This window comes from Trichosurus vulpecula, chromosome 7 (genome assembly GCF_011100635.1).
Source record: "Trichosurus vulpecula isolate mTriVul1 chromosome 7, mTriVul1.pri, whole genome shotgun sequence".
Taxonomy (NCBI): Eukaryota; Metazoa; Chordata; class Mammalia; order Diprotodontia; family Phalangeridae; genus Trichosurus; species Trichosurus vulpecula.
Window position 1 is genome coordinate 254535992 of NC_050579.1, and position 237734 is coordinate 254773725.

General features: G+C 38.7%; 2 protein-coding genes and 4 pseudogenes across 4 annotated transcripts; 2 read left to right on the forward strand and 4 right to left on the reverse strand.

Moving 5' to 3' along the window:
• Nucleotides 1-4247: 4247 nt before the first annotated feature.
• Nucleotides 4248-23330, reverse strand: LOC118855796 (cytochrome b-245 chaperone 1). Of its 3 annotated transcripts, none has more exons than XM_036765815.1 (8): nucleotides 23219-23311; nucleotides 22944-23054; nucleotides 12444-12565; nucleotides 12151-12192; nucleotides 10680-10753; nucleotides 9436-9532; nucleotides 7414-7558; nucleotides 4248-5810 (listed from the first exon to the last, which is right to left on the reverse strand). In XM_036765815.1, exons 3-8 carry the CDS (start codon nucleotides 12526-12528, stop codon nucleotides 5681-5683), a joined length of 573 nt encoding a protein of 190 aa, XP_036621710.1. In that variant the 5' UTR covers nucleotides 12529-12565; nucleotides 22944-23054; nucleotides 23219-23311; the 3' UTR covers nucleotides 4248-5680. The 3 variants fall into 3 exon arrangements, with proteins under 3 accessions (XP_036621710.1, XP_036621709.1, XP_036621708.1); XM_036765814.1 differs by having other exon boundaries at nucleotides 22944-23057; XM_036765813.1 differs by lacking the exon at nucleotides 22944-23054 and having other exon boundaries at nucleotides 23219-23330.
• On the reverse strand, nucleotides 15984-16491 carry LOC118857898 (annotated as a pseudogene).
• A 16501-nt stretch (nucleotides 23331-39831) lies between the features above and the next one.
• Nucleotides 39832-40770, forward strand: LOC118855799 (annotated as a pseudogene).
• Nucleotides 40771-46289: 5519 nt separating this feature from the next.
• Nucleotides 46290-131377, forward strand: NARF (nuclear prelamin A recognition factor). Its single transcript, XM_036765816.1, has 11 exons — nucleotides 46290-46787; nucleotides 47734-47814; nucleotides 48845-48988; nucleotides 71871-72003; nucleotides 76532-76666; nucleotides 91082-91200; nucleotides 94523-94652; nucleotides 119135-119198; nucleotides 122165-122302; nucleotides 123355-123512; nucleotides 127892-131377. Exons 1-11 carry the CDS (start codon nucleotides 46761-46763, stop codon nucleotides 128131-128133), a joined length of 1371 nt encoding a protein of 456 aa, XP_036621711.1. The 5' UTR covers nucleotides 46290-46760; the 3' UTR covers nucleotides 128134-131377.
• A 41621-nt stretch (nucleotides 131378-172998) lies between these two features.
• LOC118857899 lies at nucleotides 172999-173403 on the reverse strand (annotated as a pseudogene).
• A 46215-nt stretch (nucleotides 173404-219618) lies between these two features.
• LOC118856228 lies at nucleotides 219619-219842 on the reverse strand (annotated as a pseudogene).
• Between the last annotated feature and the right edge of the window lie 17892 nt (nucleotides 219843-237734).

Below are 237734 nucleotides of genomic sequence, written 5' to 3' on the forward strand. Positions count from 1 at the left end.
AACTACTATCCATTCCCATTTTGCTATAGGTTTTAGATGACACCACAGAAGTTGCCAGTCTGTAGTCACCTGCTCTAAAAGGCAGTGGGAAGTTAAAATAAGATCTTTATAAGGGCACTAAGGTAATCACACTGGGAATATTGTGTTCGGTTCTGTACACCATTTTAAATAAGGCTTCAGCAATCTGTAGTGCCTTCACAGGTGGGGTGGGGGGAGGTAACCAAGAATGTTAAGGAAACTAAAGACTATCTATACCATACAGGGATTTGCTGGAACCAGGGATATTTAGCCTGGAGATGACTTTTAAGGGGATTATGATAGCTAGCTATTGTCAAGTATTTAAAAGCCTGTTGCGTGTAAGACTTACTCTTTTTGGTTCCAAGAGGCAGAATTAGAAGCAGTAGGTAGATGTTACATAAATGTAGATATCACCTCAATATAAGGAAAACCTTCCTGATAAAGGAGTCCAAAAATGCAACAGGTTGCTTATGTTAGTTTGAATTGCTTGCCCCATAGGAGATTTTCAAACAGAAGAATACATCTTTTTTTTTTTTTTGCAGGGGGGAAGGCAGGGCAATTGGGGTTAAGTGACTTGCCCAAGGTCACACAGCTAGTCAATGTGTACGATGTCTGAGGCCAGATTTGAACTCCGGTACTCCTGACTCCAGTGCTCTACTCACTGTGCCACCGAGCTGCCCCAAGACTACATCTCTTAAGAGATACCGTAGAAAGGATTCCTGTTCAGGTAACACATTCAACTAGGTGACCTTTAAGGTCTCTTCAAATTCAAGAAATTCTGTGAACCTTTGAGGCAAGCTTTTAGGGAAAATATATCTGCGGAGGGAAGTTGGAGGGAAATTAAGAAACTGTAAATGGTAATCACATAATGTAAGTGCCTAAACTAGACTTCGAGAATGTTTGAATGGAAGCCCAGTCAACAGACTGAAAGAATTTGAAAGATACAGAGACAGGGAAGAATCTAGGTTAGGGATTTCTCAGCCACATTCAGAAGGAATGCTTCACTGACAGCGACTCCTTTATAACACTGGAAAAGCTCCAGCAGTTGTGTTTTGTAAAATATAGTCTACCTTCTCTCCCCAACCAAGAATGATGAATATTCCTGGGTAGTTGTTGAAATAGAGCCAGTAGACTCCCACAAACTTGTTAGTTTTAACTCTACCAGCCACATAATTGCTTTAGAAACAAAGAAGCCAACCCCAAATTCCCACCCCCAGTGTTCTGCAACCAACTGGGAGAAGACTAAGAGCAGAAAGGAACTGCAGCTGCCACAAAAACAAGCTATACACACAATTTGAGAAAATGACATGAGAATGTTTATAACACTAATACTTTTTTGGTCATTTCCATACAAAAGCACACCTGATCAAGTATAAATCCCTTTGTGTTTTCAGTAGCAACAAGACACAGCCTGCTTAACTGAAAAAGAAAATTAATTAAGGTTAGGAAAGTATAACTATAGTAATCATACAGAAATGCCAAGATATGTTTGAAAAGCATAATTCAAAGTCAATAAACATTTATTAAGCACAGTTATTATGCACCAGGCATTGTGCTAAGTATGGGATACAAAGAAGGGCATAAGGCTGTCACTGCCCTCAAGGAACTCAGAATCTAATGGGGGAGAATATACATAAAAAGCAGAATGTGGAAGGAGGGAATAACCTAGTACAATATCATAAAACTGGGATGGGCAAATGATCTGAGAAGGTATAAATTTCTGAGTTGATTTAATCTTGCAGAATGAGTTTCTAGAGACGACTAAGTTCAGGAAAGCAGCTAGGAGGAAAATGATGAGGAAAATGCCGAGTAGCCTCCTTAAATGATGGAGGATCTGGGCAGAGCTCCCAGAATCCCATCTCCCACCCTCTAATCAGAGGAAGGGAGGGGCCCCAGGGACAGGGGTCCTGAGGTGTGATGTAATTCCTGTGACTTTTTTCACATGCCTTAAGAAATGTTTGTAGAAAAATTTGAAAATTATTCAAGAAATGGATTCTTGTAAAAGTAAAATGAATTCTTTTGGAAGCCCCCAAAATAACCTTCAGCCTTCAGCAGTAGACAAGGAAAAAAAGTTCTATGAGAGCTTCAGGGACAGCGGTAAACCACCAGTTCTCTATGTTTCTAAGTAAATCAATGAATAATTCACAGAGTCAATGTCAGGACCAAGTTCACCAAGATATGTAAAATGGCAGAGCCCATGGCATTTATCTGAACAAGGGATTCATCTATGAAGGAAGTTACTGTCAAGCCTTAATTACTTAGGGACTAATTATCCAGCTTATGGAAAAAAAAAGTTCTTTTTAGTCATATAACTCATGTAACAGTTACTTTCTCTTACTATCTACCCTGCCATTATCAATTACCAAGAGCATTTGACATGGGTATGTGCAGGCCACTGTGGCAAAAAGGCTGTTATGAGTTAAATGACTAAAATGAAGCTTTCAAATTTTTTTTGGATTTCACTTACTCATCTTGATTGACTAGTAAAATGTAAGTTGCTGTCCAATTATTAAAAGACTAGTTCACTTCATCTTCAGCCATTTCACCACTAATTGGTTGTTCGTATTCTCATTGTACCTTATGACCAGGAAACATATATAAAACAGCTGGTTCATTGTGGCCACAGAATATTACAGCTCTCAGTCTCACACGAGTAATGAGCTCTTTATGTGACTACATAGATTTGTGTTGGATCCACCCAAACTCAACCTTCAACCTTCACAACCCATCTTTTACTTTAGGGGAAAAGGAGGTGCTTCATCCCACATGCAGTAAATGTGTTAGGTATCTATTACACTCAGTGCATTTTTTTCAGTCCTAGAAGCTAATTCCTACCATGTATTATGAAACCTACTATGGATATCCAGAATGAAATTGGCAGTGAGCCTTGCCCAACTAAATGGAGTTTCAATTTAGCAGCTGATTGTTATTGTTAAGATGTGATGGCTAGCAAAGTTCTAACCCTCAAACATAAAATAATGCTGAAACTGGGGCAAGGATGGATAGGAAACTAAAACAACATGTTAAAGCAAAAACCTACTAGGTCTTCAGAGTTCTCATAAATAAGTCTGATGACTTCTAAGACTCCTCCCCACACCTATTTTCTGTGGGAGCTAGACATCTAGCCACTGAGTCACAGGGGAATGAAGATGCTGAGATTGGAAAGGACGATGGATTACCAAAATTCTAGACAAGAACATCTTTCTTTACTCTCTAGGAGGGAGAATGCAGGAAAAGAGAATCCCATCAGCTGAGATACTCCTTTCTCAAGAGAATCAGCCAAAAGCAAATTACAAAAGGTATCTATGCTACTATGTAAAGAGCAAAGCCAATTCATGTTACATAGGGCTTGGCCTATCTTGGATCAATCTGTCATGACACAAAAACATACATACTCTTTTCTGAAGAAAAAAGGCAGTACTGAGACAAACGAGGTGGCTGCAGGGCAGATGCTCAAATTCTGCCAAGCCAAGTCAGAGGAAATACAGCCATGCAAGGCACCACAACATGCAAGAAAACAGGCCAGGTCTCAAAGCATGGTCTGAGCTTATGCTACTTCAGGGACTGAACTTTCAAACTCTTATTTCCCAGAAGCCACCAGTCTCATGGCCAACAGTTCATCCCATTTTTCTGGGCTTGGGCCCACTGGCCAGACAGTTCTATCCCACATACAAGTTTCCCCAAATAGCTTATTAGAAATGGTGAAAGTAAAAAAGGTAACTCAGGGAAATGAATCTTTAGAATCTGACATGAATTAACAAAGATCAATTTCTCTGCTGTTTATCTAAAATGGCTTCCCCTCCGGACTGACTAAAATTTCTTTAGGCTAAAAACTCATTTCACAAGCCTTGTAGTTTTGAAGCCGAAGAAGTAAAGGACAAGTGAAGGAAGGGTTACTGTCTGATTTCAGATTTTACAGTTGGCAAAAACACATCTCAAAATGAGACCTGAGATATATCAAATATACTTATGCATGCAACCAGCAGCCAGCGTCTCCCTAGTGGGAACATATCTAACAGGAAGGATTCTACATGATAACCGATCTGTGAGACCTATTTACAATAAGTTGGAGCTAGATGCACTAAGGAGGCCCCTCACAAGACATGTGTTGCAAGCTCCAGTTTATACTCTATCCCTTTGGTTCACCATAGACAGAAGAAAGACAGGCTAGTTAGAAAAGTGCAGATGCTGTTAAGAATATGAAGGAAGCAGGAAAACACCTCAAGAGCTCTGAAAAACTTCCTCATTTATTTATAATCTCCAAAACACATGTAGTTCCACAGTTAGACACAGCCTGCAGCTACATATACCCACCCAAAACTCCATTCAGCCTCTTTAGTGAGATGGGACACGAGCTGGAGGTATAAAGAGATCTCATTTCTCAGTTGGCCTGTTCATTTGCAGGGTTTCATTATCTATGGCTGGTATAAAGCTGAGACTTCTGGCCTCTCATAAGACCCTTTAATTTAAGCACTTGTACAGTTGTGCTCTCCAATTGGGCAGAAACATCAAGGAGGCTGGGATAAGGCTTTGTTTCATGATTTCCTGAGACAAAATATTTAAAAGGTACCCAAAGAACAGAATGTCCAACCAGCGACGGCCACGTAACCACTTCAAGCCCCTCTCTCAAGGGCTGGGGCTGTTAGTTCCCTAAAATTTCATAGAAATAATTAAATATTTAACAACCAACGTTACCAGCTGCCTCACTTGGTCCCATAATGAGGCAGCAATTTTTGTAGATGTGATTTTAAGTACATTCAAATGCTTCTAGACCAGTTCCTAAGTATTTTTGTTTCATGGAACTTCATTTGACAGTGTGGCGAAGTATGCAGTGTGGACTCCTCTCTTAGAATACTGGGCTTTTTAAAAAATTCAAAATTGAAGGAAATGCTAAAATTTCAATTACAGGCTAGTGAAAATAGATATGTAATTTTTTTTCTTCCCCATCTAAGTTCAGATGTCCCATGAGATCTATCCATGAGTCCATGGATGTCAGGTTAGGAATTCCTGCTCAACAGAAGTAACTTCAAATGGTTGACATTCACGTTCCTCCCCAAATCTCATTCCTTTTTTCATTTTGTATTTCTTCATGTTTCTTATCTCTGAAGCAAAATCTCAAAAGAGCCTTCTTGCCTAGACTTCTCCAGGTACTCTAGGTGAGGAAAACTGACCAGTGGCTGAGGAGACCTATCAGCCTAATCTCCCACCCCCGAGAGAGTGGCCTAAGGCAACATGATCTAGTGGGAAGAACAACGGAGTTATAGATGATGTGGTTCACATATCAGCTCTTCCATTTATTAAGCTGTGTGACCTAAGGAATATCACTTCCCCTTTTTCAGCCTCAGGTTCCTCCTCTATAAAATGAGAGGGCTGGACAGTCTCTAAGGTCCTTTTAAGTTCTGTGACTCCATACCCAACAATTAAGAAGGAAGGGACAAACTCAACAAATGGCCACGCGGGTTAAGGTCCAATCTGGTGAGGGGGAGGTTTGTCAGAGAAGCAGAAACAAAACACAGACCCCTCTGCTAGCAACCCGCATCAATGTAAAAACCAAATATAGCCAAGCAAGCTGTCCTGGGAAAAGGGAGGGAAGAAGGAAGTATGAAAAGCTGCAGGAGGAACAGGGCCGCCAGACTCAGTGGCTCAGGCTGCCCTGTCAAACTTAGTTCTGCTGCCTGGGGTCATCCACATCACTGGCCTCAGTGTCACTGCTCTGGGACAAGTCTTTGGGGCTCTTTGGCTTGTGCAGCTCCAGAAAGTTGATGATAAGCTTGGCAATTACTTCCACGTCACTGAAGTAAGGAGTGAGAAGAAGAAGGAAGGGGAAGAATTCAAGTTATACCAAGGCACATAAGACCATACCCAAATCCTTTACACACAAACATAACAGTCCAGGAAAACTGAAGCAGCAGATTCACTCTTCACCCCCAATCCCTCCAATACCCCATCTCCTTTTCATTCTATTCTGCTCTCTCTTACTTTTCCTTGCCTCAATCTGTAGGATTCACATTACCACAAATAATACCCTCAAGAAGCAGGCAAACTTTGAGGGTGGAAATGCTCATGGCTCTGCTACTGGCTGTGACTTGTCCAAAGTGTTTCAGTTTCCCCATACATCGGAAAGGAGGGAGGATACAAAATATGAGCCCAAACTGGCTATGAAGCCTTTTGGACTTCTAACAGAGTAAATTTTTCAGATAAAAAGGTTCTTTCAATCTATAGGTTATTTGACAGGAAGGTTATAGTCAAAAGTAAACCTCAAAGGAAATAAGGTACCACTACCCATTGATTTCTTCCTTTTTAGAATAGTTTAGAAGCAAATAAAGACTCCACTATGTGTCAACTTTGGAAACACTGCAGGTCAATGCTAGGACCGGCCTCAAGGAATAAAAGCTTTGTAATGAAAAAGGAATCATGAAGTAGAAAAGAGTCATTTTCAATATCTCTCTTGACCCAGCACACCTTATTGCACAAATAGACACAGGCCCTAAAGAGTCAAAAAGTTGTTTGAGAGAATATAAAAAGCATATTTGACTTGAAATTACCCAAGGAGATGACAGCTTTAGAGTTGATTGTGTAACCACACTCTAATTTAGCTTTCAACACAGCTTCACTAAGGCTCTATCAAGAAATACAGGTTTCTGTTACTATAAGCAGTGCCAAGCCCTTGGCTCATATACAAAGCTAATGCTTAAGCACTTCATCATTCCTAGTTTCTTTGCCCAAATGAAAGACTGCATACCATCTAACCAGATAGCGCTGAGGCCAATTTTGGTCTACTTGATTCAGATGTCTCTACTGCTTGGCCTTCAGTTTCTGAAGAATGTAAAATGGTGATAGTTTAGTAACAAGAAGTCACCTAATGGAAAGCCCCAAGAAAAAGCTATTCTAACACTACCCTTTCCCAGCACAGTCTATCCTAGAAGGGATCCAAAAGACACATCCACTGGAATAAATTACAAAGCACAAAAAAAAAATGATTCAGGGGCAGCCAGAAAGTCTGAAGTTATTACCAGTAGCCATGATTTTAAACAAGGCAGTGTGGTATATTTAAAAGAGCATCATATTTGGGGTCAAAGAATCTAGATTCAAATGCTGGTTCAGTTATTTACTGTGTGACCTTCACCAAAGTAACTTTCTTTCTATGGACCTTAAATTATTTATAATATGTAAAACTAGGTGTTTGAATCCAAAGTTCCTTCTAACTCTAAATCCCATGATCCTAGGATGTGGGCACTAATGACCCAAACAGGAACTCATTTATCAGTAACTTGAAAGAGGATCCAAAATAAAACAGGTTCTAAGCTGTTATAGACAAATATATAACCTAAATATCACTGACAGTTCACCACTTGCCCCTAGCCACACCCCATTCCCAAGACACTGTTGTCTTACCTCCGATGACCCATCACTGCACTCTGGGTAAGAGGATGGGAAAAGCCTGTTGCAAACCGAAGTACCACTGTATAGCCCTTCCCAAAATATCGAACTTTCTCCTCTATGACATTCACATCCTGAATATCATTCAGTCCAACCACCACTGAAAAGACAAGAACAGTTAACAGCCATATAAGAATGTCAAATCTCAGAAAATCCCACAGAATAATAATGGCAGACGATCTCCAAATTGAAGCTTTCATAAACTCCATGTAAACATATTTCACTCAACTACAAGAGAATCAGCAGCACTGAATCCCATTCCTGTCTCTACATCAGCTTGACAGAAAGCCTTATGCAAGTCATTTCCCCCCTGGACCTCAGTTTCTTCAACAGTGGATGAGAAGGTTGGATTATCTGATCTCTAAAGGTCTTTACATCAATAACATGATGAGATTCTGTGGTTTGAAGAAATTCAGTCATTGGAAAGTACCTAGGAACAGGAAATATTCACCAACCTTTGTTTCTCAATCTGTTAAATAATATGCAGTGTCTTCAGGCCAATGTGTGTCAGAGGATTCTGCTTCATATTCCCCCGAACATGGAGTCAAAACAATAGTATTACAGCACAAAGCAACAGCCTCCCTAGAAACCACTGATCATAATTGACTTATTCTTGCATAGAGGAACAAATCTGGTTCTGATTTCCAATTGCATGTGTACTAGTTAGACAGCCTTTTTATTTGTTCCATTTGTTTCAGCTTCCTCCATGAGTTTAGAAGGAACATCACATTTGGAGTAAAAGGACCTGGGTTCAAATTACAAATCTACAACCTTGGGGAAGTCACTTAACCACTCTGGGACTGTTTCCTTATCTGTAAAATGAGACGGTTAAACAAGGCCTCTAAGGATAGTCAATGGACCTGAATATACTTTACCTGTTCATGATTATCAAAGCTCAGCCTCACTAGATGGGTACAAAGAAGGAAAGAAGGTTCTAAACTAGTGGATTTAGTGCATATGGTGTAACAAAACTGCTTGAAGTTATCCTAAATGAACTATTATGATGAGTTAGCAAGAAACTGGATTCCAAAACAGAGTCAACCTGAAAAGACACACAACCAGGAACCAGGACATTCCCTCAGCAAAGGACAGTTACAGCAAGGCTCAGAGTTTCTTTTGCCCCTTTCTCATTTGCTCTTTAAATTTACAAGGTTGAAATGAGATAGATACTAAGCTGGCTGGGCCATATGATCTCTTCTCTCATCCCCTTGCCTCTAAATTCTTGATAGATATTAGGATTCCTAAAGGAAACTTTAACATGCCATTAAGTGTCCTCCAGGTTCTAATGCCCCCATGGCTACAGTGTTCTGTTTTGCAAAGCAATATGAGCTCAACATGGCATCAGAAACTTATCTAGACAACATTTAAAGCCAGGTGCCTGGGAGCCATCAAGGTCTCTATAGAACAGGGGAAAAAAAAAGAGATAACTGTTGACTACAGGGTTAATAATGTCCATTATCTTCAAAGAGTTTCATTTTTGACTGTGGGGTTAATAATATCCAAGCAGTTTCGGTGCTATTACAATTTGTTCCTAAAAATAAAAAGAGACAATGGCCAAACTGGATTTAGAAATTTTATACTGCTGTAAAAGAATAGTTTTCAGACCTTGTTTTCATAGACTAAATCATAATACCTAAGAACATGGAAGGCCATGTGGTGCAGTAGAAAAAACATATTTGGAGTCAGAAGATCTGGATTTGAATCTTCACTCTGCCACTTACTCCTTATGTGACCTTGGACAAGTCCCTTACTTTTCTGGGCCATAGGCCCCTCACCTCTAAAAGAGGGGGAAATACCAGGTGAACTTCTGCCCAATCTGTGAGCCTAAGGACTTCCATTTACCTTGTTCAATAAAATCTAAATTTGAAAATTCTAGATTAGCCAATGGAAAAAGACTCTTTAATAAACAAAAGTGTCCCTTTTGTATCACACTCCAATACTTAATACTTAATTAAGCATATGTAATACAACCCTTACCTTGTTCATGGCATGCTCTAGAAGCTGTCAATATTTTCTTATAGAGGTTGAATGTTTTCAAGGTTATTTTCCCAGTAGTCTTGTCAAATAGGGCTTCCTGGAAAAATAACACAAGGTCTTGAGTTCAGCAAACACACTAAGAAAAGAAATAAAACTATCCCCTACTACTTAATGATTATGACTAACAGTTCCCAGTCCCATACTATCTCCCTAATCCTTCAACTTCACTGCAGATTTCCTGGTGTCAGACATTATTTTCCACTCTAAAAGCAAACAAATTTCTTAGAGGGGAATAATAAGGAAAAGCACTTGAAAAATATCCTTCATCCACCCACCCCAGACAAAATCCCAACACCTTGACTTAACAAAGCCAAACTTTCTCCTACAAGTCTGATTCCCTTAATTTGGGAATTGCAAAAGGAACCAAAGCCAGCATAATCGTCCTTGTTGCAGAAACAATAGAAACTACCAGGATATCAGAGAGCAATGTGGATTTCAGCAGAGAAGATAAGGACAGAACTGCAGCTCTCAAACCACCAGATAGGTTTAATGATTTGGGAGAGAATATTCAGCACTTGCCCTAGCTCTCTCTTAATACTTCATCTACCCTTCCCTGAGGAAGAAGGCAAGCATCATCCTCTAACACGAGTAAAAAGAACTCTGAGGAAAATCATCAGAAGTTGACTGGTGGTACTAGGAGGCATGCTGGCCTGACATCTCAAAAGGAGCACCTTTCCTTGAGACATGGAAGAAGTGTCTTAGGGCACAGAGTTTGATCACTGTTGAAACCTATTCTTAGGTTAGAGTAAAAGCTGTACAACAGCACAATACAGATTCTCATAGCCCCAGATTTATTAATGGGCATCCTCTAATCCTAACTGCCACTAAAAACAGTAACAATGATGAAGGAGGATTCTTAAGAAGTTATAGGACCCTCAAGCATATTTCCACACACACTGTGCTCTAGCCAAACTAGGTTACTCCCTAGTCCCCTAATGCTTACTGTTATGTTCAGTGTCTTTATCCTGGGACTGCCCTCCCTTCCCCTCTTCATCTGCTAAATTTCTACCCAACCTTTAAAATGCCCAACTCAAACACCCCCTATTTCATGAAATCTTCTATGATATCCCTCAGTCACTAATGACCTTCCAACCCTTAATCCAGAGCATTTGGCTTTTCTCTTGCCCTGGGGAGCCTCCCACCCAATTCTTCCATCAACCGCCTCTGTTCACTTTAGCCCTTACCTCCCAGTCCTCTAAGTTCTGCACCGCCACAAATAGACACCCTGTGACATAGAAGAATTTCCAGCCTAGATTATCTAGAAAGCAAATACCCAGAGTAGTTAGCTATGAATGGCAAAAAGGAGAAGCCAACAATAACCTGAAAGCAAACAAGCCCAGAAAGACAGAAAAGTTTCCCCTCACCCACTCCATAGCGGGGTTACCACCACAGTACCTTCCTAAACAGCAGGAGCAATTACACTCAATGGGGGAAGCGGGGAAGGAGGGAGGGAGGGAAAATCCTCTGTGGGTCTTAAAGGCTGATGTCCTATTCCTAACCAACTCCACGTGGCCTGCAGACGAGCTACTCTGTATGCTGGAGATTACACAGTACATGTCTAAGTAACTTCCTTTCAACATCTGGATGAGCTTAAAGGATTTCTAAGAACGCTGGAACCTAAAGCACTGAACTTGTTACTTAAAACCAAAAGAAAAATTTGTAATTATTTAGTCTCATACATGTCCAGTTCTATGTTTGGATGTATAGTAGGGTGCAAAAAACAACGTACCAAGGGACAAGACCCTGGACCTGGCACTGCTAAGGTGTAATACTGAGCAAGTCAATTCCCCTCTCCAGGCCTTATTTCTTATTAGGATGAACTAGTTTGAATAGATGATATCTAAGGTCCCTTCTATCTCTACGAATCTATGATATTATCAGCAGAAATGCCCTTAAGGTCTAAGACTCAGGCTCCTTGTGAAGCTATCTGGATAATTCCAAGGAAAGAAGAGAGTCAAAGCATACCAACGTAGAGTTACATCACACATAGGCCAGTTTCCAGCCAGAAAAAGAACACTAGGCTTCTAATCCCAACAATGATGTAGGTCAAGGAGAGGGGGAAAAGAGTATTAAAACACATAAATTCATTAAAACCCTCCTGGATAAATTAAAATTCATCTTTAAGCATCCCATACCAATGGATGTCAAATAATTATTAATGGGAAACAAAATACAACGGTGGTGAGCCAAGTTAGTCACATTCTTGAGGATGTACAACAGAAGTGACAAATATGCAGCTCACAGGCCCACAACACTCCCAGGTGTGACAAGACAGATTAAAATGTAAATAGGATATACTTAACAAAACAAATAAAAACATAAAAACAGATAATATTACATTTTAAAACTAAGTCAATTTGCAGCCTATATGGATCCTTATGTATAGATTAATGGCCTCCATTTCCACTTGAGTTTGACATGACAGAAAATACAACTAAAGGCTGAAGAGTCAGGAACTGGGAAAGCCTGCTCAGAAGGCACTCAATAAAAACTTGTTGACTGAACTAATGATCTGATTATTATGAAATGGAGAAGCAGAAGAGGTCAGCACTGATAAAGATTAAAAAGTTGGAAAAACCTCAGTGAAAAGTCAAGAGGGAAGAAAGTAAAAAATCCCAAAGAAATTCTTAACAAGCAGCAACACAGCCATTGTACCTCCACTGTAGTATGCAGCTGCCAAGCCAATGGACAAGATCCCTGAAACAAGAAAAATAAAAAACTTTAGTTAGAACTAATGCCCCAGATTGTCTCTAGTCACCCACCAGAAGATTAATATCAGATAGTTCTGTTCCTTCCCCCCATAGAACTTACAAATAGAAGGTAGGAAGCAACAGCTCTGAACAAAGAACTCCTTCCCATTTGTGAGGGAAGGTGTGAGTAGTGAAAAGGAAAGTAGGTGGAAGAAGGGAAAGGCACTTCCATTTCAGAGCCAGGTATACTGGGCTTACCTACAAGAAGAGACCAGGATCGGATACCAGGAGACCTCTTCAGATGAAGAAGGGAGCCAGTTCGGGTCTCTACCTGCATATACATTCCTGGCTTCTAGAACTACTCCCAAGGTAAGAAAAGGCTGATTGAGAAGAATACAGAATTAGATAGAAATGATCTTGCCAAATAATCAAAGAAATATTTAGTCATTTTATGGTTAAGCGCTCTTCAATTGCTTTTTTATTTCAACCAAAGTTAATTAGTTTATTTAATACATTGTTTTAATGTTGTTTTCTGCATTCTATAACACAGGGAAGATACAGGGTCATCTTTCTCACAAGAAATGCCAAGTAATGAAAAAACCTAGAGAGATGCTATGCCTCAAACTAAGATTTAAAAATGAATAATCTTCATAGCATTACGTAGAGGCTGAATGATTTAAAGAATATTCTCTCCCCTCACTTGAATTGGAAGAATCATTGTCACAACCTAAGAAGGAATCTCCTTTTAAAACATCTCAGTTGAGTAGGCTATTGGCCTAATTGCAGGTCTCCAGTGATGCAAAATACACGTTCTTAAAGTAGACTGGTTTAGTAGACTTTAGCTTGAATTCTTTCTTCAAACTCTTACTGACTACTCCTCTACATAATTCTGCCTTCTGAGACCAAACAAAAACAAATCTATTCCCTTTTCCACATGGCAGTCCTTTCATATATTTGAAACTATCAGCTCTGACCTCTCCCCGCCACCCCAAGTCTTCTCTTTCCCATGCTAATAAACATTTCCAGTAATAATCTCCTGTGGATATTATTTAGTTTTCTCACTATCCTCATTTCTCTCCTTTGGATATACCAGATTGTCAATGTCCTAAAATTTGGTGTCTAGCCCCAAACACTAAAGGTAAGGACTTGCCAGAGCATGAAGACAAAATGATCATCTCTCTTACTCTGGGTACCACATTCTTATTAACTCAATTTGATTGCACTAGGTTTTTGTTTAGGCTTCCACATCATACTCTTATTCAAATTAGGCTTGCAGTAAATAATCTCCAGGTATTTTTTCACATGAACTTGTGTGTAGCCTCACCTTCCCCACTTTGTGCAAATGATAAAAAATCCAACATAGCACTTTACATTTACTTGGGTAGATCTATGATCTCATCAGTGCGGGTACTCCCTTACAACAAGGCAAATCCTAATTTATCCACGTGTAGTAGCAATTTAGATTTGAAGATCTTTCCCACCCATTAATAGGCCATGTGACCTGCTTAGGTTACAGGAAGCCTAAGTTACATGTGGTGGGAAGAGCTTCTTGACAGGAAAAGGAAGTTATGTCACAGAAAATGCTGAGAGAGAGAGAGAGACAGAGAGAGAGAGAGAGAGAGAGAGAGAGAGAGAGAGAGAGAGACAGACAGAGCAGTCCTGGCTGCTAATGGCCACCATTGTGATTGTTAAAGCTGAACAGGCTGACTTAGCTGTACTGTGAGTTTGTTTTGGGGAAGACCCCAGCAGGGGGTCTGAGAGGTTTTGGGATGGCGAGGCTCCAGGTTGTTATATTGTGTGTGGGATGTTTTACTGCTGTGATAGCCTGGATAAATGGTTTGTGGGGTCTGGTTCTCTGGTGTCTGAACAAATGGTTTACTTCTACCTTCTACGTGGAGAGTCTCATATACTTTGCGATACAGAACTACACAGGCATTTTGACGATTATCATCTATGTTATTATTGCCTGTCATACCACGCCTGCATAGTCTATGTGACTCGGCCTATTTCTTTCCCCATAGGCCTTTAGCTTGACAATGTTGTCTTTGTTCTTGCTATATGACAGACCTATTTTTTCCTAGCTGTATATTTGTCCAATGACATCTTACATCCCTAGGCACAATTCATTTGCTGATGTGTTGTTGCTTGCTTATGCTCACTGTGTCCCTCTTCTTTACCCTTTCTGGGACCCCCATTTTCCAATCAGTCATACAGTATCATCAGGAGAATACTGTTTTTAAGAATGGGCCTTTGTTTCAGCGAGAAGCCTGGGGTCACTGAAAAAACCATCTTGCATTTCTCAAATACAGTCTAGCCTGTTTTGCTCTTGTTCAACTACAGACCAAGCTTATGGTCTATCCAAGTCTATGCAGTGTCTATCCAAGATAAATGGACCAGTTCTATGTCCTATCCATCCATCTCTACAATCATTCTTTTTTTTTTTTTGGAGGGAGGAAGACAGGGCAATTGGAGTTAAGTGACTTGCCCAAGGTCACACAGCTAATAAGTATGTCAAGTGTCTGAGATCACATTTGAACTCAGGTCCTCCTGACTCCAGGGCTGGTGCTCTACTCACTGCGCCACCTAGCTGCCACTGAACAATCATTCTTGATCCAGTTAGTTTTTTTCTTGCCTTTAAAAAAGTGGCATTTTTCCTGTACTGAATCAAATGCTTTTTATAATCAATAAACAGTAAGTACAATGAGCTCATTGTAGTCTTTGCACCTTTGAATAGTGTGCCTTTAAAGATGTGGTCATTCTATAAAATGGTTTAGTCTTCCTGTTCCTTTCTCAAACCTTAAAGAATGCTGTCAATATGTATACAAATTATCCTCATATAATTTTAGTGGAGATGGAAAAGTGGCACGTGGGTAATTACTAACATTCTCTTTTTGGTCACCTTTTTAACATCCTAGAATATATAGGTTTAAACTTTAAGGTTTGCAAAACACTTTAGGAATGTCATTTGATCCTCCCAACAATGATTACCATTTTACAGATGAGGAAACTGAGGCAGACAGAGTGGTTTGCCCAAGGTCTTATAGCTTAGGGTCTAAAGCTAAGTTTGAACTCAGGTCTTCCTGATTCTGAGTCCAGAATTTTCCAACACCTGGTCAGGACAAATATTTTTTCCAAGACATTTTCATGAATCTTGAGACTTGACACCTTCAAATTTGTCTTAAGCACAGAACCCAGTGTAAATTTAGTCTAGGTGATCATCATTCTTGTTTTCTTCAGTGTCTTTTCCAGTTTGTTTATCCCTATTAAGTTTCATATTACTTTCAGCCCATGTGGGTCACCTTTTTAGATCCTTAGTATGTCAATCAGAATATTCCTCCCAATTTTTTGTCATCTGCAAATTTTCTAAGAGTGCCTTCAGGCAGCTGGTTGGTATAGTCAACTCCATCTTGTCCACACTTTTCTATCCACTTTTAGTCAGATGTGAGTCTGAGGGATTGGCACAGGAGGTATAAAAGAACCTTTTCAAAAGTCTTACAGCAAGCCAATTATACTGAAGTTAAAAATGCATTGATTAACACTTCTTACCTAGCCCACCATTACTTCTTTTAAAGTCCAAAACAAAGCAGATGGCTAAATGATTCACACAGGTATCATTCAACCTTTTGGCAAATTTAAGATGTCTCGTGTGATGCAAAATCATCTTCATTTATATATGTGCATTCTGGCTTTCACAATGCTATTTTATTTAATATTTAGTACCTCTTTTATAGGTAAAATAATTTTCTTAGGATATTTCTGTTTGTAAAATTCTGATTTATGTCAATCATTTCAACCACGTTATTTACCTCGATAATATTCTCTAATCCATAGGATCTCAAAGCTTTGAGAGCACGGTAAGTGTTTGTAAATCTATCTTGATGCTTGCTGTCTTATAGCAATGTCTGTATACATTCCAGAGGTGTAAGAAGTACCTCTGTTGCACCAGCCAGAACAGCTGCTGCACTTTGAGTCACAATTTCAGGAGAACTGATATGCTGGCAGAGAATGAAAGAGAAATCTTCATAGAGACCAAACATAAGTGCTAACGTTGTAGTCTTCTGCATTAATGAAGGCAGAATTCCTCTGTACAAATTTCACAATGCCTCCTTCTGTAACTGAAGCATTGCACCTCAAGTTCTGAGTCTATACAGCTGTTGCCGAAAAAGGATCTTCTGAATGGGACTGCTATGTTGTTAAAGGTTGCACAGCAGCCACAAAGATAGTGCTTAACTGTGTGAGGTGATATAGCCTGCTGTGGAGGAGACAGGATTTTTCACCTCTTTTCATGAGCTTCTGAATCCATCATATTGAAGAAAGTCTTTCTTCTTCATATGGGAATTTTTTTTACTGGATGGCTAACCCCTATCACAGTGGACTTTGGGGCCTAGGCTCCCCCGCCCCCTGCCCTGGCAGGAGGGCTATCAGGCAAGCCGCCACCGAAGTGAGAGAGCAGCAAGATAGATAGCAAGATAGAATTGCTTTTTTAGGTATTCTACTAGGCATTATTATTAGGTGCTAATGAAGAAAGCAGCAAAACACCACTAGGACTAAGAAGACTGGGGTCCTAGTCCCAAGAAAGCTGATAGCCAGCTATGACTTTGGACAAGTCAAACAACCTCTGCTCCAGTTTCTTTAACTGTAAGATGGAGCTGGACTAGTCTCCAAGGTGCTTTTAGCTCTAATGTTCTAAAAGTCCAGGAGATAACACAGTGACTTCGCCCCTTGCCTCAATATTCCCTCAGTCCCTCTCCTATAAGACAAGAAGAAAGGTATCTTAAAGATATCAATAGATAATAAATTCAGAGTAGGAAGGAAACTGAGAAGTTATCTACTCCATGTCCCTTCATTTTGTAGTGGAGGAAAAAGCTGTAAGGCTGTTAAGTTACTTGCCCAAGGTTGTACATGTAAAAAGTGGTAGAGTTAAGATTTGAACCTGGTTTTCTGACTAGAAATCAAGCCTTCTTTCCATTGCACTAGTGGGTCCATCAAAAAATATTGGGTTCATCCAAGGAACAACCTATCAAAGCTTTGTAGACTTCCAACTAAGATGGCAACATGGAAGGTCACAGAGAAGCGTCTGTCCCACATACTAATCCAGCAAAGATCTACAAAGGGCCCCAGATTGAGTAAGGATCAAGAAATCCAAAAAGAAACATAGGTAGTGCCTTTCTCCAGAGCAAAAATTCAATAAAAACCCTGTGAACACTGGGAAAGGGACTCTGTCAGGAAAGGCAGCCTTCTGACCAAAGATACTCCAGGAGTACCTAAAGCCTGCAGAACTTTGTTCCTGAGGGCCCAGAAGCTCTGCCCACAGCCCTTAAACCACAGGATAATCATTTTGGTCCTCTTCAACTACAAAGGGCTAACAAGCAAAGCCAAGATGGCAGAGTTGTGGGAACCAGTGTTGCAGAACTGCTCTCTATAAAACTCCTCTTAACAGATCTAGAAAATGCACCAGATCAAATCCTGATGTTTTGTAAAAACCAGAAAAAGTTATAGTGAGTCATCTGTCCAGCCCACCTTGGCAAAGGGAAATAGACAAGAGGGTCTCTTGACAATGGGAATAGGGCCAGGCCAGCGGTACTCCAATCTAGCACCAAGGGAAAAGCTGTATACTACAGCAAAAGGAGGTCCCAGACCCATACTGGGGCTCCAACAGAACCATTCCAAGGCACTGCAATGGGAACAGGTATGAAATGGCAGCTTTGTCCCATTACAGAGTTTCAGATCATAGATGACTAACAAGGTGATCTGTACACAAGGAAGGCATTACTGAGTAAGGAGTCCTTGAGTGGCATACCAAGGAGGAAGGACGTTCAAAAACCAGCTGCAATGTGGCTCATATAGAACAGGGTCTCTAGCCCAGACGAATTCCTCTGCAGAGGAATAACAAACAAAATGGGAACCTACAATTTTGCCACTCTTAACCAACAGAGCTGGCTGATAGGGGGAGACCCCAAAACCAGGTGAAGAACTTGCAGAGCTCAGAACAGAGGAACAGCAGTGAGACCTGACCCTGGATCCAGATATTTTGGGGTCATTGGAAACTTGTAGGTCCCTGAGATCCTAAAATAACACAACACTCAATATCCCAAGAAAAAAGCCAACAGGAATAGCCCAAACCTTTCCCTCCAGAAGTGTGACAGAGGCCAGTCCTGACATTAAATCTGAAATCAGAAAGTAAGCTGGAAGAATGGTCAAAGAAAAAAAGGAAGCCCACTATAAAGACCTATTAAAATGAAAGAGACTCAAGACACAAACCCAGAAAAGGAGAAAGAGTCCAAAAAAATCTATCAATCTACAAGGAAAGCTGCAAAGAAAAACACAGCATGGGCAAAAATTCAACTAGAATTCCTGGAACAGATGAAAAAAGAATGTGTGTGTGTGTGTGTGTGTGTGTATACACATGAACACCAAAACGTGTATATATGTGTAAGCATGTGTGTGGGTACACATACATGTACATATACATGTATGAATCTATAGATACATATATTATAGATGCATTTTTTAAAGACCAAAGAGGAAAGTGGGTATGGTTCCATCATGGTGTCAATACAAAAAGAACTGGCTTTGCAAAATGACTTTCCTCCAGAGATAACTGAATTAAAAGAGTGATCAAAATTAAACTGCCCAGTAGACTGCAGAGAGAAGGTATACTAGGTACTTTATGTGAAAGGAAGAAATTTCTGCTTCTATTTAAATTACAGTCTATATACTTTTGACTCTTCTTATAGGGAGCCATCTAGGAGTGAAATGGCCAAACTAACATTTTAGGAAAATCACTGGCAATTATGTGGAGGATGGATTAGAGTGGGGTAAGATTTGAAGCAGAAACCAATTAAAAGGGTACCTCGAAGGGTAATGAGAGCCTGAACTATGGTGGCAGCTGTGAAAGTGGAGAGATACAAAAGAGGCTGTGAAGGCAGAAAAAATGGATTTGGCAATTGCTGTGAGGTAACTGAGACAAAAGAGGGAAGTATTAGAAGATGCCTAGGTTGCAAATCTAAGAGACAATCCCTTGACCCCTCAATTATCTCCCAGGCCATTTCCTCTACACTAGCCACTCTCTCCTCTTTTCCCCATCTTGACTAACTAATTCAACTCTACACTGTCCTCTCTTGGATCCCTAGCCCACTTTATCGTATCGCCAATTATGCCCTATCAATGCCCCTGGATCACTTCCATGATTCACCTTCATTCCTACACCTGTGCAGCTGAACAAAGATGGAGAAAATTGCTACAAATGTATGCTATACAACCTCATCTGGGCCCTTACTGCCACTAGGCAAACCTACTATACCTCCCTTATCAACTCATTGTCTCACTCTCCACAACAACTCTTCCAAACCTCACCACCGTCCTCCACTCCTCTCAGCTGAGATCTCTGCCTCATTATTTTACAGGAAAAAAGAAATTTAGGCCATTTGCTGTGAACTCCCTCCTTCTCATCTGCCATCACTCAGAAGCCTTTTGCCACTTTCTCCTCCTTCACCCCTTCTCACATGATGAAGTGACTTACTCTCTACCAAGGCTACTTGTTAACTGATCTCATTCCATCTCATCTCTTCCAAGAGACTGCCCCCTCTGTCATCCCCACTCTTTCACTTATTCTTAATCTTTCCCTGTCTACTGGCTACTTCACTACTGCCTATAAACCTGCCCATATCTCCCCCATCCTCAAAAAACCCTTACTTGATCCTTCCATCTTTTATCTCTTCTGCCCTTTATAGCTAAACAAAGGTATCCTTCAATAGGTACCTCCAATTTCTTTCCTTCTTAACCTTTACAATCTGGCTTCCAGCCCTATCATTCCACAGAAACTGCTCTTTCCAAAGTTACCAATGATCTCTTAGTTTTCTCAATTCTCCTTCTCCTTGACCTCTCTGAAGCCTTTAATAATGATGATGACGATGATAGCAGCTAACATTTACACAGTGATTACTTTGTGCTAGATACTGTGCTTTACAATTATTATTTCTGGGAGATAGGTGCTAGTGATGGAATCCTAATAAAGCTGCCCCAAACCCCAATATTCAAACTTCCTTATGGGACCCATTGAACAGAGGGCATGTCCTGATTTAACCACACCACAGGCCCTCAGACTCAATATAGCCACTGCCCCCAGACCCAATTCACATATTTGAACAGGTGTGTTCTTGTACTCAACCACAACCACATCATCCATTAGGACCACAATCAAAGGGCAGCACAACCAGGATGTTGGATCACCAAACCATAGAAGGGACCCTTCCTCATTACCTAATCCCTTAACAAATCCCTCCTGCCTTTTTAATAGTCATAAATTTGTGTTATGTAATTGCATCTTTACCCTATTTTGCTTTCTCTGAAGTTGCTGGTTCCAACCCACTTCTGAGGGGAGTCAATCCTCAATAAATGCTGCACTTGGATTAGAGGTGGTCTGACTGAATTCTTTCAGACAGTTCCACCCCAACACACCACGAAACTGCAACAGTTTTTCATGTCCCTGGGGGGACCAGTCTCTGACTCTGACCCCCACTCCACGTGGAGCCGCCACACTATTATTACCCCCCATTTTACAAGGTGAGGAAACTGAGGCAAACAGAAGTTAAAGTGACTTGCCCAGAATCACACAACTAGTGTCTGAAGCTGGATACGAACGCAGGTCTTCCTGATCCCAGGCCAAGCACTCTATTCACTTGGCCACCTGGCTGCCCTTTTGACACTGTTGATCACTCTCTCCTCCTCGATACTTTTTCTCTAGATTTTTGGGACACAGACATCACTCTCCAGGTTCTCCTCTTAGTATATGTGCACTTCCTCTCAGTCCCTTTTGCTAGATCCTCATCCAGATCACTTCCTCTAAACATAAGTGTTCCTCAGGATTCTGTCCTGGGTCTTCTCTTCTTTCTATATTACTTAATATAGTGACCTCATTAGCTCCCATGGATTTAATTACCATAATGCCAATGATTCTCAAATCTATCTATCTGCCCAAAACTCTCAGCTGACGTCCAATCTCTCATCTCCAACTGCCTTTCAGACATCTGAAACTGGACCTCCAATCTTATACTAAACACGTCCAAAACACAAATCATTATCTTTCCCCCTAAACTTCCCACCATGTTCCCTATTACTATAGAGGGTAACACCATCCTCTCAATCCATCAAGCTGGCAACCTAGGAATTATTCTTGACTGTTGCCGTCACTATCTCTTACCTCCCATATTCCAGCTGTTGCCAAGGTCCATCAGTTGCACCTTTGTTACACCTCTCAGTTATGCTCCCATCTCCTCCAACACCGCCACCATTCTGATGTAGGGCCTCATCATGTCATGCCTGGACTATTCCAGTAGCCTAATGATGGGTCATCTGTCTCAAGTCCCTCCTTATTCCAATACATCTTCTGTTTTCAGCCATCAGATTTCCTAAAGGTCTGGTCTGACCGTGTCACTCAATAAACTTCAGGAGCTCTCTATTGCTTTCAGCATCAAATACCGAATGCTCTAGGACTGAGCCTTGGAGGACATCCACAGTTAAGAGGTAATCAATTACTAAATAAGGCATAATGCTGGGCCATGGGGTTATAAACACAAAGCATGAAATGGCAAACCATTGGTAACTGTGGAGAGAGAAGTTTCAGTTGAATAACAGTCATGAACTGACTGCAGTAAGTTTAAGAGAGTGAGGAGAAGCATCAAAGAATTTATTTGGACCCTTATGAAAAAATAATCTCAAGATTTTGGATGTTTCCCCAAATGTTCATTAAATGAATGAGGTGAGTTTTTCTCTTCTTCCATGACTTCAAAATTCTGGAAGAAATTCACTCAAAAGTACCTTCTCAAAAGTGCTAAAAGTACAAGGTCTTTCTGAGCTCAAAAGAATCCGTACAATGTCACATGAAAGCAGGAGAATTTTTCTAATTTTCTCACTTTATTTTCTTGCTTTTTAAAAAAAAACATGGCTAATAGGGAAATATTTTTTGATGATCTCACATGAATAATTGATATCATACTGCTTGCCTCCTCAGTGGGTGGAGGAGGGGTGGAAGGGAGAATTTGAATGTCTTCAATAAATAAATAGTAAAGTGAAAAAGAAAAAAAAAGAAAGTAGGAACATCTGGAGAACTTCATGGATGATAAGGAACTCTTCTATTTGGACTTGGTGTAGGTATCCTTGATGACACTAGTGAATTCCTTATGTGAGTATGTCTCTGTTTCATGTCTGACTTGATGAACTCAGGTTGCATTTGTCATAGAATCTGGTGTGATTTTAAGATATGTTTGAGGAGAACCTTTAAGACTGCATTTTTTTCTACAGAATTATGAAGCTACTTACTCAGCCATACTCATTAACTCATCCATCACAGTTAATAACTGACACTAAGTTATTTATTAGTACAGTGGATATCAGTAAAGAGCAGTATCCTGAAAAAGCCATGGCCTAAAGGGAAATCTTCTATTATGAATTGAGTAGGGCTTCCTTGATTCAAAACACTGGTGGGCTATGTGGACTGGACCAGGGCAGCTTTTTGTTTAATGTGACACCACTTGTACTGACCTGACTCAGAGATAACAGAGCTTGGATCTGCGCTATTTCTACAGGGAATGGGGGGTAAGGAGGAGGAAGAAGGAAAATCACAAGAAGCTTCTTTGTGACACAGAACGGCTCTGACACTAGCTGTGTGGTCCTCGTCAAGTGCCTACTTCTGAGCCTCCGTAAAGTGACGGGACTGGACTCGTTTTAAAGCTCGGATCTTAGGGTCACCCGGCTCACCCCTACCACCAGCCAGAGCTCCGGAGGTGCCAGCAGAAGAAAGCCCGATCCCCCACAGCTCCCTGCATCACTGACAAGAGTTCTTCCTTTCTTTTCTCCAGCGTCCTCCGGCTTCTGGGGAGAGAGGGCAGCAAAGAGGAAGATGCCTGCCAGTTAGAGGCGTGTGCATTCACTCATCCACGACTTCCCTATTACTCTGGCAAAATGAATTCGGTAAGTCCTACCCAGCACGGCAGGGGAGAGCGGCAGAGTAGGTGGGTGGAGAACGCGCCTACCTAGTTGAAGACGGCAGCAGAAGCAGTAGCCCCAGGAACCAGCACGAAAGCAGCCGTTTGAATGAGATCTGGGCGGGAAGGTTACTTCCTGATTCATGCCCGGGAGGGTGAGGGGCCGTACAGCTGACCAGAGGGTTCACTTCCGTTACAAAAGAGGAAGGGGCGGGGGAGAAGAACCGGTGATGGCCATCTTGCATTCTGGCAAAAATTGGTTTATAAACCCTACACGTGGAAGGAATGCCAAAGCTGGTAAAACAAAACAATTTACAGGGGGGGAGATACTTTCAACTGGCTGGAGGTTCAGTAAGCGAAACAGAAAAAGGTGTCTTTTCAACTGTCAGAGACCCTTTGCCAGCCCTAAGAAGCCGGTGGAGCGGAAACTTTGCCCTATTCCAAGATGGCTTTGCCGACTTTACAGGAATTAGATCGGAAGGCCTGGAAGTGGGGGCTGGGTAGTAGTGAAAGAAGCTGATGTGTCGTAGTTAAGATGGTCTCCCAGGGAGCTCCTCACTTTGGTGCCCTTTTATTCTTCACGCGCACAGTGCTGGGAAGGGAGAGGGGGTGGGGTGGAGTGACCTTGCCCCGTGTGGTAGTGGTGCCTTCAGATCCTTCTTTTTCCTGCCATTTTCACAAAATGGTGCTGTAGAAGGAATGTCAGATACGGACTCGGAAGTCACGCATTAATTACCTTTGAGCTGCGTAGCCTTCAGCGAGTCACAATCCTTCTGTAACCATGTTTCCTCATTTTGAGTGAAAGGATATTCCCCGCCCACCTCGTATTTATGAGAAGGAATTGAGGTAATACGTATAAAACCTTTTGAAAATGGTAAAGCACCGTACAAATAAAAGATGAGATCCTCATAGTCGTTATGCAGTCATTTGTTCAATAAACATTTAAGTCCCTTAGTGTCCAGAGCCCCAGAATCAGGTTCTAAAAGAGATAGATAGTTGAGATAAAATAATAGTTTACTGTTCCTGGAACTTAGTCCAGTTACAGCCTGAAACAGTAATAATAAGTAAGCAGTGTTGGTGTATCGAGGAGGGCGATTTTTAAAAAAAGGACAACTAGGAAACAAAACTGGAGAGCAGCAAGAAAGATAAGGTTCATAATTACCGGCACTTTACAGTAGTGTTATTATTATCAATCAATTATTATCAATATACTTCACCAGCTTCTTGAAGGCAAATTTGATCCAACTTGGTTAACAGAAGGCATCCAATACTAATTACCAAAAGAATATGAATGATCCCTTGGAATACAGGCCATATCAATGTTTAGGTATTTTATGTATTCATACCTTTGATCACCCCCAAATTTTGTAAACAAAAAAAGACAGGATACTGGCCTAGGAGGAAAAGGGTATTTAAAGAACAATTCATTATTGAGAAAGCCACTTAAAAGGACTATGTAATATTTATACCACTTTTGTTGATTATTACAAAGCTTTTGATTCATTTCCACACTCAATGGCTTATTCAGGTATTACAAGTATATAAAATAAACCCTAACGAGATAGTCTAAGGCTGTTACGGTTCTGTCTACCTTTAAACCCAAATAGAACAAGCATTTATCAAGCAGCTAGGTCCCAGCCCAAGCCTCACTGGCCCATTGTTTGGATTTTGATGGCTCAGAGTGAATGTAGATAACAATTGTTTCTCTTATGACCAGAAAACCACTCCCAGACTGATCCTTTTGAGAAGTCAAACTAGGCCTCTTTTGCCTCCATCGTTACCTAGCCTCAATCACCAAATGGGCATTGCTTCAGTCAAACTGAGACCTGTTAAAGACCTTAGCTTAAAAAGACCAAGGTCTCCCACTGCATCCAGGGCCATCTCCAGGCATCCTGATCTACGTTTCACCACTGGTCCCAGATGGCTCTGAAGGATAAAGTGAGGCTGGTGACTTTGCACTGCCCTCCCTCACTTAAATCCAATTCTCTTGCATGTCCCGGCATCACCTCCCTGGTGGTCTTGGTTTTCTCTGAGAGTGAGGGACAAACAACAACAACCATAGAACATGATGTTGCACCTCCTACATGTAGGGATACAAAGAGAAAAATTAAAGATTTCCCTTCCTTCAAGGAGCTTATAGTCTTCCAGGGGAAACAACAGGTGAATTTACAAAATATATGAGGTAATTGTCATAGGGAACTGCACTACTAGCAGTTCCAGAGATCAAGTAAAACTTCATGTAGAAGGTGGTGTTTGAGCTGAGTTTTTAAGGATGCAAGGGATTTAAAGAGCCAAAGATAAGGAGGGATTACATTCCGAGTGTGGAGGTTGGCCACTGAAAAAGCATGTTGTCACATGTGAGCAATAGTAGCGAAGGAAACAAGGGCCTACTACGTGCCAGTAACCATACTAAGTGCTTTACAAATATGATCTCTTTGAACCTGGGAAGGAGGTGCTATTAGTATCCCCATTTTACAGTTGAAGAAACTGAGGGAGAAAGGTTAAGTGACTTGCCCAGGATCGCACAACTAGCAAGTGACTGAGACTGAATTTCAAATTAGGGCTTCCTGCCTCCGGGCCTCGTGCTCTGTCCACTCTGCCATCTAGCTGCCTCAAAGGCCAGTCTGGCAGGTGGTAGAGTGCTAGAAAGAGGGTATTGTACACCAAAGTTGGAGAGGTAGGATGAGTAGAGGTTGTCAAAGATTTTGAAAACCTAACAGAAGGGGCCTATTAGAATTTATTGAGTAGGAGAGTAACATCTCTAGAATAATAAATGACAATAATTCAGAGCTATGGTGTAGATAGAACACTTATACAGAGAAAGGATGAGAAGTGGCATTATATCACCTCTCCACAGTCACAGAAGATGAGCAATGAGGCAAGAGACACATCCCTAAAGGGTTGGACTTAATCAGTGGCCATATGGGGGAATAGGAGGAAATAGGTTCTCAGATATGAAGGCCCTCCAGCTAGAAGTAGACAGAAAACTATGAGATCACACCCTGGGGTCACAAGTGTGCCTTTGGAGGGGGAGGAAGACACAAAAAGCTTCACACAACCATATATTCTTTCGTGTATTTTATTCTTTAAGTAAGGGGCAGCTAGGTGGTGCAGTGGATAGAGTGACAACCCTGGAGTCAGGAAGATCTGAGTTCAAATCCAGCCTCAGACACTTACTATGTATTTGCATAGCTTCCTCATCTGTAAAATGAGTTGGAGAAGGAAATAGCAAATCACTCCAGTATCTTTGCCAAGAAAACCCCAAACAAGGTCACAAAGAATCAGACACAACTAAACAACAAGTCTTTGAGTAAATGAATAAATGCATTGGACTTAACTGAATGCTTATTGTGTCAGAATATCAGATTTATTAACCTGCCCATGGCATTTGATATAGTTGGCAGGACCCTGACACAATGACCCCTTAGTTCAAAGAGGAGAATAGTAGGGAGGACAAGATGCTTCAGATGCTGGGAAGACTTGCTCTGAGCATTTCATTTCTGATACCCTGGAATTAAAATAATCATACCATTGTCAGGACTGGGAAAACTGTGTTCTCAACCCTAAGGGGGCAGGTGAATATATTAGGACAGAGCAAGCAAAGGATGGGAAGAGCACAACCAAAAATAGAATCCCTCTACCTTTCATACAAAAACAAGAGAAAGAAATGACCCAGGAGAAAAGTAAAGAGAAAAAGACAAGAAACAAGAAGTGGGTCTAGAAAAGCTTCTGGTACTTGTTTTTGAAGAAATATCGACTATTAGACAGGATATCTCACATCTGAAGGGCACAAGAGGAGTGATCTGGTGGTGGAACAGGCCAGTCAGCTGGTTACAGTACTTCCACAGAGACTGTGCAAAGGCCTGGGAATAGAAAGAAAGGCCCCCAAAAAAGTTTTTTGCTCTCAAGGACCTCATAGTCTACTGGGAAAAAACATGAAAATAACAATGTACATACAAAGTACATACGGGATAAATTAGAGAGCATTTCAGAGGGGAGGCAAATTAAGAGATTAAGAACAATCCCAGGCTGAAGATTGGTAGGGTACAATTGGTGATATGATAAAGGAGTTAGGGACTCAAGAAAAGGGGACATTGTAGAGTTGAGCTGGTTCACTAAAACATCCTGAAGGGAAAAAGGAGAGAATGGCTAATGCAGGGGTGATGTCCTGGGAGGGAACTGAGAGATTGAGGACTTGAAAGTCATAGTGTGGACAAAGAGCAGGGTTTAGTAAGGGAAGGTAGAAGGAAAAGTGGAAAGCCAATAGATTATTGTCAGACATAAGGGGATTTGGCGATTCTTTTACATGGAGGTGGTGCATTTATGAGTGATGGCAAGATCAAGGGTATGACCATCTTTGTGTGTGACTGAACAGGGATGGATAAGTAGGACATGAGAAATAGGCAGGTTGAGGAAGCAAGTGGTCAGGGAGTTTGAGGACAAATCCTCAAATATGAGAGCAGGAATCAGGGAGAAGGGAAAAATTGTGAGCCTTTGTCATTGAGGAAGGCAGAGGAGTAATCTGGAGGTCTAGCAAGTAAAAACTAAGGGCTACCCACCCCCTTAAAAGCAATTAAGAAAATGGCTTTTGTTTGAATCTTCCTAAGATTCTATCCTTCGATCAGAAAATGGGGGAAGCAGATATACAAAATTTAGCCTCTTGGAGATAGGCACCAGAGACAAGCACACATCCATGGCCTGTTCACCTCAAGGCAGAAATCACAATTTCCTTTGAATAGTGGTGGGCCAGATTCCAAGATATCTATCTATTCCACTTTTGAGCCATGCATCTATACATTTACGTAACTTGTGTGGACATAAATATTTTACATTGGCACATATATCTTATATTGGAAAACATTTGACTGTCCTACATAGGTCTGGAATATATGAAAAGCCCTAGCCCAGATGTCACCAATGATTAGCATCCATATCAGACACCTTGGTGCTTAACTGACACATTGGTATGCCCAAGTGGATGCTCAAATATGACCCATCATTGAAGATCTTGCTGAACTGGCACATATAGATCAAAATGCCATGCTTCACTGAGTGTAAGAACATATAATACTTCCATCTAAAGATGATATGGCCACGTCCACAGCATAATATATGATCTCCAATATAGGCAACCCAGCTTGACCCTTGCACATTGTCCACTACTATACAGGAGCCAGGAAATACAGCACTAGCAGGCAGACTTACATAACACACTTAGCAGCTCTCAGTCAGTCAATAAACATTTATTAAGCGCCTACTAGGTGCTGGGCACTGTGCTAAGTGTTACAGATATAAATACAAAAAAAGAAAGCCCCTGCCTTCAAGCAGCTTACAACCTAGGCAGGGAAGACAAGACATAAAATGAAACCAAAAATCAGGGGTTTAAGAAGGGGAGGAAGAAGGTAACTAGTGCTAGGGCATGATAAAGAAGTCCCAAAAGAGTGCAGGTGAATGAGAAATGAAATGGCTGTCCTGGGGTCCCTCCTTAAATGGAGGTTTTAGAGTCCACCATCCAATCAAAGAGGCAAATGGTACTAATGAAGTATGAGTACCAAAGTTGATCTTGCAGGATGACAGAATTTTCTAATGATGAAACTCCAGGGTGGCAAGACAAAGTCCAAAGAAGTCCAAAGTACAAAGGAGGTAGTTCGCTGTGCTGGTGGTAGACATTCTCAGGATAGGGCATAGTGGTTCCAGGAACTCAAGCCCTCGAATATCTACTATTGAAGCCACAGTAGAGTATATTGATACTTTTGTGTATCTGGAATCCATTACTTCTGTCACAGACCTTGAGGAGAGAGAGACCTCAAAGGTGATATAGTCAAATTTATATGCCAAAGGAATTCCCACTATAACAATCAACAAATGGTCATCCATCTTCTGCCTGAAGACCTCCTAGGTGAGGAAATCTACCACTTCTCTAGTCATTCCACTTTTGGAAACTTCTAACAGGAAATTTGTTTATTTTTCTTCCTTTTTAAAAATTTTATTAATTTATTTATGTATTTATTTTTAGTTTTCAACATTCACTTCCACAAGATTTTGAGTTCCAAATTTTCTCCCCATCTCTCCCCTCCCCCCATCTCAAGATAGCATGCATTCTGATTACCCCTTCCCTCAATCTGCCCTCCTTTTTCTCACTCCACCCCCCTTTTCTTATCCCCTTCCTCTTCTGTTTTCCTGTAGGGCAGGATAGATTTCTGTTTCTATTTCTATACCCCATTGCCTGTATATCTGATTTCCCAGTTGAATGTAAAAACAATTTTTAACATTCATTTTTTAAATTTTGAGTTTCAAATTCTCTCCCTTCTTCCCTCCTCACCCACACTCATTGAGAAGGCAGACAATTCAATATAGGTTATACATGGATAGTCAAGGAAAACACTTCCATAATAGTCATATTGTGAAAGATTAACCATATTTCCCTCCATCCTATCTCACCCTCCATTTATTCTATTCTCTCCTTTGACCCTGTGTAACAACAATGTTGCTAGCAGCTGCTGTGGGGGGTGTAAGACCGATAACACCAGCACACAGGAGGGCTACTAGCACACATTCTTTGATCTGCTTTTCTAAGGAAAGCAACTTTAAGGGGTTTACAATCTCACTTTAATTAAACATACATATATCATTAACTTAGTTCAGAGGAAAAAGTCAGCACCCTGAACTTCAGAGAGAATGCAAACAGAAATTATATAAACAGAGCAAATGAACACAAATCAACAGATAGGCTTCTAGTGGTCTGACCAAAGCTATACATACATAGTTACCAGAGAGAGAAGCATCGACATCTGGTTTTTCACGGGGTGGGGGGGTGCTCCTTAAAGGCTACCCAGAGTCTCCACACCAATACTCTTCCAATGAGTGAGCTCCAAAAGCAAAATGCTAACCTCAGAGCATATATATCCTATTTAGGGCCCTGGGGCTTAGCACCTACTTAGCAAAAGGCTGTGGGAAAGATCTTTAATCACTAGCACCACATCATATACATTGTTTCCATCAATGACTCTTGATTCAAATAAAGTCAAGACTCAAAGGCACTTGATTGCCTTAGTGCTAAGAAGCACTCCAAAACAAAAGACAACAAAAAGTACCACCCTGCCTGTCATTACACCCTGTCCCTCCTCAAAAGTGTTTGCTTTTGATTAGCCCCTCCCCAAATCTGCCCTCCCTTCTATCATCTCCCCCCCTCTTATCCCCTCCTACTTTCCTGTAGGGTAAGATAGATTTCCATACCCAATTGAGTTTGTATGTTATTCCTTCCTAAAGCCAAATCTGATGAGAGTAAGGCTCATTCATTTTCTTTCACCTCCCTTCTCTTCCCCTCCATTGTAAAAGCTTTTTCTTGCCTCTTTGATGTGAGATGATTTACCCCATTCTACCTCTCCCTTTCTCATTCTCCCAGTACATTCCTCTTTCTCACCCCTTAATTTTATTTTCCAGATATCATCCCTTCGTATTCAGCTTACCATGTGCCCTCTGTCTGTATATATTCTCTCCAACTACCCTAAAAATGAGAAAGGTCTCATGAGTTACAAATATCATCTTTCTATGTGGGAATGTAAACAGTTCAACTTTAATAAATCCCTTATGATTTCTCTTTGCTGTTTACTTTTTCACACTTCTGTTGAGTCTTGTATTTGAAAGTCAAATTTTCTATTTAGCTCTGGTCTTTTCTCAAGAATGCTTGAAAGTCCTCTATTTCATTGAATATCTATTTTTTTCCCCTGAAGGATTATACTCAGTTTTGCTGGGTAGGTGATTCTTGGTTGTAATCCTAGCTCCTTTGACCTCCAGAATATCATATTCCAAGCCCTTTGATCCCTTAATTTAGAAGCTGCTAAATCTTGTATTATCCTGATTGTGTTTCCAAAATACTTAAGTTGTTTCTTTCTGGCTGCTGGTAATATTTTCTCCTTGACCTGGGAACTCTGGAATTTTGCTATAATATTCCTAAGAGTTTTCCTTTTGGGATCTTTTTCAAGAGGCAATTGGTAGTTTCTTTCAATTTCTATTTTACCCTCTGGTTCTAGAATATTAGGGCAGTTTTACTTGATAATTTCTTGAAAGTTAATGTCTAGGCTCTTTTTTTGATCATGGCTTTCAGATAGTCCAATAATTTTTAAATTATCTCTCCTGGTTCTATTTTCCAGGTCAGTTGTTTTTCCAACTATTCTATTTTTTCCATTTTCATGGTTTTGTTTTATAATTTCTTGATTTCTCATACAGTCATTAGCTTCCATTTGCTCCATTCTAATTTTTAAGAATTATTTTCATCAGTGAGCTTTTGGACCTCCTTTTCCATTTGGGCAATTCTGCTTTTTAAGGCATTCTTCTCCTCACTGACTTTTTGGACCTCTTTTACCATTTGGCCTAGTCTGTTTTTTAAGGTGTTATTTTATTCACTATTTGGGGGGGGGTCTCCTTTAGCAAGCTGTTGACTCATTTTTCATGATTTCCTTACATCACTTTTATTTCTCTTCCCAGTTTTTCCTCTGCTTCTCTTATTTGATTTTCAAAATCCTTTTTGAGCTCTTCCATGGTCTGAGACCAGTTCATATTTTTATTGATGGCTTTGAATGTAACAGTTTTGACTTCATTGTCTTCTGGTTGTATGTTCTGATCTTGTCACCAAAGTAAGATTCTTTAGTCTGATTTTTTTATGCTGTTTCCTCATTTTCCCAGCCAATGCTTGACTTTTTCACTCTTTGTTAAGGTAGGGCTCTGCTTCCAGTACAGCGGATGTACTGCCCCAAGGTTCAGGGGTTTTGTGCAGCTGTTTTCAGAGATACTTCCAGGGACCTGTAAATTTTAGTTCTTCTAAGGTGGTATGATCAAAGGAGAGGTGTTTACTCCTCTCCTGGCCTGTGCTCTGGTCTGTGAGTGACCACAAGCACTCTTTTCTGCCTTGGAACTATGAGGAAGGTTCTGTCTCCACTGCCACCACAAGCTCTGCCACACGAGCACTCCTTCTTACTCCAGGACCGCCATGCAGGACTGTGACCCAGATCTGAACACGGGCGAAACAAGAGAATCCTGCCTCAGTGTCGGCAAAGATATCTCTGCAATCCCCTTCTGATCAGCCACTCCATCCCACCACCACCTGTGGGCTGAGAGCTCCAGAAGCCACTGCTGCCCTGTTGCTGCCCTGAGGGCTGGAGCCGGACACTGCTCCTCTTCACCCAGGTCCAACAGACCTTTCCTATTGACCTTCTAAGTTGTCTTTTGCATTTGTGGGTTGAGAAGTCTGGAAACCACCATAACTGTCAGTGATTCAGTTCCCTGAGGCCTGCTCCAAGTTTTCTGGGGCCCAGCCTGTGCTGGCACTTTTTGTGCTGAACTGTGCTCCTCTCCCAGCATGGTGCAATAGACCTTTCCTGTCGACCTTCCTGGTTGTCTTGGGCTGGAAATCTCTTTCACTCTGTCATTTTGTGGGTTCTGCTGCCCTAGAATTTGTTTAGAGTCATTTTTTACAAGCATTTGGAGGAGATTGGGGGAGAGCTCAAGCAAGGCCTTGCTTTTACTCCACCATCTTCTCCCTTTCTTCCTTGTGTGACTATTTTGTGTGAGATAAGTTTTCCCATTCTTCTTCTCTTTTCCCCCTTCTCCCAGTGCATCCTTTTTTTTTCTCATCATTCCATTCCTCTTTTGAGATCATCCCAACTCAATAGACTTACATCCATGACCTCAAAGAGGACTCCTTCTAAGTGCCCTAATGATAATAAGTAAGGGCTACATATATCATCTTCTCATATAGGAATATAAAGAACTTAATCTTGTTTTCTTTAATGTATCTCTTGATTCTTGCATTTGAATGTCACATTTTTTTCTTCAGCTCTAGTCTTTTCATCAGGAAAGTTCTTCACCATGAAACTGGGACCCAGAACTGGGTAATGGGTAACAAAGCTGCCAAATGGCTCTCAATCCTCCACCCAGTGCTAGTACATGGGTCACCTGGTATCTCTTTTTGCCCAAGTTTTCAGTCTTTTTACCATCCCTGGACAATGGGCTACTCCCTACTGCTGCTGCTGTCATCACAGGCCAGTGTTGTCACCCAGGGTCACTTCCACTGTGCTGTTTTCCTGGCCAGCTTTCAGCCCAGTGTCTGCAGATCTCTCTGTCTTCCTAGCTAGAAAAATGACTCACTGTGACTTTTTCTTAGCTTTCCTACTCAGAAGTCAGTTTGGCACATTTTTTGTGGTCCATGTAGTTTGGGGGATGCTTTAGCAGTTGTGACCTTTCGTTCTGCCATCTTGACTTTGCCCTTAATGCTCATACACTTGTGGAGTTTTTTTTTTGGGGGGGGGGATAAAAACGCACATATATACACATACCACATGTGTAAACACATACATATATATGCATATGCGTGCATATTTATATACATATATTCATTAAAATTGATTTTCATCTTGTTAGATTCAACCCAATGCTCTAGTTTATCAAGATCCCTTTAGATCCTGACTATCAGATCCATTGTATTATCCATCCCTTATAGCTTTTTGTCATATGCGAATTTGATGAGTTTATCATCCAAGTCATTGATAAAAATATTAAATAAAAGCTACAAAATGCTTCCTAAATAAAGAACAACTTAAATAGCTGAGGAAATATTCATTGCTCATGGCCAGGCTATCTCAATAAATATGACAATACTACCAAAATTAATTTATGCTATCAAATTATCAGAGGAATATTTTATAGAACTTGATAAAATAATAACAAAATTTATTTCAAAAAATATCTATAATATCAAGGGAAATCATGAAAAGAGGTAAGGATGAAGAAGGAAATAGCACTTTTAGACCTCAAACTATGTTATAAAGCAGCAGTCTTCAAAGGCATCCGGTACTGGGTAAAAAATAGAGAGGTAGATCAATGGAAAAGACTAGACAAGGGAGAATTGGAAACAATAGATTTCAATCCAGTGTTTGATAAACCAGAAAAATTTCTTGGGAAAGAACTCTTTGTCAGATTAAAAATTGCTGGGAAAACTGAAAAGTAGTCTGACAGAAACTAGTTTCAGATTAACACTTTACACCATATTCTACAATACCTTCAAAGTATATATATGACTTTAATGTTAAGATTGTACTATAAAAAAAATTAGAAGAGAAACAAATCATGTATCTTCCACAGCTAGAAGTAGGTATTTTACTAACCAGATAAGAGATAGAGGCCCAGAAGATTATTTTCTTTCTCCATATAATGAAATGTATTTCCATTTAAAATTTGTGGCTTGAATGCCCCAGCCAATTTGTATTAGTAAATTCAAATTGCATTTTATAAAAACTCAGTACCTGTGCCAGGTGTGAGGAGCACTGGGAATATAAAAGAAAAAGACAACCTCTGCTCTTGAGGAGCTCACAATCTAATGGGGGGAAGCAAAACATTAAAAGAAGCTGAAAAACAGGGAGCAAGGATAAAAGAGGGTACCCAATACAAGTACATGATGAAGTTTTCAGCCAAGTGAGAAATGATGAGGTATCTACCTTGGGCCCCCTCCTGGAATAGAGGGTCTGGGAAGAGCTCTCTGATGTCCATCCTCCACGTTCTCCAATCAGAGATTGGAGATGCCCAAGGGGCAGCGAGTACTGCCCTATTAGGTGCATGCCTCAAATAAATAAAAGAGGAAAGACTCACATGTTAAAAAATATTTGTAGTAAAACTTTTTGTCATTAGCTAGAACTGGAAACAAAGTTGGGAGAGGTGGGCTGCCCATCAATTGGGAAATACTGAAAAAGTTATAGTTTATAAATGTAATGGAATATCATTGTGCCATAAAATTATAAGTGATGAATTCAGAGAAGCCAGGGAATACTTGTATTAACCAATTAACTGATGCAGGGTAAAGGGAGCAGAATCATGAATTCAGCTTTGAGAGACTTAAGAAATCTGATCAACGCAATGACCAGTTAGGAAATATGCTTCCCATGTCTTGGCAGATGGCAGTAGAGGTACAGAATGAGACATATTTTTTCAGACATGGCCAACATGTAGATTTTTTCTGTTGGACTATATTTATCTGTGACAAGGGAAGTTGTTTGTTTGCTTGTTTTTTGTTTTGTTTTGTTTTAGGAGAGGGGTACCTTATAGGCATAGCATCATTCACCAAGGCTAGCCATGTCTTATTTCTTTCCAGGCTGCTCTAGGCTCCTTCTCCCACACTCTTCATCCTGAAGCTCTCTCCAGTCCTGAAATTCACAAAATGGAAATACCCTACATACCCAAACTCTCTCTGATTGGATGGCTCCTCTCGGAACCTCTTTTTAAGGAGGATATCCGTTATAAGCGTGTCTCACTTTTTCTCCAGTCTGCACTTTGAACATCATGTACTTCCCTGCCCTTTTCAGCTTCCTTTTATGTGGATTTATGTGTTTTCATTAGAATATAAGTTTCTTGAGGCAGGGATTGTCTTGCTACTTGTATTCGTACTCTCGGTACTTATACGGTGACTGGCATATAGTAAGTGTTTAATAAATGTTTGTTAACAGATTGATTGACAATAAGGGAAGTAGTGATGATGATGCCCGAAATTGGAGAAGAGAAAAAAGTGATAATGAAACACTTCGAAATCCACAAAAGAAATTTATAAAGGAACATGGAAAAACCGAGCAATATTGGTACTACTATGTAAAACAGTATATTGTTGTTTATTGTTCAGTCCTGTCCAATTCTTCATGACCCCGTTTGGGGTTTTCTTGGCGAAAATACTGGAGTGGTTTGTCATTTCCTTCTCCGGTTCATTTTACAGACGGGGGACTGATGCAAACAGGGTGAAGTGACTTGCCCAGGGCCACAAAGGTGACTCTTTCTGACTCCAGGCCTGGCATTCTATCCACTGTGCCACCTAGCTGCCCTAAAACAACCTATACATAATTGACACTTCTGGTTTCATAATTCTTTTCTCTTTCTGTTCTTTTTGTTCATGGAATTGTTCATGTTCGATGTTTGTCATATTTGTAATTTTTTAAAAATCCATTTTATGTCTGCTGTTCTTCTAGATATGTCTTTTCTCCATTCCCAATCTTACAAAGTCAAATCAAGTTACCAAATACTTATTAAAGCACCTACAAGGGAGCAGAATTGGCATGGATTTTAATATATTGTCATACAAGTACTAAGAACTACTTAAAATTCCTTTAAAGAAAGAGTAGTTTTTAAAAGTGGTGACCAAAGTCTTCAGTTGCCTTGTATTGTTACTTAATTTTTAATGTGCATATACAGATATATATGTGTGTTTATATGTAAACATATATGTATATTCATCAATAGAATGGGGAAAAGAGGCAAGAGACGTGTTATTGTCTTCTCCAGCATGATTGGCTTTGTTAGGGAACAGGTGAAGAAAGGGAGGAAAAATGAGCAGTTAAAAGGGGAATGGATCCCAGTCCCCTGTAGGAAATACAGGGAGTCTCCAAGGCAGTTTCACTAAAGCCTTGTTTCCTATACCTCAAATATTTATTCTTGAGTTCTGTCCTAGTTCCCAGGGGCTTATCCCTGCAAAACTTGTCAATGCTCACCTCATCTGATGATGGCCAAGTTTAGAATGTAAATTCTGGAGGCATGTTCTGGCTCCAATAACCAATATTCTTGACCATTCACCAAGGTCAAAGTTTCTCATCTTCTCCATGTCTTGCATGATTGACTTGGTTTCTATCTCTTCTGCCCACCAACCCCCTTCAAAATCAGGGTCAAAATGTACTTGAGGTAATTTTTCTTTCAATAAAGTCTACAGTTTTCTCAAAGAGAATAAGGGAGAGGGGTTTGTCCACTAACAGGCAGCCTGGTGCATATATGTTCAACATTGATGTCAATTCATTATCTATGGTACCTTTCATCAAAATGTAGTTACCCTGTTTATTTCTTTTAATTAAGTCTATTTTAGCCTTAACTTTGTATGAGATCATGATTGTTACTCCTGCCTTTTTGGCATCAGCTACTCTAACCTTCCATTTTAACTCCGTGTGTATCTCTCATTCTTAAATGTGTTTCTTATAAACAACATATTGTTGGATTCTGATTTTTAATCCATTCTGCTCTCCATTCATCCCATTCACATTCAAAGTTATAATTACTATTGTAATGTGAATTTCCCTCCAAATTATTTTTACTTCCATTTGTCCTCAGGCTCTCTTTTTACCCTAATCCTTATCATTTCTCCTTACCCTCCTAATCCTTATTCTATTTATACCTTGAACACTCCCTCTCTCCCTCTCTTATTTTCTCCTCCTACCCTCCTAAATCTTCTAAAATTTCCTTGACATTCATTGTTCAAGGGAATTTCTTCACCTGTCTGTTGTTGTTTGTCCTTAAGTTCCCACTGAAGAGTTAGCTATACAAATGAGGCAGCTAGGTGTTACAGTGGAGAGAGCACTGGTACTACAGTAAAGAAAAACTGGGTCCAACCAAATTCAGCCTCGGACATTTATTTCCTAGATGTATGACCCTGAGCAGGTCATTTAACCTTGATCTGCCTCAGTTTCCTTAACTCTAAAATGAAAATAATAATGATACTTACTTCCCGGGGTTGATGTAAGGATCAAGTGAGATAATTTTTGTTCTTAGTACAATGCTTAGAACATGATAGATCATTTTCTCCTGTTTTGAGCTGAGATCTTTTTTCATTCCCAGCTGAAGAACTCATTAACTTTTGTGGATCTTTGATATATTCTAATCTGTAGAACTTCTCTGAATTCTCTTTTTTATTTTGCTTAGATAAATGGGTTTATTCAATATTTGCTATTCATGATAGTCTTTTTTCTCCCTTAAGAGAGATTAGGGAAGTGGCTTTTCTTGCAGAAAGAAAGGGAAGTATTTTCTTCTAGGGAAGGAAATATTTGAAGGGTGAAAAATATTTAATAATTCTAGTCCAGTAACCCTCTTCAAGACTGAGATTGTCTAGTCTTGGAGGTCATGAGCTTTGCTTACCTGTTCCTCAACTAGGCTACTAGCAGCGCCCACCTAGCCTTTCTACTACTCCCCACAAAGGAGAAAAGGCAGCCGCAATTGGAAACTTCTCTTTAAGTGTCTCTACAACTAGTCCCTTACAGTGTCGCATTCAGCATTCTCTTGGACAATGAGAAAGGTGGTGTTTGAATTGCATCTTGAAGAAAGAGAGGGATTCTATGAGATGTAGGTGAGGTGGGGATAGAAGATGTAAAGGAATGAAAACCAGAGATGGAATATGTGTGAAGAATAAAGAGAAGGATGGTTTGACTAGCTTATAGAGTGTGGGAAGGGGAGTAATGTACTATGAGGCTGCAAAGAGAGATTAGGGTCAGGTTGTGAAGGGCTTTAAAAGCTAAAGTAACAAGTTTATATTTCTTTGAGGCAATAGCCACTGGGGTTGATTGAATAGGTGAACAAAATAGTCACATTTGTACAGAAGGAAAATTACTTTGACAGTGTGTATAGGATGAAATGAAGCAAGGAAAGATCTGAGGGAAGGAGACCAATTTCAAGGCCATTGTAATATCACATGCAACACATGCAAGGGACTAAACTAAGGTAGTAGCTGTTTGAGTAGAAAAAAAAAGAGTCAGACTAAGATATTGTGGAGGTAGAAACTACAAGATTTTACAATTCATTGGATATGGGAGAATGAAGAGTCAAGATTATGAACCTAAGAGTCTAAAAACATGGTGGTGCCTTTGAAAGAAATAGGAAAGTTTGGAAGAATGGAGGGTTTAGGAGGAAAGATAATGAGTCACGTTTTCAATATGTTGAGTTTGAGATGTCTCTGGGACATCCAAGTTTGATATAATCAATAGACAATTTAATGCTGGACTGTGATTCAAGGGAGAGACTGAAGCTTTGCATATTTTACGTACACACATACATATATATATATCTATATATGTGAGTCATCTGCATAGAGATGATAATTAAATTCATGGGAGGTAATGAGGTTATCAAGAGAAAGTGTGTAGAGAAATATGGTCACAGTTAGGAGGGGTGATATGGATGATGAGTCAGCAAAGGACCCAGAGAAGGAATAGTCAGATAGTTAAGCAAAGAACCAGGAAACAGTAGCATCGGAAAACAGGGGAGAGAAAATTGAGGAGGGAAAGGAGCAGACAGTATTGCATACAAATGGATCAAAAGGGATGAAGGCTGAAAAAAGACCATAAAATCTTTTACATTAGATTAAGAAATGATTGGTAACTTTGGAGAGGGTCGTTTCAGTTGAGTGATGAAGTCTAAAGACAAATTAGAAATAAAGCGTTGAGAAGGTAGTGAGAGGAGAGGAAATAAATGAAGATAGTTCCTCTCCCCCTCTGCCCCCCAGTTAGGAGTTTGTATGATAAAGGGAATAACTTTGTGTGATAACTTGAGAGAATAGTAGGGTCAAGGAAAGGTTTCTTCATTTTTTCACTTTGGATCATTTTGTAAAAATCTTCACAAATTTCTTCAAAAAATTTTTATATCACTTGTTCTCTAAGGATTTCCTAAAGCACTTTAAAAAGCTCTGTTATGATACTAGGTTGTTATTTGGAATCATGAACCAAAAGTTACTATACTGTGCAATCATACCTTTTGACCCAGTTATACTACCATGTACGGAAGTACTTATTTTTTTTGTGTTGGCAAAATTGTAGTGGCTTTTCTCTCAAGCTCAGTGCCAGGTTCTGCTGCTTCAGTCAAATCCCTGAAACAAGATGGTGAAGGTCGGAGTCAATGGATTTGGCCATATTGGGCTCCTGGTGACTAGGGCTGCATTCACCTCAGGTGGAATAGACATTGTGGCCATCAATGGCCCCTTCATTGACCTCAACTATGGCTTGTGTGTTTCAATATGATTCCACCGATGGCAAGTTCAAGGGCACTGTCAAGGCTGAGAATGGGAAGCTGGTGATCACCACCAACATTAAATGGGGAGATGCTGGAGCCGAGTTGTAGAGTCCATTGGAGTCTTTACCACCATGGAAAAGCCTGGGGTTCACTTGAAGGGTGGAGCCAAGAGGGTCATCATCTCTGCCCCTTCTGCTGATGCCCCAATGTTCGCGATGGGAGTGAACCATGAGAAATATGATAATTCCCTTAAGATTGTCAGTAATGCCTCCTGCACTACCAACTGCTTGGTCCCCTTGGCCAAGGTCATTCATGACAACTTTGGCATTGTGGAAGGACTCATGCCATTACTGCTACCCAGAAGACAGTAGATGGTCCCTCTGGTAAGCTGTGTCATGATGGGTGTGGTGCTGCCTAAAACATCATCCCTCCTTCCACTGGGGCTGCTAAGGCTATAGGCAAGGTCATACCTGAGATGAATGGGAAGCTCACAGGCATAGCTTTCCGTGTTCCTACTCCTGATATATCTGTTGTGGATCTGACCTGCCACCTGGAGAAACCTGCCAAATATGATAATATCAAGAAAGTGGTGAAGCAAGCATCAGAGAGACCCTTGAAGGGGATCTTACACAGAGGACCAGATTGTATCCTGTGACTTTAACAGCAACACCCACTCTTCTACTTTTGATGCTGGCGCTGGTATTGCCCTCAATGACCAATTTGTCAAGCTCATTTCTTGGTGTGACAATGAGTATGGTTATAGCAACTGTGTAGTAGACCTCATGGTCTACATGGCCTCCAAGTAGTAAAATAGAAAGCCACGAACCTTTATCCCCAGCCAAAAAAAAGAAGTTCCACCATGCCTACATTCCTAACCTACGTTCCTATTATGGGGATCCATTTCCCATTCACATCCTTGTCCCAAAGCACCCCTGTAGTAAGGAGGAGAAGCCTAGAGTCCTGTATTGTGTACCATCAATAGAGTCATCACATTCACATAACCAGAGGGTACCAATCAGTTGGGGAATAGCTAATGGCATATGAATATAATGGAATATTATTGTGCTGTACGAAATGGTAAAAGGGATGGTTTCAGAGAAACCTGAGAAGACTTGTATGAACTGATGCAGAGTAAAGTAAGCAGAGACAGAAAAATATTCTATACGACAACAACACTGAAAAACAAATAGTTTTGAAAGACAAGGATTCTGATCAACCATGATTCCAGAAGAATAATGATCAGAAATGCTACTTACTCTCTGATAGAGAGGTAATGGATTAAATATACAGAATAAGACACAATTTTGGACATGGCCAATATGGGAATTTGTTTTGCTTGACTCTGCATATTTGTTACAAAGGTTTTGTTTTTGTTCTTCCAGAGGGGTGGTGTGGGAGGGGAAGAAAATAAATAAAAAGCTAATTTTTAAAATGTAATTTAAAAAATGATACTGGGACTATAAATAAGGGGTGATTTTAATGTAACATAGCTTTAGATGAGTTTTATTTAAGGGACCACTTCCTACTGTAGTTGTTCTCTAATTGTTCTTGTGTGGTAGCTTGTGTTTGGTTGGAAAGGGTGCTGTATTGTATCTGGTGTATGATGTGATGTGTAGAGGAATAACTAGGGATAACATGGACTGTGGAAGGTTATGGCTTCAAGATTTGTGTTGGTAAGCGAAATGGCAAGATGGAAACTTTGCAGCAAGAAGCTGAGTGTGCTTTTTCCCTGCCTTCCCCAGCCACAGCAGAGAACTTTGAGGTGAGCAAAAAGGTGGAGAATCATCTACATTGCCATCCAGATTCTGGCAGAAGCCAGGAGGGGCCACCCAGAACTAGACAAATTCAGCGCTGGGGCAAGATGGAAACTTTGCAGCAAGGCACTGAGTCTGCTTTTTTGGGTCCTTCAGCTTGGGCTGCTTGGAATCCAGGAGGAAGACATGGATTTGTTTTTGTTGGGGTGAGGGAAGTGCCTTGGACCCCCCAGGGACCCCACCCCATTGGCTTTTATCATCTAGTAGCCCCTCAGGACTTGGAACCGGGGACTGGAACATAATGGGGAGAACAGACCCTAAAAGAACTTTGTTTGGACTCTTTCTTTGAAATTGGGACTTTGGGTGCCACGTGGAAGCCTGCAACAGCAGTTTGGGGAGGAGACATCCCCAAAAGAAAGCTGTTTGTTTGTTTGTTTGCTTTAGGACTTTACTAACTAAAGCATGCCTGTGCCTCAGGGTACTGGGAAAAAGCCTGGGATGGCAGTGTGCTGCTGAAGAAGTACTTTATTTGGACACTTTGTATTAGCTAAAGAGATTAATTTGCTTTGACCTAGGGGTGGACATTTGAATTGTTAACAAGTATTTTGGGAATGATTGATTGAAGAGATTATCTTGCTGGGACCTAGGGGTAGGTCACATTTGAATTGTAAACCAATATTTGGGAATGTCACTGAATGATATGTTTTGCTTTATTGTGAATGATGTTTTAGTTTCCTGCATAATTGGATCACAATGTATAATGGGTCAATGTACGGTTCTAGGATACATGGTATCCTATAACAAGGGGTGGAGTGTGTTGGTAAGCAAAATGGCCTTTGTTTTCTTTGAGTAATTCTTACTAGATGCTAAGCCCCAGGCCCAAACCCCTATAGGTGTAAAACCTTAGTGGGTGTGGATTGGCAACTAAGGTGGGGCCCAAGGTGGGGCTAACTCCAGGGAGGGCCTAGTTTACATGTCTGGGAGAGCAGAGGCTCTTAGACCACGTGGGTTTAAGTCCGCCTCTTTGTGACGATTTTAGGTCATGTGGGTGAGTCGCATGTGTGACTCGCCCCTGACGCTGAAAAAGATATAAAAAACCAGGGGTTGGCTGTCCGTTCTTTGGAGCTCTCTTACTCACAGCAGTGGTGGCACGTGACTCTGGGCCAGCCCTTGTTCTGAGCTCCCAATCTGAACCTAGATGTTGGTAACTATGAATCTGTATTTGGTCTGTCTGTTACTGTTTGTAATTTGTTTGTAATTTGCTCTGAAGTTCAGTGTGCTGGCTTTTTCCCCTGAACTAAGGGAATGATATTTGTACGCTGAATTAAAGTAAGCTTGTCAACCCCTTCACCTTGCCTTCCTTAGTTAAGATCAAAAGAACCTGTGCTGTTGACATCTTTCCGGGTGCTGGCTGTGGGTAGATCTTACACAGAAGCTGCTAGCTGGATTGTGGAAACAAGATTAAAGAGGAGGAATAATGATGGTGAGAAGCCTGATTTACCAGTTTTATTTTCTAGACTTAATAAAGATAATGATAATAATAACTAAGATTTTTAAAATATTCATTTATTATTCTCCTTCCAACTCCTCCACCTTCCCTAATCAACAATTTTTTTAAAATCCTCATAACAAATACATATAATTCAGCAAAAGAAATTCCCATATTGCACATATCAAAAAATGCATGTGTCTCATTCTGGATTTTAAGTCTACTATGTCTCTGATAGGAAGTAGGTAGTCTGAATCTTTTTGAGTTTGATTGCATTAACCAAAATTGTAAAATCTTTCAAAATTGTTTTTCTCTATAATGTCATTTGTATAAATATTCTAGTTTTGCTTACTTAATTCTGCATTAGACCACAGGTTTTCCCAAGTTTCCTTTTGAAAACGCCCAGTTCGTAATTCCAATAATATTCTGTTACATTCATCTACTTTTGTAGTTCAGTCCTTTCAGCTCTTCCTTTACTCCACTTGGGGTTTTCTTGGCAAAGATACTGCAGTGGTTTGCCATTTCTTTCACCAGCTCATTTTACAGATGAGGAACTGAGGCAAACAGGGTTAAGTGACTTGCCCAGGACTACACAGCTAGTAATGAGTCTGAGGCCACATTTGAACTCAGTAAGATATCTTCCTGACTTCAGGCCCAGCACTCTATCTGACAGCGTACCGGCTCAGGAAACCCCCCTGAACGCTCCTTGAACTTTCCCAAATGGTCAAGTCTCTGGCATTTGCCTGAGGCCTCCCAGGAATCCTCTCACCTGGCCTTTCATTGTGGCCTACACTCAATCTCCCAACTCTCTGTTTCCTAACCCTCCACTCTATGTTACCTCTGGCTTTGGTTACTTCCCACCCTTGATCCTATTTAGACCCCATTCTCTTAAGCCAGGCGTTCCAACCTCCTATCTCCTCCTATCACCCTAGCCTACTGGCCACTCGCATCAAATCCTCCCTTAGACCTCTCCTCCAGTTGCCCCAGACTACTTGGCCATCCCTATATATATATAGGGTCATTCCTAGATCCTTCCTACATCTTTCTGATCCATTGTTTCCATTAAAGTACCCAGATTCCATCTAGCCAGCTTGTTAGTACAAGCATCACCAATGCTGAGATTCCTTAAGAGTGTGGCCAGTATGGCAGATTTTTAGAATCATTCCCACCTTGGACATTGTTTTAATAAACCTTGTTTTTCTTTGGCTGAAAGAAGACTTGGGCCGAATTCATTCTGGCAGGACCAGGTGTGGCTATTTTGGGGTTCGAGCACCCCTAAATCTTAACATATCCTACCTAGGTAGCACCTAGCTACCCATCAGTTTCTTCAGCCATCCCCTAGTAAGTAGGCACTCCCTTAATTTACAGTTTTGGTCAAGTGCTTTACATTTTTAACATGCTCTGGCCCCACTTTCTGAGGATCACATCTCTTATATTTCACCTCTTCCTTATTTAAAGACTCAGTGACTAGCACCCCAGCTCCAGTTAGTTACTGTGGTTAGCTTTTATAAAGTAATTTATTTCAAAGGTATAACAAGATCAAATATACATTTTCCCTACCAGCACCTTGGGAACAAAATCCACTCTACCCCACCTAACACTCTAAGGAAGGGATTCAGCTCACAGTTTAATATCCTATGTAGTATCTGAACCAACAAGCTCTACTGGATTAGCATCCAGAACCATTGTTCTTCAAGTCTGGGCTGAATGCAGCTTCTTTTTCTGGAATCTGGGCTCTAAGATCTTCATGGCTTGAGCTCCTAGGTTAGGGAATTCCATTCCCTACATTTACTCTCTTGCCTACACCTTTCAAGGACAAATGGAAAAGGGAAACAAACCAAAACCATAAGACAGATTCTCAGGGCCACAAGGAGAAAGGGGTATGGAACTAGTTTCACATTTTGCAGCCAGGAGGCACTGCTGCTAAACGCAAAACCCAGCCTGAGTGTACGTGACACCTGTCAGGTTTACTATGACTATTTTTCCAGCAGGAAGAATGGAAACACAAATGTATTTTTAAAAATAAAAGAGTGAAACCGGTGTTTTTTATAAAATTGTTACATTTTTGTTTGTGCGTGCGAAGATTTTTGCTTTTTAAATGAGAATGATGATATTGAAGGAAAATGAATTATTTTTAAGCTTCTAGTTTTCGTTATTTCTACCAGGGCTGTCATTTATTGTGGTTTAAAATGAAGTAAACTACAAAGTACTAACTCCGCCTCCTCCCCAGTTTAATGATTTATTTGCCTTCTCCTAATTTGGTTTTACCCTAGCACTCATCTACTAGCTTTTTATGTGACCCAAGAATAATGCCCGCCTCCCCTCCTCCTCCCGCCTCTTCCAGGCATCCAAATACATTTGGTTTAGGTAACGAGTTTTGGAAATGAGATCTTAATTACCGTATTTTCAGCGGAACTTTAAAGGAATTGTCGGTAATGAGAATGAGAGGAAATTGTAAATGATGATACAAGGCTTAAATCAACTGGTTTCTATAATAATTGGGATAAAGAAAATGTCGAGGGGATGAAAAAAATATAGATTCTAAGAACCTCAATTTAAGAACTGCTTGGACATTTCTCAACCTTAATTCTATGGTATGATGTCTCTATTTTCATTAAAGTCTGAGCAAAGAGCTCGGACCTTTCCGAGATCTCTCTTATCTTGAGTTTCCTCATTTTAAAATAACACCCATTAAAGACCCACCCCATTCCTTCTATCCTGGAGAGATTAAGCGGTAAAACGAGAGGGGTGGTGGACTAGATAATCTCGAAAGTCCTCCCCTGCTCTAAATTCTGTGGTTCTTTCCATCTCAAAGGCCCCTCCCAACTCTTCATTTTAATGATTTTATGTTTGGTGTTCCTCTTGTCCTTGGTTTGAATTTTTGCTACAGCCGACGTAAAAATAAAAATGAAAATCCTTTCTGCAAACTCAGTTTCCTTCTAGGGTCAAACTTTGCTGGTTTTCTACATAAGGATTAAATCAAAATGCCACAACTAAAGCTATAAACAAAACTGTTTTCTTCGTGTTTTAGTCTTTTACATGGAGACATGTAAATTTTTTTTTAACTTTTTTTCCCCTATAGCGCATAAAATGTTGGTGAGGAGCAATTTGTACCTAAGAATTACTGAAAATTACAATGTGATATCCGCAAACAACTTTTATCTCATACCGCCGCTGAAGGACAGAGAGCTGGAAGAACTGCCTCTTGGAAGCTTAGATTGGTTCTTGTGTTTCTACCCGTCTCATTCTTTGAATGCTCATTGGCAATTAAAAAGTGCCAATCAAGGAGGAGCCTACTGAAAAAAGGGGAGCAGGGCAGTGCTAACAAAGGGCAGCAGGAACTAAAATTCGTCTGAGTGGGATTGAAGACCTGGTGTGATACGTGTTCTTTGTGAGGCATTATTTCTGAGAGCAGAAAAATACACTTTCTGAATACGTCTGTCTCTTTTCTTCATTCTTCCTAGTCAGTCTGTACCTTTGCACACACAAAGACCAGACTCTGAACCTACCTTTCCGACCGATATTTGTACAGAAATTAAAAACAACTCTCCAAATGAAGTGTGAAAATTGCACAAAGAAGGTGAGTGTTTGAATTATTTTGTATTTGACTTATCAAGATTATAGAACCCGCTATGCAATGGTTTTGCTTGTTTATAAAGGTGTCCATTTTTCATAAACACACTGCACAGCCGCAGAAGGAAGGAAGGATGAGTCGGCTGGATGGTGAGTTGTTGAGAAACTTTCCTGTTTGTTTTGAACCTTAAACGATTTCGGATCAGTAGATCTAGGAATGAAACACCAGGTAGTACAAGAGTAAATAAGTCTTTTCGTCAAAATGGACTAATGACAGCCAAACCAAGGATCAAAATCGCTTCTCTGTTTCCAATGTAGCCCATTAATTTGGAAAAACGTGTTTTTTCCAGCATGCTTTAAAAAAAAAATTAGTACCTTTATTTGTACTTATCCTCCTTATATTTTATTCTGTATGTGCTTATGTAGGGTACTATCTGTCATACCCATTAGGGAGTAAACCAATAGCAAGTCGGGATGTTTCATTCTTTTTATTTGTGTCTCTATATAAATGCTTAATGATTGCTCGCTTGACTGATTTTTTGGTAGGAGCTAGAGAGAATTGTATATTAAGTACTACAAACAAATTGCACTGAATCCAATTTGTGTACCTGCAAACATTATTTAGTGTTATTGAATTTTTTTATTACTTATATGATTTAGAGTTAATTTTATGGTATTTTGAAATGGCTACATAGTTTTTATTAGTTCATTTGTCTGGCCTTTAAGACTGAAAGAGTTGTGAGGCTCAAACGATAATGTATGTTTATAAAGTTTTGCAAATATCAAAGCGCTATGTAACTGTTAATTATTATCATTTCCTATGAACCAAAAATATTTTTTTAGAGTTGCCATAGGCCAAATAAGAAGCTTTCTTGTGAGTCACCACCCCCAAGATCTGTGTGATAGCACTAATGTTGTTGACGCTTGTTTCTTCTCTTTTTTCCCTTTTAAAGGAATGTATTAAAAAAACAAACATTGATGACCAACAAAGTGTATCTGTTGATACACCAAACTTTAACAGTGAACACGAAGAGGTGAGTGTATTTTAAAACTTCTTGTTGGTCCCAAGCATAATGCTTTTTCTCCTCATTGAGAATCTGTGTCAGGTGCACCAAAAGTAATCTCTTTCAAGAAGATACAAATGAAAATTATAAAGGTTGAAGAAATAGCTTTCATAAATGACTGATTTTTTGTATAGTCACAATAGTCAGCTCTCTAAAAAATTCTCAAATAAAATATATGAGTGTGATTTTAAAAATAATAAGGTGATAGGCATAAATAATTAGCTATCACAAGTTAGGATAGGTGCTACTGAAATTTCTCCAGATAAGCAGCTCCCATTTCTACAGTTCTCTACTGTACTTTTTGAGCCATTGGTGTGATGTTTGTATCTGGGAAGTTTCCTCAGTGGTAAAATGTAGGGATTGGACTGGTTATCCCTTCCATTTAAAAAATTCTTTGAAAAAGTTCTATTTTCTTACCCTGATTTTAATACAAAAGTTTCTTCTCTAATTTAGCCATTAGCTGTGTTCTCTATAGGCCATTTCTCTATTATACATTTCTAAATGTGATCTGTAAATAGAGAAATGGTAACATGGGGAAGGGAAATTTGGAACTTTGGGACTAGGGGGCTACTACTGTGTCAAAATCCTTATCAGAATTCCACATACTAATTTAAAAAAGTTTCTCTTCCACCATGTGTTAAGGGAAACATTCCAAATATTGCTGATAATAAATTAATTGCTTGATGAAGTTTCCTTAAATTGTCAGTCATCACACTGAAATGATTCTAGCTACCTCTCTCTTAGAGGCATAGTTTCTTCATCTAGAAAATTAGGATAATGCATCTAGCTACCTATTTTACAAAGTTGTTATAAATTGTAAAGTATTATAGATATAGGAGCTATTCTCCATTTGTGTCTTAGTAATGTAGCAATCCATTCCCTTGACATTTTCCTATATGTTGATTTTATAGTGTTAATTCTTGAAAAAGTTAAATTCAAAGTGATTTTGTTGTAGAAATCAGGATTATTCCAGTTGTAATTTATCTTTTCGCTTTTGCAGAAAAGTGAGTTCCACAAGTTGGCTGATGCTAAAATATTTCTCAGTGATTGCCTGGCCTATGACAGTTGTGTTACAGTGGAGGAAGGAATAAAAGTTTTCCAGCAGAATCAGAAGGAGTTTTTTCGTATACTGAACCTTAATAAGGTAGTATGTCTCCAAATCATATGGTACAGATGAAAAAGTATACTGCTAAATACACCAGACATCTAAAACCCATCTAATTAAAGTGGGTCTATACAATATAGGGAATTGCATGAAATCAGTAACATCTCTGTGAGGTTATAACCCTTGCAGTAAAGTTAGGGGAAGAGACTTCAAGTTAAGACAGATTTTACTCTGACAAATATAAGCATTTTCAAGAAGCTTTTTTCTTTTCATTAATCAATTTGCGTAAAGAATTTTGGCATTCTACAATTCTGTTTATATCAAGTTTTGCTAGACTCATAGCTCAGGAAAAACATATCTGATTTTGGTGCTAATTTAAGTTACCTAGTTGACCTTCCCTGGGGATAAGCTGCTGAAAGCTGAACCTGATCTTATATGTTGAGAAAGCAATGTGAAATTTATTTTAATTGATACTTCCTGTGCTGAACTGTGAATAAGTAGAATCCTTCAGCTTCAGAGGCCTGTGTCTTGCCTATGTCTCTTCTGGCCCCAATCGTTTTGCCTTAGAAATAAAAACCACTGAAAAAGACCTCATTTATCTCATGAAACCTTTCCAAAATAGCTATAATTGAGGTGGTAATTTCCTCCCTGACTCCCATTTTATTTGAATATAAAACACCCAATATAAAATATCAATATAAAACTAAAAATAAAACCCTCCTCTATTAATCTCATGCATTTAATGAAAGAATAAGTAAGCACATATATCTGCCTAGTTTGCCATGCTAGTGTAATATATATGTATTATTAACCCTTGAACTAACCTTAACTCATCACTTTCAATGTGCCTTTCTTTTTCTGCCTGCCCTTGATCACACATATGCCTGCCTATGTCACATTGACACATAAGGAGTTCTTGGAATCAAAGTGAGATAACACGTATAGCACTTTTTAAATGTTAAAGTGCTGTGAGGGAGAAGGAAAGGGAGAAGGAAAACTCATAGGAATATTATAGTCAATTCCAATACCCCCAGCTCAGGGATCAGATATTAAGAGCAATAGACAAAAACAGATTAAATATGAAGGTGCCACAATTAGAATCACACAAGACCTAGCAGTGGAGACACTAAAGGACCGCAGGTCTTGGAACACTATATATTGAAGAGCAAAAGGACTAGGGTTCCAGCCAAAAATATTATACCCAGCAAAGTTAAACATAATCCTAAATGAAAAAAAAAAAGGACATTTGGTCAACTGTCAGACTTTCGGGACTTTGTTAAAAAAATACCAAAAACAAAAAGCTGAACTTAATAGTAAGATTTGCCATATAGGAGCCAAGAGAAACAAAGTACATACCAAGACTGGTTACAAGGGGTTCAGGAAGGACAGACCATTTACCTTTTATGTATGTAAAATGTAAACCGTGGGCAGCTACGTGGCGCAGTGAGTAGAGCACCGGCCCTGGAGTCAGGAGGACCTGAGTTCAAATCCGGCCTCAGACACTTGACACATGTACTAGCTGTGTGACCTTGGGCAAGTCATTTAACCCCAACTGCCCTGCCCCCCCCCCAAAAAGAAGTCTGACAAAAAAAAATGTAAACCGTATGTCTAAGATTGTCATTAGTAATTGGGTAGATCATAAGAAAAATTGGGATAGACCTGAGTATGATATAACTTTAAAAAGTAAAACTATTTAGGAACGGCTAAATAAGAGTAATTATTTTATACAAATGAGGTGTAAGAGGAAGAATTGACACAGAGGAGTTAGATGGGGGAAGAGGGCTGGTAGTTCTGGAAACCTACTTTCATTGGGAATGGGTTTAAGAAGGAACAATGCATATATATCTAAAAGAGTATAAAAGTCTTCTAAATTCAGAAGAAATACAAAGGTAAGAGGATAGGGAGGGGGGAGAGGATAAAGGAGGGATCTCTAGAAGGGAGGGTGAGGGAATAGGTTAAGGGGGGATATAGAAGGGTGTTTAGATTTATGGGAATGGGAGAAAAGGGGAAGGATCCTTGGACGGGGGTAAGCTAAATAATAGGAGGTCAAGGTATTAGGAAGGATAGGAAATAAGAGATACACACAAACGTAAAAACAAAGGTCAGGAGTAGAATTTGTTAGGGAAAGTATATATCTATATATGTAGGTATGTATTTACATATGTATATGAGTATGTATATATATCTATACTTATATATATTATATATATTTTTTATTTATATATATATTATATATTATATATAAATATATCCACACTTAATTGTGGCCTCTGAGGGGGAAGGGGGAGGCAGGGGAAAAACGAACAAAGTAAAAAGTGCACAGCGGAGAACAAAAGAAAACTTAGAAGGAAATAAAGAAAAGATGGGCAGCTCTCAACACAACATGTAGTATTTATCATATAGGCTTTCTTGAAATGAAAATTTATTGCTGTATATTTTGAATCCTCTCTTATGTTCTGCTATGTACATGACATGGTTTTTTCTTCTTTTCTTACTTTGTGTTTAAGTTTCAATATTCAAGTTTATGATATGTTTCTTTTTCTTTTCTCCATTCTGTATTTGAGTTTTGATGGCTGGAACCCTAGTCCTTTTGCTCTTCAATATATAGTGTTCCAATACCTGCGGTCCTTTAGTGTCTCCACTGCTAGGTCTTATGTGATTCTAATTGTGGCACCTTCATATTTAAATTGTTTTTGTCTTGTTGCTCTTAATATTTTATCCCTGAGCTGGGGGTTTTGGAATTGACCATAATATTCCTATGAGTTTTCCTTCTCTCTCTCCTCCCTCTCCCTTTCCTCCCTGTCCTGCTCCCTCTCCCTCTCGCTTTACCTGCTAAATGGAGTACTTACTATTTGATCCTAGAGGTCATAAGGAACCACTGTGTTTATTGAATATAGAGATTTCATGGTCAAACCTCTGCTTTAGGATAGTTGTTTTGGGAGCCCAGTGGAAGGTGGATTAAAATGGGGAGAGACTTAAAGCAAAGTGACCAATTAGAAGACTCTTCAAATAGTTCAGGTAAGAGGTGATGATGGCCTGAACTCTAGGGTACTGGCTGTGTTAGTAGAGAGATGATATATGTGAGTTATGTTGTGAAGGAAAAATAATAAGATTTGTCAGTTGATTGGACATGTGAAGTGACTGAGAATGACATTTAGGTTGCAGGCTTGGATTCCTGGAAAGTTGTTGATACCTTGAGCATACTAAGAAAATTGAGAAGAGCAGAGGGTTTTTGAGGAAAGAATAAGTTCTCTATTGTATATTGTCTTTTTCTTCTTTTATAAAATCTCTTGTTTATGCCCTCTTCTCTCTTTTGAAACTGCTCCCACCATGGCGCAAGCCCTCCTCGCCTCATACCTGAACTATTGAAATAGCTTGGTGATTCATCTCCCTGCCTCAAGTCTTTCCCTACTGCATTCTGTCCTCCACTCAGCAGTCGAATTGTGTCAAATTGTTCTTCCTAAATTACAGGCATATCACTCCTCCATTCAGTAAATTCCAGTGGCTCCCTGTCACCTCCAGGAACAAATATAAAATCCTTTGTTTGACTTCTAAAACCTTCCTTTATCCGAATTATTCTTACCTTTCCAGTCTTCTTGCAGCTCACTTCCCTCCATGTACTCTGTGATCCAGTGCCACTGGTCCCCGTGCACATAACATTTCTGTCTCCCTATCTTAAAGATTTTCACAGGCTGCCTGGAACTCTTTCTCTCTTCATCTCCACCTCCTAGATTCCTTGGCTTCCCTCAAGACACATCTTAAATCTTGCCTTCTGCAAGAAGCCGTTCCTAATCCTCCTTAATCTTGGTACCTTTCTTCTGAGACTGCCCCGTTTATCCCCTATATATCTTATTTGTACATAGTTGAAAGTTATCTCCTCCATTAGTCTGTGAGCTCCATGAGAGCACTAACCATTTTTTTGCTTTTGTCTTTCTTTGTATCCCCAGCACTTAGCATAGTACTTGACACATAGTAGTCATTTAATAAATGCTAGTTGACGGCCTTACTACAGAGTAACTAGTTCAAGATCTATAAAAGGTGAAGTTGGTGATGCAGGACTGTAGGTTGAGGGAGAGCCTGGGGCTGGATGTGTAGCTCTGAGAATCATCTGCATAGAGATGACAGTTGAACCCATGATGGCTAATAAGATCACCAAAGTGAGATATTGTAGAAGGAAAAGAGAAGATGGCCAGCTCTCACCCAAGGGAAATTCTCCAGAGTCTCCAGGGAAGTAATGTAGAAATCAGGGACATGTTAAAAAAGCCAGCTTTTCCCCTATATGTCTAACACTTCCCAGATCTCTCTTTTTCCACATATCTCTCCTGAAAAATCTCTGGAACTACATATTTCTCTCTTGAAAGAATCTCTGGTACCAAGCCTATCGCTTACATAGATATGACCATGTGTTTCCCCCACCTCCCATTCACTAAACTTCAGTGACTCCCTTTCGCCTCCAGGATCAAATGTACAATTCTGTGTTAGTCTTTAAAAGCCATTCATTACCTGATACCTTCCTACCTTTTTAATCCCCTACGCCACCTACTTTTCAGTCTAATGACATTTGCCTCTTTGCTGTTCCTTGGATACAACAATCCATCTCTTCACATCCAGGCATTTTCCTTGGCTGTCCCCCTCATGCCTGGCACTCTTTTCTAATTTCTACCTTCTGGCTTCCTTTAAGTCTCAGCTAAAATCTCACCTTCTCCAAGAATCCTTTCCCAAACCTCCTTAATCTTAGCGCCTTCCCTCTGAGATTATCTCCAATTTATCCTGTATATATCTTGCATATACATTGTAGTTTTCATATTTTTCCATTATACTGTGAGCTCCTTGAGAGCAAACACTTTCCCCCCCTTTCTTTATATTCCTAGCACTTTGCAAAGTCCCTGGAAGCACTGTAGACTGACCTATTTCCACCCTGATCTCTCTACCACCAGATGACTGTACTTGTGGCCCTCGGACCCCTTCAAATGAGAGCTGTTCTCTCTAAAAGTCTATATCTCTTGGAAAGCAAATACTAGAAGCTTTTCTGAGCCTGCCCCATGTTTCCTTATCCTCTTCTCTTGCTTTTCTTCTAGGTCATTTCTTTCCCCTGTTTTTCTCTGAGGAGCTGAAGGGATTGTGTTCATAGCTGTGCTCCTCCCATCTTTCTCTTGTTGTCTCCTAAATACACTCAGCCATTCCCACAGGGTTGAGAAATTTCCCAGTCCTGCTTGTGGTATTATCCCTCAAAGCACAGGTCTGACTATGTCACTGCCTCTCCCCCTCCCCTTTTCCCTTCCACAGGCAATAAACTCCAATGGCTCCCTATTACCTCCAGGATCAAAGTCAAAGTCCTGTGTTTGGCATTCAAAGCCTTTTGTAATTTAGTCCCTTCCTACCTTTCTAGTTTTTTCATACCTTATTTATCTTCATATACTTTTCATAGAATGAGATCAGACTGAGAAGGGGACCTGTGCCTCTGCCCTGTAATTGTGTTCATATGGTTCCTGGCTTTATCTTGGCAGGTAGACTCCCAAATATTTTATATTATCTACAGTTACTTTAAATGGAGTTTCTCTTTCTATCTCTTGGAGTTGGGCTTTGTTAGTGATATTGAGAAATGCTGATGATTTATGTGGATTTATTTTATGTCATGTTACTTTGCTAAAGTTGTTTGCTATTTCAAGTAGTTTTTTAGTTGATTATCAAGGATTCTATAAGTATACCATCACATCGTCTGCAAAGAGTGATAGCTTTGTTTCTTCTATGCCTATTCTAATTTCTTCAATTTCTTTTTCGCCTCTTATTGCTAAAGCTAAGATTTCTAGTACAACATTGAATAACAGTGGTGATAATAGACATCCTTGTTTCATCCCTGATCTTATTGGAAATGCTTCCAGCTTATTGCCATTACATATAATGCTTGCTGATGGTTTTAGATAGATACTATTTATCATTTTAAGGAATACTCCATTGATTCCTGTGCTGTCTAGTATTTTTAACAGGAACGGGAGTTGTATTTTGTCAAAAGCTTTTTCTGCGTCTATTAAGAAAATCATATGATTTCTGTTAGTTTAGTTGTTGATATGGTAAGTTATGCTGATCATTTTCCTAATATTGAACCAGCCCTGCATTCCTGGTATAAATCCCACCTGGTCATAGTGTGTTATCCTTGTGATAAGTTGCTATAATCTCTTTGCTAATATTTTATTTAAAATTTTCATCTATGTTCATAACGGAAATTGGTCTGTAATTTTCTTTCTCTGTTTTGGCTCTTCCTGGTTTAGGTATCGACCCCATATTTGTATCATAAAAAAATTTGGTAGGACTCCTTCACCTATTTTCCCAAACAGTTTATATAGTATTGGAATTAATTTTTCTTTAAATGTTTGATAGAATTCACTTGTAAATCCATCTGGCACTGGAGATTTTTTCTTAGGGATTTTATTGATGGTGTTCATTGATGACTTGTTCGGTTTCTTTTTGTGATATGGGGTTAATTATTTTATTTCCTCCTCTGTTAATCTGGACAATTTATATTTTTGTAAATATTAATCCATTTCACTAAGATTGCCAAATTTATTGCCATATATATGGGGAAAATGACTTCTAATTATTTTTTTAATTTCCTCTTCATTGGTGGTGAATTCACCCTTTTCATTTTTGATACTGGTCACTTGGTTTTCTTCTTTCTTTTTTTTAATCAAAGTAACCAAAAGTTCATCTACTTTATTGGTTTTTTTTAATTTTTAATTTATTTAATATATTCAGTTTTCAGCATTGATTTTCACAAGAGTTTGAATTACAAATTTTCTCCCCATTTCTGCCCTCCTGCCCACTCCAAGATGGCGTATATTCTGGTTGCCCCGTTCCCCAGTCAGCCCTCCCATCTGTCACCCCTCTCCCCTCCCATCCCCCTTTCCCTTCTTCTCTTGTAGGGCAAGATAAATTTCTATGCCCCATTGCCTGTGTATCTTATTTCCTAGTTGCATGCAAAAACTTTTTTTGTTGTTGTTTTTGAACATCTGTTTTTAAAACTTTGAGTTCCAAATTCTCTCCCCTCTTCCCTCCCCACTCACCCTCCCTAAGAAAGCAAGCAACTCAACATAGGCCACATGCATATCATTATGTAAAATCCTTCCACAATACTCATGTTGTAAAAGATTAACTATGTTTTGCTCCTTCTTACATATCCCCCTTTATTGAATTTTCTCCCTTGACCCTGTCCCTTTTCGAAAGTGTTTGTTTTTGACTACCTCCTCCCCCTGTCTGCCCTCCCTTCTATCATCCCCCCTTTTTTTATCTTCATCCTCCTTCTTTCCTGTGGGGTAAGATACCCAATTGAGTGTGTATGGTATTCCCTCCTCAGGTCAAATCCAATGAGAGCAGGATTTACTCATTCCCCCTCACCTGCCCCCTCTTCCCTTCCTACAGAACTGCTTTTTCTTGCCACTTTTATGCGAGATAATTTACCCCATTCTATCTCTCCCTTTCTCCCTCTTTCAATATATTCCTCTCCTATCCCTTAATTTGATTTTATTTTTTTAGATATCATCCCTTCATATTCAACTCACCCTGTGCCCTCTGTCTATATATTTATATATACATCTACATATATACATACATAGACACACACATATGTATATATATGCATACACATATACATATGCATATTCCTTTCAGCTACTGTGATACTGAGGTCTCATGAAAATCTTTCTATGTAGGAATGTAAACAAAACAGTTCAACTTTAGTAAGTCCCTTATGATTTCTCTTTCTTGTTTACCTTTTTATGCTTCTCTTGATTCTTGTGCTTGAAAGTCAGATTTTCTATTCAGCTCTGGTCTTTTCACTGAGAAAGCTTGAAAGTCCTCTATTTTATTGAAACTCCATATTTTGCCTTGGAGCATGATACTCAGTTTTGCTGGGTAGGTGATTCTTGGTTTTAATCCTAGCTCCATTGACCTCCGGAATATTGTATTCCAAGCCCTTGGGTCCCTTAATGTGAAAGCTGCCAGATCCTGTGTTATCCTGATTATTTTTCCACAATACTCAAATTGTTTCTTTCTGGCTGCTTGTACTATTTTCTCCTTGATCTGGGAGCTCTGGAATTTGGCAACAATATTCCTAGGAGTTTTCTTTTGGGGATCTTTTTGAGGAGGAGATCTGTGGATTCTTTGGATTTCTATTTTACCCTCTGGCTCTAGAATATCAGGGCAGTTCTCCTTGATAATTTCTTGAAAAATGATATCTAGGCTCTTTTTTTGATCATGGCTTTCAGGTAGTCCAGTAATTTTTAAATGATCTCTCCTGGATCTATTTTCTAGGTCAGTGGTTTTTGCAGTGAGATGTTTGACATTGTCTTCTACCTTTTCATTCCTTTGGTTCTGTTTTATAATATCTTGATTTCTCATAAAGTCACTAGCTTCCACTTGCTCCAATCTAATTTTTAAGGTAGTATTTTCTTCAGTGGTCTTTTGGACCTCCTTTTCCATTTGGGTAATTCTGCCTTTCAAGACATTCTTCTCCTCAGTGGCTTTTTGGAGCTCTTTTGCCATTTGAGTTAGTCTATTTTTTAAGGTGTTGTTTTCTTCAATATTTTTTTCAGTATTTTTTTGGGTCTCCTTTAGCAATTCATTGACTTGTTTTTCATGGTTTTCTTGCATCATTCTCATTTCTCATCCCAATTTTTCCTCTACTTCTCTAACTTGCTTTTCCAACTCCTTTTTGAGTTCTTCCATGGCCTGAGTTCATGTTTTTCTTGGAGGCTTTTGATGTAGGCTCTTTGACTTTGTTGACTTCTTCTGGCTGTATGTTTTGGTCTTCTTTGTCACCAAAGAAAGATTCCAAAGTTTGAGACTGGATTTGAGTGCATTTTGGCTGCCTGGCCATGTTCCCAGCCAACTTACTTGACCCTTGAGTTTTTCGTCGGGGTATGACTGCTTGTAGAGCAAAGAGTACTTTGTCCCCAGCTTGAGGGGATGCGCCGTTGATTTCAGAGCTATTTCTATACAGCCAGCTCTGCCACACCAGCACTCCTCCTTCCCCAAGAACCTCCAACCGAGACTGAACTCAGATCTTAAGCAGGCTCTGCACTCCTGCTCTGATCCACCACTTAATTCCTCCCACCAGGTGGGCCTGGGGCTGGAAATTACTGCAGCTGTAGTTCTGTAGCTGCACCACCCCCGCTGTCCCTGGGACGGTGGCTGAACCATGAACTCTGTCCCCCACAGCCTTTCCCACTAACCTCCTCTCTTGTCTTTGGTGTTTGTGGGTTGAGAAGTCTGGTAACTGCCACAGCTCACTGATTCAGGGTGCTAGGGCATGTTCCACTGGCTCCTGGTCTGGTTGGTCCTGCCACTGCCCACGCTGAGCTCCGCTCCTCTCCGCTCTGTGCGCGATAGACCTCATCCAGCAACCATCCAGGCTGTCCTGTGCTGGAGCCCTGCTTCCCTCTGCTATTTTGTGGGTTCTGCAGTTCTAGAATTTGTTCAGAGCCATTTTTTTATAGGTTTTTGGAGGGACCTGGTAGGGAGCTCATGCAAGTCCCTGCTTTCCAGCCTCCATCTTGGCTCCACCCCTTTATTTTTTTTTCATAAAATCAGCTCTTAGTTTTGTTTACTAATTAAATCATTTTATTAATTTCAACTTTATTTTTTTAAATTAATTAATTTATTTTTAGTTTTCAACATTCATTTCCACAAGATTTTGAGTTCCATATTTTCTCCCCATCTCTCTCCCAACCCCTTACCCCAAGATGGCATTCAGTCTGATTACTCCTTCCCCCAGTCTGCCCCCCCTTCTGTCACCACCCCCCTCTTATCCCCTCCCCGTTACTTTCTTGTAGGGCAAGATAGATTTCTATAACCCACTGCCTATATATCTTATTTCCCAGGTGCATGTAAAAAAAAAATTTAACATTTGTTTTTGAAACTTTGAGTTCTGGATTCTCTCCCTTCTTCCCACCCTACCCACCCTCATTGAGAAGGCAAGCAATTCAATATAAGTTTTACATGTGTAGTTATGCAAAACATTTCCATAATAGTCATATTGTGAAAGACTAACTATATTTCCCTCCATCCTATCCCATGCCCCCATTTATTCTATTTTCTCCTTTGACCCTGTCCCTTTTCAAAAGTGTTTGCTTCTGACTACCTCCTCCCCCAATCTACCCTCCCTTCTATCATTCCCCCATCTCTTATCCCCTTCCCCCCTACTTTCCTGTAGAGTAAGATATCCAGTTGATTCTGTATGTTATTTCCAAATCCAATGAGAGTAAGGTTGACTTATTCCCTTTCACCTCCCCATCTTCCCCTCCATTGTAGCAACTTTTTTGTTGCCTCTGTCTGTTTTAACAATCCGGCTAGCAGCTGCTGTGGGGGGTGTAAAACCAACAACAACCAGGTCACAGAACACTGCAAGCCCAGGTTCTTTTGATCTGCTTTACAAGAGAACCATCAACATCTGAGTTCAGCTGGAAGGCCCTTACAGCAGCTGCCCAGAGTCTTGCGCCTCCAGGAGTGAGAGCCTTAAACAAATAGCTCTGTTCTCCCTTTTTGTACAGTTTCAGACGTCATCAAACATCTTCTGAGCAACCAGAACTTAGGCTCCTATGATTGGCTCTGGTGTCAGCACCTCCCTTCATTGGCCCTACCTGGAGCCCCACCTTAGTAACCAATTCATACCCACATAGGCCTAGCACCTAATAGATAGGGTTTTGGGCCTGGGGCTTAGCACCTAGTAAGACTCAATCAAAGACACTGAATTAATCAAAGGAAACAAAGGCCAAACTCTTCAAGGATCCCCAATACACTCTCCTGGATCTATTTTCCAGGTCAGTTGTTTTCCAATGAGATATTTTACATGGTCTTCTATTTTTTTCCTTTTAGTTTTGTTTTATAATTTCTTGATTTCTCATAGTCATTAGCTTCCATTTGCTCTATTCTAATTTTTAAGGAATTATTTTCTTCAGTGAGCTTTTGGACCTCATTTTCCATTTGGCCAATTCTGCTTTTAAGGCATTCTTCTCCTCAGTGGCTTTTTGGAGCTCTCTTGCCATTTGGGTTAGTCTATTTTTTAAGGTGTTATTTTCTTCAGTATTTTGGGGGGGTCTCTTTTAGCAAGCTGTTGACTCATTTTTCATGATTTCCTTGCATCATTCTCATTTCTCTTCCTAATTTTTCCTCTACTTCTCTTAGTTGATTTTCCAAATTCTTTTTGAGTTGTTCTATGGCCTGAGACTAATTCATATTTTTCTTGGAGGCTTTGTGTGTAGGATCTTTGACTTTGTTGTCTTCTTCTGGTTGTGCGTTTTGATCTTCTTTGTCACCAAAGTAAGATTGTATAGTCTGATTTTTTTTTTAAAGAATCCTTTTTTTTTTTTTTGGAGGTGGGAAGGCAGGGCAATTGGGGTTAAGTGACTTGCCCAAGGTCACCCAGCTAGTAAGTATATCAAGTGTCTGAGGCTGGATTTGAACTCAGGTCCTCCTAACTGCAGGGCCACTGCTCTACTCACCGTGCCACCTAGCTGCCCAATATAGTCTGATTTTTTAATGCCGTTTGCTCATTTTCCCAACCAGTTACTTGACTTTTGAGCCCTTTGTCAAGGTAGTACTCTGCTTCCAGAATGGAGAGTGCTATGTCCCAAGTTTAGGGATTTTGTGCAGCTTTTGTCAGAGACACTTCTAGGCACCTGTAAATTTTCAGTTCTTCTAAGGTGGTATGATCAAAGGAAAGGTGTTTACTCCTCTCCTGGCCTGTGCTCTGGTGAATGACCACAAGCACTCTTTTCTTCCTTGGAACTGTAGGGAGGATTCTCTCTCCACAGCCTCCACAATCTCTGCCATGTCAGCTCTCCTCTTCGCCTCGGGACTGCCACCCAGGACTTTTACCCAGATCCAAATGGGGGCAAAGCAAGAGAATCCTGCCTCAGTGCCTGCAAAGAGATCCCTGCTTCCCCTCTGATCAGCCACTTGATCCTCTCCACCATCTGTGGGCCTAGAGCTCCAAAAACAGCCACTGCTGCTGCTGTCGCTGCCGCTGCTGCCACCCCATGGTGCTGGGGCTGGGGCTGGACCATGTACTTCTCTCACCTAGGTCTGACAGAGTTTCCCCCCTGACTTTCTAATTTTTCTTTGGCGTTTGTGGGTTGAGAAGTCTGAAAACCATCACAGCTACCAGTGATTCAATCCCCTGAGGCCTGCTCTGGTCCGGTCTGTGCCAGCGTGGACTGTGCTCCGCTCCCAGCCTGGTGTAATAGACCCTTCCTGTCAGCCTCCCAGGTTGTCTTGGGCTGGAGATTTGTTTCACTCTGTCATTTTGTGGGTTCTGTAGTTCTAGAATTTGTTGAGAGTGAGTTTTTACAGGTATTTGGAGAGGTTTGGGGGAGAGCTCAAGCAAGTCCTTGATTTTGCTCTGCTGTCTTGGCTCTGCTTCCCCAAAGCTTCCTAATTTCAATTTTTTTAATCTCTCCTTTGGTTTTCAGAATTTCTCACTTGTTGGGGATTTTTAATTTGTCTTTTTTCTAGATTTTTTCATTGCATGCCCAGTTCGTTGATCTCTTTCTCTATTTTATTCATATAAACATTGAGAGATATAAAATTTCCCATATGAACTGCTTTAGCTATATCCCATAAGTTTTGGTATATTGTCTCATTGTTGTCATTCTCTTAGATGACATTATTGATTCTTTTCTATGATTTGCTGTTTGACCCACTCATTCTTTAGGATTAGATTATTTAGTTTCCAATTATCTTTCCATGGCCCTTTCTTGTAATTTTTGTTGTATCATGGTGTAAAAGGGATGCATTTAATATTTCTGCCTTTCTGCACTGTGAAAAAGGTATATTCCTTTCTGTCCCCATTTACTTTTCTCCAGGGGTCCACCATTTCTAACTTTTCTAAGATTCTATTCACCACTTTAATTTCTTTCTTCTTTATTTTGTGGTTACATTTATCTAGTTCGGAGAGGGGGAGGTTGAGGTCTCCCACTAGTATAGTTTTGCTGTCTTATTTCTTCCTGCAATTCCCTTAACTTCTCCTCAAAGAATTTGGATGCTATACCACTTGGTGTATATATGTTTATCATTGATATTATTTCATTTAGCAGGATATAGTTTCTTTCCTTATCCCTTTTAATTAGATTTATTTTTGCTTTTGCTTTATCTGAGGTCAGGATTGCTACCCCTGCTTTTTTTACTTCAGCTGAAGCATAATATGTTCTGCTTCAGCCTTTTACCTTTACTCCATGTGTATTTCTCTGCTTCAGATATGTTTCTTGTAAACAATATATTGTAGAATTATGGTTTTCAATCCACTCTGCTATTTGCTTCCATTTTATGGGAGAGCTCATCTTATTCACATTCATAGTTATGATTACTAACTGTATCTTTCTCTCCATCCTATTTTTCTCCCTGTTTATGTTTTCTCAATTTTCCTCCTCACTTATGGTTTGATTCTGACCCCTACTTTACTCAGTCTTCCCTCCCTTCTATCAACCCCCTCCCTTTTCTTCCCCCTTTCCCCTCCTGCTTCCTATAGGGTAAGATGGATTTTCATACCCAATTGAGTATGTATGATATTTCCTCTTTGAATCAGATCTGTTCAGAGTAAGATTCAAACAATGCTTGCCTCCTTCCCTTTTTTCCCTCTGCTGTCAAAAATCTTTGTGGCATTTCATGTGATGTAATTTACCCTTTTCTGCTTCCTCCTTTCCTCTTCTCCTAGTACAATCTCTTTTCTTGCCCCTTAATTAATTTTTTTTATCATCACATCAAAGTCAACTTATATCCACACCCTCTGTCTATATATATATATATATATATATATATATATATATATATATATATATATATATATATATACACCTTCTAAATGTCATAATAAAGATACATTTCTCAAGAATTACAAGTATCATCTTCCTATGTAGGGATGTAAACAATTTAAGCTTATTGAATAGTATGGGTTTTTTGTTTCTTTTCCTGTTTACCTTTTTATGTTTCTCTTGAGTATTCTATTTGAAGATTAAATTTTCCGTTCAGCTCTGGATTTTTCGTCAGGATAATTTGAAAGTCCCCTATTTCATTGAATGTCCATTTCCTCCTCTGAAAGATTATGCTCAGTTTCGCTGGGTAGTTTATGTGGTTGTAATCCAAGCTTCTTTTCCTTCTGGAATATCATATTCCAAGCCATCCAATCCTGCATAATCTTGATGGTGGTTCCACAATATTTAAATTGTTTCTTTCTGGTTACTTAACCTGATAATTCTAGAATTTGGCTACAATATTCCTTGGCCTTTTCATTTTGGGATCTCTTTCAGGAGGTGATCAGTGAATTCTTTCAATGACTATTTTACCCTTTAGTTCTAGGACATCAGGGTAATTTACCTTGATAATTTCTTGAAAGATGCTGTCCAGGCTCTTTTTTTCATCATGGCTTTCAGATAGACCAATTATCTCTCCTAGATCTATTTTCCAGGTCAGTTATTTTTCCAATGAAGTATTTTACATATTCTTCTATCTTTTCATTCCTTTGGTTTTGTTTAACTGATTCTTGATGTCTCATAGAGTCATTAGCTTCCATTTGCCCAATTCTAATTTTTAATGAATTGTTTTCTTCAGTTAGCTTTTGTACCTCCTTTTCCATTTGGCCAATTCTACTTTTTAAGGAGTTCTTCTATTCAGTGATTTTTGGTGCCTCCTTTTCCATTTGGCCAGTTCTACTTTTTAAGGAGTTGTTTTCTTCAGTGGACTTTTTTTCCATTTGGCCAATTGTATTTTTTAAGGAATTGTTTTCTACAGTCAGTTTTTGTCCTTTCTTTTCAAAGCTGTTGACCCTCATTTCTTTTCCCAGTTTTTCTCTTATATCTCTTATATGACTTTTAAAATCCTTCTTGAGCTCTTCCAAGAAGGCTTTTTGGGCTCAAGAGCAGTACATATTTCCCTTTGAGGTTTCAGTTGTGGGTATATTGACAATTATTTTAGAGAGCTAAAAAAAAACCCCACCAAAATTCATCTGGAAGAACAAAATTTGAAGAATATCAAGAGAATTAATTTTTTAAAAAATGTGGAGGAAAGTGGCCTCACTGTGCTAGGTCTCTAACTGTATCACAAAGTGATAATCATCAAAACAATCTGGTCCTGGCTAAGAGAGGGAGGGTAGTGCATCAGTGGACTAAATTGGGTACATATTATATAGTAGATAATGACCATAGTAATCTATTGCTTGATAAACACAAAGATCCCAGCTTTGGGGATAAGAACTCAATATTTGACAAGAACTGCTAGAAAAACTGGAGAATAGTTTGACAGAAACTAGGTATTGACCAACATCTCACACCATATTCCAAGATAAGGTCAAAATGGGTACGTGATCTAGATACAAAGGGTGATACAATAAACAAATTAGGGGAGCAAGGAATAGTTTACCTGTCAACTCTATAAGGTAAGAATTTATGACCAGACAAGGTATAGAGAGCATTATGGAATGTAAAATGCATAATTTTGATTACATAAATTAAAAATAATTTGCACAAACAAAACCAATATAGCCAAGATTAGAGGGAAAGCAGGTAACTGGGGAAAAAATTTTACAGCAAGGTTCTCTGTTAAAGGCCTTATATCTCAAATATATAGAGAATTGAATCAAATGTATAAGAATACTAGTCATTTCTCAATTGATAAATGGTCAAAGTATATGAAAAGGCAGTTTTCAAAAGAAGATATTAGTTATCTCTATAGTCATATGAAAAAATGCTCTAAAGCACTATTGATTAGAGAAATGCAAATTAAAACAACTCTGAGGTACCATCTGACACTTATCAGATTGGCTAATATGACAGAAAAGGATAATGGTAAATTTTGGAAGGGACGTGGAAAAAATTGGGATACTAATGCACTATTGTTGGAGTTGTGAACTGATCCAACCATTCTGGAAAGCAATTTGCACAATGCCCATAGAGCTATGCAGCTGACTTAGCAATACTACTACCTAGGTCTATATACGAAAAGAATAAAAGGAAAAGGACTTACATGTACAAAAATATTTATAGCAGCCATTTTTGTGGTGGCATAGAATTGGAAATTGAGGGGTATCTCTTGTTTGCAGAACAAGCTGTAGTTTATGGTTGCGATGGAATTATTATTGTGCTGTAAAAAATGATGAGCAGGATGCTTTCAGAAAAACCTGGAAAGAGTTGTATGAACTGATGTAAAGTAAAGTGAACACAGTAATAGCAACATTGTACAAGGATCTGTTGTGAATGACTTGACTGTTTTTAGCAATACAAAGATCCAAGACAATTCTGAAGGACTTATGATGAAAAATGTTTACCACCTCCAGAGAAAGACCTGATACGTTCAGAATGCAATTCAATGAATACTAATTTTTTTTACTCTGTGTGTGTGTGTGTGTGTGGTTTCATTTTTGTTTTTTTTCTTGGTCTGTGTTTTCCTTTAAAACATGACAAATTTGGAAATATGTTTTGCATTACTACACATGTATAACCTATATCAAATTGCTTGCCTTCTCAATGAAGGGGGGAGAGGAGGTAGGAAGGCATTTGGAACTCATTTTTTTTAAGTGAACGTTAAAAATTGTTTTTACATGTAATTGAAAAAAATTTTTTAAATTATTTTTAATTGAATGAGGTCACTGAAGGAAAAAATTGGAAAAGAAATGAGAGGTATGGAAGAAAAATTTGAAAAGGGAATTAACAGCTTGGCATAAGATATATCAAACCTTTCCTGGCAACAAACTCCCTGAAAATTAGAATGGACCAAATAGAAGCCTGTAACTCCATGAGACAAGAGATATTATAACAAAATCAAGTGGCTGAAAAAATAGAAGAAACCATGAGATATAGCAAAAACAACTGACTTGGAAAACAGACCAAAGAGAAAAAAATATAAGAATCATTTGAGTATCTGAACATCATGACCAAAAAAGTGCCTAGACAGCCTATTTCTTAGAACTCTTAAACCTGCCCAGATCTATTAGAACCAAAGGGCAAAGTAGAAATAGAAGAATCCCCTGGTCTCTTCCTGAAAGAAGCCCCAAGATTAAAATTTCCAGGAATATCAAAGCCAAAATCTAGAGTTTCTAGGTCAAAGAAAAATTATTGCAAGTAGCCAGAAAGAAAGAATTTTAATTCCAAGGAGTCATAGTCAATAACACACACAGTAAATTTAGCACCTATTAATATAAAGGAGCACACAATTTGGAATATGATCTTCCAGAAGGCAAAGACTTATAGCCAAAAAAAAAAGACTTATAGCCAAAAATAACTTATCCTACAAAATTGAGTGTAGTGCTACAAATGAAAAAAAAAATGGATCTTTAATGAAATAGAGGCCTTCCAAGCATTCTTGATGAAAAATCAGAGCTAGGAAGAAACTTTGAAGTTCAAATACAGAAATGAAGAGAAAAATAAAAAGGTAAATGTGAGTGAACAATGACAAATGAATAAATGAGGAAAATAGCTTATGTTCAAATGTAGGGAGATAATACAAGTATCCCCTCTGAACCCTATCATCAGGGATTATAGAAGGAGTCCAAATAGATATGGTCTGGGAGAGTTTTTTACATGTACTCTCTTGAAGAAAAGAATGAAAAGAAATATGATGGTGGTGGTAGGGAGAGGAAAGTTAAGGAAAACTATCCTAAATAATCAGGTTGCACAAGTAGAAATTTAATCAAACAAGGTTGAGAGAGTTGCAGAGAGCAACTGATACTTCAACCTCACTGTCACCCTGCACAGTTGGGAACAGATATATATTTACTCAACAGAGGGAAAGGGAATTAGAGGATAAATTAAGGGAGGGGTTAGTCCTAAAAACAAACAAACAACCAAACCTTAAGGATGTACAAAAATTTAGCTCTTTTTGATTTGGCAAAGAATGAGAATCTGAAGGGGTGCTCATAACTTGGGGAATGGATGAACAAGTCATAGTATAGAAATGTGATGAAATACTGTTGTGCTGAATTCTTAGCAGCATAATGACCAACAAAGATTCTAGAGGACTAATGATAGATGAAACATGCTACCTACCTCCTGATAGAGAGGTGAAGGACTCAGAATGTAGAATGAGACAGATCTTAGAGGGACATAGCCAATGTGGAAATTCATTTTGATTGACTCTACTTGTTTGTAATGAGCTTTGTTTGTCTTGTGTTCTCACTTTGGTGGAAAGGAGGGTTGGGGTGAACGGGTGAGAAGGAATATCTTGGTTAATTAAAACAAAGAATTTTTTTATAAAGACTTATGATCACATACATGGATTTATGAGTTTATAAATATGGAAGTTGACCATTTATGATTGATGACAAGATCAACGCTATGACTGTCTCCCTCTGTAGCTGAGGTAGAGTGGAGGAGTAGGTCATGGGAAATGAACAAGTTTACAAACTAGGAGGTAAGGATATTTGTGGGAGTATACGTAAGTATATTGAATTGCCCTAGTATTAGGCTAGATATTGAGATAGAGAGAGACCGTACATTAAGTGCTGAACTAATTAAGGAAAAAAGGAATATGTCTATCCTTTGAACTAATAGATAATAGCCACCAGAACTTTAACCTTGAAGGGTGACCAATTTGGTTTTCATTAGGTTTAATTAATTGATTGTTAATCCCTAAGGCTATAACATTTGTCAGTATGATGTTATTTATCATTGTTTAATTGCAAAGAATGATGGATTTATTGAAAATCCCAGACAGTCTGAAATGAGAATGACATTTATCCATTGCTTTCTGATTATCAATAGAGTTTTTCAAAACTCTTTCTTAAGTCAAGGATCTAATTCATCAGTAATTTTAGTTTTTATAGGAAATGTTGAATAGATAGTGAAAGAAACAAGTGTAAACTTGGGTCTCAGGTTTTGGTATATTTTGTAGATTTTTAAAACGTTAATACAAGTTATTAGGTGCATAATTCTTCTGCCCTTTCTTTTAGAGTATCTTTAATTTCTTTCATTGGCAAAATTGTGTATACTGGCTATTTTGATGTTCTGTTGTATACATTGGCTATCTGCCTAATACGTAAGTAACCTGAGTGGTAGATGTTGACACGGACTGGAGAACATTTCATAACTCTAGCATCTTTGAGCTTTTAAGTGTTCCTGAGCTTTTAACTATGAAGGATTTGTATATGGGTCTTTTTTATTTTCATTAGTTCAGTAGCCTCAATGAACATTTATTATAAATACATGCTGATATGTTTAGGTGTTTGATATATATAAATTTTAGAATAAGATAATTTATTAAATAAGATTTTTAGTGGAGTTCAGCAAATTAGAGTGTAAATATTAAAGGAGACTTTTAATGTTTTAATGTACAAGTTACAGGTACAAGTTAGAAATCTACCTCTCCCTTAAGGACTTTTACTTTAAAATTCAATTCAGCAAATATTTATCTAATTAAATCAAATGTTCTGTAAAGTAATTTAGTAATGGTGTGTTATAAGGGTGGATTTCCTTTGAAGATGAAAAAAGTAAATACAAGGAAGAGAAAAAAATGCAAAAGGAAGAAAAAAAAGATTTCTTACTTAACTCTGTACTTATATAAGGCTTTTTAAAATATATCTGTTTCTGTATAAAATATAGTTAGTTATAAAGCACAAAGAGAGTTTTATACAATGCTTGATAGAAGCATTACTCTGAACCCAGCAAATATAATGAGGCCAAATCTCTCTAGACCTGATAGCATACTCTCCTTTTCACAACAGTTCTTTATTTAAAAAGAGTCACCCTCCATTGTTTGATTTTTTTTTTTTGGTTATGAATCTTCAGAGGGCTTTCATGAGCATAGAAGTGTGCCTGAGTATCTTCCAGTAATTTCAGTACTAAGACCAAACTTTTTAACCCATTTTTAACTTTAGTGTATTTAGGATTTAGGAATTTAGTAATTTAGTGTAATGAACACCCCTGTGAAACTGGCTTATATGACAGAATTGTTGATAGACTTATAAAGTAATAACTTATGATTTCTCCTGAACACCTTTTGAAAACTCGAGAACATTATATCCCAAGTTATTCCTGTCTTTCACAAAAATGTGCCCTGATTCCTTATCAAGGCAAACCCCTTTACAGACACAAGCAATCCCATTCCATCCTGTCTCCTCCAGTAGATTGCCTCCTCTATCATCCCCGCTCTTTCACTTATCTTTAGTTCTTCCTGTCTGCTGGCTCCTTCCCGATTACAAATATACCCATGTCTCCCCCATCATTAAAAAAAAATCCTCATTTTATCCTTCTATCCCTGCTGCCTATATCATTCTTTATCTCTTCTGCCCTTTGTTGCTAAACTCCTTGAAAAGGCCATTGATAGAAATAGGTGCCTTTACTTCCCTTCCTCTCACTCACTTCTTAACCCTTTACAGTATAGCTTCTAACCTTATGATTACACTGAATCTGCTCTCTCAAACCCAAATGCCTTTCCTCAGTTTTTTTTGTTCTCCCTGCAGTGCTTGCCACTGTTGATTAATCCGTCCTCTTTGATACTCTTCTCTCTAGGTTTTTGCAATACCACTCACTCCTTGTTCTCTCCCTGTCTGATTGCCCCTCCTCAGTCAGCTTTGCTGAATCCTTATCTAGGTCTTGCCCTAACCATAGGCTCCCCACAGGGTTCTGTCCTGAGGTCTTTTCTTTTGTACTTCACGTGATGATCTGAATCTGCTCTCATGAATTTAGTTACTATCTCTGTGCTAATGATTCTCCAGTCCGTTTGATCTGACCTCCAATCTTGAATTTCTGATTGTCAGATATAATAATAATAATATCTAACATTTATATAGCTCTTTGTGCTAGGCACATATTTCCTTTGATCCTTATAACAATGTTGGGATGTAGGTGCTATTATTACCCCCATTTTTAAAATGAGGGCACTGTGGTAAACAGCAGTTAAGGATCACACAGCTAGTAAGTATCCAAGGCCAGTTTTGAACTCTTGACTCTGGGTCCAGCTCCGTATCCACTGCACGACCTAACTGCCCCTAAACTTAACATGTCCAAAACTGAAGTCATTATTTTGTCCCCAACACTCCCTGCTCCAAACTTCCCTTTCCTGTTGAGAGCACCTACCACCATTCTTTTCCAGGCTCAGAACCTGTGATTCTTGACTCCTTACTATCTCTAACCCCCTTTATTCAGTCTATGGCCAAGGTCTGTCAATTTCCGCTTTGCAGCATCTCTCAAATATGCCCCATTCTCTCCTCTGATAGTGCCACCACTCTGGTGCAAGCCCTCATCATTTCATACATGAACATACACTAGCCCATTGGTGGGTCTCTCCCCACTCCAATCCATCTTTCATTCAGCCCCCAAAGTGATTTTCTTAAAGTTCATGTCCAACCATCTTGTCCCCTTTTACCCAATAAACTCCAGTGATTCCCTGTCTCTCCCAGGATACAAAATTCTCTGGCTTTCACATCCCTTCATAAGTTAGTCCCTCTTTCCCCTTTCTCTCACCTTCCCAGGGTCTTACACCTTATTCTGTGCCACATACCTTCAATCCAATGGCACTGGCCTCCTGGCTGTTCCACAAACAAGACATTCTATCTTGGCTCCAGGCATTTCTCTCTCCCATGTCTGCAGTACTCTCCCTCATCTCTGTCTCCTGACTTTCTTTTAAGTCTCAGTTAAAATCTCACCTTTTATAGGTAGTCTTTTTCAATTTCTCTTAATTCTAGTGCCTTTCCTCTATTATCATTTCTTCTTTATGCTCTATGTACATAATTATTTGTTGTTTCTCCCATTAGATTATGATCTCCTTGATAGCAGTCTTTTGCCTCTTTTTTATCCCCAGCTCTTAGTACAATACCTGGCACATAATAGGTGTTTTATTAATTTTATTAATTGACTGACTGATGTAACTTCTGTGCTTTATGCTTCCCAGTCTTCCTGCTATCTATTTGATTCATCTAGCTGGTTGAAGGAGAATTATAATTGTGAAGATAATAATAACTAATATTTACATGTCATTTTAAGACTTACAAAGCACTTTCCAAACATCTCATTTGATCTCCACAATAACCTTATGGAGATAATTACTATAATCCTCATCTTGGAGATGTGTATGTATAGGCAATCGTATTTAAACTCAGGTCTCTCCTGAGTATAATCCAGAATTTTTTTTGATATGTTGTGCTGCCTTTCTTAAGTTTTTTCTGTGATTATAAGTTTCCTTTCAGTATTAGTCTGAAGTGTATCATATATTTCATCAAATGCGTTTGTTTTTAGAGTAAAGCAAAATGGTTAATAATGCTAAGAGCTTATTTAGGGATGTAAAAGAACACATATTATGCAGACAAGGTAATTGTCTTGTAGAAATGACTATGTGGTCCACATCCAGAAAAAGAACTATGGAGTCTGAATGTAGATCAAAGCATATTATTTGTGCTCTCTCTCTCTCTCGTATTTTTGTTTATTCTTCTTTCTCATGGTTTCTCCCATTGGTTCTAATTCTTCTTTACAACATGACTAATGTGAAAATAGGTTTAATATGAATGTATATGTACAGCCTCTATCAAATTACATGCTGTCTTGGGGTGGGGGGGAGGGGACAGATGAGAAAATTTGGAGCTCAAAATCTTGTGGAAGTGAATGTCGAAAACTAAAAGAAATGACCATGTCCATAGCATGGAAAGACTATGAAAAATAAAGTCAACATATTCATGAAACTTTTGGGTTGATGTTTGGCATGGAAGATTGTTGGTTGACACTTTGGGTGTAGATTCTTTTCCCAGTTCTTACACTAACTCATGTGATGTTTTGGACAAGTCATCCAACTTCTTCTTTCTTTGGAAAAGTGGAAATAACGGGACTTGGTTTCTCAACTAGGTAATCTGAAGATTTAATGGGTAGTGAAATATTCTTGAAGCTCTTTGGAGAGACATTTTACATAAATATAGGGCACTGTTATTTATATTGTGTCTATTTTTTCTGTTTAGAAATGTGATACTTCAGCCCACAAAGTGTTGGCAGTGTCTATATGCCCTCAGTCTTTGCCTTATTTTGCTGCCAAGTTCAATCTCAGTGTAACCGCTGCATCAAAAAGACTCTGTGGTTTCCTAAAAAGTCTTGGTAAGTTGGTTTTCACAATTATAGTTTTTGAGGGGGAAGGAAAGATACATTTGGCATTTTAATTATAATCTTTGTCCCTTAGCCTCTTTGACATAATCCTGCATGGATGTATGTGTGTGTGTAAGCATACACACACACACACACCTCCCACACACACGCACACTAAGCCTACAGTATTACTTAGGGACAGGATTGTGCTTTCTTCTTTTCTTAGAAATTCTTTTAAATGGCAGGAGAGTAGGTAAGGGACAGGGACACCAGATCCTCATATGTTTAAACTCTGTAAGTAGCACTGTGCAATTCTTGTTTCCTAGCTAATAAAAATGAGGGTTTTTTTCCCCAATATTTGAAATTAAAGCCTAATTGTTAAGTTGGCTTTATTTACTGTCTCACATTCACAAGATGGTTTTTGTTGTTGTTACTGTAGTGGTCTACATTGCCCACATTGTGCTTCATTGTTCTTCCTAGAGCAGAGAAGTGAGGTTACTAGCGATTTGAGTGCGGTATAATAGGTCATATCAGTAGGGGTACTTGTGATTAAGATGGCAATGAGAAAGGCTGTAAAGGAGTCCATCTCTCCCATAATTTCTGCACCAAAATCTAAAAAAGATTGATTATATTGAATAATGATCAGGAAATTCAAAGAGAAACAATGGCAAGAACCTCTATCTCGCCCAGGTCTACACAAAAAGACAAGAGGCAATGAGAGAGGAGTTCTTTCAGGAAGCTAGTGCAAATTCAGTTAAAGAGATCTGAAACGTGTACTCTGACAAAGGACATTTTCAAGGGCCATGACAGTGGTTTGCTGTGACTAACTTGTACCAATTCCCAGAAAGCCAATTGTTAAATTTTCAATGTGAGCATTTATACTTTGGAAATCAGCCAAATACAACAAGCTATGGTTTAATTTATTGTTTTGAGAATTGTCTAGACTTAAGAAAGTGATGGAAAAAATGTTAATAATACAGATTAAACTTAAAAATGTGTTGTGTCTATTTTTTTTTCTGAGAACTGAGAATATTTCCCTAGGAGAACTGGAAGCCAGTAGCATTCAGATCAGCAGCACTACAAAGGACCTGAAGCTCTAATTAGGGATGTTCTAGGAAGGCCTGAAACCTGCTAACACTCTGAGCACAGATGTGGAAGGTGGGGTAGAAGCCTTTCTTCTGCAAGAACAACAGAAATCAGAACAGGATCAAATGTAGATTGACCATTCTATCAAAGAGAATAAGGGGCAGAGCTTGGCCCTGGAGCATACAATATCAAACCAGGAGCCAAAGCTGGAGAAGAGCAAAAAAAGAAAAGCCTGAGCACAGTGAAGAAATTTTGTTTGTTAAGAGGCAAATCCATAAGAAGAGAGTAATCCAATGAAATAAGCTATGGAAGAAAAAAATGGAAGGAAAATAGAAGAAGGTGGAAAACTTTGCCCTAGTAGCTGACTCTCTGAAAAGTAGAAAAGAGAAGATAGAAATCTGTGATTTTGGAGAAAAGTAAGAATTATTGGGTGGGGGAAGGGGAGAAAATCAAGACTGCAAAAAAAAAAGTATCAGGTTGTTGTTGTTCAGTTGTTTTAGTAGTGTCTGACTGTGACCCCAATTGGGGTTTTCTTGGCAAAGCTACTGCGATAGTTTGCCATTTCCTTCTCTTGCTCATTTTACAGATGAAGGAACTGAGATAAATAGCACTAATCGATTTGCCCAGGGTCACACAGCTAGTAAGTGTCTGAGGCCAGATTTGAACTCAGGAAGATGATTCTTCCTGATTCAAGTTCCAGCACTCTAACCACTGTGCCACCTAGCTGCCCCTAAGTATAAGGTATCTGCTATCAAAAACAATTTGACCAAAGGCAGGCCAAAAAATTTTTTTTAAAAATCATCAAATTCCCTAAAAAGCATGACCAAACAAAAACCTGGATGGCATATTTTAAAAAATCATAAAAGAAAATTGTCCAAATGTATTAGAATCAGAAACAAAATTAAAAAATAAAATACACTGGTGACCAAAGAAACTCCAAATTGAAAACACTCATGTTGGGAGGTAAAGCCAAGATGGTGGCTGGAAAGCAGGGACTTGCTTAAGCTCTCTCCCAGATCCCTCCAAAATACCTGTAAAAAATAGTTCTGAACAAATTCTAGAGCTGCGGAACCCATGAAATAGCAGAGGGAAGCAAGTCTCCAACCCAGAACAGCATGGATGGTCACTGGGAAAGGTGTATTGCATGGTGCTGGGAGCAGAGTGTGGCCCACGCCAGGACCAACCAGACCAGGAGTCGGGTAGAGCAGGCCTGAGAGCCATGAATCATTGAGCTGTGGCAGTTACTAGACTTTTCAACCCACAATCGCCAAAGAGCACAGAGCAGGTTAGTGGAAAAACTGCTGGTTCGGGTTAGAGAGCAGTCTGGCCCCAGCCCTGGGGGTGGTGGAGGTGGTGCGGTGGTGGCAGCAGCTTGTGGCTGCTTCCAGAGCTCCAGCATCAGCTACTTCTGGAGTCCCTGGCTCACACAGTGGGAGGAATCAAGCGGCAGACCAGAGTGGGAGTGCAGGGTTTGCTTTGCCCTGCTTAGATCTGGGTCGCCATTCTGGTTGGTGGTTCTTGGGGGAGGAGGAGCACTGCTGTGGCAGAGCTTGCAGTGAGGGTGGAGTAAAGTAGCTCTGAAAACAGCAGCACAGCCCCTAAAGCTTGGGATAAAGCACTCTCTACAAGCAGTCATACCCTCACAAAAAGCTCAAGGGTCAAGTAGGTGGCTGGGAACATGAACAGGCAGCAAAAATGGACTCAGACTCAGACTTGGACACAGACTTTAGAATCTTTTTTTGGTGATAAAGAAGATCAAAACATACAGCCAGAAGAAGTCGTCAAAGTCAAAGAGCCTACATCAAAAGCCTCCAAGAAAAATATGAATTGGTCTCAGGCCATGGAAGAGCTCAAAAAAGATTTGGAAAAACGAGTAAGAAAAGTAGAGGAAAAATTGGGAAGAGAAATGAGAATGATGCAAGAAAATCATGAAAAACAAGTCGATGACTTGCTAAAGGAAACCCAAAAAATTACTGAAGAAAATAACACCTTAAAATAGACTAACTCATGGTAAAAGAGCTCCAAAAAGCCAATGAGGAGAAGAATGCCTTGAAAGGCAGAAAAGGTGGTCCAAAGGAAAAGGAGGTCCAAAAGACCACTGAAAAAAATGTCACCTTAAAAATTAGATTGGAGCAAGTGGAAGCTAGTGTCTTTAGGAGAAATCAAAATATTATAAAACAGAACCAGAGGAATGAAAAAATGGAAGACAATGTGAAATATCTCATTGGAAAAACCACTGACCTGGAAAATAGATCCAGGAGAGATAATTTAAAAATTATTGGACTACCTGAAAGCCATGATCAAAAAAAGAGCCTAGATATCATCTTTCAAGAAATTATCAAGAACTACCCTGATATTCTGGAACCAGAGGGTAAAATAGAAACTGAAAGAATCCACCAATCACCTCTTGAAAAAGACCCCAAAAAGAAAACTCCTAGGAATATTATTGCCAAATTCCAGAGTTCCCAGGTCAAGGAGAAAATACTGCAAGCAGCCAGAAAGAAACAATTTGAGTATTGTGGAAACACAATCAGGATAACACAGGATCTGGCAGCTTCTACATTGAGGGATCGAAGGGCTTGGAATATGATATTCCAGAGGTCAAAGGAGGTAGGATTAAAACCACAAAAACACTCATGTCATAGCAAAAATCCAGGCCTTGAAAGAAAAAGTATTGTAAGGAGTCAGAAAAAGTTCTGATGCCTAGGAACCACAAGCGGAATCAGAAAAAAAAAAACCCAAAAAACTATGCTACAAATACCTAAAGGAGAGAAAATCTTGGAATATAATATTCCAAAAGGCAATAGACAAAAGATTTAGCCTGCAAGATAGAGTATAAGCCTATGGGGCAGGGGGCAGCAGTGGCATGGACCTTCAATACAGTAGTGGACTTTTGAGCAATTCTGATGAAAAGACCAGAGCGAGCAGAATCTTCGAAACACAGAAATAAGAGTTAAGACAAACTAGGAATGTAAATCCATCAGAGGAAATGAAAAGGAGTAAGTGTTGTTGAACTCCTGATATCCCAATGAGGGAAAAGAAACAATGAACTCTTTAAAACGCTAATGTCTTCAAGGTTCACAAAGGAAGTTACACAAAGTGAACCTGAGGTATGGAAATTAAATGTATCATGCTAGTGCTAGCTTTGCTTGGGGTGGGACATGGGAAGCAGCTTTCATGTTAGACGTGGGCTTTTGGTTGCCTTTTTGTGCAGTTCTAGGGTGAAAAAAGTCACTGTAGTTTCTTATTAGATTTCTTGGTCATTATTCAGTCTCATATGAACTTCAGGGTTGGTTTGGGCAAGCTTGGCAACCTGCCAGCAGTTTAAGTGGTTAAACATTTTAAAGAGATTTTAATGAGTGGTACTTGATAGAAGTTATTTGGGCAACAGGATGTCCTAGAAGTAATTTTCTCATAATTTAAAAATAATGTTTTAATTATGTTTTCCTTGCAGGTGTACATTATGTATTTGATTCAACAATAGCTGTTGATTTCAGTATCCTGGAAAGTCAGAAAGAATTTATACATCGATATCGCCAGCAGAAGCAAGAAGAACATTCCTTACCTATGCTTGCCTCTGCCTGTCCAGGTCAGTATCCCAAATGTCAACTTGGCTGATAATCCAGAGATGTGCAAAGTTCTGTATTTACTGAATATTGGATGGATTGTTTGCAGTAAGCTTCTGGGGGAAATGAGGTTAAGGATACCAATAGAGTGATTGACTTGGACATGAAGAATGGCAACCTATTTCTCTAGTGAAACAAGGCAGGGACTTTGGGGGAGGTGCAAGTGAAGATATATAGCTAGTTTTGAAGCAATATAGTAGGGGATATGAGGGAATTTATGATGGATGGATATAATTTCTCAGTGCAGTAGAAGGTGAGGTCATCTGCTAAAAGATAGGAAGCTGGAAGAAGTTTAGGGGAGCTAGTAGGAAGAAGTTTTGGAGCAACTACTGAGGTGACTATAATAGAGAGTTAATCAAGGAGGAATAAAAAGATTATCATGCTGAATTAGAGCCCAATTGAGATTAGGTAATTTGTGGTGTCTTTCTGTCATTAACTGTTACTTCAAAACCTTTTCTGTAATGTAGGAGCATTTCTACATCTCTTGTATATCTTCTTCATAATCCCCTACTGGCAGTTTCTTTCCATCTTGAAAAATAATGTCATTGATGGCTTTTATTTTCACATTAGTAATTTCTCTTTTTTAAAGTTCATTCATAAAACATTTATTCCACTTGGATCAACTTTAATACATATTTTCTTAACAATTATACTTGGTTCATAAAAATTTCATAGGATATTAAGCAGAGCTAGCCATCATCTCAGGCTATTTCCCCATTACCTATTTGACTGTTTTTACAGCACATGCATGCCAGGCAAATGTTAAAAAAAAAAACACCAAAAACTGTGGAATAAAGGTACAGAAGTAGAATTAGTAGCTTGAAATAAAAGGTACAAAAGCTTTAAAACATAGTCAAAAGATTGAAGAAAAAAAATGAAAGGTCTCTCATAGGAAAGACAACTGACTTGGGCCACAGATCAAGGAGATATCATTTAAGAATCATTGGAGTACCTGAATGCTGGCCAAAAAGAGAGTATAGACATCATATTTCAAGAATTTATAAAAGAAAACTGCCCAGATCTTTTAGAATCAGAAAGCAAAGGAAAAATTGAAAGAATCCACCAATCAACACCTAAAAGAAATGCCAAAATTAAATTGCCCAGGAACATCATAGCCAATATCTAAAACTTCCAGTTCAAAGAAAAAAAATACTACAAGTGCCTAGAAAGAATGAATACAAGTATCAAGGAACCACAGTCAAGATTACACAAAATTTAACAGCCACTATTCTAATGTGATGTTCCAGAAGGCAAAAGGTTTAGGCTTATAGCCAAGAATAACTTAACCAGCAAAATCCTGAAATGGGAATAAAATGAATCTTTAATGAAATAGAATATTTCCAAGTATTCTTGATGAAAAAGCCAAAAATATGTAAAAACTTTGAAATATAAACACAACATGAACAAGAAAAGAGGAGACAAACAAGGTTAAACTGTTTACATTCTACTATAGGGAGATAATACATGTATCTCCTTAGAACTCTGTCATCAGGCATCATAAAAGTAGTTTAATTAGAAGCTCTGAAGAGGTTATGTTATGTTTGTTTGATCTTAACAGAAGAATGGAAAGGGAGGGAAAGAGGAATACATTATGGAGAAGGCAAGGAAGAGAAAAGGGTGGGGAATTTTTTTTCACATAATAGGAGTGTACATGTAGAAGTCTATACAAGCACAGAAAAAAGAGGTGGGAGTGGGAAGCAGGCAACACTTAAACCTCACTCTTATTTGGTCAAAAAAAGGAAAGAATACACATACACCTTTCGGTACAGAAATACATTTCACTCAAAAGGTAAGCAAGAGGAAAACAGAGTAAGAGAAAGGAGAAAATAAAAGGGAGGTCAATTAAAGGAGGGATTAGTATTGAATAAACACAACAAACTATTAATGAGGGGACGGGAAAAAAAAGATGGGAAAGTATAAAAAAATAGAGTGGAGTGAAATTCAAAATTAACAATATAACTACCTATGAACAAGATGAAATTACCCCTAAAACAAAAGAGAATAACAGAATGGATGAACAAGATGAAATTACCCCTAAAACAAAAGAGAATAACAAAATGGATTAGAAACCAGAATTCAACAACATGCTGGTTATAAAGAAATATATTTGAAATAGAAAGATACACACAGAGTTAAAATGAGGACCTGGAATAGAATGTATTATGCTTCAGCTGAAGTAAAAAGTCAGGGGTAGAAATCATGATCTCAGACAAAACAACAGCAACAATAGACTTAAAAGAGTTAAGCTATAAGAAAGCTGCATTTTTGCTAAAAAGAAAATTAATTAATATACTAAACATATAAGCACCAACTGATATACCATATAAATTCTTTTTTTCTTTTTTTTAAATTTATTTACTATATTTAGTTTTCAGCATTGATTTTCACAAAAGTTTGAATTACAAATTTTTTCCCCATTTCTACCCTCCCCCCACTCCAAGATGGCGTATATTCTGGTTGCCCGGTTCCCCAGTCAGCCCTCCCATCTGTCACCCCACTCCCCTCCCATCCCCCTTTCCCTTCTTCTCTTGTATCTTATTTCCTAGTTGCATGCAAAAAGTTTTTTTTGTAGTTGTTTTTGAATGTCTGTTTTTAAAACTTAGACTTCCAAATTCTCTCCCCTCTGCACTCCCCACCCACCCTCCCTAAGAAGGCAAGCAATTCAACATAGGCCACATGCGTCTCATTATGTAAAACCCTTCCACAATACTCATGTTGCGAAAGATTAACTATGTTTTGCTCCTTCCTAACCTATCCCCCTTTATTGAACTTTCTCCCTTGACCCTGTCCCTTTTCGAAAGTGTTTGTTTTTGGTTACCTCCTCCCCCCGTCTGCCCTCCCTTCTATCATCCCCCCTTTTTTATCTTCTTCCTCCTGCTTTCCTGTGGGGTAAGATACCCAATTGAGTGTGTATGGTATTGCCTCCTCAGGTCAAATCCAATGAGAGCAAGATTTACGCATTCTCCCTCACCCGCCCCCTCTTCCCTTCTACAGAACCACTTTTTCTTGCCACTTTTATGCGAGATAATTTACCCCATTCTGTCTCTCCCTTTCTCCCTCTCTCAATATATTCCTCTCTTATCCCTTAGATTGATTTTATTTTTTTAGATATCATCCCTTCATATTCGCCTCACCCTATGCCCTTTGTGTGTGTGTATAAATATATCTCTCTACATATATACATACATAGACACACACATATGTATATATATGTATACACACACACACACATATATATATGTATCTATATATATACATATATATATGCATATTCCTTTCAGCTACTATGATATTGAGGTCTCATGAATCATACACATCATCTTTCTATGTAGGAATGTAAACAAAACAGTTCAACTTTAGTAAGTCCCTTATGATTTCTCTTTCTTGTTTACCTTTTCATGCTTCTCTTGATTGTTGTGTTTGAAAGTCAAATTTTCTATTCAGCTCTGGTCTTTTCACTGAGAAAGCATGAAAGTCCTCTATTTTATTGAAAGTCTATATTTTGCCTTGGAGCATGATACTCAGTTTTGCTGGGTAGGTGATTCTTGGTTTTAATCCTAGCTCCGTTGACCTCCGGAATATTGTATTCCAAGCCCTTGGGTCCCTTAATGTGGAAGCTGCCAGATCCTGTGTTATCCTGATTGTTTTTCCACAATATTCAAATTGTTTCTTTCTGGCTGCTTGCAATATTTTCTCCTTGACCTGGGAGCTCTGGAATTTGGCAACAGTGTTCCTAGGAGTTTTCTTTTTGGGATCTATTTGAGGAGGTGATCTATGGATTCTTTCAATTTCTGTTTTACCCTCTGGCTCTAGAATATCAGGGCAATTCTTTTTGATAATTTCTTGAAAGATGATATGTAGGCTCTTTTTTTGATCATGGCTTTCAGGTAGTCCACTAATTTTTAAATGATCTCTCCTGGATCTATTTTCTAGGTCAATGGTTTTTCCAATTAGATATTTGACATTGTCTTCCATTTTTTCATTCCTTTGGTTCTGTTTTATAATATCTTGATTTCTCATAAAGTCACTAGCTTCCACTTGCTCCAATCTAATTTTTAAGGTAGTATTTTCTTCAGTGGTCTTTTGGTCCTCCTTTTCCATTTGGCTAATTGTGCCTTTCAAGGCCTTCTTCTCCTCATTGGCTTTTTGGAGCTCTTTTGCCATTTGAGTTAGTCTATTTTTTAAAGTGTTGTTTTCTTCAGTATATTTTTCAGTATTTTTTTGGGTCTCCTTTAGCAATTCATTGACTTGTTTTTCATGGTTTTCTTGCATCATTCTTATTTCTCTTCCCAATTTTTCCTCTACTTCTCTAACTTGCTTTTTCCAAATCCTTTTTGAGCTCTTCCATGGCCTGAGACCAGTCCATGTTTTTCTTGGAGGCTTTTGGTGTAGGCTCTTGCACTTTGTTGACTTCTTCAGGCCATATGTTTTGGTCTTCTTTGTCACCAAAGAAAGATTCCAAAGTCTGAGACTGAATCTGTGTGCGTTTTCGCTGCCTGGCCATGTTCCCAGCCAACTTACTTGACCCTTGAGTTTTTCATTGGGATATGACTGCTTGTAGAGCAAAAAGTACTTTGTTCCAAGCTTGAGGGGATGTGCCATTGATTTCAGAGCTAATTCTATATAGCCAGCTCTGCCACCCCAGCACTCCTCCTTCCTCAAGAACCACCAACCCAGACCTGATACAAGTCTTCAGCAGGCTCTTCACTCCTGCTCTGATCCGCCATTTAATTCCTCCCACCATGTGGGCCTGGGGCCGGAAGTAACTGCAGCTGTACTTCTGTAGCTGCATCTCCCCTGCTGCCCCCAGGGCAGTGACTGAACTGTGAACTCTATCCCCCGCAGCTTTTCCCACTAACCTTCTCTGTTGTCTTTGGTGTTTGTGGGTTGAGAAGTCTGGTAACTGCCACAGCTCACTGATTCAGGGTGCTAGGGCCTGTTCTGCCCGGCTCCTGGTCTGGCTGGTCCTGCTGCCTCCCATGCTGAGCTCCACTCCCCTCCACTGTGTGCGTGATAGACCTCATCCAGCGACCATCCAGGCTGTCCTGGGCTGGAGCCCTGCTTCACTCTGCTATTTTGTGGGTTCTGCAGTTCTAGAATTTGTTCAGAGCCATTTTTTATAGGTTTTTGGAGGGACGTGGTAGGGAGCTCATGCAAGTCCCTGCTTTCCAGCCTCCATCTTGGCTCCACCCCCGGAAGTGTTTTGTAGACCCATATAAATTCTTAAAGAGTTAAATGAGTTACCTGAGGAAATAGAAAGTAAACCTTTAATAGTGGAGGACCGAAGTTCACCCTTCTCTTAGATAAATCTAACCAAAAAATAAACAAGAAAGAAATTTTGGAGATGAGTAGAATTTTAGAAAAGTTAGATATAGTAAACCTCTAGAGAACATTGAATAGGAAAAGAAAGGAATTTACCTATTACTCAGTTGTGCATGGCAACTTCACAAGAATTGCTTATGTATTAGGGTTTAAAAACCTCACACACAAATGGAGAAAAGTGGAAATACTAAATGCATCTTTTACTTACTACAGTGTAATAAAATTATATTCAATAAAGGGCATTTGAAGCAAAGATTAAAAATTAATTAGAAATAAGCAATCCTAAAGAATGAGTGTGTCAAATCATAGAAACAATCATTTTACTAAAGATAATGACAACAATGAGGTTGTTGAAATTTCTATGTCTAAACATAGCAAAACTTGTGGGATGCAGCAAAGGCAGTTTTTTTTAGGGGAAATTTTCTTTTTTATCTCTTTAAAATCTTTAATCAATAAAAGAGAGAAAAAGCAAATCAACAAAACTGGGAAACCAATACATTTAAAACCACCAAATAGACACCAGAATAAAAAATAAACAAAGGAAATTAGCGAAAATGAAAGTGACAAAACAAAACAACTCCAACCCAACAACCAACAAAAAAACATGGAATAATAAGTAAAACCAAGAGCTGTGAATTGGTCCAGCCAACCTGGAAAGGAAATTCTGGAACTATGGTCAGTCCTCAGTATTTATGAGTTTAACTTTCACAAGTGTCATGATTTTATTAGTCAATCCAGTTTTGCTTCTCCTGTATTTGATGGGCTTTTTCATGGCTACTATATTAGGAAAAGTTCATATTGTCAGAATTAATGTTTTCACTGTAAAGAATTATATGTATATTTTCAGCAACCTCTAGTGAAAGATTACAATTTTTGGTGGTCACAGGAACTTAACCTCCTATTTCCCATAGGTGCAGTGTATCAACATTTGCATTTTTTACTTTCCCACCATTTTCTAGGAATATTACCCCTTCAAAAGTTGAGGTTTGACTTGTATGCTCAAAAGGCTATTAAATTTACGTTCCCTTTCACCTAACAATGCTGGTACAAATAAACCCCAAGGAGAGTAAAGAAAGATGAAAAGGCCCCATATATACAAAAATATTTGTAGGACCTCCTTTAGTAGTACCAAATAATTGGAGACTGAAGATTCATCAATTGGATTTTGGCCAAACAAAATATTGTATATTTGAATGGTGGAATACTGCTGTTTTGTAAGCAAAGATAAAGAGAAATCTGGCAAAACTTGAACTGATGCAAAGTGAAGGGAGCACAAAGAGAGAGTAATTTATATAATAACAATGTTGTAACAATAGCTTTCAAAGACATAGGAACTCTGATCAATGCAATGACCAGTCAGAATTCCAGAGGACTCATGATGAAACATGCTACCCGCCTACTTATGAAGATATGATGAACTCAGAGACTACAAAAAATTTTTTTATTCATTTTGAACTTAAATACAAAAAGAAAAAAAAGAAAAACAATATTTTTGCATATACAGCGTAACATAAAAGAGGATTCAATGTAAAACCATGAATTTCCATTTCACAGTTTATTTTTTGAAAAACTGTAATAAATACTACATATCATTTTCAAAGCTACCCTGCTTTTCTGTGTTTCCTTCTGAGTTTTCTTTTGTTCTCTCCTGTGTACTTTTTATTTTTTTCACCCTCCCCACCCCATTCTAGAGAAGGCTACCATTAGATACAAATATGTGTGTATATATGTATACATATATATACATGTGTATATATGCATATATACATAGGTATATATACATGTATATGTGTATACATATATAGTATGTATGTATGTAAAATCATACTATACATACTTTTGTTTATCAGTTCTACTCCAGCCCCTTTATTTTTCCTTTGTGTGTAACTCTCACTTATAGAACATATTGTATGATTCTAGTTTTTAATCCATTCTGCTATCCTCTTCTGTTTTATGCATGAGCTCATCTCATTTACATTCAAAGTTATAACTACTAATTGTGTATTTCCCTCCATCCTGTTTTTCTTCACTATTATCATCCTTATCCTCTATTCTTACACTGTCCCTCCTCACACATCTGATTTACTTCTAACCACTACCTTCCTAATCTACATCCTTTAAAAAGAATCCCTTCCTTATCCTTTCCCCTTAACCTTCTATTCCTTAATCTACCCACTCTTCCTTATTAACTCCTTCCCCAGCCTCCTACTTCTGGATTTACACACCCTTCTAAAAGTCCCTCCCTTATTCTGTCTTCTCACCTATCTATTTATTTATAAATTTAGAAGAGTTTTATACTGATGAAAATAAGGTCCCATTACTATTAGCCCTTCATGCTCCCTGCTTCCACTGTAACATTTCTTCCATTCATGTCTCATTGTATGAGATAATTGCTCCATTTTACCTCTCCTTACCTAATTTTATTTTTTAGAATCATTCCATTATACTCAGCTCAACCCCAACCTTTCTATTTATGTATGCTCTTTCAAACTATGCAAGTAATGATAATATTCTTAAGAGTACAAATAACATTTTCTAATTTAAGAAGTGAATAATTTGACCTTAATGAGTCCCTCATAATTGGTCTTTAATGTTTACCTTATGTTTCTCCTGGATCTTATATGTCAAATTTTCCATTGAGTTCTGGTATTTTTTTATCACAAAAACCTGAAACTATTTCAGTTCTTTTTTTTAAACTTAGGAATATACTCAGCTTTGTTGGGTAAGTTATTCTTGATTGTAAACCTGGCTCCTTTGCTCTTTGAAATATAATGTTCCAAGCCCTTCCATGTTTTAATGCAGAAGCTGCTAGATCTTGTGTTGTTCTGACTATAGTGCCACAATATTTAAATTGTTTTTTTTTTCTTTTTGCTTATAGTATTTTCTCCTTAACTTGGGAACTTTAAAACTTGGCTATCATGTTCCTGTGAGTTTTCATCTTGGGATCTCTTTGAGGTGGTGATTGAGGGATTTTTTTCTGTTTCTGTTTTACCCTCTTGTTCTAGAACTTCAGGGCAATTTTCCTTAATAATTTTTTGTAATATTGTATCTAGATTCTTTTTTATCATAACTTTCTGCTAGTCTAACAATTCTTATATTGTCTCTCCCTCATCTGGTCTCTAGATAAGTTGTTTTGCTAATGAGTTGTTTCACATTCTCTTCTATTTTTTTATTCTTTTGATTTTTAAAAATTATTTCTTGGTATCTTATAACATCATTCCCTTTGTCCAATTCTAGTTTTAAGGAGTTATTTTCTTCCTTAAGTTTTTGGATCTCTTTTTCCAATTGGTTGACTTTTCATAATTTTCTTGATTTCCTCGTATTGCTCTTATTTTTTTCCCTAATTTTTCCTTAACCTCTCTTATTTACTCTTTAAAGTCTTTTAGAAGCTTTTCCAAGAACTCTTTTTGGGCTTGTGACCATTTAACATTTTTCCTTGAAGGAGGAGTAGCTTTTTAAACCTCACTATCTTCTAAGTATGAACCCAGATCTTCTCTATCTCCTTAACTATCTATGGTTGGGTTCTTTCTCTTTTGTTTACTCATTGTTTTTCCCCCAGTGGGCTTATTATTATAAACAGGTTCTAGTCCTGGGTTGTGGGGGATGTTGCCTCAGGCTTCAGGTTTTTCATACTGCTGTTTCTTGATCTCTGTCTGTTGGCCTGGTACTGTTCTCCACCCCACAGTAAGCCATGCTGTTACTGGAAATATTCTTGCTCCCTGTGGTCCCTCCTGTGGCTGCAAACTTCAGCTCACCCCTCTGTATGACAAGGTCATCTCCAGATTACCTGACATTCCAAAGCCTGGCTTGCCCTTCTTCCCCTTCCATCTGTCCTGTCAAACTAAAAAACTAGAAACTAAACTAGAAACCCAACCCCAGTTATCACTTTGCTTCCCTTTGGGGAGCAGTGCCACATTTGCCTCCTATGGGAAGCAGGGCCACCCTAAGTTCTTTTGGGAAGGAGGGCCTGCTAAGGCTCTGCCTCCCACTGGCAGCAGAGCTAGTTGGGCCTCTGCCTCATGGGGAGCAGGCCCACTTGGGTGCTTCACCCCAATAAATGCTTTTCTTTAAATTGGAGACTGTCCGAGTGAATTCTTTCAGCACAATAGACCCCACACATCTATTCCTCTTCGTTTCAGGTGGCACCCCCAACATTCTTGGCACACTCTGAATTCATCATATAGATGTGTTGTAAGCACAGCTCTAAAGCCAGCACTCTCTTAATTAAAATTCAATGTTGGAACAAAATTAGGTACTCATACTGTGCTGAACATTTAACAAAGATTTGCTTTGCCCTAATACAGCAAGAATATATAGCAAAGATATAGTGGCACTGAGCACCTAGATGTAGCCCCCGTCATCTCTGTTTGAAAACTCATCTGGCAGTTGCTTATATTAATTATGGTATTATAGCAATTCTCATGGTCATAGGCATTCACCACCTCTGAAAGTCAGTGACTACACATACCTCCATGAAAGCTTACCCTGCTGTATCTGGGAACCTAGGACCAATCAGGTTGCATGGGCTGAAGAAGGTGTATCAGGATCAGGGAAGCTGTGCCAGGAAACCACTGATCCTATCACAATCTATTTGTAACAGGGGTTTTGTTTTTCTTGCTTTCTAAATGTGGAGGAGGGGAAGAGGGAGAAAAGGACAGAGAGCGAGAGCGAGAGCGAGAGAGAGAGAGAGAGAGAGAGAGAATGAGAATGAATAAAGAACTAAAAATAAAATGAAATTGAATCTTAGTGCTTTCTCTCTAAGACTACCCCCATACATAGCCTAGGGATTTCTACTGCTTCTATCCCCAGGAATGCCACCCCCTAGACACAGTTCCCCTCCTCATTCTGCCATGGATCTGGAAACAGAAATGGGTAGAGAAAAACAAAACTGCTAGTTGGCACCTCTTCCTTCCCATTGCTTATGCTTCAATATGGGTCTGGTCCTCCTCTTGCCTCTGTACAGCTTCTTCCTTAATACCACAGTTCTCAGCAGGGATAGCTCTTGGCCAGGCCCCATCACCATTGTCTGCAGATCCCTTTCTCTTATGTAGAAAAGTGACTCACTGCAACTTTTTCTTGGATTTCCTCATCGGGATTTGATCAGATGTATTCTTTTAGACCTGTTCAGAGGAGTTTGGAGGTTGGGAATTTGCTGTGCTTCTTCTTGCCATCTTGGTTCTTTCTCCTTGGAATTCTTTTTTTTTTTAACAGTATTGGTCTTTTCATATAAATTGTTCTCCTGATTCTGTTCAGTTCAGTCTGCAACAGTTCATACACGTTTCTCTGAAACCATTTCTTTATTTTACAGCACAATAACACTCTATCACATTCATATGCCATAATTTGTTTAGACATTCCTGAGTTAACAGCCACTCCCTTGGTTTCCAGGTCATTGCCACTACAATGCAACAAATATTTCTATACCTTTTCTTCTTTTTTTTTATTTCTTTAGGGTAGAGGCCAAGCAGATATAGCTGGATCAAAGGGTGTCTGCAGATTAGTGTCTTTTGGGGCATTGTTCCAATTTGCTTTCCAGAATGGCTGGACTACAGCTTCACCAAAAAGGCATGACTGTACCTATTTTCTAGCAGCCCCTCTAACATTTGTCATTTTCATGTGTCATCAGGTTTACAAATCTGATGGGATTGAGGTGGAACATTAGAGTTGCTTTTATTTGAATTTGAATTTCTATAATCATTTTTTCATATGGCTTTGTTTTCTTCCCTTGAGAAGCTTATTCATATCCTTAGAGTATTTATCAATTTTCATATCAATATTAATCAGTTCCATATATGTCTTGGAAATAAGATCTTTTTCAGATAAGTTCCCTGCAAACATTTTTTCCAGTTAATGGTTTCCCTTCTAATCTTAACTGTGTTGGATTGCTGTATGCAAAACCTTTTAATTTTTAGCTCATTTTTCTTAGCATTCAGTTTCATTTTATTATTATTTATATGATTTATATTATTCTGTCTACATTGTTGTCATTGTGCATATTGTTTTCCTGGTTGTTCTCCCTTTATTATGCATCAGTTAATATAAATCTTTTTTATATTTCCCTGAACTCCTCATATTTGTCATTTAGTTATTTCCATCTACATCATTTTCGCCAATTTGCTAAGCATCCTGTGAACTTTCATAGTTGTTTTACTTTTCATGGCTCTAATTATTAGCTATTTCCTATAGTTATTAATAATTTGGCAGCTAATTGTCATGTGCATTTTATAAGTGAAGAAAGTGAGGCCCAGGCAGACTAAATGGACCAACAACAAATCAGTAGCGATGTTAAAAATCTAGGCATCTTTATTTGTATACAAAAGTTGTAGCAATTTTGTCACTTTATGCAAAACTTTTTACCAAGTTCTCCAGGTAAAATCATGGGTCATGTTCAGTCATGGCTATTCTAGAGTAACCAGACCATTAACCTAAATATAATTGGATTACTGTCTTCCTACTCACCATTTTCCTGTGGTGATCCAGATAATCAATTTTGTACAAGCACATTTCCTTCTTTGCAGCCTCATTTTCTCATATCTAAAATGAGGGGGGTTAGACAAGATGATCTCTAAAGTATTTTCTAGTTCTGACTATTGCCTAGGTTTAATATCTTTGGTATATTATATAGGGAGGATAGCATAGTAGAAAGAGTAAATTAGTAGGAGCCCAGAAGCCTGGCAAGATCAGTAGTCCTGGTTCTACCCCTAATTAGTCCACTTTACCTTTCTGGGCCTCAGTTTCCTGGCCTACAAAAAGGTATTAAACGGATCTGTAGTTCAGTCACAAGTTAGGAGATATTTAAGTGCTTGTTATATGCAGGATATTCTACTAAGAACACTGTGCATGGTACCTACGTTTATGGAGCTTACAGCCTAGAAAAAGATGTCTAAGGTCGGCCCTAGTTCCAACATTCTGTAATTCTGTTTCTAATAACTAGTGAGTTGATTAAAATAATGCAATAGATCACAGCGCCAGACTGTTGTCTTCAGAGAATGCCAAATGAATTTATTATTGTCTTACTGTAACAGTGTAATTGGGAAACCACAGTAATCAAATAGTCAAAAGTCCCATATCTCTGCCACATTATGGCTGATTGTCTGTGGCTGTTTGTATCTTTTGCTATTTCTTCCTCACATGACTTGACAGAGCTAAAAAGAACCTTTAAGGTTATTAGTTTTAGCTCTCTTATTTTAGAGTTGAACAGCTGAGACATCTTGAGGAAAAGTTATTTGCTCAAGGAATCGTGTGACTTTACTGGATTGTTTTATCATATAGCAGTCTAAACTTGCCCACCAAGGGGAGAAACAAGGGGTTAAAGGATTATAGCCACGTTATTATTTCTTTTGAATAAGCTTATTGATGTCTTTTGTCGTTACACTAAAATCATTTAAGGGATGAGGAGGAGATATAAACCCTTCATTCTCCGGATTGAGTCCGCTTTTGAAACAATGAAAAACAAATCAAAACCACCCAATACTAAAGTGACTGAATGTGACAATGTACACAGCATTCTGCCCCATCCCTCTGCCGTGTTGAGAGATGTATGTCCATTCTCCTCAGGCTTGTAACCAAGGAGTCATTCCTGGCTCCTCACAATCTCTCACCACCACCCCACCACCCATATCTAATCTGTTGCCAAGGCCTGTTGATCCCAGCTTTTTAGCATCTGTCCGATATGCCCCGTTCTCTCCTCTGACATTGTTACCACTCTGGTGCAGGCTCTCATCACCTCACACTGATAGTGTATCCTGCTATTGGATCTGCCTGTCTCAGACCTCTGCCCACTCCAGTCCGTCCTCCATTCAGTCATCAAGATGATCTGCCTAAAGCACAGATCTAATCATGTCACTCTACCCCTGCTCAGTAAGCTCCCGTGGCTCCCTATCACTTCTAGGATGAAATACAAAATCCTCTTTTACATTCCCATCCCTTCATAACTTAGACCATCCCCTACCACCACCATCCCCAATTTTCTTACACTTTATTTCCCCATCGTATACTCTAATAACATTGGTCTCCTGACTGTTCCACAAACCAGACACTCTATTTCTTGGCTCTGGGCATTTTCTCTGGCTGTTTTCCATGCCTAGAACACTTTCCCTGCTCAACTCCAAGTACTAACTTCCCTGGCTTCCTTTAAGTCCCATCTAAAATCCCATCTTTCACAGAAAGACTTTCCCAACCCCTCTTAATTCTAATGCCTTCCTTCTGTTGATTATTTCCTATTTCTCCTTTTTATGTAGCTTGTTTGTATATACTTGTTTACACATTCTAATGCCTTCCTTCTGTGGATTATTTCCTATTTCTCCTTTTCATATAGCTTGTTTGTATATGTTTGTTTACATATTGTCTCCCCATTAGATTGTGAGTTCCTTGAGGGCAAAGACTCACTTTTGCCTCTTTTTGTATCCCTAGCACTTATAAATGTTTATTTATTGATTAGTTGAATGGCTAATAAAATGCTTAGCAATTTCCTTGATCAGGATGGGGTCTACTAATGTCACTCCTTCCATGAGGGTAGAGTCCAAGAATAGAGCCCTGAAAGCTCGCTCTGTGCGAAAGATGGATATTGTCCTTTGCATCTTCCTTTCTGTTACCCTTCCATTTCATCCATTCTTGGTGGCTCAGCACAAGTCTCTACTAAAAATTCCAGTTTTAGTTGTTCTTCCACAAAGTCCTTTGATGGTTTTTATAGTTTAGATGATTTCAAGTAGCCCTTTTGAAGTGGAGGATACGATATCCTTTTATCTCTTAATGCCCATCCTGTATCCAGAGTGTGGACATACACATAGTCTGTTCTTACCATGTAAATTTAAAGTTAAGGTATGGGATTACTGTTATTAATGAGAAACTATGAATAAAGGAGTTTGATTTTAGCTCCTTCAGAACTGACAGAGAAGGAATTTTTAGTTTATAGTATTTTCCCTTACATTAAAGAGAAAACAGATTCATTTTATGTGAATAAGAACTTTAAAAGGTTAGGAATGGAGAAGAGGAAGCATTAAAGGTTACATTAACAGTAACTTAATATCACTAAATAAACCTTGTGGTCATTTTAGGTTGGATCCAGTATGCAGAAAGAGTGCTGGGTAACCCAATTACACCACATATATGTACTGCAAAATCCCCCCAGCAGATCATGGGATCACTGGTGAAGGATTACTTTGCCAGACAGCAGGTAATTTGATTTTCTTTCTATGTCTCTTATTTACCTGATAGTTTCTGACTTATGTCTGTTTGTAATGGCTCACAGCCTAAAGTCAGCTTTATGCTTTAGACCATTGATGCTCAGTCTCTCACAATGCTTCCTGGTCTAAGATTATAGAGCAGAGTTGGCAGCAGTACCTAGAACAACGAGCTGTTTATGGAACTCTGCCAGTAGTAACCGTTGCATATTTTCGTTTTCTTTTCTTTTCTTCTCCTCTTTTCTTCCCAGCCATTGATACTAAAGGGTCATACAGCTACTGTTCTGTAACAGTTAACTGATCCAGAGCGTCTGTGGTCTACTTTTCCCGTTAGTGTGCCGTATGTGCGTGTTATACAGTCATCACCATAACGAGCATTTAGGTAGAGTTTTAAGGTTTGCAAAGCACACTGCATATTATCTCGTTTGAGCATCTCTGGGATATTGGTGCTGTTGTAGATGAAGAAGCTGAGGCTTAGTAAGGTCTCACAGTTATTACGTGTCCGAGGCAGGCTTTGAAAAACTCAAGTCTTCCTGACTTCCAAGTACAACACTCTATCCACTATGCCTCCTATCTGCTTCAATAAGTCAAATCAGGAAGCATTTATTCAGTGCCTACTATGTGCCAATCATTGTACTAAGTGCTTCTTACATATAATATATTGATATATGTCAAGTCAACAAGCATTTATTAAGTGCCTGCTGTGTTCCAGGCACTGTGCTAAGCACTGGTAATACAAAGAAACAAACAGCCCTTGCTTTCAGAGAAATCACAGTCTAATAGGAGGAGACAGCATGTAAGCAGTGATGTACAAACAAGATATATACAGGATAAATTGAAGACAATTTCAGAAAGAAGGTAATAATGTCTCAGTTGTATCACCTTGCAGGCCCTAGCACACATACACATAGGGGTTCAGTAAATCTTTCGTGTTTGGATGGTTCAATAGTAGTCTCTTGAGCACCAGTTAAGTATAGAGATAACCATTTCTAGGTACCATTTAAAATAATTTAAATGAATCTCCCTAGGATTTTCACCGCTTTCTTCTAGGTAGCTGCAAGGGATACAAAAGAAGAAAATCCTATCCCCTTTTTACCCTAGGGGAATTTATAATCTAGTTTGGTAATATTAGAGCACAGTAGAAAGAGCTTTGGGCTGGGAATTAAGAAAACTGTATTTGAACTCTCAGATCTTCCTCTCCCTCCCCCTCTCCCTCTCCTTCTCCATCTCTCTCTGCGTCTGTCTCTGTCTCTCCCTCTGTCTCTCACTCTCCCTCTCTGACTCTGTCTCTCTGTCTGTCTCTCTGTATCTCTGTCTCTCCGTCTCTGTTTCTGTCTCTCTATCTCTGTTGCTCTCTGTCGCACTCTCTCTCTCTCTCTCTCTGTCTGTCTCTCTCCCTCTCTTCCTGTCTGTCTCCTCTCCCTCCCTCTCCGCCCTTCCAATTTCTTCAGCTATAAAATGGAATGAAAATACTTGTAGTTATTATATAACAGGATGGTTGTCATGCACTTTTGTAAGCCTGTATGGTTAGAAATCTGAGTTAAATTATGAAATAATAAATGTACAAGTTGGTATATGATCAAGTGCTGAATTTTGTTGTTTCCTTGCTAAAGAAGTTCAACCAAGGGGAAGCCTGATGTGGGCTGGAGTAACTATGAAAAACTTCCATTTCTGTTTCTGTATCCATTTCAATTTCTTTTTCTATGTACTTCTGTTTCTTTGGAGCACGAGATAGACCATTTGTTAGAGAAGAGTGAGGAGGGCATTTCAGATGGGGGAAAGAGCATGAAAGAAGGCACAGTAGGAATAAATGTGGCATCTTTGAAGATAGGAGTTAATTTAGGGATAAGATTTCATGACAAGGATAGGTTAACTGTCCATGAAGAGAAGTATAACCTTGACATTTCTTTTGTGAACTCCTAAGGGAAGGACCTCAGGATTTCTTGTACTTTCCCATTCAGAGATTCATTTTGTTGGAAGGGGCAGCTTGTTAGATCATATGCCCCATTAATGATCTAGTCTTCTTGCTTCAAAGAAGCACGAATACATTTCTTGTGTGTGTTCTGGTATAGCACAGAGTGCTCTGGGATCAATCTTCTAACCTCTACTAGGACTGGCAGGTCTGGTCTCCAGATCTCAACTACTATTCCCCCTTATGATTTTAGGGGTAAACCTGAAAGGTTGAGGTTTTTTTCATACTAACCCTATAGCTCATGAGCACCCCACCACAGTGTTCCCCACATATAAATAGCCAACTTTCACTCCAATCTCTATTTGACCATTTAATCTCTCTTCAATATCAATTAACCAATTAACGTCATTTAGCTTTTACAAAGGGATATTTACTGACAAAGTATAACAAGGACAGAAGTACAAATACATTATCTCCTGAACTAGGGTCTACTCTCTCCTCTACATACCACTTGGTTCCTGGGACAGTGGGCTCATACATAACAAAATGATTGCTACAAACCATACCCATCTCCATCAAGTTCACTTCTGGGTCAGAATAGCCAATGGATGAGATGCTCCCTTGTTTTCAGGATATGGTGTCTCAGTCAAGCAAATTGCTTCTCAGAGCTGATTACTAGTAAAATCTTCAATGGGCTCTATTTTCTTGACCTCTGATAGCTCTCCCAACCTTTCAAAGCCTTCAAAGTTTTATAACCTGTTTAGTTCCATCTCCAATACTTATTCACCTAAAATTAGGAAAGAATGGAGACAGAAACAGAGGCAGCACCATTGATTCACGGTCAAGTAGGGAGAGTTGTCAGATGGCAGTATCAGGTCTTCTTCCTAGTTGGAGCCTTATAGCATTTCTTCCTCCTGAGAAAAGAAAAAGCTTTCATCTGTTTAAACTTTTTTATATACACTCAGTTCTAGCTCAGCATCCATTTTTAAGTCTTTTTGTCACTGCATAGTAAGCAAATGGAAAACAAAATACATGTGTCTATTCTCTAGCAGGGAGAGGGCCTCTCCATTATGTATGTCCTGAGGCAGCCTCACCCAGACCTCCAATGGATCTGGCAGATGGTAGTGCATATTACACAGTCTCTGAGGACTGGGCACTCATTGGCTCATTTCCACTATTGTGCCAGGTTTACCAGATTTCTGTTAGTCATAAGAGAAGTGATTTAAATTGAATCAGGTGAGAGGACAAAAGTAGCTAGGTCACATTTCTGTAGTATAGTCATCAACTTTTGTTTTTACATGAACTCAAGTTCTACTCCTTTCTTAACTCTCAGTTCTAAGGTGCCACTGTTGGTTCTAAGCCAGCCCTGAAATAATGATTTACTTTTTACTTTTTCTCTGCAGAACTTGTCTCCAGATAAAATTTTCCATATCATTGTGGCCCCTTGTTATGACAAGAAGCTGGAAGCCCTTAGAGAAGATTTTTACACTGCTTCATATAATTCCCATGATGTTGATTGTGTATTAACATCAGGTAAAATGATTTCTCTGTTTAATTCATCATAATTTGTTGCTAGCATAAAAAGGCTTTTTTTGGCTAGTTTTTTTGTGATTAGTGCTAAGAAATGTGTATGGTATCAGACAGTATAAAAGAGACATTATCTTTCTCTTAAATTGTTTATAAGAAGCAGACCTTCACTTAGGAAAGCTAACTTTGCAAAGTTTATATTCTAGACCAGTTGTTCTTATGCTAGGATGGTGCTTTTACATCCCTGGGTATATCAATGTTAATAAACACTTAAAATGAGAACAGCAAATGAGAACGTGTAGTCATCTCAGAGCAACTAATTTAAATCATACCAAATTGGAAACTTCCCCAGAAAGTGGCAAAACATAAGTAGATTTAGTGTCCTTCAATTTTAGATAGAATTGTTTAGATTGTGTACTTCCTTTCATAAACTAGTAGAAAGATTGCTTGTTACTAAAATCCAACGAGGGAATTTAATTATCTAAGAGCAATATCTGAGTTGCTCACAAGGTGGTGCATTATTTAAGCTGCCAGCCCTTCTAAATTACTTTATTGGTGTTTGTATAAAATAGCCTTTTCCTAAAAGGCTAAAATATGCCCAGTACTTTCCCCATTACAGTCTCACTGCAACTTTGTTGCTAAGTACCCTTCATTAATCCCTCTCTGGCTGACTCCAAAATTAATTTAGAAGGTGAAATAGAGTATTACCCAAAACTGTTAAAATACCAAATCTTCTGCTCATTAACCTTTACCTCGTCTGGTTCTACTTCTCATTTCAGTGTGTACTGCATTTCATAGATTCAGAGACTTAGCAGGCTATGATCACATAGTTTGCTGTATATAGAATAAAATGAAAAGAAAATAGAACAAACAGTCTTGTATAGAGAGAGACATTTATCTCCAGCTATCTCATAGCCCTCCTTCCTGTTGTTGTCCTTTCAAGTCTATGGGCACAGTTAGGGGAAATCCTAATCACACTCACCCTTTATTGTTGAAGTTCAGTCATTTTAGTCGTGTAGGGCTCTTTATGACCCCATTTTAGGGTTTTCTTGGCAATGATACTAGCGTGGTTTGCCATTTCCTTCTCCAGCTCATTTTACAGATGAGGAACTGGGACAAACAGGGCTAAATGACTTGCCCATGGTCACACAGCTAGTGAGTGTCTCAGGGTGGATTTGAAATCAGGAAGATAAATCTTCCTGATTTCCAGCCAGTGCTTTATCCACTGTGCCACCTAGCTGCCCATGCACTCACCCTTAGATTGTGGGAAAAGAGCAAGAGAGGGTCCTTCCCTCCCTGTCTCAGGATCATGAATTATAAATAAGAAAAAAAAGGAAGGTGGTAAGGGAAATAAATTTCCCCAGCTTACCTTCTGGACAGAATTCACTGTATGCATTGCTCTGGGCAACTCTGGATCTTTTCTTCTTATGGCTTATGGCCACCGTCTCTGCTTCATGCTTAAAAATACTCACAGCTGCATTGGCTTCTGGTTGTCTCTCATTGGCATCTGGCTATTGCCTATTGTGGTGTCTTTACCTTTTCCTGGGCTCCAGTAATTAGCTGCTAACCTACCTTCTCTCTCAGAGGTCTGAATCTCAAGAGCCACAAAAAAAGGACAGGAAATAAAAAGGGGACACTATATATCATTATCCTATCAAGGTGACTTTTGATCGTGATCCTTGGAGGAAGGAGGGGGTTGGGAATGGGATGGAATAATTAACTTAAGGTATCAGGATCATCAGAAATTGCTTTCCCAGCCTCTTTCTCTGGGAATCATTTCCTAAAATTAGGTAAAAGCAATTTTAGGAGATAGAGCAAACAGAATCACAAGTTATATAACATATCCTTGAATGGTGTTTTTTAAGCTGCAGTTTAGGAATATATAAACCTATTCATTTCCCCTTCTAGTTTACCATTTTATTTACTCTAGACATTTGGAGTTCTGAGGATTCCAATTAGCCATAGGTTTTTTTTCCCCAGACTTTCCAAAACCTTTTCTTTTTTGTTATTTATTTGGAGATAATGAAACCTCACAAAGACACTCATTGGGGAAGAAAGAGACAGATGAGCTAAAACAGTAAACAGGAGAGTCAGCAATATTACCATAAAATGTTGGCTTGTCTACCGTTCTTTACATCAGTGGTCTCCAAACTTTTTTGATCATGCACCCCATCAGTAAAACATTTTTGAGCATGCTTTCTTGAATATGTGTAAAATTATAAATTTACTAACTATAAACTTCATCAATGTACTACTAAACTAATTTTTATATACATTATAAAACAGATATCCCCCCTCCCAAAACCCAGACATCTTAAAAGGATGAATTAATGTTGAAGTAATATTTGATCTTAAGAGTTGATAAAGAGCCATAGGAATTTATCGAATAGGAGAGTTACATGGTCAGACCAGCATTTTAAGAAAATCATTTTTGTAGTTGTGTGGAGAATGGATTGGAAAAGGGAGAGACTAGAGACAAGGAAAGTTGTGCAGTAGTTTAGGAGAGAAGTTAGGAATGTCTGAACTAGAGTGAATATCAAGAAAGATTGTCATAAAGGTAAAACAACAAAATGTGACACCTCATTGGATAAGTAGAGTAAGGCAGAGAAGAATAAAAAATGACACTAAAGTTGTGAACCTAGGTAACTAGAAAAATGATAGTTTTAACACAGTAGAAGTTTGGAAGAGAGGGGTGGGTCAGGAGTTGGGGAGCGGGGAGAGAGATAATGTAAGAACTGTGGTACAAATTGTAACCCATCTCTGCCAACCTATCCTGTGTGTCTGACTTAATATGACCCAAAATGAAGAGGAGAAATGATTTCTGGGTCATATGAACAAGATGGCAGACATTTTCTCCAATCCCCACAACCTCTTAAACCTCTCCAAGACAGAAATTATGTTCCAAAGATAAAGCAGCTTCAGCTATTTCCATGGTCTGGGACATCTGCAGTCCAAAAGAAGATTAAAAAAAACCTCAGGAACTGGTGCTCACTGACTCTGAGCTCATTCAGCACCCCTCTCCTCACCTCCCACACTCAGAGGCTGCACTAGCAGACCCAAAGAAACAACACAGACTTACATCAAAATCCGTCCCTGTACCCTGTTCCTCTCTCCCTCTTTCCGGATCTATAGAGCCCTGGCTCAAGGTTGTGGAAGTTTCCTTGGACCTCAACAGTGAGCTTGGGCACAGTATTTAAGGAACAAAAATCTATTGGGAACTGAAACCTGGAAGTGCCAATGCCAGGGAAAGTAGCATCTGTTGGTGCTGGGGAAAGCAGGCTCTGATCTGCCAGTGTCCAGTCAGAGAACTAAGAAACAGAGTGGGATAGGTGCAAGTAGGAAACTTTGCAGCACTCCACCAAGCCTGAGGAAAGAACATAGTATCCGCATGGGGCCAGATTTGACCTTCCAGAAGTCACTTGGGGCAGACACCTAGGCTGATGAATCATGAATTGCTTAGTGTGGGAGGAGGTGCCTTTGAGATCCAGTCCCCAAGGAAACCACAGCTAGAGGGGAGGGAGCCAGAAGTAAATGATAAGGAAAATAAGGGGAAGAAAAAAATTGAAAGAATCAAAGATTCCACGAAGAGGATATCTCAGAGACCTTGAACATAAGCAGATAAATCAACAGGAAAAAACAATAACAACAAAAGGAAGTAATACCCTCCAGATCTAGTAAACTAATTCAGGAATCTATGAATAAGTATTGCAAAATGAAGAAAAATGATCCAACATTGACAAGACAGAGGACCTTGTGGAATTTGAAAAGAATATGCAACTATAACACTGTTCTGAGTGTTTGAAAAGAGAAATGAGAATTATGGATTCAGAATTCATTGCCTGCATAGCAAAAATAATGAATAAGATTAAAAAAAAACTTGAATCTGCAATGGAAAGCCTCACCAAAGAAACAAAGGAGAAAACAATAGACTGGGAATGCAAATACACAGAAGTAAACGACAACCTAGAAGAAAAGAAACAAAAATAAAAACATTAAAAGAAAATATACTCACTAGGCAAGCAAAACATATGGATCTCAAAGCCAGGATACATAGAGACAAATTAAGGATCATAGATCTCGCAGAAAAACGTAACAATTAAAAAACCATAACACTATAATGACAAAAATAATAGAAAAGAACTATTTAGAAGTTCTGAACAAAGGAAATCACATTCCAATTGAAAGAATTCACACATCCCCTCCAGAAAGACACAAAACAAAACAAAAACCCAGAGCTGCAAACTCCCAAGATGGTTAAGTTTAACAATTCAGTTCAGAAAGGACAAGTTCTACAAGCTATCAGGAGAAAGACATTCAAATGCAAAGGAAAAGATATTCAAATCACACAAGACTATTCCAAACCCACTAAAAAATGTAGAAGAAAATATAATAATGTGTTCCAGAGAGAGGTGGATCTGAGGTGCCCTATCCTTCACATTTGAGCTTAACCATACAAAGATAAGAGATGGATGTTCAATAATGAGGATGAGTTTGAAACATTTTTAGAAAGAAATCCAGAACTAAAGAGACTATTTGCTTCTAGAATGCCTCAGACATCAGAAATGCAGGAGGAGTGAATAAATGTAAACAGCTGACAGGAGGCATTATGGACAGAACCTGGCAACATCCTGCCAATGCATGAATGCTTATTTTGTAGGTCTACATTACAAAAGGGGAGAGTATGTGAAAGGGCTAGAGGAGAGAAGAACAGAGGGATAAAGAGGAGTGAGAAATGTGCTAGGATCAAAGCAATGGCTAACTATGAAGGGAAGGTGACCTCTATGGTCTCCGAAAGAGAAGAGCCTACAGAGGAGTAGTTGAGGAGGAGGGAAGAAAGGTTGAAAAGGGGAGGTAAGGAAGGAAGCCTTTCTTTGGAGGTGGGAGGAGGTTCTACTGATGAATGCTTCTATGAATGAAGGGAGATAAGGTCGTTTCACTGGATGTAGCCTGGAGAATTTGGTGCCTGAAAAATCATCTTTTTCTGGGAGGAAGGGAGTTGGAACCCCTAGGGGCACTTGGAACTTGGAGGAGTGGGAGAGCATGGACACAGGGAGGAGATTTCCAGGCAAATATAGAAGAAAAAATGTCAAAAAGAGCGTGTAGATCAATGAGAGGAGTTGGAGGAAGTGGCCTACCATCCTCTCTGAAATATACAATAATAGTCATTGTTCTGATTGTGGCACAGTGGAAAAGAGGAATCTATAGATTAAACACAACAAGGCCGGAGTAGAAAGAACCTAGAGTGCAGAGTTAAATGATACTTTGGAAACTTTGATTGTATGAAGAATACAGAAAAGAGATAGACCAGATGGTTATAGGAGTCATGAATCAGAGAATGAGGATCTAGAGTAAACAGAAAGAGAAAATGGAGTAAAGAAAGTGAAAGGAATCATTTTTGGAAGGGAGTGCAAAAAAATGAAATAAAAAATGAACAGCACTGTCTGAAGGGAGGAGAGATTAAAGGAATAAAATAGGTAAGGAGGAGATAAAAATTGGTTGTTTGCTGATAATATGGTGGTTTACTCGGCAAAATCCAGGGAATCAGCAAAGATACTAATTGAGACAATAGCTTTAGCAAAGTTGCAGGTTACAACATAAATCCTCAAAAATCAATAGCATTTCTATATAACAATAACAACACAAGAAGCAGCAAATAGAAAGGTAAATCCATTCCAAATATACAAAATGCATAAAATTTCTGGAGATCAACCTCCCAAAGCACACAAAAAAATAGGTTCAGTTGCAAAGTTCACCTTAGACAATTAAATAAATAGCTGCAAGAATATTCAGTATTCATGGCTAAGCCATGCCAATATCATAAAAATGACAATGTCACCAAAATTAATTTGTACTTTTAATGCTATACCTATCAAATTACCAAGAGGATACTTTATAGAGCTTAACAAAATAATAACAAAATTCATTTGAAAAACAAAAGATCTAGAATATCAAGGCAAATCATGAAAAGATACAAAAACAATGGGGAAATAGCACTTCCACATCTCAAACTACCTTATAAAGCAGCAGTCATCAGAACCATCAGATACTAGTTACAGAATAGCTAGATAAATCGGTGGAACAGCCCAGATGAGAGAGATTCAGAAACAATACAATTCAATAACCCAGCGTTCGACAAAGTGAAAAATACAAGTTAGCTGCGGAAAAGCTCCCTATTTGATAAAAATTGCTGGGAAAACTAGAAAGCAGCCTGGCAAAAATTTAGCTTAGACCTCACACCACACTCCACAGTACATTCTGAATGGATATATGACTTTAATATAAAAATAACATACCATTTAAAAAATCAGAAGAGAACTGATCATATACCTCTCAAAACTATAGGTAAGAGATGTATTCTTAACCAAATAAGAGCAGCAATTTCAAAAACCAAACCAGATGATTGATTGCATGAAACTGAAAAGCTTCTGCACAAGCACTATTAATGTGTTTAGGATAAGAAGGGAAGTGGTTGAATGGGGGAAAAAAATCTTTGTGTCGTATATCACTGATAAGCGTTTGGCATCCTGGATATATAAACAATATATCTATCTTCTAATAATTCTGCATGTATATGTGTATATATGCATGTATGCATGTGGTTATGTATACACATATATGTGGATACACACATATGTATATGTGTTGTGCGTATATACACATAAACATGCACGCACACATGCTGTGTGTGTATGTGTGTATATGAAAAAGTTCCCATATACTCTAAAATATTTATAGTATCACTTTTTGTGCTAGGGAATGCTAAACAAATTGTGGCACATCAATGTGATGAAAAACAACTGTGCTGTAAGAAATTATGTACATGATGGATACAGAGAAGCATGGAAATATCTGTATAAACTGATGCAAAGAGCCAAGAAACCAATATGCACAGTAACTACAACAATTTAAATGGAAGTATGTCACACCAAAAATTAAAAGTAAATGTAACAAATAGGTATGAGAACATACCCCAAACCTAGCCCTTTGTGGATGTGGGAGGTCCACAGCTATTACACATTGCACATGTTTTTAGACTTTCTCAATTGTGAAAAGGTCAGTTGTGCTGACCTTTTTTCCCTCTCTAAACAACTCCAACACACACACACACACACACAATTTGTCATGTGGGATAGCTCTCAGGGAGGGTGAGGGATACGTAGGATACCATTGTGATGTAAGAAACAGAAATCATTAATTTAAAAAAAAATTAATAAAAAGGAGAGAGGGAAGGTTTTTACATATCAGTCAAGTGCCTAGAGAACAGAACATTCCCTCCAAGAATACTTGTCATAATCATGAGCTTATCTTGGGGGTAGAGAATGGGTATGGCAGGCATGGATTTTCCCAGTCACACTTACACTACTGTTGGTACTTAGGTCACAGGTTATGACTGCCCTGAGAGGTCACTACCAGGATCAGAGGAGAAGAGATTCAGAGTTTATACAATACAGTGAGGGGATGGAGTAGGGGATTGTTGGGAGAAAAGAGTAAGAGTAGCTGTATTGCAGAGAAACTCTCATCCCATAACCAGCAATCACAGAGGATAGGATGTGGTCAATCATTCCACCCTCCAGTTGGTTGATGACAACCAATGATCCCTTGTGATCAGGCCAGTATCCCCCAGGGAGCCATGGCTCCCACTCTGGAGGACACTATTATAGAGCCTTACTCAACTAAAGGAAATGAAAAATGGAGACTGATATAATAGCAGTAAAATAGAAGGGTTGGGTGGTAGAAAGGAGAAAAAAGTTGTATGTTTCTTTTGAAATTTGTTGTGGAGGGTTTTGTTTTTATATGTCTTTTTCAGACATGCCCTACCTTCCTCCTTGTAGCAAAGGAAAAGTTAAGCAAAAATAATGCACTATTCTAGTATCCCAGATACCAGATGTGAAGAATTATTCCCTGAGAACATTTTGAAGGCAATTTTTTAGTTCAACTATGTCGATTTATTTATTTTTTGATTGACAAGCATTTATTTCCTATCTCCCCACTTTCCCTCCCCTTTGGGGGGAGGGGAAACTTGTAACAAAATTGCATAATCAATCAAAACAAATTCTTGCATTATCTATGTCCAAATATATTTATCTCATCCTGCATCTTGTATCTATCACCCCTCTATCTGGAGGTAGGCAGTGTGGTTTGTCATAACATTGATCAGAGTTCTCTTTAAATTGTTTTTAAAATTTTAATTTTCAGTTCCAAGTTCTCTCCTTCCATTCATTCATCTCCTCTCTGTTTTGATCATAATTACTAAGTCTTTTAGAGTTGATTATCTTTACAATATTGCTATTACTGTGTACATTGTTCTCCTGGTTCTCACTTCACTTCACATCAGTTCATATACTTCTTCCCATCCCCTTCATCTTTTCATGTAACAAAATATGTATATGTATATATCATAATTTGTTCAATCATTCCTCAATTGATGAGCATCCCCTCAGTTTCCAATTCCTTGCTAACAAAAAGAGCTGCTGTAAATATTTCTGTAACATAGATCCTTTTCTTTTTTCTTTGATCTCTTTGGGACACAGACTTAGTAGTAGTATTACTGCTAGGTCACAATTTTATAGATCTTTAGGCATAGTTCCAAATTGTTCTATAGAATAGTTGGACCATTTCATAGCTCTACCCAACAGTACATTAGTCTACCTAATTTTTTTTTAACCTATTTTCTCATAGTCCCTCCAAAATTTGTCATTTTCTTTTTCTGTCATCTTAGACAATCTAATGGCTTTTAGGTGGTGCCTCAGACTTATTTTAGTGTACATTTCTCTAATTATTAGTGATGTACAGCATTTTTATAGGACTATTGATAGCATTGATTTCTACATCTGAAAAGTGTCGTTCATATTTGACCATTTATCATTTGGGGAATAGCTCTTACTTAAAAAAATTTTCCTCAGTTCCCTTATATCCAAGAAATGAAGCTTTTATCAGAAAAACTTGCTGCAAAGGTATTTTCCCTAGTTTCCTACTCCTCACATAATTTTAGCTAATTAGCTACTTTGGTTTTGTTTGTGCAAAAATGTTTTAATTTTATATAATCAAAATTACCCATTTTATTTACCGTGAACCCCTCCATCTCTCGTTTGGTCATGAACTCTTCCCTTGTCTGATCCATACATCTGACAAGTAATTTCTTCTGTGCTACCCTAATTTGCTTTTATCACTCTTTACATCTAAATCATGTATTCATTTTGAGCTTATCGTGGTGTGCAGTTTGAGATGTTGATCTATGCCTAAGTTTCTGCCAAGCTACTTTTCAGTTTTCCTAGCAGTTTTTGTCAGATAGTGATTTCTTGCCCTAATAGCTAGGATAGAGTTATCAAACACTAGGCCACTGTTCACATGGAGTTCTTTAAAGTTGTTTGTCTTTACAATGTTTGTTGTTACTGTACGAATTGTTTTCCTGGTTTACTCACTTCACTCTGCATCAGTTCACCTAAGTCTTCATAGGTTTTTCTGAAACTATCCCTTTTATCATTTCTTATAGCATGTCAGTAATATTTTTAAAAATCCATAGAACATAATATGTTCAGACATTCCTAAAAAGATGGACACTCCTTAGTTCCTAGTTCTTTGACACTACAAAAAGAGCTCAGTAACTATTTTTATATGAATAGGTTCTTTTGCTCTTTCGTTGATCTCTTTGGAGTATAAGTATAATACTACTATAGCTGGATTAAAGAGTATACACAACTTATTGACTTAGTCATAGTTCCAAATTGATGTCTGGATCATTTCACAATTCCGCCAACAGTATACCAAAGGGCTCATCTTCTCAAGCCCCTCCAGTATTTTGCCATTTTCCTTTTTTTTCCCAACTTTCCCAGTCTAAATAACTTCAGAGTTGCTTTAATTTACATTTCTCTAATTCTTAGTGATAGGGAGCATTTTTTTTTTTACTATGACTATACATGCCCAATCTTTTCCTTTGAAAACTTCATATTCTTTGAATAGCTATCCGTTGGGGAATGGCTCTTAGCTTTTTTATAAACTTAAATCAGTTTCTTATACATCTTAGAAATGAGATCTTTTATTAGAAAAGCTTTCTGTAAAACCAAATTGCCAGTATCAAAGATGAAAGGGTTGAATTCACCACCAATGAAGAGGAAATTGAAACAATTATTAGGAGCTATTTTGCCCAATTACATGCTAATAAATCTGATAATATAAGCAAAATCGATGAAAATTTACAAAAATATACATTGCCCAGATTAACAGAAGAGGAAATAGAATACTTATATAACCGTATCTTAGAAAAAGAAATTGAGCAGCCCATCAATGAACTCCCTGAGAAAAAAGTCTCCCGGTCCAGATGGATTTACAAGTTAATTCTACCAAACATTTAAAGAACAATTAATATAAAGCATTTGGGAAAATAGATAGAGAAAGAATCCTACCAAATTTCTTTTATGATACAAATATGGTGCTGGTATCTAAGTGAGGAAGAGCGAAAACAGAGAAAGAAACTATAGACCAATCTCGCTAATGAATGATGATGCAAAATTTTTAAATAAAATACTAGCAAGGAGATTACAGCAATATGTCACAAAGATTATACTCTATGACCTGGGATTTATACCAGGAATTCCATGCAGGTTCAATATTAGGAAAACTATCAGCATAATAACTAAACCAACAGTAATCATATGATTATCTCAGTAGTTACGATGCAGAAGAAACCCTTGACAAAATAGAACACCCATTCCTATTAAAAATAGTAGAGAGCAAAGATTTTTTTTCCTGCAGTTAACTGTTTCCTTCATAATTTTGACTACGTTGTTTTTGTTTGTACAAAACTTTTAAAATTTTGTAAATCAAAAGTATGCATTTTATCTGTGTCCCTTGTTTGGTCATAAACTTTTCTCCCTGTCCATAAATCTAAAAAGAAATTTCTTCTTTGCTATTCTAATTTGTTTATGATATAACCTTTTAAATCTGAGTCATATATCCATTTGGAGCTTATCTTGTTATATTGATGTAAGGATTTTATCTAAATCTAATTGTTACAGATTGCTCTCCAGTTTTTGCAGCAGTTTTAATTGATTAGTATGGCCTTATTCAAATAGATGGGGTCTTTGGGTTTATTGAACACTAGAGTACCAGGTTCATTTTTTTTTTGAAATATAGTTAATCTGTCCCGCTGATTAGCTACTCAATTTTTTTTTAACCAGTGCCATTTAAAAAATTATAACTACACTTTGCCATCAGTCAGCAAGCTTTTATTAAATGTTTATTATGTGGGAGACATTGTGTTATACACTGGGGTTGCAAAAGAAAGGCAAAAGCGTGGTTTGAGCTCAAAGAGCTCACATTTTTTTCCAGCCGCCATCTTGGCTCCTCCCCAAGAGCTCACATTTTAAAGGGTGAAATAACATAACTGCAAACAACTCTGTACAAGATCTACACAGGGCGAATGGGAGGAAATCTCAGAGGGAAGGCGCTGAGAGTGAGAGGAAAGAGGGTGACCCGGTGCTATTAAGTTCTCTTCTTACCCTTTTCTCATCATTTCCCTCTAGATTCTTAACCTCTTATTATTCCGGATGAATTTCTTTATTATTTTTTCTAGCTCCATAAGTAATCCCGTGGTATCTTGAGTTAGGTAGTATTGTCTGTTTCATCGGCTCAGCCTAATTTGTTGGTTTTTTAATTTATTTTACTCACAAGCCGTATCCGTTGATCTGCTATTTCTCTTTTGTTGATGAAAGTGTTGGCATATAAATTTTCCCCTAAGCATCGCTGTCTATAAAGCAACGTAATCTCCGGTAGATTTTTCATCTCTAATGGTCCTGCATTGAGCAGAAATTTTACTGAATTTTGGTCAGTAAAGAATGTTTATTATTTCTTCTTTTCTGTATTTGTTTATTACGTTGTTATGTCCTGATAGATATTCAGTTTATAGTTACCAGAGATCTAGCGTATCTAATTTTCATGAAATTTTATTCGTGTCCTTAACTTTGAGGGGCTTTTTTGTTAGTTTTGACAAAGTCTGAAAGGAAATTTTGAAATCCCCATTTATACTGTGTGTTTTTCCCTGTAACTCATTTAGCTTTTCCTTTAAGTATTTAGATGCTATGCCGTTCAGTGCATATTATGAAGTATTGGATTAGTTTATTTGTCTGTGGTACCTTTCAGTATAATGTAGTTTCTTTGTTTAGCTCTTTTAGTGAAGTCTGTTTTTGCTTTTGCCTTCTTTGAGATCATCATTGCTACCCTTGCTTTTCTGAGTTCATCGAAAGGATAATAGATTTTGGTCCAGTCCTTTATTTTAACTGTGTGATTCATTATATTTAAAATAAGCATCATATCTTGTAAGCATCGTGTTATCGGATTCTATTTTCTAATACATTCTGCTATTCTCTTTCATTTTATGAATAGTTCATCTTTTTCACACCCACAGCTATGATCCTGAATTCCTTAAAATGTGTATTCTTGTCTGTCTTATTCAATTATATTTTTTCCTCTCTTTTCCTCTTGTGGCATTCCCCTCCCTCCCTCATAAGTAGATGGGGAGAGAGAAGGAGAATGCTCAAGACAAGTGCTTTCTGCTTGATGTAGTCTGATTCTGTTCCCCATCCTCCTTTTATTTTCTTTGCCCAAATCCCAGTCACAGCTTCTTACTCTTTTTTTCCTTTCCTTTTAAACCCCTCTTTATGATACATATACTGAGCTTAAGTCTTACTCTCCTCAATAATCCCCCCTTGAATGTGCTCTCCCTTTTAATACCTCCCGGCCCATCCCTTTCTGTTTTCATGTTGACTTGAATGTATACCTATACCAAATTCTCTGTGCATGTATATGTGTGTGTGTGTATGTGTTCTGTCCTCCTTTGACTAGTTCAGATAAATGTGAGATTCAAGGGAAACCATTCCCCTACTTCTTCTTGTTTCTATAGTCTTTTACTTGTATGCTCCAGGTATGTGAAATAAGTTCTTCTACCTTTGCTCGCCCTTTCTTACCTGGTGTATTCCTTTTTCCCCTCTCTTTTTTTTTTAAGATCATTAAAACATAAGAAAACCACTCCCAGACTCTCTGTCATATTTAATTGCTTCTGTGACTGCTGATAACATCAGAGTCTTGAGGGTACCCTTGTTTCATCCCAAAATATAAACACTTCCTCTTTGCATATTCCGTTTCAATTGTTCCTTCATATTTACCTTTTTATATTTGTTAACTCTTATATTCGTACTTTACAATTTCTATTCAACTCTGTAGGGGTGGGGTAGAGTTAACTGAGGAAACAAATGTTTGAGCTTTCAAGCATATCAATTTATTAAGCAAGCCGTTCTAGTTGCTCAACAATCTGGAACCAGACCTCCTCAGCTTTGGCACTAGACCTTGAATAAAGGAGGAGACAGATTTTTATACATGAAAAATAATCATTAAGATCAATTCATTAAAAGAAAACAACTAACCAGGATATAAATCAGGTAATCTGATTCCTAATTGGAGGAAAAATTAGGGACTTTGCAAGTTGGGAGAGGGAGAGCAAGCAGGTGCAATTCCCCGAAATCAGAAAAAGAGGTGTACTCACTCTGTATTCAATCAGAGGAACGTGGAAATAATAACTGATTGATCTGTACAGGGCCAGTTTTCAGGTAAGACATATGAGTTGCTTGAGACAAACAACTGTGAGAGTCAGCCTAACCTAGGTCCTCAGGTAAGGTCTATATTGCAACACAGGCATATTCCCAGGTTGGAATCGCAAGGTATAACAAACTCTCTTCATTGAAGATGAAACCAAGACATTTATTCAAACACCAGAAAACCAAATCCATCCAGCAATAAAGAAATCTATACACCTTATCAATGCAGGGGGCACCGCCATCCCCAAGCCATCCCTTCGGCAGGCCTCCCCACAAAACAAGCTCCCTTAAGCTTTTGCCCCTCTCTTACCCACACTAGCTGCTCTGTTCTCTCTGCCTCTCTCCCAGCTCTGACTCACTCCAGCTTCCTGCTCCACCCATTTAGCAAGCTCCTCCCACCACAGGCTTATGTGACTCAGGCTTCCATATGACTCAGGCAGGTCACATAGGCCTATTAATGGATGGGAAAGATCTTCCCATTTCCACAAACATAACAGGGTCTCTCAGCGTTAGGTAGAGGTGGACCAGCTTTCCAGCCATGCAGGGCTGGGTTCAAACAATGCAACAAACTCCTCTCACAGTTCCTAAAATTGAATAAAGTCTTCTCACAAAACAGAAATTAGACTAGACCCATGGTTGAATAGAAAGGGAATTGAGCTAGATCCAGAATTGAGTCACAAGATGGAGTCACTGTGGTTTACTCAATTTCTACTACTTCTTGCTGTTCTAATTCCCTCAACTCTAGTCTCTTCTTTAAAAATGTTTACTTAGAAGTCCTCCATTTCATTAAAGGTTAATTTCCCCATTGAAGAATTATATTCAGTTTTGTTTGGCAAGTTATTCTTGTTTGTAAGTTTCTACCTTTTGCTTTTTGAAGTGTCATTCCAACCTCTTTGCTCTTTTAGAATGGCAGCTGCCAGATCTTGTGTGATTCTGACTATGGCTCCTCAATACTTGAACCCTTTTTTTTCTGGCTGCTTGCATTATTGTTTTTTTTTTTTAAATTTTTATTTATTTAATTTATTTAATATATTTAGTTTTTAGCATTGATTTTCACAAGAGTTTGAATTACGAATTTTCTCCCCATTTCTACCCTCCTGCCTACTCCAGGATGGTATATATTGTGGTTGCCCCATTCCCCAGTCAGCCCTCCCTTCTGTCACCCCACTCCCCTCCCATCCCCCTTTCCCTTCTTCTCTTGTAGGGCAAGATACATTTCTATGCCCCATTGCCTGTGTATCTTATTTCCTAGTTACATGCAAAAACATTTTTTGTTTGTTTTTGAACATCTGTTTTTAAAACTTTGAGTTCCAAATTCTCTCCCCTCTTCCCTCCCCACCCACCCTCCCTAAGAAGGCAAGCAGTTCAACATAGGCCACATGTGTATCATTATGGAAAACCCTTCCACAATACTCATGTTGTGAAAGACTAACTATATTTTGCTCCTTCCTAACCTATCCCCCTTTATTGCATTTTCTCCCTTGACCCTGCCCCTTTTCAAAAGTGTTTTTTTTTGATAACCTCCTCCCCCTATCTGCCCTCCCTTCTATCATGCCCCCTTTTTTATCTTCTTCCTCCTTCTTTCCTGCAGGATAAGATACCCAATTGAGTGTGTATGGTATTCCTTCCTCAGGTCAAATCCAATGAGAGCACGGTTCACTCATTTCCCCTTACCTGCCCCCTCTTTCCTTCCAACAGAACTGCTTTTTCTTGCCACTTTTATGTGGGATAATTTACCCCATTCTATCTCTCCATTTCTCCCTCTCTCTCAATATATTCCTCTTTCATCCCATAATTTGATTTTTTATCATACCTTCATATTCAACTCACTCTGTGCCCTCTGTCTATATATATATGTATATATATATTTTCCCTTCAGCTACCCTAATACTGAGGTCTCATGAATCATACACATCATCTTTCCATGTAGGAATGTAAACAAAACAGTTCAACTTTAGTAAGTCCTTTGTGATTTCTCTTTCTTGTTTACCTTTTCATGCTTCTCTTGATTCTTGTGTTTGAAAGTCAAATTTTCTATTCAGCTCTGGTCTTTTCACTGAGAAAGCTTGAAAGTCTATATTTTGCCTTGGAGCATGATACTCAGTTTTGCTGGGTAGGTGGTTCTTGATTTTAATCCTAGCTCCATTGACCTCCAGAATATCATATTCCAAGCCCTTCGATCCCTTAATGTAGAAGCTGCTAGATCTTGGGTTATTCTGATTGGGTTTCCACAATACTCAGATTGTTTCTTTCTGGCTGCTTGCAATATTTTCTCCTTGATCTGGGAGCTCTGGAATTTGGCAACAATATTCCTAGGAGTTTTCTTTTGGGGATCTTTCTGAGGAGAAGATCTGCGGATTCTTTCAATTTCTATTTTACCCTCTAGCTCTATAATATCAAGGCAGTTCTCCTTGATAATTTCTTGAAAGATAATATCTAGGCTCTTTTTTGATCATGGCTTTCAGGTCATCCACTAATTTTTAAATGATCTCTCCTGGATCTATTTTCCAGGTCTGTGGTTTTTCCAATGAGATATTTCACATTGTCTTCCACTTTTTCATTCCTTTGGTTCTGTTTTATAGTATCTTGATTTCTCATAAAGTCACTAGCTTCCACTTGCTCCAATCTAATTTTTAAGGTAGTATTTTCTTCAGTGGTCTTTTGGTCCTCCTTTTCCATTTGACTAATTCTGCCTTTCAAGGCCTTCTTCTCCTCATTGGCTTTTTGGAGCTCTTTTGCCATTTGAGTTAGTCTATTTTTTAAAGTTTTGTTTTCCTCAGTATTTTTTTCAGTATTTTTTTGGGTCTCCTTTAGCAAGTCATTGACTTGTTTTTCATGGTTTTCTCATGTCATTCTCATTTCTCTTCCCAATTTTTCCTCTACTTCTCTAACTTGCTTTTCCAAATCCTTTGTAAGCTCTTCCATGGCCTGAGACCAGTCCATGTTTTTCTTGGAGGCTTTTGATGTAGGCTCTTTGACTTTGTTGACTTCTTCTGGCTGTATGTTTTGGTCTTCTTTGTCACCAAAGAAAGATTCCAAAGTCTGAGACTGAATCTGAGTGCGTTTTCGCTGCCTGGCTCTGTTCCCAGCCAACTTACTTGACCCTTGAGTTTTTCGTCGGGGTATGACTGCTTGCATAGTAAAGAGTATTTTGTCCCAAGCTTGAGGGGCTACACTGTTGTTTTCAGAGCTCTTTCTGTACATCCAGCTCTGCCACACCAGCACTCCTCCTTCCCCAAGAACCCCCAAACCAGACCTGACTCGGATCTAAGCATGCTCTGCACTCCTGCTCTGATCCACCACTTAATTCCTCCCACCAGGTGGGCCTGGGGCAGGAAGCAACTGCAGCTGTAGTTCTGTAGCTGTACTTCCTCTGCTGCCCCCCGGGGCGGTGGTCGAATCGTGAACTCCTTCCACTGTTCCCAGCAGCTTTTCCCACTAACCTTCTCTGTTGTCTTTGGTGTTTGTGGGTTGAGAATTCTGGTAACTGCCACAGCTCACAGATTCAGGGTGCTAGGGCGTGTTCCGCCCGGCTCCTGGTCTGGTTGGTCCTGCCACCACCCACGCTGGGCTCTGCTCCCCTTTGCTCCCAACTCTGTGCCCCAGCAACCCTCCAGGCCGTCCTGTGCTGTAGCCCTGCTTCCCTCTGCTATTTTGTGGTTCTGCAGTTCTAGAATTTGTTCAGAGCCATTTTTTATAGGTTTTTGGAGGACCTGGCAGGGAGCTCAGGCAAGTCCCTGCTTTCCATCCGCCATCTTGGCTCCACCCCCTCACATTATTATTTCTTTGACTGAGAGCTCTGGGTCTGGGCTATAATGAATGCTCCTTGGAAGTCTTCATTTTGGATTTCTTTCAGAAGGTGACAAGTGGATTTTTTTTTCTAATTTCTTTTCATCTTTTAGTTCAAATAAGACTGGGCAGACTTCTTTCATGATTACTTAAAATATGATATCCAAGGATTTCTTTTTTTGATCATGCCTTTTTAGTAGTCTGCTAATTCTCCTATTCTCTCTCCTTGACCTATTTTCCTAGGTCAATTGTTACTGTTGTTTGTTTTTTAATATAAGATGCCTTACTTTTTTTTTTCTATTTTTTTGATCTTTTGACCTTGTTTTAATATTTCTCGTTGCCTTGTGGTGTCACGAACTTCTGTTTGGTCCATTCTAATTTTTAGAGAATTTGTTATTTGCGTAAGGTTTTATACTTCAAGCTAAGCTGTTCTCTTCAAAGTCTTTCTTCTAAAACTCATTTTCCCCTCACTCCTTTCCTGTAAGGCTTTTATTTCATTAATATCCCTTGTTCAACTCTTCATTTCTTTCAGGAATTCTAGTTGACCTTGTAGCCAAGCTGTATTTTTCTTTGATGCTTTACTTGTAAATATCTCAGAGTTATTCTCTTCTCCTAGGCCTATGTCTCCTAGGGCCGCTGGCACTAGGGACTTTGTCATGGGATTTAACATGGGAGACAAAGAGATGAACTCTTTGTCAAGGGGACCTTTTTTTTTTAACTCATTCTTCCAGTCACCTCAAATTGGAAATTTGTGTTAGGGCCATGCTCTGGGAACTTTTAGAAGGAATATCAGGGCCTTGTTTGGTCCTTATTTGTATTGTCTGTGATCCTGCTGCTGCTTTCTCCAAGTATTTCATGTTGTGTTCATCAGTGTGAGAAATGATGGAAGCAGTTTTGTTTCCACAGAGTTGAAAGTATCCCTCTCCCCCTCCTCCCCCAGCTTTAGCGGAATGTAAGTCAGGTGACTGATTAGAACCAATTCTAATCAGAGCTGTGACCTAGCAGAGACCAGGCTTCTGGTCCGGTGAAAGGTTAGAGGCTTGTAGGCATGTTTACGTGAGCCATTTGAGGAGGGCGTGATGTAGGCAGTCAGGGGGTTGCATCTGGCCAATGAAGAGCCTGGTGGGAGATTCGAAGTGGGGGGTCAGTAAAAGGACTGGTGTCCATCTGAGTCCTTGTACTCCCCTTACTCTGTTCAAGGGACGTACCCATTTATTCAGAACAAATAAATGTAAAATATAATTAAAATGTTCCTGGCTTCCCAATGAGTTTTGTTTATTCCTAGACAACGTGAGTATATTTATAACAATCAAGGATCTCAGGAGTGGCTCAGTCTGGAAATCGGCAGGGTTTCAGCATTCCCTCAGTACTCTGGTCTAGGCAGAGTTTGATCACTTCCTTCCTGTTCTGTTGTGTAAACTCCTGACCCCAGTTTGAGTCTGGGCACCACAACTTATCCTTCATCAGAGATCCAATAGACTGTTGATAATCCCAGATCCTGTCAGCTAACCGGAAGACTAGCTCTAGAGGTTCAATGCATCATAACTTCAGGCTCTCCCTTGGCCTGAGCTTCCCATCCCATTCAGCTCAGTACTGGTGTGTGAACCCATTATGAGTCACAGCTCTTTGCCTGTTACACTGCCACAGCACCAAGTTGCAATCTTGCTCCTTGCCACAGCTCCCTGCCTCCTCCGTCCACACTGGATCTGTGACCCAGCTCTGGGATCCAAGTGATAACTGCCAGCTCACTTTTATTGTTGCTTCCTTCAAGGGGCCTGTACAGCATGAGGACCTATCCCTACTGGATCCATGACCATTTCTTATTATTCTGGTACACAGATGTAGACCCAGTCCAGCCCCCATTCTGGAAAGCTCTGCATGTGGAGCTTTCCTGGCTAGACAGCCCTTCACTGCCCCCAGGCCTCTGAATATCTCCTTTTTCTGACCTGGGCTAGAAAAATAACTCACTGTGGTTTTGCCTTTGATTTCCCAGGCTACTCAGTCTGGTGCTCTTCCCAGATACTTGTTGGAGTAGTTGTAGGGGAGTAAAAGGTAGCTAGGCTTTCCTCCTCCTCTCCCATTTTTCCCAGAATGCCCATTGAGTGTTTTTTTAAATAAAATAATTCTGCTTAAATTCCTTATCCCTGATTTATTGATAATTATTTTTTTTTTAAGAATCCTCATCCAGCAGAAAGAATTGTTCAGCAAGTATTCATTGAATATACCCAGTAGCTAGGTACTCTTGGAAATACAGAAGTTATTTAAAAATTAGTTAAATCAGCGTCTGTTTCACCAGATATTCATACCTTAGTGTGAATAATTGTGTGCCACTTAATTGTGTTCCACCTAAAATCAACCATGGAAGGCATGGAAATTATGTGACTGAGATAGAGGGACAGGTAATTTTGGAACATGAGGAAAAAGCAGAAAGAACAGACCTGGATGGGTCAATATATGGCTTTGGAATAGGTAAGAAAGGGTGGGGGCCCCCAAATACTTTATATTTTCTTTTAAGTTTTGCCCAGGGCCAACTCTGCCTCTTCTCTTCTTCCAAAACATCAAATAGAGCTTTCCACTCTTCAGAAAGTTGGATCTTCCCATCATAAAACAAGTGTTGGAGACTCATGTGTTCTTGCCCCTTGCTAAAGGGGATGCATGACCAGAGGCTCCTAGTTGGTCTCTTAATCCTTTGTGAAGGGCACCTAGGGATGTAGTAAGTAGAGCACTGGCCCTGGAATCAGCAGAACCTGAGTTCAAATCCAGCCTCAGACACTTGACACGCTTGCTAGCTGTGTGACCTTGAGCAAATCACTTAATCCCAATTTCCCTGCCTTCCCCCCTCCCCCAAAAAAAATCCTTTGTGAGAGTTGGGTGTTTGCTGAGGCTAAAGTTTTGTGAAAGATGAACTAGGAAGATCCACTCCCACAGTGGGCTAAATAAAAAGCCTCTCTAGACACACTCTCTTTTGAGGGGTATGGTCAATGTCAAGATGTTGAAGTTTCAAAGACCCCTACCCTGAGGGCTTCCTGCCCTCGAGAGCCCCTGAAGGGACAAGAAATTTTGGTGGGAGAGTGTAGAGAACCTTGAACCTCTCTAGCCTTGGTATATAAACCTTCCCACATGCAAAGGGATATATGTTCCAACTGCTAGAATGGTAGTTCATCTCATGTAATAAAGGACAAGCGTCCCTTTTACTTTTCTACCTCACACATCTTCTGTGATTTCACTTTAGTTGCTTTCTCCCTTCCTGATCAGTGAGCTGGCTCTATGGTAAAGTATGTAGGATTTTGTAAAGCAGAATTATGTACAGGGATATTTTGTTTTCATGCTTGCTGACATTTGTGCAATTTAGGGGAAATGTTTCCTTCTTATTCTTACAAAAATATTTTATTGATTCTCCTTTTTTTTACATGTCTATCACTTCTTAGTGATTTCCTTTAATCCCTAGCCCCAAGAAACAGAGCCTTCCCTCATAGTCAAGCAAAATAAATAAACATATTGATCATGTCTAAAAATGTATGCTTTATTCTTCAATTCTACCACTTCTTTGCCAAGAGGCAAGAGACATGCTTCATCAGACAATCAACAAACACTTACTAAGCACCCACTACATGGGTGGGGCACTGGGGATACAAAGACAAAAGTGAAATAATCACTTCCCTCAAGCAGCTTGTGGGAAAATTCTGTACTTTACATTAGGCATAAACCAGCATAAAACAGCATACTTTACATTTTAGGCATAAACAATTTTGGTAAATTTAGAGAGAAGAGACCAATGCCAGGGCTCTGAAAAATCTCCCTTACCACATGCAATTTCAGATTTGTAATTATGGCATTCTTGGAAAACAAGAAAATTCCAACAATGAGATAAAATTTAAGTTATAACACTCAGGGCAAAATTCAATTAACAAACAGAGCAGTAATTTTTTCAGTTATTTCTCTAAAATCATTTAATTTTTCTTTGATCCTCCCCCTTTAGGTATTGGCCTTTCTAGTTGATTGGCGGTGACCTCATGAGATACTTACATTAACTGAAATATTTTCTTATTCTGATCATTACCCTAATTCAATCAAGGTGGAGCAATCTTGGCCCCTTGCCTTTGTTCTGTCACAGCTATAATTTCTTAATATTTCTAAAATATGAAGCAGAGAGAACTTCATAAGTTTATATTCTTTTGGAGGAAGGAGTGTGTGTGTGTGTGTGTGTGTGTGTGTAAGAAAAGGGATTGAATAACAAAATGTTAAAGTAACTTAAAAAAAAATGAAGCCACAGCAAGTAATGCCTTTACAAAGTAGAAACAAGCCCCTTGAGTGAACTGGAAAGGTAGCAAGACATAGGATGAAGAATAATAGGCCACACATCCAGGTGACTTTTTTTAATGTTATCTTTATTTTTTTTCTCATTTAATTTTATTTTTCTCAATTACATATAAAAAAATTTTAATGTTCATTTTTTAAGATTTTGAGTTCCAAATTCTTTCCCTCTCCGCCCAATTCTCGCCGCTCATTGAGAAGGCAGGCAATTTGATATAGATTATACATGTATAGTCATACAAAATATTTTTATATTAACCATGCTACAGAAAACACAGAACAAAAATAAACCAAGAATAATAAAGTTTAAAAAAAATCTGCATTCAGATTCCATCAGTCCTTTCTCTGAAGGCAGATAGCATTATTCATCGTGAGTCCTTTCAGATTGTGTTAGATCTCTGTATTGCTGGGAATAGCTAAATCATTCATAAGTGATTATTGTACAGTATTGCTGAGAATTAGCTACATCATTCACAATTGATCATTGTACAATATTGCTAATTTTGGCTGCATTGGTTTTGTGTAAAACTTTTTAAATTTGATGTAATCAACATTATCCTTTTTACGTCCTATAATGCTTTCTATATCTTGTTTGGTCCTAAATTCCTCTCATCCATAAACTATTCCATGCTCCCCTCATTTCCTTATGGTATCACCTTTGTGTTTAAATCATGTACCCATTTTGATCTTATCTTGGTATGCAGTGTGAGATTGATCTTTGCCTAATTTCTGCCATACTGCTTACCAGTTTTCCCAGCAGTTTTTGTCAAATAGTGATTTCTTGACCAAAAATCTTGGATCTTTGGGTCTGTCAAGGGACCTTTAAAGTTCAGTTTAGTAAGTCTAGGAGGGACTCCTGAAAAGGAACCCCAATTACTGATAACACATGGAGGTAGAGGCAAGGGAGACTCTGAGAAGCCACTAAGAGCTTGGAGAGCCAAAGTTTGGTCAGAGGGAGTTGCCACAAAGGAAGGGACCAGGATTCTATGAGCAGTTCTGTTGGGTTCTAGGGGTGCTAGGAACCCCGAAATTCCAGGGCACAGGGCAGGGGTCTGCCTCGAAAGAATTTGACCACTCAAGCCTTCTTTCAGGCAGAGACAAGGTTCATTGTGTCACCAATAGAAGCAGGAAGGATTCTAAGAAGCTACACGTTTGATGATTGATATTTTTATACAGAAAAACTGTGGGAAGATCTGGATGGGATTAAGGAGTGGCAAATAGCCAGCTGTCCAGAAGTAACAGAGAAGGGTTCTAAATAGTGATTAAGGAATGTCAAGTAAGCTAATTAAGTAATCAGGGTGGACTGGGGTGGGCCAGATGTCTTGGGCAGAGGCACCAGTGATCTGGACTACTGAAATTTGTGGGAAAATTCAAGGGCTTTTTCTTTTTAGGGGCCCCATAGCCCCATCCCCATCAGTTTTTCTTGGGCAGATGAGGCACAAGAAGTGTCAGAACAGGCGCTATGTTGCTCAACCTAATATTACCTTTGAAGTCCCTGGTACAAAAGTGGTGTTGCTGAAATAACTCCAGCCTATAGACTCTCTTTTTCCCCCCTTGGGCTCCCCTGAGGAAGCCTAAAAATTTACCTTTAGGTTCTTACCTTTCTTTGTTTTTAAATATTTATTTTATCTTTAAAATTGTGACAGTCATAAGCCTTTGCTAGGATGGGTATACATATTGAAAATGAGAAGGAAATTTAAGGGGAAACATCTCTAGAGAAGAGGGAAAGAGATCTAACAGAAATATTTTGTCAGAGCAGTGGAGGGAGAAGTAGGGTTAAAAAAGTGAGAAAATTACAGCTCCTCTGATATAACTTCCCAGAAAAGAAAAAGAACATTTATGCAGTATAATGACTATACTCTGGTCTTATTCTCCCAGAGCCAAACTTACCCTGAGGGGTTTGTCTTTTACAAAGGGATAATTAATTCAAAGATCCAGCATGAACAAACATTTTCCTTAGTAACTTGGGGACATACTCTCCCTTGTACTATTTAGGTTTGGGGATGTGTATCAGTAAGGCAGTAATAACAATGTAGATGATAATTTTCAAAATGCCTATGTGGTTCTGTATCGCAAAGTATATGAGACTCTCCACATAGAAGGTAGAAGAAGTAAACCAGCTATTCAGACACCAGAGAACCATATCCCACCAGCCATTTATCCACTCTATCAGAGAGGCAAAGCATTCCATACATAATATCACAACATAGAGTCTCACCATCCCAAAACCTCTCAGTTCTGTTTCGGACATTGTTGAGTTTGAGATGCATACTGGCCATCCATTTTGAGGTATCACATAGGCAATTGGTAATTCAGGACTATATACTAGGTCTGGATATAGTAAGAAAACTACTGGGGTTTAGTGACATTATGATTTATCCTGTAGCCATTATTTCAAGGGGAAAAGTAAGACTAGAACCTGATTAGATATAACTGTCTTACACTTGCAGCTGTGGTATGACATACTCCATACCCTATAAGAAAAAGCCTTTTATTATAGAGAAAGTACTCAGAATTGCTCTAGTTGGAATATTGTGTGAACGAATCTTTCTCCCAATAAAATATGAGTTCTTTGAGGGCAGAGACAGTTTCATTTTTATCTTTGTATCTCTATAGCCTATCATAGAGTTTATTAATAAATGCTTGATTTTATTCATTGATTGTGAGAGGAGGAAAAGTATGAATGAGTGAACATGCTCTGGAGAAATCTCAAACTTCAGCCTTCAAAAAATGTGATGAACTCTTTTCCATGTGACAATTATTGTTTTCAAGTATCTGTCTCCATTTTCTCTACAGGTGAAATTATCCAGATAATGGAACAGAAAAAAGAATTCACAAAAGAAGCTATAGTAGACACTCTGTGAGTAGCTTTCATTTTGAAGGGCAGGTGGTGCTGTGCATAGGATGCTGGGCCTATAGTCAGGAAGAGCTTAGTTCAAATGTGGCCTCAGACACTTACTAGCTGTAGGACCCTGGGCACTAAATCACTTAACCTCTGTTTGCCTCAGTTTCCCCATCTGTAAAATGAGAATAATAAAAGCACCTACCTCCCAGGGTTGTTGTGAGGATCAAATGAAATTATGATTATAAAGTGCTTAACATAGTGCCTGGCACATAGGAAGGGCTATGTTATCATTATTATTTATTTGACCATGTTAAACAGAGACATTTAGAAATAATGAGATATCAGTGGGAATAAATTGACACAATTAGCCTAAATTAACTTGAGGCCTGGGATTGAACACTTAACACAGGGTCAGGGAAAGAGGATTGTCTGGCTGTGACTCTAGTCCCTATTTGGGGGATATTTACAATATTATATAATATAATAATATTATATCACTAGGCTATTCCTAGTGATTCCAGCATGATACTCAGCAGTTTCTCAGAGTGGAAAGTCATAAACTGTATCTGAGTGAACAAGAAGATGAAATTTTCATGAGGTCAGCTGAAGATTAATGATAGCTGACATAGTATAGCTGTATTATTCCAGCCAAATGTAAGTCTGAGGAACCTCCACTAAGAAACAGAAGACCATACTAGAAACATCAGGAATACAAAAGGAAGTCTCACTTTTGTAGTCTTTGAGACTTAAAGCTACTTCAAACCAGGCCATTCTCATAATATTAGGGACAGCATTGATATTCACTTTGGACACCACCCTAGTTAGTAAGGATTTTAGACTTTGTTATTTCATACCCAACTTCTAGAGGAGGAAGAAAAACAAAAAAAGTAGACCGTTTTCAGAAATACAGGGAATCATGTGCCCCCTATGAAAATGGGTGTTTTCTCTCTTATTTCTAGAACTTCTTTTCTCCTGAACACTCCCCATCCCTGATTACACACAGGTTCCTTCATCAGAAGAAAGACTAAATCTTTTCTGTCATGTCAGTAAAGGATGGAAAGTTGAAATGTAAGGCTCTGCTGGGGCTACAAGTTCCAACCATCTTTGGTCCAGTGCTGGCAGACAGTCATTGTATCAGGTTGCCCCTAGGTTATAGTTTGGTTACAGTTTGGCAAGTTTCAATTCTATAAATTACATGAAAGCTGACAATGTCCTTTCCTCTGTAAAGCTTTCAGTAGATGAGATTTTGTTATGTGGTTTCCCTTTCTACAAAAAACAGCTTGCAGAAAACCCAGTAAAGGAAGCAATGCCTTCATGTGACATGAGGTCAGAACAGAAAATTCAGTCATGAGACTTTTCTTCTTTTTTTTTTTGATTTTACAGTTTACCAGTGTTTATTGTATTTTAAACTTCCAACCTGCTGAATGTACCTAATTTACACCTGAACTAGAAAACATAGTGATACTGATTCTTTTTTTAAAAGTAAAAAAAAAAAGTATGCTTTAATCTGTATTCAGACACCATCAGTTCCTTGTGTGTGAATAGATAGCATTTTTCATCTTAAGTTCTTCAGACCATTGTATTGCTGAGAACAGCTAAATCATTCAGAGCTGATCATCTTACAATATTGCTGTTATTTTGTATATATAATACATTTCACTTTGCACCAGCTATGTAAATCTTTCCGGATTTTTCTGAGAGCATCCTACTCATCTTTTATTTTTTTCATATTTTAATTAATTTCTTTTTAGTTTTCAGCATTCACTTCCCCAAGATTCTGAGTTCCAAATTTTCTCCCCATCTCTGATTACTCCTTCCTCCAGTCTGCCCTCCCTTCTATCACTCCCCCTTTATCTTATCCCCTTCCCTTCTATTTTCCTATATGGAAAGATAGATTTCTATACCCCATTGCCTGTATACCTTATTTCCCAGTTGCATGTAAAAACAATTTTTAACATTCATTTTTAAAACTTTTGAGTTCCACATTCTCTCCCTTCCTCCCACCCCACCCACACTCATTGAGAAGGCAAGCAATTCAATATAGGTTATACGTGTATAGTCATGCAGATCACTTCCATGATAGTCATGTTGTGAAAGGATAACTATATTTCCCCCCATCTTATCCTGTGCCCCCCATTTATTCTGTTCTCTCCTTTGACCCTGTCCCTCCTCAGAACTGTTTCTTTCTGATTCCCCCTCCCCCAATCTGTCCTCCCTTCTGTTATCCCCTCCTCTCTTATCCTCTTCTCCCCTACTTTCCTGTAGGGTAAGATAGATTTCCATACCCAATTGAGTATGTATGTTCTTCACTATTCTTTATTTGCCTAGAAGAAGGTCCATTTTCCTGTAGTTTCCTAGAACAACTGAAATTTAAAAAAGAATAGCAAGCTATATCTGTGCTTTCTCACTTTCACAGTTAAGCAATCATGAATACCTCATATTGGGAAAAACTACAAGAGTGTTTTCAAAGAACGTAGTATATTCTTCTGCTGTGCTTTTGTCAATAATATGGTATGAGACTTGAGCATAGTGGAAAGAACCCATGTTTCTAGTTTTGGCCTTGTCATAACTCTCTATAAAACCTGGGTCTGTTTATTTGTTTGTTTTAAATCTATCTGTAAAAGAAAAACATTGAATTCTAAGGTCCCTTCTACCTCAAATGTCTGTGCTTCTTTAGACTTCAAAATTATTTGTGGTAGGGAGCATGAGTATTATTCCTGTAAATAAGTGGAGGTAGAGCTTACACTCTCACAATATAAAGACCCACCTAATAAAGTGAGAGTCTCCCCCAAAATAATGATAGTACGTTGGAGCTACAACTCTTAAACTCTGATTTCCTTCGGAAACAAATAAGAGACCATATGCCACCTGAACATCATTGAGCTTCATTTTTTGCCATCACTTGCCCTTTTTTCGGATGAGTTGTAAGAGGGATTGTTAGTGGCTTCATTTTAGAACTCTCTCTCTATGTGTTTTTCAAGGTTTGGTGAGATAAAAGAAGGAGACACAGTGAGTGATAGTGTGACCAGGTCAGATGGCTACTTGGAGCACATCTTTAAATATGCAGCCAAAGAACTGTTTGACTTGGATATCAAGGAAATCACTTACAGAACATTGAAGTAAGTGCAGTTTGGGTGTGGGTAGACATGGAATTCCCCAGAATAACATTTCCACAGAACTTGTGGCAGTAACTAACTGACTGGGACAATAAAAACTTGTTTTTGAAAGACAACTGATATTGAAATGTGAAGTCCTCAGTCACCCCAAAGTCAGACTGTTTTTTAGTATGAAGTCACAGTATAAAGACCTATTTCTTGTATTTCCTGTAATTTGCCACAAAACAATCATTTGAGACTTTTTTCTTTGACAAGAACCATAAAATTAAATGGCAAAACTACTGTTATACTTCCTTTTCTTCTGCTGGCTATTACAAGAAGCCATTTTCCTCCAAACCTCTAGTAAAGGGCCCAGTGCTCAACTGTCCAGCATGTAGCCAATTTGGCCACATTTTGGCCAAATTTTTAATTTTTTAATTTAAAAAGCTAATTTATTTATTTTTAGTTTTCAACGTTCACTTCCATAAGTTTTAAATTTTTTCCCCCTCCCCAAGATGGTATGCAATCCAATATAGGCTCTACGTGTGTGTGTGTATGTGTATGTATGTATATGTATATATGTACGTATATGTATATTCTCCTATTAAACATATTTTCACATTAGTCATGTTGTATAGAAAAATTGCAATGAATGGGAGTAACCATGAGAAAGAAAACATAAAACTCTTTTGTTTTTTAATAAGGCACCCCATACAAACCCAATTAAGACCTGACTACTAGTCCACTGCTACTATTGGATAGCTACCCTCATGTTTTGTAACTATTACACGTCTCATTTAACATGCATTGGTATCTTATCCCTCTACTACAATAAGCCCTTGAGGGTAGACACTGTGCCTCCCTCAGCATAGAAGCAACTCATTCTTCGTTTTGGCCTGCTGCAGAGGATGGCATTTGTACGCTGCATATATTTGAAAAATGTTTGTTATATGCTAGCAGATTTAGGTCAGTGACTAGTTGTAACTGTGTCCCGTATCATGTAAATTTCTTGTTATATGGCCCATTATTGGAAAAATTGGGTAACCTAATGTCTCCAAATCTACTCGGTTTTATAGAAACAAGGATTTCCAGGAGATCACTCTGGAAAAAAATGGGGAGATAGTGCTACGGTTTGCTGCTGCTTATGGCTTTCGAAATATCCAGAACATGGTCCTGAAACTTAAAAAGGGCAAGTTCCCATATCACTTTGTAGAGGTCCTGGCCTGTCCTGGAGGTAAGAATGAAATAAAATAGAATAAGCCCTATTTACCTCTACAGTGTGGCTAGGTCATTGCCCAGGACACTCCCTTGTGCTAAAGGTTCAGCCTGTGAAGTGTAATTATGAAATAAGGAAGAGCCTCAGTTTTATAGGAGCCTTGACATTTTTTAAAATAAATTTTTATTTTATTTTACTTTTGTTCCACTCTATCCCTACCCCCACCTTCTCCAGAGAGCCATCTCTTTTAACAAAGAATTTAGAAGGAGACAGGAAGAAAAATGATGCTCCACAAAACTAGCTAGCCCATTCCAAAGTCTGGAGTGGCTCCTGCTGCCCCACCTGGTGGCCTCCCGCTTCTGGTGGCAGGCGTCTTCTCGTGTCCCTGCTTTTGGGGATCAAGCATTATCAATTCACATTATCAATTCAGAGCATTCAGTTTTGATTGTTTTGTTGTTCTTTCCATTTACATTTGGGTAGTCGCTGTACATTGTTTTCCTGATTCTGCTTCACTTTGTATCAGTTCATAGAAGTCTTTCCATGCTTTTCTGCATTCATGTTCATCATTTTTTTTTACAGCATTACATTACATTCACATACAACAATTTGTTTGGCCAATTGATGAGAGTCTACATCATCACCACTTCCTTGCTACCACAAAAGTGCTACTAATAAATATTTTTATATGTGAAAGAACCTTGAAAATTAGTCTCCTTTCCTTATGTCTGATAAAGCAACTCCCTTAGTTTGACAGGACCAATATGTAGGAGTATTTTGCTCTATAGCAAGGGTTTTTAATCCCTGATAATCTTTTTAAATCTATTTTGATAATTGTATTTTAATATAATTGGTTTCCTTTGTAATCTTAAATATTTTATTTTATGCATTTTAAAACACTCTTTGAAGGGGTCCATAAGCTTCACAAGACTGCGGAAGAAGTCTGTGACACAACATGGAGCACCTCCTCTGTAGAATGATGTACTCAAGAAGCAGTTAATCTAGAACAGTCACTTAATGTTCATTTAGTCCCTTTGATTTCTTTACCTTCTCACCAGCTGTCTTCTCACCCTGGAGAGATTTCTTCTTTTGTGCTCACTCTCCTGATTGATAACTTCCTAGCTCAGACTGCCATTTCAGGAGGGGGCCCTAACTGTGCTTACTCCACTCCCTGCTCAAGTCACTGGACTTCTCTGTTTCTTCACCAGCTACCTTGTGGCTGCCCAAGTACTTTTCTTCCCCTTTTAGTTTCCCTTTATGCATTGTCTTTCCCGGTTAGAATTGTTTTTGTTGTTGCAGAGACTTTAAAATTTCTTTTCAGTTCCAAATTCTCTTCTTCCCCCTTCCCCACGCATTGAAAAGGAAAGAAAAAACAAAAGCTATTACAAATACATATAGTCATAAAAACAAATTTCCACATTAGCCATATTTTTTTAAAAGGCAAAAAAAAAGGAAGGTAAAGTAATATGTTTCAGTTTGTACTTTGAGTCCATCAGCTCTGTCTGGAGGTGGATAGCATGTTTCATCATGAGCCTTTTGGAATTGTGGTGGATTATTGTGTTGATCAGAGTCTTTGGAGTTGATTATCATTACAATATTACTGTTACTGTACACACTGTGGCTCACTTCACTTAGCATCAGTTCTTACAAGTCTTGACAGTTTTTTTCTGAAACCATCCCCTTCATCATTTCTTTCTGATGGATTCTTTATGAATACAATAGTATTCCATCACATTCATATACCAGTTGGGTATATGCCATATACTTGATGGGCATCCGCTCAGTTTCCAATCATTTGCTAACATAAAAGGGCTGTTATAAACATTTTTGTACCCATGAGTCTTTTCTCTTTTTTTGATCTCTTTGGGGTATAAAATCTAGTAGAAGTATTGCTGAGTAAAAAAGGATATAAAGATAATAGCTTTTTGGTTGTAGTTCCAAATTGCATTCCACAGTGGTTAGACTAGTTTAAACTCCACCAGCAGTGCATTAGTGTCACTGTTTTCCTACATTCCCCCTAGCATTTGTGATTTTAGACAATCCGATGGATGTGAGGTGTCATCTCAGAGTTGTTTTAATTTGCATTTCTCTGATTATTAGTGATTTAGAGCATTTTTTATGTGGCTTCTGATAGCTTGGATTTCTTCTTCTGAAGACTGCCTGTTTATAACATTTGAATATTTATCAATTGAATAATGATTCATGTTCTTGCCAATTTGACTCAATTTTCTTTATTTTAGAAATTAAACCTTGATTAGAGAAAATTCCTATGAAAAATTTCCGTTTCCTGCTTTTCTTCTAATTTTAGCAGTATTGATTTTGTTTGTGCAGAAACTTTTTAATTTTATGTAATCAATTGTCCCCTTAACCATCTGTGAACCATTCTGCCCCCTGTTTGGTCATGAGCTCTTCCCCTATCCATAAATTTGACAGATAATTTCCCCCATTGGAATTTAAGCTCCTTGAAAGAAGGGACTATCTTGTTTGTATGTATATCCTCAGCATTTAGCACAATCCTGGCAAAGAATAAACAACAAATGCTCCATCTATCTATATGTCTATCTATCCATCTATCTATCCATCCATCCATCTGTTTATCTAATCAAGTCACTAAAGGATGAACAATGGCGTCACCATATCCCTTCCTGCCACTATGTGGCACTTAACCCTTATGCCTACTTTTGGGAAAAAAATATGTGGGATGTTCTCATGCAGTTTACAAAGCTATAACTGAAGGGACAGAGTTTTTTGAAACAGCTCAAATTCCAAGACAAAATATTATTTATTTTAATTAAAATTGTATATCCCCCACAAACTCTCTAAGGAACAACATTCTCCCCATCCAAATCCATTTATCAGTTTGTTAATTGAAGGAAGTCCTTTGACTCTGATGACAGTATAATATTAACATAAACATTTGTGTTCAATCAGAGTTTTGTTGCCTTTCAATACTAACTTTATTTATGTTGTTTGTCATTGTGTTTATTATTATTTTGGTTCTACTTTCTTCATTCTGCATCAACTTCATATAATGCTTCTCATAACATAGTACACTTTAATCAAGGCACCTGGTTCAGGAAATATAGTCACCACAACTACTGAACTTAGAGCTGTGAATACACTTTGTGATTTGGGGTGCCTGTACCCCAGTTGAAAGGCACTTCCAGCACCTACTTAACTTTTAAGGTGACCAGAAAGAAACTTAAAGCAGCAATAATCTGAGAATTCAGTGATATCTACTATTGTAGATATCATGTCATTCCCAGAACACCAGGGCATATTTTGTGACCTCCAGGTACTGCCTGTCTGTGTCTTCTTCAATGTGTTGAACTGGCTGCTGTGCCTTTCTGACTTAACAGCCACTTAGCATCAGGCCAGTTTAGTATTGCTGATGAAATAGCCTGATGCCACAACTTGACAGTTCAATCAGTTATTGACATTGGTAGGAAGAAGAAGGAATGACCGATGTTTTGATGTATCCCAGAAAGTGTTGGTGCCCCAGTAGAGAACAGTTCCTGCATTCAGCCTGATGGCACCTGACTTTGACTTGTGATGGAACTGTCATCTTACTGTGGTATGAGTATTTTTTTGCAGCTCCTCCATCTAAACCTTTTTATTCTATGTAATTCTTGTCCTGTGTCTTTCTACAAATTCTTCAAAAAGGATTTACTCAACATGCTGAAGGCCTTCTTATGTTTCTTTTAATGTTGCATAGATACCACTTTAATACTCAGGCTGATTGTCTGTTATTCCTTGCTTTTACTTTATGAACAGTCACTTTGTCTTTGATGCAGAATCATAGTTGTCAGTGTATTATAAGCCAGCCTATAATCACCATGTTCCTTTCCATTATCTTTTACAACCTTTGTTTATATAAATTACTTTTGATAATTAATAATTAACTTTGAAGTTATCATGTAGAAAATGGATCAGAGTTATCCTACTTAAATTCCAGGAGTAGATCTAGGAAATTAGGAGGTAGATTCCTGCTAATTAGGATGATTTTCCTAACAATAATTGCCTCAAAGTGAAAAGGGCTGCCTCAGGAAGTAATAATTTCCATATCACTAGTAGTCCTCACATACAGGCAGGAAATAATTTGCTAAAAACTTTGTAGAATGGATTCTTGCTTCAGAAAAGGGTTAAATCACCCTGAGACCCCTTCTTACACATAAGAAGATGGAAACTGAATGTCTCTATATTTATATTAAGGTACAGGAGTGAGGGATACTACATCCTTCACCAAGCCTGACAAGTAGTCCTTTCAAGCTAAAACTGTTTTTTTAAACAAAATATGCTTTTGACTTTATTGTATGTGTGTGTGTGTGTGGGTATGTGTGTGTGTGTGCATGCATGCATGCATGCATGTGTGGGCTCATGTGTCGGTTTGTGTTCTAAAGGATGCTTAAATGGCAAAGGTCAAACTCAGACTGAAGATGGAAAACCAGACAAAGCACTGCTGAGACGAATGGAAGAAGTGTATGCTGAGATCCCTGTGCAGCTTCCAGAAACTAACACATATGTACAGAGACTATACCAAGAGTGGCTAGATGGTACAGACTCCCCAAAGGTCCTGGAAGCCCTACACACCACTTACAGTACTGCTGAACCCCCCACAGATAACATGGATATCAAGTGGTGACAACAAAGTTGGTAAAAGGACTTACATGTGTAAATGACACTGGAAATATTCTATGCAATCAGGAACACATTCTTTGGACTTTAATTATGAAGAAGTTGGGTTTTTTCCCCTTAAATTCCAAATACTTTTTTTCTTGAAAAGCCTATTGTCTCTTAGGTCTTCTGTTTTCTCATTTAGCTTGGTGCTGTCCTCATAATTGGTATTTGAACAGTACCTTTTGTCAAGGAAGAATGATTTCTCTGAATTTAAAAAATATTCCTTGACCTAAGGATTATTTTAAAGATCCAAGACATAAAGACAGTCAATGGTGCTCCCTTAGCCAAGACCAAAATTTTAAAAAACAATTTAAATTTAAAACTTATAATAAAGAGAAATGATTGAAAAAGCTTCATGTAATTATTCCTTGCAAAATGTATTCAGGAACCCAAAGATCAGTAGTTTAATGCAATGCCAGGAGTAAAAGGGTTTGTTTACTATCAAACGGAATAGATTTTCAGATCGAAACATGCATCATAAACCATTTCAAGGCCAGGAATTCTTCTCTCATTGGAAGAAGAGGCAGGAGAGGGAGCAGGATGTGAGTACAGGGGCCCAAAGCCTCTCTGAAGAATCAAGGGCCAGAGCAAGTAAAGAGGTAGAGGAGCCACCATGAGGGCCTGTGGGGATAAGGCCCAGGGTATAAGGGATGAGGTAGTGTGAATCTTCTGAGGTCGTTGTATGTATGTATTAAAAAAGGGAAAAGGTACAGCTTTGGGAGAAGGCATCACTGGTCAAACAGAAAAGGAAGAGGGATACCTGAGCCAAGAACCCATGGTAAAAATTTTTTTTTGAGTGGGACAGGTAGTAGGGGAGGAATTGTCATAAATAGGCATGTGAGGTTTGGGGATGTTCAGGCTCCTGGGTGACATAGAGCAGGAACATGAAGACATCCAGAAGAAGGCAAAGCCACACAGGCCGGAAGAGAGTCCAAGGGATTAGGACCCTCCCACCACATTTCACAGCCTCCCTTGTGGTACATAGACCCTGTGTGGTGCCCTGGAGGAGGTCCAAGGAAAAGCACAATACCAATGAATAATTTACCAAACCAGTTAGCAGAGTCAGCATTGCATTTGACTGATTGTGAAAGAGATGGAAAATATAAACAACAATCCTATAATTTATGGAGAATAACCTCGATTTCACTATAATCCTTCAGACGCAAAGAAATGTTCTTAGGATTTCAATAGAAGACAGTGGAGGTAGAATTAAAGAGTACATAGAGACTTAAGGTAGATGTTGACTATCTTTTAGCAGAGACCTGCTTCTCCAAAGTAATTGAACAAAACTTTGTCATCAGAATTGGACCTATAAAAATAACTAACATTTTCTGCTTAGAAATTTTTACTAATTTTATGTTTTAAATAAAATGCTCTCCAAAGAAATGCCTATAAGAACCTAAGACATTCTAGGAAGCAGTTGTTGAAAATGGAAAACAGCATTGGTCTGGGAGTAAGGAAACCTTGGTTCTAATTCTGACTACTGTAACTACCGGTGTGACCATGAGTGAATCATTTTTACCTGTTTCATTGTCTGTAAAATGATGAAATCAAACTAGTTGATGTCAAAAATCCTTTTCAACTCTACTATTTCTGAATTCTTTTCCACAGCCCAACCTTTTTTAGTGCCATCTTTACTTTTCTTCTTCTCTATTGCTCTGTTGGCAGCTTCCAAATCAAAAGGGTTTTTGTCTCTTTCATGCAAGTGAAATTAATTTATCTATTCATGCTCCATAAACCATTTGTGTAGCATAGTCTACCTCTCATTCACTGCAAATACTTATAGTTGTAGCCTTTCTATTCCTAAATAGAAATAGGGATTTCGAGGTTGGGGGGCAGAGAAATAGATGTAAGGAGTTAGTTGCAGGAAAGTAGTCTGGAAATACACAGTTCAAAATAATCAATCTTTGACTGGATCCAGTAAATTCTGTGCAAAAAAAAACCTGTAAGTAAATGAAAATTTTTCTCAACAGCCTTTGGAGATTGTCAAAATAAGTTTGGTTTCAACCGTTATATTTATGGTGATCCTATAGCCCCCGCCTCAGTGTAACTACCACCTTGTATGATTAGATTGATTAGATTAGATGTTAGATGTTTGTTTTATGCACCTGTGTTTCTTCATATGATAGATGATTATGTATACTGTGATATTACATATATGTTAGATCTGTTATATGCATGGTTTTTATTTTGTCCTTTTTTTCTCTCTAAAAGCAACTCTCCAAGTAATAAAACATAAGGGATAATTGTGGAGAACTAATTAAATAGTATAATTCTCCCCAGTAGGGGTTAGACCTGGAACCAGATTCAATAAACAAATCAACAACATTGTTAAGTACCTGCTTTTTGCCAGGCACTTTACTAAGCTCTGAGGATACAAAGAAAAAAGAAAAGCAAAATCAGGTGTATGCTATTTCACCATCTTTTAAGTCCACATGCCCAAATGACCCCTCTATGGTGCTTCTACCAAGCTGTAGCCTAGAAACAAGATGAAAAGGAGGAGCAAAGAGGCTGTTCCATCTCTTCTCAGTAGGCCTGGGACATCAGGACTTGGCACTGGGTACACATGACAACATCTTCACATTGTTCCTCATGCTATTGTTTTTAAACTGAAATCCAGGAAGCTATTTTTAATAATTAATGTCAGTGAATGAAAATAGGACTGACTTAGAATAAAACCTCTTCACAATATCTAGCACATACCCCAATTTCCTACTCCACATAGAGGTGCCTAAGGCAAAGACAAGTTGTGACCCAGTGAGTTGAGGACCTCTCCATTTTAATCTCTTGAGGGGCATGTAATGATGTTTGCCACATATCTGATTGTTAATCCTGGCTTTATATGTTCGTTTGCTTCTGGTTAAATAGCAGAACTCTAGGTATAAAGGAGGGAGTGAAAATAGACTCATAGAGCTTTCTTCCCTGTATCTTTCCCCCTCCCTTCTACTCCCATACTTTATTTGTATTCTTTTGGTTGGAATTCAAATTCTAGATGGAATTTGGTGGTCCTACATCTTATAATGTATTCTTGGTAGTGCTGCTTTTAACCTATACTGTGATCATCTCATAAAGAGGTAGGATAAAGCTATTGATGAGATATCAACCTTAGAGAGGAGTGGAGATAACTTCCTACAGACTCTTCAACCTGTGTATACTTTGGTGTTCTGTAATATACTGTACAAAAAGGCAAAATAAACTTACTCCCATGATAGCAGACCTTTCTAGTAGCCTCTGTTGGGTGTTATATTTGAATGCTGTTCTCTGAATTCTGGTGCTATGTATCTCAAATGGACAATGGACATGTCAAATAATATATTTAATTGTGACTAGCATTTTATTATATCACCTAGCCCAGAGTATGGCCCCATAAGCACCTACTACTTAGTAATACCTTACATTTATAGTTACATATCCTTTCACATTCACTATTTTAGTTGGGGCAGCAAGGTGATGAAATGAACAGGGCACCCTGCTTGGAATCAGGAAGACTTATCTTCATGAGCTCGGATACAGCCTCAAACACTTACTAGCTGTGTGACACTGAGCAAGTCACTGTTTGTCTCAGTTCCTCATGTATAAAATGAGCTGGAGAAGGAAATGGCAAATCACTACAGTATCTTTGCCAAGAAAACCCCAAATGGGGTCACAAAGAGTTGGACGTGACTGAACAACCACAACAGTCTTAGTTGACTTTTTCTTGCTAGCTGTGGTCAGGATGTTCACCTTTACACCAATCTTGCAGTAGAGGAGAATGCTTCCTGTGAGTAGCCTTATTTTATACTGTATGATAATGGACAGAGCTAGACATAGAACTTAGAATTCCCGATTCTAGTTAATGTCTCTCCAGTCCTACTTCATACCTTGTGTCTACTTGTTAGTTATAAAGGAGGCCCTTCTATCACCTGTCTTTTCTAGCAGACGACTATCATAGGTTAGAACTTCATAGCTGAACCTCAATAGTCTTTCTTTATAGAGTATATAAGCAGCATATAGTCATATACTTTGAGACTTCAAATGTAACCCAAAAAGGTCTTGGGAAGTCTGCTGACAGATTCAGATTAACATTATCCAGCATTCCTCTCTCTGAGTTCCATTGAATTCCACCTTTGATTATGAGACAGTTTTCTGGGAATAAGCTGACAATGGCAGCCAGAGGACAAGTCATGTAACACAGCTGTAGGGTGGGTGTCTGGTGAAGCAGAATGATGACAAGAAGAAAGCATCCAGATAAAGGACTGTGGGAATTGGGCACTAGTAAGATGAATAGGCCAACGACCTGCAGCTCCTAGGGTGGTAAGAAATGTTCCTAGGTAAAATAGTTGTTCCCCTCCCCCTCCTGGGTGCTGGTAAACCTTTCTACTTCTTAGAGAAAAGCCATAAAACCACTTACCCTCTTTCTAGTTGCAGTAGAAATAGCCGTGTTTCAGCTTTCTTTGTTATCTGTTGCTTCTCTTTACCTATTATTAAAACAACAATGATTCTGACCCTGCTTGTTTATTATTCATAATAATATTACTAATAATGGGAAAGATTATAGAAGTATTATGCCACCCCATCCATTTTGTATTTCCTTTAGTGGAACAGGAGCTGAGCTGTGGGCAGGAGGCAGAGAAATCCCGAGAGTTATAGAAAGCTGCTAGTATTTCTGAATCTTGATATAATTCATTCAGGATTCACTTATGCACCTTTAGTAAATTACCAGTTCCCAAAGGAGTCAGCTGTTCATTGGAAAGCGGCTGCTAAGCCTTGGCAGTTTAGCCTCCTCCTGATGACTTCGAACCCAGTCCTTGCCTCTGTGGGGAGGAGAGGAAATGAGGACAGTTGGTAGTCACGGATGGTGAGTCCAACTGAAAATATGCAGTTGGCCTAGCTGTGCCTTCATGCAATCTAGCAGTGGTACTAGGGCCTGATATCACTTGTGATCTCCCACCCCCCTCCACAGAACCCAGAAAGCTAAACAACAATCACTTTTGATGTTGACTTTACAGAGAGTAGTGTAAGATCTAGAACTGTTATTGAACCAAGCTTAACCAGAGTATGGGCCTGGCAGTTGCGGCTTTTCATGTTGAGTTTAAGTTATTGCTCTGTCATTCTATGTAAATATAGGATGAAATTTGTACTTTTTTGAAGAATCCCAATCTTGGAGACCAAATCATTACATTTTTTTTTTTTTACTTTTTTTGTGGGTTAGGTAATTAAGATTCAGGGAACAAGAATCTAACATTCCCTTTGAACTTTTAGGGAAGTGTAATAGAATCTGAACAGGACTTGAAATCAGAAGATAACGGTTTTAGTCCTGGCTCTTCCTCTTTCTCTGACTGCTTACTGGCCTGAAATTCTCTCTACCAGCTAATCGAAACAAATCCTATAACTTGAGTGGCCCACTGGAAGATTTACCACCCCAATCTGAGTATTCCATTCTATTTGTCTACCTTCTCTGAACTTCTGTGGTAATTGTGGGCTATACCATCCTGTGGGTTGAAAGCTGTTAGCTCCAAAATAGGGGAGAAGTGTTCAGTTTCAGTTCACATGACCAGGAAGATGGCAGATTATTCACTTTTTCCAGACCTTTAACTCTCAAACCCTTAAAAAAAATACACCAGATATAGAATAATTGCCAAGGAACCCACAGAACAAAGGAGAGAAACCTATAAGGTAAAATCAGCAGAAGTTAACACCAAAAAAACTCTATACTTTAAGTATATACTTAGCTACCCTCCCCCAAACAGACTTCAGGCTTCTGGCATGGACATAAAGCTGACAGGGGGTCCATCTTGGTATCCACCTTGCTGTAGAGATGCACCTTACCCATTGCCTCCACCTCTTCCTCAGGTAGTTGGTCAGAGTTAGTTGTCTCCTTTCTGCAGAGGACCAGGGTGGGACAAGTTTATCTTAGGGTCCCCGAAGTTTGCAAAAAACTTTCTGAAGCACCTTACTTACACTCTCCCTATAAAAAGCAGCAGATTCAACCTGGCCACAGAAAGAAAAGGTGGGGAATCAAAGGAGAAATTAGGATTGGGGGCAGCATGTGTGACTGTGCTAGGACTCAAGGAAAAGAAACCGAAGCCCAGATTGGGTTAAGTACTGCATCCCAAGAGGGTATTCAACCCAGCAAACTTTATATCACCCAATGCAGAAGCTGGCCTAGCAGCCCATTTTCAGGGATATACACACAAGCAAAGGAGTCATAGAGCAAGTAATGGGAGAATACAAAAAAACTAAAACCACCTAAAATTTCAAGGGTTATAAGAAAACAATAGTTGCTGCTCTAGAGAGCAGCGACAGGGTGGGAAGCTAAAACTCTATCCATTGTTAGAGATACATAAGCACTACCCGTTTTATAAGTGCAGAATTGCTACAGATCTGGGCCTGTTCACATAAATTTACCTTGTCATAGGCCAAGGTTATATTGTAGGGATCTCATCTAGGATCAGATGTTTTCTTATTTCCGCCCCCCCAATACTGCCAAACTCATGGGTTACTTCTCATCTTGTTTGTGTGTGTGTACACATACATATACCTACACACACATACACACACACACACACACGCGCACGCGCGTGAATTTTGTTGTTACAATTTTACAATCATTATTGGTTTTACCACTTCACTGAAAGCTGAGTTAAGCCCAATAATGGCTGATTGGAGAATTCAAGTCACAGGGGACCACTTTGTCTCTTTAGGAAAAACTAATCCTTGTATAAGAAGGAAAGGAGGGGCCTAACCTAACCTATTCGTTGGGGAAAGGAGAGAGGAATAAGCTTAATCCACATTGAATATAAAAAGATGTAGACATTATGGCTTACCACAGACAACGTTCCAAAATTTGTGAGATACACAAAGCAGTCTTAAGAGGATAAAATTTTTTTTAAAACATGGTAACTAGAAAATGGGATTAATAAACTGTGCAATCTTAAAATTGTAAAACCAACAAATAAACAAACTCCAGATAAGCATAAAAGTGGAAATCTTGGATACAAGAAGAGAAATAGATAAATTGGAAAACAAAATGGTTATAGAACTGATAACCCTAAAAACTGGCTCTTTGAAAAAATATGTAATATAGACCTTTAGCCAATTTGATTAAAAACAAGAGGAAGATCAAATTAACAACATAAAGAATGAATAAAAAATTCAAAAATTTTAAATTCTGTCCTGGTTTATCCTAGTTAAGCAGCAAGAACTGAGAGACGCCAAGAATAAAATAGACACTGGAGAAAGGCAGCTGAAAAAGATAATAATAATACCCAACATTTACATGGCACTTACTATGCACCAGGAACTTTGCTAAGCACTTTGCAATTGTATCTAATTTAATTCTCACACAAACCCTGTGAGGTAGGTGCTTTATTTTCCCCATTTACAGATGAGGAAACTGAGGCAGACAGGTTAAATTACTTGCCCAGGGCCACACAACTAGTAAGATCCCTGAATATACCCACATAAAGAGCTTCTATACATTAAATTTGATAGCAGCACTTTTATGGTAGCAAAGAACTAGAAACAAAGTAGATACCCACTGATTAGGAAATGGCTAAAAAAAATTGTAGTACATGAATGTATTGGAATAATAGATTAAAAAAAACAATGAATATGATTAACACAGAAAAACATGGAAAGGCATATTTGAACTGATGTAAAATGAAATAGAATCAGGAAAATGATATATACTACAATGACTAAAACAAAGTAACTGGAAATAGCAATTACAAAACAAATCTGAATTTTGTGAAACTATAAAGAGCAAGTTTGGCCCCAAAGAAGCACTAGGAGAAGATACCTGCTCCTGCCCCTTTGCAGAGGTCAGAATTAAATGGTGTTGAATATTGAATATCAAGTTACATTTTTGACGTGTTGATCAGTTTCTCTTTTCCCCTTTTTCTTTGATTAATTTTTATTATTATTATTTGGGATGACTCTCTAGGACCATGATGAGATATACAAGGGGAAATCTAGGCAAATATAAGAACCAAATATATCAATATATTCTTTAAAAAGAAATATATTAATTTCAATACAGAGGAGCAGGAATAGGGAGAAGAGATGGGATTTAAGAAAGAGGGAAGTGTGAGGGAAGAGATAATCATAAGGAAAGTAAATCTTCAGAGGGATAGATCATAACATAGGATCAAGTAGAGAGAAAGTAGTCATCTGGATCTAGACTAGATGGAGAGAAGAAGAGCAGAAAGCATGGATTCAGACCCATACATTATAGATTTATGAACAAATTAAATTTATTTCGCCACCATCATAGGGGTGGTACAAAGAGAGGGAAAAGCATAAAGAATCAACTAGACTTCTCTTTTTTTTTAAATTTAAATTTATCTATTTAACATATTTAGTTTGCAGCAGTGATTTTCACAAGTTTGAATTACAAATTTTCTCCCCATTTCTACCCTCCCCCCCATTCCCAGATGGCATATATTCTGGTTGCCCTGTTCCCCAGTCAGCCCTCCCCTCTATTATCCCACTCCCCCTCCCATCCCCTTTTCCCTTCCTTTCTTGTAGGGCAAGATAAATTTCTACGCCCCATTGCCTGTGTATCTTATTTTCTATCAACTAGACTTCTCAATTGATTCCAATCAGTCAGGTATGAACCAGGTGTGGAAAAGACCTGAACATCTCCATTGAACAGTCAATCAAGGGCATTACACTAAGTGTGAGAAATATTTGGAAGCTACTAGACTAAGTGGGTAGCAGGCCAGTTCAGAACCTAGGCATTCTAGCATTTTGCAGCATAGAGAAGAAAGAATTCTAACCACACACTGGAGAAGAAATTGCTTGGGATTAGGTAAGTTGGAAGGGAGGGGAGAAGGAAGAGTTAATTGAGGTGGGGGGGTGGTTAACATAGTCAGACCTGTACTTTAGGAAGATCACTTTCACAGCTAAGCAGAGTATGGACTGGAGTAGAGAGAGACTTGTGGCAGGGAGACCAACCAACAGGCTACTGGAATAATTAAGGTGTGAGACAATAAGGGTAGTAACAGTGTCAAAAGAGAGAAGGAGATTTATGTGAGTGATGTTATAAAGGTAAAGCCAACAGGACTTGGCAATAAATTGAATATGGGGTGTGAGAGGTAGTGAGAAAAAGAGGATGATACCTAGATTGTGAGCTGGGTAACTGAGAGGTTACTGGGCAACTGGTGGTGTCCTTTATGATAATAGAGGTGGTTTGGTGATAAAGATACGGAGTTCAATTTTGAACATGTTAAGTTTAAGATGTGTATGGGACATAAGTTCTAGATTTCCATTGGGTAATTGGAGATGTGGAGGCCAAGAGAAGTGTTAGGGCTGAATAAGTAGATTTAAAAATTTAATTAGTATAAAGATGATTGTTAAATATGAGGAAGCAGATGAAGTTACTAAGTCAAATAGTATACAAGGAGAGGGGAAGAGGACAACCCAGGACAAAGCTCTGGGAAACACTTACTATTAGCAGGCATGACCCAGAACAAGATTTAGCAAAGAAGACTGAGAAGGAACAGTCATACATGTAGAAGAACAAACAGGATAGAATGCTGTCACGGAAACCTAGAGAAATGAGGGTATCAAGAAGAGAGTAATTGGCAGTCTCAGAGGCTGCAGAGAAGTCAGGAAGTATGCAGATTTTTAAAAGGTCACTAGATTTGAAATTTAAGAGATCATTGTGCTAGCAATGAGATTACAACATGTCACAAAGATTATATGACCAGGTGGAATTTATACCGCGAATGCAGCGCTGGTTTAATATTAGGATAATTTACTATCAGCATAATTTACTTCATAAAAAGTAATCATATGATTATCTCAATAGATGCAGAAAAAGCTTTTGAGAAAATACAACACTCATTCCTATTAAAAACAGTAGAAAAAATAGGAATAAATGGAGCTTTTCCTAAGTAGTATCTATCTAAAACCGTCAGCAAGCATTATCTGTAATGGGGATAAGCTTGAAGCTTTCCCAGTAAGATCAAAGGGGAAGCAAGGATGCCCATTATCACTATTCTTATTCAATATTGTACTAGAAATTCTAGGTATAGCAATCAGAGAAGAAAAAGAAATTGAAGGAATTAGAATAGAAAATGATCATTCTTTGCATGTGATATGATGGTATATGGTTAGAGAATCCTAGAAAACTAACTAAAAAACTAGTTGAAATAATTAACAACTTTAGAAAAGTTGCAGGATATAAAAGAAACCCAAATAAATCATCAGTATTTGTATATTACCAACAATGTCCAGAAGCAAGTCCATTGAAAATAACTATAAATAATATAAAATACTTGGGAATCTACCCGCAAAGACAAAACTAGAAACTATATGACCACAATTACAAAACATTTTTCACACAAATAAAGTCAAAGCTAAATAATTGGAAAAATATTAATTGCTCATGGGTAGGTGAAATGCCAATCATGGCAGCATACCTGAGGACTGCTGCTGTGAATAATTTCAAGGGTCTTATCACATAATATAATGAACTCTATTCAGATACTGAACATTGTTCAATAAACCAAAGCATAACATTCATAGCAACATCCTTAAGCAAAACATATCATCTGATATTTGTATAGCTGATATCACTCAGTATATCATATGGCACATAGCATGTATCATTGCATTCCGTAGCATTCCCCAAAATACTTGTTTACACAGCAAGGGGTCCCAGTCTAGGGTCTTCCCTATCAGGAAGCATCCTTAAGAGGTAGCAGAAAATATCACACCATGCACCCCTAAGTCACAGTAAGAACAATCTCCTTAATCATTACCAAGCATCCAAGTAAAGTCCTCTTTCATCTTGACTTGAGGTTGACTTCCAAGTCCCATGGCTCTTCCTCTGTGGGCTGACTGCTCCGGACTCTCACCTGGATTCACAGGTAGGCAGCTCTCCACTCCTGCACCAGATCTTAGCTCATGGGGACTGCTCCATTCCAAGCTCCTTCCCAACAGCAGGCTCCAGGGGTTCCTACCTGCAGCTTCTGTTTCTGGGAAAATGAAGCTTAACAGGGCAGCAACACACACCACCAGCACTGCCATCTCAATTCACCTCAAAGGCTAGAGGCTCTGTGTTAACAGCTCTTTAGCAGCTCTCAAAAAGGGCTTAAGCTAACTCCTTCCCATGTGCTGGTTTCTGCCCCATAGCTCTATTTCCTTGTACAGCTGGGAAGCTCCTTCAGCAAGTCTCTGCAATCAAAGGTCTTCTTTTTGCTCTTAGAGGTCTCCTCTTCACTCTCAGAAGTCTCCTTTCCATTCTCAAGTCTCCTCTCTGTTCTCAGAAGTCTCTCCATTCTCAGAAGTTTCCTCTTCATTTTCAGAGGTCTCCTTTCCACTCTCAGAGGTCTCCTCCTATCTCTTAGAGAGAGTTCTTTTAGGTCTCTTGCCAGCTCTTTTAGGTTTTCTCTCAGCTCAATGCTCACATCTCATTCTTCTTCATCTGTTTTCTTCATTCTTCTCTTGACGCTGGCTCTCAATGTCTGCTGTCTCACACACTGGGCTCTCTTTATATACAATTCTAGTGGGCATCTGATTGGCTAGAGTCACATGTAAGTCTCTAATTGACTAGAACTCAAACAAGCCCCATTGGCTGGAACTCAATGCACATACGAGTCTCTGATTGGCTAGAATTCAATCCAGCAAAAATCCCACTTTACTTGTTGCTATAGTAGGTCAAGCCAATATAATAAAAGTGATAATTCTACCTACATTAATCTGCTTATTCAGTGCCATATCCAACTACCAAAATTATTTTATACATTTAGAAAAATAATAACAATTCATCTAGAAGAATAAAATGTTAAGAATATCAAGGGAATTAATGAAAAAAAATGGCTTGACCATACCAGATCTCAAACTGTATTACAAAATGATAATCATTAAAACAATCTTTTACTGGCTAAGAGAGAGAGTGGATCAGTGGAATAGATTAAGTACGCAAAACACAGTAGTAAATAACCATAGGGTTAGTGTTTGATAAATGCAAAGATACCAGCTTTTGGGACAAGAAATCACTACTTAACTAGAAAGCAGTATGGCAGAAACTTGGTATAGACTTACATCTCACACTGTCTACCAAGATAAGGTCAAAATGGGTAAATGATTTAGACATAAAGAGTGATACCATAGGCAAATTAGGGGAGAATGGAATAGTTTACCTGTCAGATCTATGGATAAGAGAAGAATTTAGGACTAAATAGGAGATAGCATTATGGGATATGAAATGGATAATTTTGATTACATTAAATTAAAAAGGTTTTGTGCAAGCAAAACCAGTGCAGTCAAGATTAGAATGAAAGCAGAAAATTTAGAAAAAAAATTTACAGCAAGTTTCTCTGATAAAGGCCTCATCCGAGTCCAATTTATAAGAATACAAGCCATTTCCCAAATGATAGATGGTCAAATGATATGAATGGGCAGTTTTCAGACAAATAAATCAAAGTTAACTATATTCATATGAAAAATGCTTTAAATCACTATTGATTAGAGAAATGCAAATTGAAACGTCTCTGAAGTACTACCCCACACCTATCAGATTAGTTAATATGACAGAAGTGGAAAATGACAAATGGTGGGGTTGTGGGAAAATTGGGACACTAATGCTGCTGGTTGGGTTATGAACTGAGCCAGCCATTCTAGAGAGCAATTTGGAAATAGGCCCAAAGGGCTATACAACTGTGCATATCCTTTGACTCAGCAATACCACCATTAGGTCTATATCCCAAAGACACCCCAAAATAAATAAATAAATAAATAAATAAAAAAGGAAAAGGACCTACATGTACAAGAATATTTAGAAATTGAGGGCATGCCCATCAATTGGGGAATAGCTGAACAAGTTGTGGTATGTGTTTGTGATGGAATACTATTGCACTATAAGAAATGATGAGCAGGATGCTTTCAGAAAAACCTGGGAATACTTACATAAACTGATATAAGGTGAATTGAGCAGAACTGGGAGAACACTGTACACAATAACAACAATAGTCTATGATGATCAACTGTGAATGTCATAGCTATTCTCAGCAATACAATGATCCAAGACAATCCCAAAGGACTCATGATGAAAAATGCTGTCCATCTCCAGAGGAAGAACTGTTGGAGTCTGAGGTCAGATTGAAGCATACCTTTTTAAACTTCATTTTTCTAGGTGTTTTTTCCTAGGGGGGAGGTCTGTGTTTTCTTTTACAACATGACTAAAATGGAAATATTTGGCATGACTGCATGTGTATATGTATGTGTGTGAGTGTGTGTGTGTGTATATATGTATACACACACACACATATATATATATACATATACATACATATATACATATATATATTGCTTGCCTTCTCAATGAGTGGGGAGGGGTGGGAGGGAGAGAGAATTTGGAAGTCAAAATTGTTTTAAAAAATGAATGTTATAAATTGTTTTTACATGGAATTTGGGGGGGGGGGTTAAAAAAAGAAAAAAGCAGAGATCATTGTTGATTTTGGAGACAGAAATTTCAGTTGAATGATGAGGCTGGAAGCCAGACAGCATAGAGTTTAGAAGAAGAGAAAGAAAGGAAAAGAAGTGGAAGCATTGATTGTGCATGGCTTTCTCAAGGAATTTAGATACAAAAGGGAGGAGAGAGATGGGATGATAGCTAATGGGAATGGATGGATCAAGTGAGGGTTTTTTGAGGGGAGACAGGGGCATATTTGTATAAGCAATAGAGAAGCAGACAGTAGGAAGGGAGAGAATGAAGATAAGTGAGAGAGTGGGAATGATAGAGTAATCTGCTAGAAAAAATGAGATGGAATAGGATCATTTGAACATGTAAAGAGGTCTGCCTTGGGAAGGAGAAGGGCCACCTTTTTGTATGAGATGGGTAGAAGGGAGGAGTTTGTATCAAATAGCATACCAGTACAAAAACCCAAGAGATTCCAGGGATGAATGAGGAGAGAGCAATTCTATGAAAGCTCCTAGTGGGAAATCATTTGAGGATGGTGGAAGCTGTAGAGCCTAGGTCTCTTCTACCTTCCTTCACCAGAGAAGGCAGGAGGACTTGGACTTAGTAAATTACCCCTTACTAAAAGCTAAATTAGCCTTACTAATAAATATAAACTGGTCATCACTGGGGGAAACATGCTGGGCTCTAGCATTAGAAAATCCACCCCAAACTCCTCAGAATCATGAGGAGAGATGTAGCAGTTGTGCCCTGGGGACCCAGCCTGCCAGTGTGAGCAGTGGTTTGGGATAGTTAGGATATGCTTCACAAAGGTAAAAAGCTCAACTACCTGGTGGGCCCAAAAGATCAAGAAGATACTTAAGGAGAAGATCAGGACCTTGTTACTAAAGAAGGAAATGATTGTCTAGTTTTTTAAAACAAAAACAAGAGAATTAAATAATGTTCCAGTAGAATATAGGCTCTCTGAGGGTACAGTACAGTTTTGTTTTTGTATCTCCAGGATCTCAGCACAGTATCTTGCACATATAGGTATTTGCTAAATGCTTAGCAAGTTGAATTTAACATGAAATGGTATTTCTAATGGGCTTTTCCATTAAGGAGTTCATATACTAAAATTCTCTCAAGCTGTAGTAAAACTTAGTTGTGCCTTGAATCAAGGCATGTCCTGTGCTACAGTGGTCGGGTTATTAAGTGAGTAAAAGACTTAAGGACTGGAACTTCAAAGTAGAAATCTCCCTTTTTACTGTAGAGTACTAGTAGATAAGTAGAACTAGAAGTTTGCCAGCAGATGAAGTACAGTGCCATATTTGGTCACAATTCAATTCAATCAATAATTTTATTAAATAATAAATTTATTATAAACAATAAATAATATAATATATTATTTATATATATTTATATAAAAATATGTAATATAAATAAATAAATAATGAATTTCTTAAATGCCTACTGTGGCCAACTCATTGTACTAACTTTTAGAGCAAATGCAAATTTTAACTAATCACTTCCAGTGCCAAGATGGTGGAACAAGGCAGGAACTCACCAGAATTCTCCCAAATTCCCCTCCAAACAGCCTTTTCTTAACATCTCAAGACAAATTTTGGAACAGGGAAGCATCTTACCAGCCAATGAGACAACAGCTTAGAGGGTCAGCAGGTAAGGTCTGTCTCATTGGGATGGGAGAGGAGCACCTTCAGCAGCAGCAGGGGCAGGCCACACCCAGGGGAACAGCAGTGAGATCTGAGCAAGCCACCAGTGAGGCTCCACTCCCAATGTAAGCCAGTAGTGAGTCCCAGAGGCCTGGGGCAAGGCAGCAGCAAGTCCCAAACCTCAGCACAAACCACCAGTGAGACTCTACCTCCAGTGCTAGCCAGCAGTGAGGCCCCATTTGCAGAACAAGCCAACAGCTAAGCAAAACTCCTTGGGCCAGCCAGCATTGAGATCCCAACCCTGGGGCAGACCAACACCTAGTCCCATCCCTTCACTGTAAGCCAGCATCTAGGCCCCAAAGCCCAGTGCAAGCTAGCAAGTAGACCCCAAGGCCTGGTGCAAGCCAGCAGCAAGACTCTGAGCCTTGGCACAAGAAGCTTGGAACAATGTCCTCTCCATTCCCAGAGCAGAGCCCAACTATTACAAAAAATAAAAAGTCATGGAATAGGCAGGAAAATTAGAAGGAAAAAAAAAGAAAAACCTGACATAGAAAGATATTATGGTAGCAGAGAGGATCAAGACACGAAGTTAGAAGAGGACAACAGTGTCAAAACAGCTACAAGAAAACTCCCCAGAGAAAAAGGTGAATTGGTCTCAGGACCAAAAAGAACTCCAGCAAGAGCTCAAAAAGGCTTTTAAAAATAAGAGAGATAGAAGAAAAATTGGGAAAAGAAATTAGAGTGATGCAAGAGAATCATGAAAAAAGAGTCAACAGCTTGGTAAAGGAAGCACAAAAAAATGGGAAAAGAGATACAATAATTCCCCAAAGAAAGCAACTCCTTTAATAAAAGAATTTGTCAAATGGAAAAAAGGGAGGGTACAAAAACTCACTGAAGAAAATAATTCCTCAAAAATTAGAATTGGGAAAGTGGAAGCTAATGACTCCATTAGACATCAAGAAATCACAAAACAAAATCAAAAGAACGAAAAAGTAGGAAAAATTGTGAAATTTCTCTTTGGAAAAACAACTGACCTGGAAAATATATTGAGAAGAGATAATTTTAAAATTATTGGACCACCTAAAAGCCAAGATCAAAAAAAGAGCCTGCACAACATCTTTCAAGAAATTATCAAGGAAAACTGCCCTGATATCTTAGAATCTGAGGGTAAAATAGAAATTGAAAGAATCCACCAATCACCTCTTGAAAGAGATCCCTAAATGAAAACTCCCAGGAATATTACAGCCAAATTTCAGAGGTCCCAGGCCAGGCAGGAAATAGTGCAAGTGATGGGGGTGCTTGGGTGCTTGTGTTTGGACCCTAATTCTAACATAACATTTCTCCTTAGCCTTTGCTTGGGTGTCTGTGACTGGACCCCAATTCTAAAACCACATTCAGCTCTAAAATCATATCTCCATAGCTTCAAAATACTGTCTCAGGAAGTTCCTCTCCAGTTCAAGGGCAGCATGCCTTAGCAAAACACTTATCTCTCCTTCTGATACTCCAGCCAGCTGCACCTATAGAATTTATTAGTTTGGACTCCCTGTGTATGTGCTAATTGGCTGTGGATGGGGCCATAACGATATTTACTACTTACAGACCTTACTGATATGTAAACCAGACACAGTCCTATGTATACACCCTTACATTCATCTTATCTAACAAGATGTTGATGGAAGCAACTTGGATATTTCCAGTCAGCCCTGACCATTAGTTGACTTAGTGATGTTTCACAGCAAAAACCACACCTCCAGGTGTCCTCCTCCTTGGGCTATTTCCCAGTGAACTCTTGGTAAGATACCTGCGCAGTAGAAACAAAAAGTGCATATTCCTTTAAGAACTGACCACCTCATAACCACTCCCTAATCTCACCCCAAAACACCTAATTGACATGTTTCACCCCAAAATCTCCTATAAAATTTTACCTGCACCCCTGTAAGGTTGCAGGTTCCCTAAGAACTCTTGCCTGCTGTAAAGTGCAATAAATCTTTGCCTCCTTGACTTAAAGAATGCTTAAGATCATGAATTCATTCCAGATGGCCCTGACCCTCTCCAGCACTCGGGTCCTTGAGGGGTACTCCCCCTCAACTACCCTGTCTGGGAATTCCAGTCTTGGGTTTCCTGGACCTCATCTCCCTCAACCCTCAACACAAGCAGTCAGAAAGAAACAATTCAAATATCGTGGAGCCACAATCAGGTTTAGATAGGATTTAGCAGCTTCTATATTAAAGGATCAAAGGGCTTGGAATATAATATTCCAGGGGGTAAAGGAGTTAGGATTACCATCAAGAATCACCTATTCAGCAGAACTAAGTGTAATCCTTCAGGGGAAAAAATAGATATTTAATGTTGTTGTTGTGCTGCTGGTGGTGGTGGTTTTCAAAGAGGACTAATGATGTCATGGGGTGATGTCTTGACCTGTAGGTGAAATGGATTTAAGTTAAGGCAGAGTGGGCTTCTGAAGCTCACTCACTTGATCACCATTTTATCCTTTTGAGTTCCTCGCACTCACTTACCTTTTAATTTATGCAATCCTGATTCTGAATGGTATTCCTTGATATGAAATTTGTTTCTTCTTGTATCCTTGAAGTATTGTGCTGTGGTTTTTTTTGTTCAAATTAAAAGCTCTAATGTAATAGTAAGGCCAGGTGTGTTGGATTTCACCCATCCCCCTTAAGGGATTGGGAGGTATCTGGGCTCTCTGTCAGTGGCTCTAGCCCCACTATGGTGTTCCTCCCCAAATAGCAGGGCATATTCCTTGCACCCCAGTTCCATTATCCACTAACAGTCAGATTCACTTTTATACAGAAATGTTTACTTCAGAATCTATAATCACAAATAAACAAAACTTACTGCCCCAGCACATACAAAGTGTAAACTTTGTACCCCCCTGTATTTTCTTAGTCTCTGGGAGAGAAGAGGATTAGGTTCATAACTTAACTTGTTTCCCATACAGCACAGTTCCCATTCCAAGTCCAAAACCCACTTGGATTCATGTCCAGACACCCTAGCCCCCCAAGGGGCTTCAATGCTGAGTTCACCAACCTGCAATCCTGGCTTCAACTCATTGTGGTTTGAACTTCTGGGTCCCATGAGGATTACTTTCTGCATCTGAAACTAAGGACAAATAACACAGAGCAGAAACAAACACCCTCAGGATCATTTCTTGGAGTTGGTGTAAAAGAGGGAACAGGGGAAGGAAAGTCAAAGTTCTTCCCCTCTCATGACTTCAGTTTATGGTGAAGCAGCAGGTAAGAGTTGCTGAAAAGAGTACAGTAGAAAGAGAGCAAACAGAGAGTTAATGGCTCAGTCTCACAAGTTTTAAAAATTCAGGCAGAGGATATGGCTCACTCCTTGTTAGGTAAACTGGACATGTTCAAAAAGCCTCTCAAGGGCATCTCCATGTTAAGAGAACTGGGTATGTCCACAGAAGTCTGGGTTGCACTTAAGTTTGTCACATTTGGGGGGTCAGGTGATGTATCTATTTTCCCCTTGCCTGATAATTCTAATAGTTCTGGGTAATTTTTAATTATGACTTGTTTAAATAAGATATCCAGGTTTTTTGTTTCATCATTTTCTAGGAACTCAAGGATTCTTATTTTATGGGGCTTTGCATGTGCCCAGATCACCTAAGATGGAGGCACCCATGTGGTGGATGGCAGTCTCTTTCCAATGGCTGCATAGCTGAAACTCATTTCTCACCAGCTTCACTCGTTAGACTTGGATTTCACTGTCATCATGCTCTGAGAAAACCTCTTCACCACTAGACATGCATTCAAGACTGTATCAGCTTTGTAACACACTTCTTCAGCACCCTCAGTTCCTCTGCGCCTCCAATTAGAGGGCAGGAAGGCAAAGCAAAGAACTCCTTTCAAAGCCTCTATTTAAAGAGGGCACACAGACCAGCCAATCCTCCATTTCCTACCATTTTCTGCTCCTTGGACTGGACTACAATGCCCCCAGGCTGGGTACTCTCTTTCCTAGACACTCCACTAACCCCACTTACTTCATTGTGGTGTATTACCCTATTAGAGTGTAAGGATTTTGAGGACACTGACTGTCTTCACCCCGCCCCCACCCCTGCCAATTTGTATCCTTAGCACTTAGCACAATGCTTGGCACATAACAGGTTAATTTTTTAGTTAATTAATTAAAGTTAGTTTAAGTTAGTAATATTTTTGGCTTTTATTTAGTATTTTATTTTTCCCATTTAAATGTAAAGACAATTTTTAACCTTCATTTTAAAAACTTTTGAGTTCCAAATTCCTTCCCTTCCTCCCTCCTCATTGAGAAGGCAAGCAATTTGATATAGGTTGTACGTGTGTAGTCATGCAAAACATGTCCATATGTTCATGTTGTGAAAGAAAACAAAGACCAAAAAAACTCAAGAAAAATAAAGTTTAAAAAGGTATGCTTCAATCTGTATTCAGATACCATCAGTTCTTTCTCTGGGGGTGGATAGCATTTTTCATCATAAGTCCTTCAGAGTTGTCTTGGATCGTTATATTGCTGAGAATAGCTAAGTCATTCACAGCTGATCATCTTACAATATTACTGTTACCTTGTACCCAGTACATTTCACTTTGCATGAGGCCATGCAAGTCTTTCCAGGTTTTTCTGAGAGCATCCAGCTCCTCATTTCTTATAGCATTCCATCACAATCATGTACCACAATTTGTTCAGCCATTCCCAAATTGATGGGCTTCCCCTCAACTTCTAATTCTTTATCTCCCCAAAAGAGCTGCTATGAATATTTTGGCACATACAATTCCTTTTCCTTTTTTGTTTCTTATTTCTTTTGGGATACATACCTAGCATTGCTAGGTTAAAGTGTATGCATGGTTTTATAATCCTTTGGGCATAGTTCCAAATTGCTCTACAGAATGGTTAAATCAGTTCACAACTCCACCAACAGTGCATTAAAGTCTCATTTTTTTTTACCACATCCCTCCAACATGTGTCATTTACCTTTTCTGTCCTATTAATCTAATCTAATAGGTATGAGGGTTTCTCCAATCAATAGTGAGTTGGAGTATTTTTTCATATGGCTACAGATAGCTTTGACTGCTTCATCTGGTCTTCTCTTTTGATCATTCATCAATTGAGGAATGGCTCTTATTTTTATAAATATGAGTCAGTTCTCTATGTGTTTGAGAAATGAAGCCTTTATCAGAGAAACTTACTTCAAAATTTTTTCACAGTTCCTATTGATAACTGTATTTTCCTCTATCCAATCTCCCCCATTTATTCTATTCTCTCTCTCTGTTTTCACCCTGCCCTTCCTCAAGAGTGTTTCGCTTCTGACTATGCCTTCCCCCAATCTGCCTTCCCTTTTATCATCTCATCCCTCTTCTATTATGTGCTTCCCCTCCTACTTTCCTATAGGGTAGGATAGATTTCTGTACCCAATTGAATGCATATGTTACTCCCTCTTTGAGCTAATTCTAATGAGAGTAAAGTTCACTCACTCACCCTCATCTCCCCCCTCTTCCCTTCCACTGTAAAAGCTTTTTCTTGCCTCTTTTATGTGAGATAATTTACCCCATTCTACCTCTCCCTTTCTCTTTCTCCCAGTAAATTCCTCTCTCATCCCTTAATTTTATTTTTTACATACCATCCCTTCATATTCAGCTCACCCCTGTGCCCTCTGTCTATATAGACTTCTGACCACCTTAATAATGAGGAAGGTCTAATGAGCTACACATATCATCTTCCCATGTAGGAATGTAAATAGTTTAGAATTATTAAGTCTTTTATGATTTCACTTTCCTGTTTACCTTTTTATGCTTCTTTTGAATCTTGTATTTGAAAGTCAAATTTTCTAATATGCTTTGGTCTTTTCATCAAGAATGCTTGAAAGTCCTCTATTACATTGAATTTCCATTTTCCCCCCTGAAACATTATACTCAGTTTTGCTGGGTGGGTGATTCTTGGTTGTAATCCTAGCTCCTTTGCCCTCTGGAATATCATAATCCAAGCCCTTCAGTCATTTAATGTAGAAGGTGCTAAATCTTGTGTTATCCTGACTGTGGCTCCATGATACTTGAATTGTTTCTTTCTGGCTGCTTGCAATATTTTCTCCTTGACTTGAGAACTCTGGAATTTGGCTATAGTATTCCTGAGAGTTTTCATTTTGGGATCTCTTTCAGGAGGTGATGGGTGGATTCTTTCAATTTCTATTTTACCCACTCATTGAATATCCAAGCAGTTGTCCTTGATAATTTTTTGAAAGATGGTGTCTAAACTCCAAAAGACTCTAATGAAAATGCTGTCCACATCTAGAAAAAGAATTATGGAGGCTGAATGTAAATCAAAGGATACTATTCACTCTTTTTTGTTTCTTCTTTCTTATAGTTCTTCCCAAATGTGAAAAATGTTTACTATGAATGTATATGTAGACCCTATCAGATTGCACACTATCTTGGGGTAAGGGGAGGGAGGGGGAGAAAATTTGGGACTCAAAATCTTATGGAATTGAATGTTGAAAACTGAAAATTTTTTTTTAAAAAAAGATTATGTTTAGGCTCTTTTTTTTATCACAGCTTTCAGGAAGTCAAACAATTTTTAAGTTATCTCTCCTTGATCTATTTTCCAGATCAGTTGTTTTTCCAATGACATATTTCACATTGTCTTCTATGTTTTCATTCTTTTGGGTTTTTTTTGATTGTTTCTTGATTTCTCATAAAGTCATCAGCTTCCATTTCCTCCATTCTAATGTTTAAGGAATTACTTTCTTCAGTGAACTTTTGGACCTCCTTTTCCATTTGACCAATTTTGCTTTTTAAGGCATTCCTCTCCTCATTGGCTTTTTGGACCTCTTTTACCATTTGGACTAGTTTGTTTTTAAGTTGTTATTTTCTTCACTATTTTGGGGGGTCTCCTTTAACAAGCTATTGACTCATTTTTCATGATTTTCTTGCATCACTCTCATTTCTCTTCCCAATTTTTCCTCTACCTCTCTTACTTGATTTTCAAAATATTTTTCAAGCCCTTCCATGGCCTGAGACCAATTCATATTTTTCTTTCAGGCTTTGGATGTAAGAGCTTTGACTTTGTTGTTTTCTTCTGAGTGTGTGTTTTGATCTTCCTTGACACCATAGTAACTTTCAATAGTCAGAGGTTTTTTCTATTGTTTGCTCATTTTTCCAGCCTTTTAATTGACTTTTAACTCTTAGTTGAAGTAGGGCTCTGCTTCCAGCATGAAGGGAGCACAGTCCCAAGCTTTGGGGATTTTTGCAGCTGTTTTCAGAGATACTTCTAGGGACCTGTGAGTTTTCAGTTTTTCTAAGGTGGCATGACCTAAAGAGAGGTTTTTACTCCTCTCTTGGCCTGTGCTCTGGTCTGTGAGTGACCACAAGCACTCTTTTATGCCATGGAACTATGAGGAGGCTCCCCACTCCACTGTGGCTGCAAGCTCTGCTACGCTAATGCTCCTCCTTTCTGTGGGACTACACTTGGGACTGCAACGCAGATTTGAGTATGGGCAAAGAAACAGAGTCTTTCCCCAGTGCTAGCAAAAAGACCCCTGTAATCTCCTTCTGACCAGTTGTTCAAACCCTTACCATCTGTGGACCGAGAGCTCCAGAAACAACTGCTGCCACTGATGATTCAGTCACTCCCAGGGCCTGCTAGGGCCAGGCTGTGCTGGCACAGCCTGTACTGGGATGTGCTCCTCTCTCACCCAAGTGCAACAGTCCTTTCCTGATGACCTTCCAAGTTATCTTGGACTGGAAATTTGTTTAACTCTGTCTTTTTGTGGGTTTTGCTACTCTAGAATTTGTTTAGTCATTTCTTAAAGGTAATTGGAGGGGTTTGGGAGAAAGCTCTGGCAAGTCCCTATCTTTACTCTGCCATCTTAACTCTGCCTCCCACTTAATAAATACTCTGCCTCCCATTTATTAATTGGCTAAATAAACTGGCTGTGTCATTAAAACTACCAGACTGAGACAGACTAGCTCTTTTTTTTCCAGCATCATTTTCCAGTGGTGATGTTTCACCTGCAACATGGACACCATGGCTTGGAATTTTATTCTGTTTCACTTCTCCTATTTGATTCTAGGTAGGCTGCAGAGTCCCTGGACCTGGGAAGCTCAAGTTTCCAGGTAACCTGGGAGTCAGGATTCCAGGTTGGATGATGCTGCCAGCCCAGCAGGGAAGCCCTGAGAAAGTGAGGGTACCAGGACTCAAATCCAGGGTATGATTTAGACTTGGAAATTGGTGGAACAAATAAGAATTGAGCTAAGCTATGAATCTAATTCCCATCCCCTCCCCAGAGGTCAAGAGGATTTTTGTAGGGGGATTATGCCTTGAACCCCAGATATTGAGGAGAAATATTTACATATTTGTTTTCATTGTGCTTTTGAAGTAAATATTCTTTTGTAAAAGATAATCTGGCCTAAGTGGCTAAAGGCAACTAGGGCACTTGGGGAACCCCCCAAAATTGAGGGAACATAATTGGTGGGGGTTTGAACTGATGGCACAGAGTAGATATCTCCATGGAGAGCCTCTCATATTTTACAATACAGAGCTACATAGGAATATTCATGATTATTGTCGATGTTGTGTTTATTGCCTTGCTGATACACCGTACTATACAATAACCTTTCCTTGGAGCGGAATTCTTGGTTTCACATCTACTCCTCTGATCAAAAGGACTTGGAGAGGTCAGTTTCCATGGTACAACTCTTTCTATCTGTGAGATCATTGCTGGCTTGGAATTTGGAAATAAGGTTCTTATAATTTTCCAGCCTCACATCCCTCTGAGCTATATCCCGGAGCTCCCACTCTTCAGGGTGGATCACTGGCTGACCAATTGGAATTTGATTCTGTTTCATTTCTCCTGTTCAATTCTAGGTGGGCTGCAGAATCCCTGGACCTGGGAAGTTCAAGTTTCCAGGTGACCTTGGAGTCAGGATTCCAGGTTAGATGATGCTGCCAGCCCAGCAGGGAAGCCCTGAGAAAGTGAGGGTACCAGGACTCAAATCCAGGGTATGATTCAGACTTGGAAATTGGTGGAACAAATAGGAATTGAGCTAAGTTATGAATCTAATCTAATCTAATGAATCACTGGCCAGGCCCCTTGGAGAAGCTCTTGCAGGGCCACTTCTACCTCCACCTCCCCCTCAGTTTGGGACTGTGGTCTCCCTTTTCTCCCCAACTCCCTGCTCCCCACCTGGGGGCCTTCCAGGCCGAGGGCTATCACCATCCTGAGCAGGAGGGTCTGGGAAGGCCTCAGGGTAGACCAAGGTTTCTTGACACAGTCAGAGCTGAGAACATCCAGGCCACACAGAGCTGGGGTACCTACCAAGGACTCATTTATAGCAGCTCTTTTTTTGTTATAACAAAAAATTGTATACTATGGGGCAAACTAACTACGGCATATGGAATATTATTGTGCCATAAAAATGATCAAATGGTTGGTTTCAGGAAAAAAAACTCACACCGTTATGAACTGATGCAAAGTGAAGTGAGCAGAAACAAGAGAACAATTTATACAATAATATTTTTTTAAAAACTTTGAAAGACATGAGAACTGAAATCAGTGCAATGACAGTTCTAGAGGACTGATGATGATGCATGCTACCTACCTTCAATATGCAGAATGGTGCATTTTTTTTTCATGGTCAATATGGAAATTTGCTTTGCTTAACTATGCACTAAAAATACTTTTTTTCTTTCTTTTTGGTCAGTTGGTGTGTGTGGTCTGTGTTGGGGTGTGTGTGTGTGTGTGTGTGTGTGTGTGTGTGTGTGTGTAATTTAAAAAATAATTATAAAACTGAATTTTGTTATTTTTTTTAATTTAAGTTTATTTATTTAACATATTTGGTTTTCAACATTGATTTTCACAACAGTTTGGATTATAAATTTTCTCCCCATTTCTACCCTCCCCCCCTCCAAGATGGCATATATTCTGGTTGCCCTGTTCCCCAGTCAGCCCTCCCCTCTATCACCCCCCTCCCCTCTCATCCCCTTTTCCCTTCCTTTCTTGTAGGGCAAGATAAATTTCTATGCCCCACTGCCTGTGTATCTTATTTTTTAGTTGCATGCAAAAAAAATTTTTTTGAACATCTGTTTTTAAAACTTTGAGTTCCAAATTCTCTCCCCTCTTCCCTTCCCACCCACCCTCCTTAAGAAGTCGAGCAATTCAACCTAGGCCACACATGTATTATTATGTATAACCCTTCCACAATACTCATGTTGTGAAAGACTAACTACATTTTGCTCCTTCCCAACCCATCCCGCTTTATTGAATTTTCCCCCTTGACCCTGTCCCCTTTCCAAAGTGTTTGTTTTGATTACCCCCACCCCCATCTGCCCTCCCCTCCATCATCCCCCACCTTTTATTTTTTTTATCTTCCTCCCTCTTCTTTCCTGTGGGGTAAGATACCCAACTGAGTATGTATGATATTCCCTCTTCAGGCCAAATCTGATGAGAGCAAGGTTCACTCATTCCCCCCTCACCTGCTCTCTCCCCTCCTCCCACAGAACTGCTTCCTCTTGCCACCTTTATGCGAGATAATCCACCCCATTCTATCTTTCCCTATCTCCCTCTCTCAGTATGTTGCTCTCTCATCCCTTAATTTCATTTTATTTCTTTTAGATATCTTCCCTTCATCTTCAACTCACCCTGTGTCTACTCTCTCTCTTTTACATATATATATACACACACACACATATATATATACATACATACACATACATACATATACACATAGATATATACATACATACACATTCACTTATACACATATACATAAACATATATATACATATATATGCATATTCCCTTCAACTACCCTAATACTGAGGTCTCGTGAATCATACTCATCATCTTTCCATGTAGGAATGTAAACAAAACAGTTCAACTTTAGTAAGTCCCTTGCAATTTCTGTTTCTTGATTACCTTTTCATGCTTCTCTTGATTCTTGTGTTTGAAAGTCAAATTTTCTATTCAGTTCTGGTCTTTTCACTGAGAAAGCTTGAAAGTCCTCTATTTTATTGAAGGTCCATATTTTGCCTTGGAGCATGATACTCAGTTTTGCTGGGTAAGTGATTCTAGGTTTTAATCCTAGCTCCATTGACCTCCGGAATATCGTATTCCAAGCCCTTCAATCTCTTAATGTAGAGGCTGCCAGATCTTGGGTTATTCTGATTGGGTTTCCACAGTACTCAAATTGTTTCTTTCTGGCTGCTTGCAGTATTTTCTCCTTGATCTGGGAGCTCTGGAATTTGGCGACAATATTCCTAGGAGATTTCTTTTTGGGATCTATTTGAGGAGGCGATCGATGGATTCTTTCAATTTCTATTTTGCCCTGTGGCTCTAGAATATCAGGGCAGTTCTCCTTGATAATTTCTTGAAAGATGGTATCTAGGCTCTTTTTTTGATCATGGCTTTCAGGTAGTCCAATAATTTTTAAATTATCTCTCCTGGATCTATTTTCCAGGTCAGTGGTTTTTACAATGAGATATTTCACATTGTCTTCCATTTTTTCATTCCTTTGGTTCTGTTTTATAATATCCTGATTTCTCGTAAAGTCACTAGCCTCCACTTGCTCCAATCTAATTTTTAAAGTAGTATTTTCTTCAGTGGTCTTTTGGACCTCCTTTTCCATTTGGCTAATTCTGCCTTTCAAGGCATTCTTCTCCTCATTGGCTTTTTGGAGCTCTTTTGCCATTTGAGTTAGTCTGTTTTTTAAGGTGTTGTTTTCTTCAGTGTATTTTTCGGCATTTTTTTGGGTCTCCTTTAGCAAGTCATTGACTTGTTTTTCATGGTTTTCTCGCATCCTTCTCATTTCTCTTCCCAATTTTTCCTCTACTTCTCTAATTTGCTTTTCCAAATCCTTTTTGAGCTCTTCCATGGCCTGGGGCCAGTTCATGTTTTTCTTGGAGGCTGTTGGTGTAGGCTCTATGACTTTGTTGACTTCTTTAGGCTGTATGTTTTGGTCTTTGTCAGCAAAGAAAGAATGCAAAGTCTGAGACTGAATCTCGGTGCGTTTTCGCTGCCTGGCCATATTCCCAGCCAACTAACTTGACCTTTGAGTTTTTCAGTGGGGTATGACTGCTTGTAGACTACAGAGTTCTATGTTCCACGTTTGGGGGGGAGGTGCCAGCTCTGCCACACCAGCACTGCTCCTTCCCCAACCCCCAACCCGAACTGGGCTTAGATATTCGGCAAGCTGTGCACCCCTGCTGTGATCCGCCACTTAATTCCTCCCACCAGGTGGGCCTGGAGCCGGAAGTAACAACAGCTGTAGCTGCCCCACCTCCGCTGCCCCCGGGGCTGGAAGCCGAACCGCGAACTCCTTCTACTCCCGCAGCTTTTCCTACTAACCTGCTCCACAGTCTTTGGTGTTTGTGGGTCGAGGGGTCTGGTAACTGCCGCAGCTCACATATTCAGGGCGCTAGGGCCCCCTCCGCCCGGCTTCTGGTCTGGATGTTCCACGCCGCTCAGGCTGGGATCTGCTCCACTCCGTTCCCAGCTCCCAGCTCCCAGCTCTGTGTGGGATAGACCTCACCCAGAGACCATCCAGGCTGTCCTGGGCTGAAGCCCTGCTTCCCTCTGCTGTTCTGTGGGTTCTGCCATTCTAGAATTGGTTCAGAGCCATTTTTATAGGTTTTTGGAGGGGCTCCCTGCGGAGCTCACTCCAGTCCCTGTTTACCAGCTGCCATCTTGGCTCCGCCCCCTAAAACTGAATTTTGAAAAAAAGAAAGTATATTTCTCAAAGAGATGTTATCTTTGGCTGGCATTAAGAAATCCAGAACAACAAATTACCATCTTCATGGGGACCTACAACATTGATGTTTCAACCACACTTTTATGAACATGTCAGGGACACAGCAACCAGAACAAATATCTTTATGAAGCCAACATGTGACTTTCCTAGTTCATTAATATAATTTCTCTGAGAATGATGCCATTGGATTTACATCCTGCTGCTGTTTAGGCATAAGCCATACTTTCCTGCTGATGTCTTTTGGATTCTCTAAGGATGGAAAGATTGCAGACACTCACAACCAACATATCTCTCACCTCAAAGAGAAGCTAAAGGAAACATATTACTTAGCTACAAATTCAGCCCAGAAAAACACTGAAAGAAATGACCAAAAATATGATATCTGTATTAATAGACAAAACCTTTAACAAGGTGATAGAATTTTGATGAGAAATCATGGTATTCATGGAACACACAAGTCCACAGATTTATGAAAAGCTACTCCATATCTAACTGTTGGAGAGAATGGGACACATAGCTGTTTACAAAATATCCCCACAGACTGGCAGAGGTGCTTTAAAGAAAATCCACCTCAATAACTTATTGTCAATAGGTAAGTTATTTCCATTCCCTGTTGAACAGATAGAGACAAATAGACACTTGTTTCAGTGGACTAAATGAGGCCCTGTCTGCCAGACACACAAAGACTTCCTGATTCAGACAATGGCTCAGAAAAGGATATTTCAAGTTAATACAGCCATACTGAAACCCAACTACTAATTCAAATGATGAGAGTGAACTGAACTTAGAGGGAATGCTGTTTCTGCCTAGTACTTCAACTTGTAGAAACTTTTAGGATTTTTATATACCTTATAGAGCATAGTAACACTGCTAGCCAGCCTGGGCCCTCTACAAATTCAGGTTTAGAGAAGCAGATTATACTTCTAATAAGGACTATTGTTAACTTACAGTATCAGCTAGTTTGTATATAGGAGCAGACAGGTCATCATATTGTAGAAGACCCAGCCATATTTAACTAGTGACCAAATTAAGTTATAATATCCCAAAGGAAACTGAAAAAAATGCTACTCATGTAACAAAATGACAATAATAGTATTTATGTAAGATTGCCTTTTGTGCACATTACATTGTATATGTTCAATATGTACATTGTGTATGTTCATTGATTCACATATTGAGTGTGTTTCTGTTTTTCTTGTTTATGATCATTTACTTTTGTGTTAATATTATACCCATATTGTAAGTATCTGTTTATTGTGTATAGCTTTGCTGTTATTCGCAATACACTGCTTTTTATACATACCTTGATATTTTTTGTAGGCTTACTAATGTTATTGTTACCTTAATTTTGCTTGCAGTTATATATTTTTGCTGGCTTTTTTGGATATTTATGCACCACTATATGGGCTTGTGAAAGTACTGTATCCTATATATACAATTTAGATCTATAGTCCCTAAAGCAGCCCACTGAATGCACTGTTATATCTATTGCATGTACTGATGATACATATTGCTGTGAATAGCACGTGGGACACTGGGTTAATCACCCTTGTTCTGTAAAATACTGATGTTTATTTTGATGCTATGATGTGTAATTCCAGATGTCAAGTGAACTGCAAGGAAATTCAATTTTGTGAAGAACTGCACAATTCAGAACCTTGGGAAGGAATGTAATTAGACTCGAGAGGGGAAATTTTGACCCTTGAGTTTTTCGTAGGGGTATGATTGCTTGTAGAGTAGAGAGTACTTTGTCCCAAACTTGAGGGGCTGCGCTGTTGTTTTCAGAGCTATTTCTACACAACAAGCTGTGCCACACCAGTGCTCCTCCTTCTCCAAGAACCACCAACCCAGATCGCAACTCAGATCTTAAGCAGGCTCTGCACTTCCACTCTGATCCGCCACTTAATTCCTCCCACCAGGTAGGCCTGGGGCCAGAAGCAACTGCAGTTGTAGTTCTGTCTTCAGAGCTGCACCACCTCTGCTGCCTCCAGGGCAGTGGCCAAACCGCAAACTCCTTTCACTCTGTCCCCGCAGCTTTTCCCACTAACCTTCTCTGTTGTCTTTGGTGTTTGTGGGTTGAGAAGTCTGGTGACTGCCACAGCTCACTGATTCAGGGAGCTACGGCCTGTTCTGCCTGGTTCCCAGTCTGGTTTGTCCTGGTGCAGCCCAAACCTGGTGCGGCCCATGCTGGGCTCTGCTTTGCTCCCAGTTCCATGCTATAGACCTTACCCCATGACCATCCAGGCTGTCCTGGGCTTGAGCCCTGCTTCCCTCTACTATTTAGTGGGTTCTGCAGTTCTAGAATTTGTTCAGAGCCATTTTTATACGTTTTTGGAAGGATCTTGGGGGGAAGCTCACTCAAGTAACTGTTTTCCAGCCACCATCTTGGCTCCGCCCCCTAGAGAGGAAATTTTTATGATACTCTAGAGGATGTTGTAGAACAGAAAAAGCAATTTTGAATAAAGATTTATATATGGGCAGTAGGGCATATTTATTTTGGTAGATCTCCCTTGTTCTCCACGCTATTAAACTCCAGAGAAGGGGTGTATGACAGAAACACACTAAGGATGGTAGTTGCTGTTGTCCCTCATTGAGATCAATGAAAGGACAGTCATGGTTTAACTTCCCCTATTCTCTGGCATCTGTAGCTGGCAGGTGTTTTAAAAATAATTTTTGTTCTTTCTTTAAGTTATTTCTAATTCCTGATATTTGTTTCCCATAAACTGTGGCCAACCATATGTTCTCTATGACTCATGTCTATTACTTAATTACATACCAAGAAATTGAAAATAGAGAGTTTGTGATTCAAAAATAAAGAGACAGATGTTTTGACCCTGCCTTATGTGATTGTCAGGATAACAGGGAAAGCAAGCTTTTTTTCACTACTCCCACAATTAAGCAGAACGAGAAAGAATATTATGATTTTGATTTTATTAACAACTCATTAGCTCCTACTGAGCAGAACAATACACACACACACACACACACTCACACCTCTATATTCATAAGATAGTAGGCATTGGAATCAAAGATCTGGAATCAAATTCTGACACTTCATAGGTGTGTGACTGGAAAAAAAATCTCTCAATTTTTCTTAGGCTCAGTTTCCTCAAATGTAAAATGAGGTGGTTGGACTAGATGGCCTGTTCTAGCTCTAAAGCTGTGCTCTTATGAAGCATGTGACTTAGGACCATCACCTGTGTGCTACTGAGTCATGAGTAAGCAAGATTCAGGTGGCTAAAGTTCTGAAGATGACAGCTGAAGCTAGAGCAAACACTTGACTTTCAGTTTCCCAAATAGTGTCAACTGGTGGTTATACTAAGAACTTTTCGGAGATGTGGTGGTTGTTAATGCAAAAATTTTAATATGTATGCTGCTGTTGCTAAACCTGTTGCCTCACTTGTGCTCATGAGATTGCAGAGACCAAAAAGACAAAATTGTCTTAAAACCTACAAAGCCTTTTGGAGATACATTCACAAATGTGAAAAAGGCTTCAAGGACTTAACTGCATTACCTATGAACTCATATTGGCTTATGCAAACACAAGTAAACTTTTGTTTTCCACACAAATGCCAGCCAGGATAACAGGAAGTTATCCTGTACCAAGAAAGTGATAGTCACCAGAGGATAGTTGCATTTGTCTGTAGAGGTCTGACTGACAATGAATTTTACTACGCTGACCATAAACTTGAGTTTTTGGCTTTAAAGTGAGCCATTATGAGAAGTTCAGAGACTATATATATGGATAAAAACTCTAAGTGTGGATCAATAACAATTCCTTAACATATTTTGACCTGGTCAGACATGGTTAGCAGCACTGATCAGTTGTGATTTCAGCATGCATTATTAGCCTGGTAAGATTAATGTGGATGAAGATACTTTGTCCAGAATGCCACAGAAATATGATGATACCAAAAGAAGGTGTGAGAACAACCTGTGATATTGAAGGTATTGGACTACAAATGAGTGGAAGTATAGCTGAGAGTTTAGGATTCCCATAACAGCATGCTAAGCGCATATGTAAATCTTATGACATTGAATCAATCTTCCTTGCCACAACTGGCTTCAGATGACTGGTGACAAGAACAAATAGTTGATGAAGGAGTAAGAGAAGTAATATAAGTCAAAAACAGGGTAATGATACTATTCATCTGAAGTTTCACATAAAAAGCATCTTACCGCTGAGGCAATGATAGAAATGGGAGATGTGCAATAGAGTGCTGTATTGGACTGTTGTACTGCTAAATAGTCATGAATGCCTTATATGATGACTTTGGCATATTGGTCAAGAAAGGACCCTAGGACCTGGAAGCAACCAATTTTATTGGCCTAAGATGGTTGCAGATGTCACCAAGAAGTGTAGAACTTGTGCCAGATATGTACAAAGGAAAACACTACCAACTCATACTATATATTTGGAGAACACAAGTAACAAAGTTGGATTTTGTTGAACTGATGCCTATTCATAATTTCTCACCCAGTTGCTTTCCTGGGCTTCATAACCTTCAGAAACCCTTCATTCTTCAAGATGAAATCAACTCTGAAACATGAGTTTCAGAGTTTCATATCTCCTTAGCACCCCCTCCCTCTGGGGCCCCTCTTCCCTCTAATTGGAGAAGATGGAAAGTGGATATTGGAGAGTTCCTCCCAGATCTTCCACCATTTAAGGAGGGTGTCCGGGGTATTTAACTCATCAATTCCTCCCAACTTTATGATATGGAGAAATTCATCATTCTTCAAGATGAAATCAACTCTGAAATTTACATCTTCTCAAATTATTTCCCTTCTTAGCTACAGATATACTCACCACCTCTTTTCCCCACCCTCAATTTTCAACTTCTTCCCCTCCTCATTAGATTGTGAGTTCCTTAAGGAAAGGGACTGTCATGCCTTTTTTTGTATACCCAGGACTTAGCTCAGTGCCTGGCACACAGTAGTTACTTCATAAATGTTTATTGACTCTGACTCTGACACTTACCTACCCAAAGGCTGAGGAAAAGGAACTGTCTTCCAGTTGTACAAAGACTTTCTAACCTAGACATGGGTGCTGGAAGTGATGCATTCAGTGAAGGAAACTGTATTATTATAGCGCAGGAGAATTGAACCTAAAAGCAACTCCTTTCTTGCCCCGAACTGCTATAGAGACTCCTAGGGTACAGATTCAAACAACTGAGCTTGAACATACTGATAGCCACCCTGGCATGGGTGCCAGCCCAGGTGTAGACAAATAAGTCTATAATGATCCTGATGGTCAGCCCATACCAAGTACTAGTACTGCTATAGAAACAGAGAAATCAGTCAGTGATAAGAGAACTAGATCTATTAGACCAGTTACTAGGGTAAGTTGTGATGTTATAGGTAAACCCAAAGACATAGTAACACATTACATATGGTAATACTAGAGATTGCCCATATGAAATATGCCTTGCATGTAAGCATATGTTTAATGCTGTACATGTATTGGGTGTACAAGTGGACTAGTACCTCTGGCGTGGGGACTTGCCAAAGCCCTTTCAGGGCTGCTCATCCACCTTTGGTGTCTATCTGATTCACCCAGCTATTTCAACAATCTGGCTGGCAGCTGCTGTGGGGGGTGTAAAACCAACAACAACCAGCTCACAGAATGCTGCAAAAGCCCGGGTTCTTTTGATCTGCTTTACTAAGGAGAGCAATGTTAGGGGGTTAACAAGCTTACTTTAATCCACATACAAATACCATTCACTTAGTTCAGGGGAAAAAACCAGCACCCTGAACTTCAGAGCAAATACAAACAAATTACAAACATCAACAGACAGACCAAATACAATTCATAGTTACCAACATCTAAGTTCAGCCCGGGAGCTCGTAACAAGGGCTGGCCCAGAGTCACACGTGCCACCACTGCTTGTGGGTCACAGTTCCAAAAAAGAGAAAGCCAATCCCTGGTTTTATATCTTTTTCAGAACCTAAAATCATCACAAAGAGGCAACTTAAACCGACGTGGTCTAAAAGCCTCTGATGTCCCAAACATGCCACTCAAACCCATGTAAACTAGGCCCTCCCCTGAGGCAAGGAGGTCACCAAGGACTCCCAATCTAATCAAGGAAACAAAGGCCAAACTCTTCAAGGGCACTTGATTGAACTGAGTGCTAAGAGCCCATTTTGATTGCCAACACACCAGCTCTCTTCTGTGGCTCCAAGAAACTGCAGCATGCACAACAGCCACACTCAGTAAATTGTCTCAGCAAACAGAGAGGTTGAGGGTAGCCAACAGGTCTCAAACCTGTTGGCAAGTTAGGGGGATGTCTACCCCACGCATGTGAAGACTTTCTTTCCTGATGAAATAGGCGGATGAGAACAGTTTGTTCTAATGGCCATGAAAGCAACTGAAGCAGGCTCTGTGGAGTGCTTAGAACTTGGTTAGGTATTGAAAATGCCAAGGTCATCCACTGCATCCTGGGCTATTGTCAGTCATCTTGACTTTTGTCCTGCCTTTGAACTTGAATGACTCTGGAAGAGTGAGTGAAGCTGCCAACTTTGTGCAGCTCTGCTTCACTTAAATCCAATTCATGCGCAAATCAAGACATCACCCCATGATGTTATGGGCCTCTTTAGGAAATGAATGACAGACAACAACTGCTATACATGGGAATTATTGCATATTTGAGTATACTTGTTTCTTATTTTATTGTCATGTCATTTTATGCTATGTTCATGCTATAACAAAGTGGTTTAACTGTTTTGCATATATGCTACTACTTATAGTTAAGTTGTATTAGTGTTATTGTTGTGAATTTGAAGGGTATGGTAAGGTATGGCTCTAGACTTCTTAATGCCAGATGAACCTTGCATTTTTTTAGTGTACCTTGGTCCAAATGCACCCTGGCAGGAAGTACATACACAAAGAAATATTTCTCCCACAATGCCTTAGCTGTCCTGGAAGTTGTCTGATTCCTGGTTGGACATTACTATGTAAAATTTGTGAAATGGTAAATCACACCAGAATTTGATTTGTTCTCATAGGTTTTTTTTTTCCAGAAATAGAAAGTCAATGCAAAAATATTAGCAACTATATGAAAGTATGCACCAAATCACTAATGACCAGAGAAATGTAAATTAAAACAACACTGAGATTTCACCTCACACCTAACAAATTGTCAAAGATGACAAAAGATGAAAATAGTTAATGTTGGAGTTGTGGGTGGAAAGGCTTACTAGTATAGTGTTGGTGGAGCTATGTACAACCATTTTGTACATTTATGATGTGACTTTTTGTATATGTCATATAGCTATTGGGAGCTTATCTTGTTATATGATGTGAGATCAAAATATAATTACTGCCAGACTGCTTTCCAGTTTTCCCAGAAGTTGGGGAAAGGAGTCAAGAGTTTTTTAAACAAACTTGGGATAATAACTTTGTTCAGTTGTTTTTCAGTTATGTCAGACTCTTCATGACCCTGTTTGGGGTTTTCTTGGCAACGATACTGGAGTGATTTGCCATGTCCTTTTCCAGCTCATTTTACAGATGAGGAAACTGAGGCAAACAGGGTTAAGTCCAGGGTCACACAGTGTCTGAGGCCAGATTTGAACTCAAGAAGAGGATTCTTCCTAATCTGTGGTACCACCTAGCTGCCCAGGATAATAACTACTAAAGCTTAGAAAAAGACCTTAGAGGATATGGCCAAGTTAGGAGCCATTCTATCTTCTTTGGGTTAATCTTTACACCTTGTTGAAATTCTATGCAAACCACATACTTGACAGAGGCAAAACTGGCATTTGTCAATTCAAAGCTTCAAACCATTTTTTCTAGCTCATCTAGCAACCAGTTTTTTTCCCAGGAAACTGTGCAGAGGGGATTGGCCATCTCTGCCTACTGCAGACTAACAGCCACCCACAGGGCAGGCAAGACAACCTAACAGAAGCAGTAAGACATCCAGAGAGACACAGTAAACTGTTTGTGTCAAGTGAGTCAAACCACTGCAATTGATCACATTGACCACAACCTCCCCTCAGACTTCAGTGGAGACAGCTCAAGTCTCTGAGTTGTAGAGCTCTGGAAATAGCAGTGCCCCCTAGACCAGAGCATCTTAAACTTTTTCAATTCGTGTTCTTAAACTGTGGGTTGCAACCCCATATGGAGTCACAGATCAGAGGTCTCAGACACTGCTTGCAATGATGCTCCCAACATTCTAGAGTGCACACTAAGCTAGATTAAAACATAATTGGAGTAAAGAGTGAGACTGATGACTTTGTTTAGAGAGGTGCTTGAATATTTTACACAGCAGGAAATCACAGATATATTGAGTAGGTTTACCCAAGGAATGGGAGAATTGTTAATATCTTAGATTGTGAGAATCAGTGATGAAGGGGCCACAGGAGTATCTGTGGATAGTGTGGACTATATGAAATTCATAAGTATTAGTCAGAATCCTTTTGTACAGCAAGCTTTTAGGGGTTATGATCTGCAAGGGAGTAACAGAACAATTAGCCTGTTAGCTTTTGCAGTAGAGAGATGTAACCAAAAGTATCCTGCTGATTCTATGTCACCCAGTGGGGATAGATCCTGGTATTCACTTAGGGACTGTATGAGAAAGTTAAAGGAGGAGGTAATGAAGACAGCAATCATAACCAGAAACGTAGATACATACTATGATACTCCCTTGGGAGTCCCTCAGAAATATGATAGTTAAGACAACTCCTACTTATAAACGCCTAGTTCTGACTCTGCTAATTGGGGAGATAGGGCACCCTCTTTCAGAGGTGCTAGATAAGATTTCACAGTTAAGTGACTTCAGAGATTGGGGAAAGGATAGATTTCCTTGAGAGAGAAGAGTGAATAACCTGTGAATGCAAAGTCAGAATAGAGTGACAAGAAAAGCAATGTTTACTGCTCTATTGAAAGCAGGGGTAGATTGTGGATTAGATGGTGTTCCAACTAATGAACTATACAAAATGTACCAAGATAAGGGGCTTAACAGCAGACAGAATAGAGAAGTAAGAACTGCCCCTACAAATCCTACAGATCTTGAACCCTTGTATCCAAGTGAGTCACAACTTCAGGGAGACTAGGAAATAAGCCAATCCCAGATTAAAGAAGCACACAGACAGGATTACATACCCCATATTAATCTGATTATATATTGGAAAAATGGATCAAATACTTTAACTAGGGGATTGATTGATACTGGGGCGGAGGCCTCCCTTATATATGGAAATCCTGACAAATTCAGGCATGGAACTCCTATTACCATCACAGGATTAGGAGGGACTGAAATATAATCCAGACAAGTCAAAGTAGTGATGAAAATTGGGAAATTACCTAAGAAAGAATATAACGTGGTCATTTTACCCATTCCTGAATATATCATCAGAATAGATATATTGAGAGGTATGACTCTGAATTTACCTTAGGAAAAATACCAATTTGTAGTAAGGAAGATAGGAATTAATACAGTTTTAGTAGGAAAAATGAAAATGGACTCAAACAATTTACTTGAACCTTCTGAAGTAATTACTTTGAAACAGTATCATGTGCCAGGTGAGCAAGATGAAATTACCAATACTATAAAGGAATATGTTGAGGCAGGAGTGTTAGTCCCTACAACCACTCGAGGGAATAATCCTGTATGGCCAGTACGAAAGTCAGATGGAACGTGGAGAATGACAATGGATTATAGACAGCTGAACAAAGTGACTCCTCCCTTGTATGCTGCTGTTCCAGATACTATTACCTGAATAGAAAGGATCCAGAAATATGATGGAACTTGGTATGCAGTTATTGATTTGGCCAATATTTTCTTTACGATCCCAATAGCTTCTAAACAATGAAACCAATTTGCTTTCACTTGGCAAGGCCAACAGTATATATTGATATGCTTGCCACAAGGATATCTGCATAGCCCAACTATTTGTCATAAGATTGTTGCTGAACATTTAGATGAATTAAAACTACCTGGTGTACCCACTACATAGATGATATTATAATACAGGGAGAAAATGTAAAAAGAAGTGGAGAAGAGTATGACACTTTTAATTGAGCATATGAAAAGCAAAGGATGGGAAATTAACCCTGCAAAGATTCAAGGAGCAGCCCAAACTGTCAAGTTTTGGGGTATACAATGGAATAAACAATGGCAAGAAATTCTCCCACAAGCCTGCCAAAAGATTCAGAATTTTCCTATCCCTACCAATAAGAAAGAGGCCCAAAAGTTTATAGGACTATTTGGATATTGGAGGCACCACATTCCACACCTTGGACGGATTTTGAAACCCTTATGTAAAGTTACCAGGAAAAAGTATGAATTTGATTGGGCACTTGAACCGAGCAAAGCTTTTGAAGAAGCCAAAGCTGATATACAATTGGCTCAAGATATATGGCCTATGCAAAGTGGCCCAGTGGAATTACACATGACTGTACAAGATGACTATGCAAACTGGAGTTTATGACAAGAATAACAAAGCTGAAATGTACCCTTAGGATTTTGGTCTAGGAAACTTCTTTTACCTGGAGTTCAATACATACCTTTTGAAAAGCAGTTGTTAGCTGCATATTGGGCTTTGGTAGAGACTGAACAACTGACTCTGAGCCATGAAGTTATATTAAGGCCTGGAATCCCAATTATGACCTGGATAATGAGTACCCCAGCATCTCAAAGAATTGGACATGTGCAAAAGGCTAGCATATTTAATTGGAAATGGTACATTCAAAATAGATCTAAAACAGACAAAAGTGGAGTTTGTGCTCTCCTTGAATGTATAGCAAAAATAGACACTGAGGGAAATGATAAACCCCCTGAACCAAGGCAACAGTTGGTACAGTCCTTGGTAAAGTGGAATGAAAAATATGATGGATTAACTGAAGAACAGAAGAAACACGCATGATTTAATATTTGGGCCATAAAAGACATTGGAAAGTGATTGCCTATAACCTGTGTACTAAGTGGACTTTGGAAAGTACTGGTAGAAGTAGTCAATATGCTGAACTTATGGTAGTACATCAGACTATCAAAACAGAACAAGGAGGACAGTGTTATATATTCACTGATTCATCGGTGGTAGCTAATGGGTTAGCTACATGGATGCCCATGTGGAAAAATCAAAATTGGGAAATTCATGGTAAGCAAGCCTGGGGCAAAGAATTATGGGAAGATATATGGGACATGTTTTGGGGTACTAATTTGTCAGTTTTTCATGTAGATGCTCACATAGCCCTCACCACGCCAGAACATGAGTACAATGCACATGTTGGTTGACTAGCAAAGATTGCTACTGAACATCAGCTGATGATATGGTACTAGCAAAATGGGTCCACAAAATGACCAACCATTTAGGCATCCATTCCACACACCAGTGGGCGCAAGATCAAGGTATTAGTATCTTTCATTCATTGTTAAAACAAGTAGCGGAGGAATGTTATATAATATGTCAGTTGGAAAAGGAAGGAACTATTCCTCATCTAGTAACTGGAGAGATAGCAAGGGCGAAAGTTCCAGCCCAAATTTGGCAGATAGATTATATTGGACCACTATCCCAAGATAAAGGATGTAAATTTGTATGTACTTGTGTTGACACCTATTCAGGTGTACTAGTGGCCTGTCCTTATAAGAATGCAACTCAGAAAAACACCTGTAAAACTCTAGATATCATAAGTCTATATTGTGGAACCCCAATGCAGATTTAAAGTGACAAAGGATCACATTTCAAAGGTAATGAAATGAAGAGATATTGTATATTGAACAATACAGAATGGATATATCATATTCCATATTATCCACAAGCGTCTGGGTTAATTGAAAGAATGAATGGGTTATTGAAAAAACAGTTAAGAAAGTTAAGTTCTAATAATTCATATCAACAATGGAAGGATAATTTGTTTACTGCTTTACGTAATTTGAATAATGGACCATTAGGAGAAAGTACACCTCTAGCCAAAATGATGACCCCGAATCTGCAAATTAGGAAACAGCAAACATAAGATCCAAAATATTAAGTATTGGACTGTGAGGGAAGATGTCCCACCACCATATCCAGGAATACCTGGTTCAGCAGAATATGATTTACATTGTTTAGAGGACTTTCAGTTGAATAGAAAAGACATAAGTATTATCTCCACTGGAATATGTATGAGAATCCCTAAGAATAATTTTGGACAGATATTACCTAAATTGGGATTAGCAGCTTGAGGAATACATGTATTGGCTGGAGTGATAGATTCTAATTATCAAGGAGAAATTGTTGTGACATTCTAAAATTTAGGCAAAGAACCTATACAGTTTTGTCAAAATGATAGAATAATTCAAGTGATTATTATTCCTTGTGAAACAATACCCCTTGTGAAAACTGACTCTCCTTCCAAAATAACTACCAGAGGAAAGGAAGGGTTTGGTTCGACTGATAGAATAAAATTGGGAGCTAAAGTATGGGTAAAGCAGAAGCCAGAAGGTGTTCCAAAGGCTGTGGAAATTATAGCACATGGTAAGGGTAATACTGTAACTATTGTTCATTTTGGAGAAAATGATTACCAAATTGTACCCTTGACTCCTGTATTCTACCGTGAGAATGAGACTATGATAGTCTCCTTGTTTCTTTTTGGCTCTTTGTCTGTTAAATTTGTTTGCTAGATTTGCGCCCTCCACCTTCAGATGCCTGATCACTTAAGCTGGATATCATCCCCTGATGTCACACCTGGACTTGTCCACGACTGTGATGTGTCTTCCTTGGACCTGATGACTGTGATGTATCATCCCTGGACCTGGCATTAACCATGATCTTTATGCCAGCTAAAGAACTGACCTCTCGAATAGGACTCTTGAGCTCTTGGGGCAGGGACAGCTTTACATCCAATTTTAGCAGGAAGAAGCTATGGAGGATGAGACCTTCCCCCCTTACCCCAAGATGGTGAGCCCATTCGTTCGAGAGGGGAATGATGATATTGTTTTATGTGCTTATTTTGTGTTATTTCTGTTATATTGTTGTAAAGTTTTTTTTTGACACTACTTATCCCAAAACTCCTCTTGATCTATGTAATGGATAAGAAAGATCTTGGTGCCAAAATTAATGGTAATTTAAATTTGAAGATCTTTCACATCCATTAATATGCCCATGTGACCTGTTTATGTCGCAGGAAGCCTAAGTCACATGTGGTGGGAGGAGCTTGCTGAAGGAGAGGAACAGGAAAGGGTGGAGCAGGAAATGCTCAAAGCAGTTAGAGCTGAAGGAGAGAGCAGATGCAGGTATGCTAGCTGTGCTGTGAGTATGTTTGTGAGAAGGCCCCAACAAGGGGGCAGAAGGCTAATGGGATGGAGAGGCTCCATGCTGTGATACTGTGTTTTAAGTTTGTTGATATTATGATAAAGTGGGCTTACTGGTTTTGGGAACTGGTTGCTGCTTGAATAGATTGGACTTATTGGTTTTGGGATTTGGTTATTTGGTGTCTGAATAAATGTTTTACTTCTTCTGCCTTCTATGTGGAGAGTCTCTCATATTTTACAATACAGAACTACATAGGCATATTCACAATTATCATCGATGTTATGCTTATTGCCTTGCTGATACACCACCCCAAATGTTCACATGGACTATGTACCTGATCTGTGGTAGAGCATTCTGAGGTTATATTGGCCACAATCAGACACACTTAAATTTTACTTTAGCATAGTGATGTCATTTTGGTCTTCTTCGTGAATGAAGGACAACAACCAAAACACAATTGGAAAATGTTTAACATAATAAATAAAATACAATAGGACATAGATAACACATATGTATGATTTTCTAAGTCAGTATTCTTATTTAGGATTCAGTGGCCCTGTTTCTATTTGAATTTGAAGTGATTGACTTAGATCACCAGCCCTGCTTCCAGCCTTTGTCTTGCAGCCTTCATTGAGGGAAGAAGTGGCTTCATGGTGGAGAAATGGCCCACCTTCTTCACCACCACCAAACTATTGCCCAACTTCCACCAATAGGCAAGAAAGCCCAAAAGTCCCAGGAATTGCTATGTACCCCAAACCACTGCTCCTACTTCCAGGCAAGTCCCTATAGCCATCATCATAAGCAGCTCCTGTGGAGATGAAATTTGGCAATTGCTTCTTCAGGGGCTGAAGCCCCTGTCTCCTCAGCAAACATAAATACCAAAGACCCACTAAAGAAAGTTATAGGCACCAAAGTCCTTGGCATTGCCAAATTGTTCAATATTAGAAGCAGATATAAATATATCAATGGAAATGACATTAAAGAAGATGCATTACCATCTGCTTTGCAGCTGCACCCTAAGGACCACAGTGACTTTCTGACTTGCAGCTTAAATCTCCTGTATATATATATAATCTTCCTGTTTACAATGTGAGCTCCTGGAGAGTAAGGACTGTTTTTGTTTTTCTGTTTGTATCCCCAGATTTTAGCACCATGGTTTGTACATGGTAGACACTCAGTAAATACTTTTTTAAAAATTCATTTCATTCTTTATGTTCTTCCAGGATCTTCCTAAGGACAATAATATCAAGGCACTTGAAGATAGTTCATATCTCCAACTATTTTCTCTGTAAGTCATTGGATATTGGCAAGTTCTCTGAATATGCTTTGGGGCATATGCTCAAACTGCTAAAAATCCAGCTGGACATATGAAAGCAGTCTTTTCTTTTTCCTCCTTTTCCATAAGAACCTGGTATTAGCTACCGTGAAAGTCCAATGGTAAGAACCACTGGATACCTAACAGACATCTTGAACTCTTAGCATGGTATATCAGTCCACTTTGGTTTGTTCGAAGTTTGGTAGTCTACACATATTCATATCTTTCCATTCTTCTTCATCACCACTACCAACAAGTAGTGATGCATATGAGCTACTGGACTCCATGTTAATGTCATTTACAAAGCAGGTCTTTGAGGTGGTTTCTGAGGTCATCGATCACAGAAAAAGGGAATCTTCCTTGATTATTCCTGGAATGGACAAGAGTCAGTAAGCTGGATCCAATGGGCTGCTCCTTGAGCATATCCCATGTAAAATTCATGTAGTGAGAACACACCTGTACTTTTGGTGAGTTTTTGCCTGGACCAATCCTCTAATTCTTCTAGTAATAGACAATAACCAAAATCACTTCTGAGGGTTCACTTCTGAGCCTGAAGCACCAGTTCAATGTCATTTTTCAATTGCGTCTGACTATTCATGATCCTGTTTGGGGTTTCCTTGGCAAGAATACTGGAGCAGTTTGCCATTTCCTCCTCCAGCTCATTTTACAAGATGAGAAACTAAGGCAAACAGGGTTAAGTGACTTGCCTAAGGTCACACAGCTAGGAAGTGTCTGAGATCAGATTTGAAATCGTAAAGAGGAGTCTTCCTGGCTCAAGGCCCTGCACTCTATCCACTGTACCACCTAGCTGCCTGCATCTCAATGTTTCCTTCTATTCTCCTATAAGACTCGGTAAGGCTACATGGGTGGTCAAAGTATGCAGATATTGGATTCTGGCTTTTTGTTTGAAGTATCCTATTAAGGTCTTGAACAGATGAAATTGGTTCCAATGAGCACTGATACACTAAAGATTTTCTCTGGTTCTGGGCAAATCAGAGAATCCACTTCTAATATAGTCTCTGCCAATCTCTCTGATGTATCTCTACACATGAGTAATTGAGATAGGAGCAATGTTACCAGGGCCCTGCCATATAAGTTTGGATACCCTTTGCTAAGGCCCACATCCATATAGGCTGGCTGGTTTTTCACACTGAACATATTAAAACTGTCACTGAGATTTTTTTAAAGGATAAAATAAGTTTATAGTTTTAATAATAAAGGGAGATTTCTTCAACCTACTTTTTAAAATATGGAATAGAATTTAATATGAATTTTTTTTAAAACCTATATAATACCTATATAAAACCTATATAATACACACTAGTACACAGCAAACATAAGAACAGAGTAGGGTGGAGACAAAAAATAGGCTTAACACAAAACCCTTCACAGCAACCTGCTGATCACAGCCACAACTAGGGCCAGGTCATATAATAGACACAGGTCCCAGAACAGAATGGAGAGAAAGGAAAAACAGAAGGGGACTGCAGTAGTCTGTGGTTTTGAATACTGGGTAAGACATTCTTGGTATACTTATATGCAAAATTAGTTGGTTGTATTTCTCAGAAATACATGCAAAGAAAAATTTGATCAGCACTTTGTAAATCTGTCGCTTTCCAGTACCAGCATCATGAGAATAAGGAAGAGTCCACTCAGATTTGAATTGCAGTGGTAGGAAATAATATCAAACTATCATCACTGGCCCATAATAAAAAAATGCACTCTTCCTCAACCCTAATCTTCCTCCTTTCCTGTTCCCCCATTCAATCCTTTGATGGCTTATGTTCCCTTACTGCAGCCTCCAAAAACATACTATATGATACATCTAATACATACGTGACCCTCCTGAATGCTGGTGACTCAAACAAATACAAAACAAAAGAAAAACCTAGCTGAACATCCCAACTCCATGTAATAAGAGAAGCAGGAATGAAATATGCCCAAGTGATCACACTGCACATACATCCCCACTTACCACCACAAACTCCCCTGGGAGTCTGGCTGGCCCTTCTGCAAGAGCAAAAAATTTAAAAAAATTTTTTTAATTTCCTTAAGAAATTCTGGGTAATTCTGATTATTACAAACAAATCACCTCCTAAAAGCTGAGCCATTCACAAATTAACAAAATCTATCAAATGTGTGGAACAAAGAAGTCAGGAAGTGGGAAGGAGACCTGTAGGCAGAGAAGTCATCTGGACAGTAATGCCCAACAAGGGGAGGTCAGGGGCGACATGGGCTTAAAGGGGTGTCCATCTATCCAGAGAAAAAGCTGGTAAGATGGGATGTTTTGGTTTAAAGATTCACGGTGGAGGAAGAAGGTTACTGAAGGGATAGACAGAAGCAAATGAAAGCTTCATTCCAAGAGCTCCTACTTTACAAAAGAAGAAAAATATAGAATGTTTAAAACAGCCTCGAAGAGTTTCATGATGGACTAGGAGAAAAGATGATGAGAAAGTTTACTGCTGGCCAGCTCAGTTTAGCTAGCTTGCCTCCATCAAGAGTTTCTGCTTTGGGGCTCTTTAGGCTCTGACTCTGAATTGTAATCTGAGCCCCCATTGAAGGAAGAAATGGTGCTGCCCTTGGCACTCATGTAAAAGTTGCTGGCAGAAGAATAATAGTTGGTCCAGCGTACACACTTGGTGCTCCAGTAAAGCTTTCTGCCACTTGAAGTTATCAATATATTGCTGGCTTATGTGGTTTTTCCTTAGCACATACCAGTTGTACCATGTGGCTTTATCTAAGATTTGGGCCCATGATGCCTTTTCTCCTTAGAGTGATAAGACAGGGTCCCACAGACTGAGAAAGCTATCTTTGATATGTTCCCTCATTTTCTTTCTAGTGCATTAGGATAAGCCCATTCCTCAGCTATACTTTCCAACTCAATGTCATTAATATTCATTTCCTGCAGTTCAGGGAGCAGCCAATGCAGCAGCTACTAGGAGAAGTCACAGAAAAAAGAAGCCAGGCCTTACGCTCACTTATTGTCTCTCTCTCTCTCTCTCTCTCTCTCTCTCTCTCTCTCTCTCTCTCTCACACACACACACACACACACACACACACACACACACACGCGCGCGCACGCTTACATCTGTCATTGAGATATAATTGACTCAAAATTTGTCTCAAGGTATTGATGACATTTCCTGGTTCCCTCAGTACAAAATAGCTAGGACACAAAAAGCTCTAGCTGCTCCTTAAGCTTCACCAGGAGATTTCACAGAAAGACAGCCTTAATTACCATATAATCTCTCAAGTGATATTTCAGTATCCTCATTTTTAATTTTTAGTTTCTGTACTTAATCATCAAATCAAAAGATCCCTATGAGTTTCCAGTTCAAATAAGTCACAAAACATTTTAGGAAACTCAAGTCCACAAAGCCCAAAATATAGAAAAAATCAGATTTTCAGTAATATACCACAATAATTCAATTTTCTTTCTAATTTTCCTAGCAGTTTTTGTCAAATAGTGACTCTTTTCTCAGAAGCTGAGATCTTAAGGTTTATCAAATACTAAACTACTATTTTCCTTTGCTTCTGTATAGTGTATACTTAATCTATTCCACTAGTCAACTTTTTTTTTAAAACCCCCATCATTTTGATGATTATTATTTTATAGTATAGTTTGAAACCTGCTACTATTTGGGCCCTTTCCTTTGCATAACATTTCATTATTTCTTTTGGTATACCTCGATTTTTTATTCCTTTGGGTGAATGAATTTTTTTAGCTCTATAAAGTAAGTCTTAAGCAGTTTCAGTGGTTTGGCACTGAATATGTAAGTCAATTTAGATAGTATTGTTATTTTTGTTATATTGGTTCAGCCTATGCATGAGTAATTAATGTCTCCATTTAGATCTATCTTTATTTGTGTAAAGAGGATATAGTAATTGTATTTGTATAGTTCCTGTGTATGATTGGCAGGTAGACTTCCAAATGTTTTATAGATCCTGTAGTTATTTTAAATGGAATTTCTCTATCTCTTCCTACTAGATAATGTTGGTAATATACAGAAATGCTGATGATTATGTAGATTTATTTTACATCCAGACACTTTACTGAAGTTGTTAGTTATTTAAATTAATTTTTGGTGAACTCTGTAGGGTGCAAAAAGTGATCATTTTGATTCTTCTTTGCCTATCATTATTCCCTCTATTTCTTTTCCTTGTCTCGCCATTGCTAGTATTTCTAGCACTATATCAAATAGTAATGGTGATCATGGATATCCTTGCTTTACCCTAGATCTTTATCCCATTACATATAATGCTGGCTCTTGGGTTTAGAGAGATTCTACTTATCATATTAATAAAAGACACATTTATTCCTAGTTTTTATAATTTTTTTAAAAACAGGAATGGGTATTGCTTTTGTCAAAAGCTTTTCTTCATCTATTCATACAATCACACGATTTTTTGTTCTTATTAATATGGGCTATTACATTTTTTTGAAAAAATTTTAATTCATTGCTCTTACAGAAGGGTCAGGCAGACTACTGAAGGATTTTGTAGTGGTAAGTGGGAACATATATGCAGTCTGATAATTTGGGTATATTTCTTTTTTTAATTTGATTTATTTAATATATTTAGTTTTCAGTATTCAAAAGAGTTCGAATTATATATAAATATATACATACACACACATACATATGTACATATGTGTGTGTGTGTATATATATGTGTATATATATATATACATACATACATATACACTTGTATATTCCCTTCAGCTACCCTAATACTGAGGTCTCATGAATCATACTCATCATCTTTCCATGTAGGAATGTAAACAAAACAGTTCAACTTTAGTAAGTCCCTTATGATTTCTCTTTCTTGTTTACCTTTTCATGCTTCTCTTGATTCTTGTGTTTAAAAGTCAAATTTTCTATTCAGCTCTGGTCTTTTCACTGAGAAAGCTTGAAAGTCCTCTGTTTATTGAAAATCCATATTTTGCCTTGGAGCATGATACTCAGTTTTGCTGGGTAGGTTATTCTTGGTTTTAATCCTAGCTTCATTGACCTCCAGAATATCATATTCTAAGCCCTTCGATCCCTTGATGTAGAAGTTGCTAGATCTTGTATTATTCTGATTGTGTTTCCACAATCATCAAATTGTTTCTTTCTGGCTGCTTGCAGTATTTTCTCCTTGATCTGGGAGCTCTGGAATTTGACGACAATATTCCTAGGAGTTTTCTTTTTGGGATCTTTTTCAGGAGGAGATCTGTGGATTCTTTCAATTTCTATTTTACCCTCTAGCTCTAGAATATCAGGGCAGTTCTCCTTGATAATTTCTTGAAAGATGATATCTAGGCTTTTTTTTTGATCATGGCTTTCAGGTAGTCCAATAATTTTTGAATGATCTCTCCTGGATCTATTTTCCAGGTCAGTGGTTTTTCTAATGAGATATTTCACATTGTCGTCCACTTTTTCTTTCCTTTGGTTCTGTTTTATAATATCTTGATTTCTCATAAAGTCACTAGCTTCTACTTGCTCCAATCTAATTTTTAAGGTAGTATTTTCTTCAGTGGGGTTTTGGACCTCCTTTTCCATTTGGCTAATTGTGCCTTTCAAGGCATTCTTCTCCGCATTGGCTTTTTAGAGCTCTTTTGACATTTGAGTTAGTCTATTTTTTAAGGTGTTATTTTCCTCCATATTTTTGAGGGGTCTCCTTTAGCAAGTCATTGACTTGTTTTTCGTGATTTTCTTGCATCACTCTCATTTCTCTTCCCAATTTTTCCTCTATTTCTCTAACTTGCTTTTCCAAATCCTTTTTGAGCTCTTCCATGGCCTGAGAGCAGTTCATGTTTTCCTCGGAGGCTTTTGATGTAGGCTCTTTGACTTTGTTGACTTTTTCTGGCTGTCTGGTTTGGTCTTCTTTTCATCAAAGAAAGATTCCAAAGTCTGAGTCTGAATCTGAGTTCATTTTTGCTGCCTGGTCATGTTCCCAGCCAACTACTTGACCCTTGACTTTTTCATTGGGGTATGACTGCTTGTACAACAGAGAGTACTTTGTTCCAAGCTTGCGGGGCTGTGCTGTTGTTTTCAGAGCTATTTCTATACAGCCAGCTCTGACACACCAGTGCTCCTCCTCCCCCAAGAACCACCAACCAAGACTGGACTCAGATCTTAAGCAGGCTCTGAATTCCTGCTCTGCTCCGCCACTTAATTCCTCCCACCTGGGGCCCGAAGCAACTGCAGCTGTAGTTCTGTAGCTGCACCACCCCCACTGCCCTTGGGGTGGTGGCCAATCTGTGAACTCCTTCCACTCTGTTCCAGCAGCTTTTCCTACTAATCTTCTTTGTCGTCTTTGGTGTTTGTGGGTTGAGAAGTATGGTAACTGCCCCAGCTCACTGACTCAGGACACTGGGGCCTTTTTTGCTGGACTTGTGGTCTGGTTGGTCCTGCCGCTGCCCATGCTGGGCTCTGTTTCTCTCTGCTCCCAGCTCTGTGTGCAATAGACCTTACCCAGCGACCATCCAGGCTGTCCTGGTCTGGAGCCCTGCTTCCCTCTGCTATTTTGTGGGTTCTGCAGTTCTAGAATTTGTTCAGAGCCATTTTTAGAGGTTTTTGGAGGGATGTGGGGGGGGAGCTCATGCAAGTACCTGCTTTCCAGCCGCCATCTTGGCTCTGCCCCCCAATTTGGATATATTTCATTCCTGCTTCTTTTATTACATGGAGTTGGGGTGTTCAGCTAGGTAATTGTTTGTTTTGTTTTTGTTTGAGTTGCCAGCCTTCAGCAGGGTCACATATGTATTAGATGTATCATATAGTATGTTTTTGGAGGCTGCAATAAGGAAACATCAGCCATCAAAGGATTGAATGGGGGAAAGGGGAAGAAGGAGGATTAGGGTTGGGGAGGAGTACATATTTTATTCATGGGAGTATTTAAAGATGTAAATGTTTTGCTAAGGATTACTTTGGCTACATCCCCCAAATTTTGATTTGTTGTCATTATCGTTAATGAATTTTCTATTGTTTCCATGATTTATGCCTTGACCCACCCATTCTTTAGGATTATTATTCAGTCTCCAATTTTGGCAAACAGTCTTCATCTTTTCTGATTTCAGCTCTCATATAGTCCCAGAGTTACAAACTTTTCCAGTACAGTTAAATCACTTTCTGAATATCCATGAATCTTTGGTGGAAGAAGTAACCAGGGCCTCAACGTTCATTTGCATAAGAGTTCTCATTGGTGGAAATGGATTACTCAGAGGGTCCTTGTCTGTGCAAGTTTATAGTTGTTGAGAGATTTGGAAAAGAGGGAGCTTTGGTTTCTGGCTTCCAGCTTTGAGAGAGGACATGTGATTCCAGATTTTCTTCAAGTGGAAGTTCCTGAAGGAAGAAAAAGACTATGGGAAGAAGCCAAGATGTAGAAGAGTTTGCACCTCAATCATGCTCCTCTTATCCTCAACTCACCAAACTAGAGATTTTAGGGAATTTCCCCTTGATTAAGACCTGGGACTCTTTTTTGGTTGAAAAGAGATAACTTGCTCTCAGTGGGGGAACTCATTCACTGTGCATTGTCAGGTATAGTTTCATTCATGGCTTCATGTTTATTGCTATTCAGGTATATGACTTCACAACTCAAATAGGGTTAAGTGACTTGCCCAGGACTACACAGCTAGTATGTGTCTGAGGTCAGATTTGAACTCAGGGAGAAAAGTCTTCCTGACTCCAGGCCCAGCACTCTATGTTCTGTGCCATCTAGGTGCCCTAAATATTTTAGTTGTTCATTTTCATTTGTGTGTGTGTGTGTGTGTGTGTGCGTGTGTGTGTGTGTGTAGGGTTAAGTCTTTGTTAATGCATACTTGTGCATTAGACACTTGTGCCTTTTGTGTTTAGCATTTCTTTGATGTGGAAGAAATAAATAGCTGTCATATAGTTGATTTACATTTTACATAGGAATAACTTTCTTCTTCCTTATTGTTGTTCAGAATTTTCAGTTGTGTCTCACTCTTTGTGACCCCCTTTAGGGTTTTCTTGGCAAAGATACTGAAGTAGCTTGCCATTTCCTTCTCCAGCTCATTTTACAGACAAGGGAATGAGACAAACAGGGTTAAGTGACTTGTCCAGGGTCCAGTAAGTGTCTGAGCTTGGATTGGATTGGATCCAGGATCCACTGGATTGGAACTCAGGAAAAAAAAATCTTCCTGACTTCAGGCCCAGTACTCTAACCATTGTTCCACTTAACTGTCAACTTTTGGCTTCAGGAGACCCTAAACAAGAGCCAGACTTAAAGTAATTTTGCCCCAGGCTGCAAGGTAGGGGTTTTATGAGCCAAAGACAAGAATCTTACTTCTCTAATTTGGAGGTCATTTTCTCATGTTTGAACCATACATAGGTCCAGAGCTGAGAGGAACCCTTTGATGGGGAGAGAAAGGGCAAGCCCACCAGATGCATCAGTAATTTCATTTGTTATATATTGTTTTCCTGGTTCTACTTACTTCATGTTCCTCAGGATTATATAAACTCATATGGAAAGAAGCAAGCAGAAATTTCTATCGCTTCTTGGTGTAATGCGCTTAATGTATGCCCAGACAATCAAGGGTGGAGGCACCCATGTAGGAGATATCAGGGACCTGCTTCTAGAAGACGCTTTGCATTCCTTTACTTCATGAAGCAGCCTCTTTCCGTAGTCTGTGCAGCTGGAACTGCATGTGTCTTTAAACCTACCTGATGGAAGCACGGTTGCTCATTTTTTCTGGTGGCATTCAGGGATGAAGGACAAATTCAGTCACAGCAGGGACACCATGCAGTAAGGAAGGAAGGAAGGGCTTGAGGGCTACCTTTCCCTCCTCTTAGGTCCTGTGGGGTCTAGAAATGGGCTTGCAGGTTTGGTCTTGTTTTGTTTATCCTTTTTTTCTTATTTATTTAATATTTTTAGTTTTTAACCTTCATTTCCACAAGATTTTAAATTACAAATTTTCTCCCCATTTCTACCCTCCCCCCACTCCAAGATGGCATATATTCTGATTGCCCCATTCCCCAATCAGCCCTTCCTTCTGCCACCCCACTTCCCCCCATCCCGTTTTCCCTTACTTTCTTGTAGGGCAAGATAGATTGCTATGCCCCATTGCCTGTGTATCTTATTTTCCAGTTGCATGCAAAAACAACTTTTTTTGAACATCTGCTTTTAAAACTTTGAGTTTGAAATTCTCTCCCTTCTTCCCTCCCCACCAACCCTCCCTAAGAAGGCTCACAATTCAACATAGGCCACACATGTATCATTATGTAAAACCCTTCCACAATACTCATGTTGTGAAAGACTAACTATATTTTGCTCCCTCCTATCCTGTCCCCTTTTATTCAATTTTCTCCCTTGACCCTGTCCCTTTTTGAGAGTGTTTGTTTTTGATTACCTCCTCCCCCTATCTGCCCTCCCTTCTATCGTCCCCTCTTTTTTATCTTCTTCCTCCTTCTTTCCTGTGGGGTAAGATACCCAATTGAGTACGTATGGTATTTCCTCCTCAGGCCAAATCTGATGAGAGCAAGATTCACTCATTCCCCCTCACCTGCCCTCTCTTCCCTTCCAACGAACCTCTTTTTCTTGCCACTTTTATGTCAGATAATTTACCCCATTCTATCTCTCCCTTTCTCCCTCCCTCGATATATTCCTCTCTCATCTCTTAATTTGATTTTTTTAGATATCATCCCTTCACATTCAACTCACCCTGTGCCCTCTGTCTATATACATATATATGCACATTATATACATATTATATGTGTGTGTGCGTGTGTGTGTTTGTGTGTGTGTGTGTATTCCCTTCAGCTACCCTAATACTAAGGTTTCATGAATTATACACATCATCTTTCCATGTAGGAATGTAAACAAAACAGTTCAACTTTAGTAAGTCCCTTATGATTTCTCTTTCTTGTTTACCTTTTCATGCTTCTCTTGATTCTTGTGTTTGAAAGTCAAATTTTCTATTCAGCTCTGGTCTTTTCACTGAGAAAGCTTGAAAGTCCTCTATTTTATTGAAAATCCATATTTTGCCTTGGAGTATGATACTCAGTTTTGCTGGGTAGGTTATTCTTGGTTTTAATCCTAGCTTCATTGACCTCCAGAATATCATATTCTAAGCCCTTCGATCCCTTGATGTAGAAGCTGCTAGATCTTGTGTTATTCTGATTGTGTTTCCACAATCATCAAATTGTTTCTTTCTGGCTGCTTGCAGTATTTTCTCCTTGATCTGGGAGCTCTGGAATTTGACGACAATATTCCTAGGAGTTTTCTTTTGGGGATCTTTTTCAGGAGGCAATCTGTGGATTCTTTCAATTTCTATTTTACCCTCTAGCTCTAGAATATCAGGGCAGTTCTCCTTGATAATTTCTGGAAAATGATATCTAGGCTCTTTTTTTGATCATGGCTTTCAGGTAGTCCAATAATTTTTAAATTCTCTCTCCTAGATCTATTTTCCAGGTCAGTGGTTTTTCCAATGAAATATTTCACATTGCCTCCCACTTTTTCATTCCTTTGGTTCTGTTTTATAATATCTTGATTTCTCACAAAGTCACTAGCTTCCATTTGCTCCAATCTAATTTTTAAGGTTGTATTTTTTTCAATGGTCTTTTGGACCTCTTTTCCATTTGGCTAATTGTGCCTTTCAAGGCATTCTTCTCCTCATTGGCTTTTTGGAGCTCTTTTGACACTTGAGTTAGTCTATTTTTTAAGGTGTTATTTTCTTCCATATTTTTGAGGGGTCTCCTTTAGCAAGTCATTGACTTGTTTTTCATAGTTTTCTCACATCATTCTCATTTCTCTTCCCAATTTTTCCTCTATTTCTCTAACTTGCTTTTCCAAATCCTTTTTGAGCTCTTCCATGGCCTGAGAGCAGTTCATGTTTTCCTCGGAGGCTTTTGATGTAGGCTCTTTGACTTTGTTGACTTCTTCTGGCTGTCTGGTTTGGTCTTCTTTTCACCAAAGAAAGATTCCAAAGTCTGAGTCTGAATCTGAGTCCATTTTTGCTGCCTGGCCATGTTCCCAGCCAACTACTTGACCCTTGACTTTTTCATTGGTGTATGACTGCTTGTACAATAGAGAATACTTTGTTCCAAGCTTGAGGAGCTGTGCTGCTATTTTCAGAGCTACTTCTACATGGCAAGCCCTGCCACACCAGCACTGCTTCTCCCCCAAGAACTGCCAACCAGAATTGCAGCCTAGATCCAGGCAGAACAAAGCAGGCTCTGTACTCCTGCTCTGGGAGCCAGAGACAACTGTAGCTGTTGCTCTGGAAGCAGCCTCAGAGCTGCACGACCTCCACCACCCCTGGGGCGGTAGCCTACCATGAACTCCTCTCACTCTGTCCCAGCAGCTTTTCTCACTAACCTTCTCCGTTATCTTTGGCGTTTGTGGGTTGAGAGCTCACTGATTCAGGGCGCTATGCCTGTTCCATCCGGCTCCCAGTCTGGTTGGTCCTGGACCTGCCCATGCTGGGCTCTGCTCCGCCCTGCTTCCAGCTCCATGTGTTAGACCCTTCCCAGTGACCATCCAGGCTGTCCTAGGCTTGTGCCCTGCTTCCCTTTGCTATTTCATGGGTTCTGCAGCTCTAGAATTTGTTCAGAGCCATTCTTATAGATGTTTGGAGGAACCTGGGGTGGGAGGGCTTAAGCAAGTCCCTGCTTTCCAGCTGCCATTTTGGCTCTGCCCCCCTTGTTTGTCCTTTTTAGGTCTAAGTGTGGGGAGGTGCCCTAACCTGGGGGCCATAAGGGCAATGGAGCCCAGGATTTCTGGCAAGATGTTGCAACTAGCCCAGGAGAGAAGCCCTGAAAGGCTACATCAAGTCCATTTATTAAATGCTTACTATATGCTAATCTCTGGGAATTGAAATACAAGTAGAAAGACAGTTGTTTCCTTCAAGGAACATATATTCTATATTCTAATAACACATAAAAAAGCTGAGAGTGGATGAGATAAGATGAAGGTAGCCAGTAAGAAGAGTTTGTCAAGAAAGTCTTGCAGAGAAAGGGATTCAGACTGGTGAGGAATGAAGTCATAACTGGGCTGGGGTTCTTCCTTGAAATGAAGGGTCTGGGAGGAAACAGACAGATACAGAGTAAATATTCCTTTGTAAAAGCTAATCTGTTTTAAGTCTGGATTCCAAGCCAAATCCCATCATCCACTGCTTTTCCTCATCTTGCCCATGTGTCTCCACCACCTCCAGCTTGGCCCTCTCATCTGGGACTAGCCTCAGCCATAGGATTATGGGGCAGGAAGAGGTTGTGAAAGAGACTGGAGATAAAGCTGGAGAAGAGAGAGAGAGCCAGGTCAGAGGACCTAGCAGAATAGCCTCTGACTACTGATGTTGGGAGCTTCAGGCAAAGAGACTTGGCAACTTCCAACCTCAGGAGCAGCCCTAGAGGCCCTATAGGGCAGGTCAGGCTCAGTGTACTGGTTTGCTCCTGAGGCAGTATCCACTGCCTCAATCTGGGAGAGAGAGTTTTTTTCTCTCCACTCCCCCAATCTTTTATGTATCTGAGACTTAAATGGCTACTGTGTGCAAAGCCCATGCCATGTATATACTTCCCCATCTACCCTTCAAGTCTTCCTTTATAACAAAGATTTTTAAAAGCAATTTGGCAAAACCAAGGAACATAAGTACTATAGACATGACTGTGCAATATTCCATACCCATAGTTCTCCACCTTTGATAAAGGAAGGAAGATTCAACTTGTCACTGAAAACCCTCTACAATATGGTTCCAGTCTACCTTTCCAGGCTTATTTCACATTATTTCATTATAGGCACCCTATTTTTCACCAAAACTGTCCTACTTGCCCTTTAGACCTCAGCATTCCTTCTCCTACATTTGTGCCATGTATGCTATCCTCCATACCTTTGCCTCTTAGATTCCTTAGCTTCCTCCAAGGCGAAGTGCAGCCTCCTATAAGAAACTTATTTTGAGTCTCTTTCCCCTAGTTGCTAGTTTTCTCTCCTTAAATTATCTTATATTATTTAGCAGTGTACATATTATATCCTTGCCCCTTCACCCCATCCCTTGTCTTTACCAATGAAATCTCAGGACCAGTTTTTATCCCTGAGTTAAATTGAATTCAGAATAAAATAGAATCCTAGAGAATTAGGGTGGGGGCAAGCAAGAGGTGAGCAAAAGAAACAGAAAATGTTTGGAAGTCAGAGGGAGGGAAGGAAGTGATGCAAATTTTAATTAAATGGTTCAACATTTGGGTTCTTTTCTTAGCTATATGGGCATGAAGAAAAAAATCAGAAAATTAGTATATGTACAAATATGAGTATTAGTTTATATTGCAACTCACTGATGTCTCAGGCTAAGAAGGGAAAGGACTTTTCCATTGTGAAGTGTTTATTTATGTGGTTTATTCAGATTTGGTGAAGATGAAAGTTACTCTTACAGTGTTCAGAAATTAGTGTTATATAATCATGACTTTGACTAATTAAAATTTTTTTCCATGCTAGAGAAAACTTGCAACATTTATGCCAATTAAAAGATGAAGGAAAGCCCCTGTTTGTCATGCTTTGGGGCGGGGAGTGGGGAGGAAACAGTCTGAACAAAGAGGGAAGACTAGAATATATGTTTGGAATCAGTGGTTGACACTGAAAGAAACACTGGGTCTCAGAAATGATGCAGAAGTCATGGAGGTTTTACTGGATTTGTAACTAAACCAGGGTGACCTGTAAATATAAAACTTTCTCCTTAAGTTATTTACTTAATGGACAAGGGTCTTTTGTAATGTGATACCTGTGATTCACTCTCTATACAAGAAATCTACCTGTTCAATGAAAGCATGAGGATTATTGTTAAAAAATTTAATTAATAAAAGAGTAATTACTGACACCTCTCTAATACATCTTGTACCATTTTATGCTTTTTAAATCAAGAATGAATAGATTGACTAGACATACCATTGTGAGTATGGAGATTTACCTGTTTACCTTAAATGAAGCTGTATCTCCCTTCTTTTTACAGGCAAGTAATTCTACCTGGCTGGTTCATTTTCCGCTTTCTTGGACAATTATATATAGGAACAGCACTATAAATGAGAGGTGTGAACAGTTTTCTAGTGAAGTTTTTCAAGGACTGTGTGATGGCAGATACCCTCCCTTATGTCAGTCCTGTTTCCTTCCCTGTCCCCCACCCCATTTTATTTAATCTCCTCCCTTCCTACTTCTCTATCTTGTAGGATGGATTTCTATATTCATCTCATTGTGTATATTGTCTCTCTGAGCCAATACTGATGAGATTAAGGTTCAAGCAATGCTGATCACCCCCTCTCATCTTCCCCTCTACTGCAATAGGTCTTTCTTGCCTCTTCATGTGAGATAATTTACCCCATTCTACCTCTCCCTTCCTTCTGCACCCATTTTACTCCTCTTTCTCATCCCATGTTTTTTTATGTCATTCCCTCAAATACAACTTAAACCCATACCCTCTATCTATGTTTATTCCTTCTATCTGTACTGTTAGTGATAGAGTTTTTAAGTTACAAGTATCATCTTCCCATGTGGGGATGTAAACAGTTTAGCTCTATTGAATCCTTTCCTATTAAAAGCACTAGAAAGCACAGGAATCAACAGAGCTTTCCTTAAAATGATATATAATGTCTCTCTTGAGGCAAGAGTAAACATTGTCTGTAATGATGATAAACTAGAAGCTCTTTTAATAAGATCAAGAGTGAAGCAAGGATGTCCATTATTACCATCATGATTCAATATATTCAATATTGTGCTAGAAATGCTAGCTATATCAATAAGAGAAAAAACATATTGAAGGAATAAGTATAGGCAATGAAGAACCAATGCCAAGACACACACAGAAGCTGTTTGAACACAATTACAAAACACTTTTCACACAAAGATAGATCTAAATAATTGGAGAAATATTAAATACCCATGGGTAAGGCCAATGGAATATAATAAAAATTACAATACTGCCTAAAATAACTTACTTATTCAGTGCCATACCAATCAAATTACCAAAAGATTGCTCTATAGAACTAGAAAAAAATTGTAACAAAATTCATCTAGAGAAACAAAAAATCAGGAATATCAAGAGAATCAATGAAAAGAAAACAAAGATGAAAGCGAGACTAGCAGTACCTGATCTCAAACTATACTAAAAAGTTATAATCATAATTATCAAAATAATTTGGTATGAAGTAATAAGTAGATTGAGTGGGTAGAACTAATGATTAGGTATACAATATACAGGAACAAATAACAGAAAGAAATACCTAGTGTTTGATAAACCCAAAGGTCCCAGAACTCTCTCAATGAACTCACTGTTTGACCAAAACTGTTGGGAAAACTTCAAAATAGATCAGAAAAAAACTAGGTAGGGGGGCAAAGCCAAGATGATGGAGTAAAGGCAGGGTCTCACCTGAGCACTCCCCCAAACCCCTCCAAATACTTATAAAAAATGACTCTAAACAAATTCTAGAGTACCAGAACCTACAAAAACATGGAGTAAAACAAATTTCCAGCCCAAGATAACCTGGAAAGTCAACAGGAAAGGTCTGTTGCGCCAGGCTCAGAGAGGAGAGCAGTCCAGCTCAGGCTTTACCAGCAAACCCAGGGCAGGCCTCAGGGAACTGAATCAGTAGCAGCTGTGGCAGTTTCCAGACTTTTCAACCCACAAATGCCAAAGACAACTTAAAAGGTCAGTAGGAAGGGGCTGTTGGACATGGGTGAGAGAGGAGCACAGTCCAGCCCCAGTCTCAGCACAGCCTTGACCCCAGCAAACCAGGAGCAGGCCTTGGGATTGACTGAATCAACGGTGGTAATGGTGATGGAAGTGGCAGTGCTCCCAAAAGCTCTCAGCCCACAGACAGTAAGGGGTTTGAACAACTGGTCAGAAGGAAATTACAGGAGTTTGGCACTAAGGCAGGACTCTGTTGCTTTGCCTATACTTGGATCTGGGTCACAGTTCTAGGTGGCAGTCCTGGGGTGAGGAGGAGCACTGGGCATAGCAGAGCTTGTGGCAGCAGTGGAAAGGGAACCCTCCTGACAGTGGCAAGGCAGAAAAGAGTGCTTGTGGTCACTTACAGACCAGGCACAGGCTAGGAGAGGAGTAAAACCTCTCTTTAGAGCATACCACCTTGGAAGAACTGAAAACTTACAAGTCCCTAGAAGTATCTCTGAAAATAGCTGCACAAACCCCCAAAATTTAGCAGCTTCTACATTAAGGGATCAGAGGACTTGGAATATGATATTCTGGAGGTCAAAGGAGCTAGAATTACAACCAAGAATCACCTACTATAACAACAATTTGGTTATCAGCTGCTGTATGGGGTGTTAGACCCAAGAACAAGAGCTGCCAGCACAGGTTCTTTGATCTACTTTTCTAAGGAAAGCAACTGTAAGGGGTTAACAATCTCACTTTAATCAAACATACAATCATACATTATATAAACAGAGCAAATAACACAATTTAATCTATTTATAGCAATACATAGTTATGAGTAGAGAAGCATCAACATCTGGGTTTTTCCAAAGCCAGGGAGCTCTTAACAATGGCTGCCCAGAGTCTCCACATCAACACCTTTCCAGTGAGTGAGAGTTCCAAAGGCAAAATGCCAGCCTCTGAGTTTATATACCCTGTTCAGGATCAAAGGCTGTCACAACATGCAACTCAAACCCATGCGACCTAAAAGCTTCTGGCATCACAAACATGTGACTCAAACCCATGTAAACTAGGCTTTCCATTGAAGTAAGCAGATCATCAAAGATTCCTGATTTAATCAAAGAAACAAAGGTCAGACTCAAAGGCACTTGATTACCTAAGTGCTTCAAAAGAGAAAACAATAAAAAGGTCCCACCTTAATTACCAATACACCTACCCAGCAAAACTGAGTGTAATTCATGAGAAAAAAATGGATATTCAATGGACATTCAATTTAATGCATTCTTGAGAAAAGACCAGAGTGACTTTCAAATACAAGAATCAAGAGATGCATGAAAAGGTAAACAGGAAAGAGAAATCATAAGGGACTTATTAAAGTTGAACTGTTTACATTCCTACATGGAAAGATTCTCAGTATTAGAAGATAGTTGGAGGGAATATATGTGTGTGTGTGTGTGTGTGTGTGTGTGTGTGTGTAGACCGAAGGCACAAGGTGAGTTGAATATGAAGGGATGATATATAAAAATAAAATTAAGGAGTGGTAGAAGAAGGTACTGGGAGAAGGAGAAAGGGAGAGGTAGAATGGAGTAAATCATCTCACATAAAAGAGGCGAGAAAAAGCTTTTACAGTGGAGAGGAATAGGGGAGAGGTCGGAAGGAATGAGTGAACCTTACTTTCATCAGAATTGGCTTAAGGAGGAAATAAGATACACACTCAAATTGGTATAGAAATCTATCTTACCCTATAGGAAATTAGAGGGGAAGGGGATAAGAGAAGCAGGTGATAGAAGAGAAGGCAGATTGGGGGAGGGGGTAATCAAAAGCTAACACTTTTGAGGAGAGACAGGATGAAAAGAGAGAATAGAATGAATGGGGGGAGGGATAGGATGGAGGGAAATATAATCTTTCACAACATGACTATTATGGAAGTGTTTAGCATGACTACAAATGTATAACATATATCAAATTGCTTGCCAATGAGGGTAGGTGGGGAGGGAGGAAGAGATAGAATTTGGAACTCAAACTTTTAAAAATGAATTTTTAAAATTGTTTTTACATGTAAATGGGAAATAAGATACATAGGCAATGGAGTATAGAACTCATCTTACCTTGAAGGGAAGTGGGAGGGGAAGGGGTTAAGAGAAGGGAGGGGGGTGATAGAAGGGAGGGCACAGTGGAGCAAGAGGTAATCAGAAGTAAAACACTTTTGAGGAGAGACAGGGTGAAAGGAGAGATGAAATAGAACAAGGGTAGGGGGAATAGGATGGAGGGAAATACAGTTAGCAATAGGAACTGTGAAAAAAATTTTTGAAGCAAGTTTCTCTGATAAAGGCCTTATTTCTCTAACATAAAGAGAACAGTATCAAATTTATAAGAGCTACTCCCCAATTGATAAATGATCAAAACATATAATCAGTTTTCAGAAGAAGTAATTAAATCTATCTATAGCCACATGAAAAAAATATTCTAACTCACTATTGATTGGAGAAATGCAAGCTAAAACAATTCTGAGGTACTACCTCATACTATTAGAATAGATAGTAGGACAGAAAAGGTAAATGAAATGTTGGAGGGGATGTGGAAAAAATGAGACATTAATGTACTGTTGTTGGAGTTGTGAATTGATTAAACCATTCTGTAGAGCAATTTGGAACCGTGCCCAAAGTCCATGCAGACATAGCAATACCACTACTAGGTCTGTATCCCAAAAGAGATAAAAAACAAAAAGGAAAAGGGCCTATATGTGCAATAATTTTTATAGAAGCTCTTTTCTGGGGGTAAAGAATTGGAAATTGAGGAGACACATCAATTGGGGAACAGCTCAATAAGTTGTGGGATGCAATTGTGATGGAATATTATTGTATTATAAGAAATGATGATCAGGATGCTCTCAGAAAAACCTAGAAAGACTTACGTGGGTGGATACAAAGGGAAATGTACTGGGTACAAAGTAATAGCAATATTGTAAGATGATCAGCTGTGAATGACTTACCTATTCTCAGCAATACAATGATCCATTACAATTCTGAAGGACTTTGGATGAAAAATGCTATCCATCCCCAGAGAAAGAACTGATGGTGTCTGACTGAAGCAACTTTTGTTCTTTTTTTTTCATTTTATTTTTTCTTGAGTTTCTTTATGTTTTTTTTTCACAACATGACTATTATGGATATGTTTTGCATGACTACACATATATAACTGTAACGCCAATGCAATACCCATAGCAGCTGCTAGGCATATGCAGACGTATTTCCAGGGTAGAACTGCAAAATATAATAAACTCTCACCCTCCAACACAAAACCAAGATATTTATTCAGACATCAGAAAGCAAAATTTACCATGGTAACAAAGAACTTTCTACACATCACCAATCCAGGGAGCACCAACATCTTATGCATTCTTTCTAAGACAAAGTTTATACATATCACCAATCCAGAGCTAAATAAAATTAGGCTTCCCCACAAACAAGCTCCCCCAGGAAAGTTTCTCCCTCTGCCCACTCATGCTAACTTCTCTTCCTCAGCTCTTCCTTCCTCTACCAGATCTGCCTTGCTCCCACTTCTTGCTCTTTCCTATTGGGCAAGCTCCTCCATACCTGTGACTCAGGCTCCATGTGACTCAGGCTGTATCATAGCTATCAGTTGGGCCAGAGCTCAAAGCAGGTCACATATGCCTGTTAATGGATGGGAAAGATCTTCCTATTCCATTAACACAAATTTTGGCCCCAAGATCTTTCATATCCATTGCATATGATGATGGGACTTTAGGAATAACTTGTATCAACATGACTTCCACAACAATATAAAAGGGATAACACAAAATAAGCACATAAAACAGTATCTTAAGGTGGGGGCTTGAGCACAAGCACCCCATCATTCCCCCCTCAAACAAATGGACCCCAAATCCCTTGGGGTAAGGGTGTAGATCTCATCTTCTATAAACTACTTCCTGCTGAGATTGGACATAGAGCTGTCCCTGCCTCGAGAGGTCCCATTTGAGGGGTTGGTTCCTTAGCCAGTATCCAGAGCTTGGTCAATACCAGGTCCAGGGGTGATCATCACAGTCTTGGGGAAGAGGGTGACATCCATCTTAAGCAGTCAGTCATCTACAAGTGGAGAGCACTAAGCCTGGAGGAGACAAATCTAACAAACAAGTTAAACAAACAAAAGCCAAAATGAATAATGAAACAATAACCAGAAGCAGGGTAAATATGGCATCAGCTGTGCTTCTGGAGTCCATGAACCCACTATCATAACCTTATTCATGGTGAAATATAGGAGTTAAGGGCACAATTTGGTAATCATCTTCTCCTGAATAAACAACAGTTACAGTATTATCTTTTCCACATGCTATATAATCTCCGCAGCCTTTGGAACATCGTCTGGCTTCCAGTTTTCCCATACTTTAGCTCCTAATTTTATTCTATCAGTAGAACCAAACCCTTTCTTTCCCCTATTTTGGAAGGAGGGTCAGTTTTCACAAGAGGTACTGTTTCACAAGGAATAATGATCACTTGAACCAGTCTATCATTTTTACAAAACTGTATAGGTTCTTCACCTAAATTTTGGAATACCTCAATAATTTCTCCTTGATGACTAGAATCTATTACTCCAGCCAACACATGCATTCCTTGAGCTGCTAATCCTGATTTAGGCAATATCTGTTCAAAATGTGTGTGTGATTCATGAGACCTCAGTATTAGGGTAGCTGAAGGGAATATGCACATATATATGTTTATGTATATATATGTATATGTGTGAGTATGTATGTATATATGTATGTGTATGTGTAAATGTATATATATATATATAGAGAGAGAGAGAGAGAGCGGGCACAGGGTGAGTTGAAGATGAAGGGAAGATATCTAAAAGAAATAAAATCAAATTAAGGGATGAGAAAGGAATATATTGAGAGAGGGAGAAGGGGAGAGATAGAATGGGGTAAATTATCTCGCATAAAAGTGGCAAGAAAAAGCAGTTCTGTAGGAAGAGAAGAGAAGGCAGGTGAGGGTGAATGAGTGAATCGTGCTCTCATCAGATTTGACCTGAAGAGGGAATGCCATACATACTCAATTGGGTATTTTACTCCACAGGAAAGCAGGAGGAAGAAGATAAAAAAGGGGGAATGATAGAAGGGAGGGCAGATGGGGGTAGAGGTAATCAAAAACAAACACTTTCAAAAAGGGACAAGGTCAAGGGAGAAAATTCAATAAAGGGGGATAGGTTAGGAAGGAACAAAGTATAGTCTTTCACAACATGAGTATTGTGGAAGGGTTATACATAATGATACGCATGTGGCCTATGTTGAATTGCTTGACTTCTTAGGGAGGGTGGGTGGGAAGGGAAGAGGGGAGAGAATTTGGAAATCAAAGTTTTAAAAACAGATGTTCAAAAACAAAAAAAAAAGTTTTTGCATGCAACTAGAAAATAAGATACACAGGCAATGGGGCATAGAAATTTATCTTGCCCTGCAAGAAAGGAAAGGAAAAGGGGATGGGAGGGGAGTGGGGTGACAGAAGGGAGGGCTGACTAGGGAACAGGGCAACCAGAATATATGCCATCTTGGAGTGGGCAGGAGGGTAGAAATGGGGAGAAAATTTGTAATTCAAACTCTTGTGAAAATCAATGCTGAAAACTAAATATATGAAATAAAAAAAATATCTGTTCAAAATGATTTTTAGGGATTCTCATATATATATTCCAGTAGGGATTTTCCTTATTTCTTTCCTATTCAACAAAAAGTCTTCCAAACAATGTAAATCATATCCTACTAAACCAGGTGTTCCTGGATATGGTGCTGGGACATCTTGCCTTACAGTGCAGTACTCAGTATTTGGGATCTTATGTGTTTGCTATTTTCTAATTTGCAGATTTGGGGTCATCATTCTGGCTAGAGGTGTACTTTCTCTCAATGGTCTATTATTCAAATTACGTAAAAGTGTGAACAAATTATCTTTCCAATGTTGATATGAATTATTAGAACTTAACTTTATTAACTGTTCTTTCAATAATCCATTCATTTTTTCCATTCTGTATTGTTCAACATACAATATCTCTTCATTTCATTACCTTTGAAATGTGACTCATTGTCACTTTGAATCTGCATTGGGGTTCCATAATAGATGCTTATGATATCTAGAGTTCTACAGGTGTTTTTTCTGAATTGCATTCTTATGAAGACAAGCCACTAGTACACCTGCATAGGTGTCAACACAAGTACATATAAATTTGCATCCTTTATCTTGGGGTAGGTGTCCAACATAATCTATTTGCCAAATTGGGGCTGGGACTTTTCCACTTGTTATCTCTCCATTTACTACCCAGGGAACAGTTCGTTCCTTTTCCAATTAACATATATGACATTCCTCTGCTACCTGTTTTAACAATGAATGTGAGATACTAACACCTCAATCTTGTGCCCACTGGTGTGTGGCCTGGACCCCTAAATGACCAGATGTTTGATGGATGCATTTTGCTAGTTTCAGATCATCATTTGGTTTCAGAGTGGGGACAATATGTCGAGTAACAATCTTTGCTAGTCAATCAACACGCACATTGTACTCACATTCTGGAGTGGTGAGGGCCACATGAACATCTACATGAAAAACTGACAAATTAGTACCCCAAAACATGTCCCATATATCTTCCTATAATTCTTTGCCCCAAACTTGTTTACTATGAATTTCCCAATTTTGATTTTTCCACATGGGCATCCATGTAGCTAACCCATTAGCTACAAACCATGAATCAGTGAATATATGACACTGTCCTCCTTGTTCTGTTTGATAGCTTGATGGACTGCCATATTCAGCATATTGACTACTTCTATCTGTCCCAGTACTTTCTACAGTCTGCCTAGCACATAGGTTATAGGCTATCGCTTTCTAGTGTCTTGTGTGGAACTAAATATTTTGCTGTCCCATCAGTAAACCATGCATGTTTCTTTTGTTCTTCAGTTAACCCATCATATCCTTCAATCTATTTTACTAAGGAATATACCAACTGTTGCTTTGGTTCAGGAGATGTATCATTTCCCTCAGTATCTATGTTTGCTATAGATTCATGTAAAGCAGAAACTCCACTTTTGCCTGTTTTAGATCTATTTTAAATGGACCATTTCCATTTAATTATGCTAACTGTGCATGTCCAATTCTGTGGGAAGCTGGTCATAATTGGGATTCCAGGCCTTAATATTACTTCATGACCCAGAGTCAATTTTCCAGTCTCTACCAAGACCCAGTATGCAGCTAACAACTGCTTTTCAAAAGGAGTGAACCCCAGATGAAGGAAGTTTCCTAGACCAAAATCCTAAGGGTAAATTTCAGCTTTGTTGTTTTTGCCGTAACCTCCACTTTGCATGGTCATCCTGTACATTCACTTGTAATTCCATGGGGCCACTTTGCATAGGCCATAAACCTAGGGCCAACTGTATAGCACCCTTGGCTTCTTCAAAAGCTTTATTCTGTTCAAGTCTTCAATCAAGTTCATATTTCTTCCTAGTAACCTTATATAAGGGTTTCAGAATCTGCCCTAAATGTGATATGTGATATCTCCAATATTCAAATAATCCTATTAACTTGGGGGCCCCTTTTTTATTTGGTAGGGATAGGAAAATCCTGAATCTTTTGTCAAGTTGTGGGAGAATCTCTTGCAGTCCCTTATTGCATTGTATGCCTAAGAATTTTACTGCTTGAGCTTGTCCTTGAACCTTTGCAGGATTTATTTTCCATCCTTTGCTTTTCATATGCTCAATTAAAAGCATCAAACTCTTCTCCACTTCTTCTACATTTTTCCCTGTATCATAATATCATCTATGTAGTGAGTAAGCTGTATACTAGGTAGCTTTAATTCATCCAAATGCTCAGCCACACTCCTATGACAAATAGTAGGGCTATGCAGGTATCCTTGTGGCAATTGGGTGAAAGTATATTGTCTGCCCTGCCAAGTAAAAGCAAATTGGTCCCATTGTTTAGAATCTATTGGGATTGCAAGGAAAGCATTGGCTAAATCAATAACTGTATATCAAGTACCATCATATTTCTGGATCCTTTCTATTCAGGTAACAGTATCTGGAACAGCAGCATGTAATGGAGGAGTCACTTTATTCAGTTGTCTGTAGTCCACGGCCATTCTCCATGTCCCATCTGATTTTTGTACTGGCCATACAATATTATTTTATTGAGTAGTTGTAGGGACTAATACTCCTGCCTCAACATATTCCTTTATACTATTGGTAATTTCATCTTGCCCACCTGGCACACGATACTGCTTTGAAGTAGTTACTTCAGAAGGTTCAGGTAGAATGACTGGGTCCATTTTTATTTTACCCACTTAAACTGTATTAATTCCTGTCTTCCTTACTGCAAATTGGTATCTCCCCTCAGGTAAATTCAGAGCCATACCTTTCAATATATCTATTCCAATGATGTATTCAGGAATGGGTACAATTACCGCATTATATTCTTTCTTAGGCAATTGCCCAATTTTGTCATTAGTTTAACTTGTCTGGCTGGTATTTTAGCCCCTCCCAGTTCTGTTTAAATTCGTCAGGGTAAATTCGCCTCTGCCCCAGTATCTACTAATGCCCTAGTTACAGCATTTTATCCATTTTTCCAGTATATGGTTAAACTGATATAGGATCTGTAATCCAGTCTGGGTGCTTCTTTAATCTGAGCTGGGCTTGGATAATTTCCTATTCTCCCTGCAAGTGTGACAAACCTGTATACAATGGTTCAGAAGGATATATAGAGGCACTTCTTACTTCCCTATTCTGTCTAATATTAAGTCCCTTTTCCCAGTACATCTTATATAGTTCATTAGTTGGAATGCCATCTATTCTTCCATAAATTATTCCTGCTCTCAAAAAAGCAGTAAACAATTCTCTCCTTGTTAATCTATTCTGACTTTGAATCTGCTGGTTATTTGCTCTTAACAGTTGAGGAAATTTATTTTTTCCCCACTCCCCTAAGTCAACTAACTGTGAAATCTTATCCAGCACCTCCGAAAGAGGGTCCCCTATTTCCCCAATTAGTAGAGTCAGAATTATGTGTTTATAAGTGGGAGGAGCAGTCTTCACTATTATATTTCTATGAGGAACCATTAAGGGAGTCCTGTGATATGCGTCTGCATCTCCAACCATTATTACAGTTTTCATTACCTCTTCTTTATCTTTTTCATACAGTCTCTAAGCGAATACCAGGGTCTATCTCCATTAAGCCACATAGAGTCAGTGGGATACTGTATATTACATCCCTTGGCAGCTAAAGCTAACAAATTAGTCCCATTGTTACCTCCTTGAATATGGTAATCCCTAAAAGCTTGTTGTATAAAGGGATTCTTATTAATACCTATTAATTTCAAACAATATATGTATTATCTATTCATATTCCTCCAGCCCCTTTGTCACTGATTCTCACCATCCAAGATACTAATGATTCTCCCATTTTTTGGGGTGAATCAACTTAATATGTCTGTATCCTCCTGCTAAGTAAAATCTTCAGTTACTTCCTTAAACACTGTGGCAGTGGGGGGGGGGGAGGCCGGTTCTCCTGCCTCCTTCATAGTATTGGATGAGTGTCCACATTTCTAGAAGCCTCCTCATCTGAATTTGCTTCATTTTCCTCCCCTATGTCTTCCTCTCAGGTTTCTGGGTCCCCATCAGGCCCCGCACATGCAAGGGTTGCCTGCATCTTCCTCTTATAAACTTTTCCTTTTTCAAACTAAATTCACAGCTGTCTTTTCTGCTACCACCTGATACTTTCTAGCTTGCTCTTCTAAAGGAAAGTTCTGATGCTGTATCATAGAAAGCTTCTCATGCAAATCAGCTAACTCTTTTTCTATCTGAAACTTTTCCTCCAGCAATTTGTCTCTACTTTTACATATAATACAGTAACTTGTTAACAATGCCTATCCTCTTCTACATACCCCTGCCATTTCTTTCCCCAGTTCTATTGGTGTTCCTAACAAACACCTTTCTAGATCTATGGGTTCTCCCTTCTGTTGCCTCAGTTTTCAGTTTTCACTTTTAGCCCATTCACTCACCAGAGAGGTATAAAGTAAATCCTCCCATCCCAGGATACCCATTTCCTTCCCTGGAGCCTTCCTGTCTCCAAGTAGAGGTTTTATGTTTTGCAATCCCATCCTTGTCACCAAATGTAATGCCAATGCAATACCCATAGCAGCTGCTACAAATATGTAGACGTATTTACAGGGTAGAATCACAAAAATATAATAAACCCTCTTCCTCCAAGACAAAACCAAGATATTTATTCAGACACCAGAAAGCAAAATTTACCATGGTAACAAAGAAGTTTGTACACATCACCAATCCAGGGAGCAGCAATATCCTCACAAACAAGCTCCCCCAGGAAAATTCCTCCCTCTGCCCACTCACACTAGGTTCTCTCTCTCAGCTCTGCCTTGCTTTCCCAGATCTGCCTTAATTCCACTTCCTGCTCTTTCCTGTTGGGCAAGCTCCTCCCACCATGGGCTCCATGTGATTCAGGCTCTATCACAGCTGTCAGCTGGGTCAGAGCTCAAAGTAGGTCACAAAGGCCTATTAGATCTTCCTATTCCAAAGGGTGGAGCCAAGGAGGCACTGTGAAAGGAGGGAACTACGGGAGCTCTCTCACAAATTCTGTTAGATACGCCTAAAAAAGTGAATCTGAGCAGACTGGAGAGAATTAGAAGCTACTAGTAGACTGAGTGGGGCAGGAGAGTCGAGCGCGCTGAACAGGCACCAAACTACACCAACCAGGAACAGCAGAGGAACCCAGCCAGAGCACTGGTCTGGGAGAGCACTGGGCACAAGAAACACAGGAGCAGGAGCAGGCCCAGGGCAGAAGTACTGGTTATGGCAGTGATCAGTCCCCAGACCTCTCAGCCCAGGATGGGAGTCTATCAGAGCTACGAGAGACAACAGTGCAGAGCCTGTGGCCATGGGACCAGCTACCCCTGAGGCCTCCAGCCCACAGTCCAAAAGTTTGAGACTCACCTTCTTGAACTTCCAGGAGCCATGATGACCAAGTAAAATGGCTCTCATCCCTCCCTTCCTCACCCAGATAATACTCCCTCAGGAGAAACCCTGAAATAGAGGAGCCAGAAGTGGGGCTTCAATAGAGAAGCTTCAGTGAGAGAAGTTGGGGAGAGGGCCCTTCTTGTGGTGGCAGAAGGAGACTAGTGCAGAAAGAGAGGTACCCCAGCAGGCTGCAGAACAGCGGGAGTTCCTGAGCCCTAGGTGGGGTGGAGCTAGCAAACATCAACACCAAGACCCCAGACAAGCCTTCACACAGCCAGAGGAAGTGGTAGACATCAGCACAGACAAGGGCTGAGACCACCCATGCTATAGACCAGCCCCAGGAGAGGAGGAGACTTCAGCAGCCAGATCACCCCTCCCCACAGCTCACAAAACCAGAGGACACAGCACACAGAGCCAATGAGCAGGCCCACAATTCCCAACAGAAGAAGCTTGGGACAGAGCCCCTGGAGCCCCAGAAATAGATATCTACTTTAGAAGCCAGGGGTTAAAAAAAAAACAAACATCATGAGAAAACAGACTAGGAAACCAAAGACTATTGATTCCTATTATGGAGACAGGGAAGATCAAGATACCAATTCAGAAGAGGACAGCATTGACACTACACCCACATCTGAAATCTCAAAAGGGAATATGAACTGGTCTCAAGCCCAAAGCATTCCTGGAAGAACTCGAGGAGGACTTCAAAAACCAAATTAGAGAGGTAAAAAAATGGAAAAGTGGAAAAAAAATTCACTGATGAGAACAAATCTTTGAAAAGTAAAATAGGCAAAATGGGTAAGGAGGTTCAGAATATAAATGGAGAAAATGTCTCATTGAAAAGTAAAATTAACCAAATAGAAAAGGAGGTAGAGAAGCTAAATGAAGAAAACAATACATTAAAAATTAGAATTGGACAAGTAGAAGCTAATGACTCTATGGTATATCAAGAATCAGTCAAACAAAATCTAAAGAATGAAACAATAGAAGAAAACATGAAATATCTGATTGGAGAAACAACTGATCTGGAAAATAGATCCAGGAGAGATAATCAAAGAATTATTGGTCTACCTGAAAGCCAGGATGAAAAAAAGAACCTGGAGAGTATCTTCCAAGAAATCAATCAGGAAAATTTCCCTGAGGCCCTAGAACGAGAGGATAAAAATAGTCATCAAAAGAATCCACCTACCACCTCCTGAAACGGATCCCAAATTGGGAACTCTAAGGAATATTGTAGCCAAATTCCAGAATTATCAGGTCAAGGAGAAAATACTGCAAGCAGCCAGAAATAATTCAAATATCACGGAACTACGGTAAGAATCTGCAGGATTTTGCAACTTGTACAATAAAAGAAAGGAGGAAGTGCAATATGATATTCTGAAAGATCTCCCTATTCCATTAACAAACTTTTATGGAATTGCTTGCCTTCTCCACATGGGTGGGGAGGTTGGGAGAGAGGAAGAGAGAGAATTTGGAACTCCAAGTTTTAAAAACAAATGTTAAAAATTGTTTTTGCATGTAACTGGGGAAAAATTAAATACTAAATAAATACAAAAAAACCCTAGGCAAAGACCAACATCTCACATCATATACCAAGTTGAGCTCAAAATGGGTCCATAATTTAAACATAAAGAGTACCATTGTAAGCAAATTAGAGGAACATGGAAGAAATTTCCTGTGGGAGAGCCACCTGTCAGATCTATAGATAGGGGAAGCATTCATAACAAAAAAAAGAGATAGAGGTTCACAGGAAGTAAAATGGATAATTTTGATTTTATAAAAAAGGTTTAGTGCAAACAAAGCCAATGCAGCTAAACTGAGAAGAAAAGAAGGAAACTGAAAGTCTTTGCAGCAAGTTTCTATGATCTCCTTTCTAAAATATGTAGGAAACTGAGTCAATTTATTAGAAGAACTATTCCCCAATTGATAATTGGTCAAGAGATATGAATAAGAAATTGTCAGAGAAAGAAATCCAAGGTATGAAAAAATGCTCTGAATCACTAATAATTAGAGAAATGCACAACAAAGCAACTCTGAGGTTCCATCTCACATACCAGATTGGCTAAAATGACAGAAAAGGAAAATGAAAAATGCTGGAGGGGATGTGGGAAAATAGGTACACTAATAGGTGGAGCTATGAACTAATCCAACTGTTCTGGAAAGCAATTTGGAACTATGCCCCCAAAGCTTTTAAACTGTATGTACCCTTTAACCCAGGAATACTACTAAAGTCTACATCCTAATGAGATCAAAGAAAGGGGTAAATGGCAGAAATATTTAAAACAGCTCTTTTTGTAGTAGCAAAGAATTAGAAACTGAGGGAATGCCCACCAATTGGGGAATGGCTGAACAAGTTATGGCATAGTAATGTATTAGAATACTGTTATGGTGTAAGAAAGAATGAAGGGCAATAGTTTTGGAGAAAAACAAGAAAACTTGAATGAATTGGTACAAAGTGAAGTGAGCTGGACTGGGAGAACAATTTATCACGTAACAGCAATATTGTAAAGATAATCAACTCTGAAAGACTTAGTAATTCTAATCAACACAGTGTCTCACTACAGTTTTAAAGGAGTGATGATGAAATATGTTGTCCAACTTGAGAAAGAGAATTGTTGGACTCAAGAGTACAGATTGAAGCATGTTTTCTTCTATTTCTTTCTCCTTTTTTTGCTTTCCCCCCACTTAGAACATGGTTACTGCAGAAATTTGTTTTGTATATCTATAGATATTTGTAATGGGTTCCATATTGTCTTGCCTACTCAGTGGTGGAAGAGCCACAAGTGAAGGGAGACAATTTGGAACTAAAAATAAAATTTTTAAAAAATAGAAAAATAAAATTAAAAAGCATGGGTTAGACCTCTAACATACTTTACAGCTCTAAGTTATTCACTAAATTTTGACCCTCAACTTCTGAGCTCTCCTTATAAGCATATTCCTCCAAATTGATCACAAAAGACTCTTCCAGTTCTGAAACTCTAGGATTCTAGTATATCTCTATTTTGTTATATTATCACTTTTAGTAATAAAATTATGTATCCATTTAGGATGCATTGTGCAATATGATGTAAGGTGTTGGTCAGAGCTTAATTTCTGCCAGACTGCTTTCCATTTGTCACAGAAAAAATTTTTTAATCAAATAGGGAGTTATTTCCTAAGTAATTTATGTTTTCTGGTTTATCAGATACTGAGTTATTGAGTTCCATTGTTTCAGATTCTCTCTAGTCTGTCCTATTGATCTACCTATCTTTAAGCAATAATAAATTGTTTTAATGACTGCCGCTTTATAATATAGTTTGAGGTCTGGAAATGCTCTTCCTCCTTCATCCCCACCTCTTTTCATTATTTCCCTTGATAGTCTAGATTTTTTTCCAAATGAATTTTGTCATTTTATTGAGTTTTATAAAGCATCCTTCCAGTAACTTAATTATTATACCATTAAAAGTATAAATTAACTTAGTAGTATTGTCATTTTTATTATATTGTCATGGCCCATCTATGAGGACTAAATAGCTTTCTAACTTTTGAAGTCATTTCTTATTTATTTAAGGAGTATCTTTTAATTAAATCTACATAATATTTCTTGTGCTTCAGTATATTGACCCCTAGACATTCTATCCAGTTTATACTTATTTTGAATGGATTTCCTTTCCTATTATTACTTCTGGGTTTTATTATCACAAATACTGTTGATTTTTGTGGGTTTATTTTGTACCCTGCAACTTTGCTGAAGCTATTAACTACTTTGATTAGTATCTTTATTGGTTCTCTAGGACTTTCTAAATGAAATATCTTATCATCTAAAAACAATGGCATTATATTCTCTTACCAATCTCCATGCCTTCGGTTCCTTTTTCTTGTCTTACTGCTATTGTTGCCAGTTACACAATTGTGCCAAATAATAGTGGGAAGAGTTGCTTTTCTCATTTCTTTATTGGGAAAATGTATAGTATATCTGCATCACATATGATGTTTGCTTTTGGTTTTAGATAGATACTTATGATATTTTTTAAAGTCCCTCTATGCTTATGCTTTGAGAAATTTTTACTACAAGTAGGTATTGTACTACATCAATGGTTTTTTGTGCATCTATTGAGAATCATGTGGTTTTGCATTTTTTAAAATACTTAATTAATTTTATTATTTTCCTAGTGTTAAACCATCCTGGTATAAGAATGGTTTCTTGAATCGCTGTAGTCTGTTTGATAGGATTTTAGCTTAAATTTTTGAGTCAATATTCATTAAGGTCTGTAGTTTTCTTTCTATGCTTTATCAGTTTTAAAGTACTTGTAAGGATCTCCTTGCAATGTGTTGAAAAATTACCTTCTGCCCACAATGGAGGGGTCATGGTGGTCGAGAACAAGATACAATACATAATCAATGAGGAACTTTGAAGAAGAACTGGATGAAGAAAAGATATCAATAGGAGTATGTATGATAGGTAGAAAAGATGTAGTGTTCACAAGGTGAGGATGAGGATAGCAGATGAATAGCCCTAATGCTCAATTGGCATCCTAATCTTCAATTGGCAATATCAAGAAAAAGTATGATTGCCAAGTGAGACAGTATCCCAAAAGTGGTGTTATATCAAGCTACGAATCTTGACTGTAGAAAAAAATAGAAAGCCAGCCCTTTTTTGTTGTCATTGATTCCAATGTTTTCTTACTGGAGTCTGAGGAAACTAATATTACTATTTGTCCGGATTTATTAAATTCAGTGATGCATGCAAAGTATTTCTACTTGCCTTCTTTACAAAGAAAAAAAATAAGGTATTTTGTAAGTTCTTAATTTATTCAGTTGGATGATTCTTCAGTTAAAGAAAATAATTGCTGTGAATAAAACAGCTTGGGAACTTGTAAAACTTATTTAATACTAATAAATGTTTATCAACTGACTTCCCTCATAAGTACAAATTTTAATTAATATTTGCAATGCAACTTTATTTTTCACCATTTATGGAAGCTTGTCATTCAAGAAGAGACTTGTCAGTATTTTTTTTTCTTAATGGGAAAATATGCACTTGAGGCCCAGATTTAGGGCAGATTATTTGATTAACCATATGACAACCTATTAATTTAAGAAAATAATGAAAAATTATTTGACCCTATTTGGATAACTATTTTGTTAATTCCTAACTTGCTTCACCTTTGCTTCAGCCTGGACTACAAATGGAAATAAATGGTAGTATCATTATAAAAATATTTTATGTAAAGAAGGGTCCCAGCTGTCCCATCATCTCAGTGTAATCACAGAAAGCCCAGACCAAAGCTGGTCACAGAATCAATCAAGCCTAAAATGTAATCACCAAGTATAGACTAGGTGTTGAAAAAATTCCAGGTGAAATTGTGGCCCCTCTGACTAGGTTGATTCTTGAAGACTACTCAAATCTCCATACTCTGCCGTGATGAGCAGACATATTTCTACTAGAAACAGAAAGCTGAGTCTAGAGAAGCTAAGTGTCACTGTATCCTTGTTGTGTATCTTTGCTCTGTTAGGGCAAAGTAAACCTCCTTTTGTTAACTGTTCAATTTAGATTTGTCCAACTAGGCAAATACCTAATGACCTAACATTGAAACAGAATTAATAGTGTGATGGAGTTAGGCTCACCCCTAATATGTTAGAACTGAAAGCAGTCACCCCTTTGAGGACCCAGCCTTTGAATGTACCTTGGGGAGTAACCCCAGAAGTGGTGTCAGAATTTAATATTTTATTTGAGTTTGAAGTAAAAGCAAAATGGAATTCCCTAATGTAAATGGAAATTTTAAGATACTCAATTCTACTCTAGGATCTACTCAAGCCTAGGAGAATGGTGATTCCAAAACCAGGGAAATAGGTAGGAGGCTACTGGTTTGCATTGGCCTGGCATCCATGACTACTCACTCTCACTCCACATATCCCATTGATTCTACCTTTGAAACATCTCTCGGGTATGCCCCCTTCTCCACTGACAAAGCCAACAACCTGGTGCATGCCCTATTCACCTCATACCTGGACTATTGCGATAGCCTTCTAGCTGGTCTCTCTCAAATCTTTCCTTACTCTGTCTATTTTCCACTCAACTATCAAAGTGATCTTCCTAAAGTTCAAGTCTGAGCATGCCACTCTCTTACTCAAAAAACTTTAATTATTATTAACTTATATTAATTTATATTAACTCCAGGAGCAAATATAAAATCTTCCACTTGGTTTTTAAAGCCCTACATAACTTAGCCCCTTCCTAGTTTTCCTCTTTTTTAACACCTTATTCCTCTCCACATACTCTATGATGCCATTAATACCAGTCTCTTTGCTGTTCCTTGAAAACGACACCATTTCCCAACTCTACATTTTCACTGGTTTTTCCCTACATTTGGAATTCTACCCATCCTCACATTCATCTCCTGTCTTCCCTTCCTATTTCAAATAAAGTCCCACTTTCTGCAAGAAGCCTTTCCCAATTCCCCTTAATCCCAGTACCTCTCTTCTGAGATTATCTCCAATTTATCTTGTATATGTCTGCATGTTGTCTCCTCCATTAGATTTTGAACTACTGGAGGGTAGGGACTATTTTTGCTTTCCTTTGTAACCCCAGTGCTTAGTTAGTCCTGTGGAATCACATTGTAAGCATTTGTTACTTGTTAATTTGACTTGGTTTGGAGTGAGTTGAAGTTACAGAAACTGTACAAGTAGGCCCACCTGTAATACCTTAAAACCCTGAGAGTGGTAGCAGTCACCCTCTGAGGACCCAAGTAGACTATTATCCTGGCCACTTCTACTTATAAAGTGCCCAAAAAGAACTATGGGAAATATAAGACTAATACTTTCTAATTTATTAGTTTTGGAATTTTAGATTTTTATATGTGGAAATATCTTGAAGTTGGACATGACTGTACCCTGAATTAGTGAATCAGAAGAAGACTGGCTACACAGATACATAAGGAGGCAATGTTGGGAAATCTGGGAAAGAGGAAAGTTTGAAAGGAGTTTAGATTTGGAGGTAGAAGGGACCTTAGAGATGATCTAGTTCATTTCCCTACCTGTGATAAAAATGAGGGCCAGAGAATAGAAATGAATTGCCCAAAGTCTTTGGGCCCAAAGCCCAAAGAGCTGCCCAGGGTTGTAAAATAGCAGAGTTAGTGTTCAAACCGAGGTCTTTTGACTGCACAACCAGTGCTTTGCACTGCTTCATGCTGCCTCAAAAAAAGTGAACCTTTAACCTAAGCCTTAAGTACATAGAATTGGCTCACAAATCTACCATCACATTATTAAACTGGTTGGGACTGCTCTTCTTTCACCTCCTTCTTGCTCCTCACCCCCAAACTGCATGTTGTCTTTTGCAGCTTCAAGACATCTTGACAGCTGTTTGTTGTCTTTCTCTTTAGAATGTGAGCTCCTTGAGGCCATACCCTTTTTCCCTCCCTTGGTGTTACCATTGATTAGTACATTACCTGAAAAATAATAAATGCTTAATAAAAGCTTACCAGTGATGGTGATGATCTAGTCCAATTACCTAATTTTACAGATGAAGAACTGAGACCCAGAAAACTTAAGTAACTTGCTTTAAGTCACATGGGCAATAAGGGTAGAGACAGGATATGAACCATGGACCTCTGATTCAAGATACAGAACTCTCCTCACTGAAACTCTCTGACTCCTAAGAACTTGTCCAGGTTCTACAAACAAGTCCACATGAACTGCAATGCAAAGGTAAGTATAAAAAATACAGTTCAGGATTAAAAATTAAATTAAAAATTGAAAAAATTAAAAAATGAAAGAGTCCAAAAGCTTATAAACTTCCCAGAGGTCCCAGACCTCTACAATAATGCTTTCTTCAATATGACAGTCAAAAGGTGATGAACATTCTCTCATACCAAGTAAAATATCTATCTTTAAAATGCATAATTCCATGAGCCATGTTACTACTTGTACACATGCATTATAAAAGTATATTTTTAAAATTTCAGTTTTAAAGTTGATTTCTTATGTATTATGCCTTAAATAAGCAGTAATTTCAAATGTAAACATCTAGATATTTTGTTATGAAGTTCTATTCAGAGAATCTTCTAAAGATTTACTTTAACTTCTACACACCATGAAACTATTCTTATTTAATTGTATTACTTTGGTTGGGATAAATAGCCTTCTCTCTTTCATCCATATCTTGGGAAACCCTTTTCATTAAAGAGAATCATTTTATGTATGTAATAGGTAGGTATAGCTGCTTTGTAAATGTAGCATTGTATTGAGTTTGGGAGATTCTACATGAGGAGACAGAATGATAGTGGGAAAATGAGTTGGTAAAGATATTTGTGAGGACAGTTATTTGTTAAAGGCTTAAGAAAAACTTGAAAAAGAAAACAAAAACTTTGCAAAAGACTAACCTTATAATTATGCTTTCTGTCTCTATGGAAGTCTTCTATGCATCTGCAATTGCTTTTAATATATTCAAATAGGGAAACTAAGGCACAATGATGGCAAGTAATTTACCAGGGCCACATATTAGACCTGGGAAATAGCACCTGGATCTCCTGAATCTATTTAGTTTAGAGTTTCATTCATTTACCAATTTTTTTTAACATATCTAGTATCTATATATGACACTGTATGAGACATTATTTGTATGTGTCTGTTGGAAGGGTGATTATACAGAAGAAGTGCACACAGTTGTTAACTTCAAGAAGTTTCCAATACATAGTTGGGGAGACAATAAATATACATATGAAAAGCTAAATATACAATATAAGATAACAATATTAGAGATGTCACAGGGCAACAACATATTCTTGACTTGAATGACAGCATAGATGGCCTGGTTACTCAAATTGAAGCTGGGATGAATAGCTAGATAAAAACTGGATAACTAAGTTAAGATCCAAGAAGATATTCAGGGACTAGAATGATCTGATTAATCTAATAATATGAAATTTAATAACTCTAAAGTTCTGTAAGTAAAAAATTCAAATTTATAAAAACAGGATGGGGGAGTTATGGTTAGATAACCAACCCTGAGATACAGTCTGGAGATTTTAGTGGAGTTCAAGATAAAAATGTTAACAATGTGTGTCATGGTAGCCAAAGAAGCTACTATTATGCTAGGTTGTATTCAGAGGTACGGTGTTTAGAACAAGGGAGGAAATAGTTCCACTGTACCCAACTCTGGTCAAACGAGATTGAGAGTACTATGCTTAGTTCTGAGCACATTTTAGGAAGGACATTGACAAATTGAGAACATTTCCTGAGGATGGTGAAGGGCTTTGAAACTATGCCATATAGGAACTGGTTGAACTGGAGATGTTTACCCTAGTGAAGAAAAGACTTATAAAGATCATATCTTCAAGCATTTGGAGTGCTGTTACATGAATTAGGGATTAAACTTGCTTTGCCTGGTCTCAGAAGACAGAACTAGAAGCAATGGGTGGGAATTGTTTTAACAGATATTTTCTCTCCATCTAAGGAAAAGTTTTCTAGTTGGAGCTGTCCAAAAGGGAGACAGGTTGCCTTATGAAGTAGCAGGTTTTCTCTCAAAGAATATCTTCAAGTGGAGGCTGGTTGACCGCTTTTCAATGTAGAAGGTATTCTTGTTTTGCTAAGGGCTGGACTAGATGGCCCCTGAGTCCCTTTCCCACTCTGAGATTTTGTAATTCATTAGCATGTTTAGATATTTGCCTGGTATAAGCAAGTTGTATGAGTTCATGAGAGGGAGAAATCACTGTAGGTGAGAGTGATTAAGGAAGTTTTAATAGGGCAGATGGGATTTTAATTTGGCCCTGAGGAATGGATAGGAGTTAAGTAAGGGGAGCAGGGGAAGGTTGGGTAGAACATCTTATTAAGATAAGAGTTTCTGCAGTAGAGTAGTGAGATTAGGATGGAATGAAAGACTAGGACCACATTTTGGAAGGTCTTAAATGTCAGGCTTAGGAATATGGACTTTATCCTGCATGTAATAGGTAATATAAGATATTTTTAATTAAATTTTATTTTTTTCAATTGCGAAAATGTACCTCTCTCCCTCTCACATTTTCTCTTCTCCCCAATTGAGAAAGAAAAATAAAACTACTGTTGAAAACCTGTATAATGAAACAAAGCAAATTCTGTTATTGTCAATGTTCAAAAGAAAAAGTCTCAATCTTCACTCTGAGTCAAACTCTCTTTTGGGAAAAGGGTAGCATATTTCATCATGAATCCTCTGGCTCAGAGTTCCTAGGTCTCTCATCATTACATAAGTTTTTCTCCTGATTCTGCTCTCTTTACTCTGCATTAGTTCAAACAAGTTTCCTGAGGTTTCTCTTGAAATCATCCTTTTCATCATAATAGTATTTTATCACATTTATATACCATAGTTTGTTCAGCCATTCCCCAGTTGATGGGTAGTCCCTTAGTTTTTACTTCTTTGCCAATTCAAAAAGAACTGCTATAAATATTTTTCTTACTTAATAGTATTTTATTTTTTCCACTTACATGTAAAAATAGTTTTAAACATTCGCTTTTATAATATTTTGAGTTCCAAAATTTCTTCCTCTCTCCCTGCCCCAAGATGGCAAGCAATCTGATATAGGCTATACATGTACAATCATATTTCCACATGTAACAACAATGTTGCTAGCAGCTGCTATTGAGGTTTAAGACCCAACAAGAACAGCAACAAGAGCCAGCACAGGTTCTTCGATCTGCTTTTCTAATGAAAGCAACTTTAAGGAGTTAACAATCTCACTTTAATCAAACACACATATATCATTCACTTAGTTCAGAGGGAAAAGCCAGCACCCTGAACTTCAGAGCAAACACAAATAGAAATTACAAACAGAGACAATATCAGCAGAGCAAACAACACAAACCAGTCTATCCTTAGCAATACATAGTTACCAGGGAAGCACCAACATCTGGGTTTCATCAAAGGCGGGGGACTCTTAACAACGGCTGCCCAGAGTCTCCACACCAACACTCTTCCAATCAGTGAGCCCCAAACAAACTGCTAACCTCTGAGTTTTTAGGGCCTGAATGCTTCACACTTAATCAGCAAAAGGGTGTGGGCCTAGGGCTTAGCACCTAGCAAGACTTAATCAAAGGCTCTTGATTACTTTATCATTCTAAAAGAGAAAACAGTAAAAAAAAAAAGTCCCATCTTGCTTAACATTACACCACATTAATCATGTTGTGAAAGGAGAATCAGAACAAAAGGGGAAAACCATGTGGAAAAAAAGAGAGAACATAGTATGCTTCAATTGGCATTCAGACTCCATAGTTCTGTCTCTGAATGTGGATAGCATTTTCCATCATGAGTCTTTTGGAATTGTCTTAGATCATTGTATTGCTGAGAAGAGCTATGTCTATCAAAGTTGATCGCTGCACAATATTGCTGTTACTGTGTACAGTGTTCTCCTGGTTCTGCTCACTTCACTCAGCATTAGTTCATGTAAATCTTTCCAGGATTTTTTGAAGTCTGTCAACTCATCATATCTTATAGCACAATAGTATTCCATTACATTCATGTACCACAACTTACACAACCCCCAGTTGATGGGCATCTCTTCAATTTCTAATTCTTTGCCCCCACATAAAGAGAGCTGCTATAAACATTTTTGTGCATATGGGTCCTTTTCTCTTTTTATTATCTCTCTGGGATACAGACCTAGAAGTGTTATTCCTAGATCAAAGGGTATGCATAGTTTTATAGTCTTTTGGGCATAATTCCAAATTGCTTTCCAGAATGGTTATATCAGTTCACAACTCCACCAACATTATTGTTCCAATTTTACCACATCTTCTCCAAAATTTATCATTTTCCTTTTCTGTCATATTAGCCAATCAGATAGATGTGAGGTGGTACCGCAGAGTTGTTTGTTTTAATTTGCACTTCTATAATTATTAATGATTTAGAATTTTTTCATATCACTATAGATAGTTTTAATTTCTTCATCTGAAAACTGCCTGTTCATATCCTTTGACCATTTATCAGTTGGTGAATGACTTACATTCTTATAAGTTTGACTCAGTTCTCTACATATTTTAGAAATGAGGTCTTTATCAGGGACACTGTCTGTAAAAATTGTTTCCCAGTTTTCTGCTTTCCTTTTTATCTTGATTGCATTGGCTTTGTTTGTGCAAAAACTTTATAATTTAATGTAATCAAAATTATCTTTTTTGCATTTAATAATGTTATCTATCTCTTGATTGGTCATAAATTTTTCTCTTTTCCATAGATCTGACAGGTAAGCTATTCCTTGCTCTCCTAATTTGCTTATAATATCACCCTTTATGACTAAATCATTTTGACCTTATCTTGGAATACAATGTAATATGTTGGTGTATGCCTAGTTTCTGCCATACTATTTTACAGTTTTCCCAGCAGTTTTTGTCAAATGGTTAGCTCTTATCCCAGAAGCTGGAGTCTTTGGATTTATCAAACAGTAGATTACTATAGTCATTGATTACTGTGTCCTGTGTACCCAACCTATTCCACTAATCCACCACTCTATTTCTTAACCAGCACCAAGTAGTTTTGATGATTGCGGCTTTATAATACAATCTAAGATCTGGAACAGCTAGGCTGCCTTCCCTAGCATTTCTTTTCATTAATTCCTTTGATATTCAGGACCTTTTGTTCTTCCAGATGAATTTTGTTATTCTTTTTTCTAGCTCCATAAAGTAATGTTTGGTAGTTTGATTGTATGGTACTGAATAAGTAAATTAATTTAGGTAGAAATGTCATTTTTATTATATTAATTTGGCCTACCCATGAGCAACTGGTATCTTTCCAGTTGTTCAGATCTGACTTTTTGTGTGAAAAGTGTTTTGTAATTATTTTCCTGGGTTTGTTTTGGTAGGTAGACTGCCAAACATTTTATAATGTCTACAGTAACTTTAAATGGAATTACTCTTTCTATCTCTTGCTATTGGGCTTTGTTAGTAACATATAAAAATGCCAGTGATTTATGTGGGTTTATTTTATATCTTGCAACATTGCTAACCTTATTATTTCAAGTAGTTTTTTAGTTGATTTTCTAAATATACCATCATAATATCTGTAAAGAGTGATAGCTTTGTTTCTTCTCTGCCTATCCTAATTCCTTCAATTTCTTTTTCTTATTGCTGAAGCTAACATTTCTAGTACAATACTGAATAACAGTGGTAATAATGGACATCCGTGTTTCACTCCTGATCTTATTGGAAACACTTCTAGCTTTTCCCCATTACATATAATACTTGCTAATGGTTTTAGATAGAAGCTACCTATCATTTTAAGGAAGACTCCATTTATTCCTCTGCTCTCTAGTGTTTTTAATAGGCTGTTGTATTTTGTCAAGTACTTTTTCTGCATCTATTGAGATAATCATATGATTTGTTAGTTTTGTTGTTGATATGGTCAATTATGCTAATAGCTTTTCTAATATTGAACCAGTCTTGCATTCCCAGTATAAACTCTACCTGGTCATAGTGTATTATCATCATGATAAGTTGCTGTAATCTCTTTGCTAATATTTTATTTAAAATTTTTGCATGTATATTCATTAGTGAAATGGATCTATAATTTTCTTTCTTTGTCATGGCTCTTCCTGGTTTATGTATCAGCACCATATTTGTATCATAAGAAGAATTTGGTAGGACTCTTTCTTCACATATTTTCCTAAATAGAATTGGAATTAATTGTTCTTCAAATGTTTGTAAATCCATCTGGCCCTGGTGATTTTTTCTGAGGGAGTTCATTGATGGCTTGTTCAATTTCTTTTTCTGAAATGAGGTTATTTAAGTATTTTATTTCCTCTTCCATTAATCTGGGCAATTTATATTTTTGTAAATATTCATCCATTTCATTAAGATTGCCAAATTTATTGGCACACAGTTGGGCAAAATAATGACTAATTACTTTGATTTCCTCTTCATTTGTGGTGAATTCACACTTTTCATTTTTGATGCTGGTAATTTGGTTTTCTTTCTTTGTTTTTAATCAGATTAATCAAAGGTTTATTTATTTTATTGGTTTTTGTGTAATAGGTTTGTGTACCCCTTCCTGTGATGTAATTACTCCCTTTTGCTTCCTCCTTTCCTCTTCTCTCATTATAATCCCTTTTTACCACTTAATTCAATTTTTTTTATCATCACATCAAAGTGAACTTATACCCACACCCTCTGCCTGTGTATACCACTTTTAAATGTTGTTATAACAATACAGCTCTCAAGAGTTATAAGTGTCATCTTCCCTTGTACGGATGTAAACAATTTGCCTTTTGTATTTGAAGATCAAATTTTCTGCTTTTCATCAGGAGGTCTCCTATTTCATTGAATATCCATCTCCTCCCCTGAAAGATTATGCTCAATTTCGCTGGGTAGTTGATCCTTGGTTGTAACTCAAGATCCTTTGCCTTATGGAATATCATATTCCACACCCTCTGATCTTTTAATCTAGAAGTTTCAAGTTCTTGCATAATCCTGACTGTGGTTCCATGACATTTAAATTGTTTCTTTCTGTCTGCTTGCAGTATTTTCTCTTTGACCCGATAATTTTGGAATTTGGCTACAATATTCCTTGGTGTTTTCAATTTGGGATCTCTTTCAGGAGATGATTGTTAGATTCGTTCAATGACTATTTTACTCTCTGGTTCTAGGACTTGAGGGCAGTTTTCCTTGCTGGTTTCATGAAAGATGCTGGCCAGGCTATACTTTTCATCATGGCTTTCAAGTAGACCAATAATTTTAAAATTACCTCTCCTGGATCTATTTTCCAGGTCAGTTGTTTTACCAATGAGATATATTACATTTTCTTCTATTTTTTCATTCTTTTACTTTTGTTTGTCTAATTCTTAATATCTCTTAGAGACATTAGCTTCCACTTGCCCAATTTTGATTTTTAATGAATTATTTTCTTCAATTAGATTTTGTACCTCCCTTTCCATTTGGCCCATTTTACTTTTTAAGGAGTTCTCTTCAGTGAATTTTTGTGCCTCCTTTCCAATTTGGTGAATTCTACTATTTAAGGAGTTGTTTCCTTCAGTGTACTTTTTTCCCATTTGGCCAACTTTATTTTTTTAAGGACTTGTTTTCTTAAGTGTACTTTTTTTCCATTTGTCCAATTGAATTTTTTAAGGACTTGTTTTCTATAGTCAATTTTTGCCCTTCTTTTTCCAAGCTATTGACTCTTTCTTGCATACCACTTTCCCCAATTTTTATTCTACCTCTCTTATTTGATTTTTAAAATCCTTCTTCAGCTCTTCCAAGAATGCTTTTTGGGCTTGAGACCAGTTCCTATTCCCCTTTGAGGTTTCATATGTGGGTATATTGACAATGTTGTCCTCTTTTGAATTTGTGCCTTGATCTTCCCTGTCCTCATAATAAGAATCTATAGTCATTGTCCATTTCTGCTTTTTGCTCATGGTGTTTGCCTATTCCCTGGCTTTTAAAGTTGAGCTCTCCTGCTGGAACACATGGGGCACTGACCCAAAGTTCTTGTTCTGGGAGCCTGGGGCCTGGTCACTGGCTTTGTGTGCTGGGGCTCATGTGCTGGCAGCTGGAGGCTGTAGGGGTCTGGAAGCTTACCTGGTTCTGAGCTGGGGTCAGCAACACTGAAGCTCTCAGGGTGGGGATGAAGAATCTGGCCCCTGGAGGAGGCCCGCTCACCTGGGCTTCTTTAAAAACAGTGGAAAGTTTGGCTGCTGGAGAATGGCTGCCCACCAGCACACTTGGTGGCTTTCTGTGCTGGTGTCTACCAGTTCTCCTGCCTGTGCCAAGGCACTCAGGGTGTCCTAGTGTTGGCACTTGTCTGTTCCCCCACCCTGGGCTCAGGATCTCCCCCTGGTTTTTTGAGGAGGGGCTTTCTGCTGGCTTTCTTGGACACCTCCTGTCCTGTAATGCTTCTCCTCCAGCAGAGCAAGAGGGTCCTTTTCTGTTAATCCCCCAAGCTTCCCAGTATATAAGACTGCTTCATCCCATCTCTCTGCTGGATCAGCTGTTCCAGGGTTTTTCCTGGGGCAATATTTTCTGGGCTTTCAGAGGTCAATAAGGGAGAGTGAGAGTGACTTCCTTCTTATTCCACCATCTTGGCTCCTGGAAGTCCTCAGCTCTGGTCTTTTCATCAGGAATTATTGAAAGTCTCCTATTTCATTGAATTTCCATCCTTTCCCTGAAAAATTATGCTCAATTTTGCTTGGTAGTTGATTCTTGGTTGTAAACCAAGCTCTTTTGCCTTCCAGAACATATGCCAAGCCCTCTTATCCTTTAATGTGGAAGCTGCTAAGTTGTGTGTAAACTCGACTGTGGCTCCATGACACTGAAGTTATTTCTTTGTGGCTGCTTGCAGTATTTTCTCCTTGACCTGATAATTCTGGGATTTGGCTACAATATTCCTTGGAGTTTTCATTTTGGTATCTCTTTCAAGAGGTGATCAGTGGATTCTTTCGATTAATATTTTACCCTCTGGGTCTAGGATATCAGTACAGTTTTTCTTAATAATTTCTTGAAAGATGGTGTCCAGGCTCTTTTTTTTATCATGGCTTTAAAGTAATCCAATAATTCTTAAGTTATCTCTCCTGGTTCTATTTTGCAGGTCAGTTGTTTTTTCCAATGAAGTATTTTACATTTCCTTTTAGCTTTTTCATTCTTTTGATTTTGTTTGATTCTTGATGTCTCATAGAGTCATTAGCTTCCACTTGCCCAATTCTAATTTTTAAGGAATTATTTTCTTCAGTGAGCTTTTGGACCTCCTTTTCCATTTGGCCAATTCCACTTTTTTATTTTATTTTTCCCCAGTTATATGCAAAAACAATTTTTAACATTTGTTTTTAAAACTTTGAGTTCCAAATTCTCTCCCTTCCTCCCTCCCAACCTCCCTTCTTTGAGAAGGCAAGTTATAGATGTGTAGTCATGCAGTACATATCCATAATAGTCATGTTGTGAAAGAAAACATAGACCAAAACAACCTCAAGAAAAATAAAATAAAATTTTTAAAAGTATGCTTCAATCTGTATTCAGACAACATCGGTTCTTTCTCTGGGGATGGATAGCATTTTTCATCAGAGTTGTCTTGGATTGTAGTGCTGAGAGTTATTCACAGCTGATCATCTTACAATATTGCTATTACTTTGTACCCAATACATTTCACTTTGCATGAGCCCATGCAAGTCTTTGCAGGTTTTTCTGAGAGCATCCTGCTCATAATTTTTTATAATACAATAGTATTCTACACATAGTACTGTAATCCTCAGTTGATGGGAATTCTCTCAATTTCTAATTCTTTACCCCCAGAAAAGAGCTGCTAAAAATATTTTTGTACATATAGGTCCTTTTCTTATTTGTTTTTTCTCTTTTTTGGAATATATACCTAGTGGTGGTATTGCTAATTCAAAAGTTATGCATGGTTTTACAGCCCTTTAGGCATAGCTCCAAATTGTACTACAGAATGGTTGAATCAGTTCACAACTCCACCAACAATGCATTAATGTCTCATTTTTTTTCCCACATCCCCTCCAACATTTGTCTTACCTTTTCTGTCCCATTAGCCAATCTAATAGGTATGAGGTAGTGCCTCAGAATTGTTTTAATTTGGATTTTTCCAATCAGTAGTGCATTAGAATATTTTTATATGGCTATCTTTATTTACTTCATTTGAAAACTGATTATATCTTTTGATCATTTATCAATTGGTGAATGGCTGTTATTTTTATAAGTTCTCTATATGTTTGAGAAATGAAGCCTTTATCAAAGAAACTTACTTCAAATTTTCTTCCCAGGGTTACTATTGCTCTCTATCCTATTCCCCCCCACCCCTGTTTATTCCATTCTCTCTCCTTTCACCCTGTCCCTCCTCAAAAGTATTTTGCTTCTGATTACCCCTTCCCCCAATCTGCCCTCCTTTCTATCACCCTTTTTCTCTTATCCCCTTCCCCTCCTACTTTTTTGTAAGGTAAGATAGATTTCTATACCCAATTGAGTGTATATGTTATTCCTTCTTCGAGTCAATTCTGATAAGAGTAAGGTTCACTCATTTCCCTCCCCTCTCCTCTTCCCCTCCACAGATGCAAAAGCTTTTTCTTGTCTCTTGTATGTGAGATAATTTACCCTATTCTACTTCTCCCTTTCTCTTTCTCCTAGTACATTTCTCTCTTATACTTTAATTTTACTTTTTAGATATCATCCCTTCATATTCAGCTCACACATGTGCCCTCTATCTGTATATACTCCTAACTATCTTAATAATGAGAAATGTTTACCTTTTTATACTTCTCTTGAGTCTTACATTCGAAAGTCAAATTTTCTATTCAGCTTGGGTATTTTCATCAAGAATACTTGCAAGTCCTCTATTTCATTGAATACCCATTTTTCTCCCTGAAGGATTATACTTAGTTTGACTGGGTAGGTGGTTCTTGGTTGACATCCTAGCTACTGTGCCCTCCAGAATATCATATTCCAAGTCTCCAGTCCTTTAATTTACAAGCTGCTAAATCTTGGGTTATTCTGACTGTGGCTCCACCATACTTTAATTGTTTCTTTCTGGCTGCTTGCAATATTTTCTCTTTGATCTGGGAACTCTTGAATTTGGCTATAATATTCTTGGGAGTTTTCATTTTTGGATCTCTTTCAGGAGGTGATTGGTGGATTCTTTGCATTTCTGTTTTACCCTGGTTCTAGTATATCAAGACAGTTTTCCTTAATAAATTTTTGAAAGATGATGTTTAGCCTCTTTTTTTGATCATGGGTTTTAGGTAGTCCAATAATTTTTAAATTATCTTCCCTGGACCTATTTTCTAGGTCAGTTGTTTTTCCAATGAGGTATTTCACATGTTTTTCTATTTTTTCATTCTTTTGGTTTTGTTTGATAATTTCTTGGTTTCTCATAGAGTCATTAGCTTCCATTTGCTCCACTCTAATTTTTAAGGAATTATTTTCTTCAGAGAGCTTCTGGACCTCCTTTTCCATTTGACCAATTTTGCTTTTTAAGGCATTGCTCTCCTTGTTGGCTTTTTGGACCCTTTTGCCATTTGGCCTAGTCTGTTTTTTAAAGGTGTTATTTTCTACAATATCTTTTTCTGTCTCCTTTACCAAGCTATTGACTCTTTTCTCATGATTTTCTTGCATCACTCTCATTTTTCTTCCCAATTTTTCACCTCCCTCTCTTACTTGATTTTCAAAATCCTTTTCGAGCTCTCCCATGGCTGAGACCAATTCATATTTTTCTTGCAGGCTTTGGATGTAGGATCTTTGACTTTGTTGTCTTCTGAGTGTGTGTTTTGATCTTCCTTGTGTTTCCACAATCCAGCTAGCAGGTGCTGTGGGGGTGAAAGACCAACACAATCCCAACAACAAGAATGCTACCAGCACCGCTGCAAAAGCACAGGTTCTTTTGATCTGCTTTAGTAAGGAAAGCAACGTTAAGGGTTTGACAAGCTTACTTTAATTCAGCATACAAATATCATTTACTTAGTTCAGGGGAAAAAACCAGCACCCTGAACTTCAGAACAAAATACAAACAAAGTACAAACATCAACAGACAGACCTTGTCTGATTCAAATCCCAATACATAATTACCAGAGTTTAACAAAGTCTCAGCATCTGGGTTTACGAGCTGGAGGGCCCTTAGCTACAGCTGCCTGGAGTCTCCGCATCAGCACACCAGCATGAGTGAGAGCCCTAAACAAGTTACAAACATCGACAGACAGACCAAATACAGATTAATAGTTACCAACATCTAGGTTCAGCCCGGGAGCTCATAACGTGGGCTAGCCCAGAGTCACTCGTGCCACCACTGCTGTGGGAAAGAGCTCCAAAGAAGAGGAAACCAACCCCTGGTTTCTTTTTCAGGGTCAGGGGTGAGTCACACAAGCGACTCACCCATGTGACCTAAAATCGTCACAAAGAGGCGACTTAAACTCATGTGGTCTAAGAGCCTCTGATGTCCCAAACCTATCACTCAAACTCATGTGTAAACTAGGCCCTCCCTTAGTTAGCCCCACCTGGGACCCCCCCCGGGGTTACCAAGTCACACCCACATAGGTTTTACGCCTAATAGGGGTTTGGGCCTGGGGCTTAGCACCTACTAAGGCTCAATGAAATACACTCAAAGGAAACAAAAGCCAACTAAGTGCTAAGAGTCCATTTTGCTTACCAACACACTTGTCACCATAATAACTTTCTATTGTCAGAATTTTTTTCCATTCTTCGCTCACTTTTCCAGCCTATTACTTGACTTTTTTCTTTAATATTTTCTTTAATAAGACATTACAGCACACAACTGAGCCTCCAGTATGTCAGTTAGTAAGGGGTATAGTCATATGAAAGAATGGAAACAAATTTGCTATTAACCCCTCTCCCTTCAGCAACTGATGTCTACTTATAAATGAAAAAAGAATTCTCCCTCAATATATTTTATTAAGTCTTTTGAAGGCATCATAATAATTAGATATGTTATAGAATCTTCAAATTACAAAAACATTTAGTTAAGTCTCTGAAATTTTAAGATTTTCCCCTGTTGAAGATTTAACTCACACACAACAACCAAAAAAAGAGTAGCTCATCAAAGAGTTCACATATTAAGTCTGAGAATTAAAGGTTTTATGCAAGATAAATGCAGCTATTTTTCCTATCACTCTGATGCAGCTTTAAATGTGGCTCTTTAGGTTCTCATAACAAATTGAATGCAAACATAAAAACCTTTTATTAAAAAATTATACAATTAGTAAGGTAACTGAAAGAAAAACTGAAATTCAAAGATAATTTTTAAATGAAAAAAACTTCACTAAACATCGAAAAAACATATATGCTCAGAACACTTCCTTTTAACTGAAATTAACCAGAATAATACCCAGCACATGATTAAAGGCAGAATTCTAGCATTCTGGTAAATCAATATGAAGATACCATATAACCAAAAGTCATATAACATTTAGGGAATGGAAAAAGGTACTAAAAGATTTTCTTTTGGCCAGGTGAACAATAAGAGTTTTCTTATGAATTATCTCCATCAGATCATCAAATCTTTCCATCAAAACTTCATTTTAACCAATAATAATACATACAATGTAGTAGATGATGCAGAACTATAGGAACAATCTGCAGTGACAGTTAAAGAAGGATAGAATCTGGTGTCCATAAGATCTGGCTACTAGTGTGTGCTACTATTGCCTAAGTTTATATTTGAATACTGTTCTTCCTATTATATTTTTTAAAAAATCAAATTAGTTAAAATGGAAACTATTAACAAATTTAATCTTGCAGTTCTGATGAGAATAAATTGTTATGAATCAATTTCTAAACATAGCCTCTCTTCAACTGGCAGGATTTAATTTCATTTGAATTCTCTTTTCCACAAATACTACTTTTAACGTACCTATATAACAAGTCTATGGGTGTAAAACTGTTTTTAAGTAACCCAAATCCAGTGTATATGGCCTTTAGGAGTTTAAAAATAAAACTAAAATACATTCTTAAAGGCAATGACACCATATGAGTACTTAGCTTAAGTATGCCATTCCATTCTTCCTGTTAAAGATATTTACAAGCCACAAAACTGGCCCGTTTACTTTCCAATTATTTTGGCAAATATTTAAAATAATCCTTTCAGAAGTTTAACCTTCAATTTAAAAACATCTAGAATAATTCTGAAAGGATTTACATATTACAGACTGAAGACAGACCACTTTATAGTTATAAATATTCCAAGCTTAATCTTACATAAAATGGTTAAATAATGTTTTACCTCTTTCATTATGGCAGATACATACTTTAGAACATTATTTTTCACAAGGAAAACTCGGTTCCTTCAATCATTTACCAAAGATTTGTAAGCTGTTCTTTGACCAATAATTTAATTTATATCCATCCAATTCAGAGTCATCAAGAAAAGGATTATTTTGTCAAATTTGCAATTCCTTTCTCAGAACCTGTCCCAAGTTGTTTTCAGTATTAGCACACCTAATACAGGCACAACTGAAGGGGGAATGGCACATAATTCTTGAGGCGTTTTATTAAATGAACATACAAACTAAAATATTAATCAAGTTTATAATGACAGCAGTTAATCAATGCTTCTTTTGTTTCATTAGCTGGCTTCCTAAAATAATACAATAGGAATACATGCATTAAATGTGTCTGCTTTAATTTGAATAACCAACCAACTTGATGGGAAAGGGGACAGAGGCAAAGCATTTGCAATTCTAGCTGATGTCTTCATTAGATTTTAAGGCAGATGCATAAAGATGGAACAGAACTTCTACAAGCATTTATCCTGTGATGTTGTAAAATCAAAGTACTACTTTATTAAATTAGTTATTTTATACAATATGAACATCAATATAATTATAATTGTAAAAAAATTTTATAACAAGGTTGGACTGATTTTCAGGATTGCCAAATCAAGGACCTGACTGTACATTTACACAGAATTGTCTTTGCATGAAGCCCAAAAAGGAACAGCATAAAAATGAGTATTTCTGTAGCCCCCCTATTTTTGCTAATCAACAGTTTCTTAGAAAAGCAGCTGCAAGTTTGTTGCATAAGGTCTGAGATAGTAGAAGAGTCAATAGGTGCCATGAATTCACCTGTAAACAACTTTAGGCCTGAACCTCAGCCAATTCTGGAGGAAGTGGAGTCTTAGGATGCTTCCTCTTTGTGCTATTTGAAGGTCTTGAGGTCCGACATCTGTGTCTTATAGACAGTGCAGGTATATATCAAAGCAGCCTTAGCAGCAGATCATGTCCTTGTTTCTTTTTCTGTCCAGCTTGGTTTTTTTGGTATTTTTCTGCTGAGATTGAATCTTCTGCTATTCACAAGCCATATCGGGACTGAGACAGTCTGGTGTCTGAGGCCCCAAGTGGGGTGAGGGTAATGAGGGGGGATGGGGGAGAGAGGGAGGGAAGGAGAGGGAGAGAGAAGGGATTGAGTGAGAGAGAGCGCTACCCCCACAGCCATCTCTGCTGGCAGCTGCCATTGCCACCCGCCCCTGCCTCCCGCAGAGAGGAGAGAGGGAGCGCACCACAGTCCAAGCCTCAAGCCAGCTGTGTGTGCCCTATTACTTGACTTTTAACTGTTTGTTAAAGTAGGACTCTGCTTCCAGGGTGGAGGGCACACTGTCCCAAGCTTCAGGGGTTTTGCACAGCTATTTTCAGGGATACTTCTAGGGACCTGTAAGTTTTCAGTTCTTCCAAGGTGGTATGATCTAAGGAGAGGTGTTTACTCCTCCCCTGGCCTGTGAGTGACCATAAGTACTGTTTCTGCCCTGGAACTGTGAGGAGCATTCCCTCTCCACTACTACTGCAAGCTCTACTATGCTCCTTCTCACCCAGGAACCTGAGGCTGCAACCCAGATCCAAGTATGGGCAAACTAACAGAGTCCTGCCTCAGTGCCAGCAAAGAGACCCCTGTAATCTCCTCCTGTGTTCGATCCCCTTACAGTCTGAGGGCTGAGAGCTCTAGAAGCAGCCACTGCTGATTTAGTCACTCCCAAGGCCTGTTCCTGGTTTGTTATGGCAGGTGCTGTGTTGGCATGATCTGTGTTGGACTGTACTCCATTCTCACCCAGTTGCAATGGACCTTTCCTACCAACCTTCTAAGTTGTCTTTGGCATCTGCGGGCTGAGAAGTCTGGAAATTGCCACTGCTGCCTGTGATTCAGTTGCCTTGAGGCCTGCTCTGGGTTTGCTGGGGCCCAGTCTCCACTGGTGAGGCCTGTGCTGGACTGCATTCCTCCTTCACCATAGTGCAACAGACCTTTCCTGCTGACTTTCCAAGTTGTCTTAGACTGGAAATTTGTTTCACTCCATCTTTTTATGGGTTATGATGCTCTAAAATTTGCTTAGAGTCATTTTAAAAAGGTATTCAGAAGTGGGGAGAGCTCAGGTGAGTCCCTAGCTTCATTCTGCCATCATTGGCTCCTCCCAATTCTACTTTTTAAGGAATTATTTTCTTCAGTGGATTTTTTTTCCATTCGGACAATTGTATTTTTTAAGGAATGGTTTTCTTTAGTCAATTTTTGTCCTTCCTTTTCCAACCTGTTGATTCTCTCTCACATACTTCTTATTTCTTTTCCCAATTTTTCTTCTACCTCTCTTATTTGATTTTTAAAATAAATACTTTTTGAACTCTTCCAGGAAGGCTTTTTGGACTTGAAACCAATTCATATTCCCCTTTGTTGTCCTCTTCTGAGTCTGTGTTTTGATCTTCCCTTTCACCATAGTAACTTTCTATGGTCAGTGTTTGTGTTTGCTTCTTGCTCATTTTTTTGTCTATTTCACAGCTTTTAAAGTTGAACTCTACCCCTGGGGCACAGGGGGCACTGTCCCAAGCTTCTTGTGGTGGAGCACCAGGGGCCTGATCACTGGCTTTGTGCACTGCAGCCTGACGTTCTAGCAGCTTGCTCACTGTGCTGGGGTGGCCAGGTCAAGTGATGCCTGTTGTTGCCTGGTTTCTTGGGCTGGCAATTTACTCTCTATACTGGGGCTACAGGCCTCACAGCTGGCCTTCTGTGCCACTGAGCCAGGTCCGAAGGGCCTCAGTTGCTGATCTGTGCTGTGGTGAAGAGCCTCCCACTGGCTTCCCTGGACACCATCTGCGCTGGGTTGTGCTCCCCTTTTACTCAAGTGAGACAGATTTTTCCTAAAGTCCTTTTAAGTTATCTTAAGCTAGAAAATGTTTTCACTCTGTCTTTTTGTAGGTTCTGTCACTCCAGAAAATCCATTTACAGGCTTGATTTAACATTGTTTCTGAGGGAAACTGGAGAGAACTCAGGCAACTTCCTGGATTCTCTCCGCTATCTTGGGTCTGCCCAACTATAAATATGTTTGTACATCCTTAAAGTTTGTTTTGCTTAAAACTAATCTCTCTTCCCTCTTCTCTCATTCCCTTCCTATTTCCCTATTGAGTGAAATATATTTCTGTACTCAACTATCTGTGTGTATACATGTGTGTATATTCTTTCCTCCATTGATCAGTTCAGATGAGAGTGAGGCTGAAGCTTCACTCACTCTCTCCACATTTTACTCCTTCTTTGTATTGACTTCTACTTGCACATGCCATTTTTTTGTGAGATAATTTTCCCCATCCTTCCTCTCCCTTCCCACCTTTCCTAGTGCATTCCACTTCTTCTCCATTTCCATTCTTTTTTCAAGATCACCAAGACATAACAGAACCATTCCCAAACACTCTGTCAAATTAAATTTCTTTCATGATCCCATATGATGAGTTCTGAAGTGGTACATGTACATCTCTCCATGATAGACTATAAAATGTAATTATCCTTGTTTAGCTCCTTATAATTTTCACTTAAGTTTTTAGGTTTTTCTTGACTCTTCTATTTCCACTGCAGAGTTCCTATGAGCTCTGATCTTTTCATCAGCATTGTGTTAAGGTCCTCTACACCAAAAATTCATTCCACTCTCTGCCTTCTCGTAGTATTATATGACAGGATTATAAATTTTGCCAGGTAAGTTGTTCTTGGCTGTAAGCCTTTATCTTTTGCCTTCTGAAATGTCATACTCCAAGCTCTCCATTTCTCCATAATGTGTGACTTTGACTGTGGTTCCTCAGCATTTGAATTATTTCTTTCTGCTCACTTGCAATATTTTCCCTTTGATCTGGAAACTTAGGATTTTGGCTATAATTTTCCTAGATTTTCATTCTGGAGTTTCTTTTAGGAGGTGGTTGGTACATTCTTTTTATTTCCACTTTGCTTACTAGTTTCAAGATAACTGGAGCTTTCTATTTAGTTTTCTTGATATATGATACCTAGGCTCATTTTTGGTCATGATTTTCAGGTAACAGTGATTTTTTTCTTTTTTTTAATAGTTTATTTAATATTTTTAGTTTTCAACCATGATTTCCACAAGATTTTGAGTTACAAATTTTCTCCCCATTTCTACCCTCCCCCCACTCCAAGATGGCATATATTCTGATTGCCCTGTTCCCCAGTCAGCCCTCCCTTCTGTCACCCCACCTCCCCCCCAAATCCCCCTTCCCTTTACTTTCTTATAGGGCAAGATAGATTTCTATAGCCCATTGCCTGTATATCTTATTCCCCAGTTGCATGCAAAAACAACTTTTTTTTGAGCATCTGCTTTTAGAACTTGGAGTTCCAAATTCTTCCCTTCCCACACACCCTCCTTAAGAAGGCAAGCAATTCCACATAGACCACACATGTATCATTGTGTAAAACACTTTCACAATACTCATGTTGTGAAAGAGTAACTATATTTCCCTCCATTCTATCCTGTACCCCTTTATTCAATTTTCTCCCTTGACCCTGTCCCTTTTCGAAAGTGTTTGTTTTTGATTACCTCCTCCCCCATCTGCCCTCCATTCTATCATCCCCCCTTTCTTATCTCTTTCCCCCTACTTTCCTGTGGGGTAAGATACCCAATTGAGTGTGTATGTTATTCCCTCCTCAAGTCAAATCCGATGAGAGCAAGATTCACTCATTCCCCCTCACCTGCTCCCTCTTCCCTTCCTACAGAACTGCTTTTTCTTGCCACTTTTATGTGAGATAATTTACCCCATTCTATCTCTCCCTTTCTCTCTCTCTCAATATATTCCTCTCTCACCCCTTAATTTTATTTTATTTTTTAGATATCATCCCTTCATATTCAACTCACCCTGTGCCCTCTGTCTATATAGACGTATATTCCCTTCAACTACCCTAATATTGAGAAAGGTCTCATAAATTACACACATCATCTTTCCATGTAGGAATGTAAACAAAACAGTTCAACTTTAGTAAGTCCCTTATGATTTCTCTTTCTTGTTTACATTTTCATGCTTCTCTTGATTCTTGTATTTGAAAATCAAATTTTCTATTCAGCTCTGGTCTTTTCACTGAGAAAGCTTGAAAGTCCTCTATTTTATTGAAAATCCATATTTTACCCTGGAGTATTATACTCAGTTTTGCTGGGTAGGTGATTCTTGGTTTTAATCCTAGCTCCTTGGACTGCCAGAATATCATATTCCAAGACATTCAATCTCTTGGTGTAGAAGCTGCTAGATCTTCTGTTATCCTGATTGTGTTTCCACAATACTCAAATCGTTACTTTCTGGATGCTTGCAATATTTTCTCCTTGACCTGGGAGCTCTGGAATTTGGCTACAATATTCCTAGGAGTTTTCTTTTGGGGATCTTTTTCAAGAGGCGATTGGTAGATTCTTTCAATTTCTATTTTACCTTTTGGTTCTAGAATATCAGGACAATTTTCCTTGATAATTCCTTGAAAGATGATGTCTGGGCTCTTTTTTTGATCATGGCTTTCAGGTAGTCCAATAATTTTTAAATTATCTCTCCTGGATCTATTCTCCAGGTCAGTGGTTTTCCCAATGAGATATTTCACATTGTCTTCTATTTTTTCATTCCTTGGGTTCTGTTTTACAATTTCTTTGTTTCTCATAAAGTCACTAGCCTGCACTTGTTCCAACCTAATTTTTCAGGTGGTATTTTCTTCAGTGGCCTTTTGGACCTCCTTTTCCATTTGGCTAATTCTGCCTTTCAAGGCATTCTTCTCCTCATTGGCTTTTTGGAGCTCTTTTGCCATTTGGGCTAGTCTATTTTTTAAGGTGTTATTTTCTTCAGTATTTTTTTGGGTCTCCTTTAGCAAGTCATTGACTTGTTTTTCATAGTTTTCTCACATCATTCTCATTTCTCTTCCCAATTTTTCCTCTACTTCTCTTACTTGCTTTTCCAAATCCTTTTTGAGCTCTTCCATGGCCTAAGACCAATTGATATTTTTCTTGGAGGCTTTGGATGTAGGCTCTATGACTTTGTTGACTTCTTCTGGCTGTATGTTTTGATCTTATTTGTCACCAAAAAAAGATTCTAGAGTCTGAATCTGAGTCAATTTTTGCTGCCTGGCCATGTTCCCAGCTGACTACCTGACCCTTGAGCTTTTTGTCAGGGTATGACTGCTTGTAGAGTACAGAGTACTTTGTCCCAAGCTTTAGGGGCTGTGCTGCTGCTTTTAGAGCTACTTCCACTCCACTGTGGCCACAAGCTTTGCCACAGCAGTGTTCCTTCTCCCCCAAGAACCGCCAACCAGGACCACAACCCAGATCCAAGCAGGGCAAAGTGCTTCCTGCACTCCTGCTCTCATCCGCCGCTTGATTCCTCCCACCGCGTGGCCAGGGACTGTGGAAGCAGACAACACTGGAGTTCTGGAAACAGCCACAGGAGCTTCCTCCTGCTGCTGCCACCACTGCACTGCCTCAATTGCCCACAGGGCTGGGGCCAGACTGCTCTCTTACCCCGATCCAGCAACTTTCCCACTGACCTGCTCTGTTGTCTTTGGAGTTTGTGGGTTGAGAAGTCTGGTAACTGCTACAGCTCAGTGGTTCAAGGCCCTAAGGCCCACTCCAATTGGCCAACTCTTGGTCTGGTGTGTCCTGTCGTGGCTCACGCTGGGCTTTGCTCTGCTCCCAGCACTGTGCGATAGACTCTTCCCAGTGACTATCCAGGCCGTCCTGGGCTGGAGACCTGCTTCCCTCTGCTATTTCATGGGTTCTGCAGCTCTAGAATTTGTTCATAGCCATTTTTACAGGTGTTTGGATGGATTTTGGTGAAAGCTTAAGCAAGTCCCTGCTTTCCAGCCGCCACCTTGACTCTGCCCCCGTAACGGTGATTTTAAAATTATTTCTCCTTGATTTGTTTTCCAGGTCAATTTTTTTCTAAGATTTGCTATTTTCTTATACTTTTTTGGCTTTTCGGATTGTTTTTAGCCCTGAGGAGTAATAACTCTTGTAGCTGCAAGGGATCAGGAGGCCTCTGTTCCTTTGCAACCACAAGCATTAATGTCCATCTTGGAAATGGAGTTGCTAAAAACCAAGCATTTCCATAACATAGTACAATAAAAAATGATTACACATGAAACTGCAAATCTATTATGCACAACTTGTTATTTCAAATATACAAATTATAATGTAAAATATATAATATAAATTATTAATTGTATATTTATAATTATACACAATTATATGAGATATAAATTATATAATTATATAAATAAAATATATTTATATAAATTATTATATAATATTAAAATATACCCCAAACCCACAGAATTGTCTCGTAAATTTCTTTTTTTCTTCCTTTTCCTCTGCCAACCTAGAGCTGGCTACTTTTAGACATAAATAAATATATGTATGTATAATTATTCCATACATGCTTCTATTTATCAGTTCTTTCTCCGGATTCAGATAGTGTCTTTCTTCATATGTTCTTTAAAGTTAATTTGGCTTATTCATTTTTTGAGGCATCTTTTAAAAGTTGTATGGAAGGGAACATCAGGAGAGCTCTGCTGTAGGTACTTCCTCTACTCTGCCACTTTGGCTCAGCCTCCTTATTTTAAAATCTAAATTCTCCTCCTCCCTCATCCTGTCCCCCATCTGTTGAGGAACCAAGAAAACAAAACCCATTACAAATATGTAGTCATGTGAAAATCATGAATATGCCTGAATGGTCCAGAATCACAGGATATAAGGAATTCTCTAAGTAGAAGGCAGAGGAGTTAAAGCATTTATTCAAGCTCCAAAACAGCAGACCCACGGACGAGTGTCCCCAATTTGATAACCTGGCAAGAACCTTCCAAAACCAATATGCCCATCTCACAATACTGACCAGGAGGTTACAGAAAAATATTATGGCAGCAAGCCAAGCCTTAGTGGTGCTTCCCCCCAATGCTAGGGCCCTCCAGTAAGAAGATTACCCACTGGCTTCAAGCCCTTGCTCAACACTCTCTGGTCTGCACGAGGGTCAGTCCTGCTTTTAGTAGTGCCTGCTGCCACTGCTGCTGCTTCCGCTGCTGCCGCCACCCCGACTTCCACTGCTGCCCCCGCTGCTGCCGCCACCTCTGCCTCCCCTTCTCCTCCCTCCACTGTGTCTCAATCTCCAAGCTGTGTTCTCTCCTTTCATATAGTTGCCCGATGTCATCCCATCCCAGAACTCAGGTGCCTACCATTGGCTCCTGTCTTAGCCACTCCCCCTAGGACCCTGAGAGCACCACCACCCCCACCCCCCACCCCCCACCCCCCCAACCCAAGCCTATTCAAATGGGTGGGAAAGATCTTCTCATTTACTGATTGACTTTACAATTAGCCATATAGAAAAATTTTTAAGGAAAGGAAAGAAAATATGCTTCAATTTGCATTCTAAATCCATCAAACTCTGTACCTGGAAGTAGACAGCATGTTTCATCATAAGTACTTGGGAATTGTGGCTGGTCATGGTGTTGATCAATGTTCCCAAGTCATTCAAAATTGATTATCTTTAATAGTATTGCTTTTAGGCTATAAATTGTTCTCTTGGTTCTGCTCACTTCTCTTTGCATCAGGTCAGTTAGTTTTCTGAAACCAGGATCCCCTCCATAATTTCTTAGAGCATAATAGTATTCTATCACATTTATATGCTACAACTTTTCCAGTCATTCCCCAATTGATGGGCAGTCCCTCAGTTTCCAATTCTTTGTCATCATCTTAAAAAAAAGAGCTGCTATAAATATTTTTGCACATATTGGTCTTCCTCCTCTTTCTCTGATCTCTTTGAGGTATGAACCTAGTAGGGGTGCTGGGTCAAAGGTTATGCACATTTTAATACCATTTTGGGCATAGTTCCAAACTGATGTCCAGAATGGTTGATCTATTTTACAGTTCCACCAACAGTATTCCTGTCTTTCCACAGCCCCTCCAGCATTCATCATTTTCCTTTTTTGGCATCTTGGTCAATCCAATGGATGTTCAATAGCATCTCAGTTTTTTTCTAACTTGCATCTCTATTAGTGTTTTAGGGGACTTTTTCATGTATCTATTTTTTTAAATTATAAATTTATTTTTTATTTTTAGTTTACAACACTCAGTTCCACAAGTTTTGGGGTTCCAAATTTTCTCTCCCTCCCTCACCTCCCCCGTTCCCTCCAAGAGGGCATGTAATCCAACGTAGGTTCTACATATACCTTCACATTGAACTTATTTACATAATAATCCAGTTGTAAAAAAGAATTATAACTAATGGAATGAATCATGAGAAAGAAGACATGTGTATTAGGAGGGCAGAGTTTATAATCTCAAAGAGGATCATAAACATGTCTGAAAGGTTCGGAACCGCCGGATATAAGAAACTCTCAAAGTAGAAGGCAGAAGAATCAAAACATTTATTTAGGCTCCACAGTAACCAACCCATGAACCAGCAACCCCATTTTGATATATTGATCAAAAGCTTCCAGGCCCAATAAGTACGCCTTGAAAGAGTAACCAGGAGGCTACAGAGAAGCATGATTGCGTAAAGCAAAATCATGTTTCCCCCTCTATGGTAATAAGATTACCCACTGGACTGAAGTCTTTGTTCAGCTTCCTCCCGTAGGTCAGCTCTGCTACTGGCAGCTCCTGCTTCAGCTGTGGCTGTGGCTGTAACTGTAGCTGTAACTGTCGCTGTAACTGTCTCTGGCTCCAACCGGAAAAGGAAAAGAGGATCTTCAAGCTGTCCTCTCCCCTCTTATAGAGTTTTTGACATCATCAAGCACCGCCTGAACGACCAGGGCCGATTGGTTCTTGACTTGGCCCCTCCCCCTAGCGTAGCCGTTAACACCTCCCCTCAGCCAGCCCCATGACTCCTCACACAGGAAGTTGTCTGGTCCTGCCCCGGAAGAGCAAGCCCCAGCATCCAGGGAAGCTCAACGAAGCGAGCTGAGTCATTCAAAGAAAACAAAGGCCATTCTGGCTACAACATGAAACCAAAAAAGAAGGGGAAAAAAGAGCAAATAGTTTGCCTCGATCTGCATTCACACTCCCCTCACTCAGCATCAGTTCATATAAGTTTTTCCAGGTTGTAACAAAGTCTGTCTGCTCCTCGTTTCTTATAGCACAATAGTATTCCATTACATTCATATACCACAATTTGTTTAGCCATTCCCCAATTGATGGGCATCCCTTTGATTTCCAGTTCTTTGCCACCACAAAAAGAGCTGGTAAGAGTTGGATATCCTTGTTACACCTTGGGGCAGTTATCCTTGATGGTTTCTTGGAAGATACTGTCCAGGCTCTTTTTTTTCGACATGGCGTTCTGGTAGACCAATAATTCTTAGATTGTCTCTCCTGGGTCTATTTTCGAGGTCAGTTGTTTTTCCAATTAGATATTTCACATTTTCTTCTATTTTTTCATTCTTAGATTTTGTTTGACTGATTCTTGATGTCTCATAGAGTCATTAGCTTCTACTTGCCCAATTCTAATTTTTAACAAATTGTTTTCTTCATTTACCTTCTGAACCTCCTTTTCCATTTGGTTAATTTTACTTTTCAGGGCATCATTCTCTCTAAATAGATTCTGAACCTCCTTAAGCATTTTGCCAATTTTACTCTTTAAAGATTTGTTTTCATTGGTGAATTTTTTTTCCATTTTTTGTTTTACCTCTCTAATTTGGTTTTTAAAATCCTCCTCCAGCTATTCCAGGAATGCTTTTTGGGCTTGAGACCAGTTCACATTCCCTTTTGAGGTTTCAGATATGGGTATAGTGTCAATGCTGTCCTCTTCTGAATTGGTGAGCTTTCCTGTCTCCATAAAAAAGAATCAATAGTCCTTGGTTTTCTGGATTGCTTCTTCATGATGGCTGTCTGTTTTCTGGCTTTTTAAAGTGGACTCTGCTTCTGGGGCTCAGAGGCCTCTGTCCCAGGCTTCTTGTGCTGAGAACTGTGGGCCTGGTTACTGGCTTTTTGGGCTGTGGCCTCTGGATTCGTGAGGTGTGGGAGAGGGATGGTCTGGCTACTGGAAGTCGTCTCTTCCCCTAGGGCTGTGCTACAACCTGGGTGGTCTCAGCAGTTGTCTGTGCTGGCGTCTGCCACTTTCCCTGGCTGTGCAAAAGCACCTCCAGGTTGCTGTTGTTGACACTTGCTGTCTCTACCCCACTCTGGCCCAGGAATTCTGGCTGTTCAGCTACTGAAGCCCTACTTCTGCCTCCTCTATTTCAGGGTTTCTCCTAAGGGAGTATTATCTGAGTGAAGAAGGAAGAGATGAGAGCCATTTTACCCGGTCATCATGGTTCCTGGAAGTTCCAGAAGGTGAGTTTCAAACCTTTAGACTGTGCGCTGCAAGCCTTAGGAGTAGTTGCTCTCATGACCACAGGCACTGCTCTGCTGTCTCCCATAGCCCCGACAGACTCCCATCCTGGGCTGAGAGGGCTGGTGATCACCACCATTTTCACGCATCCAGTGCTCTCCCAGCCCAATTCGCTGGCTGAGCTCTGCAGCTGCTCCTGCTTTAGTGTGGTCTCCATTCCTTGCTTTTCCTAGCAGTTGTCTCCTTGCTGTATGTAGCTCTTGATTTGAAGGATCCAGTTACAAATCCCAACTGTCTGCTTGCCTGCGTTCTCTCCCCACTCAGCTCTCTGGTCTCCACTCTCCGCTCTGCACTCTCTCTGCAGCTCTCTGAGTTCTGTAGCTTGTTAGTCTGCAGATTCTCAACTCTGTCATGTCAGAGTTCTTATTTCTTCTCCTTGGGCTGAATTTTCTCATGTGGCTAGTGATAACTTGTCTTCCTTTTAAAATTTGTCTCTTCATATCCTTTGACCATTTATTATCTGGTAAATGTCTTTTTGTCTTTTTAAAATTGACTCAATAACATATCTTAGAAATGAGACCTTTATCAGACAAACTTGCTGCAAAGGTTTCCCCCCAATTTCTTCCTTCTTTTCTAATTTTAGCTGCATTAGTTTTATTTGTGCAAAATCTTTTTGATTTTATGTGATAAAAACTGTCTATTTTAATTCCTGTGAATGTCTCTATTTTGTTTGGACATGAATTCTTCTCCTATAGAAGATCTGACTGATAACTTCTTCTGTGTTCCTCTAATTTGCTTATATCACCTTTTATATCCAAATCATGTACCCATTGTGAGCTCATCATGGTATATTGTATGAGATGTTGTTTCTTCCAGATTATTTTCCAGTTTTCCCAATGGTTTTTGTTGAATAGTGAACTCTTTCTTCAATAGCACATGTGATCTTTGGGTTTATCAAACAATGGGTTATTATTATACTCTTTCGGGGGGTATATTTTGTGCCTAATCTGTTCCACTGCTGAAACTCTATATTTCTTACTCAGTAACAAATTTTGTTATTATATTTGTCTGGCTCTATAGAGTAATCCATTAGTAGTTTGTTTGGTATAGCACTGAATAAATAAATTAATTTAAGTAGCATTGTCTTTGATCATCTTATAATACAAGTAATTAATATTTCTCTAATTTTTAAAATCTGTATTTGTATGGAATGTGTTTTGTAATCGTGTTCATAGAGTTCCTGTGTGTGTCTTGGAAGACCTCCAGGTATTTTATATTGTTCATAGCTCTTTAAACAGAATTCCTATTTCTATCTCTTCCTGCTAAGTTTTGTTGGCAATATACAGAAATGATGGTGATTTTTGTGGACTCATTTCATAAATACAACTATGCTAAAGTTTTAATTGTTTCGATTAGTTTTTTTTAGTTGAGTTCCTAAGGTATCCTGAGTCATCCATTATAACATCTGCCAAAAAGGCACTGTTTTGTTCCCTCTTTGTCTATGAGTATTCCTTCAATTTTTTCCCTTGCATTCTGTCATTTTAGTACAATATGAAATAATAATGGTAATAAGGGACACTCCTGCTTTACCTTTGATCTTATTGGAAAATCTTCTAGCTTATCTTACTTACACATATGCTTGCTCTTGATTATATATATGTGTGTGTATATATATATATATATGTATATATATATATGTATACTGTGTATCATTTTAAATAAATATCTATTCTTATGCTTTTTAGTGTGTTTTTTTCAACAGGAATGGGCTCTGTATTTTGCCAAAAGCCTTTTCTACATCTTTTAAAGAATCATATGATTTTGTTATTAATATGGTCAATTATATTTATAGTTTTCCTAATATTGAACCAGCCTTCCATTTTGGGTATAAATCCATCCCGATCGTAGTGTGTGACCTTCATGAGATATTGTGTGAGTAATTAGGGTGGGACTTTTTTTTTTTTTACTGTTTTCTCTTTGAGAATGCTAAAGTAATCAATTACTTTTGATTAAGTCTTATTAGATACTAAGCCCCAGGCCTACATCCTTTTGCTGATTAGGTGTGAAGCCTTCGGGTCCTGAACAGGGCATATAAACTCAGAGGTTAGCATTTTGTTTGGGGCTCCCACTCACTGGAAGAGTGTTGGTGTGTAGACTCTGGGTAGCCACTGGAGCCCCCCGGCTTTGAAGAAAACCCAGATGTTGGTGCTTCTCTTTTTGGTAACTATGTGTTGTGATTTGGTCTGTTTATATTTGTAATTTCTATTTGTATTTGCTCTGAAGTTTGAGGTGCTGGCTTTTCCCCTTGAATTAAGTAAATGATATGTGTATGTTTGATTAAAGTGAGATTTTTAACCCCTTAAAGTTGCTTTCCTTAGAAAAGCAGATCAAAGAACCTGTGCTGGCAGCTCTTGTTGCTGTTCTTGTTGGGTCTTACACTCCTACAGCAGCTGTTAGCCAAATTGTTGTTACAGATATTGCTATATATAAGATATAAAATAATAATAATAATAATATATATATAAGCTATATTGCTTATATTTTATGTTCAAATGTTTGTATCACTATTCAGTAGAGAATTGGTCTATAATTTTCTTTCTCTATTTTCACTCTCCCTGGTTGATAGTTAAACTATACTTGTATTATGGAAGGTAAATCTCTTTACCTATGTTTTCAAACAGTTTATGTAGTATTGGCATTAATAGTTCTTTAAACGTTTGGTAGAATTTGATTGTAAATTTATTTAGTCCTAGAATTTCTGGCTTTTGGAGTTCATTTATAGCTATTTCAATTTATTTTCCTATGTTAATGTTATTTAAATATTCTATTTCCTGTTTTGTTAATCTGAGCAATTTGTATTTTTGTAAATATTCATTCATTTCATTTAGATTATCCATTTTGTTGGTATAAATAACTCTTAATAATTGCTTTTATTCATCATCATTGATTGTCAATTCACCTTTTTCAGGTTTATACTAATAATTTGGTTTTATTCTTCCTTTTCCTTAATCAAATTAGATAATAGCTTATCTATTTTATTGTTGCTATTGTTTAAAAATAAAACACAGCTCCTAGTTAAATTTATCAATTAAATGGGTTTTTTACTTTCTGTTTTTTTCATCTCCATTTTGGTTTTCAGGATTTCTATTTTGGTGTTTAATTGGGGAGTTTTAACTTGTTGGGGTTTTTTTTTAGTTGTATATGCCCATTTAATCATATAAATTTTCTCCTAAGTACTGCTTTGTCTGTATCCCACAAATTTTGGTATATGACTCATTGTAATTATTTTTTTTTGGAGGGGGGAAGGCAGGGCAATTGGGGTTAAGTGACTTGCCCAAGGTCACACAGCTAGTAAGTGTTTCAAGTGTCTGAGGCTGGATTTGAACTCAGGTACTCCTGATTCCAGGGCCAGTGCAGTACTCACTGCACCACCTAGCTGCCCACATTGTAATTATTTTTAATGAAATTATTGTTTTTATAATATGATCCACTCATTCTTTAAGATTGTTATTTAGTTTCCAATTAATTTTTAATTCTTGCTTCAAAGGCTCTTTATTGAATGTATTTTTCATTGCATCATAGTCTGAAAAGTGTGCATTTAATATTTCTGCTTTTCTGCATTTGTTTGCAAGGTTTTTTTATGCCCTAATACAGCCCAAGGGCTGCTCACCACCAGCCAGCAAAAAATGTAGGGTTGCCACTGTGCACTCTCTTGATTGTCATGTAACCTGTGGCAGCCAATCACTGTTAGTCTGTCTGTAGTCTAACCTCCCTGTTTACAAGTTAACAAATTTTGCGGTCTGCCCTAACACATGGTCAACTTTTGTGAATGTGCCACACACAGCCAAAAATAAGTATGTTCCTTTCTATTCCTATTTAATATTTTCCAGACTGAGCAATTACACTTCCTTCACACACCAGTAAGGTTATGGTTAAGATTCTACAAGCGAGGCCTCCACAATATGTGAACTGCAAATTACCAGAAGAGCAGGGTAGTTTTTGAAGAGGCAGAGGAACTAGAGACCAAATTTGGCAATATTTGCTGGATTATGGAGAAAGCAAGGGAGTTCAGAAAAAAAAATCTACTTCTGCTTCATTGACTACACTAAAGTCTTTGATTGTGTGGATCACAACAAAATGTGGCCAGTCCTCAAAGAGGAATACCAGATTATCTTACTTGTTCCCTGAGGAAACTGTGTGCAGGCCAAGAAGCAATAGTTAGAACCAAACATGAAAAACTGATTGGTTTAAGATAAGAAAAGGAGACATGACTATATATTGTCAAATGGAGATGTTTTTAATTCTGTGGCTGAGTTCACTTGGCAGTATACTTTCCAAGGATATACACATTGACAATGAGACTGACATATGCATTGCCAGAGCTAGCTCAGTGGTTGTGAGGCTTCAAAGGAAAGTGTGGGAAAGAGATATTAGACTGACTACCAAACTGAAGGTGTGTAGAGCCATTATGCTGAGTTCATTGTTGCATGCCTGTGAAACCTGGATAGTCTACCATGCCAGGAAATGGAATCACTTCCATTTGAATTGTCTTAGGAAGATTCTGAAGATCACCTGACAAGATAAGACACCAGACACCGAGGTACTTTCTCGAACCAAACTGCCAAGCATTCAAACTCTACTGCAGAGAGTGCAACTCTGATAGGTTGGCCACGTTGTTCAAATGCCAAACATATGCTTGCCAAAAGACTATTTTACAGAGAACTCACACAAGGTAAGTGCTCACATGGTGGTCAGAAGAAGTGATACAGGGACACTTTCAAGGTCTTTCTTAAGAACTTTGGAATTGATTGTGTGACCTGGGAGACACTGGCATAGGACCTCCCAGCATGTTGTGCCCTCATCAAAGAAGGGCTGTGCTCTCTGAGCAAAGCAGAATTGAAGTAGCTCAAAAGAAATGAGAGATGTGCAAATTTAGAGAATCCACCCCAAATATTCACATGGACTATATGTGCCCAAACTGTGGTAAAGTATTCTGAGCTCATCTTGGTCTGATCAGCCACAGTCAGACACACTGTAACCTGACTCCAACGTAGCGATGTCATTTTGGCCCTCTTTGAGAACAGCCAACCAATATTGTCACCTTATTTATTTAACTTCATATGCAGTGTACATCATGTTAAATGCCAGACTGGACAAATCAAAAGCTGGAATTCAGGTTACCAGGAGAAACACCAACAATCTCAGATATGCAGATGATACCACTCTGATGGCAGAAACCAAAGAGGAATTAAGAAGTCTCTTGGTGAAGGTAAAAGAGGAAGCTTGAAGCTTAACATCAAAAACTAAGATCTTGGCAACTGGTCCTATCATTTTTATATTCTTGGGCTCAAAGGTCAGTCTGCAGCTATGAAGTTTAAAAGAAATGCTTGTTCTTTGGAAGGAAACCTGTAGCAAATCTGGACAGCATACTAAAAAACAGAGATATCACCTTGTTGACAAAGGTTTTTACAGTAGCAATGTATGGCTGTGAAAGTTGGACTATATGGAAAGCAGAACACCACAGAATTGACACTTTTAAGTTGTGCTGGAGAAGACTTTTGAGAGTCCCTTGGACTGCAAGGAGAGCAAACCAGTCAATACTTAAAGAAAGTAATTCAGGTCAAATAATGAATCTGAAGCTGAAGCTGAGGTATTTTGGCCACCATTGAGAAGATGATACTATGATAGGAAAGACTGAAGGCAAAATTAAAAGGGGATGGAAGAGGATGAGATGGATAGTTTCAGGGAAACAATGAACATGAAGTAGGACATATTTCAAGAGATAGAAGGGCCTGGTGTCCTATGATGTCCAGGAGGTCACAAGGAATTGGACATGATTGAATGACTGAACAACAGCAACAATTTTTAACTTTTCTAAAATTCTATTCAAGTCTTCTTTCTTTATTTTTTGGTTACATTTAACTAGGTCTTAGAGGGAAAAATTGTGATCTCCCATTATAATAGTTTTATTATTTATTTCTTCCTATAACTCATTTAACATTTTATTTAATAATTCAGATGCTATGAGATTTGATGACCATGTGTTTCATATTGATATTAGTTCATTGTCTATGATACCTTTTAGTGAAATGTAGTTTTCCTGTTTACCTCTTTTTATTAGGCCTATTTTTGTTTTTGCTTTTTTTGAGTTCATAATTGCTATCCCTGCCTTTTCTACTTCAGCTAAAACATTTTGCTACAACTCAGTTTGGGATTTCTTTCAGGAACTGACTAGTGAATTTCAATTTTTCCTTTGCCTTCTAGTTCTGCATATCTGGGTGGTTTTCTTTAATGATTTCTTAAAATATGTCTAGGATCTATTTTTTTATTCATGGCTTCCAGGCAAGCCAGTGATTCTTAAATTACCTCTTCCAGATATATTTTCCAGGTCAGTTGTTTTTCCTTTGGGATTTTTCACTTTTTCTTCTATTTTTTTTTCAGTCTCTTTACTTTATCTCATTATTTCTTGATGTCTCATGGAGTCACTTGCTTCCATTTGATCAATTCTAATTTTTATGGATTTATGTTCTTGGGCAAAATTTTGTAACTTTTTATTCCAAGCATTTAATTTTCTTTTCATATCTTTCTTCCCCAGTTCTTGCCTCTTTTCCCATTCTTTCCTCTATTGCTCCCATTGGAACTTTAAAACTTTTTTAAGCTACTTTAAATCTTTTTTTAAAAACTTTTCCAGGAATTCTTGTTGAACTTGTATCTAAGATGCATTTTATCTTTGAGGCTTTGATTGTAGATTTTTTTTGAGTAATTCTCTTCGGTGTTTGTTTCTTCAGCTTCCCTGTAGCCATAAGAGCTGTTGTGGTCAAGTTCTTTTGTGGTTTGCCCATTCTTTCAGTCCCTTTCTTTACTTTAGATTGTTAGTGTTGTGTTTTGCACACTTCTGGGGCTCAGGAGATATTTGACCTGATCTTCTGTCCTCATATAATCTTCTCTTGTTCTCACAGTTCCAGCTGAGGGTCTGCAAGCTTTCAGCGCTCCCAAAATAGTCTGCTTGTGGGGAGGGGAGTGGAATAAAGAGTTTATTGCCCTCTTGATCTGAGTTCTACAAATTCCTGCCACAGGATTGCCTTGATCTGCTTGTTTTTGGTAGGGAGTTTCAGCAGAGTGCTGCTTGACTCTGTCATTGTTGGCCCCCTGGGAAGTTCTGCAAGTTCAGAGGAACGGAACTGCCAGCTCCCTTTTGTCCTGCAACACTGTCCTCTGCCCCAGGGATCAGAGCCATACATACCATGTGTTTCCTAGAATTTATGCCATCCTCAGGCAATGCTCACAATTCCTCATTTCTACCCTGTATCTTTAACCTATGATTGGGTGGGTGGTGGCACTACCAAATGATACTTGTCCCTGTACGCAGAGCTTATTCAACGATGCCCTGGGATCTTTTTCTGTTGCCTTGTCTTGACCCTCTCTCAGTTGCTGTCCCCCTCCTCCAGTGTCTGTAAACTTATCCATCTCCCTAGGTCATCTGAGTCTGGAAAAATGACTCACTGTGAAATTCTTCTTCCATATCCCAATTGGAATTCATTCTGGTTTGTTCTCTAGGTCTTTGCTGAGGAAGTGTTGGGGGAGAGCTTGACTCTAATGCTTTCTCTTGCTCTGCCATCTTGGCTGTGTTTCAGCTGACCCTCTTCTCCATCCAGCCA

Excerpts from the sequence above, each read along its gene's own strand:
- NARF (XM_036765816.1), top strand. The coding sequence starts at position 46,761 with ATGAAGTGTGAAAATTGCACAAAGAAG. Across the intron at positions 76,667-91,081 it reads GCTTGCCTCTGCCTGTCCAG|GTTGGATCCAGTATGCAGAA; the intron begins GTCAGTATCCCA and ends TGGTCATTTTAG. Across the intron at positions 123,513-127,891 it reads GGTCCTGGCCTGTCCTGGAG|GATGCTTAAATGGCAAAGGT; the intron begins GTAAGAATGAAA and ends TGTGTTCTAAAG.
- LOC118855796 (XM_036765813.1), bottom strand. The coding sequence starts at position 12,528 with ATGTATATGCAGGTAGAGACCCGAACTGGCTCCCTTCTTCATCTGAAG. Across the intron at positions 12,193-12,443 it reads ATCCTGGTCTCTTCTTGTAG|GGATCTTGTCCATTGGCTTG; the intron begins GTAAGCCCAGTA and ends TTCTTGTTTCAG. Across the intron at positions 7,559-9,435 it reads TAGAGCATGCCATGAACAAG|TGGTGGTTGGACTGAATGAT; the intron begins GTAAGGGTTGTA and ends TTGTCTTTTCAG.